Below are 287433 nucleotides of genomic sequence, written 5' to 3'. Positions count from 1 at the left end.
ATAGACAAGGATGAACTTACTTTAATGCCCTATATGTGTATAAAATCAGGAATCTGTTGTTGCTTAAATGCAGAAGTTCTCCAATAGAACGTGTGACTCCAACAAATATGCAAATATAAATTATTTGTAAAACTAGTTCATGGCATTCATGCCACCTGCTCCCTCACCCTCACACCCCTCAACATCGCCCCCAAGTATTGTGGAGACTCTGAATAAAACTTTGAAAGATGACAATTACCTCTGAGGGTTAAGGATGAAAAATGTGCAGAAACTGAGCTCACTAGCCTATTATTTTTCACTGTTGGACTGCCAAAAACATCACGAGTTGTTCTCTAGTGCTCCCTCTGGCTGATGCCATGAAACGTGACTTTAGGGAAAGCACATTTGTAACAGGAAGAGCTGACTGAAACTCAGATGAAGTGAAGGGCAAATGTGAAAGACAATGAAACTTCCTGAAAAGCCTAAGGTGTTACTTTCCTCTGGAAATAAATGATCCCAATGGGAGGTGACATTCAAACCTGCTGAAGTAGAACCAGCTCCAGGACTAAACTTGACCGCACCCACATGTCTTTAATATATGATTAACGAGCCATGATAGACATACATCAGGTCAATGAGGCTGACACTAATAGATGGAACTTTTTTTAACAAAACTCCCTGAATAATGATGTGCACATGGTAAGTGCTGTAGATATTATATTTAGATAAATGCAACCAGACAGGAATAGTGATAGGAATTTGCTTTAGGGGACTGACTTATTTATTCAGGAGAAGGAAATTATTATAATCTATTCTTTTTATTTAATATTCATGGACATTCAAAGAATTATATCTGTGTGTTGGGCAAACCTATTTATATGCTTGGGACTTGTGAAATAAGCCAAGCATATGGTGGGACAGAAGAAAGAAAAAGCACAAATCCATGGGAATTTGTTGCTCGAGGCAGCTCTGGAGTTTATGATTAAGTGGCTCTTTTTCTGCCTACCTTGATATGTAGCTGGAGGTCCTGGCCTTGTTTTGGCATGTTTCTATGCTGGCAGCTGTGAAGGGTTATGTTGGAGAAAGGAAGGTTTCAGTGCATGTTGTAATCCCATAATGCATATACATGAAATAGAAAAGTATCAGGGGACTGTAGCAAGGGCCAAACTTCCTTTATCTTTGCTAGCAGTTACTTTGGTTTTGAATAAATTTGCTTTGTTGGAATAGACTACTCATCTTCAGCTGGGACAGTGTAAGAGATGATTGCAGTGTTCTCCCTGTTCCAACCTTCTGATTCTCTACCAGTGATTCAAATGCTTATTTAATTATAAAACCCAGCAGCAATGGCCAGATATACCCATGCAGCTCAGGCTGAAGGGTACAGTGGAGTCCTTCATAGCCAAGTTGAAACAGCATGCCTTCTACCCTTGGTTGATAGGCAAAGCTTCTTGCTCTTTACACCATTCACCAGTGTGTAAAGGCACTCAGGGGAGTGCTCAGGTGTTTGGACTACTATATATTGTCCTTGCACCATTTAAAGCAAGGGGGTTTGGAACTTGAAGGAGAGTGTTTGGCTGAGGTGAGGATATAGGTCAAATGACTGTGGGATGGCACATATAAATCTAGCAGGTAAAACCAGTCTCATCCTCTTCTGGAGACAGTGTGCATTGGTTGTTTGAATTCCACTTCTCCTTGCACTGTGAGTTCAGAGTCTTTGAACTAAAGTTTAGCCTCAGTCTCAAAATAATTAAGACAATGCCTGTGACTGTTGCACTCTTGAACTTCTTGAAGAAAACAGCTTCTCATTCCTAAACAAGAATCATGCAGCTGGCTGCAGAGTGCCTTAGTCTGTGGAATCACTCTGCCCAGCAAAGCAACTGAGCTTTTTCTAAACAGTTCTCTCCACAAATCCTGTTTAGTTTTCAAAAGGCTGTCCTTCTAGTTTGTTTGCAAAATCACACAGTGAGAAAAAAACTCCAAAGTAAACAGCTGTTTCTTTGATTTGGTAGGTCTCTGCCATCATCAGGATTGCTATTAGAAAATGCAGTCAGTAAATTTAGGGCTAAAATTCTGCCTGAGGTGACATAACGTGAATATTCATATTTAAAAGCCCTTCTGTTACTACCTGGTTTGTTGCTATTGCAAAGGAGGCAGTTCAAAAGCCTTGGGCTCCTAAACCAGTTTGGGGTTTCATTATAGAGGACAGCCTTTAAGATACTCACAGCCTTTATAGGCAAATGAAAATCTACAAGCTGTTGTGTCAGTAAAGTCCTGTTGGTCCTCACTCACTGCAAAACTCTTGTCAAAATTTGCTGAAAGCACTCTTAAGATGAGCATCATGACATGATACAGCTAGTACACTAGGGAGAACTATAGGAACACGTTTGTCAGCGTATCTCCATATCCAGGCTGGAGAAACATATGTGCCTCTGAGGGGAAGCACAGAGTGCTTAGGAGTCTGAAGAGGCTGATAAGCTCTTTGGGAGATTTTCCATAACACTGAAATAGCTTTTAAAATTTGGCTCTTCCATCCTGGAAAATTCCTTACATTTGCATCTAACAACTAGATCATTACTTCCAAAATGAAGCCAGTGTGTTTCAGAACCCAGCTGTCCCTTGCCCCCTCTAGCATGTATTACCTTGCAAATCAAATCCTTTTTTTGGCTGTTTAATGCTGAAAACAGGATTTTGTATTTCCCTTTTTTTTTTTTGTGACTCAGGGCGGGAAGATCTGGTTCTGCTGTGTGGTCTCTTCCAGCACTCACAATAATGAAAGAGTTCTCCATAGGGGTTACTTCAGTTCAGAGATATTACACAAATGCAGCACGCTGCTTTATCACCCAGCAGAATGAAGCCACTTCTGGGCTGAAATTGAGGAAGTTCTTTAACAACAGAACAGCAGAAGATATGTAAGAACAGAAGATAGCTGAATTAAGAAAGAGAAATATCCTAAGTGTGCATGAGAGCTGTGTGTGCCATGTGCAACAACAGCCTGCCAACAGTGGCTAGTGCTAGAACCAGTAGAAGTTCAATGTCAATCTATTTAAAAGCAACTAGTACCTGGGGGTTTTGCTAAGGAAGGGTGAGGAAAGGCTAAGTCCATTCAGTAAAAGCAAGTGCTCTCAGTGCAAATGGGATTTCAGTTTTTGGGGAAGAACTTGGAAAGATCAGACACGTAAAATGTGAGGAGTGGTTGCAGCAGAGTAGATACTTGTGTGCTAGATCAATGAGAAGTACAGCTGCTTCTAGTGCAGCAGGTATGTGAAGGTCAGGGAACAGCAGAATTCTCAGAGTGCAGTGATCCTTTACAGAACACATTTTGTGACTGTCTGACAGGAACTTCTGGTATAAACTGAAGATAATCTAACAGAGCAGCTGCAATTATGGTACAAATACTTCAGGGAAAAGGTAGAGACATGCTTCCTTGACTTGTTTCCTGAGTAATGCTAAAGTGAGCAGGTATCTGGAAGAAGCAAAGCCAAGGCAATAGAGGCATTTTAATTAACACTGTCATCTCCTTTAGTTTGGTCACTTGCATTCCAGTCTCTTCCCTATCTAAAGCATCATGGTATACGCCTATGTAGCTGCAGTACTAGGAACACAGTACATTAAAAAAAAATAATAAAAGCAAAAAGCAGATGCCTCCAAGAGATATTTAGTCAGTGGGTATCATAATCCCCTTCTACACTGAACTGACTTGAGATGAGATGATGTCTCAGCAAGCACAGACTGGGGATAGACTGAGGAATATGAAGTGCATGTGCTCACCAGACTCCACCTATTTGTATCAGTCAGACTTTATCTATCCATAAAAAACAACAAGATGACAATTTTACATCTCTCCAGAATGGAACTACCTCTACCTATCTTCCTTCATCAGCAGTTCACTAGGGATATGGGTTAAATCTGTCACCTAATAATGGTGAATCTGCTCCCCTGAGCTGACCAGGGTGTGGTTTTGGAATCTGGTTCTCCTTTTTTGAAATTATAATAGATAAGGAATCCATGTAAGTTCTGGGATATGACAGATGACCATTAAAGAAAAGTGTTGGCCTGCTGAGCTACTGCAAACTTGTCATGATTTTGGAGATACAGCTTTCTAAGCAAAAGGGAGCTAGGGTGAGAAAGCAGCAGTAGATGGGAAAGTTATAGTTCCCATAAGGTAAGATGGATGTTCAATTTCATCTGCTAGTTCAACGGGGAGAAATGTTTGAAGATTTTGCTACACTCGTATTATTACACTAGTATTGTTATACACAAGCCTGATGTGAAAGCTTAGCCCCTTTCCTCATGTTTTTATATGTACAAAAGATACAGATCTGCAAGAATTTAACCAAAGCACATGTAGCAGATGCATGACTCACCCCTCTTTTGCTACTGAATTAGTTCTGTGCCTGTCATGTGTCAGCCTGTTCTATGAAACCACTTCCTTAATTTACTTTGTCTCCATGTCACGGCTTAATCACTTGGTGTTGAAACCAATCTGGGGTTACAATAAGTCATTCACCTTATGTTTGAAAGCAGGCAGTATACTCAGAGAAAATTAGAGGCAAATTTTAGCCTAGTATCCATATGACTTCATCAAGAATAATGTGCTGTGTTGCTGAATACATTTACATTATGTAGGACAGATTTTTTTAACAACTCAGCACTAAAAAGCTCCAGAGAAATGAAATTGCCAGATTTTCCATGCAGCTCAGTCCCCACTGAGCACTAGGTATCTGCATGTTTGGGGGGATATGAAAAGAGTTGCACCCTCTCTTCCCATAATGCAGTGAGCAGAGCTCAACAGGGCATGAGGATCTAGGCCTAAAATCACTTTTAAGTTGCCAGATGTGAAGTAAGGCCTGTACTTCATTTCCATTTTGTGACTCTTCTTTCATGCTTACCTTACTTTCTCATGCTTTTCCAAATATTCTTCTGTGACTGCCTGACTCAGTTATCAACATAAAGGACAGGCATGTGAGTAGATCATCGTTATGTTCCAGTGACCTTCCAGAAGTCAAAACAGTGGGAAAAGCCGCAGCAGGAAAGTTTGACAGAAGGCAAAACCAGCAGCATGACACTTAAGTAGCTGCAGTGAGGCATGATCCATCATGAAAACAAAGCTGTGCTTTAACTAAACATACTTAATGGAGGGTCTAATTTTAATGGGAGAGGTCAGGCCAAGCTTTTGCTGTGTAACAGGGATAACAGGTCCTAACAGTAAAATTAGATTGCAACTTTACTGGTAACCAGCTTCCTAATAACTGAGATTTTCAGGAGTAAATTGAGCGAGATCAACTCCTCTCTTACTGGTTTTGGTAAAAATTTAACGACATATTCAGAGAGCAAAGCAAGGTGAATACTTGGAGAAGTTTTCTGTAAACTGAATTCTGAAGCAGCATTCTGAAATGAAATGCTAAAATGTCTGCCATTTATCACTTTGGACTGAATTTAACATCACCTGCTCAAGTTTAGGGAAAATGGATTGTAAACACTTCAAGCCAGAACTTACTTTCAAATTGTTCTATGAGGTATCTAGCACTTCTGAGGGTGCTGTAAGCCAGAAATGGTATGCTTTTAGGAATGCCATTGTCCAAATGCCTGCACAAAGATGAAGGGTTTTGAAATAATATTCTTTCCTGAGCAATTTGAAGGTTCATACCACCTTTATTTTCCCTCCTCTACTGAAATATACTTGCAGCCCCCTGTGCTGTCCTCTGCAGCAGCAATGTTTTGTTTCAGCGTGTTCAGGTTGCAGGAGAGCACTTTGTTCTCTGAGGTTAAACACATTTATCTTCCTTAGGACTGGTATAGTACCTGAAACAATTGTTTCTGAGGCACCTGCAAAGAAGACTATTAGACCCAGGAATGAAAAAACTAAGTACACGGAGAATTTTCATTATAGAAGAAACACAGTCATGTGAGCCTTTGAAACAAGTAGATGATCTCTCTACACTGAAAGCAGAAGATGGAAGGAATTGACATAGATGTAATTGATACACAGGTTTAGAAACCTACTCTATTGAGTAATGGCATGATGTTTTCTACATATTGTTACTGTCACCACACCTACTTAATTTAAGACAGATAGTTAAATCAGTAAAGGCCTAATATGCAGTCAAATGCATGTTTTGAGATGAAATCTGCCCTGAAATATCTTATATGTTGTGTTTACAAAGGGCAGAAGGGGTGACGTAGAATGAATCCACCAAGATTTTCACTCATTTAGCATTATGTGCAGCTGTAAAGCACCTGCAGAATTCCTAGCACTGTATTTTTATTTGGGTGTAATAATGACTATCTCCTGTCTCTTGGTATATCCAAAGCTCAAAAAATATTAAACACCAGTGCCCTATGTGGTCTGTAAACTGTAGTACCATTTGAAGCTTGAAATAGCTCAGTAAGTTATTCACACTCAGTGGGAATTAAATTCCAGAGGAGGGAGAGGAGATGAAGACAGACGGTGTGATGCTGCAAGCCTGTCTCTATTACAGCACCTGTGCTATGCCACTATTGACAGTAGCCACTCTCCTTCTAATATTTTACAAAACAAATGCCCCCTACAGCGCTGTGTGAAGAAAGAGAGCAAAAAAAGCTGGAGATTTATTGGCGTCCCTATGGGATTTTAAGTTCCTTGTGTGGCTGTTTACAGAACAGGCAGCTGCCCAGCTGGAGCGCTCCGGTCCTGCCCCGGGCAGAATGCTACATCGCTCCAGTCACACCTCTGCTGGCTGGCCCTGCCACAGCACAGCAGCTGGCCCAGGGCACCCCTCTCCCCAGAATGGTTTTTGGTCCCTAACCATAGTCCACCGGGAAGATGCTTAGGACTAACTAGCACTTAAGATGCTGATTATACACATAATTAGACATATGCACACTATTATATGTATATGAAAGCTGATGGTTCTATTTCACATGCTGGAAACTAACATGGAGGTCAGAGCCTGTTTGGGTTAGCAGCAGCATAAATTACCCAAAGCTCCTTAAGGGAGATCATAAACAACTGAAAAGTAAGTCTAAAGAGACGCCGTTTGTCTTGTCTCTGTCACCTCAGAGATGAAAATCTGGTCAAATACCAATAATTTACTAAAGTTAGTAAATACAGTCTTACTGCTAGTAATAAAGGTCTGCACAGAGTGGCTCATAAAGGAAAGGCAGCCGCAGCTGGTGCGCGGCCGCCCGGAGGCTGGGGCTGGGTTTGGCTTTGAGCGGCAGCAGCACATGTGACCGAAGCACGACTTGTGTCCGACAGGGACGTGGCAGCACCCGACACTTCTACAGCCCGGACTAGCGGCAGATCTCCCGAGAGGGGGGCGCTGGTGGGAGGTCGGTGGAAGCAGAGCAGTGCTTCCTTTTGTCAGGGGGGCTCCCTTTGCACTCCTCGCCCCCAACCAGCAGCTAGGAGACGGCTGGGGGCAGGAAAGGACAGGCACGGGGCTTCGGCCCGCCCATCTCCTTCTCCCCGGCTAAGGCGCGCACAAACCACTTTTTTTCCTATGGGCAAGGCGTTTCGGGAGGGGAGAAGGACCAGCACAAGTCGGGGGCGCTGGCTCCTTTGTGCTCCGATACCAGCAACCCCTGTTCAGTAGTCGCCCCATCCCCCGTCTCTCGCTCTGTTCTGCCCCCCCGCATTTCCTGCCCCCACCCCGGGCAGCCCCCCCGCCCCGTCCCCGCGGGCCAGGCGGGGCGGGGGAAGCGCTTCCCGCGGGCGATGACTCCGAGTTACTTTTCACCTACTTGGCGGCGCTGGCGGCGGGGTTACTGCCGGTCAGGCTGCCCGAGTCCTAGGCACTCCCGCAGCCTGCTCCTCCGGCCATACACCCCGAGCCCATCGCCCCCAGGCCCTCAACCTTTCCCCCGGGAAGCCACGCAGGTGGCACTGTCACTTCAGTAGGGGCGCGGACTCCCCCGTGCAGCAGGAGTCGGTGCGTGTTACATTCGTCAGTTCGGCTCCCGCGATCACCACCTATTTTGCAGCCGAGAGGTTATTTGTTCGCAGGACTCGTAGTGTGGATACCCCGGAGCTTGCTCATCCCAAGCGCTGGCAAGGGGAGCGAGTGTTTTCGCTGCTCGCCGAGGGTGGCTGAGAGCCGGGTTACTGCCGGTCACTGCCGCAGGGCGTGCGCCAGCTGCGCCGCTCGCTTTCCACTCCTGCAGAGCGCCTCCGATCCTGCAAACCATACTTCTGCATTTCCTTTAAACGCTGCAAGCAAAATCGTAACGCAAGCCCGTCCTTGCGGGCACCACAATTACCTTGCAAAGTAATTTTCAGCAGTCCCAGTGGTAGAGCTGCCTGAATGTGTCTTCTCTTGGGCACAAAGCTTGCAGAAATACTAGATGAATTTTAGCATTAAAGGATTACTTCTACTGAGAATTTTGATCTTAGATCAACCAAAAGTGTTCAAAAGAGACTTACAGAACCTCCAGACTGACACCAAACCATTCTTTTCTGAGCTAACAGTATAAGATGGAGAAAACAGTAAAAAGAATACTTTTCTGAGGTCTTTTCTAGGAGCAAACTGAAATGTTGCTCGCTTGGTAAGAGCTGGATATCTCTATAGTGTTAAAACCACCGTGATGAGGCATGCACAAAAATTTTTAAAAGAGCTAAAATAGGTACACTGTAATGTGTTTACTGAGACCAGACATGAATCCTGCAGCTGGGTTGAATTTTGCTCTTGAGAAGATTTAAATATATGCTTCCTCTAGGTAAAACTTACCCAGTCTCAATTTGGCTTTTTGTATTATTTCCATGAATTTATCCTGTAGTCATTAGCCAGGAAAATCAGGTGAGGAGTTTGTTCCATAATTACAACACACGATCTATGTTCCTACCTATATTTTAATGCTATAAAGAATGGTAAAGATGATCCTAAGTGTCCTGTGAACTGAAGATACAAATTATCCATGGGGAGTTCTAGCTCAGTTTCAGGAGTGTTTGTAGATATTTCTGACACTGTAATTACTTTTTTTCTTTTTAACTGTCTTAACAGAAGGATAAGATCTCAAGGCACAACACAACAATCCTCCTTTGGTCTAGAAGAGATGAAATTGAAGGAAATTTAATGTAAACATTTTTAACATAATACACAGTCATAGTTTTTGTTTACCATTCCATAAAGGAAATGCAAGTACAGTTTGTCATTAAACACTTACAAAATAAATGAAGAAACATTTTTATTCTTTCATGAGGTAGAGATGCTCCTATTTAGCTATTTAAGCTTAAGTGGCATACACTTTCAAAAACCATGATATTTGGACAGCAATGTAAAATGAAGCAGTAAAGAGGAAGAATATCTCCTCAATCTTAGAAGCAGCTTTGTGATTTGCTATAAATGCTTATGAAGTTTTCCCTGACTCTTGTGGGAGGGGTTTTTTTGGTGTGTTTTTGTGTTTTTCACTGGAATCCCACCCCTTGCCCCCTTACAGACTTTCTTATCTCCACTTCTAAAGCACTGACTAGTTTCTCTCTGCCTTTCTCTCTTTCTCAGTACTCTGTTGTTATCAGGATGATGTTTACTGGTCATCCCTATGCTGCAAAAAGGCACAAATACAATGAGGAGAAATATTTTGATTTGCTATAGGAAATGAAGGGAGGTGGTAGGAATGTAACCATTATATCAGCTTTACAGTCTTTGATGTTGTTTTCCCCTCCCCCTTCCCTTGCATTGCCCACAGCTGTTGATGTAGATTTCCCACCTGCATTTGTTTTCTTTCACTTCAGGGATATTTAAGGGAAACTGCACAATTGTTGTTTACTAAGTACTGAACCGTCTGGGGGCCATTAAACATAAAAGTGAATCTTCTGACTTCCTCATGAATAAAAAGTTTACCAAAGCTGTAATTTTTGTGTACCTAGTGGGATAGTGAGAATGTCTGCTTTACAATTATTAATGTTATTTTATTGTCTCCTGAATTTTGTAGTAGCTGTGGACTTGCATGCATACCAGTGAAGAAACAGTTTTCATACTTTAAAAGAAGTGTCAGTATGCTTGGGAGGACAGAATTACAAGCTAAAATTGCTGTAGATAAAACAATCTTTTGAAGAGGAGTATACCAGAGATAGTATTGCAGTCTCTTTCAAAATACCCTGCCTGTCATGTATTTTCTTCTGGGCCTGTGCTTATGAGTGTTTGTAATTTTGTGCTTCCTTTTCATTTGCCCTTACTCCTTGTCCCTCCAGGTCTTTGTCCCTCCTTGTGTCACTTCAATGGTGATTCAGACTTGTAGCTAGAAATCCCAGACTGCAGCAGTGGAAAATGTTGTGCTTCAGGCAAGTGCATCTCCTAATCTGTCTCACAGTGTTGTGCTGAAAATCAGATAGACACACAGCATTTTCAAACATCGTTCCTCTCCTACTGTATTTTAAGATGGTTTTACATTTCTAATTTGGACAGCTTAAAATGTAAGAGGTCTATTTTTGAGAAGGATATCTTATACTGGGTGGTAGAAAGCTCATGCCCCTATGATGTTTCTGACAAGACTGGACATGTCTCAACAGCTTGGAAACTAAGCCAGTTGAGCTGGAATTTTTTTGTAAATGGCATTGTCTTTAAAAATAGCACAGATTTCCAATTCAGTTTCCTTGCAAGCATAATTGCAGCCCTGTTTAATGGAATATTCATTATCTGGCTTACAAAGGCAAGAACTCCAATTATACCTCATGTAGAAGTCCTGTGCAGTAAACACAGCAGTTAGGATCTTTAAGTGTTCATTTTCAGCTTCCCTCTGAGAATTAGGAGTTAAGCATTAGGAACTAGAACGACACATTCTTATCTCAAGGCTGGGATTTTTTTGGTCAGATTTTTTTCCCCATTAGTAGGAATATTCGCATTAGCCTCTCCAGGCTGAAATTAAGACTTCAGTCATGTAAGTGGGATCTTATAAATCAATTTCTAAAATGATTTAGTGAAATATATGAGGCTGGGTATGGAGCTAAAGCGATTTAATTTTTTATAAAAGTTCACAGTCTGCAAACACAGATGTGTTTGCGAAAAATTCTTATATGCTGCAATAACTGTCTTTATATTTGGTGCTTACACAGAACATGACTACTTACTGGAAGTCTTATGCATTACTATGGTACAAACATTAAAATGTGTTGTGGCAATTATCACATGTAATAAATGAAATTATAATAATAAATGCTTTTGCATTGGTATGGAGGTAAAATAATAAAACAAAATATCCTGAAGAATGTGAAGTCAAAAAGAAGATAAGTAGAAGTTAATTGTTGTAACACAGGTTTCCTCTCTCAGAAAAATGGAGTTGTTTCTTTGTTTTCAAATGGATGTCCAGCATATGATTTAACTAAGTGGTGAACATTTCTCTATACATGCAAGAAATCTGGGTACTTTTCTCAACTGAACTCCATTTAAATGCTCGGACTGTCCTGCAGTGTGCACGCATATGCTACAGACTGAGAGCCTGCAAGCACCCGGGTGTGCACTTGCATTTGATTTCAAGAGCAGAGCATTCAAAGAATGTCTTTTGGTCATGCCCAGCTACTGTTTGGGGTTTGTTGGCACAATCATTGGCCCTGTCTGAAATAACAGGGAACTGCAGAAGTTGACTATAGATGTGTCTTACCTCTTAAATAATTCTTCTATTAATACTATGCAGCTTTTCTTTTTTCAGACACTGATGAGTACAAAGAACAAGCTAATTTCTCTGGCATTAACTGTTCCTTACAGCTTACAGATCTACACTGTCTAAACAGCCATGTGGTCTGAACAAAAGCCCTCCTATTGGAGAAGTAACTCTTTTTGACTTCAAGAACTGTGCTGAATTCAATAATCTCTTCCTGCTCTGTGGCTGAGGAACTGAGAGGTTTAATACTGAAAGAAAGTAAAACAAAACAAACCTGTCCAGCATAGCAATTTAAAAACACATGGCTACTTCAGTAGCAAAATGAATGTGGAGACCAGCCCTGTACCTAGGGAAGCAAACACATTCATTTTTATTACAGTAAGAGAAGGATTATTGCTTTACATCATATGTTCATTATTTAACTTTCCCTTCGGAGCCTGTAGCATGCTCTGGGCACTATGTAAATAACAATTCTTTCTGTGTAAGAAATTCTGTTCTTTTATTTTTTTGTATGGCTACCATTTAGCAGTAACTGAAAGCTGCTGCCTGGGTTTGAGACCTAGCCTTAACAACCACAGCTAGCTGAGAATTCTGGGTAGTAAACAGACAATAAATGCATCTAGGAGCTGGAAATGTGTGGGTGGTTTTCTTTCTTCTGATTGCCATTAAAAAATATAAATTGGACATTTTAGTGTTGACCTGAACAAAATTCTGAATCATGTGGCTGAACCTCTGCTCTTTTAATTTATCCCACAGCCTACAATGCAATACAGACCTTACCAAGCAGTCTCAAGGCTTCTCTTTGTTCCCCTAATTTCAGTCATCTGAAATAATTCACATCATTTTGGTGTGAAATCATCACAGCTCATCACACTTTACCAGGAATTATATTGCTTCAGCTATTCCTAAAGGAAATATTGCATAGATGAAATGAAGGTGGCCATGCCACAGAAACACCACGTCGGTTTAATGTATGCTTTCCTTTTTCTACTCAGTGGTCATTCAGGGGGGATACACATTATTCCTGCCTTTACATTATATGAATCTCAAATGTGGTGCTTGATGTAGTTCAGATGCAGGACATGGGTCTTGGCTAGAATTGTCCTATGTGCTGATGTTAGTGGCATTAAAAGACAGGTGAAGTATATACATTTTTATAGACCTGATATTAATACCAAATATATGAATGCAAATAGATGCAAGAAGTCTGGGTTTTGCTGCTGAATTGCATACTGTGATCCTATTTGATAAACAATGTAGAGGTTCTCTATTCATAAGTGTTTTTTTATATTCTTCACTTGCTACCAAAGTAGTTCTCTGAATTGGCCTCTAACATGCTAAGAAGAGTTACAGTAAAGTGCACAAGCAGCCTTTACAGCTGTGTCCCCCTTGGGGTCACCTGGAACTTTGTGGAATGTAGGGCAAAATCCTCTTCCTGAAAATAAGAGAATGGAAGGGTTTTGCAGAGATGTGCCTATTACTTGCTTCACCTGAACATGTCTGAAGGAAGAAACTGGTAAGACTTCCTTCTGAGGTGAAGGGGAGGGGCAGACACTGATCTTGTGTCTCTGGTGCCCGGTGACAGGACCTGGGGGAATGGCCTGAAGTTGAGTCAGGGGAGGTTTAAGCTGGATATTGGAAAATGATTCTTCACCCCGCGGGTGGTTGGGCACTAGAACAGGCTCTCCACGGAAGTGCTCACAGCACCAAGCCTGACAGAGTTCCAGCAATGTTAGGACAATGCTCTCGGGCACAGGGTGTGACTCTTGGGGATGGTCCTGTGCAGGGCCAGGAATTGCAATGATCCTTGAGGGTTTCTTCCAACTCTACTTATTCTGTTATTCTGTGAAGCTTTTTTTCTCTGATTCCTGCATATAGTAAAGGATATTGACTTCTGGCTGGGAATTTGAGTAATATTGATTACAAAGGTTGTCTGTCAGGATGAGTCTTCACTGACAGAGGGCTATGTTTTTGTTTCAGTATTAGCCATACACTTTGTAAAGTTCTGTCTAGTTCTAGGTCATAGGGCCATGTTGAATTAAGTGATGCCCAAACCTTTGGTGAAAGTAATGTTTTGCATTTACCAGCATAACATTTTTTGTTCCATACATACACCAAACAGAAAAAATTAATTTGCTTTGCTTTGTGTCTTCACCCATTCTAGAAAGCATTCCACAGGCTTCTGCTCAGTCACTGTGAGAATAACAATGAAAAAAGCTGTTAAAAATAATCAAAAAGTCCCACCCAAGAACAGCAGCATTTTCAGCTTTGTCTGCTGCAGTGGAGCCTTTGTTGCCTTCTGCCCTTCTGTAGTGCATCAGTACATGAATTCTGTGAGTAGGGAAGAAATACCTACAGTTCCATACTCCACCTGCACCACCTCTGCCTTCAAAAACAGCTTTGCCCAAGTGCACGTGCAGAAGGGACAAACATCCTTTCCTTTCTTCCTGTAAGTTATTTGGAACTTTCTCTTCACATTATTTTTAAATTTCCCTTTTTTAGCCTGGGCAAAGCAGTGGTTTTGGGTTGTTTTTTTTTGTTGGTTTTTTGTTTGTTTGTTTGTTTTTTGTCAGGACTGCGGTTGTAGGGGACTGAGGGTCTTTGTAAAGAATAGATCCAAACCTTCTTCTTTAACACACTGTGAGGGCATCTGCACTATGGCTAGCGCTCACCTGTACCATGGCTTTCCTGGCAGAAGAAATCAGATTATGTTAATTGTCATTTATATCAGACAATTTCTTTTTTTTGCATCAAAATGTTTATGTAAATCCCACAATCACAGGAGCTCAGTGTGGGTCTCTCCGAGAATTGTTACTAGCCACAGTTTAGTGTTGGCAAGAGAGCTCAAGCTTTATCTTTTATTACTTACAGATCAGTCAGAAAGGCAGCCCCATGTGCAAAGAGTTTATGAAATCTGAGTCTACATACTTTGAAGCTGTCAGACCATTGTCCTCATGATTCCAAACCCATAACTGATACAACTGGAAGAGAGATATTTTCAGACCATGCTGCCATGTCTTGAAATTATCCACTTCCCACTGAGTATACATCTTATTCTGTAATCTTTCAGGAAGGTTTAACTACCTGCCTTAGTCAGCGTTAAGTCAGAAAGGATGGGACATCAAATTGGATAGAAAAGGGAAGAGCTCATGGGTAGAACAGTTAGGCTGAAAATAGAAGAGCCAGACCAGTCAGAAGAGTTTAGATTACAAAGAAATCCTAATGTTAAGAAAGGAATGATAGAAGGCCAAGGGATTTTGCAGCACAGCATGGAAAAGGAAATAAAGCACCAGGAAGGCTTCATTTTCCTTTTGACAATGTAATGGTTCTGTTAACACCTGCCTGACTAACAGCAGAATGCACTTCCTGTGTGCCTGTGTGTCTTTGATATAGGAAGAGCCTTTCCCGAGGCTCCTTAGAAGTTAACTTCCAAGCAGCTAACCTGCCAGCTGTTTGGCAAACTGCAAATTACTATGGATTACTACAGATTACTATGGACTACTATAAGCATAACTTTGAAGGAATCCTATGGTTTTCTTCTAGCTTTTTCCATCATTTTTGAAAAAACTGGGTATTTCAGAGTGTTCACTGATTAGTCTTCACTAGATCTCTTGCAAGTCTGATCTACATTGAACTGAATAGTCTTCAGGGGTTGAATCCTGAGCAAATATTCATTTAAAGCTTGAATGAACAGTAGTTTATTCCATGCACACTGCATGTGTCCAGAAGAATAGTACTCAGCAGTAAATTAACTTTCTTCCTTATTAATGTTCTAAATGACCAACGAAAAAGCCAGATTAATAAATGAGAAAGATTTAATTTTTGCGACCAAAAATATGGTCCTCGGAAGCTACAGCCAAAGAGACAGCGTCGAGCCCGGGATCGCCGCTGGGTGAACCTGGATCTGATCTCTACCACATCGGATCTCCCTCTGTTTACAAATGCCGTCTCCGGCGGGGCTGTTTTAGACAGTTTTTTTCTGCCTGAGGCAGAGGTGCCCCCATATTTTTTGTTACCCCGCATATGTATGAACTTTCTTTTTGCTGTGTAGGGTTGGACAATCGCTGTTTCCTGGGTAGTGGCAGGCGCTGATCATGTCAGGAGAAGTCGTGTATTCGGATGTATGTTTTTAATGGCTTCGGTTATCTTGATTGATGATACTTATTAAGTAAGTGCTGATCGTCCTTGGGTGTTCCTGGATGGTTCCGAGGGAAGCCCCTCCGCACTAGCCACGTTCTTTTATTAGTTAACGAGGCATTCTTTATTGCTGCAACCAGGAGTTTCGCAACTTCAGTGTGGTAATCTGTCTCTAGGTTGTCCGTGGTCAGAGGCTCCGATGATGTTTAATTTATTTTACAATTTTTATTTTATTCATTTTTTTCTTAAGCATGAATTACTTTACATTACATATTGCACTAAGAAGTAGCTTCCTTGTGTTGACAAGCTCTATGTCAGTTTGTGTTTAAACCAGCAGTATAACGGTCTATGAAAGTGGAGGAATGTCTTGCAGTAATTAAAACATATTTGCAGCCTGTCCCAGCAATTCACTGATTTGCTGACTTCAAAAAGCAAACTCCCCAAGTACATAAGCCAGGATTTCACACTGGTCTGGAATGATGTGATGTAGCTATGAGCACCCTGGTTTGTCCTTTTGCAGACTCCACTTTTGTGTACTGCTATTAACTGGTGAGGGATGTTTCTACAGGCTGGGCATAGGCAGAAATTAAGTTCATTTTGCAGGGAAAAATGTAGGAGGAAAGTGTAAGGGAGGGTGAGGGCTGAGCTGGCTTAAACAATGATTCACATTAGTTTTTCTCTCTCTGTTCACATGGAAGCTTGTTGATATTTCCTTTGGTACTACATTTTTCCTCAAGACAAATATTGATTTGATGGTTTAGAAACCAGTCTTGTCAAAGAAAGAAGAGATAAAACAGGGTGCTCCAGGTAATTTGAATAGTTGCAATAACACCAACCAAAGATGAGGAGTCATCCATTTAAGGCTCATTAAACACGTGAATAATTAATTAGCTTGTAAAAATTTTAGAAGCACAAACTTTGCTATGAGAGATTAATTACTAATCATAGCTAATATTGTCCTGCAGCCATAGCATGCAGGATTTGGATGGCATTTTTATGTGGCAGAAGGAGCTTTTCACTTAGATTGGTTTGATAGAAAAGTTTGAAAAGGTTTTCCCTTTAATACATGTATGTGAGGCCCAGGTTCTCTAATGCAGACCCATATAGTAGTGTTGGAGCTGATGAAACTGTTACATCCTATTAGAAGAAAATACTGTCATTTTGATGCATGAATATATGAAAGGCTTATACAAAGTTTACCAGTGGTTTAGCAAATGAACTTGAACTTCATTTTGTAGGAAAGATAAAGGCTGATTTTTGTCCTGTCATTTGTTTGTGTTTATACAGAGCTGAGCAAAAGTTGACTTTGTAGCTAGTCTCCACCGAAATCACAGAATCACTTCTCTTATCCAGAGCAGCAGGGAGGAACTTGACTCAGAGGTGAGTGACAGTGATTTGTGAAGTGTCAGAAGTTGGGTCACTTTTGTGTTGCTTTGCAGCCCCCCTCTCTTATACTAGTTTCACTCAGCCTCTGTTTCATGGCCATCCACAGGTCCAAGTGGTCGGTGCATCTTAAAGAAAGGAGAAGAGCCTGCCATCTGCTCTGTACCACTGCTGCCAAAACTCCACAGAATACAAACAGCATGTAACAGAGCTTAACTGCCGGCAGCTTCCATCCACTTAGGAGGTGCCAGGGACTCTAAGTGAAAAGATGCAAATACAAAAACAGGATGTCTGCACATCAGTCCTAGGAACAAAAAGCTGGAATAACCAGGGTTTTGAGATTCTTAGTAAAGCATAGGTAAAATAAGTGTATGCAGGATATTCATGCAATTGTGATAACTCAGAATGTGTAAGGGAATATGTAGTTTAGTGCAATGTATGTTACTATTGATATTTGAAGGCACAGATTAAAAACTAGAGTTTGCTTCACAGAAGGTTCTGAGCTGGAAGGGAAGGGACCCACAAGGATCATCAAGTCCAACTATTCTTAGTAAATGGTCCATATGGGGATTGGACCCACAAATCTTTTTATTATTACCACTGCACCATGCTCTAACAAAGTGAACTCATCTTAGAGTCAGTTGCTTTTTTCATAAAAGCAGCCTTACTTTTTCTTCAGCAGCTTTCCTCAGTGAACAATTTAGGCATCCAAGATCACATGTTCTCAAATCTTAGACACATGCCATCAAACTGGTCAGTGAGAATATTCTCTAGAATTGTAAGTGGCCAAGAATTGTGGAATTGAATTGACATAGAGGTATGTTTAACTTCTATTGCTTTCTAATACCAAATAGATTAATTCCATACATCAAATTGGTTTTTTTTTGTGCATGGCAAGTCAACTATCAAAACAGGGAGAGCATCTATGTACAGCACTGGATCATTCAAGTCTCCAGAATCACTTCTACTTGGTGGGGGAGCCAGTAAATCCTGTACTGCTGGAAAATTTTAACCTGAAACACAGTGGCATGCATAAAGCTTTGATAACAGTGACAGTAAGCAGTAGACATTACTCTGACATTCCCAAGGTTGTAGATACTGTGCAAAAGGAGGAGCTGACACAAAACTCCTGACTGCTGGTCCCCCTCCAAGCAGTTACAGCATAGTTGGATTTTTTTACTGTATATTTTCCTGTGAGAACAGGGCATCCAACTATGATGCCATACTTGGTTTGACACCTCCTCCAGCTCCCTTGTGGCAGTGTATGTAGCTGAGTGTGATTGTGATATAGCAGTGTGCAGGTGTACTTTATAGTTATGCTCTCTTCCTTTGCAGGAATTGTAACATGGAGAGACGGGTTGGGAAAATCCCTTAAGAAGTCATTTTTTCCACCTTGTTTTTACAAAGTAGGATCAACTAAACATAAACTTTTCCTAATAGAATAGTTAGCCTCAGAGCACAATGGTGAATAATTGTCATGGGCTGACTGAGGGAATTCAAGCTACACCAAAACAAAGGTAATAGTGTAAGCCAAGATGGATTTCTGCATCTTACTGTCATTCTGTGGTAGGTTGCAGTCCATTTTTCACAGTGGCAGTCTATAAGAAGGGCTATAATTCAGCTGTAACCTTCAGGGACACACCTGTTCTAGGGCCAAAGTAGCTAAGCTGCTGAATGCATAGAGGATGCTCAGTTCTCTTTGGAAAATGACCCAAAGAAACCCTTGGGAAAAAAAAATCTTTTTTTTTTTTTTTTCCTCTAGAAGGAGTTTTTTCTTGGGTAGGCAGGGTCACACTGCATCCACCAATCACTACTGTTTCTATGTGCCCACATGCAACAAGCTAATGAAGAACAAGCTAATTTGACAGAACTGATAAAAAACATCGGCAATTATTCTCTAAAAGCTGTGATCTGCAGCTGATAAAAAAATGAAGAGTTTTGCTTCTTAATGTGTTTCCCATTTGCTGTCTCATGTTCTTTCTAGCTCTTCCTAGATTTTCTTGTTTGTTTTAAATTCCATTGAAACCATGGCAGCAAGGGCAGTGGAAGGAAAGAACAAAGAAGGTGGAGAAGATGGAGTCCTTTTATACCTGAGTTTAGGGTAAGAACTTTTTTTTATTATTCTATAAACAGCAGATTTTCATTCTTCATTTTTTCTCACTCTTACTTTGCTGGAACACCCATCTTCCATCTTTAGATGCTAGTTCGGGGGGGCAGCAAAACCTGTCCTCAGTTATTTCTGCAACCTTTGTTCTATCCATGCAGCCTGAAATTTCCCAGCTGTAATACCCTACAAATCACATTGTATATAAGGTAATAATATCTGATGTTATATACAGGAATCTATTCAGGGCACAGTATTATTATGCAGCGTTACGAGCTTTTATGTCTAAACTGTAATTGCACAGGGAAGAATATTGCATAAGCTTTCTGCTATCAGAGAGTTATTCATAATAATGAATATACTGGAACACATATAAATATGTGTTCATTAATATGGATCATTAATATTACCTTTGAACAGAACCCCAATCATTGAGTACAGTGTGTAGAAGACAAAAGAAGGTGAGACATTGTGGCTCCAGAGCTGTAACTCTAGAGTGTCCCAAAGAAATTCTAGTGATTTTTGGTCGCTTCAAAGGTACTCATCTGTGAGAGGCTCATAAAATCTTTAACTGGAACTGAAAACAACATAGGCAAATGAAACCTGAATGTTCAGACTCAAACATTTCCAAAGCGGTCTTGGAGATCAAGAGTGAAATTCTGACCCTGTAACTCTGAATGGATTTTTTGAAGTGGCACAAATTCGGACAAGCACTTAATTGAGGACTAAAATCACTTGGCAGCATTTAAAATCCAGCCTTAATTTACTTTTCAGAGTTAGTGAACTGCTTTACCTTTATGTGCTAAGGGACTGCAAAACATGCAGGTAAACAACATAGAATCTTTCTGTCCTGAGAGAAACACATTTAGCAGGTTGAATCTAAAGAAGAGTCTAAACTTCTGTAGAAGAAATTTGTGGATGATAAACACTTATTGCAAATGAGAACCCTTCTGTATTTTAACAGGAACCCTTCTGTATTTTAACAAGAATCCATATAGCTTCTTGTCTTTTTATGACCAAAAAAGTGGTAATTGAATGGGGAAAAGAAAATTAATAATAACCACTTGGGCCTTATTCAACATGAAAGATACTCTATGAAAAACATCTGTATTTGAAGTTAAACTACTGAAGTAACACCCATTTAATCAGAAGAGTATATATACTCTGCAGGGAAAAGAATCCTGCAGGAATGGAAAAGGCATTAAGTCAAACTAATGAATTTCTAAAAGTGATTGCAACCATGTCTTAAATATGGTTAATATTTAAGTTATATTTAAAGCTATACAGAGCTATATTAACTCCACATCTCTCTAAGATTAGCACAACATATGACAAAACTTTAAGGGCACTAATATAAAAAGATGTTTTTACAGAAATTAGATTGTATAGGTTTCATATATAGTTTCCTTGATCATAGCTTCTTATGAAGTCACAGTGTTAGTGGCACTTGGATTCCAAAAATTTGTCCTGGTAATATTTAATTAATTTTAATAAATATTTAAATATATAAATTTAAACAAAGTAAAAGATGCCAAAATAAATATATAAATTTAAATAAAGTAAAAGATGCCAAAACCTAGAATGCATGTTTATCCTTAACTAAATAACTAATCTTGGGAGAGCTTTATATGATACCATACAAATAAAACCTGTATTGCATCTTTCTGTACGGTGTGCATCCCCTGCTTTTAATATCATATACTGAGTTTTCTCATTCCTTCCATTCCTTTATATATCTCTTTTGAACACTAATAGGTTTGGGCTGATTGCTAGGAATCATTTTCACTGCAGATTTCTTCCTGGCAGGCTACACTGATTCAGTAGATTACCCACCACTAAAGAGAAGTCCTGGAAATCTTAGTCAAAAAAGTTGTCCCTGATCATAAACAATTTTAGAAAGATATAAATGTCAATACTGCTGAGCAGCTCAGGAAGCAGCCTGGACAGACATCACAGAATACAGCAATTGTAATAAAATTCTTCCCTGAATGTGCAATAAGAAAGTGAACAAGTTTTTACAGCTATCAAGAAAAATTGACATGTATCTCATTGCTCTGTAATTCTGATGAGGATAATGGTGAAGACATTGCTTTTCTCAAGAAAAAGAAAATATTTTAATGGCTGCCTGGGAGAGCCCTGATCTAGTAGATCCTGACTTGGGGGGAAAAAAAGATCAGATTTTTTTTTTCCCCTTTTATGGTAGTAGAGTCAGTAAAGATAGCTAAATCTTGTACAATTATGAATGATACTCTGATGCTTAAGAATGGAGGAAACAGCTAACAGGAGAAATAAGAAACCCCAGAATTATTACTCTTTGTGGAAGGTCCATCTAGCATGCCCAGGAGCATGTGCAGCAGGAGAGAATGACTGCATAAAGACATGAGGACAGGGAAATGGAGGTTGATTGCTTTGTCGTTCTCCAAACAGGGGCAGGTGAGAATATGCTGAAGCAGAAGCACCAAAGTGAGAAGGAGGTCTTCTAAGATGGAGAGAAACAGAAAGAATATCTTTCTTCCAAAGGAGGGGCAGGATCTGGATATTTAAGTCAGTGAGTTGGGATGCTGGACAATCACAAGGCAGTATTTAACTTGGGCACATCATGGTATAAAGAGGGAAATTGACCAAGAATGTAAAGGATATAGCTTAGGCACTGGCGCCTCTGTGGAAAGCCATGATAGATGGTGAGTCCATTGAATCCTCTGGAAGTTTGTTGATAACTTGTTGATAGTGGCAGCATAGACTCTGGTAACAACATTGGGAACGGATTAAAGGCAGCAAGAGCATTAGTCTCTCCAACTACCTCATGAGATGCCACAGTAATGGTTGGGAGGGGTGAGGGTGCATTAGGGAAGATTAAATTCGACTTTGTCCTTTTGCTGAAGATGCTAGAGCAATAGTTAACAGACACAGAGAGAGATACCTGTTCTTCGTATAATAACAAAATGAGCAGAAGTAGATACTGGCTCATTCTGAAGCCAAGAATAGGACTGTGTCTCCAGAGCAAGTTATCTACACCCAAGATCCAGCACCAGATGCCTGCAAGCAACTAAAAAATGTAGATATCAAACTGACTGCCTTAATAAAAGTGCTGGAAATATTCAGAAAGTGCAAATATTTCAATGGGCCAAAATGTAACAGCTGGCAGAATTCAAAAGCTGCCTGATTTTTTATGTAGGACAACAGTGCCAAGCAAACCCCAATCTGGGCAATCAAGTTGGAAAGGCAATCAAGAGGAAAAGAAATTAGGCTCTACAGAGCAGACTGAAGGCCTGTAAGTGTGGAATTTGACTGGCAGTTCTAAGTAGCTCTGGAAAAATTTGGGTTTGAATAGAGATCCTTCATTCTGCATTATGGGTTATTCTTGATGCTTGAGGAAACTCAAGATTTGAAGTAACACTCCTAAGGCTCACTTTCTGACCATGTTTCTCCAGGTGTACAAAGAGAACAGAGACAAAACCTCAGTCCTTTCTCTGTTAAAAGTAAGTATAAAGGGGGTGTTTCTTGCCTCCTGGAAAACAAATCCTTGCTTGTAAAAATGGACTCAGAAAAGCTCAGTAATGCAGAGTACTCATGAGCTCAGTAGGGGTAAGGAGATGGGAGGAGGATATGGTTTTGCCAACAGCAAGAAAGGGTAACTCCTTCTTTGAAGGAACTGTAGTTTATGCTAGACAAGAGACCTTTATCCTCCCTTCTTTTAAACACAGGCACAGGTTGTACAGAGAAGGTGCAGAGTCCTTTAGTCGTGGCATTCAGAAGTCATCTGCAGACATTTCTGAATGACAGGCTTGAGGGGACCCTGATGGGGCAAGGGAGGTAAGACTAGATGACATCCAGTGGGGCCTTCCAACCCAACTCATTCTGCAATTGTGTGAGATGCTGTCAGAATCTCAGAAGAGTGCTGAGGCACTCTTCCAGCCCCAAGAGGGATACAGTGTGAGCTGGGGAAGCTGCTGGAGAGCCTAAAAGCACAGCTTTCCTTTTGTAGAGGCCATGAGGCTCATTGGCCTGTGTATTGCAGCAAGACTAGGTAAAAACCTTCCAGTGCCTGAGGATGGCTTGCTCTGAGTGTAACTTTTATGACCAGAGGTGAGGGACAGCACACTTTTCCTTATGGCCTCTGGTCATGCTGGTGCTGAAGCAAGCAGTACGCTTACAGAGTAGTTCCGTCCTGTCTTTCCTTCTGGTTCACAGGCTGGTTTTGATTTTGAAAATGATGGTGCATTTTCTTCCCTTCTGGGAAGTCATTATCTAGTGAAGGAGAAACATCACTTCCTAAAACTTATCCCTTCCTACTAAGATTTGCACTGAATGTGGTTACCTGCAGCTCAAAAGCTGTGGGTAAAAAGTTTTGTTAATCAGGGACTAATTTTATCTCCATTTAAGTCTACAACCAGCACCTGCAATCAAAATCCCAGGTGCATATCTCCACTGGCTTAATTGGGCTACTCAAATCTATGCTGTTTATACAATAGGCTGAAACTTTTGTAGTAACAAACTCAGTGTCGGAGTCATTATCAGGAAAAAGTTGCATTGAGTTCCATAACAACTGATGAAGGATATTAAACAGGCAATTTTTGAGATTTTTTTTTAATGGTTTAGGTTTAAGAAACTCAAGTAATGCAGCTGATGTGGCATTACATTTGGCTGACCTCAAAGAAGTTTTGGTAATTGACCATTTTAACTTACATCTTAGGGGCTTCATTTGATGAAGTTTATATCCTGGATGATCCATGAAGATTCAACCATCAGTACCTAAACTGAGGTTGGATGAAAACATCCTTTTATTTGGCTTTCTTTGCATTTGATCATGTTCTATATCTACTAGCTTCATTTTTGTTTTGTGATTAATTTTTTCTTCCTTGTTCCATGCACTGGTGATTTTATTAGCATATAAATTTATAATGGGAGATAAAATGCAGAATTTTTGAAGCATTTCACACTGAATGTTAACATTCTGCATAGCTATCCATTCAGTCCCATAGCTGGCATAGAAACCCTGGCTTACACAGGCCATCATATCCCCATATCTCTGTCTGGCAATGCATACGTAATGCACACTGAAATATTTCCACAGGAGTCCTATTTTGGGCTAAGTTTTAGAAGATAAGAATTGCACAGAGGAAGGGTGAAATGTTAAAAATACTTTCATGCTTGCATGCCATTATGAAGTATATACCTGGAGAATCTGAAAGACCAGAAACTTTTTATTGAATTAAAATTGCTACCTAATATAAACTTCCAGTATTTTAATTGGCCACTCTACATATTTTCCTTGCTCCTCAAATCATATGTTAGGTCCATGGGTGGGAAAATCAGTTTATTTCTGTCAAAGTCAAGGAATTTTTACCACCTAAGTATTTAGTTGCATGTATATTTTACATCTAAAAAGCAGTAATTTTGTTAACAGTGAGTTTCACACTATTTATATAGCTAACTGCAGATGTAATTTTACTCCTATTAATGTTAAATGTTTATGACAAATTACAAAGCAATGCTTGTAATGATGGTCTCTCTTAAAGCAACACCAGTCATCTGGAAACTAACCCACATGAGAAATTGCTTTTAAATCACCTTTCTTAAACACAAGATAACATTAAGAAATGTTTCTAGTAACTGCTTAAACTGTGGCTTGCTCATATCTGAGCTACAGTATATTTATATTTAAAGGGCCAAGAACCATCTTATTAATGAGTGCTGTCAGTTTGAAGCCTATGTTTATCTTGAAAGATGGAGAGGATGAGCACAAGCTCTTTTGTCCCTGTCAGGCACTGGGACAGGCCTGCACTATTCTTTGATTGGGAGGCAGGAACTTCCCAGATTCACTTCTTTGCATGGCACAGATAAGCACTTCAAAGCTTCCCCACTGCAGGAACAGCAAAGGATGTACTTAAACCTTCTGTTTCTTTGCAGGTGCAATAACTAAACAGCAAGTTTCTTACCTACTTTCTTCTGTAAATAGGAAGGGAAGAAAAGTGTACGTGGAAGGTTGCAGTAAACAGCATGTTGTAGCCACTTGTACTCACTGGGCTGTAAACCAGGCTGGAGCAACCAACAATAAATTGAAGCTAGGATGTTCAGGCACAGCCTAGATTGCTATAAAATAATAACAATGTAATTACTTCTTTCTAAAAGTTAGGAGGTTCTTTCCAAGAAGACCTTACATAAGCTGTCACCGTCCTGTGACTCAGATATTTCAAATCAAGGGCAAGTAAAGCAAGACAGAACAGATGCTTAAAATACAGAATAATCTTCAGTGTGTCCCAAGATAAGAGTGGGGAATCTTGAAGTTATGTTTCTGCAACAAGAATGCCAAGTTAAAAAAAGAGGTGAGCAAACTTCTTTAAAAGTAATTTTTTAAAATGGAAATATTGCTGATCTGCTGTCTTTTCTGCTTCTTTAATTTAGTCCAAACCAGATCATCCAGGGCTAAAAAGAACTTGGTTTTCCAGATGAAATATCTTATGAGCTGACAAGTAATAAACTGTGGCTTTCTTTATTGCTGAAACCTATCATAGAAACCTTTGGTTTATAACAAGACATTTCTTGGTGTGCTTGTCTAAGCCCACAGTCTTCTGTAGTATCCTGACATTAGGAAACATCAATCTTTCAGAGTTAACAATGTTGTGTTTTGCCTCGTAGAAGTTACAAGTACAAAGAAACAACTTCCTCCTCACTTCCTCCTGTGAGAACACAGCGTTTTCCTATTTTCAGTTCCACCCCTTCATTCCACTTAATAATGTCTTTTCCATGAACAGCAATTTTCATGTCCTCTGACCTCTCAGTAACTGGTGCAGCTAACTTTGCCAGTTTGCAGCCCTCCCTTCCACCCAGCCTTGGACCCTACTGGGGGCTGCTTGTTCAAAGCCAATGTAATGAGAGAATGGGTTGAAGGAGAGAACTAGCTTTTGGAAAAAGACAAAGGATCAGGTCTTATCTGAGAGTGCATGTCATGTGAACTGCATATTGGGCATAACTGGCAGGCCTTTAGTATTGGAAGCTGCAAGGGAAGAGGCCATGAACTCCTCTGTGCCAGTTACAGTAGCTGTCAGCCATTTTGAAAGGGATGAAAACAACCCACAGCAAGCCAAAACCTCAGCTAGGTAAAAGCAGCACATGGTATTTCTGCTTAAACAGAAAATGCTTTTAAATATGCTTAAACATATTTAAAAAAAAGAGCAGCCCCTAGGACAGGAGACACTGGAGAAAATGTTATATTTGTGAGATGGACAAAGTGGAGGAGACACATGGAAGGAAGAGACACAGACTTGGACAGAGCCGCACCACCCAAAGAAGGGACACCCTGTGGGGAACTGTGGCACACTGTGGAATAGTAAGGCAAGAAGCAGTGGAGGAAAATTAGTAAGAAGCAAGCAACAGCAAAAAGAACCATTACACACTGACCCCAACTGTCCAGCTTGCCCACTGCCTCACAGAAAGAACTGGGGCAAAGGGACTGATTTTAACACCTATTGAAAGCAAGGGATGTCGAGACCAGAAAGTCGAGACCAGAAAGGGGTAGGAGAGGTGCTTAACTTGAGCTTGGGAAGGAAGGAGAAAGGTCTTTCCCTAAGTGCTTATTTATGTCTGCATTTTTCCTCTCTGTATCTGAATCAGTAGTTGAAATTTTGTGTTAGCCATCAATGAATTAAATTAAGCAGGAAGTCCCACATAAGACTGCTTTATCTGCAAAAGCCTATCATACCTTCCACAGGAGACAGAAGCCAGAATATTTGCTGTGCATGAAAGAGTTGGGAGGTACAAATGTCTTCAAGAAATCTATAGGAGTCACATGTGCTCATCTGCCCTGAGATCTCAAACTACTAAAACGTAAGAATAGTTATTCTTAGAAACTATTTGCAATGTGGCTATTGACTTTGAACAGCCTACTCATTGGATCTAACAGTGGCCCTTCCCCTGTCATCCTTCTTGTACCATTTGCCACTGCTTGTCCCCCACTGACCTCACATCACTGCCATGCCACAAGGGGAAGTAAAACTGGGGAAATTATATCCAATGGTGCACAAGGATTTTCCACCATCCTACAGGTATTTTAACAGAACAAAATAAATCAAATGCTCTGTTCACTTCTCATAAAGTGAATTTTATAAACGCTTTATAAAGTTCACTTTTCATAAACAGCTGTATATTAGCTATCTTATTGGAAAATGTTGTTCAAATGTTTTAACTGTTGGCACCAACTCCCAGAATTTTGGGAATTCACACTTTCCTTAGAGGAATCTAGGTTTAAATAGACACCAGTAGCAGAGCAATTGTCAGCTCTTCAGTATTGACAGACCTATTTCCACTGAAGTTAAATCACTAATTCTTTAAAAAATTCCATCCAATATAACCTCTCTTTTAAACTCCTTTTTATGTGGGATGAGGCATAACGCTTTGTTGATTGTAAACGAAATATGCTCTTTCTCCCTGTGTTCTGACTAACCATGCAGAAATTCTTTGTTTTAGAATTTAAAATTACAATCCAGCAATGTTTGGAAATGTGTAAAATGCAAAGCTCTAGCATATGGTGAAAAACACACAGCTGCATTTATACACTAAATAAAGTCCTTGTTTTTATTTCAGTTTTATCACCAGATGAAGGTACAAACAGAATGAATCTGTTGAAGTCAGTGACATTATGTAGCAGTTACACTGGGGAAACCATGGTCAGAATCAGGAAATTTTTTATTTTGTCCTGCCCTTAGCCCAATTGTGAGATGTTGACACACAGGTACTGAGGAAGGAGCTAGGGTCACAGTGAAAATGAATGCATCATTTTTATTCAGTGTAGAAGGGTCTGCATTATTAATTTGAATATTCACTGCTATCTATGATACTCCAGTGCATTATGTCAGATTACAATCTGCCTGAGCTCTCTGGAATTTGCTTTCAGGTATTTGTATTTCTGTGCCACTTGAAAAAACCACCATGCTGGTAGTCTGAGCATGGAAATAAAAGCCAGGAAACCTGAAGATACGGTTCCCTCAGTAACCATGTGTCATCCAGATTGCTCACAATAAGGCAAAGCATTAACAGCATGAACGAAAACATCAACCACTTCACTGCAGAAAAGAAATGGCAGTGCATTATGTCTGTAGAGGGAATCATAATTTAGAGTTGCCTGCCTTTTGTGCATTACTTGTTTTCATTCACAGAGCATTTTATGCCTTGAAAATGCACTGCTATACTTTCACAAATTGCACTGCATGATTCTATCAGGGCTCCTGATATGTAACAAGCAAAAAATTTGGAAGGGCTTTCATGATGGGTGATTTCTATGGGAGGACTTCATGTTGGAGGACACCTTCAGCAACCAGACAATATTGCTAAGACCAGGACATTATTCTGGTAAACAAAACACACTATCACTATTCATGGATTTTGTATTTGGAGCAGCTCAGCTTGCTCACTGTGAACTGTTAAAAATAATTTGAGACCTGTTTTTATAAAGTTTGTGAATAGTTGTAAATTTCTCCATAAACTGACACAACTGGATTCATCCACATTTGTGCCTATCTATCCAAGTGTTACCTTTCACAGTTTCTTGCCTTTTTATTGCCGTAAGTCACGAGGAGTACAGGGCGTCTGGTCCTGTTGAAGCTGTTTATCATTGATTGATTCCTTTCAGGCCAACACTCTTGGTACACTGAGTACCTCCACAGCTGTACAGCTGAGGACGGATCTGTGCCCAGTTTGTACTGGCTCAGGAGATGCGGGAACCGGTGCAGGCCTGGAGACGTGGGAGGCTGGAGCACACTCACTTCACAGGTAACTCCGTGCCCGGGTTTCTGCTCTTTCTTCCCACAGACCCCGGGAAGAGACGCCCGGGGGGCCGGCGCGGGAGGCAAGGCGAGGGGCTGGGATGCTTCTCGACGCACCTGGGTGAGCGAGTTTCACAAAAAGAAGCGAGTGCGGGTAGCTCACGGAGAGCCGTCCCGCTGCACGGCGCTGGGGCGGACATACCCATGCTCGCAGTTTGTTTTTGGCTGCACTGTGCACGCCCACATGCAAATCGCCGCGCACTCCCCACCCTCCCAACAGCAGCCGCTGCCGAAGGAAAAGAAAAAAGAAGGGGGGGGGGGGGGCGGGGAGGACAGGAGAGAAGAAAAAGAAGAAAGGAAAGAGCAAACAGAAAAGAGAAAAGGCGACGCGAGAAGACCCCGGAGGGAGGGGAGAAGCAGTGTGCTGGGCGGCCCCGGCCGTGGAAGGGGCGGGCTAGCCCGCCGAGGGCAGCTCCGCGCCGCCCTATAAAAGGCCCTGCGGGGCGGGGGCGCCCGGTAGCGGCAGCGGGGCCGGCGTCGGGGCCGGGAGTGGAGCCGGAGGGGATCGCGGCGCGGAGCAGGCGGTGGCTCCCCTCGGGACCGACGGCGGCTGCCGGCCGGGGAGGTAGGCGGGGGCGGGGGGACGCGTCCCGGGCAGCTGTCGGGGAGGCTTCCCACTTGTACCCGCTCCGCCTGGAACGGGCGGCACAAAGCTAGAGAGAAAACGCAAATGAGTGGGGGTGAGGGGGGTGTGTGCTTTGTTATTGTCTTGGGGGGTTGTCTGTTTATTTTCTTACTGCTTTGGAATCTTTGTCTTCCGACGTGGTGCCACTCAATGTGCCGAGCCTGTCGGCAGCGCGGCTCGGAGGATGGTTTACGGCGTAGCGGTGCATCGGAGAGGGGCTGATAGTGTTTGTGTGTGTGTGTGTGAGGGGCGTGGTTGTGTGTGCTTATGTTTTAAAAAACAGTTATTTTATTTTAGCTTATCCTGAGCGAGGCGACTCTGACTTGGCAGCGCTCACGGAGGGTGGCTCACCTTACCGCTGCCTCTCCTGGCCCCGGTGGGTGCTAGAAGATAACGGGAGGGTTTTCGTTCCCTTTACTCCTACGTGAATCCTGTAAAGTCGGGGGGGTGGGATAAGGGGAGGGCCTTGAGATGGAGGGGAGTGTAAAAATAAAAAATCGATGTGGCTGCCTTTGTGATGGGCAGGAGGCTCAGTTGTATGCAACAAATCGTGCTGCTGCCTGCCAGACTGTTGTGAAGTCTGGAGTGCTACACTGCAACATATCATCAGGCTGCTGTTACAAAAGACGAGCTGCACAGCAGCCCAGATGCTTAAAACATGTCTGGAAAGATACTCGGATTCTAAATTAAAAGTCCTTATTAAACCCTACTTTTTCCTAGTTTTAACCAGAAGTGTCCCCTTTCCCCCAGGCTGTTGGCCTGGGAGATTTTAAAGGCTGTACAAAAACATACTAATAGGCTCAAAGTTGATTTCAAGTGTGTTGGAATAGACCTCGGAGAAGCCAGAGGGGTGTAAACATATTCTAGATTAAAGCCTAAAATGAGTTGAACGTTTTTGAAAATTACTGCTATGGATTAATGCATTAAAATTTATTTTCACCTTTGAAAATGAGTTGGTCCTTGTATTGCAGAGAAGAGCTATGTCTTGGGGATGTTCCATTAACAACAGATGGTCAAGCCTGCTGTCGAAGGGCTATTGTAATGGAGCAGTCTTGCTCAGATTTGAAAGGGGGTCATGGTAGTAAACATTCAGTGCAAATGTTTTTTGTGCTTGGTGCTTGTGGCACAGCTTGACTCCCTTACAAGTGAGAATGGCAACATATGCTTACAACTTTCCTGTCACTCAAATCAGTGCGTGATTCCGTGATGACACAGTAGGATATTAAGCTAAATGGGTAGTAACTGGGACTCTGCAGTGTTTTACTGATGCAACAGATAAAAATTATGCTGGTGGGTCTTCATTGTGCACATTTGAATTTTAATTTATGTAAGAGTGAGTAGGGTGACACAGTCTATATATCTGGTATGGGCAGGAGCTTGATGCCTTTACTCATGATATACCAAGCACATTGTTTCTCATAATCATAGTTTAGTAGGGCTGATTATGGTAAAAATTAGAAGTCAACCCTTAACAAAAAGATGGGGCCATAAGTTCGGCAGCACCGAACACTAGTGTTGCATAGTAGAATTTAAGTTGAACCTGTTGGGAATATTTAGCATTAAATAATAAAATATCATGGTTTTTAGCTCATTGTAGGTATTCTGAAGGGGTTACTAGCTGGTCTCTGGGCTACAAGAAATCACAATTTGCTATAATTTGTCATTAGAATGTAATAATCCAGCAGCTAGCCCAAAACTATTTACAGTAACTTTCCCCCAGTAAATTGTTGCTGAAGGACTTGTTGCCATATGATAGATGACATAAACACCTTGGGTGCAGCTATATGTAAGATTTTAGTGTTCCTAGGAGTCATGATAATCTTTTGGATATTATTTCCAAATTTCCTCTGAATAGAGCCGCATAGCAGTGCAAGCAAGTATGTTGAAAGTTTCGTAATGGCATAGAGGCTGAGGCACATTTATAAATCAGTGTGCCATAGGCAGCTGCTAGCAAACATTTTTTGTAATGCTAAATTTTTTTCAAACTCAGACATCACTCAATGATGGTGTGGTGGTATTGGTGTGAAGAGAGAGAGACTTACTCACAGAGACTTACTTGATATGGTACCAGATTTGGTATATATCATTCAGGAATAAGCCTTAGTGACTTAAACAAAGTAACAGGGGATGTTCTATGCAGATTCTGTGTTGAAGCATTCTCACCTGTTAATCAAGTGTAATACACACATTTCAGGAAGGAATTCTTCCCTTGCCTACATTTCTGCAAGGCTTTTCTCTCACCATTGAGTTAATCTGGCAGAGTTAGACTCACAAAGACAGAGCAGGAGGAGGATTGGTACTGCACTCATCCATCTGTAGCCAAATACGATCAGCTCTGCTAGTGTTTGTTATGTGCATTGCACCATGCAGGCACAGTACTTCTTAGGGTGTGGTTTCTCCAGAATTTTAATCAGAGTAATTGAAGGTTGCTAGTGAGCTAGTAATGGACCTGCTTCATTTCCCCTGGTCTACCTATTCTTTTCTCTCTCTGTCTGTTTCATCCTTTGTGCAGGCACTGGAGTTCACCAGCCCAGAGTGAGTAATTGGAAAAAAACTCTCCTCTTTTTGCATGATGGTTTTTTGTTTGTTTGTTTGTTTTTTCACCCCAGCATCCTGTGTTCAGAGTCTTCTCATGGCTTTGTGAGCACTGGTGCCAGCACAAAGATGATGACAGAAGGGAGCAGAGGGGGACCCAAATTACCACTTTGTTTGAGTAACCTTGAAGCAGGCACCCTCAGTGTTTATGTAGGTCTTCTAGGCTGGGCAACACACCAAATCCTGAAATAAGTCCAGAGGCCATGGCTGACACAACATCATCATGCTTCTCTTTTGCTGGTTATTCTTGATGACTCCTGTGAGAGGAGCTAGAGTCAGGGTTTACTGTGTTTAGTAAAAGACATTTTTATGTGTAAGATCCATTTTCCTTGATTATCTGAGACTGCTAGGGACTCTGCCTGCTTTCTTCAGGTCTGGCATAGAAGAAATTCACTCTCTCTAAGAGTATTTCATATTTATGCCAGCTAAGGGTTTGAATTCTGAGTGCTAGAAACTTTTTTAGTGTAGTTGATGAACATGCACATCTGCAGTTGCTGATACTAAGAGTATAGATAAAAAATACCATGGTAAGACTCTGCTTCTAGTGTTTAAAATATGATGACCACAGAAAAACCCAAAAGTTAAAATGTCTCATTCTGTAACTGCATGTCTTGCTTGTGTTGATTACACAAAAGTAATACCGATAATTCAGAAGAAATACTATGACTAAAACTACTGAATGGAGTACCAAAAGTACCCTATTCCCTTTCTTTAAAATACTTGGCAGCAAAGCTAGTCCTGTCTTTTTAGCATTTTTGACTGGGAGAAAAAGTATTTTGCTTGCTTCAATGACCAAGAGGGAGACAGAGTAGGATGGAAAACTGTTGATGCAGCTTTTCTGACTCAACAGTCTAACACTGTAGGAAAAATGGGAGCATTCAGATCTTTATTTGTGGGTTATTAGCAAAAAAGCTTGATCATAGGTAATAAAAATGCATGTCAGTTTGAATGCCATTAAGTATCCACATACAAGCTGACCTTTTTCCTCTGCTATTTTTCTGGAGGAGTGTTGCTTAGCAGAGCTCTGCCTAATGCAATGGGATTGGTTTGCGTGGTGCTGACTTTGTTAGAGAACAATTGGAGTTGGAGAAAAAGGAGAGCAAAGAGCCTAAGATTGTTCTGGCTTGGGCTAGATAGCAAGGCTGTTCTCTGTGAAAGAACAAAGTTTGAGCCTTTTACCACACAGTTCAGAGATCATTCTGGGGATCTGGTTTCCTTTTTAGCAAATAGCAGGCAGGGTTGTGTGGAGGTGGCCAAAACCTGTTAGCACTCTACTCACTTGACTCTGAAACAACTTGCAGTTTACTGGTCTGTTTCCAAATGGGTGGTTGTTCTTGGGAGCGAGCAAGCCATGCAGCTAATCATTAGCATAGTACTTGTTAAATTAATAAAGCTCAAAATTAAGCCATGTGGAAGGTCTTGGAGCAGCAGTTTTGGTGATGTAGGTGACAAGAGCAAGGTTAGGGACCAGGAAAACTTGGATCCCAGCACCTCTGCCCTTCTTGTGATGACTTGACTGTTTCCTCTTACCTACTTTCATTTATGTTCTAGTAATAGCATTACAAAGTTTATACTCTTTATGGTAGAAGTCAGAGCGTTTTTTCTCATATTCAGCAGGTAACACATCTTTTTTAGAAGATGTCAGTTCTGTTGCTAGTGCCAGCAAGCTGGGTTTAAGTCCAATGTTTTTAGAGATATGCCTATTTTTACAGTTGAATTTTTGGGCCTAAAAACAAAACGAGCAAGTGCTAGTACAGGAGTGAAAGTTCAAAATCTACTCTTCCTCTGAATGTGATGTTCTTATTTAATAAACTTAATTGAATGGATCCTGCATTTGTATTTTTATTCTGCCAATGGGAAAAATGCTTTTTATTAAATTTATTTGTTTTAAGGTAATTTAGATATTTTAATGATTCTTTACCCTATTAAATCAGAGTAGCAATTCTTACTGCTTTGCTTCCCATCTCTCTCAAACCTATATTTAAATATTCATGCTAAAGTAAGCAATAAGAGGTTTTCTACTGTGTTTGGAGAGATCTGGACTCAGTCTTTTCTTTTAGCAAACTAATACAATCACCTGTCTGCCATCAGTTTTCATATTTCTTCACAGATTTTATTTTTCCCAGATAACTTTTGTTATTCTTCTGATTGTCAGCCATGTCTCCCAGAGCTGCATTCCACATTCTTGTGACGTAGTCTTAATATTTGTCTCTACATCTATCCTCCCAATTACGTTCATATATATAAAACCAGATATAATTGCAAAATGTCTGTTGCAGTGTGCTTTGGCTCCAGTGGAACTTGCTCAACATTATTAAGGATATTATAAACTTAATGTAAAAAATGTATGTTTTGAATCTTATATCCATAAAAAACTTGCAAAATTTATTTTTGCTCACCTCCCTCTCTTGTAAGCTTATTGCTTTTTCCATTTTATTCTACTTCTGCACTTGCCTGCTGTTTGGAGTAATTTGGTTGAAATTTAGTTGACGACAGCTCTTCAGCTGTGTTTAGTCCCTTGAAGCTTTAGGAGCAAACTAATGGAGCTCCATCTGGAAAATATTTCTGAATTGTGAGGTGGAGCTTAGGACTTGCACAGATTCTGCCTTCCTTCCTTCCTGGATATGTCTGGCATGATGTTGAATTAGGTGTATATTAGCCTGCTTTGCATGGCTTTCACTGCCATGCTCACCCTAAGGATTGAAGCTTCAGTGGCAGGGGAAGCAGCTGGAGCTTAAGAGTAGAAAGTGTGAGTAACAACTACTTGCTCTGTCGATCAGCCAAAACGGGAAGATTTTCACATGCTTTCTGGCAGTGCTCTGAGCTAACTGCCCTGTGCCACACCTGACTCAGCAGGTATGTGGGCTGCCTTATCATGTGTGCCAGCTATTTTCATATTCTTCTATGAATAACTTTAGAGATAAGTGATTATTGAAGTCTATATGGGTTGCCAAGGTTGATCATAAATTCATTGCTCTTCATAGAGTCTTCTGACACTCGCTGATTTCAAAAGTACTTAGGCATCTCTTTATCACTTTAGTGGATTACCATCTCCCATATTAGCACAGCTGGATGGTAGCTATGTGGGAGCTGAGGCCTTATTGTAGGCTTTACAGACTCCAGCTCTGCTCAAGCTCACAATGGCTGCTAAATACTGACTTTGCCGGTTTATTGCTTTCTTTCGTCAGTGTCATTTCCTTTCATTGTGCTAGAGGCTTTTTCTTGGCTGATGTTTTTCTGCATATTTCAGGGATATTTTTGTTTTGTTTGCTGTTACTTATAGCTGTGCCACAGATATCATTGCAATTGTGTAAATATCAAGTTTAACTGACATCTTATTCTTTTTGCCTCTGAATCTCAAAGGCACTGCTATGATGTTCTCTACACTATAAGCAATGTTGTGTTCTGCTCTGTTACTGAAAACATGCACTGGTTTATGGCATGATGTTCCCAAATGGCAAAGATGGAGAGGAAAATAAAATAACACTATAGTTTCTTTTGATGTTACAGGGTAGGCATACACTCAAACTGCAGTTTAATCTTGTGCTGAACACCGTTGGTGTCCTTGTCTTGTCCCAAGACAGACAGCAAGATGTAGGAGAAGTCCCTCCTTTCCGAAAAAGTCCTTATGAATGTGATGATAAAGGCCACAAGGCTTCATAACTTTGCTTAGCAGAAGATAGAAATATGCCAGATGCTTCAGTGGCACTGCAGTAGGATCATGGAGTGCCAGTCAGTGGTGTACTTTTTAAAACCAGGTATCTGTCTGATTAGTGTGATTCAGTGACGAGAATGTTCTGTGGGAGGGGTGGTGGTTGAAAGCGTTTCCAAACATTGTTTGAGCATGTGGATTTCATTTGGGAAAAGCTGCTTTCTTGGGGAGGTTGTGTCTTCCTTCTCCCCTTTGTGATTGCTGCCAAGTGGAAAGGTACCTTTTGCAATGTGAAATTCTTTACCCCTTTTTCCTAGTTGCAGTTATATCGTCCTTCAACAGGATATGTCAAAAGCTGGAAAATTGACTGGGGATGTGTAGCACAGCTTTTTGCAAACTGTGTGCTGATGATACTATACTCACTCAGAGATCAAAGCTTAATGACATGAATTGAGCTCAAATGTTGCAATTATTATTTTAGCAGGATGTTCTATTATTTCTACATTCCACTAGAAAAGAGCCATTCTATGAGAGCCAAAAAAAACCCCCCATCTGCTAATATGGACTATGGAGTTTTGGACATTGGCCGTGATAAAGCAAATCACATTTTGTGTTTGTTTTTGCCAAAGAATGGACTAGGTTCTTGCCTTTTTTTTTCTTCCACGGGCAAAGTAGGGGACACTCAGTGTAATGTTGGAAGTTGAAATGCTTCACGTATTTCACAACCTTCTAGTGGAAGCTGGTTTTTTTTGGTTGGTTTTTTTTTTGTAAAATAGATGACTGCATTTCATCTTGCGTATTATACTTGACCCTTAAGCAATCCTCTTGCCTAAGTGCATACCACAGTCCTTTGCATGTGCATTCCTTAGGGTAAGTCCAGCTATGGTGCATGCAAACTTGACATCTTCCATTGCATTGGAGTTGTGCTTGTTTTCATCAATGAGCCCTCTATAAGCATGCTAGAAGTAATGAGAACCAGTTGTTGTGGTCATTCTGGTAGGCAGATATTGCTGACTTGTGACAGGTTTTTCAAAATTACTTGGGATGTTGTGTCACAAGGGAAGGTTGTAAAGCAGCAGTCATTTTTGAAAATGTGCATGTGCGTAAATGGTTTAAGGAGGCACTGAGGACTCTGAAAAATGTAGTCCAGTATTTATTATGGAGCAGTTTGTAAGCTAGTGTTTTCCTCTGTGTTGAAGTGTCCCATTTGATTTTTTTTTTTTCTGATTGGTAAGGATAGGCCCACACCAGTGTCTCAGAAATATATCCTAGGAGTTTGGCTTTGACAGGAGAGGCAAGTTAAGATACTCTGAACAGTTTAAGACCATGAATATCAGTGCTCATTGTATTAATTTTGGGCCAGGTCTTTCAAAATTATCATCTGCTCATCTGTTCATAGTGGAGCATTCAGAACTCAGCACATAATATACTGACTTATGAAATACCTATTTGCTCAGTTCTCATGCCGGGGCTAAATAACTTTAGAAGCCCCTTGCCATTTTGCCTAAAGAGTTGGGAAGTTAGATTTCTGCTCCTGACATGACATTGTGTTGACTTCAAGTCATTTCAGAGCAGGATCCAGGCTGGCTTCTCTGTGTAGTACTTTGTGCAGCAAGTAGAACCTAATACTGGGCTTCTGTCACTAGTTGTTTTCATAGCAGCAGTTCAAGCAGGTTCTGAACAAGTATTTTATTGTTGGCCTATGCTGAAAGAAGTCCTTTTCCATTGATGGTCATCAATATTCTGTGAGGTTGGAGCCTCCTTAAGTAACAGTGTGAAATTATTTATTTGGTGTTTTGTGGTGGTATGCATGCTGCCATAAGGGCTCTGTGTCTTCAAACCAGAGGTGGCAGGTTGCTAGAGGTAATCCATGAGCCTGCTTCATCAGCTTTCTGATATTTTGGCATTAGCCTTTAAAAGTTGGTTTTACCAAATTTTACATGCTCCTCAAGGAGGGAAAACAAATTCAGCTGGATGGCCATGTTGAAAGTCATTTACCAGTTGCCTTCAGTATTAGTAAGCACTGGAGAACAAGACTGTTTACTACCTAACTCAAGTCAGTGTGGGAAGTAAACCAGTAGAAGATCTTGCCAAGAACCACCACTAAAATACTGTTGTTCGTCACCCTAATCAAATTCTTTTCTGCTGACCCAGAAGCTCTCCAATCACATTGCTAGGAACAAGGAGTTGGTGTAAGCTCTGTGACATGACCTGGGTGATTTTGAAGAGGAAAGCACTCCTCACTGAAGAGCTCTTTAGATGGAATAGAAAACTTTGTGTCCCTTATGCATTTGGCAAAAGGGAAAGAAATGCCCTCTGTGGGGAGATTATGAAAGACCAGCTTTTAGTGTCTGTGTGCCTCCAGTGATAACGATCCTGTGTCCCAGGCAAGAGCCCATAGGTCCAAAGCTCACACCTCCACTGCTGATCCTGCACTGGTTGTGTCTGCTACAGACTCCAACAGTGCTTAAGCCAGGAGACGGACGTGTGGGATCTGATGGTTTCATTCTAATCTCTGCTTTTGCTTGCTTGTGGCCTTAGGTGAGTTGACTGAACTCTGTGCTGCTAATGCTTTTTATGGCACCTTTTGCAACCTATTTCAGGCTCTTTGGGTTAAAAGATTACTTTAAAAGATTGGCACTGTTATTTGTATTAAATTGTCATTGTTCAGGTGGCAGTTTCACCTCTTTCCTAGAGCTCCAGTAGATGTCATAAGTTTTTTGACTGCTTGGAATCTTTAGTGATGGGGATGCCAGCTTTGTTTCTTTGTGTTTTGCAAGCTTAGTGTGACTTTAGGTCAGAGAATGGACATTACTTTTGATTCTTTATTCACTGTTTCCACTGCCTGCTGGGGATTTTATGTCCAATTAGGTCTCTAGCAGCAGGACAAAAATTTGTCACTTAAAATGTAAAGAGAGACAACTTGGGACTTCTAAGTCAGTTCTGTTCTAGAACAGAAAATTCTAGAGTCTTTCTTCAGTTCACTTAGGGAGAGGATTTCTCTTGCCATAACATGGAAACTTTTCTACAAAAACAGTTCTCTTGTAGCTTTTCATTTCCACGAATAGCAGCTGCTCAGGAATCTGCAATCATGAAATCCCTCCCATCTTTCACAGCTTTTCCACAGCTGCATTTATGGGCCAACTTATGGGGTACTATTTTAAAGATAAGCTGTTCAAGAGCAAAGGTTCTCTTTATCTATCTCTGAGATCATCATCATCTCTGGGAACAGAGGTCTTCTTTTTCCTTGGGGGCAGAGGGTCTTCATCACTCTTCTCTCTCTATTCAAACTTCTCATGGGATCACAGCTACTTTAACATCTGCTTGCTTTAGCATAGATGCCTGTGCTCATATCTTCAAACATTTCATCTCCCCATACTTTTCAATGAGTTATAGGGAAAAAGACTCTGATGTATCAATTATATTCTTCTCCATAGCCTTACAAGAGGATTTCAGCCTGAACTTAAGGCATCTCCTCATTCTCCTTCCATCTGGGACTTGACTCTTTCTTCATTGATCTTGGTGTCTTCATGTTGTTCTTCTGTGTGTCTTGACTCTGTCCTTTTCTCTCACTCGAGGGAGGATTGAAGGTCTAAGTCTCATTTATGCATTGAAAGAGTGAGTATCTCGCTCAGGGCCTGCTGTTGGTCACACAATCCTTGCGGGGCCGTGGATGAAGCAGCCGTGGTGATGGATTTTCAGGCCGCACTGGGGCTGTGTCAGCCGCATGGCTGGTGTCTGGCCCCTGCTGCGCTCAGTTCCAGCCGCAGGGCCGCCTCTGGCCTCAGGCGCAGGATGCCCACGCTGCGGGGACAGGATGTTCACAGCGTGGCAGGGCCCTGCCCTGGCCGGCCCCGCGGCCTCCCTCCCCCGACGGCCAGCGGGCTGCGAGGGGGCAAGATCTCCCTCCAGAAGCCGGAAGAGAGCTTTTCCCGGGCTTTGTTCGTCTTTAGTGTCTGTGTTCGCAGAGGCGTGCTCAGCTTTCTAGTGGTTTAACAAAGTGTCAGTAGTCACAACTAGCTACTGATTGCTTTTGTCGGGCACAGAGGAAAGAGTTAGCAGCTTGTCTGAGAAAATCAGTCCCGTGACTGGCTTCTTCCCTTCTCCCCAAATATCAATTAATGCAAAACCAGCACAATCAGAATGTCAGTTCATGAGTGAGGCCCTTCTGACCTGCCTTCATATCCACGGTCCTGAGAGGGATCTGCTCTCCACCGAGGGCATACAGATCACTGGGGGACTCTAGATCTGGTATTTGCAGAATTCACATGGCTCATGATATTGTTTCCTTCACAGAATGCAGCTCAACACTACAAAAAACAAATTAAATGTCAAGAGATTTATCAGTGTTCAAAAAGAGGATTGTATTTCTGCAGAAATCCAATGTTTGTTTTAGTTGCTTCTTTTCTTACAAAATGAGTCTCATTTGACTTGATACTTGTATAGACAAGATCTATTGGAGTTAAGCAGATGTAGAAATTTAGAAGCAGAAGTGCTAGATCGTGTCTGCTTGTGAGAAAGTGCTGGCTCCTGTAGCTCACAAGGGCATCATGTGTAGCTTTTAGATTTGTACTCTCCATGGCCACTTGATCTGTGGAAAGTTGCCAGTGGTGGTAGCTTCTGCGATAAGGAAAATATGACTTAAAGGATGAGGGCTGCTAGCTAATTTCATGAAGTCCACTGAACCTTCCATCAACTGGTGAAAGCTTTTTAGACCTGCTGACAAGGACTTAGTTTAAATAGTGTATGTTGTCTATAGTGTCTTGCCAGAGCCCTGAAATGTTCCAGTCTTGTAAGGTTTTGTAAGTTCACTTTGTTCCCTCTTGAAATAGTGATTTAATTTTTTTTTTCTCTAGGGGAAAGGTTTTTTTGCCTTCCCAAAGAAAGCAAACAGCTGCATTGTTTGCAGAAAGCCGCTTTTGAAGGCTATTTTATGTTTACTTAGTACAGACACCAGGCAAGGGGGTGGAGAACTGATTTTCTGCCACTTGAGCATTTTACTTTCTAAATCTACAGCTGTAAAGGGGTTAGGTTTGGAGACTGTTGGTATACCAGCTAACGGACTTTTCGACAGCCATTCTACTTTGAAATAGTGGCTAGCACCTTTTCTAGAAAGAAAGGGCTGGCCAAAGGATGTATTTCATTGCCATCATTTTCAGAGGTTGCCCTGTAGCCTAACTTTCTCTTGAGTAATTTTCTGAATTGCAGAAAATGAGATGAAATTGCAGCTGTGTGGGTCTGGAGGCTGTTCAGGGTTTCTGCAGCAGGGTGAAATGTCATGTGGAGGGAGTCTTCTGCAAAGGCAGACCATGGAACAAGTGCATGTAATCTGTGCTTTTAATTGTGTGGGTGGGTATTGAGCTGTGATACTTCATTCACAGGAAAACTAATGCTATGGGGATGGATTCCTGCAGCTTTTCGTACTCTAGACAGAAAGCAGTATTTCTGCTTCAGGGAGTTCTGGGTGAGTGTCAGGAGTGATCACTGATAGCTGCTGTTGGCTCAAAATTTTACACACATAAGACATAAAAGCAATCATTGGAAACTAACAGAGTTTTGGCACTGCAGCACTAAATGGCAAGTTGTATTTCCCAGATGTGTTCAACTTATCAGACTGGTCTGATGTGGAGATAAAGTCGGACTTCACTTTTAACCAAGTTGGAAGTATTGGGTTGATGAGTTCTCTGCATCTCTGGCTTACACAGTTCTTGCCTATTGTGAGCTGGAAGAACATCTGAAAGGATGCTCAACCATTTTCCTATGGTATTAGTTTGCTGAGTGCTTTCTGATGGATTAGTTATTCAAGTGAACCTTTTGTCAGCAGTATGCCAAGTATGTCAGCCTCTGGATGAAAATCAGAGGTGACTACTAACAAACCTGTTCCTTGGTGTGTAACAGATACTGACTGGGGCATACAGTGTCATTGCAGCTGTCACCTGGCATGGCTGGAAGAACTGGATATGCTTCAGGCTCAGGTGTTGTGCTCTTGGTTATTAATCCACTGTTAGGCTCCATGCCCTACTTTAATGCAGGGATTTAGCTGGTATGCCTACATCTGGACAGTCCTTAAAAGTCGGTATTTTTATGTCATTTAAAACTTTTGTCCAGGCAGAACAGGCCAGATCATTTGCTTTGTTCTGCTTAACTCCAGAGAACTGGAGTTCAAGCAGGTTTCACAGCTGAGTCTTCCTGGCTGTGCATGCTTCTGGCTGGTCAGCTGAGATGAGTTAAATGATGAAATAGGTGGCCTTAGCTCACTACAGTTTGCTAATGTGAAGGTGAATGTTACAGCCTCTATAAAACAGTATTTCCATGTTCTGGATCCTGTGGACTGACTGCAGTTGCAAGGGATCAGTATCTGAATTTTCACTCGTGTGCATTAAACCAGGTACCCTTTGATTTGCTCATTCCACAGACTGGTTGAACTTCTGTTTTGCCTCTGTGCGGGGTATTAAGGTGTGGGAGTAGGGTCTAATTCCATTGATGAGAACACCAAAAGTCACTTTGACTCTTCATGGGATACCTTTTGTACTCTTCCTGTGGCACTTTATTCTTATGGGTTTTGTTGTTTAGCTTTAATTTCTGGAAAACATTGGAAATTAGGGGTTTTTTTCAGAGATTTAATGATATTGGGGGCCTGAGAATGAAGTATGGAGTGGGTACTCTGAACACCCTTCTGAAGATAAAAAAACAGCTGTTGCATAACTACCCGTAACTGTTAGAAGGCTGTGCAGTCTCTTCCATACTTCTGTATGCCACACTTGTGCAGTGGCTGCAGGCTCAGGCAGCAAAGATTTAGTGGCTTGGTGGAGAGCACAAAAAATCAAATGGAGGTCTTTGACCCACAGACCAGCACCGGTATCCTTGTGGAAAAACGCATGAAAAGAGCAATTATCTTAGTGTTCTTAGAAACATTTGGTACCAGATTATTGGTCAGGAAGTGCCTGTGTACTATGTGAGAAGTAATCTAGGTTTCTCTTTAGAGTGAGTAAAAGTGTTGCCAAATCCCCCAAATACTATTCAGAAACTTAAGGGGTGGAGGTAGTACAAAGGAGAGGTAACAATATTCCCTACTTAGCTATGTTGCTAGGTTGATTGCAGCTTTAGATATGTAATATTGACATCAAGAGGAGGTGCTTCAAAGATCTCCCCCCCATATCCAAGGCTGTGAGCAGAGGGGTGCTTTAGGTCCATGAGTATGGATGCAGTCATCAGCCAGGATTTGTCCTCTGAGATTCTCCTGAAAGGGCAGGCTTTTTCCTTGCTGTGGATGTGCCAGTAGCCTGACAAGTGCCTTTCCCTAAGTATGCCTGGGAATTCATGGTCTACCAGCCAGATGTGCATGCATCTGCAATGTGTTAGTGTCAGGATGATCCAGCCAGCAGGATGCACTGGGTAGGGAAGGATGGCTGTCCTGCCTGATGAGTTGGGCATCCCTCTGTGAAAGAGTGTCTGTGGAGGTCCTGTCAGTGAGTTAGAGCAGCACCTGGCAGAGGTCAAGGGGCCCATGCTGACTGTACACTCCACTGCTGGAGTGCTGGTATGAGGTTCAGTTTGTAAGGTTTTGTAGGCATCTGTTATTGCTCCATGGTTCACTGTACTGGTGTGAAGAAGCACTGTTGACCTGTTGTGATTCTACAGTATAATCATCTACGGAACTCAGTGTAACAGGTTTATTTTTGTTAGTCATGTTAGAGAATTTTTTTTGTAACACAGACCTACATTATTAAGAGACAAGTTTTTAATCTGCAAGTCATTGTAGTAATGGAAGTTACTTTTGAATAAGACTTAAAGATGACAATTGTTCATCATCTCAAAGCTCACATCCTTAATTTTTCATCTAATCTTACTCCAGTGTAGGTCTGGCCAGAGAATTTCCTGAGGAGGTCTTATGTTCCTAACACATTTACGTATTTTTGGTAATCTTTTCAATGCTGTTTGCAATCAGACATGCAACTCTGAATCTTAGGGCTAGGATACTCTTTTTGGGACACCAGAATCAAAAGCATGTGTGTTCCCAATTTAACAGGTGTTGGAAAGAGTTATTCTCTTGGTGTGTGTTTGAATCAATTGCTAGTTGTCCTCTTAATGCTGATTCTGTCAACTGAGTGTATTCAGGTACATAAATCAGAATTAATTTAATGTGGATTAACTAAGTTCCTGTGCAGACACTTGCTCAGGATTCAACTGCTCTTAATTTGAAGTGGCCTTAAAATTCAGAAGTAAATTAAGATATGCTGAATTAATTCTGGAAAAAAGGTGTAATGACTAACTAATATAGTGAAAGCTCACCTTAGAGCTTTAAGATTGAGCCTTGCTGGAAAGGTATGTGTACCAAGCTCTATACTATGCTTTTATTAATTGCCACCAAAGAGAATAATTTTTTAAAATAATTAATTTTTTTTAATCCCATGTGCTCTTGTACTGTAGCAAGACAGACACTTAATGCACAACAATTTTCCATTTACTTAATCTAAATTCTAACAATCCTAACATCCTTCTTAGTCACCTTCAAGGGAATGGGCATTTCTCCCTTGCCTGTTAAATGCACAATAGTTTTGCCTACAAGCAGTGTTGACTATCCTTCAAAATAAAGATTTTCCTAATTTGGCAGACAGCTTTCCACCATAATAAAAGTGTATATGGAAAGAGGCTTTAAGGAAAAGTATTGAATTGTATGGTTCAGTGTTATTTGGAGGAATCTTTAAATAATTTTTCAAAGCCTCTTACTTATTCTCATTCTGGGCTGTCCTTGCTCTTGGAATTTCTGGGGCAGAAAATAAGAGAATAGTATTGCAAACCTCTTTTTCTGCTTTGGAGCTCTGAGGTAAGAAACAATGAGTCTAAATCTGAGCTTACTGAGACCCATGAGACTTGGCTGGAGAGCATGGGGTAAGAAAGAAGGCAGTGGGGTGTTCCCTGAAGGGGCTGCAAGGTCACAGAGTGCAGCCTCTTGTCTTTCCCCTTCTTGTTGCCTTTTCTGTTTTGAATGGCAAAACTTTTGCCTTCCAACTTTTTTTTCTGTTTTTATTTTCTTTCACTAGTTAATGCCTGGCCACAACATCTGTACTGTGTACTGCTGCTGCTACATAAAGGGAGCTTCTAGGCTTTGCTGAAAGAAGATGGCTTTCTGGACACAGCTGGGATTGCTGCTATGGAAGAACTTTACCTATAGAAGAAGACAGACCGTAAGTACTAGCCCAAGGGTGTTTTGAGATCTTAAGTTACAGTCTTGCAGCTTGCATGGCTATACAGCTTTTCAAGAAAAACAGGGAAACATCCTGTGTCTTACTTAATGTTCATCCTTTAGTGATCCCTGGCTGAACAACAGGTCTGGCTTTGGAAAGACCCTATTCAAACTGGAGAGTGAGGTGGGTGGACAGAAACCAGAGGGCTTGAAGGTGCTCAAGACTTCTGTCCTGAATTCCAGTGTGAGAGTGTTAGAGTACTGAAACACTGGTGTAAGATCAGGCAAAGAGGGTGCATGACTGCTGTGTGCAGCAAAATAGATGTGAAATGAAAACCCATGCTGAGACCTGCTCCGCTCTGTGGGTGAGACATTGCCAGGCTGCAGTGATGTGCCCGTGAATCTAAAACCTTTTGAATGCTGCAAGCTGCAACAATGGCAACAAAATCCTGCCACTTCCTAATGGCAGAAGTGGCAGAGGCAATAGGAGACATCTCCAGTCACTTCATTCATTGAGAGTATCCCAAACCTGCTATGTAACTTTACAACAGAAGATATAGATTAGGTGGATGTCATGAAACATGTTCTTGTATCGGCATGAGGATAAACCCAGGTAACTGATGTTCTTCTGCCAAGGTGTGGAACAGTGTGGAAATTTACCTGTTAAGAATAGACAATACATAAGAAGAATTTTTCCTTGTGATAAAAAGGGCACAGGAGTGTGGATCCAGTATGGTGTTCTTAAAATTCTTTTGCCTTAAGATTGAGACCTCATAGGATGCTATACCTCTTGCAAGCAGCTAAAAGTCTGAGAAAGCATGGGGGTTTAGGAAATACCTGTGTTGGACAAGGGCATTATTTGTGCCAACAGGTTTGTTCAGAGGATCTGGCCTGTTAGATCTGACCTTGAGGAGGTGTCAGTAGGGAATGTGAAAGGAACGTGAGTGACTGAAGTGTTGAGTGGAAAGTGGTCTCTGATAAGCTTTCTGAACCCTTCAAATGTCAGGATGCTTGCCAGCTGGTTGGGTTGGGTTGTTTTAGAAACTCATTGTCACAAGGGAGGAAAGGCTATCATATTTACCACTGGCAATGGTCACAGTCCTTGAAGTCTTCACTCAGGTGTCTGAGGCTTGTTTTTACAGGACTTGGGTTCAGTGAATTCAGAGCTGGAATTAGTCCATTGTTAAATAAAATAGGCAAAAGGGGCTCACTGCCTCTTTATCTTTTCTTGTATATAAACAGAGCTGCCAGTGATGACAAAGTTTTTGTTTTGCGTGTTTTTGCCTTTCATGGAGCTTGATCTCCCAGGATAGGACTGCCCACCAGAGAGGTCATGGATTGTGTCAACTGCAAGGAGTGAGCCTGTCAGCTCTCTGAATGTGGGTCACATCCTGGTCTTGTGAACAGTCTCATAGTTTAGAAAAATGCTGCAAATGAAGCTGGGGGAGTGTGTGGCTGGGGGAGTGTGTGGCTCAAAACTGGCTGTGGCTCCTTAAGGTTGGATCTTCTCAGCAATTGCCCATGTAACCTGGGCCCTAAGAGCTAAAAATACTCTTCCTATTTTGCTACTGGAGGTCTAAATTTTGCCGGTTACCAGACTGCCTTTAGAAAGTAGAGGAATTCTAGAATGTTGTGGGATTTTCTGGAAGGATGTTTAAACTAGGTAAACTAAGAGGCTATTTCAGAGGAGCTGAATTTTACAGTGGGAATGAAGGCTTGGTATATTTTTACCAGGACCTTCTGAAAATAATACAATCATAGGGACATTAAGTTTGGTAAAGACCTCCAAGATCATCAAATCCAGCCTTTGTCTGAGGAAAAGCCCGCTTAACAGGAAATGGCAGAGAAGGAGCAGAACATCTCTTCTTACCATGCTGTTATCACAGCTGCACAGTTCTTTCTCTTTGCTTTCCTGTTAGAAGACTGTTGTCCTTGAGTTGAGTTGTGTTGATGAAAGCTCTCTCCCATTTGTACTTACTGAAGGTGTGGCTTAGAAATAGTTTGATCCTTACCCTGCTCATGAAAAATGAGGGCTAGCCTTGGCTTCCCACTAAACCCCCCCCCGTTGGCTGCTGTGAGTTTGGGCTGCATTGCGAAACCTGGGTTCAAAGCTCACCCTAATGTGTGCAGTTCGAGTGTTACTTTGTACTGGATGGCTTCCAGCAACACTGAAGTGAGGGGAATGAGCTCACATAGGGAGAGAGGAAAGAAAAATCATGTTCGGGGATCACTGGGTAAAAACCTTTTTCTCCCTGCTTTCTTGAAAATGAGGAGACACCTCAGACTTGCATGGAGAGACTGGTCAGCTTCTGGTAGCTCCCTGCATTGAAACTGGAACATAAGGCTGGGAAGGGGAGTTGACAGTGGGATGGGGTGATAGTGCACTTAGTTCTTGCTCAACAGATTTCCTGTTGACACAATGTAGAGTTCAGTGTTTAATGGCATCCTGAATCAGGCAACTGGTATAAATTTGGCATGCTTTAGGGATTAACCTTGGTAAAATTAGGACAAATTTGTTCCTAGCTGAATTCACCTGCTGTGTGCAAATGGGGTGTTCCTTCTTCAGATGGAGCTGGGATAGGTGAGGTGTTGGGTTCTTGAAGATTCATTATTTACCTGGCTGGTTGTTGCAGCACAAGAGTGGCAGAGGAGACTTGATTTTTCAGTATCTACTTAGAATGAATCTCACTGAGACATGCTCCCTTTTGGTATCTTGGTATCCTTGTCTGGAAATGCCAGAGTGGATGAAAAGTGCTGTCACAGCAGGGTCAGGAAGCAGTAGAGGAGGGAACCTACTGACCTTTAAGAGCAAAGAAAGATAACTCAGTTTTTTGTTGAGCAGCACAAGAGACTTGCTGAGGAGTCTCTACTGATGTGCTCCTAACACTGATCTTGTCCCTGTGCCGACCTTTGGTGCAGCAGTTGCCAGCTGTCTGTCACAATGTAGCATTTTGGTGGCTGCTATGATGCCTTCCTTCAGCTGTAAAGGTGCAACTTGGTTTGAGCTGCTGCTCTCTCTATCCTCCCCGGGCCTGTTGATGTGCCAAGTGAGGTGTGTTGTGCATGCAACCCACACGTGGTTACCTTTGTGACTGTGTAACCAGATGTGCAGGAGAGGAGCTGTGTGTGTGGGTGGCCTGTTCCCCCTGCAGCAACAGGGCTTCTTGGGCACTGCTGTCCACCCCAGTGTGGTCTGGCTGGGGCTGATATTCTCTGAGCAAGCCAGGGCTTGAGCTCAAGGGCAGCATTTCTCATTGGTTCTGTAGCAGTTGCAGGGCTGTGAGAGGCTACCTGTCCACACTGGTCACTGCTGGAGGCCTCCACAAGCCCAGCTGACAGTGTTCTTCCCCAAACAGTGTAGCAGTAGTTGCTTGGGGTGCATGCTGCTTGCCTACAGCCAGGGTGGCAGAGGGCTGTGACATGTGCTAAAGCATGACCATTGATGCTGGAAGACAGAATGGAGTTGTCCTGGTTTCATAGCCACTTCACTGTCAAGTGGAGGAAAAGTCCTGCTATGCCATCCTCGCAGACACTATAAGAATATCTTGAAAACAGGAGTAGACAAGTTGTCAGTGTCCTAGGTGTAAACATTGATCTCTGGAAGCCAGAGCACTGTTTAACGCAGATGGAAGCAGGCTGTCAATGTTAATGGCTGAGTTGTGTGCTGCCACTGCATCATTTATTGTAATAAGAGACTAGAGATACTGAGGCATCTTCCTGGTACCTCTGTTAGTGTGATCTCAGTGGGATTTCTTACCCAGTAGTTGTACAGGGTGTGCATGACAATAACAGATGACAGAATATTCTGAGTTGGAAGGCACCCACAAGCATCATCAAGGCCAGCTCCTAAGTGAATGGCCCATGTGGGGATTATGTCGGCAACCTTGGAGTTATAAGCACCATGCTCTAACCAGCTGAGCTAATATCAGGATCCAATGGGTAACAGTATCCCAGAATTATCTTGCAGAGACTGGCACTGTTATCAGGAATGCCTGGAAGACTGAGGCTCAATTTTTATGCCTTTTAGATAGGGGTGCTATTTGCTGTTTGATGTCAGCTATGAAGGGTATCTGTGAAAGGCCATCCTACATAATTTCCTCTGCTGGATCAAGTGACCTTTGTTTTAATGCCCTGTTTTTACAGTGTGTGCTTATTTTGAGGTACAGTAGTTACCTAGAAGTCTGTTGCCTCAAGGTTTGCATGGAGTGTCTTGTGCTGAGTGTTAAGAGTCCAGTTTTAGCTATTAATGACGGAACATGGAAAAACGTGTTTGTGGGTGGGGATACTGTCTCCCACTAGGTTGCAGGTCTTACACTCTGGCTTTTAAGGAGGATGATGTAGACCTCTTATTAGAAAAGACTGAGTTTTTCAGGAAAAAAGTGGAAAAGATTTTTCTTCATTTGACCAAGAAAACACTGTTCTGCTGCTAGTAATAGATGAGAAGCATACAGAATATCAGCATAAAAAGCTTTCAGATTTTGTCTTGTAGCTTACTGGAAATACATGTTTATGCAGTCTTTCTGGAGTGGAAAATTTGGGATGTGGCTTCTGAAGCTCAGGTCTGGGAAACTTCAGCTTGTGTCTCAGAAGCTCTAGGCTGGAGGCTTGCTTTTGTTCACATGCTTCTGTGGGATGTGACACATCTCAGTGAATTTTTCTGCACTTCAATTCTTTGTTTAAGAAATGTTGTGTATTTAATATACAGCAGGCTTTTTCTTCTTCTTGTCTTGTTCCTCTAAATAACTGAGTATTTATTTACCAGAAATTCACTGCCTTTCTGTAGATTACCTGCACCAGTGGGTGCTGCCTACCTTCATGAAAAAAACATAAATTAGAATAAAACCGACTAGATATGAGCCTAATTTTAGTAGCTCTGCTTTCTAAATACCAATAAATGTCTGCAGTACTGAAAGAGTTGGCGTAGCATGCATCAGCACAGTTTCCATACCTGATGTGTTAGGGTAGAAGCTTAATGATCTGCTGTGAGAATGGGATACAAGTACCCCACTGCCTCAAAATACGGGATAAAAAAATTCAGCTCATTTCTAGAAAGGTTAATTGGGAGGTTTTTTTCAGGTAGGGGACAGAAAAATATAAAAATAAGCCAAAAATAGCCCTTAAGTACATCCATTTTAGTTGAATAACTGGCACATATCAATGAGAAAAAAAATTTAATTCTTTGCAGATTATCCTCTGAAGCTGGAGGAACAAACTTCTTGATCCTGGTATGTGTAGGCAGAGCAAAGTAAGACAGTGCTTACAAAACTGTTTTGGCTTACAAGTGGATTGTCCTAGAACTTCTGTTCTGACCTTTATTTTGAGTATGATGTCTTAATACTTTGCCTTTATTGTTTCCAGTTCCAGCTGCTGATCGAAGTTGCCTGGCCTCTGTTTATCTTCTTCATCCTGATCTCTGTAAGACTTTCATATCCGCCGTATGAGCAGCATGAATGTAAGTACCAAACACAGCAGCTGCACCTAGAATGCTTAATGTTTTGTGGTTAGAATGCAATAATGCAGCTGGCAAGATGGAAAGAGCAGTGGCTCCTCACTTCAGTCAGAAATATGCAAGAGGGCTTAATAACTCCTTTGCTTCCACCTTGGAAACTGCAGTTAACTGATGACGCTACTCCAGGACTGTAGGTTGCTGCTCTTTTTCTTGCTGTTTCTCATTTTGTATTTATATTACCCAAGAATTTGCTGTACAACTCTGCAATATCTGTAAAACCTGCACAGAACCCCAGTTTTATTTTTCTTTTTTGATCTGTGTGTGACTTAGCATAAAAGAATGCAGTGTTCTGATCTCTAAGAAGGCAATCTTGTTTCCAGGTAGGAAAGTGCATTAATGTATCACATTAAGAGGCGCAAGAGTGATTCCATTCCTTCGAACTATTACAGTGTCAGCTCTGCATTTAGTAGATTCAGCAGTCATACATTGCTGACAAAAAAACAATTCTACTTTTCTTTTTGCACCCTAAATGGGCACATTACTGCTTTTCTTTCAAAGGAAGCTTGTTTTTTTATAAATTACTGTCTATAGGCCTCTTTGGTTGCCATTTGATTTAGGAAGCATGACTTGTTTATTGGGAACATGGTGTTGTTTTACTGTGTTTGGTGACAGCTTCATACTGGAATTAAGTGATTGTGGAATAGCTCTTTGTTTATCTTTCCTTAGCCTGATTACTTCAAGGTAAGGTTTAAGGGTCAGCAAAACATGTTTCTGAAGGGCCCTCTGAAGTGTTTCTTTCTTGAAACAAGGAAAGAACTCCCTTTTACAGCACTTATCCTGTCTTTGCAGTGTCTGGGGCATTTTGTGCTGTTTTCTGCATGTTCAGGCTGGTATCTTTTTAAATCTGAGGTGTTAGTGTTTGCTGTTTCCCATTACACTTTGACTCTGCTGATCCCAGTACTGCCTAACTCGCTTTTTTCAGCACTCAACAGCATAGTTAAAACTTCCCTAAGTTAAATCTCATACTTTACATGGAATTTGAACTGCCTCTTCTGACTGAATGTTATAGTGACATTAGGAGAGATATAGACATGAAGCTGAAGAGAAGCAATTAGCACTCTACTCAGCTTTTAAAAATAACTAGCAACCTTAGTGGTAATTAATTTCAGGTATGGCAGGGCTATATATAAACTGAAACCTAGCAAGAGCTGTGATTTTGTAGAACTACTTGGCTTGGTCTTGCTAGTCAGTAGCCTTCACATAAAACATTTGCTCTGGCACCATGGTGTCATGAGTATAGTTTTGAATCTTTCACCTGCAATCCTTTTCCCTTCCCAATTATGTTGACTATTATTGCTTTGTCTGCCTTCTTACATTGTTCTGAGCAGTTACAGAGTGAAGGGCATCTGATAACTTTTAATTCACTTCTATGGCTAATTTCTCTTAATTTTTTGAAGACCTGCTTTGAATAGGTATCTAAATTGTGTTTTCTGGATTGGTTTCGCTGAACGTTCACTTACACTGACAAATGTGGATGTGTTGTGAAGCGAAGCAGCTTTTGCTGGACTGTGAGCAGACATAGAAAGAAGGTTTTTGGGTTGATGGTGAACTCTTTGGCAACCCTGTGGATGCCTTAAGGGAAGTAGGATTGTTATCTGTAGTGGCAGTGTTATATGCTGTTATGAAATCACTTGTAGGTGATAGCAGTAATGCCTGGTGATAGCAGTAACAGAGCCACGTGCAAGTGCTTTGTAGCCTTCACGTAATATCAGTATTTTAATGGTAGTCTTTTTCAACATACCAGTAAAATTTTCAGTTTTCTTTCCCTGAATGACAAGAACCAAGGATTGGACTGTTGTCAGGATTTCTTGTTTCTAGCAGCCTGGCTTAGTGTGAGGAAGTTTTCTCTTAAAATGGGAAGTAACAATTAACTTTGAAGTGATAGCTATGTGGCTTTCACCAGACCAGTGAGAGAAGACAGATTGCTATTGGGCCAGAGTGCTAATGCTGTCTTGTGTCATGTGGAACCTTCTTGTCTGTTCCTGTGACCCTTCAAAGTATTCAAAATGCACTTTTTTCGCACTTGGAGGGAGAGAAACTGACAAGATGTGACTAATCTCTTCTGAAAAGCTAGATGTTTGCAGCACTGTAATTGAAAATTATGTGCTGTTACACTGTTTTCTATGTATCTTATCTGATTTAAAACCAACAGATTCCTGCTATACTCTTGGAGAAACTGGTGTTACATGCATTGCTGTGTCTAAATGATTACCATAAACTCTTGTGTGTCATTCCTCTTTTGACATTGCTCTAAACATTTTCTTGGAGTTACTAACAGTGTAAAATGAAAGGCATGGAGGAAAGGGAAGATGATTTTCTGGGAAGTTTTACAAGACGAATCTGAAAGTCTTAGCATTTTTCCTCTTTCTCCCTCCCCCTCCTTCACTGCAAGCCCCTCAGCCAAGAACAAAAAGGCAAAATGAAACAAAAGTCAGGTCAGGTAAATAGATCTTCTATTTTAAACAGAGAACTAGGAGCAAGAGTTCTCTGGAAACAATAAGGTTAGTTTCCTTAACCCTTCTCCTGCACAGAGTTCTTGCCTTTCTCCAGTGAGGGCTGATATGGTTTCCATCTTCCTTCAGCCGTCCACATTAATCAGCCTTGCTGTAATTTAACAGATTTGATACTACTTCTTTCTTTGCCTTTGATACTTCTGTTGGAGTTGTGGAGGTAGGGAGTGATTGCAGGCATGCTGGGAGGATTAGGTGGGCACCAGAGGGGGGGGGGTGGGCATCTGATCCTCAAAGTCTTGAGCTTTGAGATACTGAGGAAGGGGCATAATCTTTCTCCAAGATCCTGTCCCTAGTGTGAAGGTGAGGAAGCAAGCTTGTTGCAAAAAGCAGCCTGACAGTTTATGTAAGGTCCAGGATTATACAAGGGAGGCCTTTCTTCCCCAGTCATTGTGGGGGTATGGGATTCATAAGTATACAAGTGGCATAGTGGTGGAGATCTGCCATGAGTAGTTTTTTACTGCTTTGTTCTTATACAGGATGTAAACTCTTGTCTATGACTCCACTAGTTCTTTAGTGGAAAAGATGCTCTGAAAAAGAGCATCTTTTAGACTTCAGCAAGAAGATTTGAAAGACCAGTGTGGAGAGTCTAATACAAACTCATTTCTTCTTAGGACTGACTGTTGGCTGGTCTGCTCTTTCATAGGCACTTTGGGGCAATAGTCAGTGCAGGGTTAGCACTGCTCTTCAAATACAATGCTGTGTAGTAGAGGATTGTATCATGTGTTTGTCTCCTAACTCCTGTCTTTCTATTCTAGGTCACTTTCCAAATAAAGCTATGCCTTCGGCAGGAACCTTGCCATGGATACAGGGGATCATCTGCAATGCCAACAACCCATGTTTCCGCTACCCAACTCCTGGGGAATCCCCTGGTATTGTTGGAAACTTCAATGCATCCATGTGAGTCTGTCTGCTTTTGCCTCATCTCTGTTCTTGGGGAAAAATGGGAGAAAGGGGTATTTGGAAGTCACCTATCAATTGTGAAATCTTACACTGTGTGAGGGTTTTGCAGTTTCTACCACCTCTGTAGTACCAGAGTCTTCAGTTACCAAGTTCATAGGGGCTAGCAGACAGCTGGTAGGCATGCAGAATTCCCAAGTTCAAGTATCTGAAGCTCTTGGTGAATGAAAAGCTTTGCATGGGTAAGGACTGAGCCCATTCTCTTACCTGGGCTCAGAATTTGACCTCAAAAAAGTAAGGCTTTTTAAGATGCTCCTTTTTTCAGAGCATCTTTTTTCCTGGTTAATGAACCTCTGAACAATGTAGAGTGAGAGGCAGTTGAACAGGTTTAGGGAATACTCCCTGATGTTTATTACTTATTGCTGGCTGACATGATGCAGGAAGCACAATTTATGGCCAGCTTTCTTATACTTTGCCTTACTTGCTACATTCATGGTCTCAGGAAAGATAGGCTTAATGTAGAGCATAATGCATCTGGAGAAGCATTTGAAAGGAGCAAGGATATTGTTAAATTATTGTGCTGCTAAGAAGCAGCAGTTTACAGGCAGCAGGAACCCCTCTCCATCTCTGTCATAAAACTGCTTTCAAATGCATGATGTTCAGTGTAACTTATTGATTGAGCTTGCATTAGCAGACATTTTTTATTAGGCTCCTTGGGTTGTCACAGGGTAGTCATTGAGGAAAGTTTTTGTGCTGGCATGACATAATTAGGGAGGATTAAAGTTTGGAATTGGTATGTAAAACTGTATCTGTGGATGGTGGCTCACAGAGCTGATGACTGCTGGTTGTTTTTCGGTTTTCCTACAGTATTTCCCGCCTGTTCTCGGATGCCAGGAGGTTACTGTTGTACAGTCAACAGGACACGAGTATAAAGGATGTCCAGAAGGTCCTGGGAAAACTACGCAAGTTGGGAAATTCCTCTGGCTTAGGTAACAGCCTGATAGAAAGAGTCAATATCTGATATTTCTGGCCTGGTTAATTCTGTGTGCAGGTAAATTTCAGGAATGTGCCACAATGTGAATGTGCACTATTATAACTTGCAGCTTATTGAACCTTTTCCAATCCTGCAGAAGTACCTTAAACCTCTCCTGTGTCAGAGCTTTGTGTGCTCTTTAATTTATTTGGTGGAAGAAGAAAGGCATGGTGTGTAATGCCAAGAATAACAGCTGTTTTGGATGTGAAACTAAAATCCTGAGCGCACTGAAGTTAGTTAAAGTGCTTGTTTTCTCAAAGGATCTGAAGTAGTGTGTCTTTTTGGAAAAGCACCTAGTTATTTTGATATTTTGTGAAGCATTGAACACAATGTAGCTGCAATTTAGTGTTCTACCCTCTGAGCTCCAGAGGGAAGTGTGCTGGAAGAACACAGATGGGGGAAAACTGATGTTGGCCTCCCAATTTACAAACTCAAAGCTGGTTATTATCTGACAATGAAATATGCATTTGCCTTCTTGTGTTTGGTTTTGGAGGGGGTTTTTTGTCCCTATATGACTTTGATGTTGTATATGCTCTGATATTGTCTGGCAGGATTTTGAATGGTAGGGTACAAAAGAAAACTGTCTAGTTTCACTGCCCTATTTCCTATGAAAATTAGAATCCTCCCATTTTTAGCTTGTGTGAGGAGATGGTGTGCCTTCCTGTCCTGTACAGATGAATGAGTGACTTTGTGTGAGATCACATGGGAAGCTTGCAGCAGGGCTCTGTCCAGTCTCAGGAAATGTGACAGATCTTTGCTATTGCCAGGTCTCTCTGACGTGGCACCTAAAAGTTTTTTGGCATATTCTTCCCTGAAAGATTATCTGTCTTGGCTGCTGTGTTAGTGTGGCATTGTGGCTAGTGGAAGTGATGGAAAGTAACAGTTTAGAAAGACATACAGCAGGGAAATAGAAAGGGGAGCACAGCCATTGAAGGTCTTCATCCATCGCCTTTATGCAGCATGTAGAGCTCTTTTGACATAGGTAGTATTTTAGTGTTTTGTGAAAATTGCCCTTGGTTTCACAGCAATAGTTCTTCTTAACTCTCATCATTTGAGGCTCAGGCAGGTTGCAGGGAGAAAAATATCTGACCTGGTATGATGTGAATAGTTTCACATAGTCTGATGTGTACTGAACATACCTAAAGCAGAGATAGTGTTTTTACATTCTTTTCTGTCTTGCTCAGTACATTGCAGGTCACCTTGGAATAACCTGTACTGTTAGTGGCAGGTTGGCAGGTGTGTGCTGAAGGTATGTACAGACATGGACTGTGCAAGGTATTTGTGTTGGGTATTTAACCCCCCTCTCTCCTCTCCTCTTCAGAGTTGTGCAGAATTCTGATGTGATCACATCTGCATATAATACTGTAGTCTACTGACTCTGACCATTAGTTCATAGTTGTATATAAAGGACATGCCTCCATGCTAAGGAGCTCAGTATCCATACCACCAGGCCTTCTCTCTTTTTACTCACAGAACTGGTGAGTGGCATCCTCACACTTTTATCTAAATCTGGAGCAGCTTCAGAAGGGAGAGGATACAGAGGGAATCCTTTGTGCAGAGATGGACACATAATGAACACAGACAAAATGAGTTAAGATGAGTGTTTCCCAAGGAGAAGTTTGATGTTGTTCTCATGAATATCTTCAATTGTTTGGTTTCGTTTGCTGGGAACAAGCTCTCCCCATCGGAATGACAGATATTGTTGTCACTGGTTTTACACTTCTGGTAGTAGTATTTTACTCTTTAGTGTTACTTCTTTTACACTTGCATTGACAAGTTAACTCTTCCAAAGAGAGTAGATCCCGGTGTGGTGTTTTGTATTGAGACATGCAGTGAATGTCAGACATGGACATTTACAAGAACATTATTAAAGCCATAAACTGAAGCTCTTGCTGCTGGGAAGGTCTGAGGGGGAGGAGTGATTCCAAGAAGAGTTTTTTTTTTTGCGTATGGAGTACTTTACAAGTTGAAAGCAGAGGCTCAAGTTTCTCTCTACTGTAAAGACTAGTGGACTGACTGTAAAAACAATCCTCAGACCCAGTCATCACAGACTATATTTCTATAATAAAATATTTCAAATGTGTAATCAAAAAATCAAGCCTCTGTGTCATTAGAATAACAGAATGTCCATTGTTGGTAAGGCCTTTGGAGAGCAAATCCTGTTTGTCTTTCTCATGCTAATTTACAAAGCCATCCACCTTGGTGGATCCTGCTGTCCACTCATTAGTTGTGTGATTCATTCTTTGACAGCATGCATGGAACAGCATCCTCTAATCTTAGAAGCACTCATGTATTTATACTTAGCAGTGCTTAGATTCCTGTTCAAGAGAGGTCAACTCTCAGTTGCTGTTGATGATAAGGTGTGAGAGATGCAAATCCTCCTCACTCTGGGGCATTTCTTCCAGTGACTCTGGGAACCTAAGGAGACACTAGGAGTGGGTGTCAGATGTAAGTGCACCACCCAGCCTGAAAGCACTGTCTCTATATATGTGTTTCCCCCAGCAGCAGGAGGGTTTGTTATCGATAAGCTAATAATTGAAAATGTAATATCCTGTATGTTTTAACTCTGGCCTGGACCTGAAGCCATGTGAATTGGTGGTGCAGACAGGTGGAACTTTACAACTTCCCCAGTGGGATGTGCTCCTTGGTGTGACATGGACTCTGTTGGAGTTTCTGCAGCTCCTTTCTCCCCTCACACACTCTTCCCACTACTGCCAGATGATTTTGAAACAGGCTTCTGGGAGTTGATCTCTCATTGCTAGCATGCAAATTGGAGCTAATGCTAGTCATGCAGAGCATCCATGTCTATATCTGGCTTCTGATGTCTGAATCTGTTCCGAGGGCATTTGCCAGAGTCCTTTCGCTGGAACCTTCTTTAAAACAACCCTCACAAACTAAAGTTCAAAGTGTGATTCTTAGTCATCTGATCTGAAGTTAGGCATGAGCTGAACCTTGGGAATGAGAGACCTACTTAAGATGGCTCATGTTGCTTGCACAGGTATGAGCGTGTCAGTGTCTTTGTTAAACACAAGGTAGGACATGAAGGTTTTGTTCAGGACATGCTATCCACTCATTCCAGCAGGCTTTGTATCTTAGGCACTTCTTGCTAAGGTGGGAGATAATTCCTCATAACAGGGCTGTTTGTGCAGGAGTTGGAGGAGGGACAGCAGAGAAGATTTCTCTGTTGGGAAAGGAAGGTGTTATTAGCAGGGAACAGTTCAGTGTGGCTTCATGTAGCACCTTTTTTGGCCAGGATGCCAGGATAAAGTGCTAAGTGATGGTGTGAGGGAGTTCAGCACATGCAGCTGTCATGCTCTATGGTCACTGCTGTTGTGTGGCTGCTTCCAGCAAACCCTGAGCAGTGAAATCTACGTGCAGGCACACACATACCGTAACATAATCAATTTTGCAGGCAGGTGCCAGGTGCCCTCTCTGTTCCACTTGTTACATGTCTGTCCAGCAATGTCACCAAGGTCTTTAACACTCATGATAAGACGGAGTGCAAATCAGTACAGAGAGTCAAAGACCTTGGTGACGGCACTTTCAAGAGCATGACAAGGCTGCTGGGATCACCAGTTGCAAGCACTGAATTTGCAGCTGGCCTCAGTGCCATTTTATCAGGTTAACTGTTAGCAAGAAATAAGCTTCTTCTGTTTTGAAAGATGGAGATACAGCTTGCTATTGACTCTGAGGCACACTTTCTTTGTTTCTTCCTTCTGTCTACAAGACTCTAAAATACTTTGTTCTGCAGTGCCACAGGATAATAAATTAACAGGTATAATTAAAGCCATCTTACTTGATTGCTGCTAAAAGTTGCAGATATAAGCCAGCCTGGCTAGTATTTACTGCATTGCTTTTAGTTTTCAGTGATCCCAAAGGGCATGTTTCTATTTTTCTTGAAGCCAACCCAACTAAACAAAAATGGAGCAATGAAATAGGCAGAGGGAAACAAACATCGCCTAAGAAATTGCATCAGATCTTGGGCTATTATTCCACATGTGCCCTGCCTGTCCCAGTTGTTTGCTGGATTAGTATTGCTTGTGGCAGAAGAGACAAACATCAGCTGGGTGGCATTCTTTGCTGATGTTGCACTCTGCTGCACACAGAGATGTTGACACAGAAGGAGTTTGCAGCCTGTCTGGTCAATGCTATTAGTGCTTTTTTTAATTTAACAGGTAAAGGATGGTAGAGGGCTCGGGCTAAAGAAGAGCCTTTGGAGAGGCTTTCTGGTGGCTTGTGTATTGCTGTATGATTACAGGGTGCTCGGGGAAACAGGATGTCATACATTATCTGCTAGGTGACATTAAGGTGGTGGCTAACTCCCTTCTCAGTGTCTTGTCCCTAACAAAATTGAGCCCACGCCCTCAAGCTAAACATTCAGATTGGTTCTTATACCTGCCTATGCCTGCCGAATTAGACTGGTTTCCTCCCTGACTTCCTTTGGGAAGAATCCTAGCAAAAACCAGCTAGGCTAGAATGAAGACTAGCAAACCATATATCCAGGTGGCCTTCATGCCCAGAAACACCTCCAAACACTAACTGTGGCAGGGTGGCATTCTTGTTGCTGCACATAAATATGCACTTGGGTTCTCTGATAGTGTGCTCCACAGTGACATTCAGGTCCTTGCCTTTCCTTTAGGCCAGGGGAAAAGTGCTGCCAAAAATGCTGCCCTGTGGTATTGGTAGAGACGTCTTGATTTATTGGGGTAGGTAGAAAGGCTATTTTACCTTTGTGTGTATTTGGTAGCAGTTACCTTGCACTAGCCCTCAGCAGAACTCCGTAGAGCATTTCTGGCTGCTACTGCCTCCCAGTCCAAAGGATCCCTCCAGGAAGAGGAGTCTGGGACTGTGTGGGAACCACTGTGATTTCTGCTGTGGTCAGATGCAGCCTGTCACAATGAGCAAGTGGAAGAAGTGGCCAATACTGGGTGCTTGGGTTGCACAAAGATTGTAGTTGTTGATTGGGTAGGAGATTCAGGTACACATGGCAGTTTTCCCACATTTGCTTAATTAATTTTTTCTTCAAATCTCTGTGTTACTAAACAGGCATATACATGAATGTTCTTAGAGTTTGTTTTTTTAAGTAAATGGAAATTGTTTAGGCAACTGCAGATCTTCTGAAAAAACATTTCCAAAATATTATTGGAAGGGCACTTTAGGTCCCTTACTACAGTCTGTGGTCAAAGTCTCTCTGTGAATCCAAGTGGTGTTATTTTTTCTGTCCTCAGCTGAAACTGGGAGGCTGACAGTCAAGAGATAGGCAAAAGTGGAAAAGACTTCTTATGGCAGCATTGGTCCCAGGTTTTTTATTGGGCAATTAGGTATATTGCTTTAATTAGTTAGGTGACATGATATTTGCATAATTCAGAAAATAGCATCCTGTAATTACAATACAACGAGATATGGAATCATAATTTTCAGTAGAGCCTGCTTTCCTTATTATTTGGAAGCCAAGGATGTGATTAAACTAATAAAATTATCTTGATAGATGTCAAAGTACAAAGGTCTTTACTGTACTTTAAAATCTGTTTCCTGGAGAATCATACTTGTTATCCATGGTGCTGTTCATGAACAGTTGTTACTATGTGACTTTGCTTAGAGGTTGAGATTGGTAAACACATCTCAGCATAATGTGCTGTATTCTGGTTCTGTAGAACTGGGCTTTAATGCTGTTTTTTGGTCTGAACTTCCTTCATACAGAGATACTTCTGAAGATAGAAGTTCAGAATTATGCCAGCTTGGATTCTAGGTAGATATGTATGGATGTGATAGAGCAAGACTGAAATCTCTTTGAATGGGGAATTGAAAAAACATATGCAGTGTTACTTTAAATCTGGCCTTGCTGTTGTGTCTGAACTATACTAGGTGACAGGAGCTTAGGAAAAATGTTTCTGAGAATCCCGTTGCAGAAGATTGTGTGAAACCTGTTAAAAAAATAAGGAAACTGAAAGCTTGTTGGCATAAGGCTGCACTGGCAGTATAGTTACTTTAGACCTAGCTAACCTGGTGCCAGTTAATGGCACTGCATGGAGGGGAGTCAACAGCACCCATAACTACAATTAGCAACAGATATCCAGTAGATGCTAAATTGCAATTTTTTAATTTCATTCACTTTTATCTTAATTTGTCTAGATAAAGACACAATGATAAAGAGAGCAAGAATTGCTTACTGTACTTATCAGTAATTAGTGTTAGTATGTGCTGCAGAGGTAGTGCCATCTTTAAAAGTTCTGGGTGTTCTCTTTAGTCTTTAGCCTTGTCTGTCAATGCTGACTTTTATTTTAAACCAGCAAATAAAGTGGAAAGCATTAGGTGAACAGTTAAACTTCTCACACTTTGCTGTTATCTCCCTCTTTGTGTGGAGTGTTGTCAGTACAGCTTGTTAATGTCAGGATTATGTTGACCAAACTTATGCTATTTTTTAGCCCTAATTTGCATTTATTTTCTGTTTTCCACTCTGGCAAATTCTGCATTTCTTTTCACTGACTTCTAATCTCAGAATCTTAAGAAATGCCTGATTTGTGGAAGATTGCATCGGGTTTGTTTAAGCTGCATTCTGAGGTTGGTTGAGACAGCGGGGTAGAGACTTTCCACATTGAGCTTAGTGTTAGTACTCCCCTAGGAAATATGTAACACTGTTATCTGATGAAAAGTTCAGCTTTCTCAGGGGATTTTTGTGGGCCTGAGCTCTCATGAGAGTGGTGATTATGAAATTGCACCGTTTGGAAAAAGCCCTGTACACTTCTGTGTTTGGTTGGTACTGAGGCCAGAGTGCCTAATTTAGGTCTGACCTCCCATATCTCTCAAGTTAATATTCAGCTTTGGAGCAGTCTCTAGTAATAATACATTTTATCTTCAGCATGTATTACAAACACTTATTACCTAATTTTTACAGCATTCCTGTGAGCTAAATAAATAAACAGCTGCCCTCATTCTCAAACACAGTAGGATGTGGCAGTTTTCAATGCAGTCAGGATGCAATAAAAGCTGATAGCTTTTAAAAAATGTTGATGGTAAATCAAGTTCTTTTTTACACAGGCAAGAGGACAGGGCACTGTGTGCCCAATTTTTTTGAAAATCCATGACAGTTCAATTTTTGGGCAATCTTTCATGTTCTATTTAATATTTTTGGTCATAAAATAAGTGATTTTTAGTAGCAGAATCCTGACTAAAACGAAGCAAAATATTCTGCCACCTGTGACAATTTCTTTGCAGCTTTATTAAAATGTGACACTCTCCACTTTCAACCCTAGGGATTTTTGCTGTTGCTGTGTTTTATTGAGTAGTAGTTGTGAATTCATTGAAATACATTTTAAATTCATTTATTGGGTTTTATGTTTATACTTTCATATGTTTTGTTTTCAAAATTCTGGAAAAATCCATTTAATTAAATGCAACAGCTGCAGAATTAAAAAATAGGCATATGCTTATGTATTTACTGAGTGTCAATAATTAATAGAGTTGTTAAAACCTTGTATTGCTCAGGCCTGTGTATCAGGAATTCTCAGCTGCTAAAAAATTGTTGTACCTTTGAAAATTCAGTGGAATGTCACTCATCTATTAGGTGGAGATCTTGCCCAAGCTTTTTTTTTATGCTGACCTGGCAGCACTCTGTGTGCTCTGTGTGGGGGAGATTCATGCTGTTCTGTGACACACATCCTCTGTAAACAGCCAGTTTCCTTCCCTTTCTAATTTAGCTTTAGTTTTAAGAATGGTGCAATAAAAGGCCCTCTAAAAGGATTTAAAATAAGACCCTTTCCTGTGAGTTTTGGTGTTTTGTGGTGGTTTTTTTTTCTCCTTCTGTTCTTCTAAACGTATTTTTAGAGGAACATACTACCTGAGGTAGTATTTAGATGTGTTTTTCTTGACATTGTCAGAAGGTTTATGTAACCACAGACAGTCAGAACTTAATAAGCATAAACTATTATATCTTTGGAGGTCTTTTCCTTATAGTTCTCTATCTATTCTGACAAGTGCAGCTGAAACATAATTGGACCATATCTGAAGCTGATTGAGCATAGATATGTGCCAGAAGGAGACTTGCTCATGGGGCAAAGACAGCTTACTGCAAAGATAGCAATATCTGAAATCTAAGTGCCTGTTCTGGATTGTGCCAACCACCTCCTTAGGAAAGCAGCACTGCTGCCTACCCAACAAAAAGCTGCTTCAGAACAGTAGGGAGAAAAATAAAAAAGTGGATTTGACACTTGAGACCTGGTGTGGACATGGAAGTCCAAGGTCCCTACAATTTTCATTGTAGCAAAGGCACAACCATGTGACAACATGGTCAGCAGCCATCACCTATGGTTTTACCCTGCTCTGTTCACATGCTTCCTGCTAAGCAGGTGGGGAACAGTGTGCTGTAAAGCCAGAGAACACAAAGACAATGAAGTAGCCCTTTAAGACCACAAGTGTCTTCACCTACCTTGTCTTTTTCCTTCTTTTTCATGTAACCTCTACTGCTACCTTAAAGTGCAAGGAATTTTACTCGTGTATCCATAGAAATAAGGTGTAAGACCTCTCTGGCAGTACATACTCCATTATTTTCAGGTAATTGCAGTGCTTTCTGACTCTGGTACACAGAATCAGGTTCCTAAAGCACCAGAGGCACCGCTTTTCTGTGCACCTAGAAGTAATCCAGTCCTCTGCGTAAAGCAGAGTGGTGCAAATGCTCCAGGGTGTATTTTCAGCCAGCAAGTTATGTCAGTACCAGAGGGAAGGACTGGTTACATTGACAGGTCAATAGGAAACCAGCTGGAAGGATGAGCTCCTGAAACTACCAAGGCAGGATCTGTTTGGGACCATCCTGATGTAATGTAGTATAGTGTCACACTTTGAATGTGAGAGACATGATTTCCAGCTAAAACTTTGTGTGAGTTTGGGCAGTCATTTTTTACTAAGCATCTGTTTTTCCGTCTTTCCCAAAGATTGAGAAAGTTGTTAAATTATTTTGAAGTGCTGTTGTTCAACAGTCTGATTTCTAGTAGTGAAGGGCTTGAATAGTTGCAAAGGTTGCCCTAAACTAGGTGGAGAAAACATAATCTTTTCTTTGGTGCTGAAGTTTGAGGGTTTTATTCCCTTCTGTTGGACTTGAGACTCAAAAGCAAACCCAAACAACTATCCGTAATGGTAACTTTACAGTGACCAACTAAATTGAAATGTAGGTAGCAATCATGGGAGGCTGAAATAATTTGGATGTAGATGTATTTTCAGTGGAAGTAGACAGTGTTTCTGGTTAAACTAAGTGCAGTGTAATGATTGGCTTATTGTTGTTAATCTTCAGCGTTTTTTGATTTGTTTTACTCTTTGTTCTGAAGGTGGCTTATGCTGCAGCGTGCTGGAATAAGGAACATTAGGACTTGGCACTAAATTCGAAACTGTCAGATCTTCCTTAACATAGGAAAAGTAAGAGCTACTATGATCTCCTGACTGCAGGCTTGGTATCTTGCTGAACTTTAGAATCAGTCAGATGTCAGTCAGGTTCCCCGAATTTGTGACAAGTAAAAGGAACAGATAACTGGCAGGATGAGCCTTCCCACCCAAGGGAGGGTAGTTTTTTCTCTTCTCGTCAGCCTTTCTGTGTAAGGAGGAACTAATATAAGTGCAGGACAGTCAGGGTGCTTTGATCCTGGAAAACTCTGCCTGCTGTTTTGCTTAAGGTTCATCATTACCCATGCCAGTTTAATGGGAGAAGCTCTTCAAACTGGATAGGTGGTGCTGTGATAATTTTCAAGTAGGAAAATACTGCTGGATGCATTCTGCCTGCTTTGTTTTGTTTTTTTTTTTTTTTTTTTTTGTTTTTGCTTGTTTTTCTCATATAAGTATCTTCTGGTTGCATTTGAACTAGCAGTCTCACTGATACATGCTTACATAGCCAGCTTATGAAACGACTTCTGCTATTAGTAATGGTCATTTGATGTCCAGCCCTGCCTTTTCCAGTGATTTGAATTTCTACTAAATTTACAGTCGCTTTCTCAAGTAGAAGGAATTCTAGACAGGGTCCTCCTTTGTCCCAGCTTACTCTTTCAACTTCTGCTTAGCACTATGCATTTTTAATAGCATAGTGCCATTGCGATTCCTTGTGTGCTTATGTTTGCCATTAGAATTGTGGTGGCATGTGGTATGTGACTGGATGTGATCTAGGCATTTGGTTTTCTCTCTCTACTGCTTGGGGTTTTTTAATAGATTTCACTTTATGAGTTGATGTTTTGAAACATCTAAAACCTGTCTATTTCCAGGACATAATATTCCAAGTGCTGTGAAAATCCAGTCTTAACATCAAAAAATTACTTCCTAACTTTGTAGAAGAACCCATCTTGCCCTGAGCTGGGTTTGACCTTTGGAGGGCCTTCTCTGTAGTTTATACCATCCCTGAATTTATTTGGTTTACCACTCCTAAAAATAATTTTGTTGTAATAATGAAGTATTTTACATTGTCACATCTGTGCTCCATCATCTGTGACTGACAAGCCAGTTCAGAGCCTTAGAAATTTGTCCTTATTTTGTGAACATTAGCAGGAGAATTTTCAACCAGTTATAATGCCATGCAATTTGAAATTCTGCTCAGAATTTACTTCTTAAAGCAATACAATGACTATTCTTAGGGTGTTTCCTTTAAGCCTGCTTAATTTTTTTGCACTGTTGGAAGTCTGCATAATTTCTTTCTGCTTTTTTTGTTGGCAAACTCTATTTCATGGTTGTCTGTGCAGATAACAGAATTTGCCTTGCAACAGGGAAAGTCTTGAGAATATCTGTTCTGAGGCACAATGTGGGGCTTAGGGAGGTGGTTGGGTGTGCCCCTCCTTAGGCAGGAGCTCTGCAGGCTGTGTTTGCTGGCAGGGCTGTGGCGGCCAGCCTGAGGATTTTTCCTCTGTGCCTTGTGTCTTGGCTTTCTGATGCAGAGTCTTTCTCTTGTCATGTGAGTCACACAGGAAGAGGGCCTGATGGCCTTTGTACAAAACAACTGCATGAAGGGATGTAATAGCCTTTGATGCTGGCTTCCCATGCAGGGTAGAGGTGGGATCTTGGCTTAATGGGCTCAGCATGCCTGAAGTCAGTGTACCCCCAGTGAAGGCTAGCTGAGGACTGGTTTGTATATGTGCATTAGTACATGCTGAGAGCTGTGCTTTCTGCCAGAGTAATTGTTCTGGACTATATTTAAAGCTCTTCCAAGCAAAAATCATGACTTAGAGAGGAATAGAGGTGATCCTGATGTCACAAGATGAGAGGGAAGACCTGGGCCTGTTGCACAGAATTTCCCTCTCTGAGGAGAGATGCTAGCTGGTGGAGATGGATGGCAGGCTGCCTTCTCTTTACTCACATCACTATTTGGCATGGCAGATATACAAAGATGATGGACCCTGGTTAATGGAGTGTTCACTTTGGTATTATCTAGTGTCTGCAGAGGCAGCACTGTTTGATGTGTGATGGCTTTCAGGGCAGAGAGCTGTAGCCTGCTGTAAAACAGGTCAGGCCATGGCTGCAGAAGGAACAGAACTTTGACTGTGAGCAGATTAGGCTTGTATTTTCACACTAGTTGATCCTGCACAACAGGCCTGCTGAGCTGCTTCATTTCTTGTAAGCAAATCAGAGTATGGCTGTCCAACTTTTTCAGAAGACAGTTTAGCTCTTGCCAGAATTAATAGGTACACAGATAGCTCTGAGAGCTATTCTCACCTCACAGGGGGAAGGCTGCCCCTGAGTAAAAGAATAATTAAAACATAATGAGTGCTAAAAAGGCCAAGAGCCTTAAAAAATATTCCTTTATCATGCTTTTTGGATGTGCTGTCTAAGGTTAGGAGTATTACGAAGGCAGGTGAAAATTTGTTGCTTGCCCAGCACTGCGAGAAGTTTTGCTTTTCACGTTGTCAGTCAGGGTTATTGGCCTGGTAGGGTACAGTGAAGTAGCATGGTTCACCATTGGGAGATTGCTGTTTCCTCTGGATGGTTGTCAGTTTACTCTGGATGGTGATATAATTACAAGTCATTCAGTCTTTAGTTCTGCTGGTGAAATTATTTGAGAGCCCATTTTTATTTTTGTGGAAAGTAGCTTCAAACATCTTTTGTCAATAAATCACAGTGATATGTAAGGAGTGTGAAAATCAGTCCGGGTGTTCAAGTGCACCTCTCACCTATTCAAGAGGAATACTTCTCAGATAATGAAAAATTAATACAGACTTCCAGTGTACAAGGTCATTCTGTGGCAGCATTTGGTTTGCCTGCCCTGGTCATCTTACCATGTGAGGGTTTCCTGAAAGACACATGTCTAGCTAGAATTTTTTTAGTGGTCGTGTGTGCTACCAGTAAATGCTCTCACTGCTGGAGCTGGAGGTTCTGCTTGTTTTCTCAGCTTCACTATCTCCATGGGCTTGTGTTTTCCAAGTCTCCTGTTGCTGGAAGTATGATCAGTGAAAAAGCAGTGCCCTGGGTGAAGTGGGCGTGTTTGACTAGGGTGCCTTGTGACCTTGTTCTCCAATCACACCTCAGCACAGTTTTGCACAGACATGACAGCCTGCTTTGCAGTCTGACTGGGCCTTCCCTTCCTGTAGAAGTGCAGTTTTACCTGAATGGGGAGCTTTGAATCTGGAGTCTTTGAACAGGGACAAGAAAGTACATTCTTTGCTTGCTTGATATTCTTCCTTGCTTTGCTCCTTCCATGAATTGGTGGAGACGGATGCTGAGCTGGGAACCTAATTCTCTTTTTTTTGTCTCCTTTGGGCCCTTGTGAAACTTTCCTGATTCTAAAGAATGAAGCTAAAGTGTCTCATGCCTCATCTTACCTTACTGTTTCATCTTGCTGTGTCACCTTAGTTGCTGTTACAAAAATGATTGTGTTGCCCTGTGAACAGTCTCTGGCAAGAAATAAGGGTCAGAATTTCATACCAGCTACTGTGTTGCATTGATATTTGGCTATGATGAACACAGCCTTAGCCAAAGGCTAGCAAGTCTCCCCAACTGCAATGGATATAAATGAAGTAACGTAGTCGTTTTCAGTCTTGCATGTTTAATCAGTAGAGAGGAGTCTCCTTATGACAAAAAGCCATGTCTATAGATCAGACATATTGCCCTGCTTTCTTCATAGCTGCTGAATTAACTTAAGGCATGAAGCTGCTTCTCCCCTTCCCTTCATTAGTTTTTTATAGAGAGTTAAGGTATGTGAAACTGGGAAGTAGATCTGGCTGTCACAGTGTTTTCATTGACCTTGTTAGCTTTAAAGTGGCTGAAAACCTGGTATATTTTAGATGATGGGCAGAAACCTCACAAATTAACATGAGACCTGGTGCGCTTTGTACTCTACAGTGGATTGAGATAACATTGAATTCCATTTGCATGCCTTTTATTTTTAGAACACAGTGTTCAGGATATGAAAAACATAGCCACAATTTCTGTAGGGTTCTGTTTTCCCACCCTGCTGTTTAATTTTAAAGGACACTGCACCATTAAGTTTCTGGAGGAAGTATCTGGCTTCACAGTGAAAGAAGAAAGAATGGGAGAGAAGTTTAATAAAAGAGTCTTGTCCTGTAACCTGCCCCTAGAAGCATTTCTTCCTTTCACTTGTCTGTGGATCTTCCCAGTACTGTTGGAAATTTACTGCTTACTATGGGACCTGTTATGATCATATTTGTAGTAGAATCAGCAAATTAAAACTGATACCCAGACATGGCTCTTCTTGTGCTTTGACCCACCTTTTGAGCTTGGGAAAGTAACTGGGGACGTGTAACTGGAATGAGGAAAATAAAACCCTGTGGCTTTTGGACCACAGATACTTCCTTCACTGCACAATCAGTGTTCAGCTCTGGTCTGTATGGAATTGGAGAGCTGATTTGCTATTTTTTTAATAATGGATATTTTTATTTTGATGTTCATTTTAATAAGTAATATAGCAAGCAAAGAGATTGTTGTTCTTCACTAATTCATGTGATTGTCTTGAGCTCTTTGAATACACTTTGGGTTTGCTTTTTCTTTTGTCACAAAGATTTGATTCTTAAGCAAGGGCTGACTGGCCTACCACTGTGCTCAGGCATAAAGGTTCTGGAAAGGGTTGTCAGTAAAATGTAAATCTTAGGTTGTAATGAAGTGTTACAGTAGGAGATGCTCTGCAGTATGAAAATCCAAGAGTTTCTGGTTTTGATGCCTAGAAGGCAGCCCCCAAGGTTTGCTTGAACTGTGTGGAAATGAAGGACAGCTGTGCCTTTTGTGAAAACAATATCCATGAAATGCTGCCATGTGTGATTTTCTAATCCTGACTGGTGACTTCAGAGAGCAAGAGACATTTTGTGGTTAAGGCATAAGACCTCCAGGTCTGGGAATTCTCAACTGTGCTGGAAGCTTCCTTATGTGACCATATGAAGGATCTTTCTCCCTGTCCCACATGGGATATGGACATCACTTCTGCTTGTTTCATGTGCATGGGGATGGTCTCCTGTTGCATTGCCATACTATGTCCAAACTGGAGCTAATTACAGCACAGGCATTTCGGGCCTGCCAGACCTGTTGGTTTTGGGGGTTATTTGCATGGTTTATAAGCAAAAGTCTCTGTTCTCTGCTATTGCTCCCTTGATGTTAGGACTGAAACTGTAAAAGCTGTTTGCCATGGGGAAAAGCTGTCTCAGTATTATTTCTGCTGACTATACCACCACTGAGTCAGCAAGATGGTTCGCATCAGCTTTGACAGTCTTTTGAGTGTGTTTGCTCAGTGTGACCTCAAGTTTATCTCCCCATTTGTGCCTAGGGCTTAGCTTGCTTGCTTGGGCTTATGGTTTCAGTCAGGAGGATGAACCCTGTGCCGGGAGTGAGGGAGCCTGCAGGAATGCAGCTCCCTTGGTCTTCTGTTGAAGATAAAGCTGAGGGGCAAGGAAAGGCTGCATCCATGTCAAAGTATGTGGAGAGATTGGTCTCCAGTGCATTGTTCTGTGCCCACCAGCTTGCAGTGGGTGACTGTAATGATGCTCTTGGCCACTCTCAAGCAAGAGAGGTGACATGCAAGTTATATCATGTTTGAGCTGACATTTTGTCTTGTATATTTGAGTAACTTGATAGTGTGTCTAAATGTTTATGGCAGAATAATATTGCAGTAGTAGGCCAGTGGTAGTAAAATGTCTTCTTCCATCTGCTCCAGGTGTTCTGACTAAGTAACCTTGATAGTAGCCTTCAGAAGATGTACCGATTTCTTTTGTTTTCTGTTTTGGAGGGCTTTTTTCTTAAGTAATGCTCTTTTGTTTCCTTAGGCCCTAGTGGGCAAGCAGTCATCTTGGATGGGAGTAACTGTTTTCAGGAGGAAACCTGTGCTAAACCTTGACTTTTTAAGGTTTCCGGAGGAGAATATAGATGCATTGCAGTGTTAGGTGCTTTCTGTTGTTTCATGTTCAAGCAGTTATGCATGCCTCCATAATTGAGAGGGGTTGCATAAGACACTGACCCACAAGTCCTGGAAGTAGGACTAGATGGGGTGGGGGAGAAAATGCATGGTACAAAAGGCTGGCTGTGTGCTTAGGACACTGCAGCCAGGACTGTGGTGTTGGGATTTGGTCCCTTGGTCTCGCAGAGCTTTCACATGTGGTCTTGGGTGGTGATCATGGCTTCATGATCAGCTGTCTGGAAGCCAAACACTGCCCCACAGTTCTGGTAACCTTGTTCTGTTTCCTTCATGGTTTACTCCAAATGATGACGAAAACCCGTTCAGGTGTTTGTAGTTCCTTGGAAGGCAGCATTGATTTTCAGCAAATTTTAGTGCTAAGTGAGTCTGAAAATGCTTGGCCTGACAAAAAAGGCAGGGGATGAATGCTCTGCTAATGCTGGGCTGGTTAATTACAGCTGTGAAAGATGGTGGCTCTTTGTTACTCCCCCTCATGATTAAAGGCAGGTCAGCAGGAATCTCAGTGTAGTTCAGATTGTATTGCTGCAATTGCCTATAGAATATGTCCCTGACCAAGAAAATCATGCCTCCATGTGGGAAAAAACCTCAAAGCCAAACTCAGATAAAACAGACTAGCCAAACCAAAAAGCAACAACATATCACTGAGGAAACAGAAAAGTGGAAGAATTATTGCTTGGCTACTATTTTTTTCCCCCCATAAGGCATGTGGCCCTTTAAGAGAAGCTTGAAAAATATCTTAAGTAGGGGCAGATTCAATGAAAAAGCTTGCAAACATCTGATCTCTGCATGCCATTATGCCTTCAGTCACACCCCCCCCCCTTTTGTCCATCTGACTTTCTGAACAGTTGATGATCTCACCAAAAAATAAACAAGCTGCAGAAGTGTTTAGGGATTTTGGCACATGTAGGAAGTAACCAAGGAATCGGGGTGGGGGAAGTTTTTCCTTCACTTGCAGTGAAGCAGGGTGCTTTAGCCTCTGCTGGAAAGAGGACGGTTTTATGTTATTGCAGGAGCCAGATATTTTCCCAGCCTTTTCCTGGGCAGGGAGTGGAGGTGATGGTAGATTTGCTAGTGGGGTTCAAGTGGGGCGTTTGCACAGCGTGCTCAAAACCAGCATATTCATGAGTGGTCCTGCTGCGTGGGAGAGAGGAAGGCAAGGGAGACACTTTTGCCCCAGAGTAACCTCCGCCTTGCCTCAGCTGAGGCGGGTGATTTACTTTTTCGTGTGGAACAAAAAGGCAACGGGGAATTTGTAACTGGATATGTAGATGAAGGAGCAATGACCGTCAGTAACCCCATGTACTTCGTGCCGCAGGAGCAGAGCGCGTGGTTCCTCCCCTTGTCGGCTCCTCCGGCAGGATCAGCCTGGTCAGCCTGGGAGGCAGAAGTGGCACCCGAACCGCCGGGTCTCCCTATCACCTCTGGTGGCACCCCGAGTACACACACACATACTTCTTCCTGATGGGGCTCATTAGTGACAGTATCACCTGCTCCAGCTAAACCAAAGCCAACCAACAACAAAAACAAAACAAAACAAAAAAAACAACAAAAAAACCCAAACAACCAAAAAAACAAAACACAAAAAAACCCCAATGAACAAACAAAAACAGAAAGAAAAAAAATCCCAAAACCAACCCCAAAACCAACCAAACAAATGCAAGCAAAACACAAAAAACCAAGCCAAATCATAAAACCCCTCCTGTATAGGAGGTGGGGGAAAAAGTTGTTACAGCTGTCCCCTATAGGAGGGTAAAGGTACAAACCCCTGATTCCTCCATATCATTACTTTCTCTTTAGGCGTCATTGTTTTCAACTATTTGCTCTGGGTTGCAGCATCCTGTCTTCCTAAAGTAGAAAATACAGCATGACACCTAGCTAGTTGTACCTCAGTCTGGAAATCTTCACTCTGGTAAATCCTATAGGACTTGGTCTCTCACCTCCTCCTGGCGTAGGTGCTTTGCTCATCACTTCTTGTTTAAGCATTATGGAGATAGAATTGTAGAATTGTCCTCTCTCTCTCTTACAGAAAACAGCAACAACAAAACCCAAACCAAATTTACTAAACACTGCTCCCTGTCCCCCACCCCCCCCCCAACCAAACCACAAAACAAAGAAACCAAAACCAAAAAACCAAAACAACTATAGAAAAGAAAAACCACACAAAAAACCAAACCCACACACAAAACCCAAGAAAACAACCCAAAACAGTGTCAGCTCTGAGCATCAGCTTCTAAAGATCCAGTTTTGTGGACTTCAGTAGTGTGCTTGGATTATTATTTCCAGATGGTTCCCCTTTGCTGTGATGTAGGTACAAATTTGTTTCAAAGTCAAGAGCTGAAACACTGATGGCTTGAGAAGGTGAAGCAGTTGGGAAAGAAAATGGAAATAATGATGCAAATATATTTTTTAATTCCAAGTAGCTAAGATTGTTTCCTCAATCTGTCCTTCAGTATCATACCTGTGTCTCTGCATATGTCAGACTTTGAAATTAGTGATAGAGTACACTAGCTGTTAAAATAATTAACTAAAGGCTAGTAAATCCCTTAGTGGTCCATGCACCAGCTCAGTCCCATGTTCAGTAACAACACAGGGATTAAGTGCTAATGCTGTAGTAGGTTTCAGATCAAGGGAGCAACTTGGTATGCCTTGCTTCTGTGTATGTATGAGCAAATTGACCTGAAATAATGATGTTAATGGGAGTTGGTTTTGAAGGTTGATTGCTTTTTTTGTTGTTGATTTGGGGTTTTATTTGAGACCAAGACATCATGGATTGACTTTTCTGAAGCCTGCCAAGTTTCAGAGCCCTTTACCAGCAGCTCCTCTTTCTTTTGTGCTATGGTTTGTGTAATTCCCTCTCCCCTATTTATCAGCTTGACTTTTCCTGTTCAGTGCTCTCACATGAGTTTCCTTTTGGCTTTGCTGTGACCAGAATTTTGCTTGTTTTGTCATTTTCCAGACTTGAAACTTCGGGATTTCCTGATTGACAATGAGACATTCTCTGACTTCCTCCATCATAATGTGTCCATGCCATCATCTGCCGTAGAGGAGCTACTGGATGCAGGGGTCAACCTCCAGCAGGTAAAGAGTACTTTCAACTCCTAACATAATGCTTATCTATTGTTTGTTTAGCTGTAGTGCCAAGATCCACAGTGCTGGACCCCTCTGCTAGGTGCTGTAGAAACACAGAGGAAAATGTATTCCCTGCTTGTGTCTTCCCTCTTGCCCTCAATTTACTGTCTTATTTGATTTTAAGCTGTAAAAGGACACTGGGAACATAAGTAAATGTTTTGACCTGCATAAGAGAATAGTACCCTCAGGCTAAACTGAATTTCTTCCTTCCTCTTTTTTTTTAAAAAAGGGAAGTAAAACATTAATTAAGCTGCTAGCCATGTCCTGACTGTTTTCAGCCACTCAGCCTGGACTGGAGCAGGGTTTCTAGGTCTTGCTCTGCTTTACATTCCTGTGCAGCAGAAGGAGCTCTATTTTTAGGTTTGTGGCCAATGCATTAAGACAGATATATTGTAAATTACATAGTACAAGAGTCCTGCTATCCAGAGTGCTCCATGATTGCAGTCATAAACATAGTGAGTGGTGACAGTGGGCTAGAGGCCCTTCATGCGATGGCTGTCATTGTCAAGCTTGTAACATGTTTTTTGCTAGGCTTGATGAATTAGTCCACCAGTATCCTTTCTAATGCAGAAGTCAGAACAGATTTCAAAGGATGACCCGGAGTTCTCTTGAAAGAATGCAAAAGATGGTATGCAAAAGGAGGAGGAAATCTGTTTTGATTGTCAATTCCATATCAGATCTCTTCATTGAAGTGGAATGGATTAATTGTCCTTTTTGTCTTTGCTTTCCTGTAGTTACAGCTGCTGTCCCTCTTTGCACACATTGTCTTGTTCTCCAGTGAATTCTTTCAAGCCATCTGTTTTAGTGCAGTTTGATAAGTTATCCTACAAGTTAAGGATACATTCTTCTAAAAAATCTAGAACATAGAAAAAATTCTGACCCATTTTAGGCTGCAAGCTTTGTTTTACTTGAAAATAATTAGATTAAGACAGAATCATGCTACAGATGGTTCTGGGAGGGTAACTGGAAGACTGCAGCAATAGCATTCTTATCATTCTCCCTAAGTAAGTGGAGAGGCAGAAAGATTTTTCAAACAGGCAAAACCCGCAAAAAACCTCACTGTACATTGTGTGACTGCCATTCTGTATTGGTTGTATATGGAAATGGAAGGAGGAAAAAAGCTTAGCTTTTATCTACATAATGTGTCTGAAGGGTGGTGAAAGACTGGTCAGTCACCTTATTCTTCCTTGAATGCTTCAGGCTGTGCTCTTGTGTGATTCTTGAGCTGATTCTGCTAAAGCACTTGGAGTGATGCTACTAAGTTATAACAGCATTCTGTGCTTAGGGATGGCAAGAAGAGCTAATCTGAGCACCAGGATGTTAAGCTGCAGAGCAGTGGCCCACGAAGTTTGCTGTGAGCAATTTTCTAATACAGATGGTAACTAGAGATGCAGACCTCTCCCTTCCTGAAGAAGGACTTTATCTGACTCACAAAATGGACATCTTTGATTTTGCTGGAGATCTGGTTTGGAGATCTGACCTCACTGCTGAGCTGCTTAGTGACTTCAGTATTAATAGGCAGTATTTGTTAGGTCTCTGAATGAGTGGGTCACAGCTTCGTTCAGAAGTCATGTGGTAAAAGGGCCTATCCAGAGTATGCCAACCTTTCACAGCAAATACTGCCTGCTTCTGCTGTCTGTTGGTGTCCTGGGGCTGTTCAGTGAGGCCAGAAGTTATGCTCACAAGTAAGGAACTGAAGTCTCCAAGGAGATGGGACTGTTCACTGGTGTTACTGTAATGACAGCACTCCAGTATGTCCAGCAGGGTTGTGTATCTAGCATACTGAAATTAGTGCAAAGAGATCAAAGCGACCAAAGCCTTGTCTTGATGGGCATGTTGCTTCCTGGGGCTGAGTGGCTCAGCCGTGTGTTTTTCCAGTCATGGTAGGTGTGCTCAGAAGGGTGTGGGATTTGGAAGGTGCCTGGGTCAGCAGTGGGCAGGCAGCTGTGTAATCAAGCCTGGTATGCTGCAGTTGTCCAGGTGTGGCCAGACAGCTCTTGTGTGGGAGGTGGGAATAGGTCCTGTCCCTCTGAAAAGTTGAAGGCACAGTGAGGTCCTGGGCTAGTGCTGCAGCACGATGCATTGACGTCAGTGAAGAGTTAATAGTAATGGCCAGTGCATATTCTGCTTGGAACAAATCTCTGTTTCATGAAGCAGGAAAAGTCCCAAGGAGAGAATTGTATGACATGTAAGGACAGAACAATTACCTATGACTACTTTCAGGCATGAGCCTGGCATTTTGAGAGTCCTTAGGGGACTAAACCTGTCATTTAAGATGTATTTTTGCCTGCTGAAGACACCATGGGTTAAGATGACTACAAGTGGTTGGAGAACTTGCTGACTTGGGGAGACTAGGTACTTCAGGATGGATAGGTAGGATGTTTTTTCTAAGGTCTCATGCTCTGTGGATCTCAGTGCTTGAAAAGAGCAGCTTCTCACCAAAAGAGCCTAAACTCTGTGTGAAAAAGGTGGACATTTTCGGAATGATGGAAGGTTGATCATCTTCACTTTTTGTGAATGAACACTGAGGCACTGGGAGACACTGTTTTTTCTATATGTCTACCCAGGAAAGCTTGTTCTGGGAATGTTATTTCAGTGCCCCACAAATATCTCCTTTTCAGCATGACTATAACACTGGTAGTAATTTCTCTGCTGGCAAGAAAAAAAGCACCCCGAATTTTCAAAAGGCAAATCTTTTGATGTCAGAGCTGTGTGGCATTGAAAGATCTGATTTTTGGCATATGAATATGGACCAAAGTTAAAGGTTTGTATGAGTTTTGGTTTAAAAATCCCTTCTCTCTCCTGTTAGTTCAATTTGCTTGTTTCCTGAACATAATGCAGTTTTTCCCCCTGATTGTACATACCCCTTTGGTTTTGACAGATGAAAAATTTCAGACTTACCAGCCTGGTTCAAGAGCTGCTAACTCTTCTGGAATGTAGATCAATCCTCTTTAGTTGTTGTAAGTTGGGCAATGCACTTATGAAATGACAGAAAGAAGAAATTAAGTATACAGCTGTTGTTACCTGTGCATTTACAGTAAAATTGTTCCATCTGTCTAGCCCCGGGGCAAACAAAAGTTTCTTTCCAATAGTAAATTGTGGATTTTTCCTTGTTTATCACCTTTGAGAAGTATGCAGCTTTATGGCATGGACTTTGTTGTTCAGCAAACATGAAGCTGGTAACTGACCTTATTAAAAGAATTTGTTTATCAGGTCTGAAACAGTCTGGTGATAACTCAGAGGGATTTTATCAATTTCGTTAATAAGGTGATTGCATGTGGATTAGGAAACATTATTGACAAGGAAACCATTACCTTAAGAAAAATATGCCTGTGAAGGAAGACTCTAGGATCTTATCTCACTTGTTGCAGCCAGTAAGATAACTTTTTTTTGCTGATACATTATCTGCTCAAAAACATTTTAAAATGGTTGTCTCAGCAGTTAGTGAGTTAGATACTTCAGAGTTAAGGGAGATGATTCTGACTCATTACTGCATAGAAAATGTGGCTGGCAGATATGTCAAAGTAGTTTGGGACATAGGTCTTTTGCCCTTCACATAGATTTGCCAGACTTGTGTCTGGTCACAAGCCTTGTTTTTCTCTGTGGATCATTTCCCAGAAAACTGAACATTAGGCAATGCATGTACCCCTTGGTTGGAGGAAATGGCTGCTGTGGAGGACAGGATCACAGCTGCTTTGTGCATATTTACAGGAGAGTGAAGAGGGACCTGCCTCCCCCAGGACTTCTCTCCCATGTTCTCAGCAGGGAAGGGTTTTTCTTGGAACTGAGTTGCATACGAATAAGGGCTGCTCAACCTGTAGAGAAGAATGCCCCCTCACCTCTATCTGGAAATGTTATGAATGTCTTGCTTTGTCTGAGCAGTAACCAATTTTTTTGTTGAAGTCTTAGATGAAGGCATGCTTTTTCTACTTTCATATAGGTCATTGTGTCTGGTTATCGAATGCGACTGAGAGATCTCTGCAATAGCTCAACATCATCTGAATTTCTAACGATCCAAAATCAGACGGCAGCCATGGACTCTGAAGCCTTCATTTGCACCTTGTCAAAGGAAAAACTCCATGCAGCTGAGCAAGCCTTCCGTGCTAATCTGAATCCTTTGAAGCCTCTTTGGGTGAGTTCACTGGCTGCACCAGTGAGAGTCTGTCATTGACACAGTGACATTTTCAATGTCTTTCAGTCTAGGAACTCATCCCTGCATTTCCAGAACTGCTTAGAGGCAATTAGAAACGAGAATGATGGTTACTCTTCGTCATGGGAGCATGAACAACATGCTTCTTCCTGTCATTTTTATCCTTCCTGTTCAGCCTGCTACTTGTACAGCATAAGTGTACATGGTCTGCAGTTCAGTTTGTCAAGAGGAAGGTCTTTATGCTGCACAGTAATAGCCTCTTGGTTGTCCCTGTGTTCTAGTCAAATGTTGTATCTTGGCTGGTATGAGTCCAACTATAAGCCTGGCTTTGCTGAGCGCTAAAACCACCGCTCTCTGCCTTTAGCATGGGGCCACTGAGTACAGAAGTTTCTAGCCACTGACAGGCCACAACCTTTAAGCAAGTTTAAATCATATGAAGCAGAGTCAAGTTTTAAAGTCCTGTTTTCAAAAATCAACCAATGGAATGGGTATTGGGGGAAGAATTCAGTGAACTTCAAGAAAATATATTATTTACAGGGTAACTGGAGACTAGAGTAGACTTGGATCTAGGAAAATCCAATAATGTTTTGCTACAGATCTGCAATATCTGTTAAAATATGGAAGTTTGAGGAATTCAGTGCTAGAAATGACAGTAGAGTGAAGGGACCACAGAACCAACTCTGTTACCCACTAAAACAAATATTCTTTTGTCTGCTGTGTGAGATTTCAGATTTGATGAGCCTTTCAGTACTCAAAATCATGTACCACTTGCTTGGCTTTGTCCCCAGTCAAAGAGGGTCATTATCACGCACTGGAATCATATTTCTCTCCCGCACACTGTGTCGCAGTCAGTGACTTCTTCTCTCCACAGCTCATCTTCTTTTTTCCACATGTCCTCCATCTGCACTTTGTCTTTGCTGCTGGAAGAGCAAGACAACCCATAAGCAATAAGAGATGGGGTGACAGTGCTAAAATTGTAACAGAGATGGGCTGTTTGGAGAAGACTCACTATAACTTCTTACTTGTCATCAATTGTATAGATATATGCACATATATACATAATTTACATTAATTAAACCATTCAAAGGTGCTAGAATTCTGGGGTCTGATGGGGCTGAAAATAGCCAGCTATTGTACCACTCAGAATTGGTTTTGTGGGCCCTGTGGAGACTGTCTTGCTTTTCTTATTTATGGAAGCTTCTGCAGCTTAGCTGACAGAAGCAGATATTGAGTGTCTGTGTTCTTAGGTCTATATTGTTTGTGGGTGAAAGGAAACACTCATAAGCCACTTTGTGCCTCTTTGCAACAGCAGTTTAGATTTAAGACATTATGTGCAGTTTTGAGGGGCTTCTGAGAAGCTGGCTCATGATCTTGTCTTTAAGGGGGAAAAAGCAGGAGTCCAGAAGCCAGCAGTTCTAAACCTGCTGTTGTTTGGTAAAGGTCCACAGTTTTCCTCAGAAATGTGTCACAGTGTTTCTGGTAGTTAAGCTGCCCTAATGCATCAGTGAGTGAAACAAAAACTAACTGGTTTCAATGTGGCCAGACAAAATGGATAAATTAACTGTAGGATCACAACCAACACATTTGAAACTTAGTGTCTTTAGAAGCTAAAAAGTGCCCTGACCTGCAGTAACATCCTTGAATAAAGAGGGAACTTTCTGCTTGTGAACAAAGGAGGCTTTTGACACAGTTTATTGAAGGCATCGTGTGTCAAATCTTGGACATGCACACTGAAGATAGCATGCTCTGTACCTACTACAGAGTCTGTAAACCAATGCCAGCAATTTGTCAAGATTTTTTTTTTTTTTTGGTCTGAATTCCTTTGATGTACTTCACGGCAAGGCATTTCAGTAAGCAAAGTAAGGGCCAAGTCAAATGCAGGTGCAACAGCAATTTGGAGACAGGTTTTTAGCTTATGTAATTGGACATAGGCTTCACTGATTGCACTATTTGGTGATTTACGGGGAGGCAGCATATTAGTACAAGGAGGTTAATACAAGAGCTTGCAGCTATGTGCAAGAACTCTGTAAATTCAACACCAAGGGCTTGAATTGTAAACTGGAAATTTGTGCCTCTGATATCTGGGCAGTTAAGTGGCTACAGTTTCTTGAAATGTCTTAATACATATGACTTAGCCTGACATCCACCTGCTTGTTTTTTCCCTTCTTCATTCCTGTTTGTTATTCCCTCTGCAAGATGATGCAGTAAATTTCATCATGGAATTGATCCGGATTAAAAATGGCTGACCTGATTGTATGTTTACACAAATATTTATGCTAAAACATGAAGGGGAGAGTGCAAGATTTAGAGCCCTATGATCAGGGAGTGAGTGTGTGGGCTGAGACGCTGATGACAGCACTCAGTTCTGCTGGCTTAAAATGTGTGTGCATTTGCAGCTTCAGGGAAATGCTAAGTGTTCTAAGTAGCTCTCAAAAATGCAGTAATTACTAGCAAATTATGGACAGATCAAGGTTTTAAAAAAATAAATTAAAGTGCATGCATGATAAAATGCATGAACTCTAAATGTCACAGCACTGTTTTTATAAAAAGAAAGGCAAGGAATAAACATTTTACCTACCTGCTCCTCGGTTCTATCCAGAACACCTTGAGTGTTGCCCAAAGGGCAGTGATACAGTTAAAACAAGAACTTCTAAATAAAATTTCATCCTAGGATTCTAGTTCTGTCACTGATCTTTTGTATTGCATGGATTTAGCCTGTTCTGTAGGATGCAAAAACAGAGGCAAGCACATGGAAGTATGGTAGGGAGGTTAAAGTATGTGTCCTTACTCTTTTTCATGTAAGAACCTACTTGAGGCAGGTGTTCAGATCAAAACTCAGGAGAAAATCTCGGTATGATCATGGGGCGCCAAGGTGGAGTTTCAAAAAGTCCCTATTCCATGGCCCATATCTTAATCAGCATCCATGCTCTGAAGCCTTTTGACCAACAATACTATAGAACATAGCTTATTGTACAAGCTCCTTATGAACACAATCTCTTCTTTTGGCTTGCCTTGCACTGGCTGAGTGAGACTGAGGCAGGAGAAGCTGGTTTGAGAACAGTAGTGAAGCATGTGACTGCATATTACATATGATTTCATGCATGCAAATTTCCTTCCTGGCTTTCTCCTCGTGGTCAGCCAGCAATTGTCCCATAGAGGAACTATGCAGTTTGGGAAAGGCTAACAAGAGCAATGGCAATAAGTTCCCAGCCATTACCACACAGTCCAGTGGGACATTTCTGACTGTCTTGTATCATAGAAGTACCTGTTTTTATGTCCCTCTGCAAATCTCCCCAGTTTTGAATGTGATTTGGCGGGGGAAGGTTAAATGATAATTCAGATTGCTCCTGTGGGATTTCATCTCTTAGACAGCACTGCCTAATAAAGGCTTTGCACTACTCACTTCCACTGGTATGGATCTGTAATAAGCCATAAATATGCTGTGGCTTGTCTGCTACAGTGGTCCTTGAAAGACTGTGGGTGAGCACATGAAAATCCAATTGTTTCTTTCTCCCTCCGTAATATGGGTGGTATTTTGTCAAATGGCTAGCATGAACTAAGCATTAGATAATAAAGGCATTGCAGTTGAAAAATGGTTTTTAGAAAAGGTCTCCTAATGTAAATACGTGCTACAACTGAATTCATAGCTTTCCTTCATCTTTTGAGAGCGTTTTCAGTCAAGCACATGATATCATCCTTTTAAACAGCAGAGGTTTGAGATTTCCACTCTCAGGAAACAAGAGCCGAAGCTTAAAGCACATGATTTTTCTGCAGAGGCCAGTGGAAAGTTTCTGGTAAGACCAGTATAAAGTTGTAATAACTATTTTAAAGCGAATGTGGCAGTTATCTTCATTAAAGAGAAACAGTCCGCTGTATGATGCAGACTGAATTTTGGCTTAATGTTTTGACTTCCCAACACTTGAAACCCATGCATTCTCATGTATGTTAAATCAGATTTGTCCATCCCCCATAAGTCTTGTGTGAATTTATTCAAGGCTTGTCCTTCAACTCTAGCCATCTCAAGTATTTGTCACTAATCTTGCAGCATGCCCATACAAACATACAGAGTCCCCCCCAGTGCACACAGTACTTCAAGAGTACTATGATATGGGCTGCCCCAAAAGACAAATTTAGTGACTTTCTAGCCACTACCACAGTAATTGTAGAGGGCAGTTGTGTTCAAAACCTGCCAGACATTTGTCTTTCCACAATGTGCCTAGAACAGACAGGTGATGTTATTGCAGCACATTGCCAGTAAATGAGTCATTGCCCTCCCCAACCCCTAGATGTAGTGTGGGTATCTGATAAAGACAGTCCCACAGTAGGAAGAGTCTTCCTGCATATACCCTGGGTCTAGAGGTCTCTTATTAATGGAATTAACTACTTGGTGAGTCACTACAAAGATGTATATTACAGGGAAATTAATGACATGTTCATCTGTTCAAAGAAGACTGGCCCTTGTGACTGATCTTTTGTTATTGTCTCTGGTCATGACTTACGAGAGGCTCCGTGAGTGGGCTTTGAGGTTGAAGAAGTGGTAAAGAGAGTAAAACTTCCTACATATAAATGGTACTATTGCAAGTTCTGGTGAGAAATGATCTTGAAATGATACGGATTTGTTAGGGAGGAAAGGTCAGGGTGCTGTGGTATGAAAGGATAGATGGATACTCCTCACATTTCAGAGTAAGGTTTGCAAGCTCCTTGAATCACCTAAGATGTACAAGGTCAGGCAAAAGTCCTGTTAGGCTCAGTGTCCTTGACTGATAATTTGGCCCTGAATGGAGGCATGTGAAAGGATGCAGCCACTGGGCAAGCACATAATGTTTCTTCAGTGTAATGTCCTGTTCTTCAGTAGCTTGCAACCCAGACTTTCTCATGTGCTGCTGGGATCTTGTTTAATAGCATTTGGTAAGATTATGTTCAATTAGTTCTTTTGAGTCTTTCTCAAACTCACAATACTTTCAGCATTGTGTAGAGTCTACTGATTTTTTTTCTGTTTTGACTAAGTTGCATATGCAGAAGCTCCTTTAATTTTGTTTTAAACTGATCATTTCACTGGAAGTTTTCTAGCTCTGTATGACAAGGCACAGAAGGCAATCATCCCCATACCGTTCCCCATCCCACTTGTAAGTCTACAGACCTTTGTCATCACCTCTGTTTGTCCTTACACATCCCATTGGAAGAACTGGGGTCTATTGTTCTTCCTTCAAAAACCATTCTTACCTTGAATTGTGGCCTTTGTCTGTACCTGAGCTCCTTCAGAGATGGAGAACCCAAAACTGCACATACTGCTTGAGAACCAGGATTGCATTCTGTATTTATGTTGATGCCGGTCTGTTTTATATCTGTATTTCTAACATCTCTCTGAGTGTAATTAGCTAATTCAGAACCATACAAGGGGTATCTTAAGGTAGAACTGTCTTTTCCCTATGTACTTTACTTTGCAGTGCTGAATTTTGTCTGGCACTTTGTAACAGTGTGTCAGTAGGAGGACGTTCACTAATCCTTTGCAATTGGATTTTGACTTTTCACTGTTCTGAACCAATTAGTATCTTCAGAAAACTTTTCCTCATCCACCCTGTCCCTGAATCACCTCTGAATGCAGTGAACACAAATCTATGTAGAGATATATATATATATATATATTCATATATATATGGAGCTGAACAAACACATGCATGAACCTGAACTTTCTACCTCATCTTACTGCTCAAGTAGAGCAGATAAGTAGCTTTGATATTTGCTGGCTAAATTTCTTTAAATATATCTTGAAGGTCTAAGCCTGTGGGATATTTAATTGCTTTTCTCCTAGATGATATGTTTTTATTTATCCAAACTGTAAGGACTGCATTTAGTAGAGATCCATAGAGGTTAGAGAATCCTCCCTGAATTTGCAACTGGCTTTGGACCAAAAACTAACTGTGCATTCAGAAAAGTTTTAAACATCCCAGCAGATCAGCAGAACAGTGCCCATTTACAATAGCTAGCACTGACCCGGTCTTACCCATCTCCAGCTCCAGCGGATCAAGCAGAACAAATTAAAACTTCCAGGCTTTGTTTCCAGAAATTGCCCCAGGAAAGATGTGAAAAGGAAGAGATTAAGCTCAAAAGATATGTGCTAAAATCAAGGGCCTTGGCTGTTCATCTGTGTGTTGCAGTGATATAACTTTAGTATGCTTTCAAATGCTGTAATGATCTACTAATATGAAATCTTAGGCATTTGTTTTAATCTTCATTCCTTTGAAACAAGAATTGTGCCCAAATGTTTTTCATGCAAGATAATCCAGATATGTGAATGAAAGGGAAAAAGAACCCCACAAACCGAACTCCAGGCCACCAGTTACATGTAGAGGAGTTGGAAACAAGTAGTTGTCTTCAATGTAACTTCCTGCTAGAGAAAATTTTTTCCTGAAAGCTATGCCTTCCACTTCTGGAAGCCTATCAGTCTTGCTCTTTGGTGACAGTACATGCCACCTATTTCCTGGAAGCTGTTTGTTTTAAAATACACCCTTGGCTTGGATGAAGAATATCAAGACCTGATAGGAGGATTTTAGTGATAATGTACACTGCAGAAGGGAGTCCTTTGTATCTGAGTATCTTTGTATCTGTGTAGTCTCACTGAAAACTTGTACCCACCAAATTGTCTTTTTCTCCGCTGTACTGACTTTGCATCCCCTTCTTAGCACTGGCTTGTGGGATTTCACATGCTGTCCTGTAGATTGTGCTTGTTTTGTGACCCGGAATGCAAGTCATCCTTTGCATTGTAAAGTGTATGTGCATGCATTTAACATTTTATTGGTATGGTTCTGATAATGGCATCTATGTAGAAGAGAAAGGGGTGATCCTATCACATTGCAGGGTGCAGAAGCCCATGGTATTTTAAGTTCAACATTACACAGAAAGCCAGCTCTGTCTTCCCCACCAATGTAAACAGTCCTAACTGCTCTATGCAAGAATGTTTACAAAAGTTTAATCTCTTCATTTGTGCTTTGCAGTAACTTCTAGTTTCCTTTTCTCTCTTCCTGCAGAGACAACTTTCTTTCAATTCCTCTTTGTGGGATCTGTCAGAAACTGTGGAAACTTTGAGAGAGAGCATTGGGAAGCTTATTAAAGAGGTAAGAAGAGCCTTTGTGTAAGGAGAAGACATCACTGTGGTTGCTGTCTTAGCCTGTGATCAAGTAAAAGAAGCAACTTATAGCCAAATCCCTGGCTTGTTTTGAAACTTTTCCCCATCCTACAGCCATTTTCCCTGTGTGCAGGCAGCATGCACTTTGCAACATCTTGGCACTTCAAGATATAAATACCATAACAGGAATTAGGACATTTTCTGTAGTGTTTTTTCGTCTCAGCAATGGCACAACAGTTGGGCTTTATCTATCTTACTTTTTGGGCCAGAGATTGTTTTCCAGTCTTGTGGGGCACTCAGCACACTGACATCACAACACAAAAAAACCCAGTGATTTGCACAGTCAAATTGACATTCTAGAGACTGTAAGTATTTGTTTTTGCAGGTGAAATGATGGATTAAGAAAAAAAGCCCTGCATACCTAAGTTTGAATCAGAAGTCCAAATCTGGGGAGGTAGGGGGGTGGTTGTTGAGCCAGAAACTTATCCTAGTTTTTTTGTCTGACTTTGACTTTAAAGTGCTGCTGTTAGTCAAAAACATTCTCTCCCTGGAGCAGAAATCACAACCATCTAAGCTAAACAGTGCCACCGCCTCCATCTAAGCTAAACAATGCCGCCGCCTCCTCCTCCCTTCACTAGTGTTCCGCCTTTGCCTCGGAGCGAGAGAGCTCTGTGCCGTGAACGGCAGTAACCTCTGGGAGCTCGCACAAGAGCGGGTCACTCCAGGTTAGCCTGCGCCTCACTCCCACGGAGGGGCAGCTGCTGGGAGCCTGCGCCGTGCCAGCCAACAATTCCTGGCACACACCCCTCCCCGAGTCCTTCAACCTGCTGCACAGCTCCCTTCACATTGAAATTAATATGATTCCAGGATCAGCTTCAGTTAGGACCATGGAAGAGCTTTTGCTGCTAGCAGGGAGGCTGCCCTTCAGAGTTTGACTACAGCTGTTTCCTGTTACGTCATTTAAGCTTGGCTTTTCTTCTTGTCTGGGATAAAAATAATTGAAACCACGTGATACTCGGTTTGCTGATGTGGCCAGAAACGTCCCAGGGTAACGTGCCTTTTGCTTGGCAGCTGTTTTGGGCATGACTACCTTTTATTCTGCCCTGCTGTGCAAACAAAGGCAGCATTTTGCTCTGTGTACAGCATGAGCTGCTCCAGATGGCTTGACCTAAAGTTACTTCTTATTGTCTGTCAGGCGGATTTCTGTGTGAAAAGGAGGGACTTGCTCCCTTGTTTCAAAGGGCAGCAGCTTGAGGGGGTGGAGAGAACTATTGTTTGTGCCATGTCTAGGAGCCTTTCTAGCAGGGAATTTTAATTAGAAAATGGTCTGAACAAAATATTTGTCTTGGAGTATGGGGATTGATTGGATCTGTGTCCTTGGACTCTTTAAATTAACTTTTTGGAGGGCAGATTAAACACCAAGAGCAAGGACAACTGTTTAGATACACTTAGGGAACCAGGTCTGATGTCTGGAGGAAGAAATTGCTTAGTAACCCTTCACATTTGACATATTTGCTTTCAGAGGTGTAAAAAGATCAGCTCTGCATGTAAATTGCGAAGATGCTGGTGCCAAAGATGAAACAAAGTTTCTTGCTCAAGCCGTTTCAAAATAATTTGCAGAAATGTGTTTGCAAATGCAATCCCTCTTTAAGATGGTTAGGTCTTCATATGTTCATGGGAATCATCTGCACTTCCTATTTAAGTACCTTTGCTTATCATGTTAGGGAGTTTATGGTGCTTTAGCTGAAGCAGCTGCCTTGTTGCTGGACAAAAATGAGCTCTTTTTAGCTAAGATACCAAAAACTCCCTGAAGCATCCCTTTGAATTGCACACTCGAATTGTCACACCTGAAATGCAGCCTTGGCCTTTTGGTTGAGGAATCATCAAATCCACACATTTGCATGAACATATGTAACAAACAAAACCGGTTGTGTGACAGTTTTCATTCATGTTCCATGATGCTGATGTCCTGCAGGTCACCCTGAACCTGGAGCCAGATTGAGTGGTGCCAGGCTGCAGGCAAAGGCACCAGTGAGTAGCAAGGAAATGAAAGTACACTGGAATCAGTCAATTTGGATATTTGTACTCAGACTTCTGCTGTTCTTACAGCTGTCTTTCATTATATCGGTGTGTCATGTGCTCTTAGGCATCTGAAAATAGAGGCTCCTTGTGTAGGTGACATGTAGTAGCTGTTATTTAGCATCAAGAATTTTTCTCCAGATGTTGACACATCTAAAGCATGGACAGATGAGCCATACAAAGGGTCAGGTTTACCTCCCACTGTAAGGCCAAGGAGTCTCGAGTGTGCTTTCCTTGGGTGAACTTGGATTGGTTGTTCCAGCACACTGCTGCTTTCAGCATTGTTGCTAGCTGGCTTTAGCAGCTGGCTTTACCAGACTTTGGTCTACCATCTTTGTTTAAATAAATGCAGATAATAAATGCACTGTGAGCAAAACTGGCAGATGGTCTTTGACTCTCTTATTGTTTCTGAAAAAAGGGCAGTTGGAACACAGCATTTGAAGTTGTTTCTGAGATGCAGTTGAGAAGCAGTTACAAATAGGTGTCTCAGCAGCTCTGCTAACCCTGTTTAGTGCACGTGCCTGTTCTGGACAGCACAGTAAGAACATCCAAGTTAATGTCACCTGATGTTTCAGCAGGAGTCAAGAAATCAGATAAAATTTTAGAAAGCACTTAAAAAGGGATAGAGAACCAGCTGTAGGATTTTACCATGATACTATACAAAACCCTTTGATAAGGAACACAAATCTAGGTTCTTGTTCTCTGAAAAAGGATAGCATAACTGGAATAAAGTTCAGAGAACGCCAGTTAGGGCATTTAGAAGTATGATGGCTTTCACCAAAGGAACAAGGGAATAGGTTGAGACTGTTTAGCTTGCAAAAGAGATGAGCTGGGGATATGACAAAGACCTATAGAGTTGACTGGCACATGAAGAAGAGATAGGGGTTGAATGCTCACCGTCTCTTGCAGTAAAAACAAAAAACAAAACTACATGACACCAAATGGAGCTGAGCACAGCCGGATAAGGAGAGAGAAGAGGTTCTTTCCTGTGATATTGGATGTTAAATACTTGTGGTTGTTCTAAATTCTAGGAGTTTACCATGGAAGAAAGTCATTGAGGGTTAGGAAATAGAGGTTCCCTGAGCTGCAAATAAATGGAAGGTGGAAGCTTACTTAGATGAAGTATCCTAGATTCTTGCCTTTGCCTTATTTCTTCTTAGCATCCACTTATTGTCACCATCAAAGAGGTGATGTTCTGACAGCTCAAGATAGGGGGTCTGAACGCAACACTCCACTGTAACATGAAATAAGTGCTCATGCGGGTGGGTTACTTTTTGTGTTGTGGTGAGCTTGGCCATAAGCCCGAGTATGGCAGCATTAATGCAGTGAATGTTTCAGGCTGAGGACAGGGTGTTTTTGTTCATGAGACATTACAGGCATATTGTCTGGCTTATGCCACTCAAATGAGTCTGGAGGTACTAATTGTTCTGGCTGGTTGAATGTTGTCACCTCAAGCCTGGTGTGAGGTCAACTGGCCAGCAGAAGGCTCCTTGCAGTGACTGGCTGTGTGCAAAGCTTATTCGGGGTCCTGGCTGCAACAGGGCTTGTTTTCAAGGATATTCTGGGACTGCTGTTGACAATGGGGCTAGGAGTTTCTGGGGCAGGAATAAGTGATGCCAATCTGAGAGATCAGACTGGCTGCCTGGTGTAAATCAGTGGAGGTTGGGTGGAGTTGTGCCAGGTGACACTGGTGTAGCCTGTAGCTCATCCAGTTTGTGACCCACAAGTCACTTGGTGTCATTCCTTTAATTCCTATTCTGACTCTATGTACCCCACCCCACCTGTCCTTGTGAGGGTACTCCACTGGAATTTGCCATTGTGCAACCAGGAGGACAAGCAGCTTCCATGTTATAGGGCAGGGAGGCCAGGAACCACCCACAGCACTGGAGTAGAAAACTCAGTAGTAAAGAACTTGGCAAGGATATATTCCAAGTTGCTCAGAAGTTGCTTGCTCAGAAGATACTTCCATTGTGGTGGGAATTGTTTTCCCTGTTCTTCCCCTTGTTGTTGTGTTCAAGGGATTCTCATCTGTTGAAAAATCTGTTTTGTGGTTTGAAGGTGCATGGAGAGACCTTCTCCTTTTACTAATCCTATTCAATACTTGCTTCCATTCTTTTCTCTGTCCTTCCCCTCCAGCTGCTGAGCATGAAGAGCTGGAGTGACATGAGGCAAGAGGTGATGTTCCTGAACAATGTGAATGCCTCAAACTCCTCTACACAGATCTATCAGGCTGTGTCACGCATCGTGTGTGGCCATCCTGAAGGTGGAGGGCTCAAAATTAAATCCCTCAACTGGTATGAGGATAACAATTACAAAGCACTGTTTGGAGGCAACAGCACTGAAGATGATGTGATTAACTTCTATGATAACTCCACAAGTAAGTGTAACAATGACATGGTCTGAGGTCCTATCTACTAGTGATTGTCACCACTAGTGTTTTCCAAACTTCCACAGATGAAGGTAGGTGGTCCTGAGGGACATATTCACTGCTGTTTCAGAAAGACATATCGTCCTGCATATGCTCTTAAGGACGTATTGTCCTGCATATGCCCTTAAGGCCAAGGGGTTATCAGCTTGCAGAGTCTCCCAAGGGCCTGCCACCTACCTACTATGTAGAGTACACAGGAAGCTGTGCAGTGGATCTGCTTTAGTGGGAGAGGGAGCACAGTCATGTGCAGCCTCTGGAAATCTGACCTTTTCCAGATAAATTTTGTTTGTGCCATGCATTGGGGCTGTGGGAGTGTTGCAGAACTAGTACTGTGGCTTTTAGTGTTGGAGGCTACCTGGTTGCTCCTTGTTCACTGGGCAGACTGTGCAGGCTTGGGCTAAAAGGGGCTTTTTGTGGAGCTTTGCAGTAAAGGAGAGGGTTTGCGTCTGAAAAATTGTTTGTTTTCAGCTTTGATTGTTCTTGAAGTTCTATGCCTTCTGCAGTTGTTACTGTGCTGTTCAGCCACTCACCTTTGTGCTCTTCTTCAGCACCCTACTGCAATGAGCTAATGAAGAACCTGGAATCCAGCCCGCTTTCCAGGATTATCTGGAGGGCTTTGAAGCCCTTGCTGATTGGGAAGATCTTGTACACTCCAGATACGCCAGCTGTAAGGAAGGTCATGTCTGAGGTAACTCTAGCCCTGTCGTCTGATAATGTAGCATTAGCTGTGTCCTCTGGCTGTGCAGCTGATCCTCTCTAGTTAAATTGGACCTAAACACAAGCCTAGGAAGGATTACCTGCAAAAGTACAGCCTCCCTAATCTCTCATCTCCCATGCACTTACTGCTGAAGGCTCAGTACACCCTTTCAGCTCACGATGGTCTCTGCCAGCTTTTGGAAATAACTTTCCTCTCCACTTTGTGACAGGTGAACAGGACATTCCAGGAGCTGGGTGTGTTTCGTGACCTCGGGGGAATGTGGGAGGAGATAAGCCCAAAGATTTGGACATTTATGGAAAGTAGTCAGGAAATGGATCTCATTCGGGTCAGTATGCTGTCCTGGCCAGAGCCACTGCAGTTATTTTTTGCAATAAGTGATGAAATATTTATTTTAAAAGGTGCTTCAGTGCTGAATTGGGCAGATAAATACTATGGATGGGACCTCTTCTTGAAAGAGATCTTGAGTACCGATCTTTCATTATACTTGGCATTCCTTCCTTCACCTAACAGTCTCCTGCAAACAGCACATTTAACACCCAATTCTAATCTGCCTCTGTTGGAAAATGTACTGTTTTGTCTGCAGTGTTGCCCTAATGTGTCATGAGCATGTCACCATGGTTCCTTGGGTGCAGCTATGAGGGGTGGATCTTTGCACCCTGCACGATATCTTTGGAAGTACAGTGATGTAAAACTAACATCAAGAAACAGAGGGACTGCTGTAGAGTAGTTTTTCAGCTGTCTCTGGAACACAGTTGGTTGGGTATCACCGTGCACCATCTTGTGTACAGAGACCTCCCCAGGTCATATAAACCCTGAAATTAATTCCTTTTTTACCCCAGTGTAATGCTGTGCTGAATAATCATGTGACCTGGCCTGTTGTACTTCTCCATCAACGTGACATACTAGAGCACCAGAGACAGTTGAACAGATTGTTACAAAGCTCAGGCAGAAAGTTGAGGTCCAAAACATTGATTTGCAGTGATGTCCTCTGAAAAGTGAATGTTGCTTCTATTTTTTTTTTTTTTTTTAATTTTACTGAGCCCTGGGATTTTATGGTTTTATATTTTTTGTTGCTTGTTAACACTGTTGCCTCTGGTAGTTAATTATTGATCTTCCCAGCAATCTGGTCTTTTCTGTACCAGTGTAGTAAACCGGTCTCTTTGTTGTCACCTGTTGACATTCACACAAGCAGGATTACTTCATTGTCAGTGCCTTGGCAGCTCCCAGCAAGCATCTCCTTCAGTTGTCATGTTTCTGGATTGACTGGCCATCACCTCTCAACTTTCTGGGTTGTACAATCTGTTTGGCATATTTCTTCCTGCTGAGGGAGAGGAAAGTGATTTGTTTTCCCATCCATGCCACTTCTAGCTTGATGCTAATGTGCCTGTGAACTTCAGGAAGGGCAACAAGTGCCCCTAGGGTTAAGGAGCTTTAATGTTGGACTTAAACAAGATGAGGTTGAGCCATTTCCCTGCACGCATGGTAGCAGAAGTTAACTATGGAGACCAAATGAGAAGGGAGCACAACACATCTGATTCCTGTGTGCTTGGATTTCCTTTTTGTATGTTTTCCTTTGGTAGTTTGGTCTGTTCTGTTTTTACAGTTTGCAAAGTTGTTTTTGTAAATGTGTGACCTACTCTACTTTCTGGTTTGCTGGTAACAGCACAGTATGGGGAAGCTCTTTACCTCTCTTTCATTTTTGTTGTGGCAAAAAATCCACTTCCTGTTCTTAATCATGAGGATTTTTGCAGTTTTCTTTCTTGTGCAGGTTTTTCTTTTTATCTTCCTGACTTCAGTTCAACTATGTAATTTACAATTACTGTTCCCTTCCTGCCTGGCCTTAAATTGTCTGCCCAGTGGACTGGTTTCTGCTTCAGTGCATTTGTGCTAGGCATTGTGCATACAGTAGCCTGTCCTCAGAAACCTAGCAGTTAAACCAGGTGAAGAAAGCACTGTCCTAGACAAGAGGACAAAGGCAGGACATCATGGCTGTACAGGGCGGCTTCAGCCAGCCCTGGTGGCACAAAAGCAAAATACAAAAATCACCTGGCCTCTGGTGCTGGTATTTCTGCTCAGCACAGTGACTGTTGAGCCTTCAGCTGTGCCACAATTGCTCTCCATCTGAGCCAGGAGGTGAGATTTTTCTGGAAGAAGTGAGCAGAGCTAGCACCAAGTATTGGGCAAATGCCTTTCTGCGGAGCTAGCATCTCCCTTTTCCCTGGTTTGCCTGTGTGGGGTGCAGAGCTGTACATGGCTCTCTGCTGCCCTCTCCTTGGGAGAGGGGTTGGCAGGATATGGAGGCAGGCAGCCAGCCTGCAAAGCACACCAATGTGGTGTAGCTGTACCAAGAGAGGCATATCCCTCTTAAAGGGAAGGTAAGGGCAAGGACACCACTGTCTTGATCCTGTCAGTATGATAGAGGGCCTCTACCGGCACCTTCTTAGCAGCTGTTTTCCTTGTTGTGCTTGACTTCATTATGAGAGAGGAATCTAATATTATTTCTCACAACTATTTCTTCTTTGAAAACAAAACACTTGCAGACGTTGCTGAAAGGCAAAGCCCTCTGGGGCCTGCACTTACCAGCTTCCAACTGGACAGTAGAGGACATTGCCCGTTTCCTGTCAAACAGTCCAGAGGACTTTGAGGCAGAAAATGGCTCTGTGTACACCTGGGTGGATGCCTTCAATGAGACAGACCGGGCTATCCAGACCATCTCCCGCTTCATGGAGGTGAGATACTAATGATGTGGGCAAGGTGCTGGGGGAGGGCAGCAGCTTGATCTCCACTCATGCAGTTGGGTGTTCCGAAAAGGGAAGATAGATATTCCTCCATCCATTTTATGGATACAACCAGGATGTAGGAATCTAACTGTAGGCCTTGTTCTTGAAGTTTTTGCTTCCGTCACTGCGTGTGGTTTCCTGCCCTTCTGTTACTGACTGAAAGCTGCTGCTGTCTCCAGCAGTGTAGCAGTTCATACTTCAGTTTGGGGTTTAGCTGAGGGCTGTGGTAAAGCTAGCAGCTGCTTCAAATTGAGGGAACAAAATTAGTTCTACTTTTTGCCTCATCAGCTTAGGAGATGAGTGCAAACAGAAACAGGCCATGTCCTGTTAAGGGCCTGATCCAAAACCTTCAGGTCTCTCAGCTGATGTTTAGAGGCTTTGAATCAGATTTGATTTATTGGTAACAGATGAAATAAGACCATTTATGGAAGTTGATACTTGGATGAAATCCTGTAGGTAATAGTGCAGTGCTAGCTAACCTCTTGTACAGAAAATGCCTTTGCTAGAGTATTTCTCAGTGATATATGTTGGACTGGTAGGTGACTGTCAAGCAGGAAGCAATGATAGCTCTTGCAACTTGCTGGGCTACAACTGAGCAAGCCATTGCAAAATAGTCTGATGCTGTTGTCTTTTTCTTGGACATGACATTACCATTGAAGTGTTCTCTTCTTTCCTCCACCCCACAACTAAACAAAGTACATTATAATTTGGCAGTGTATCTCATAAATGCTTCAAATTCTGTCCCTGTCTAGTGTGTCAACCTGGACAAACTGGAGCCTGTGCCCACAGAAGTCCGGCTCATTAACAAGTCCTTGGAACTTCTGGATGAAAGGAGGTTCTGGGCTGGCATAGTCTTCACTGAAATAGCTCCTGACAGCACAGACCTTCCTCAACATGTGAAATACAAGATACGCATGGACATTGATAATGTGGAAAGGACCAACAAGATCAAGGATGGGTGAGCCCTGACATCCTGCCTTATGATCAATTTCTTACAAAGGATGGGGTGAGGAGGATTTCTAATGGAAAGGTCTTGTTCCCTTGGTGCAGGTACTGGGATCCTGGTCCCCGTGCTGACCCCTTTGAGGACATGCGCTATGTCTGGGGAGGCTTTGTCTACCTGCAGGATGTGGTAGAACAGGCCATCATCAGGGTTCAGACAGGCACAGAGAAGAAGACAGGAGTTTATGTGCAGCAGATGCCCTACCCATGTTACGTGGATGACATGTATGTATACAGGCTGCTTCAGAAACTCCCAAGAGGAGGAGCTTGGGAGGCATGGGCTTTTGTCAATCCTCAGGCATGGTTTTTGTCCCTGTTTTCAGTGAGGAGGCAATCTCCATAGTGTTCCTAATCCCTAGAATTAGGGCACCCACGTGAAAGATTTAGAATATGTAATGACTTGCAGAGTCCTGCCCAGGAGAGTCCTGGAGTTGAACATACACAGTACCTTCCTGAGGTGTGACCATATGCCCACACCTGTTGCAAGTGAAAATAGCACTGGGGAAAAAAGCAGACAGATAGGCTCAGGAGAGGGGAAAGAGGGCAATTGAGAGCAGTTCCCAGACAAGGCAGCTCTTTGCACCCATTCTTTCACTGAGTGACAATTGCAGCTCCACCTCCCACTCCTAACTGGTGATATGCTCTAAACCCACCGACCTCACCTCATGGTGAGACAAGGATCCTGTGTCAGGCTTTGCACATCAGCTGCTTTGTGCAGGGAAGCCTTAGCTGTTGCCATGCTCTCATAGCCCGTCAAGTGGTATCAGAACTTGCAGTAATGTTTCTCACTTGGATCTCCTGGCCCCTTTCTTTCATTTTCTCAGATTTCTGCGTGTCATGAGCCGTTCCATGCCTCTCTTCATGACACTAGCTTGGATCTACTCAGTGGCTGTGATAATTAAGGGCATTGTGTATGAGAAGGAAGCCCGGCTGAAAGAAACAATGAGGATTATGGGACTTGACAATGGCATCCTTTGGTTAAGTTGGTTCATTAGCAGCCTTGTCCCTCTCCTGATGAGTGCAGGACTGTTGGTGCTGATCCTGAAGGTGAGTTGCCTGGTTTGGCCTGTGGCAGCAGACTCTAGAGCCTTTAGAGCCTGCTAAGCAGTGGTCTGCACTGACACACTGAGAAGGAGTTTGTGGGTGTGTGTTGACCAGTCACTTTTTGGGAACAGAATTTTGGAACAACAGGACTGTGTGGCTGAAAACAGCAGGAGGGAATGTTGTAGATTCAGTTCTGTTGAAAAGATGCCTCTGGTACTGCCCACTTCTGGGAAGGCTGTTGTGCAAATTGCAGGAAAACCTGCCTCCGCTGAGCAGCAGCTCTGCAGAGCTGCCTAAAACAGAGCTACCTTGGAGAGCCCTTTCAAAAACTCATGCACTTATTGTTCTCCTGCCAGATGGGGAATCTGCTGCCTTACAGTGATCCTAGTGTGGTGTTCATTTTCCTCTCCATCTTCGCCGTTGTGACCATCCTCCAGTGCTTCCTCATCAGCACCGTGTTCTCCAGGGCCAACCTGGCAGCTGCCTGTGGGGGCATTGTCTACTTCACGCTGTACCTGCCTTATGTGCTTTGTGTTGCCTGGCAGGACCACATCAGCTTCTCACTCAAGATTTTTGCGGTGAGTCTTGATGAAACTTTCCTGGGCCCTGGGGTGCCACCAGTATGGCACTCAGCAGCTGGGCGCTCTTACAAGGAGGGAAGTGGCAGTGGGAGGTTAATTTTCAGTGTAAAAGTCTTCAGGGTTGGCCTTGATAAAGAGGTTTACTGAACCTGGTAGAAGCTGCTTGGGAGGGTTTTGTTGGCTTTGGTAGTAGAAGTAATGCAGCTGGACTAAGCTGCCTTGATCTCTGTATGCTGTCATGCTGTATAACCAGACATGCAGGCTGAAGGAACCACCTGCTTTTCCTCTGCACAGCATTTCTTACCTGTCTGGGGAGGGTGACTGTTAGCATCCTGTTCCCTTGCAGGAAAATCCAAAGAGTGAGGGAAAGATGATAGGGAAACAAACAATCCTGGGTGGAGGTCCAGTAGAGATTTCAGGCCTCTTGGAACCTAGACCAAATACGCCACTCCATATCTGCAAATACAGTGATGGTCTGTGGAACTTGGACTTTTCATATGGACAATGTCCCTCATTCTTGTGCTACAACTGAGATGACTAATTGGAGAGTAGATGTAAAAAAATTTACATGTTCATGCCTCCCATTTTCAGAGCCTGCTGTCTCCAGTAGCCTTTGGTTTTGGTTGTGAGTACTTTGCGCTCTTTGAGGAGCAGGGAGTTGGTGTTCAGTGGGACAACTTCTTTGAGAGCCCATTGGAAGAAGATGGCTTTAGCATCACCACATCAGCTGTCATGATGTTGTTTGATACCTTCCTCTATGGAGTCATGACCTGGTACATTGAATCTGTCTTCCCAGGTGAGGTCTACTTCCTAGAGATAGTCATGTCTTAAGGCTTTTAAATAAATCCTTTCACCCTTTTCACTTGCTAAGGTGCAAATTTGGCCCATTTTTAAGCAGAGCTATTCAATGGTCATGGAGCTGGTCATGGAGCTGGTCATGGAGCTGGTCATGGAGCAAAACCAGCATCATAGCAAGGTTGTTGCTGCTGGCAGTGAGTGTTGCCCAGCACAGAAGCATGACCTCATTGTGGCCATGGCTGATCTAGCTACAGAAACTTTGCTCTACTTGACTTGTTCCCTCCTCTAAAGTTCACAGACTGTGATGCAAGAGAGGAGCTGAGTATCAGTACCACATGTGCCACTAAGTACCTTTCAGCATAGGGTTTTTAACCCTAGAGTGAAGTTAGATGTCTCTTACCCAGAGTTTGTCAGTGTCTTCATACAGAAAGATTTCTCCTTAGTGCCTCACCTCATGTGGGTGGAGTACTTCCCTTCATGTCCTGAAAGCTAATTAAAGAAAAGTGACAGATGGACTCAGGCTTATGTAATGCTTTTGTTTTTAGGCCAGTATGGGATTCCCAGACCCTGGTACTTTCCTTTCACGAAGTCATATTGGTTTGGGGAGGAACCACAGGACAGGCAGCACCCCCATCTTGACCAGAAGGGGTCTTCAGAAGGTAAGTGCTGGATACAGCTTTTTGAAAGTGAAGTGTTAAGGTCTGCCTTTTTCTGAAATGATAGTCCAAAGACAGCAGGAGCAGTACTGGCATGGATAGGTGAAATTGGTCACCCTTTTGTTATCACTCTTTGGGTATGCTGATCAAGTGGGTGCATCCAGATAAACTCAAGGTACTTTGCCCGCCTGACTGCAGCTGGGTACTCCAGGCTCATGGAATTGAGAAGGCCTTGTATTTTTGGTGACCCTGATAAAACTGGAGATCTCCAACTCCCAAATTAGCCCAGGAGAGAGACAATAGCTAAATGACAACTTCCATGGAAGATTCCTCTCTCTGAGGAAGTGGTCAGTTCTTCATGTAGCTCATTCCTTCACAGGCTTAGGGGAATGTGATGTCTATTAAAATTCCCATGCAATTTCTGTTAAAACCTATCAGATCTCTCTACTTTGTGTTTTCTTTCAGTCTGCAAGGAAGAAGAGCCAGTGCATCTGAGTCTTGGTGTTTCCATCCAGAACCTGGTCAAGGTTTACCGTGATGGCAAGAAAGTTGCTGTAGATGGTCTCACACTCAACTTCTATGAAGGACAAATCACCTCCTTTCTGGGACATAATGGAGCAGGGAAAACTACTACCATGTAAGAACAAAATAATGATTTCAGACAGTAGGAAAGTGACTGAATACTGTAACTCCTATCCATATAGTAGAGGTAGCCATAGAACTGGAGCGGGCAAGCTGGTGCAGACTAGAATGCCTCTGCTGATTTAGTCTAGTTGTGCTGCTGCCTTACAGATACAGGGGACTGGAACCACAGGAGGTTGAGGTTGAGGCTGGGTCAAATGAATCTGTAGGTGGAATTTTGTAGTAATGCCATTAGTGATTCTGATTTACCAGTGAAAGAAAGCAAGTTGGTACTGAAAGAACAAGCAGCTTTTAGAGGAAAAAAAAACCTTTCCTTCAAGCAGCTATGTGGGTGTTCTTTGATCACCACTGGAGCTGATTTGTGGTTTGGTTTATTTAAAATCCATTAGTGAGGTGTTTTTCAGCCTACTTTCTAGATATGGGATTCCCCAGGGTTTCCATCTACTCTTAATTCAGCCTTCCACTGTTTCCTAGTGGCAGAACCTGCTGATCTGTTCTCTTTTTGTTTCAGGTCCATTTTGACTGGCTTGTTTCCCCCAACTTCGGGTACAGCCTTCATCCTGGGTAAAGATATCCGCTCTGAGCTTAGCACCATCAGGCAGAACCTGGGTGTATGTCCACAACACAATGTGCTGTTTGACTTGTGAGTATCATCTGGGATATGTAGGACTGATGCTATCTAACAGATGTTTGGGTTCTCTAGGATACAGCAGTGTGCTTTTGGCTTTGACAGTCCTTTTTCTGTGTGCTCCTGGTGTGAGACAGTGGAGTGGTGTGGGATTGGTACGGGAACATTCTGTTTATTAGCACATTCCTAAGTGCCTGGGAATGACCAGCAAGAGCTTACACTTTCATCTTTCATCTCTGTTAATAATGTACTCCACTCAGCTAGGCCAAGTGTATCCCTGGTGCCTAGTGATTTAGGTTGTTTGTGGTACTGTTAAGCACCCTTAAAAAAGGATTATTTACATGGGTCCTGAATAGAGCCACACCCTGAAGTCAGGCCCAAACTGAGTGCACCCAATCTGTGGCTCCTTCCTGAAACCTCAGCCTTAAAAGATGTTTTCCTGAGGAAACAGAAATGCCTGCAGTAATGCTAATAAAAGGGACGAATCCCAGTATGGTGCTTTCAACTCTGCCCTGAGGCTACATTTGTTCTCTAGGCTGACTGTGGAGGAGCACATCTGGTTCTATGCTCGGCTCAAAGGGCTGCCAGAAAAGAAGGTGAAAGAGGAGATGGATCAGATGGCAACAGATGTTGGTTTGCCTCACAAACTGAAAGCTAGGACAAGCAAGCTCTCTGGTAGGTTCAGATCTTTTACATTTCTCAGCCTCAGAAACACTCCACTGGATTTTGCAGAGGCTGTGTTATGCACCCTGATGGAATCCTGCAATTATATATAGACTACTATAAAATTAAGCATTTAAGGAAGTGAGTTATTTATTAAGTACCTAATCAGTCTATCTTAGTAAACATCACAATCTCGCACAGTCGTAAGCTATCCAATGGCCATAACAAGTCTCTCACTTTCTCTGAGTATTGTGTATTTTTTTCCATCATGACATAGTTCAGCTGCATTTGCTGTGTGTTGTTCAAAGCGTACTCATATATTTGGGGTTTATGAGTTTACGTGAGGGTGGCTTGGACCATAGTCTACAAGTCTCTTGCTGTTTGTAAATCATGCATGCATTCCTTATACTGACTTCTGCCCCTTCAGTTGGTGACCTGGAGTGCCCTTCTCCTTTGTTCAGTAGGGGCAGAATTCCTGTGTCAGTCTGTACCAGATACTAGAAGGACTGACATGCCTTTGTCTTACTCAAGTATCAGTACAGACTGCACATTTGACTTCAGGGAGGGAGAGCAGATTACCATGGTTGACTTTAGTATTGAGGAATGCAATATAATTCCTTGTTTTTGCCTCTGGAACGCTTTCATGGAAGGGGAGTCTCATGGAGACTTATTTCTGCAGCTTGGGCTCTGGAGACCTGTGTTCCAGATCCCCAAATATGCTTAGGCTTCCAAGCTGGTAATTTGCTACCCCCGGTGCTGAGACAGTGTGGTTCACTGTGGGCATGCAAGGTGTGGTTCCCTGAAGTAGGAGAGTTAGACTCCACTGAGGAGTGATTATCCAGATGAATTATCCACTGTCCAGAAAGTGGTGGGACCCTGAGTGCCTGAAACAGCAGCAGTACTTGTTCTCCTCAGTCTGCTTTCTTTCAGAGTGCTCATTATCTGTCATACTGCAAGTATTGCTGTTCACCTCATCTCTGCATCAGCCTGAACACTTCTTTCTTCTTGTGCCTGACAGGTGGCATGCAGAGGAAGCTCTCTGTTGCCTTAGCTTTTGTTGGTGGCTCCAAGGTTGTCATTCTGGATGAGCCTACAGCTGGGGTGGATCCTTATTCTCGCAGAGGAATATGGGAACTGCTTCTGAAGTATCGGCAAGGTATGTCATCTTTACTCTTAATAAATGTATTGTGGGAGGCAAAAGAAAATCAATCTGATTCTTGACTGTTCTCAAAATAGCAATGTGTCTTTGCAAATTTATTGTTACCTGCACCAAGGAATGAACAGAGACCATGCAGGACAAGGATGCTCAGATCTCTCATTTATATCTTTCTCCTCCTATTCATGTCAGAGTTCATGAACAAATTTTTTACTGGGTTATGACTGAGGGCAGGTAAAGTCAGAAAATTAACCTTGCTGTTCAGCAATGTCCTGTTCTGCTCCATGCAACCAGCCTTGCAGACATGAAATTAAACCTGCCTTTGCTGAGCATGACAAAAGCCAGCAGAGAGTGGGGAGAATAAACCCATGAAAGCAGTTGTGAGTCTTCTCTGTACTCTTGGTCTTGTTCAAAGGGTCCAAAATTGTGGCATTAACCTCCCATCCAACTTCATGACAAGATGCAGGTGATTGTGGCTTCGGTGTGGCAGCAAACAAACAGATTTGTTTGACTTAGCAGCCACGTCTTCCTTGCTCTCTTCCAGGTCGCACTATCATTCTCTCCACGCACCACATGGATGAGGCAGACATTCTGGGGGACCGCATTGCTATAATTTCTCATGGCAAGCTCTGCTGTGTTGGCTCTTCTCTCTTCCTGAAGAACCAGCTGGGAACAGGCTATTATTTGACCCTGGTCAAAAAGGATGTAGATTCCTCTCTGAGCTCCTGTCGAAACAGCAGCAGCACAGTTTCCTATCTGAAAAAGGTAGAGCTGGCCTTTTCTGCTCATGTTTATTCTTTCTTCATGAAATCTTAGGCTTTTTGGAAGCAGCAGCTAAGATTTTCTATGGTAGAATGTCTCAAAGGAAAACCCCTTGTTCTTTGAAAGAAGTGGTACTTGTCTGGTGGGTACTGTGCCAAACCATATCTAATGAAACTGTTGTGTGGGACATACATCCCCATTATAGATTCTTTGAGTGACAGTGATCTCAAGCTGATCAGAGAGATACAAAATAAGTGACGTATACTTTTGTAACACTCACTTCTATACCCATCATCTTACTTCTGTTTTAGCTTTTGCAGTGCTGTGTCACCATCTGCAGCATCTGGTTGGACTTAGTATGTAGCATCCGGTAGGCCTCATTTTGAATAAACAGCAGGAAATAATGTTTGTCTTTTCTTTTGTTACCAGGATGACAGTGTCTCCCAGAGCAGCTCTGATGCTGGCCTTGGCAGTGACCATGAAAGTGACACATTGACAATAGGTGAGGCTTGGAAAAAAATTTAAGATTGAATTCCAGTTGACATTGCTCTGTGGCTCGCCTTGGACAGCTGTCTTAACCTTGTTGCTCCAAGGTAGTTACAGTCCCAAGGTAGCTACAGTCTTGGGAAAATTACTAAATTCACAGTGATGCTATTTTAAATATTGGAATTCATTTCTTGAGTGAGCCATTTTGAATTCAAGCTGTCCTGAGATATAATAAGCAAATATTATGTAGTTGTGAGGCCTGTTGGCAGTATATAATGTTGGTGAGCTGTACATCAGTGATTTATTTGCAAGTCTTCCAGTAGCATGTACAAGCTTTCCCAAGTTCTGCACATAAGAAGTATAGCCAAGCTTTGGTCCAGGCTTTTATCCAGTCTTGTGTTAAATTAAAAAGAAATGACACTTCATGGAAATTAGCTTCTTTCCAGTCCTATTTGTCCTCCTTTTCTGGCAGGATTTTTAAGGCTGAGCTCTTTTTTCCACATTATGAGTGGTAACCAGAACAGAACTATCTTTTACATTTGTTTTTTTCTAGATGTGTCTGCAATTTCAAATCTCATTACAAAACATGTTCCTGAGGCAAGACTGGTGGAGGACATAGGTCATGAATTAACCTATGTCTTGCCATACAAAGCTGCTAAAGAGGGAGCTTTTGTGGAGCTGTTCCATGAAATTGATGACCGTCTTTCTGATCTTGGCATTTCCAGCTATGGAATCTCAGAAACTACTCTGGAGGAGGTTAGTGAGCTGCTGCTTCCTGTTTGTCTTAAACTAGGCAGAAGGAATCATGACATAATTAAGAATGAGATGAAGCCTTATTGCTTCCTGTAAAAATTGAAAGAACAGCTTTGCGTTCCTCTCCAAAATGGATTGTCTTCTGCCCTGTGTAAGAGTGTGCTCACAGAGGTGTGCATTAAAAACTGAAATGTGGTACAAACAAGCAAGGACAGGTCCTATGTGCTCATCTACACTTTGCTGAGATATCATGTGTAGGTTGGCCCCTGATTTGGCTTCTAATATCTGTGTTATTTTTAGGCATGCTTTGTGTTGCATTTAACAGAAAACATACATTTCAGTACTGTATACATACATTATGTAAACAATTTAGACATATGCCCTTGTCAGGGATTTTTTATGGTTTCAGGGTTTGTTCCATGTGACTGTTCCAGCGGCCAAGTCTCTCTTTTTTATCACAGAAGTATCATGCACGTTATCTCTGTGTAGGATCTTTATTTGTTTATTTTTAAAGAATGATAAGGGAAACTGAAACAGTGGTTTTGTCACTTACTGAGGTTGCCCTCTAGGTCCTTCACAGCTGTGAAGACCTTGGTTGTTATCTGCAATTTGAAAAAGGATTATTTCTGGTTTAGGAGAGTCCATGGGTCAAGCTCCATGAAGGTGCCTATTCAAGCAAGAGCTGTTAGACATGGGGAAATACGAGATTCGCCAAGTTTAGTTACTAGGTCTGTTTCTGAGACACAGGAAAGAGCTGATGTTTGAGATGGCATGCGAACTCATATTGGAAAGGAGCCACAGCTGGTAGCAGTCTGGCTCCTGGAAACTGGACAGAAGCCACAAAGTCAACGTCACCATCATGCAGAGGATAAACTCAGTATCCTCAGTTCTCTTGTTGCACTTGCCAGTCTCACACGGCATCTTCTGAAGCAGTACCCACAATATCTCTCCTCTTTTGATTTTCATTGACAGTTATCATTCCTTTTCAGATCTTCCTGAAAGTGGCTGATGATAGTGGTGTGGATGCAGAAACCTCAGGTAGGTGGAGTTGTCCCCTGCAGAAGTGACACATACCAAGGTGTGACAGAGCCTGATTGAGACTGAACTGAAGCTCTTCTGTCCTGCTATTTTTAATGACCTGAAGTAGCTGGGTTTAGTGTATTTAATGCATGCCTTTATGTGCTGTAAGGTCAATTGACTCAGTTGGTAGTATATTTATTTTGTGATGGTGAAGAGTTTCTGTTGCTTGAGTATATTGCAAATTACTTAACTGACACTGTTGTCTGCTCTGAAGAACTCCTGATGCCTCAGACCAGAGTAGTGTCCAAATTACTTTCCCTTTCTGAGAGCAGATCACTGCACTGAGTGCTTATAACAGCAAATTGCACTTGTAGTGACATGACTATGTACGACTCTCATGTGGAAAGTGAGAGTTTTCTTACAATGAGAGCAGCCTGCTCTCCTGGGAGAAAAACAAAAAGGGTACCAAGTGCACTAGAAGAAGTTTCTGGGACATCACAGAAAGTATGGTGCATAAAACGTGACCCATTGCAGAATGACAGTCTTGGTTTTGTTTTTACCTGCACTGAAGTCACTCCAGATCAACTCTTCAGTTTGCAAATGGAAGACATGCAAAATGAAAATTATATTGCTTTGTTTTTTCTGGGGCTAGCTGGAGATTACCTGAAGCAGTTCAGGTAACCATAACTGCATTATTTTCAGATGGTACACTGCCAGCCAGAAGGAACAGACGTGTGTTTGGAGACAGACAGAGCTGCCTTCGTCCATTTACAGAAGATGATGCATTTGATCCTAATGACTCAGACATAGATCCAGGTATTGCTAGAGTTCAAGCCTGTTTTCTTTCTCTGGATGCTCTTTCATATTATAGGTACTGCGGATCTTAAGGCTGAGTCTGCCAACGGAGTGGTGATGTATTTGCCTTTAGAAAGAGTGGACAGTGCAGGATCCACAGCCTGCTCAATTCTCCCATTCAAAGCTCAGAGAGAAGGGAGAAAACACATTCATGTAAATTTATGTAGTTATTTCTCCTGATTGTGCTTTTTTTTTTTTTTTTGTGAGTGCGAGTGGCTGCTCCAGCCATCACCTTGTGTGTCTCCAGCACAGAGAGCATCTCTGAACTTTTGAATGAGGGTAATTTCTTCTTGCTAGCAGAATCCAGAGAGACAGACCTTCTCAGTGGCATGGATGGGAAAGGCTCCTACCAAATGAAGGGCTGGAAGCTCACCCAGCAGCAGTTCATGGCTCTGTTGTGGAAGAGGATGCTCATTGCCAAGAGAAGCCGGAAGGGCTTTTTTGCCCAGGTGAGAGCCTCCAACACGAGCAAAGTCCCTCATCAGGGACAGCTCTGGACTGTGTGTTGTAGTCTGAGTTGATGGTGGGCTAAAAACCTCAAGGGAATGCAGATAACCAAAATTAGCCTTCACTGCACATGGGGGCAGAAGTGAAGCACTTGCCTGTGCAAGTGAAAGGAGTTGCATGATAAACCAATGTGATTATAGTATTCTTGCACAGCAAATGTAATTTTGCCCTTGGGAACAGCATATGCAGCTAAATCCTCTGCAGCTGAAGTGAGTTCCCTGATTGAATGCCAAGACAGATCTTGCATTGGTGTCTAGCACTGTTGTGGTGTAAAAATAGCAAAGGTATTCCTGGGAAACTTTGAAAATGTTTTGATCCAATAAGTGAATCATATGTACCTCCCGATGCCTCTGGAAACATTTGCTTATAAAAAGGACGTGTTTTTTCCTTACAATTCCAGATTGTGCTGCCAGCTGTCTTTGTGTGTATTGCTCTCATGTTCAGCCTGATTGTTCCTCCTTTTGGGAAGTACCCCAGCTTGGAATTACAACCCTGGATGTATGATGAGCAGTACACTTTTATTAGGTATGTTTTGTCTGGCCTATAAATTATATTCTTCGCAAACTTGAGTTACTGAGTTCTTTAACAGGTCCTTTTGGGTTTTGTGCTTATCTCAGAAGCATGTTTTAAAAGAGAGTTGTGGTATTTTCTTCTTCGGCCTTTAAATGCCAGCTCTAAGTACAGGCAAGGCCATATCCATTTCTGAATGGTGCTATGACTCTCCTAATAATACTGTGTACAAAGACTTGGAATGTATGTGTGCTCTTAGGCCAAGCATTCTTCAAGGGCAAATCCCTGCCCACATCCTTTCACTCTGCTCTTGGCCTTGCTCTGTTGCTTCTTTTGCTGTGTGCTGGTTACCACACTGACTGATAATGTTTTTCTTTTGTTCCCATAGCAATGATGCTCCAGAAGATGCAGGCACTCACAAGCTTTTGGATGCCCTTCTTGATAAGCCAGGGTTTGGGACACGCTGTATGCAGGGACATTCCATCCCGTAAGTAGAACTCTGGTCTGGGAACAGGAAGCACATCCCTGATAGCTCTAGCTGACTTTTGGAAATTATAGTAATGTGTGGCCAGAGCAGGATTTAAGCCAAAAGAGTTGTAATTACATTCAGTTTTTCTGCTCAAAACCTTTTTAAAAGTTGCCAGCCCTCAGTCTGGTGAGGAAGTTGAGGTTTGAATGCAAGTCCTTGCTGATAGAGATGGAAAGGAGAGAGCAAATGACTCAAGTTACTGTTTGGTCCTGAACATGGTAAAGGACTTATTTATGTTGGTGTATGTTGTTGGCTGTAGCTATTCCCACTATGGCTGTAGCTATTCCCACTACACAATCCTTTGTTTCCAGCTGCATTAGAAACCTGAGTTAGTTCCCCACAAACACCAGCAGAAGGAGTGGGGAGCCAGACAGCATTTGTTGTTTCCTAACTCTGCCACCTGACTTGGTGCACAGCCTTGAGCAAGTTGCTGAAGATCTAGTCTGTGAACATAGAAGATGTACACACTCTGAGTCCAAAGTGGTGTGCCCAGAAGACCTGCAGCTCATGTTCACAGGATGATGGGGAGGGAGACAAGGTGTCTGATATAATAGCCAGTGGTGGAAAGTAAGCTGCATCCTTCATAACAGGCATGAAAGCTGAACTATTCCACCAATGGGCCATGGGGAAAAAGCTGCCCACTGCTATTTTGAGAAAGTGCAGTGTTTTGATGCCCCAAAGGCAGAAATATATCCAAGGAGTCATGCAAGAAGATTGTCTGCTGTGATCTTAAAATCACAGGATATCTCAAGTTGGAAGAGACCCATAAGAATCATTGGGTCCAACTATCTGTTCCTCAGAGGACTACTTTTAACTAAACCATGTGACTAAGCACATTCTCCAGATGCTCCCTGAACTCTGGACACAGTGTGCCTGCCGGGACTCACTGAAACAAAGCATTTAATTATAATGCAAAGAGGGGAGTGTCTGGCCCTACAGTGTCGGCCTGCCCCAGTTTCTTTGGCAGTGGGATCTGTTAAAAACTGCAGATCTATTGCTCTGAGCTGTTTGTCTCTGTGAGGTCAAGCTCATTTGAGAAACGCGCTGACTCTTCTGGGGACTGTGGAGTTTGATCTTTAAATCTCTTGTAAGCAAAGGCCATCATATTTATCTTAAAAACTGCATTTTCTTGCCTTTTTCCAAACACAGGGACACTCCTTGCACTGTGGGGCAGAAGGAATGGACCACTGCTTCAGTCCCAGAGTCAGTCCTGGATATCTTCCTGAAAGGCAACTGGAGCATGGAGAATCCTTCCCCATCTTGCGAGTGTAGCAGTGAGAAGATCAAGAAGATGCTGCCTGTGTGCCCCCCTGGTGCAGGTGGCCTGCCACCCCCACAGGTAGGAGGGGCTCAGTGGTACTGCAGGGAGTAATGCTCATGAGGAGCAGAGTGGCTAGGTGTGATTCTTGCATGCAGCATTGTACGAGATTTATTTCACTGAGCACCACTGTTTTCTGATGAGCATTTATCTGTGTTTTCACTGGTGACACCAGCGTGAGCAAGACACAGCTGACATCCTCCAGAATCTGACAGGCCGCAATATATCAGACTACCTAGTGAAGACCTATGCACAGATCATTGGGAAAAGGTAGCTGTTGAACACTCCCCCTTCCCTCCCCGACAAACACTGCTTGCTCTACGAGTGATACACAGATCAGGCAAATAAGCCTGGGCAGCCCAAATTCTTCAGTAGTGAGCCAAATCCCCTCAGGTCCTCAGATAGCCCTGATCCTCAGCTCAAATGATGTTTCTACTTTGTGGGTGGTTCTGTGTGCTGACCCTCATAGGCAGATTGTGGGGGAAGCCTAGGGATTGTCCTGAAGAGGAATGGTGGGAGCTATATCAGATGTCAGAGGCTATTGCGCTCTTTTCCCTGGCTTTGTGCCTGCAGCTTTTTTAGGTCTGTCTCTCCTCTGGTTCCGTGTTTTATATATCAACTCTTTTCTCTCTGCAGCTTAAAGAATAAAATCTGGGTGAATGAGTTCAGGTGAGTTACTGCATTTTCCTTAACTTGTATATGTCCACTAAACCTTGAATATAGTATTTAGCAGGACACATCCACCCTGCTTTGCAGTTTGTGTTATAGGACTCTTAACTGCCAGATATTGGAGGAAAATGTTTAAGGATAAACTGGGACAACCCCAGAGCACTGGATAGCATGTCTGCCTTATGGAGAGAGCAGTCTTGAAAAGATTTGCATGACCAATGTGCTGGTACTCTATTCTGTGAGGTGCTATTCTTCCAAGCAAGGGCAGTAGGGAGACATCCTGCTTTGCCTGCAGCAGAGAATAGCTGCCTTTGGGCAGCATGCTGAGCACTCATGATATGAGTGTTTAACCCCAGAAACAAAGAGTAGAAGACTTCATGGCTAAGCAGCCATGTAGGAGAATAAAAGTCATCCCTTCATGTAAGAGTGGAGATGGTAGTTTTGGGTGTACTGCAGGAAAAGGAGACACGGACGTGGAGAGAGATAAGGAGTTGCATTTTGTGGAGGTCTGTCTTAGCATCATGTCATGTCATAGCATCACTTTTCTGTCTGAACTTTCAGGTATGGTGGCTTTTCCTTGGGAGCCAGCAGTTCCCTTGTGCTTCCTCCAAGTCATGAAGTCACTGATGCCATTAAACAGGTGAAGAAAATTCTGGAGCTGGCACAGGTGAGCAGTTGTCCCCCATAAGCCCAGATGCCATAAAATGAGGAGCATGTATGTGTTAACTGTGTCCACTGACTTCTCCCCACTACCTGTGAGCTGGGATCTCCCAGGCTGTTGTCTGGAGTAGCAGAAGTCTTGGAGAGACACTCAGCTAAAGCTTGCCCAGCCCATGTTGTTGATGTGGGTTCTGCCCAGCACCAGTTGCAAGCCAGTGGGGATTGCAGACATCTGAATGTTTTGTGGCAGGACAGGGTGGGCTGTCTTGTGGAATTAAGAAGTGGTTGCTGCCATCTTCAAAACCTCAGCCGAACCTTCCTGTGCTGAGTCTGCCCTGGCTCAGAAGAAATTTGGGCCACTGTTTTCCTCTGAGTCTGCCAGCCTGCAGGCTGCAATGTTTCTGAAGGTTGCATGCAACTTCCGTTAATAAGTTTTGCTGGAAAAAAAACAGGCATAAGATGACCCTTCTTACCAGTGAGACTATAGAAAGGAAAGGATGAAGGGAAACCACAGTTACTCAGCCTTCTTACCACCTCCAGTTTGGTGGGTAGAGGCTGTTGAATTGGCAGGAAGCTGTCAGAGCTGTGAAAAACATTGCGTAGTCTCTGCTAGACCCCAGGGCATGAATACAGACATTCTTAGAGGGGAAGTAACTGTCTCTTTGCTGTTTGCAGGGGAGTTCTGGGGATCGATTTCTCAACAGTTTATCAAGTTTCATGAAAGGCCTGGATACAAAGAACAATGTGAAGGTAAATTAGCCAATCCTCATTTCTTTGTCTGATGTTTGAAGTTCTGGTAACTTGGAGTCATAGCAGTTAGTCTTGGAAAACTTCGTAGACCAGAGTTCTCTGTATTTGCTAGTGGAGTAAATGTAGCCTGGAGTTTTATGTGGACTATCAAAATCTGTCTCTCCTGTGGAGTCTAGGCCTAAATACCAAGAAGAGTTCAGTGCTGAATCAGTGATAGCATCCAGGAGCCTCTTGTGTTTATTGATTAAACTGAGTGTTCTGCCCCTGAGCAAGCTAGCTGGAGTGATATGGAAAGAAATATGCCCTCAACAGAGGAAGGGATGTTCTGAAGGGCTTAGGAAGCTTTTGGGTAGCTGATGTACCTGGTGTCTTTGATGCTGATGTGGTGTCTTGTAGGTGTGGTTTAACAACAAGGGCTGGCATGCCATTGCATCCTTCCTGAATGTGATCAACAATGCGATCCTTCGGGCCAACCTCCAGCAGGGTGAAAATCCCAGTGCTTATGGGATCACTGCCTTCAATCACCCACTCAACCTCACCAAGCAGCAGCTGTCTGAAGTAGCTCTGTAAGTTGTGACATGACTATGGATGGGTTTGGGCTTATTGCTGATGACTGAAAACAGGCAACATGGGAGGTTTTGGACCTACTGGTGGGCAGCCAGTGGCCTCTGCCATTTAGGCTGTTAACACACAGGCCTTATTTTCTCTGGGGAGGTGGCAAGCTGTGCTGCTGAGAACTTGCTGTTGAAGAGCACTTCTATACAAACTTTCTCTGTCCTTGAGCCCCTGGAAGCTGCAGTTTTTAAGAACCAGTCTTTTTCAGGAATCAGACCTTCTGCAACTCTAGGAAATCCCATCTCAGCCACATTCAGAAAGGTGTCTCACCATAAATATGGTCATTCTTTCATCCTCACAATTTGACTAGGAACCTCTAATAGGTCCTGTTGAGTCTTGCCCACTGTCTCAAGCTGGGGGGCACACAGTAATGCACAGGGTTAATTTCACTGAGGCATTGACTAGTCCACTCTCACTATGATCAGAGTCAGAACTCATAATCTGTGTGCATATATATCCTTCAGTCCATAAAACAGTGGCAGATAATGGGCAGATACTTGTCAACTTTGAAACAACACCAAAAAAAGACAAACGCCAACAACCCAGGAAATGGATTATGTGGGAAACAAAGTGGTGGTAATAAGGAAAGCAGAAAGCAGTCTGTTATGCTGAAATTATTAACCAGGCTGCAGGTTGTGATGCTGTGCTTGAGATGCCAACAGACTGTGTATGTTCCCTCTGTTATATGGCTGGAGAAGAACTGTGCAGTTAAGAGAATCTTGCATGGTAATTCATTACTCAGGATTCTGAGTGTAAGGACAGACGATTGACAGCAGCAGAAGAAATAGTTTCTGCCCTGCCCTGCATGAATTGCCTCATTTCATCTCAAAGGAGCCAGTACCAGCATACAAACAATTTGCTTTCTTCCTTTTTTTATCCAGGATGACCACCTCTGTGGATGTCCTTGTGTCCATCTGTGTGATCTTTGCCATGTCCTTTGTTCCTGCCAGCTTTGTGGTTTTCCTTATTCAGGAGCGTGTCAGCAAGGCTAAACACTTGCAGTTCATCAGTGGTGTGAAGCCTGTTATCTACTGGCTGGCCAACTTTGTGTGGGATATGGTAAGGACTTAGGCTGGGCTAAACTATCCTCTGTTCTGTTTTTCCAGGGTGTCTTGAAGTGCACAGTGCAGTGTGTTCCAGCGGGCACTGCATTATTTCAGTGAATAACAACTGACTTTTGTGTTTTCTCTCATGGGGCAGTGCTTCATCTCACTGGGTCAAGGAGTACAACAGAGGATGGAAGGACAACCATAAGCTCAATCATTAGCATTTATTATGTCACTCTAAAATACTTGCCCAAAAATGTTTGTTTAGCCCCTTGTTCTACTCTGTCCAAAGCAGGTTTTCTCAACCTGTGGTGCCTGAAACCTCTGAGAGTCTACTAACGACTTCTAGGGGAACCAAGAAATGTAAATTCATGTGTACTGTATTATGGCTCACACATGTGACACTTTAAGTCTCCCATTGAAAACAGCTTTAGGAACACTGAAGAGTTTTGAAAACTATTGGACTAGAGAAGAAAAAAATCTCTTCTTTTTTTTATGTCACCTGGAAAGAAATCTAAAGTCATGTTTTTCACCTTCTAGTGCAACTACATTGTTCCAGCCACACTAGTTGTCATCATCTTCATCTGCTTCCAACAGAAGTCCTATGTATCCTCCTCCAACTTGCCTGTGCTGGCTCTCCTCCTGTTTCTCTATGGGTAAGGGATTTTTTTATCAGAGGATGACTGGGAAGGCTCTTAGACTTGAAGGTTCTTACGTGATGTTGCTGCTTTTTCTCTTGCCAGGTGGTCCATCACCCCTCTCATGTATCCAGCCTCCTTTGTGTTCAAAATCCCTAGCACGGCATATGTTGTGCTGACCAGTGTGAATCTCTTCATTGGCATCAATGGGAGTGTGGCCACCTTTGTCCTGGAGCTCTTCACCAATGATGTATGTTTTTTCAGAAGCTCCTCAACTGTCATGTGCTGCTACAGTCTAGTTCCATGTTGGTTCCATGGTGCCTTTAGCAGCCAGATCTCCAGAAAAACTAGGCCCTGTATGCATTAGCTTCAGCAGTAGTTTAAACACAGGTTCTGGTGGAAATGGGATAAAGCCCCCTTTAGAAAAGCTCACAGAGTAGTTAAGACATGGGGAAGGAGCTCCTGAGATTGTCTGGTTCAGCCTCTGAGCAGGATTTAGCTACAGCAGTGTACTGGGTTTGCACGGCCTGGTTTTTCATAATGGGGGGCAAGGTCAAACTGCTAAGAGCAGGTTGCTTAGAGCCATTGGATTTTAAAATTTCCAGGGAGAGCCTCCACAGTCTCTCTGGTGAAAAAAAAAATTAGAATTTTCTTATGTTCTAATGGAATTTCTTGTATGTTCTTAATGAAGGGCATTTTCCATCTACAAAGTACATTTAATCGCCCAACTATTTAGCTGCCCTAAATTTTGCCTCCTGTTGTAGATACCTCTCTAACCATGGGAGCTTACGCACTTCACTTCAGTTTTTCAACACCAGGTGCCTCGTGGGGAAGGTACCAAGTTCCTCTCATGCTTGTAGACAACACAAGATGTCTTAGCAAGCACTGTTTGACCCACAGTGGTGTGAAGTGTTCCTTGTGGGAGGAGGCTCAGGAGACACCGTGGGAGTTACTTGTTGATTGTACCTCTTCCTGTGGGCATAAGGGTGCAGTGCTTGATGATGGTTCCTTTTGTTACAAAGCCTCTTCTAGCTCAGTAACAATGAGTACACGCTCAGAGATGAGTACCTGGCAGAACAGGAACTCAGGGTGCTATCAATTCAATCTGTGGACTAAGCCAGCTGTGAGACAACAAAGGAAAAGTATTAGAGCTTCCAATATGGGACAGGGAGGAACTCCCTACAGCCACTGACATAACCAGTCTGTTCAAGTTAAACTTCCCTGTGTCCTCAGCCAGTAGTCTTTTTGCATATCATTGTTTGCAGACACTGCCTTTTAGACTGTGAGTGTGTGGAAAAACATTTTATTGCAGTTTGCTTGTGTTAATAGCATTGTGAGCAACACAACAACACTGACTGTCCAGAGAAGCCGTGGCCCTGGCTCTTGGGAGAACATGTCTAATCCTTGGATTTTTGTGGGCTTGCAATGTTGGGAAAGGGAAGGAGGGGTCAATGACAACATGGGTCACTCACAGGGAGGTGGTGGCTGCTTTTTGCTCAGCTGGCTCACTGGCACTTGAATTTTTTCTTAACAGAAGCTGAAGGACATCAATGACATCCTGAAGTCTGTCTTCCTCATCTTCCCTCACTTCTGCCTGGGCCGGGGACTCATTGACATGGTGAAAAACCAGGCTATGGCTGATGCTCTGGAGAGATTTGGTAAGTGAAATTATGTTTCACAGAGACAATGGCCTGAAAGGAACAGACCTTTTAGAGTCTGCTTCAGACAAGCTCCTCTAACTTTTCAGGAACTGAAAGTGTTCAATTTGCAGCACAGACCTGGTCAAACATGGCAAGTCATCATAGCCATCGCCTCTTACTTAACTTGTTAAGAGAAACTGGTAGATAGATCTAACGATTTTTGAGTTAAGAGCAATAAATAAAAATGCATAAAGACAATTGTATGGATGTCATGAGGCATAGTGTAAGGAATGGCTGAGGCTCTGGAGAGCGGGATGGATTTTTTTCTGGCATGCAGATGTCAGGTCTGAGTCATAGTCTTTCTGTGCTTCACTAACCTTTTGAACAAGTGGGCTAGCTCTTTGGCAGACTGAATTCTCTGGGCCTGAGTCCCAACTTTGCTACAGTAAAAATGGCTTGCAGCCACAGCGGGCCCCTTGTGTGGTCTAACCTTTCCCTCCTGTAACTGGCTGATCATCAGTTGTCCCAGTGCCCAACTTGGTGAGCTCTGCTGGAAGAAATGCTAGCCTGCTCCCCTTGCTCTGGAAAAGTGATTGTGCTTTTAATCTCATTTTGGCAGGAGAGAATCGGTTTGTGTCCCCTCTGTCATGGGACCTGGTGGGAAGGAACCTCTTTGCCATGGCAGTAGAAGGTGTGGTGTTTTTTCTCATCACAGTGCTCATCCAGTACAGGTTCTTCATCAAACCCAGGTAGGTTGTCCTCTCTACTGTGCCGCTACAGGCAGGTGAAGTTTTCATTGGTGTCACCTATGAAATGGGGAGAATACTACCTATGAAGGCCCTGTCATTTTCTGCTAAGACTTTATCATGTTGCTTTCTTCAGGCCTGTCTATGCCAAGCTGCCTCCTGTGAATGATGAAGATGAGGATGTAACCAGAGAGAGGCAGAGGATAATTAGTGGAGGAGGACAGAGTGACATTTTGGAAATCAAGGAGCTAACCAAGGTGACAGAACTTCTGAATTCGTACTCATTAACACAAAACTATGCAGTTCACTGTGCCTTATCAGAAGAATTTAGCGGGATCGAAACTGGATTGAGTTGGGAGTACTGCAGATGTACAGCTCTGATGAGAATTCTTTGATGTTGTCCTTCTCATTCTTTTTTCTTATGGTTTTAGATTTACAGAATGAAGAGAAAGCCAGCAGTTGACAGGATCTGTGTTGGAATCCCCCCTGGAGAGGTAAGCTTATTCATTAAATGGATTGTTTTGCTATTACTGCAGTATTTAGGAGCCACAAGACAGCACAGGGTAGAGTAAGATCAAAACCAGATGAAAGTTCAAATTGCTCCAAAGGAAAGTAGAAGCTGAAGCAGTTTTTGGTTCTATGTCTCTACCTTTGAAGAAGATATGAACTCTCAGTGTCTGGGACCAGAAGCCAAACTCCAGTATGCAAGATTTGGCACAGATCAACTGCTGTGACAGGGTATCAAGGTGACATCAGTTTGTTCATCTTCCCAGCCTAAAGGTTTATACTTAAAATAAAAATGCGAAAGTTTTGGTTTTTTTTCCTAAATGGACTTCAGAGTCCCTCTACCTGTACTGAGGGTCAAGTTTGCTTCATCCCATCTTGTCAGTGCTGAAAATGATGCAGTTGGATCCTGTTCTCAAATACACTGTGCTCATTTATATCCCCAGTGCTTTGGACTCCTGGGAGTAAATGGTGCTGGCAAGTCATCCACTTTTAAGATGCTAACTGGTGATACAGATGTCACGGGAGGAGAAGCTTTCCTCAAAGGAAACAGGTGAAAGACAATGTATATTTTCTCTGCTTTTTCCTCTAGTTTTAACAGCTTTTTTTCAAAACTCTGAAAACATCAAAACTCTCTTCCACTTTTCCTGTTTACAACTCCTGGCATCTGTTTCAGCCCTTGTTTGAGTCTGGTAAAGTACATAAGTGGCTTAGGAAAATTGATTTAGTCTGGTAGTCATTTCTATGTAACAGCTCTTCCAAGTTTAAATGTCTTTTTTTTAAAAAAAAAGGAGGAGAAAAGGGAGAGAGATAAAAAGTGACTTGATCAAAATGGACTTCTATGATTCTGTATTTTTGTTAGTTCAGTAATTCCAGGAACACTGTTTCATGCTGTTTTAACATCTAAATTAGCAGCATATGCTCATGAAATCCTAACAAAGGTATTTTTCTCTTACAGTATCTTGTCCAACATCCAAGAAGTCCATCAGAACATGGGCTACTGCCCACAGTTCGATGCTGTTAATGAACTGCTGACAGGGCGAGAGCACTTGGAGTTCTTTGCACTCCTGAGAGGTGTTCCAGAGAAAGAAGTCTGCAAGGTAAATGAAACACCACAGGACTCACCCCAGTGACCAACTTGCAAGTTCTCGCTTGCATGCATACTTCCTGCAACTCATATAATGCCATGATGTGAAGCTGTTGAAGATACTGTATGGTGAAATCTGCCCCCCTCTTTCCTTCAGGGAAACCCAAGAATTCCCCTGGGTTTTTTCAGTGTTGCCTGGAAAACTGTACAAAATGGAAGGGCAAATAATTTGGGTCCTATGTTCTCATAGCAAATGCTCTTTTCCACTGAACAACTTTCTTCCTTTAAGAATGTAAGGGCTGTGGAGCTGCAGCTCGTGCAGGACCTCACTCACTGTCAAGTCTTAATTCTTTAAAGTCCCTGGAAACAAACACACTATAGCTTAGCAGAAGCCTTGTGCTGAGTTTTAAACGCTTTCCATTTGATCATAGTGCATCATTAAAGTGCTGCTATTTCAGCATTCAGAGATGAGGTTACAGTAACAGTCTTTAGGCAGTTGATGACTGCTGCCAGTACCATGCAGCACCCTTCTCAGTTCTGTTTCCTGGAATTAACAGTTTTTACTGTATGAGACCTGAATGCTCTAGGTAGATGATATCTAGGTTAATGTCCAAGTAACTTGAATCCTTCTGTGAGGGTAGATGGGATGGGTGGAAACTGCAATCTCCTTCTAAGATTGCTGCCAAGTTCTTCCATGTGATGTTCTTACCAGCTCCATATAAAAAGGGACCCAGTTCTGGGTGTGATTCAAGTAGTAGCTGAATCTCTTCCCCATAACACACTGCAGGGCAGCAATGCCTGCCTGTTGGCACCATTAGGGTGGAAACAAACCAAATTCCATCTATCCAAAGGGCTAAGATGCACCGTGGTGTGACAGCTGTGGGTCAGTAGTGTACATGTCCCTGCTGTAAGCCCACAGTAATAGGAAAGCTCACTGAAGCTGGTGCTGCTAAAAGCACTAGACTGTTAATGTGGCTCAGCTGATGCTGAACTCGTGCCCACCAGCTGATAAGCTGCAGCCATTTGATTTTTCAAGTCTCCTGAGGACAAGGTTACATATAGCCTGATCCAGAGGTGCAGAGGGAGTTTCAAAATCTGTTTCCATGCCACATTAGATCCTCAGATGAATGGCCCTTTTGAAAGCTGCTTTTGAAGCCAAAGTTTGTACGAAAACTCTCTTTGTGCAATGCTTGATTGAAGGTGGTATTGTGCTGTGTGTCACAGGTTGGCGAGTGGGCAATTCGGAAACTGGGCCTTGTGAAATATGGAGAAAAATATGCTGGGAATTACAGTGGGGGGAACAGACGCAAGCTTTCCACGGCCATTGCTCTCATTGGAGGGCCACCTGTGGTGTTCCTGGTGAGTCCACAACCTTTCTCATCAATACTTTTCTTGAAAAATAGAAAAGCATGTTGAAATGAAGACTAATTAAAAATCCAGTGCATAAATTACTTTGTCATTTTAGGAAATAAATCAAACTTGCTTATTTTCAATGTTTTCATAATCAGGAATGGACAGGTCGTTTCAAAGATGAGGTATTTTTCATCGGAATGTAGCAGCATAATCTGTTTTTTTGTATACCTTTTGCAGGATGAGCCAACAACAGGGATGGATCCCAAAGCACGTCGCTTCTTGTGGAACTGTGCTCTGAGTGTAATCAAGGAGGGGAGATCAGTGGTGCTCACATCTCACAGGTAAGTAGCAGCCCACTTGTGTCATACCTTGGCTTTTACATCTGCCAGGGCTGGATGCTAACCTCAGCCTTTCTGCTCTGCCCTTCAATGCTGTTTGCAGCACTAATGAAGTTATTTCTGCTTGCAGCATGGAAGAATGTGAAGCCCTGTGCACTCGAATGGCAATAATGGTCAATGGGCGATTCCGGTGTCTGGGCAGTGTCCAGCACCTAAAAAACAGGTAGGTGGGGTGGTTTTTTGCTTACACCACAGAGTTTGCATTTTTAGGGAGATAGAGTTAGGCTTAGTTCCTCATGCAGCATTTCCATTGCTATTCTGACTGTAGGAAATGCTGCTGGATTTTTAGGACACTTGTAATTCAGAAGCCCTTAACTCTTGTACTGAAATTTTTGTTTGCAGATTTGGAGATGGTTACACCATAGTGGTGAGAATTGCAGGGGCAAACCCAGACCTGAAGCCTGTTGAGGAGTTCTTTGGGCATGCCTTCCCTGGAAGTGTCCTAAAGGAAAAACATCGGAATATGCTGCAGTACCAACTTCCCTCTTCACCATCCTCCCTGGCCAAAATATTCAGTATTCTCTCCCAGAACAAGAAGAGACTCCACATAGAAGACTACTCCGTTTCTCAGACCACACTTGACCAAGTAAGTTTTTAGTAGCCTGGATGCCAAAATCCTCTTTTGCAGAGGTAGGAGTACATCTTTCAATTTAATTGACCTATCTTATAAGGGCATTTAAATGAAGTAGAGTACTGAATATCAGGACTATTTTGAGCATAGTCAGTGCTTAAAATGCCACGAATTCACGAAATACTATGGTGGTGTTTGACATGGCCTTTTTTTCTTGTAGGTTTTTGTAAATTTTGCTAAGGACCAAAGTGATGACGACCATACTAAGGACCTGTCATTGCACAAAAACCAGACTGTGGTAGACATTGCAATCCTTAACTCCTTCCTGCAAGATGAGAAGGTAAAAGAAAGTTGTGTGTGAGCCAATTTTGTCAAAGAGATGATGAGCAGAATGCAAACTTCCTTTTCCTGGGATAGGATACTCCCAAAGAAGCTAGAGGAAAAGCAACTGGACACTCTACTGATAACCATTCAATGCAATGCAATTCAATGCAATGAAAACAATTCCTTTACAGGGGCAGTGCCTCATGGAGTCGTCTTGTACTGTTCTCCAGTGAAAGACTTGAACTTAGCTCATTACAGTATAACTCTGAAGCTGTGGTAAAGCACCCATGAGATGCTGTGGGCTTTCAAGTATACTGTATCTTGTTATGTACAGTATGTTTTTATTAGGGTTGCTAAAATAATTCATTGAGAAATCATGGCCAGTGGTTATTTACAGATATTTAGGACATGTATGTTTTAGTCTTTAGAACATTCATGTCAGGAGTGGGAATGTGCTGGTGCTATATCCATTGCTGGCAATGAATGCACCAAAACAGTCCATGGCAAGAAAAGTCACCACCAGTGTTGTAGCCCTAGGTTGTAAAAACTTACTTGTAAAAACTTACAAGCTGGCTTTCTCTAGCCTGGTGTAGGTCAGTGGTGACAAAGCTGAGGCCACAAAGCAGTACTGTGCAGGTGGGGTGGCAAGAGACAGGCCATCATAACCACACATCTTCATGAGCAAGTGATGATACGCAGAACTGTGAACCCTCCAAATGCATGATTGTCCCACCAGCATCACAATCAACAACATACTCTGACTAGTTGTTTGTGCAGTTAAGTACTTTCCTGCTCCTCTGAGGTACTGTGGCAGCTGCATGAACATCTAGTAGAAAAAAGTGGGTGAGAAGCAGACATAGGGTTTGGACCACAGCAGCAAACTCAGTAGTTGTACAAGCTGCTAATGCCAAGAGCAAATTCTAAATCATGAGCTGTCACTCAGATTTGTAATATCTGCTCTTTAACCCCTGCTTTGCACCAGAAAGGTACCCAACATCTGGAATTACTGCTTAGCACAAGCATGTTGCTGTTTCTGGCTTTGCCAGATAAGACTAGAAATGAGATGTAGATTTTTTTTTTTTAAACAGTATTATTTATGACTTTAAATAGGTAGAATAGGTAGGTAGCATAATTAGGGATTGGAAATGCTTTCAGTTGATCATTGTAGCCGTGGTATTTCTTTACATTATGCCTGTAATGCTATGCTCTCTTTCTGTCCATGTGGTGGATAGCTGCATTCATGATCTGACCATGTTCCAGATTCTAGCAATCAGCTGCTATCTGCAAACAACTGCAAGTTGTTCACCTAAAACTTTCCTGTTTGGAAACTGGTATAACATTAATGTGTAAGTTTCTGCTTCTGTTGTGCAGTGTAGTTTCAGTCATTAGGTGATCCCTAACTGGAGTATAATACATTCTTATTATACATGTGACAAAAAACTGTTTCAGTAAAAAATCCCCCTGAAAAACAAGAAAGTCCAAGATAATAGTGCTACAGTTCATCAGTCAAGTTTTTCAAGTTTTACAAAGCCAGACTAATATTAGAGGGGAAATTATATAGTAAGAACAACCAATTCTTGTTCACTTTGTACAATGGTCATGGGAGAGTATGCTTTTTAGGCCCCTCTGTGTTGCTTTTACATTTGAAAATTGGTTCAGTAATGTGGTTTGAACACAAGTGCAGTTCCTGAGCTGTTCCTGTATCCCATACCTCTGCCTTAAAAACCCACAGAGGTTCTGCACTAGTTTTGATGCTACTCCATGAATCAGTCATGGACCATTTTCTTCTGTGAATGACCATAGCAGCCCAGCAAATACTGAAAAGGCTGGCATGAGCCTGAAGAAGATTAATTACATATTTCCAAATATACTTGGTAACACTGACCAACTCAACATTTTTAAAACACAGTTAAACTAAGTTCCTTGTCCCTCTGTGTCCTGCCTTGAGGTAAAGTAAGAGCTTAGTACAGGCTCTGCTGAAGTGCCTTTTCATACTTTTTTTTAATCTGTATAATTCATTGTGAAGGGGATTGAGAAAAGGAGTGTAAAGGGGATTGGTATACCTCACTGAAAACATACTTTGTTATTACTTTTATGACATCATCACTCTATGGGGATGAGTTACAGGGTGATGAATACACCAGACTTCCAGGTGCAGAAACAGCAGAGCTACAGCCATGACTACTCCAGAACAGGCTGCAAGTATGTTGCCACATCATTTAAACTAGTAGTGTGTCCTGGAGGCTTGCCACTGCTAAAAGTCGCTATTACAAATCAGCATTTGTAGTGAAGGGCTAACGTTTTGCACTGCACCAAACTAGTGCATGTAGAGCTGGAACGAGTTCTAGGAGGATTCAGATTTGGTCCTGAAAGGGCTGTGGTTTGCTCTTGGTAACTGCTTATTCAAATTATTCATGTATCAGGAAACAACAGTTACATGGTAATACACTTTCCTTAGCCCACCAAAAAGATTCTTGGTTTGTATTGCCCCATGACTGTCATGCTTACAGGGTCTGCTATCTGTGACAAAATATCGCAGTAAATGTGGATATTAATCAAACTACTTCCCAGCTCTGATCTGCATTGTTTTTACTGAACAGACAGCATAATGCAACACTGGCATGAAGATTGGTCATGGAATATGTTCAGACAGCCACTAATTTTCACTTAAGTATGTGTTGGGGAAAAATCACTCTGGAATCATACAAATTATGTGAACCACTTCTGATAATGAAACTACACTGAGGTGTTAACTTATTTTAAACTTCAGTACTATTGACATGTTGCATCCCTCTTTGTAGTACATTTGTATTTCAGTAAGGAGTTGTTGTATTTTCCCCATGGTTAAACAACCACTGTTGTGCTTATTTTTCCCTCCTGAATTATAGTTGGTCCTTTGTTCCAAGCACTTTATGCTATCTGTAATGGGATCTATTTTTGCACTGGAATATCTGTTAACTTTGCAAAAATCTAGAGAGATTTCACAACTGAAATTTCTAAGTTAAATCCTTAAATGGACGTTTTCATTAAAAGCAAAAAAAAAGTATATATATTTGTATTTGCTAATATCTGTTATGTGAAGTATTAAAAGGCACTCTAATTGCCTTGTATTAAGTAAAAAATAAAGCTGTTATAGCACCATTGTTTTTCACAAGTGTAATTTTTGCATTTGCTATTTCTAGGAGCACTGCTAGGAGCTTTTAGTTTTGCCTGTTTTTTTGTTCTTAACTTTGATGCATGAGATTTCAGTAGCTCTAGAAACAAGTATGGAGTAGATATACTGTTTTCAGGTAAATGAGGAGACGCAAGATATTAAGGTAAGTGCTACATTAAACTTAAAATTAGTAAATGAAGAGGTCTCTAGCAAGTGATTGGTTAACTGTCAAATCCAACTACAAAGCATAACAAACTTCTCTTTATGTTTAAATCCCAACTCAAGTACCTGCCTCTGAATTTTTATTACAGATACGTGAGTTGGTGATTGCTCCTCCTTGCTAAAAACGCCCTATACACTCATTTGATTTTGAACAGCAGTTTACAAATGAAAGCAGAATAACGGTGTGATTGCTTAAGGATAAACTGATACTAAAATGTTGTCTGCTACTGCCTATAGTATCACCATCAACCAAGTTCCAGTATCTAACCAATTCCTGAAGTTCCAGTATCTAACCAATTCCTGAAGTTACACTCATCAGAAAAATTCTTCCTGATTATAAGAAGTTAATTAGAATTTCACAGAATCACAGAATATGCTGTGATTTGGAAGAGACCCTAAAGGATCACCAGGTCCCATTCCTGTCCCTGCACAACATTATCCACAAGAATCACACCATATGCTTAGGAGCATTGTCCAAACACTTCCTGATCTCTGTCAGGCTTGGTGCTGTGATCTCTTCTGTGGAGAGCCTTTTACAGTGCCCACCCACCCTCTGGGTGAAGAATCCTTTTCTAATACCCAGCCTGAACCTCCCCTGACACAATTTCAGGCCATTCTCTGAGGTCCTGTCACTGGGTTACTGAGAGACAAAATCAGTGCCTGCTCCTCCTCTTCCTCTCAGGAGGAAGTTGTAACTGCAGTGGGTCTCTCCTCAGTCTCTCCCAGGCTGAACCAACACAGGGACCTCAGGTGCTCCTCATTCAGCTTTCCCTCAGGGTCCTTCACCATCTTTGTTGCCCCTCTCTAATGGCTTCATATCTTTTTTACATTGTAATGGTGCCTTATGAAAAATAAAAAAGCTAAAATCCTGTATCTGTAAGCCTGCAATTCTTTAGTGTATAAACTCCACATAGAGTATTTGCTACTGTTTTCCCATTTTGGTCAGAAAAACAATTCCTCTTCAGGCCCAGGAATCAAGGACACCTTACTTTCTCACGTCCTAAGAAATGTAAACAAAAGTGAGTTGTGGGGAGCAAACTTGGGGTAAATTACTTCATTACCTAGAGCTGTAATTGGAAGATTAAGCCTCAGTCTGCAAATGGACCAAACTTACAAAAGTATGAAAGCCGATGACCCATTGTCCATTTCTGGGTGTAGCCCCTGGGGGCAGGGGGGGTGGCTTCATCTGCCTGAAATGTATCTTGAAGGCCCTTCAATAAACACAACTGTTTGTTGTTCTCCTTCATTTTGTCTGACCTCTGTTTTTGGGTGGTCCCAAAAGGCATCAGTGGCACCCAAACCTGTCCCCAGCGCTGAAGGTGAGGCTGCCCCAGTGCAGAGCAGAGTGGCACAATCCCCTCTCTTGCCTGGCTGCGATGCTGTGCCTGATGCACCCCAGGACACAGTTGGCCCTCCTGGCTGCCAGGGCACTGTGACTCACATTCAACTTGCCACAGACCAGGACCCCCAGGGCCCATTCCTGCCACTTTCTAACATCTTTTCCTCCAGCCTGTCTGTACAGCCAGAGTTGCCCTGCCCCAGGTGCAGAATCTGGCACTTTGAACTTCATGTGGTTGATGATTGCCTAGGCCTCTTAATTTCCTGAGTTTTCTGTTTTGACCTAGTGTCCAGCTGGCACCTCAGGGTAAAGCACACCTCTAACATCTTGAATGTTCTCTACTCTCAGTGCTGATGTTACAGAAAATAGTTTTAATTAAAAAAAAGAAAAACAACAAACCAAACAAAAAGCCCCAGTGAAACAATTCTTGCATTCAAAAAAAAAAAAAGTCTTTTTAATTCTCTCTCCCCATTTTTCAGCCCATATATTTCAGTTAAAAAAAAAAATCTTCCTTTGAAAGAACTCTTGTAAGGGAATGTTCTGAACAATATACTGGTTCATCAGCTCTAGGTACCTTCAAGGTTGATTTGTAAAATGTAAGATGGGGGTCTCTGAAGTAGTGTTTGTTCCACCCTGAGAATGCTACACATGGCTTTGTTGGAGGGAACAGTGTATGAGGACATGGATATAGCAGCTGGGACCTGTTACACTCCCTTAACTACAGCAGCCACATCCCATGTTCCTACCTGGGACACAAGCATAATGGCCCAGAGCTTGTTTTAGTGCTTTCTTTGAGATCTTAATGAACTTTAAAGCAGAAATAATCATTAGGCAACCTGCACTAAGATACTTCAGTTCTCAATTGCTCACTGCAGATCCATGATTAACATGTAGAAAATCCTCCCAAGTGCTCTGCAATTTATAGTCAATACCTATAAATTGCAGAAGAGGGTGCTCTGTACCACTGTATACAAAATAGAAGTTTGACTTCTTAGCCCATGTGCCCTCTGCCCTACTGCTATTCACTCTTACCAACTTACTCATTCTAAAGCAATTTGTTGTTGACCGAAAGAGAAGACCTGCAAAATGAATACTGTACTTGGAAAATGAGAGTTATAATTTCATAGTTAAAAAGAGTAAGAACTTGAGCCACAAACACTAAGAATTAATGCTTTATGCTCATTTATTTAGCTTTCAACAGTCTGACAAAAAGTATTTCAAAGAATGACAGTACATGTAAATCAGTTGAGTCTGATGACACAATTGAACAAGAAGGGCTAATCACCTATAGCACCTTAAACAAATGATAAAATATCCAAGCCAAAACTTGTATGGATAACTCACAGTTTTGAGGCAGTGTTTGATGAACAAAAAAAGAAAAGGCTGAAATGAGCCATAACAAGTTATTATGTAAAAAGTCTCATGGCAGAACTCATTAGGATACACTACCTAATCAGCCCCACTGTTGCATTTAAGTGCAATTCCAGCAACACTGATGTTGTACATTGCTCAGAATTAATATAAAGTACGCCAGTGAGAAGTGATTAAAACATAATTTGGTAAGATACATGTGGGAGCTTTCCGTCTTAAAACTGTATGGAATAACTAAGATGTGATAATTAAGAGGCATCAAAGTATGTTATAAAAATTATACCATCCCTGGCTGGAATGCTGCACAAGAGCACTTAACTTTCTCAGTTTGGTAAGTGATCTAGCTATGCAAAACATGAAGAATTTAAGGATTAAAATAGAAGGTTGGTAACGCATGGTTTATGTCATGATATGGCTCAAGTTGTTTGTCCTGGAGAGGTAGGAACATCACCATAAACTCTGACAATTGGTGTCAGAGTGCTGATTTACACTGCCAGTGGATCAGCATTTTGCATCCATTTTTTGTCATCTGAAGAACAGCTCAGCTCATGAGGGTATGGGGGTCCATGTCACTTGCTGACAGCACTTCCATCTTGTCTCTTCTGCCATAAGTTACATCCTTTAGAAGAAGGTTACTTCAGCGGTGAGCATTGCAGAGGAATCAGAAGCACATTTTTCTGGGACTCCAAGAATCTGACACTGTCGCGCACTAAAATTAAATACACGTTTAATTAAGACAGTATTCCAATGAAAGGTAATCCTTTTCTCAGCATGCATGCAGGTAACACACGTGAGTTCTCTAGATTCATCATGTCTTACCAGCTGCCACAACTCTGGCATCTTCATGGGCACTGTGTCTTCCTGCTGCCCGCTGATCTGGGCTCTCGTTCCACCATAGTACATGGACTGAGAAAGTACAAATAAACTCAGCTGAGCACTACTATGCTGCAATACAATATGTACTCTAAGTCCTAGCAATCTGCCTTCATCTGTTACAGGCCTTGCCGCTATCAGAAACAATTCTCCAGGCATGCCAGTGGTGGGATGATCTTTCACTGAGCCATTGCATGGTTTAACTTTAATATCAGAGAGTCTTTTAACATCTGACAGTATTTTAAGATCGGGGCAACTGGCTTAAGTCTATAACCCAATACACAACGCTGAGTTCAAGGACTGTTTACAGGACTTCAGTGATCCACACCAACATTTTCAGCAAGCTGGCCAATCCTGATCCAGGATGGTGGCTTGCCCCTCTCCTCTGCCCCCTCCTATGCCAAAGCCTGTATCAGGAATTGATGAGTACCTGTGTTAAGTAATCCATATTCTGTGTGGAAAACACCGATCAGCTTGGTATATCCTGTGTTGATGTGAGCATTGATTGCAGCACGAAATGCTTCACCCCACAATGCTGGCCCACCAGGCTTCATCTGGAAAGTAACCCATTCATACACACCTAGAAGAAAAGGCAAACACTACCACAAGGAAGGAAATACAAATTAATACAGCAGATCTTGAACCATGTCTCATGGCCACGGTGTATTTGCTGTGAGACCAGTGTAACGTTTCACTATCATTTGGGGACAACAGGAAACTGCCACTTCCTCCCAACATGCACAAGAACTCACGCCTTCCAGAGGCTCACAAGCTCACTAATAGCAGTTAGTTCAAGTGTCAGTCTAAGTACCAGGGCCCTGAAGAACAGGCGGCTTCCCACAAAGCCCAACTTTGCAATTTTCAATGGAGACTTTGGGATATTCAGACTACTTTGCAGGTACCACAAGTGCTCATACTTGTTAGAGGAATTTGGGTGTCTGCTTGAGCAATGCTTGGTGTCTTTTCTAAGACTGGAGATGTTTTCTGGCATTGAAGTGGTTTATGACATTACAAACTCCTTTGACTTCTGGCAGTTGATCACAGCATAACCAAAAAGAGCATAACCAAAAGAGCAGGACTAGTTTAGCACCTCTGCTGTGCCAAGCATCTCCTTTATTTGTAGAGAAATGGCGTAATTCACCAAAAAACTTCCAGTCCTGCTAAAAGTTACATGTCTTCTTTCTGTTCAGGTCACAATTGTTGACACAGTAATAGAAAGCCAGACACTTGCTACTTGGCAGTGTCTGGTGTCACTCTCTAGCAACAGGCTGGAGATAAACTATAACAGTGTTTCAAGTTGTCTCTCCCGATTTTAGAGAAAACTGTTTCAAATTCAACAGCAGCAGCATAAAATTCCAAATCCTGAATAAAGGAAATAAAGAACAAAGATTACTGTAGTTATACATGTGCTGAGGGCTGAAGCAAGGTCTGCTCCCTGTCACTTCATGCAGGAAAGCCTGCCAGTATTCATGAATTGGGGAACAGGCAATAGTACTAACATCAAATTTGCTACAGAGAGAATTAAAGTACAAAGAGACATGACTTCTACACCTAACCTGTGATTGTTACAAAAAGGGGCATAAGGAAGAACTGCAGAACCACAGCTCAGTCAGTCTCACCTCTGTACCTGGCAAAATCAAGGAGCAGATCCTTGTTTGACTTTCATGTATCTTTAAAGAAGTAGGGAATTTTTTAAACTTTATGTGAAAGAAGCAGTATCATCAAAGCAAATTGATAAGAGGAAAATCTCTGTGAAAGAGAACAACAGTTATCCAGGAAATGCCCTCTCACTGATGGACCGACAAAGGAAGTCTGGGATGGCTGCTCTGACCCCTACTATGGCACTGCCATTTTCCATATTCATTTAGCAAGTTACCATCCTGATCATTAACAACCTTGATGATCAGTGCTCTAGTCAGCTATTGATGTATGTTAGTGTAAAATCCTTCCAAAAAACAGTCCCTCATTGTGTTATGTCACCTTTTCCACATGGGTGCACGTACATGCATTTGTTACGTAAAGGGTCATAAAACTGTGCAATACCTGGTTTAAACTTTAAGCCATTTTTTGTTAGTGTTGGTAGCTTTAATCAGCAAAAGAAAAGATAAGCTCACCCCCTTCCTTTGAAGGCTTCCCGAGCTGACACCAGGGCACCAGATAAGCAACCTCATTGTGCTGCTTCTCTACCAAGGGGAGAGCTGCAGAGATGAACTTTCCCTGCCAGTCCTTGTCATTTGCTAGTGCCTGCCGGACTGCTGTTCTGTGGGCAAAATTATCTGTAAGGAAGGAAAAAAAACCATGAAAAAATGCATATGATATCACATCAGACTCAATCAAAATGTATAATGGCAAGAAGGCAAACTACACTTAACTAATTTTGAAACTGGTATTTTTAGACATCATATTAGCTCAAAGCAGATGTGGTAAGTTTCCTTTAAATTCTGCAAAACTTCCTTTAAAATCTGCTTTAGCTCTCAGATTAAAACGGATTCAAGCCAAATGGAATTTTCCCAGAAAGTTTACAGAAGAGTTAAAATAAGTTAAGCAAGTTTACTGTTTAAAAAGATTTACACATAGCAATTGCAGGCACTACTGGATGTGGCAACAGTTACCAAGGAAAAGATTTGGAGAAAGCACAGTGGATATGGAAATGAAGTGGAAAAAAATCAGGAGAAGTAATAGTCTATCAAGAAAAAAATTATTAAATGTGCTTTGGCTTATATAAAGTGACATTAAAAGTGTAGAATTAATGTTTGTGTGTTCAGTTACATAAAAAGATTTTAAATGCCCAAAAGCTAAACCATTTCTTCTTTTTTTTTTTCTTTTTCTTAATGGAAAACAAATCCACTTAAGTAAGAGTGTGAATTTCAACTGCTTAGGCTGCAGTGGCATCTTTAAGCAATTATGCAAACAGCCCCTAATATTACAAAAGAAAAATCCAGCGTATGAGGATGGGAAGAACTTTGAGAAATACCAGTATCTTGGGACTAAGAGGTAAATATAGAAATTATGTAAGCAGGGATCTGATGAATCAAGGAGGAAGGATGTTGTAAACTTTGTTCATTTCTCAGATCATAGTGTGGTCTCAGGGTGGGGGGAGGAACCACCACAATTAGACTGTAAAACAGTCCAAACAGTTTCCTAACCTTCTGTTAGGAAACAAAAGGTATAGGTTTTCTCTTAGTTTTGCATTTTAAAGGTTTCCCATAGATTTTTTTTTTTAATTTAAAGATAGTCACACTAGCCAAGAATAAAATGTTCTGAGAAGCAGGACAATTTATAAATGCAAGTGAACTCAAAATATTGACAAATTAATGGTCCTCTCTTGAAGGAGAAGAAAGATATGACTGCCCAGGTCATGAAAAATGTTAAGGTACTCAATTTTCTTTTTTGCCTTGGTCTGCACTGGCAAGTGCTCCAGCCAGACCATGCAAGTCACAGAAGGCAAAGGCAGGGGCTGTGAGAATGAAGAACCACCTGCTGTAGGAAAAATCCAGATCTGAGACCATACCAGGAACGTGAAGGTGCACAAATCAACAGAACTTAATGGGATACATTCATGGGTCCTGAGGAAATTGTCAGAGGAAGTGGCTAAGCCACAATTCATTGTATTTGACAGGTTGTGGCAGCCCATTTTTAAAAAGGAACATAAGAAGAACTGTAGAACTACAGCTTGGTCAGTCTCACCTCTGTGCATGGCAAGATCAAGGTGCAGATCCTTATGGAAACTATGCCAAGTCTCATGGAAGGCCATGAGGTGATTGGTGACAGCCAACATGGCTTCACTAAGGCAAATTGTACCTGACTCATTTTGGCCTTCTGTGATGGAGTTACAGCTTTGGTGGATGAAGGAAGAAGGACTGACATCAGAGGAGGTGACAAAGGTGATCCAAGTGCTCAAGCACCTCTCCTGTGAAGAAAGGCTGGAAGAGTTTGGGCTATTCAGCCTGAAGAAGAGAAGGCTCCAGGAAGACCTTACAGCAGCATTCCAGCACTTAAAGGGAGCCTATAAGAGAGCTGAGGCACTTTTTATGAGGGCATGTAGTGACAGGACAAGAGGAAATGGCTTTAAACTGACAAAGGTAGATTTAGAATCACAGGATGGTTTGGATTGGAAGGAACCTCTAAACATCACCTAGTTTCAAGCCCCTGGCCACGTGAGGGGACACCAGCCACACAGAGCTCCATCCAGCCCGGCCTTAAATACCTTCTAGGATGGAGAAATGTTTAGATTAGATATAATGAATAAATTCTTTACTGTGAGAATGCTGAGGCACTGGAGCAGATTGCTCAGAGAAGCAGTGGATGCCCTATCCCTGGAAGTGTTAGACTTCAGGCTGGATGTGGCCCTGAGCAACATGACTGAGAGGAACCAAACAATTCTCTGATTCCAGGATTCATCCCTCCAAAACAAAAGGGGTGATCCTTTAATCTAAACAGTGTGGCCACACAGGACTTCAATTAGCACATTGTATCAACGTGTAGATGCAACTGGACTGCAGCGGGTGCTCAAGGGGAATTATACACAAGTATCACTTGTGTATTTGGGGAATTAACACAAGTATCCCTTCCCTTGGGCTCCACAAAAAGCACAGCCAGTACACCTAGTTTTTAGCATAATAGCAGCTTTTTTGGCTTACCTGTACCTTCCATGTCAGCACCAACTCCAACAAGAAAAAAAGTTCATCATACTGTAAAAACCGTATTGCTAGCAAGGTTAAAGTTGCAACAAAAACATTCTGCATGCCTCAGAAGTCAGACCTGGTGGAGTGGCTTCCTACCTCAGGACAGGCCCACTGCACAAGGAGTTTAAGCATGCAAACTGCATGCTCATTTTTTTAATGGGAGTGACTGGTACTCTGAGCTAAAATACAAGAACTATTATACATGCATAAAAACACACACAGACTGCATATGCATGCGTATTTCCTTTTCACCATTAGCTTCAAAAGTTTCGAGACATTTGTGGAACTGACACTAAGTTAAAAATATTTACCATGAATGAAACACTCTGCCACAGTTCCTCTATTAGACCTGTTTTGAACAGAGACTGCTGTTCAAGAACATCTGTAACTTTCTCATCCCAACACATCAAAGTTGTCCTGACAAGCTCTGGCGTGTTCCTGTCACTAGTCAGTACAGGAGCAATGTTTTGGGGGCACCTCCTTACACCGAGAGCAACAAAGAAAAGGCAGGTAAGCATTCCCCTCACCTTCTTGCCGAGGAGACAGGGGACACAGAGGGAGCAGAGTGGCGCGAAGGGATGCTGACCGTACCGTACTTCCAAATGTGCAGCACCTTGTTCATGGCTCCCAGCTCCGAGTACCAGAACCCCACCAGCTCTGAGTGGGCAGTGCGAAAGTGAAAGTACTTGCTGACCATTTCCAAAAACTCCTTCATCTTCGCTGGCTTAATATCATATGTGCGAATTTCGTAGAAAATGCCATTATTCTGTCTGGGCCCTGTAGCAAGGCGTACCTGAAAGAAAATAGTAAGAAAAAATAGTAAAAATAATTCTCAAGCCAGAAAGTTGTATTCTGTCTAATTTTTTTAAATTAGCGCAATACTACAGAAGGATCTGTTACTGCAGGTTGGGAGAGGGGTACTTACTTCATGACATCCACTATGAAAGAAGTACCTTTTCAGACTTTACTTTGGAAGTAGCTCCAATGTGGATTATTTGCTGCCACTCCTTCTGGCAATGCAACAGACTGTAATGTGTCTTTCTTTTGATGCACTCAACTGTTTAATTATTAGCTCATAACAAAGCAGAATTCTCCTTTTCTCAACCTCTTCCTCAGCAACTCAGCAGCAAGATGCATTTGGCTAAACACATTATTCAAAAGCAAGGCTGCTGAGATGCCACCAAAGAGGAAGCAACACCAACACCTGTCTGTGGTGCACTTACCCAACCAACTCACGCTACTGCACTGTGTTTTTCCACTGACAACCACATACCAGCACTGGCAAATTACATATTATTGGCAAATGAAAGAAGAAGATACCAACACTTAAGAAAGAGTGACTTGTTCCAACAAAAGATTGCTTAAGTTCACATCCTAGCCTTTTACTGGCTGCTTCCCAAAGCCTGATCAAGAACAGTTTTTCTGTTCATATTAGATAAAACCCTTTGGGAGTCCCAGACTAAGTTACTATTGCAGTTGCCTCAATAACCTGGAAGATGCTACTCACCTCTCAAACAAAACATGAAAAATTAGGGCCAAAACACAGCTTTGGCCTTAGCCCATGTTTGCATAGAGGCAGCTACAGGATGGATTTTGGACGTGTCCTATTTCACATGAATCTGCAGCATGCAACTCAAGCCACAGAACAGAATTGTTTATGTTTAGAAATTACTTTAAGATCATCCTATCCACTGTGAATCCAGATGTGCCACATCCACCACTAAACCATATCCTCAAGTGACAAATCTACCTGTTTTCAAACACTTCCAGGGGTGGTGACTCCATCACTCCTCTGTTTCAGTGCTTTACAACCCTTTCAGTGAATAAATTTCTCCTAATATCCAATCTACACCTCTCCTGGTTTAGGCAATTTGAGGCTGCTTCCTCTTATTCTGTCACTTGTTATGTGGGAGAAGAGCCTGACCCCCCCAGCTGCCTGCACTTCCAGGTCGCTGAATACAGAAGGTGAAAAACAAAGGCTTTGTTCCTCAATGGCCCTTTGCAGTATGACACATCCAGTACTGGCTTCCATGAGTCACAGCTCCTTGGGGCTATCATAAACCTTTGCAGGATTCTGATTGAGTATGGAGCCTGCAGGAGCGACCCATTCCACACTGGATTTCTGTGGCAAATGAGAGGCCCTGAAGGTTTCTCCTGCTTAGACAGACATTGGGATACTGCAGGACCACTTCTGTGCCAGAGAAGGGCAATGGAGCTGGTGAAGGGTCTGGAGTACAGGCCCTATGAGGAGGAGCTGAGGGAACCGGGGCTGTTTAGCCTGGTGAAAAGAGGCTCAGGGGTGACCTTATCACTCTCTACAACTCCCTGACAGGAGGCTATAACCAGCTGGGGGTCGGCATCTTCTTGCAGGCTGAGGACAGTGACAACGTAAGAGGGCATAGTCTCAAGCGACAGCGGGAAAAGTTCAGATTGGGTATCAGGAAGAAATTCTTTACAGACGGGGTGATAGGACATCGGAATGGGTTGCCAAGGGACGTGGTGGAGTCGCCGTCTCCCGAGGTGTTTAAGGAAAGGCTGGACGTGACGCCTGGTGCCACGGTCTGGTTCACAGGGCGGTGCTGCTCGAGCAGAGAGCACAGTGGCCTGGACTCGCTGATTTCAGCAGCCTTTTCCCATCGAGTCGATCCCGTCACTCGGGGATGGATCCTAAAGGACACCACGCGACAGCGACAGGCCCCGCGCGGAGGGAACGGCCCCGCCCGCCCCCGCCGCTACCTGAGGGACGGCGCGCGGCAGGGCCTGGCGGGCGGCGGCGGCGAGCGGGCGGCGGAGCAGCGCCGGCAGCAGCATGGCGGGCACGGCCCGGACACGGACACACAGACACAGACACAGGCACAGACACCGCCTGCCGTGGGGGCGGCACGGGGGGCGGCACAGCCGCTGGGACCGCCCCTGCCACCGCCCGGCCCGCCGCCTGCGCACCGCGGCGCCGGTGGGCGGGCTGGGGGCGGGCGGAGCGGAAGGCATAGCTGTGGTGGTTTTCCGCTCAGATCGCTGCTCAGCTTCCCCCTGCCCCTCCCTTTCCCATATCGGTGGAGTGCGGAGAGGAATCTAATTAAAACTTGTGTGTTAACATAAGAAGAGGTTAATAATTGAAACAACAACAACAACAACAAGCGCACCAGTGCAGTTGCTCACCCCCACTGCCTCAGCCAGACCCCCCTGGCCGAAAGCAGATGATCCGCCCTCACAGGTTACTGCCCCCAGCTCGAATAGCCAGCATGACGTTCTGTGTGTGGGACATCCCTTTGGTCAGTTCGGGTCACCTGGCCCAGCCATGCTCCCTCCCACTGCCATCGGCGTGCCGCCTCCTTGGCGGAGCATGAGAGAGGGGGAAAAAAAAATCCTTGACGTAGGATAAACACGACTTGGCAAAGTACCAAGCCATCAGTATGTTATCAACAACATTCTTATTCCAAATCCAAAACACAGCCCTGTAATAGCTACTGAGGAAAAATTAACTGTACCTTAGCTGTAACTAGGGGCAACAGCTGAGAATTGCTCGTTTAAATTATCCGACACGGATGCCTGAAAAGTGCTCTCTGTGCCTCTGCCCATGCACCTGAACACAATAAAAAGTATCCTAGCTGCTTGAGGAGACCTGTTCCTCGCAGGCTGCCCTGGGGCAAATCACTCAGTAAAATCACCCACACCCCAGTTTGACCAAACTTCAAACTGATCACACTGATCCTCCTTTGTAGAATCAAACTTAAAATGGTGCAGATAAAAATCCTTCATCAGCAGTAGTCCTCCGTAAGAAAGTCGCATGGCAGTCTTCTGAGGCATTCTTTTGGGTGAAACCAGAGGCGCCAGCAGTGCACAGCAACAGGAACTCCCGCCTGGTTACAGCTCTGGGCCCAGTTGCATACTTCTTCCAACCTCACAGTTACCAAGGGATGAGATCTGTTGCCGAGCCTGTATCTTTGCAGGACCAAATATTGACTAAGATTAATATAAAGATAAAATTTCTTCTCTTATCAGTGCACTCTAAAGTTCTACCTTGGGAGACAAATCAGCTTCTAGCAAAGGATGCCTTATGGAAGACTATCTAAATTTACAAGTCATCTTTTATGATTCCTCTTAATAGGGGCAGCACATTCCTTCTTCTACACCAAATAATTGATTTTGAAGGTGTCTGCGTGGAATTAAATGTGATAAGAACAATTACAAATTTATGCCTATGGAGTTTTCATGCTTTTTCTCACAATGAACTAATTTTCATTTTGTTAAAGACAAATTCAGGAAGAAAGATTGTCTAAATTAAAATATGATTGAAAAAGTTGTTTTAACATACTAAAAGAGTATTGTGGAAAGAATGAAGCATCTACATTATGTATATATGTTATTTTGCAAGTGGTTGAATTTGTTACCATTTTTTGCAATATGGCATGAAATAAGTCTCAGAGTTTCTACCGTAGAATCACATAATCACAGAATGACATGAAGTGTGATTACTGACACAGTTTTTGCCACTTTAAAATTGGTTTAACAGGGAAGGGTTTTTTTTTTCATTTAGGAAAATATTGTGTTTCAGCTGAAGACAAAGAATGAGATGGCAAATTCCAAAATATTTAAAGTTCTCCATTGTTTATCTCATTGTATGGTTGAAGTGATGCTCTTCATAACCATGTTGTGGTGGAACATTTTTAAGAGATTTTATTTTTATTGTTTGAACATTTTCTGTGTTTGCTTTCTTGTCAGTAAAGTTCACGCAAGCCAGGATTTGAAGTGAGTAGTGATAAAAAGGAGGTTTTGTTCTTGCTAACTTGAGTAGCCAAGAAGAAGCTTTGGTTTTATATTTGTTTTTATGTAGTTGGGGAATAGAAAGGTGATAATGATTTTCGTAACTGAGCATAACAGTTCAAAACAGTGCAGAGTTAAAATGTACAAAACTGCACTGGAATTCAATGAAGGTCTGAAATTATTCCCTGAAACAATGATTTTACACAACAAGCAAGTTTGAGAAAACTGCAGTCAAGGAAGTGACTAAGAGAAAATTTGTTGAGAAGACTGTTCTTTCAGCTCTGCGATTTTGCCTGGAATTTGGGTTTGCTATAGTTCCTGGTATTTTCTCATTCATATTCTTCTAGAAGTCTGTGGGTATCTCTGTCTTTCTATGTGGATGAAGAGAGATGATTGTAGCTCCTACTCCTGTCAGCCACTCAAAAGGCTGTCTACCAATACACAGAATGGTGAATGGGAACTGTGCTTCACACACAGCTCACAGATGGCACTGAACATCTGGGAATGACAGTGTTAATCTTGTGGAAGAACTCATACTGAATAGTATCCTGGTTTTGATGACATGTTTTTAGTTCAGTTGTGAATTCATGAATCATGTGCTACGTTCAATTTATGTAGCTGTGACTGACAGAGCTGCCCAAGTACAAGAGGTTTATTAAAAAAATTTCTTTCTATTGGAAGCCAAAGCTCCATGGAGATAAAATGTAAGAAGGTGATTTGTGCACGTTGTAATCCCTGCATGAAACATTTTCATCCATTCTCTTTTTCCCAGGGAACGGGAAACACTCTTAATCTCATCTGTATGTGTCTTACGAATGTGGGCAAGGTGTGGGAAGGGGTATACTCCATGTGAGATGGGGGTAATGGAAAAAAGGTACCAGAAGGTTCAATGCTTTCAAAAGCATCTTAAACGTCCTTTGTGATGTTTGCTTAAACGCAAAGTAACTCGAGTTTTGGAAAAGGAGGAAGCACAGTACCTGTTCCTTAGCTAGGGGAATGTTCCCATTTGCTCCCAGCAAATCACGGCTTCCAGTTTGCTATTGCATGAATGATAAAACAAGGACGTTTCCTTCTATTTCTCCATAAATCTTTCAGCTTGAATTCCTTTCTCAGAAAGGCAGTTTTCAAAAGTACAGAAGGGTATAATGCACCATGCCTTTTCTTTCAGTAGGAGTAGGGTTTCCATTACGTAGTGCCGTGCTGCTTGTAGGCTTGACAAAGGTGTCCAACAAGCTTGTTTAGGTTGTTAGACACAGGCTTTTTGCTGTTAGGTTTTCACAAATCTCTCATACTGAGTGCTTCCCTTCCTCTCTCTCAATCTCCTGCTTTGTGAGCGAGCAACAAGTGGTTTCCTGCTATGCACACAAGGCAACATTCCTGAATGTAATGCAGCCTCTTGGTATGTTCCCAGTAGGCCAGAACATGTAAATATCCTCTGGTTTCCATTCGCTCAGCTGTTCCATATGAAAATGTGGATAACAACTTAGCAAACTTGGTATTTTCTTCCCTGTCTTTCCTAGCCAGTATGCATTCTTCATCTCATTAAAACAATCTGTATTGTGTATAAATATTTATTGTGTAGAACTGATTAGAATGCCTGAAAGAACCAATGTCATCTTTGTGTTTAGCAGGGGTAAGAGTCACGTTAGCGTTCTTTGTACCTAGGGCCTGGGGACATGGTTGAACCAGAGTCATATGCAGGTGCCCTATCAGGCAGCGAATGAGCACAGAAAAAATGGGTTCCATGTTTTTGCTTTGCTGGAGAAGACAGCAGGACAACAACATACCACTTTGTCTCTCTGAGAAAGCAGGTCTGTGTTGTTCCCTCTGGATTTATCCACTCCACACCCTATGTGCTGAGATTTAACACATTCCCGACCATGCCCAGGAGGGTGACATAAAGTCTCACATTCCCTGACATGGAGCCCATCAACTCTCTTGGCCTGGCTGAGAGACTGTCTTCCAGAGCTGCACAGCTGAAAGAAAAAGGCAGAGCAGGTGCTCATGGCTATGTGGAAGGGAATTAGCAAGCTGCTTCATACTGCCTGGGTTTTTTTTGAACACTTAAGTCTGATGTTTGTCATCACAACACTCTGTGTCAATGCTTATATCAAATCTTGGAGGAGATAAATTCTACTCTAGCAAAATGCTCTCTGCTCATCTTTTGAGTAGCCATAGCGCAAACCTGGTAGCAAGCCGCTATGTCCATTTGCATTATGCTCAAAAGAAAACATTCATATATGTTCCCTGTTCTTTTTTTAGAAGGCCTGTTTCTTACACACTTCATTAATGGATTTTTCCTTTCTTTTTATTTCCTGGGAAATCTGTAAAAGTTTAATGATTCCAGAAGAAGGACATGATCCCAGTTAAAGACAACACACAGAGAGAAATCCTCCATTTGTTTTTGTACAAATGGTTTTATCTGAAACTTCTGAATTATATATATTAAAAAACTCTTCCCTGTCAACAGGCCAAAAATATCACAATATTTAAAAATGGTATTAATTGTTTATGCTTATTATTTGACCACTCTAATGGCAGTTTTTCCTCTCAGAATATCTACTTGGCCTTTGTAAATGATATTTTTTAAAAGCGAAGGGTGAAATATTCCTTTTAGTAAATCCATTTTTAGTTAATTGGGAAAAAACGAATGCTCTGCTTGCATGTCTTCACAGATGGGATGACATAAGGTAGCTTCTCACACTGTAGATATTTAAAGCACGATGCAGCTGAGAACGGGGAGGCCTTTGCCACAAAGAGCATTGAAAGGATTCAACATGAGACAGAGGCTTAACATGAGGAAGACCTAGCTGGTTGACTTTTTACTTCACAGGTACTGACTAGATAAATTTAAATTTTCCCTAATAAAATTAAGACTTTAAATGATGCTGATAAATCACCTAGATCCTCTCTCCTTAGTTAAAACTCTCTACAGGCTTCTCTTACTTGCTTCTCCTTTATGTGTACGACAAGCTTTCTTCTGGAAGCAGAGAGTGAGATTTTCTCTAGGATTTAGTCAAAGTTGCACTTGTATTCTTCTTGTCTCATATGCAGCACATACATACACACTGAGACAAGGTATTTCTATTTCTTTATTCTAGTTTGTGCAAAGTATGAGCTGGGTGGTGACCCCCAAAAAGCCGGCTCCCCAGTCATCAAAATTTTTCACCAGTTGTACAATTTAGCATACAAAGAAATCACAGTTCATTGCCTACAAGTTACACAGTTCTCTTATTAATATTATGCCTTCTACTGGTTAAATGATTATCTCTCTTGTCATAATATTAGTTCACATGCGCAGATTTCTTTTGTTTTGAGTCCATAGGTTTCTTTAGTTCATTGGTTGTTGGTCGGTGGTCCCCATCTCCCTCTGCCAGAATTACTTTTTAGTTGTTGGAGCTGGTCTCAGCACAGTTGCTGTGTTTCCTTTATTAGTTTCTTCCTTATCTTAGGAGTCATAACAAAAGTCCTTGTGGCACATAAATTCTGCTTTGTTTTTGTACACTATCAGTGGTACATCCTTCTCCTGAAGCTTTGTTAACCTCTCACTAGCTCTGAAATTACTGAAGCATGTTAAGCTTTAAACCTTAACAAGGCAGTTCTACCCACAAGTAATTTGTCTTTATACTCCTGGACATCATTCTGAACCCATGTTCTCTTGAAAAGAACTAAGATGGGAGCTAAATATTGTTTTATGACAGGCTCTAACATCTCTTGTATGAAAGCAGGTAAAGCCAGGTACCACAGATCATTATTTCAGGGCCACCCTACCATTCCTTGGTTCCATGTTCTTCTGTCTCCTACACAGAGACCTGGCCATATTTGACTTGGAGAATGCCGAAGTGGTTTCAGCTGAGGAACAATATTGTGCCTCCTAACCTCCGAATCTTTCTGAGGCCTTATGTCATAGAAAAATCAAGCAAAAATGCCCCTTGCCTCAGATTTTTATAAAGGAAGAGAGAGTCCAGTGTAAGACAGGTGACAGGAGAAGGCACCTTCTTACCTTGCAGTGTCATGCCAGGCCCAGCCCGTAGGTGGAGGAAAGACACAGTCCTTTGCAGGCATAACAAGTGTGTGCGGGAAGGGTGTGACTGACCCTTGCGCCGCCCCAAGTCTAAGGACAGCACTGCTCATTTACTGTGAGACTCATCAAGCTGGGTGGAGATCCACCAGTGCTGGCACATAATAAGCATCTCATTTCTAGGGATTTTGTTCTTTATCTCTTTTTCTGTGACCCACTGTAATACTAGTAATACTGCTTATGAGACTGACCCATGCAGCCTGCAGCGAAAGTCCCAATGCCTGTGTTAATGAAGGAACTCCCTGATGGCTGCACTTGGCCTCCTAGAGGCCAATCTTCTCCTAGAAGATTTTTTAAAAATGAAAAAACAAAAATAGTGAGATTTCTAAGCAAGGTTTAATAACTCCAGAAGCTCACCTCTTCTAATTATTGATGTATTGCTTAGATAAACATTGCTTTCTTGTAGAAAAACAGCCTTGTCCCACTTACCTGGAAAAGTTATTCCTTTTTCCACTCTCTGTAAATAACCTCTTTCGAGGCTTCCTTCGCCTGAAGTTGCATTGAAATGAACACTGATAATAGGAGTCTGTTTCTGCCTTGGTTCCTTTTCCCTCAAGCCTTAAAAAAACTTGCTTTTCTTGGTGTTGCAAGATGAGAGGTTCCCTGCTATACATCTCTTGCCAAAATTCAGGAGGTACTACTGATTTTTAGGGTAATGAGCTGCAGGTTGGTGCTAATCACACAGGGCAAATTTGCAGCAGTACTTGTCAACTACCTCAGCATCTATCCAGCATGGTGCCAGCCCTGTCTCTGTCCTTGTGATTTGCATGCTTGTGCAATGGGCAGAGCTGAAGGCTGAACTACTTCATCTATCTGTGAGTGAGCTATAGTTAACACAGGTTAAACATGCTGAGCTGGGTATAGCTCAGTTAAATAACCTGATGGGGTCAGAGGATGGAGACTGGGAGCAGAACAGACAAGTTCTGCGACCATTCTCCTCAAAGCAGTCCCTAGAGTGGTACTAAGCAGAGGAGCTGAGATTAAACCTCAGCACTCCTGCTACCACACAGGACTGGCTGTAGTGCAATGAGTGGACGTGCAATGTGAAGAATGTTTGCAAGTGGGCTTAACTCACCTGGGGATTGTTAATTTACATCAGTGTCCACCCCCTTTAAAAAAAATACAGGCTTCTTTTTTCTTGCTTACATCTACTTACGTGGGATATATTCTTTCAATAAAAAGTTGAATGAAGTTGGTGTCTTTTACTACCTCCACGCTATTTCAGAAAATGCTCTGAAATGGTGTTCTCTGTGAATGCTTCTGGAGAGACATGTCTCTTAGAATTTAATGTATTAAACCCAGAACACATCAAATCCTTCATCTTTTAGGTTAGGAAATGTGTATGAAGCTTTGATACAGAGTCTCTCAGCTAGCACAACTAAGGGAAAGTGATTTTATGGAAAGTTCCAGTCTGGAGAAAAAGTCTCATCAGTAAGTGTTTTTAGTGATTCCATGTAGATCTCTCCTACAGTGAAACAAGAATAAAAACAACCACCTACACTGGAAAGGATTCTGTTAATTGTAATCAACTTGTAGGAAGGAATACATCTATTATGGAGAGAATCCTCCCAGCAGGCTTGGATGGCTTGATATTGGGAAACTCATGGGTCACTGCAACGTTAGGCAAATTGGTTTAATCATTCACTTGGAGAGCTTCAAATATCAATACTTACCCAGGGGGTTCCTGGTATTCTGAAGTCCTGAACTTCCCCTTGTTTACTTGAAAGCTACTGACATCCCAATGGTTTGATGTAGTCATCTTGAAGAACCTTGATAGTTTTAAAAACACCTGTAGTATTTTAGAAAAAAATTGAAATAACTTCTAAAAGAGGACACCTGTCCACTTGGAAGTGTTTCATAACAGTGAGGTCTTCTACCAGAATTTACAACATCTGCACAATCTCCAGCTTTAAATTACTTTGGCCATCCTTTGCTCAGTAAAGCAAGTTGTTATTTCTAGAGCTGTCTGTCAAGTGAAGGAGCTGTGAACTGGGATTCAATTTGACAGACAGACTGGCAAGAGCAGAACCTGAGTTTGAATCTAGGTATTTCTAGCTCCATGTCCCAAAAATTTATAGTCTACAAGCCCAGAACATTTTCTTCACACTTGGTAGTTCCAGTAATCACTGCTCAGGTCTAATGAGAAGGTCAACTGTTGCATTTTTGCTTTATCTGGCTGCTAGGCCTGTCTCAATGCAAACAAGTTACACAGGCAGCAGGACTTACAAGGAATGCTGAACAAAAGCCAGGGTTGTTTTAATTTAAAGAGGTAACTTGGGGGTCATATGATCCTTGTTCATGTAATTACAGGAGTGCTTCAGGAGAGAAAGGTATAATCTGTTCTCTCTCCTGGATAAGATAAACGCAGCTGGCTGAAATTACAGGAAGGGAAATTTAGATTAGATGCTTTCCACTTGTTAAGATAGTGACACATTTGAAAAGATTACATGGGAGAAAGAAGGATATCCAGGCCCAAAAATAATAGGGATGGTTAAAATGGTGTTCATGCATTCACACAGCTGGTATGGGCTAGATTAGCATCTTTATCCTGTGAAATATGGACTTCTGAGTAACAGTCCATGAGATGTACATGACCCATGCATCTTGCAAGGGCAATGGGAAAACAACCTAAAGATACCCCTCAGTCTGCACCTAGCCCCCTACCTCTGCCCCCTACTCTGAGGCATTATTTGACATTTTGGGACCAAAAATATCAGTTTGTAAAACCTTGGTCAACACTTTGGCGAAGTGCTGAGTAGTTTACCCATGTGTTGACATCCTTGTTAATCACCCTCCTGTAATGTTTAATGGCTTGTAGCCTTTTCTTTTCTGACTAAAGAAAGTTGTGACATTTTTTAACTACTTGACTTTCCAGATTTCCCCCATACATCTTGTCTAAGATAATGTTGATTTCTGAGAGAAAGTAACTTGTATTTATAGCTAAAGATTTTTACAGTGGTTTGATAACAGGCAGCTACTGCCAAGAGCCAGTCCTTTTTCTCTGAGCTTTCTACATTTTGAGTGACTACCAAAAGGATGCTTCAAGATTAAACATTGCAGTGCATCTCTGGCCTCTATATGCTGTGAAGAATTTCTTGCTGGGATTTATGCAGACTTGGGAAAGGGTGAAAAAAACTGAATGCTGTGCCATAACTCAGCTCTGCTGACCTTTTCATTATTTTTTATCTGTGATGTTCAGGCAGCAACTCGGGTGTTCATCAAAGAGCTGCCCTTTAGTAACCAGGAGCTCTTCCAGACTCTGCTAGCAAAGAGAATGAAGGAATCCTCTAGTTAGAGCAGGCAGGATTTGAAAGGGACGAATTGTGTTGTTAGTGTTGAAACACCAAACTATGGCCTTGTTTGCCTATTGGCAGGGCACACGTATCACAAGGAACTTCTGCCAATGGTAACATTTTGTGAAGTCTCTCTTCCTACAGATTCACTCTTTTGGGCATATCTCCTGCACTTGTGTCAGTATTTCCCATCTCCCATTTGTGTCCTGCTGGATCCCTTTGGCAGGGAAAAAAAATACCTAGATGAGTAAATCTCTGGCCAATACTGATTGCTGCCCAAAGATATGTACTTCTCCCTGTCTTTGCCTTGGAACAAGTATAAATAAAGTGCTGATTTCCATTAAATTAATTTTCCCTGAGACCTCTGTCCTACATTTGTTTGAAATTAGCTAACCAGTTCAAAAGATGCTATGGGAAGCAGACAGATGAACAAACAGATAACAGGTTGCATAACCCCATAAGCTTTTGTTTTCTCAGAAAACCCAGCTAAAACAAGAACTGTTAAATCAAATTGTTGCTGTCTGTGTGTGGGTCAAGTTAGGCACTCAAGAGAAAGCCTGTGCCTCAAAAACCATGATCCAGCAGACTCCTTGGGGGAACACACACTATATGAATATGTTTATATTTTAATATTTATAGGTTTTGGTTGAGGGTTTTTTTTGTGTGTCTTTGATGAATATAAATTCCCTGTCCAGGCTGAATTGCGGTTCAGTGTTCAGCAGTGCTCTCAGTAGAGCTTCAGGAGACTGTGGGCAAAGGAGATGAGGACACCCTTGTGGCTGAAGGGCAGGATCAAATACAGAGGACTGGGACTGGTCCCGTCTGTGATGTTGCCTTCTTTTAGGACTAGGGGGAGAAGCTAGGGCAGCGGGTATCAGGCTATGGCAGGAGGGCAACCACAGAACCTCAGTACCAAGTATTTCCTTCCAGGGCATCTTTATTAGCTTCCTTGTCATTAACATTTTAGAAGTTGAACATCAACTTCTAAATATCACTTAGATTGAACTGTGAACTTTTTGGGTAAAGAGCAATGCTAGCAAGCATTTTGTTCTCTCTCATGGGGTACACAGTACTTACTTAATAGTTTTGGGTGGTCTGTACTGTACCTTATTTACTGCAACATGCTCTAGTCTTCAAAAGCATTGCACTGTGTTCCTTTTCAGGATGGCTTTCATCCTCCACTGCACTCCAATCATATGAGGTTTCCCCATAGTTGTCCAGTCTACCACTGCAATCCCATTTGAAATACATAGCGCCATATCCTAAAGATGACTCCACTCCATAAAGGGAGTTTTTGACTGGTGATGTGTCTTGCCTTAGAGAATATCTTGGTGGCTTGAGATCCATTAGTTGTAAGTAGAGTTGTGTGCTGTGTATACTGCAATCTGCCAGGTCTTTTATGGGCTCTGATCTATAGGAAAACCCATGATTGTGGTGGCTGTTATGGCAGATTGTATCCCTCTGTTCACTTCTACTACCTTCCTGTGCTGGATCTGCAGCCACACACTTAAGCCAGATTAAAATGCTGGAGTCTATACCCAACCCCTGCCCTTGTAAAGTAGCGCTTGGATCCCAGAGATCTTCTGCTTTATTAATTTCAAACATGGCTTCCTAAAGAGTATAAAAGTCCTTTGACAATCTTTTTTGCCAGGTTACCTCAGTGCACATGGCACAATGAGTCTTTCCATGTATTTGAATGTTTAATGTCCAGAAGAAACCCTTGTTGAGGTACTCGCAAATCCTCAGGCTGCATCAAGTGCAGCTGTATGGCTTGAGGTCCATAGCCTCAATACAAATATTACCTTTGTGATGTACATGTTCCATTCAAAAAATGCATTCCCTGCAGGAAATGCAGGGAGAATGCAGGAAATGCAAAAACAATTCCTGTCATGTCACCAGATGATTTGGTAGTTGTGTGTCATCATAAGCCTGCAGTGTTTGTTTTCTTTAGAGATCAAAGCCATTATTTAAGTAAGTTACTTCAGCAATAATCACATTCCCATAATGGGAAGTAGAAGAAATTTCCATTGTACTCTTGGCTTTTGCTAACATCCAGTGCAAATCTGTTTGCTTTTTATAGGTGTATCCAAAGAACTGCTGGATGAGTTCTTTGGAAAAGCTGAGTCTTTTATTTTACCTGCAGAAAAAACAGTGATCTTCCCTTGGTATCAAGGGAGACACTAACACATTTACAAATACTGACTTGCAAAGAGAGACAAAAATCTTCCATCCAATTCAGAAAATCCTCTCAAACTCAAATCCAAGATATGAGGTTTAATAATCTGAGCTCATTGATTGAAAGGTTTTCCCCATTCAAGAAGGGGGATGAAGGGACAAACCTGAGTGCTTCAGGAATATCATTCTCTTCTTTTTCCATGAAGTTCCAACAGCCTAGGCAACCTAGGGAAATTCAGGCCCTCCTTGACGTCTCATTCCACAGAGCTCACTCCTGAAGCAGCTGGGCTGGCTGGCTACTTTGTGGTCACTACAAATGTAGATGCATTTAACACAGTTCTTGATCAGCTAAAAATGTGAATGTGGATCTAAGATCTTTGGGTCCTGGATTTATAAAGTAGTGGTGTGTCTGTCTAGTTTAATGTATGTGACTACCTGCAGTGGGACTGAACCGTGTATTTAGTGGGGACTGAGAGGCGCCTGGCTGAGAGACATTTGGTTTATAGCCACACAAAGAGCAGCCTTTTCATATTGAGTGTAACACTCCCATGCATCTGTGGTTTGATCGGGTCATTTAACTTCTCTACCTTGGTTGTTTCATATGAGAAGTCAGATTGCTAGGGCCTGCATTTTTGACAAGTGGTGCCGGAGGATTAACTCATGAGTGTGCACTCTGGACTTCAGACAAACCTACCAGTATGAAAAACTTTAATTAAGATTCCTTGTCCTCTACTTGAACACACTTGCACACAGCCTTATCCTGAGCACAGCTTACTGTTTGCTACTAGTACTTAAGGCAGTAAAGGCTGAATGTGCTCAGTAGGATTGGAATCAGACTAAAAATTTACTTTAAGACAGCCATTGAAAATCCAAAGTTTGGGAAGAACCAAGAGAGACTCCAAAGGCTGAGGCAAGCAGTAATAGCTTTCCACCGATTCCAGCAGGCTTTGAATGAAGTCTGTATCTCCCACAACTGGCTCAGTAGTTATCATTCCTCACCATACATACTTCTTCATCTTCTGCTTCTCTCAGAAAACAGGAATCCAGGAAGTTCTTCAAGCCAGAAGAGACTATTTCTGATGTCAAGAAAAGGGAAGAAAACAGCATGTTGCTTCTGTACCTAGCGATCAAATCTAGCATTCTAATTAAAATATATATAAATGGGGAAAAATGTGAAAGATTGGAACACATACTTGTGGAACTGAGCAGATTTTTTTTTCCCTTGGAAAAAAGGGGATTGGATTGATCTTGAGATAATTAGGGAGTTGTAAATCTGGCTTGATGGAATTGTAAGAAGTCAATATGGCAGTGGATGAAAATAATCAAGATTTTGCAAACAAAATAAATAAGGATTTTTGAATTTGAGGAAGTCAGGAGCAGCACATTTGTTTCACCTGTAGGTGCTGCATCCAAATGGTTGCGGTGGGTGATAAGGACAATAAATGATAGGCAAGGCCCACCAACACCCTTGATTGTTCACATAAAACTTGCTTTGGAGGAAATTGAATCTCCATGCTAGAGTATTGCATTGTCCATTTCATGCCTTCTGCATTTCTGGTGAAGATTTTCTGGAAATAAGGGGAAGGGAGAGATAGATGCTGTATAGCAGCTGCTCTGAATTTTAGTGCAAACATCTAGGGTGCAGAGGAAGATATATGCAATCGTGAAAACTAATGCTGCAGGCTATAGCACAGGGGCAGGTAAGAGCTGCTTTACTCGGTGGTGGAAGAGTAAGGCTGAAGCAAAGAGTAGGGGGAGCAAAGGTGACAAGAGCAACTAATTTAAGGGGAAAAAAGTAGGAAAAAAAAGTTGAAATTCAAAATGATGCTCCTTGGCTAGAGCATTCTGTCTGCAAAGGATACGCCTGGTTGCATGTGGCATTTGGCACAACTGCAAAATGGTAGGAACAAAGGAGAGTGGGGCGGGTAGGAACTTCCTACATCTTTCTTGCTGCTTCAAGTAATATGAAATGTCAAGTTTGTGCCCTCATCTCATTGATGAAGTGTTGGGTCCAGGCCATCAGCAGGGAGGTAATTAGCAATTAGCTGGGGAAAGAGCAATACTAATAAGATAAATGATTGCTAAGGAGATAGGAGTGTGAGTTTTGGGATATATGGCAGTGGGGCTGGGACTCTTCACCAATAGGGCAGCAGTGCTACAGAGCAGGAGACCAGGGGGACTGAGAGCTCCAGTGCTGGGGTATGGGTTTGAGTGCTCTAGGAGCCAGGGCTGTAAGGAGCAAGAGGTGGAGTTTGGTTGTGAGGAAATTAGGTGGTACAGGAGACAGTGGACATTTAGAGGATGCATGCTGACATTGATTTTTGGAGAGGGTAGAGACAGAGATGAAAAGTTTGAAAGAAGGTCTGTTGGAAATTGAATCCATTTTGGAGAAAAGCAAGAAATTGTAGATTTACATGAGAAGAGAGGATGTGAGTCTTCCCCAGCAGCCAGTTTTCCATCCACATATTCAGTTTGTGATGCCAGGCATAGTCTTCCTGTCTCTTGATGCAAAGCTATGCCTCCCTTCTTGCTCTGTCCTCCCAGGCACCTCAGGGCTGTTACTTTTTTAAGCCTTTCCATCCCTTCATATTTCCATCCCTTCCAGGCTGATATTAGCCTAGTAGGCTGTGCAGCAGCCTTGTGTGTCAGGCTGCCCCAAGAAACCAGCCCCAGAAGAAGAAAACACCATACTCCCCCATGCTTGGTGATACAGCCCACCGCACAGCAGACAATGGCTGTTACCATGGTGCTGCATCACAAGAGTGGGTGTCTCTGGTGTCACACTCTGGCTGACACATGATACTTCTGTCTCGAGTCTTTTCCAGTTTTGGCTCCTGTCCTCTGCCGTGGGAATGAATGGTGTTTCCCTTTGTTTAGAAAATCTGCTGAGAGATCTGCCAGCTGAGTCCTTCCAGTTCTGACCAAAGCCAATAATGATCTGTTCACACTGGCTAGGGTCATGCTGTCCCAGTGAAATGGGCTTGTCCACATTTAACTTCCCACCTGTCATTTGAGCCTGATGTGTGCTCACTGCCTGGAGTGAGCACGCTGCAGAGCTGGGGACGGATGTGGATGTGCCCATCCATTTCTAGCTCTCTGCTGTCAACACCCATTGCAGATTTGTCCAAGCAGAGGAAGTGATCTTCTTAGTACTTTTCTTGAGAGCAATGTTGTTTGTGTTTCTGACTGGAGCATTTCAGCCAGAGGCAGCTGCATGAACATGCCAGAGTTACAGGCCATAATTATCTCATTTTGGGGAGGAGAGTGGGGTGTTATGCTTTACGTTTTCCCAGCTCTGAAGGCTGCTTGTTGCATGTCAGTGTGACACACAATTGTGGCTGCAGCAGTCCTTCTCTGACTCGGGTTTCCAGATGCTAATAATCCTGTAAAAAACTGCTGTCTACCCTACCAAAAAAAAGGCTATTGAATAAATGTTCTTTTCCCCTCATGTCTCACTGACTTTGTATCTGATGTGCAGTCTCAGTCCTCTGAACCATCTGTAGCAGGATAAAGAGGACACTCATGAAAAAGGAAAAATTGTACAGGAGACTCGACAGGAATATGCCAGGGTCTAAGGAAGCCAAAACCACAAAGCCACCATATCTTGGCATGAAATGTATGCTTCTCTTGATGATAGCATACCATACAGTCACAGTATTTAGCATCTCCTTTTGGAGGTCAAGACCAGAAAGGTTTCTGTGAGACTAGCTAAGGCTTCCATAGAAAGAATAATGTTCTGTAGAATCACATATATTGTTCAGGAGGGTAAAAGATCATTTCTTTTCTGCTCAAATACAGTATCTCCTCACCTGTGTGTTTTAATGCACTTTTGAACACCACTGCTGATATTTATGCAAAACATTCTTTTTTTTGTGGCTGATAGACTAGATGTGCTACTTTACTAATGAATCCAGCTGGTTACCAAATGCAGGCACAAAGTAGAGATGGCAGAAGGAATCAGTGAGTCTATGGCAGATGGGGCTCTGAGTGGAAGACTCCTAAGAGTAGCCATGCTTAGGCAGAGGTGTTTCACTTATTTTGAGATGGCCTTTGATAATCGGATTCAACAGATGAACATAAGATTCAGTGCTTCAGCCTGAGGAAAAGAGGTGTCTCTTTCCTTATATGATTCCCTTGCTTTTCTACTAGGCACTGTATCCTCTGGGAAAAAGCTGGAGGAGATGTGCCTGCCAGATTGACTTGTGGGGCTGATGATTCTGATGTGATGCATGCTCTGCAGTACAAGGCAGTGTGTCCTTGTTAAGCTAGGGCAGAGTTAATTTCTTCTCAGTAGCTGTTACAGGGCTGGTTTTTGATTCAGCGTGAGAATGCTGTTGATAACACACTGATGGTTTGTTCTTTGCCAAGTTGTGGTTATCCTATGTCAAAGATATTTTTCCCTTGTCTTGTGCTCTGCCAGGGAGGTGGCATGCAAATGAAAGTGGGAGGGAGCGTGGCCGGGACAGGTGACCCAAAGAGATGTTCCACACACAGAAGGTCATGCTGAGTATTTGAAATGGGGGGAGTTACCTGGAAGGGTGGATGATCTGGTTTCAGGAAGAGGAGCTCTGGCTTAGTCAGTGGGTGGTGAGCAATTGCATTGTACATTACTTGATTATTTTTATTAACATTATTATTTACCATTATTATTTTATTTTCCTTTATTTTTGCTATTAAAGTGTTCTTATCTCAACATACATTATATATTTCTCCTCCCCATTCCACAGGTGTGAGGGAGAAGAAGGGAGGAGGATGAGTGAGCAGCAGCATAGTGCTTAATTTCCATCTGGGCTTAAACCATGACACAGTGAAAGAACCCTTATATTCTCCCAATGCCAATCTATCTTTGCCCAAATGTGATTCTGTTCTTTATCCTCCATGTGGCAAGTTGGGGGAAGGGAAAGAGTCTTGGTGATTTGATCCCTAGAAAACTCCATCTAATGATCTAATATGGCAAAGATCCAGACAGAGAAACAACACCGAGCTCCTGGGAACTGGTTGAAATTTCCTCTTCCCTGCCTCCGCTGTTGGCATTCCCCTTGCTGAAGTATTCTGAATTCCTAGACCTGGCCTCTTGCTTGCCTGTCAGGAGTAGGATGGAGGACTTTCCCCCATCCAGAGAGAAGGCTAGGTTGTACCTTTAGTGCTGGGAAGCAGCAGGAGCAGGACTTGCTAGGGCTTGGTAGCCCCAGAACAACCAGCTATTTCTCTGTCACTTTTGGAGATGCTTGGAAAGAACATGGCCAACATCAATCTGGCTGGAACCCTTCTTCATGGTCTTCACTCTGGCAAACTTTTAGTATGACCCCTAGGTTACACCATGATTGCTGCACTGGGCTGCCACTTTTGGAGGGAGTTGGCAAAGAAAATATTTATTGACCTGTTGTCTTAGAGAATATCTGCCACTTGTTGCAGTGTGATTTCTTGTTTCACCTATGAAAACCTCTCAGGTGTGCCAACCTTCCCCCTCCCCCTTTTGCCCTCCTGCTGAGAGCTGTCCATCAATCTTAACATTCCAGCAAGGGCATTGTGTGGTTGGCAGAAGTTCAAAAGATGCCCCTCAGGTCCGGGCTCATTGGCCTGTCCAAGCGTCTGTATCCCTTGAGCCTTCCCCTCCTCACACCTGGTTGGCCCTCACCTGTCCCTTCCCCTCCCCCTGTCCCCCCGGGGCTTAAAAGGAGACGAGACCATGCGGCCTGGGGTTCTATTGGGAGCTGTTACCACATTCAGAGGTCTACCATGCTGAAATAAAATTCTGGATTAAGACTCTGCGATAGAATCCGCTCTTTTCTCTTCACCGTCGCCTGAACCTTTTCCACCAGAGGTAAACTGAGTTCCTACTTTGCCTGGATTTGTTCCGAGTGCCCGGCTGCAGCACCCAGCCGGCCAAAGGTATCTCTGAGGTGAAACACCACAGCTGCCGCCTTTGGCCCAGCAGCGAGGGCCAGACGGGGCCAGGCACGACACACCTGGAAACATCGGGATTAATAACCTGTCTCTGCTGTGGGCTCATCAGTTCCACACAGACATCCAGGAGCTGTGGCTGTTTGTTGGGGAGCCTATTTAGAAGGTTGTACCCCCTACACATGGGCTGATTTCAGAACCCTGCAGTCCTTTCTAAAGAGAAGACCAAAGTGAGAGATTTGCTAGACATGGGGAAGAGTAAGTGTAAAGATTAAGAGAGGACGTGACAGTAGAGACCCATGAGGTAACCAAGAACCTTCCAAAGCAGGCATATTCAGCAGGATTTTCTGTGTTCTTCAGTTTCACTTGGGCTAATAAGGAGATTTCTAAAGACTCAGTCAGCAGGAGAGGTACTGTGAAGTCCCCGGTTTTGGAAGTAGACAAAATTGGAGATGCCCAAACTCTGATGGATAGAATAACAAATTCGAGATTTCCCATCAAATGCTCAAATTCTGGCTAGTTACAGGGCTCCCTGGGCAGGGAATGTTGGTCATTTCCTTTCCTCCCAATGAACATATCAGATGGAGGATGGAGAGAAGTGAAATCTCTGGATTGTTTCCTGGCCATAGTAAGACTCTAGAGAATTCTCCATGAGTGAAGGAGCAGGACAAGAGTCAGTCAACCCATAAAAGGGAAGTTTCCAGGAGCTCTGGGTATGAGGCCAAACAAACCTGGCAACTTGTGGGGAAAAAGCCAAGTGAAGAATGGTGATACTGTCATGGCTTTGCAGCATACACCTTCTCACAGTGAAGCTGGCTAGCTAGTCAGTGTGTCAGCTAGCTCATTCCATGCTGTAGCTGTCACCCTAGGGTTTACTATAGTAATTTATACCTGAGTCTTTTTAAAAAAAAATAATAGGAAGGTTACCATCTTTATACATGCTGGTTTTCTTACTTTGCACATCACCTCCAAGTTTGCTGTTCCCCTTGTGGTGTTGCAGCTTCTTTTCCACCTTTAATTCAGAAAAAAATTGGTTGCAATGGCAACTATGTTTTTCTGAGTAAAACAGAAAAAAAAAATGTTTTCCCAGCTGTTTCCAGAAAATCCAGACACATGAGGAAAATCCAGTAAATGATTAACTTTGTCTTTCCATCTGTAGATAGTGGTGTTTCTGGTTCGGCTTTTTAAATGATACTATTTTTTTATATCCCTAGCCTTCTTCTCCCTCAAGACAAAAGAGAGTCTCTTTGATTTGAAATGCAATGTCATGAGAAATTTTATGGTGAGTACCTGGATGATTACTTACTTGTGGTTTTCTGCCTTTTGAATAAGGAAAGATTATTTGGAAGTGAGTTTCCTGTACTACTTCCCTGTGATGGCAACTTTATTGGCAAAAAATGACAGAGTTTATGCATTAGTTACTCTTTGCAGCACACTGAATTTAATACACTCCTTTTTTTATTTTTCCTTCTTGTTTTTTTTTTTCCTTCATTATGGGGTGGTATAGTGAGGTAGGTTATTTTCAGCTGTGAATTTTTGACCCAGCTAAGTTTGTCTTAGAAAGTAGAGGGGAAGAGACTGGTGCCATCTGGCTGGAACAAGCACTGACACAGCAATGCTCAATCCATGTATCCACTTAGGTGCTTCCCTGCTGATGAGAGAAAGCATCCTATGACCTTGTGTTGTGACCAGAAGCAGGTTTGACCCATGTGTTATAGAAAAACCAGAAAACCAGGTTTGGTTTGCTGCCCTGCTCCCACTCTGGAGGTCAAGTGTGGGCTTGCTTGACAAGCACATCTTGGCAGCCCTTGACACTGCTGTTGTACCCATTTTCCTGGGTTTTTGATCTCCTGTTTTCTGCTCAAGACTCTTTGCAAACAAGCAGTCCGCCATAACTACTTTTTTGCCCAGTGTACCAGTTTTGCTACCTGGCGTACCCAAAATTGATATTTTCAATACTGTGACCTGGGCAATCTCAGCTGACAGCATTACTAGAGCACTGTTGGCTTTGTAAGGCTCCACTCCCCCAAATACCCCCAGCACCTCCCTTTGCACTTCAGCTACTTCTCACACAAATCCCTCTTATCCAGCTGTTCCTCGTGCTGCTTTCACACTTCTGTCTGCGCAGCCACCAGCTTCTGAGATTGTCTCCCATTTCCCATGCCCTGCTCAGCCTCAGCCCAGCACCCATGCACATCACCTGCCCAGTGTTGGCTCCCTGCTCCCCATCACTGACCATGGCTGGGAAATTCAGAGTAGCTTAGCCACTGCACAGACTGGACTTGACTGCCATCTTCTGAGTTTTTGTTTGGGTTTTTTTTTTTTTAATTTCTGTTTGGGTTGTTTAAAGATACATGCTGTATGCTCATGACTAAATTTTTTAACAATTAAGAGTGCTCTCTAACTGTTATATGTATTTCATAACTGCTTAGAAAGCTGCTAGGTTTTGTGTCAGCTTTTTGTGACTTTTATTTTCTTAATATAACTACCTGGAAATTTATATCAAGCGTCTGGACCAAAAATACGGATTTCCTTCACAAATTTACTAACCCCACCACATTTCTCTGCTGATGGCCCATTCAGAGAAATGTTTTAGGATTTAATATAGCCTTTCTGCAGAAAACAATGATCAGTGGTGTAAGAAATGCCAGTTTGTGCCAATTTCAGGACTCCATCACCCTCCTTTGCAGTGAAGCTAACCAAGAACTAGATGCCCACATAGCAGAGGCTTGCACGACCATCCTGCCCCAGGCTGCAAATGCTCTCCTTTCCCAGTCCTTTGGCACAGAGCATATTCCAGACATATTCCATGTCTGTGTGACTCAGGCCAGATGCCTGGATAACAGAGAAAAGGTCAAATTTTTCTCAACACAAATAGGGTGTGGAAAAGCTCCAAACTGGAGTACAGTGGCTGCATCAGCCACCTAGGTGTCCAGGGCAGGGGATGTGCCTTGCAAGGGACATCACCAGCCCCTGACTCCAGCCCTGCCTTTGCTCCCAGCTGCCTCCTGGCCTGCAGTTGCACGACCTCAGCCTGTCAGGGAAGAGGCAGGCGGAGTGCATCAACTCCTCAGAGACCCAGGCGCTGGGTGGTTTCTTTTTCCGCTGCATTAGCCATCTCAGATGTGGCACAGATGGGGAATCTGCAGCCTGTGCCCCCACACCGGCTCCCAGGGCCCCCAGGGTGTCTGACAGATGGGACAAAGCCCTGGCGGGGCCAAAACATGTTTGTCATCACAGCTGTGGCTGGGGAAGAGGGGTAAAGCCCTTCAGCACATCCCCCAGCCCTGCAGGCACAATTCAGCCACAGAGGATGGGCACGGAGGAGCTGCATCACAGAGACCTCTTTGGGACCCTTGCCAGCTGTTTCAGGGGATGGAAAGACAGGTTGTCACCTATCTGTTCCCAGAGGACAGATGGATTGGAGTGCTGCTGAGCAGGGCAGGGGGCAGGTCCTGTGCTGCTCCTGGGATGGATGGTTAAAGGCAGCCTGTGGTGCTGGGGAGCAGGTGAGAGGCTTAAGATGGGGAGAGGGGAGGTTGTAGGGAAAGAGCAGAATGCCTTCTGAAATACAGTGTACACCATTGGCATCCAGATGACAGAGGCAGTGCAGTCTGCTGCCAGGTGACGTGGGTGTAAAGCAGGGGCAGTACTGTTTGGGTAAACGTGGAGCTGGAAGTGGTGAGAAATAGTGGGTTCAGTCATGGAGAAGCAGTGTGAACTCTGCATGTCACAACCCTATTGAAAGAGTATGGGGAGGTGCTTCTGGGTGGAGCCCCCTGACAAGTTGGAAGAGCCCAGAGATGGTGCTGCTACGCCTGTCTTATTGCCAAACAGGGAAAGCTTTAGGCCAGAGTGCTTCAAACATTATGCCTGGACATACTTTTATCCTGTTGGAAATGGATTTTTTTTCCCCATGGGCCTGAAGAAAGGCTGAGATTGCCCAGTGATGGCAGGCAGGGTGGCTCTGGCACTGAGCTGTGAGGCCAGTGGGGAACAAGGCAGGGCTAGGCTGTCTCCTAGGTACTGCTCTGTTTGGGTGTGGGACACTTATGTCAGTGACTTCATGGTGATGCACTTCTACCATCAGCACTGTCCAAAACCTTTCAGAAGAGCACAGCATTAGAGAACAACCTTGCCTACCACCTAACACATGTTCTTTTTTACCCATGCTCAGAACGAAGCAAACATACAATCTGTTCAGTGATTCCTGGTCCTCAGGGATTGTTCCAGAAAGCCTATTCTCAAGCTTGATCGGTTAAAACCAAAGAATTTTTCAGCTGCTGCTGAACAAAACACAGATATACTGAACTTGCAGAAATGGACATCCTTCTTTATGTAGTCTGCCAGCTACTTGTGCAGTTAACTCCTCTAAGTGGGCTAATGAGATTTGGGAGTATTTTCTAAAGCAAGGCTTTTGATAGGGAAAACCCCACTTTTACTTAAAAGAACAAGGCTCAGAGGTCCTAGTTAGAGAAATTCTAATGATGTGGCTGAGTGCTCTAAAACCTGACAATGCAAGAGAGCTTCCAGCAAACTGTGAAAAAAAAGTGGAAAATCAGTTTCGAGTGTTCAGATGGGGTTACTCCAAAGACATCTGCGCTCTTCTGCTTTTTGAATGCGAACTGCGAGGGAAAGCCCCAGGGCTGGAAAAAAACGGCTTCTGCTTTTTTTTTTTCCCCTTTTTTTTTTTTGATTTTTTTTTTTTTTTTCATCTCCCAACAACTGCGAGCCGCGCTGAGGGGATTTAAGAGCAGAGTACGGCATGTCCCAGCCCCCGCGGGCTTTGCTCGTGTTCCTGCCCAGCGCCGCTGCTGCGGGCACGCGGTCTGGGTTGTGCTTTTCACTCTATTGCTTTGCTAATCCTGAAATAATTCCCTTTTATTTATTTATTTATTTAAAGTCTTTTGAAGGAGCACGTGGTGCACTCGGCTCCCCTCCCCTTCATCGCGCCCACCCCCGCCCCCGTCTCCCCTGCCCTCCCCTGCCGGGCCACCGCCCCGCCCCGCCGGGCCCGGCCCGGCCCCGCCGCCCGGCCCGCGCCGCTCCGCGCCCACCGCGCCGGGGCCGCCGCTCCGCTGCGGGCCGGGGGGCACGGCGGTGCGGTACGGCACGGCACAGCCCGGCTCGGCGCGGCTGGGCTCGGCGCGGCCCGGCGGGAGGGCGGCTGCGATCCGCCGCGGCCGGCGATGGGAGATGGAGGGAGCCGGCGGTGCGGTAAGGGGCGGCGTATGCCCGTGCGGGTGCGGGGGTTGCGCTCAGCCGGAGGCACTTTTTCCCATTTACTTTCGCATTTTTCCTTTTCCCCCTACCTTTTTTTCCCGTCTTTTTATTTTCTTTTTGTTACCCTTTCTTTTTTCTTTCTTCCTTCTTCCCTTATCCTTTTTCCTTTTATTGTTTTCTTTTTCCCCCTCTTATTTTCTGTTCTTCTTTTTCTTTTTTTTTTTTTTTTTAAGTCCTTTTCACAGTGTCCTAAGAGAAAAAATGTCGGAGCCCACTTCTGTGCTCATAACTGCTAGATCCCGAGAGACACCAGCTGCAGTAGAGAAGCTGCACTCAGGGCTGGGACCCCGAGCCTGCACGTCGTGCAGTTCGTTTTGCTTGTGTCTCCAAGTAACTTGTCTGTCTTAACACATCAGCACTGTTGCTGCACTGACGAGCTCTCTTAATCTAGCCAAATTCTTGAATTAAACAAGACGTTGTCAGAAAAGCGTTTGGCTGAGTAGTAGTAGCATTGCACTTTCAGGGCAAGAGTGGGGTTGAAATGATTTCACCAGAAGTGTAAAACTGTAGAATAATAAACTACCCGGGCATGCTCCTGTGCAGTTGAGGTGTTACCTTCATCCTTGCTCCCGGGAACTGGAGCTACACTTCTCATTGGGAACATAAACATATATTTGAAATGAGTTTGAACTTCACACAAACCCACTGAAGTTGCTAACTCCCATGTAGGTGAGTATTTCCGTGCTATAAACATCAATTATCTGTCTGCCACAGGGTCCAGTTAGTATATAGTCAGGCAAAGCTACGTGTATATGGTATTGAAGTGCTTTGGGTGTGTAATAGGCAACTGAAGTACTCTAAGTTTTTTAGTTTCAGTCACACTTTAATTCTGTCTGTGCATAGGGCCATTAACACAGAATGTTAAATGCAGTATTTGTAATGAAACTGGAGGTTGCACACCCAGTGTTTGAAGCAATTGTAATAGACTGCTGAGAGTCATCCAAGCCTTTCTGGTTTAGCTAGTAGAAAGAAGCCTCTTTCTACTCCAAATGCTTTTTCATCAATCATATCCTTAGTTGATGTGTTTCAGCAGATGTTACCAGTTTAATGCTCAGTGAATCTGTCCTAGCTCTGTTGATTTACACAGACAGAGAGTTAGTTTTGGGGCATACTTTTGGTGGGAGAGAGGTGGAGTTAACCATGTAGGAGACCCTGTTCAAATGATCCCATTCAATTAGAGCCTTGGTTCATTGGGGAGTGTGAGAACATCCTTTGTGGTAGTGGTGATGATAAAAAAAAATCCAGGAAATTTACATGCTGCTGTTTTCAAAACTTGAAACAAGTTTTGAAACAAAGAAGTTAGGACTTCTTAATCCACACAGAAAATTTTTGCATAACTGACCTGTGTGAAAGTGGTTCTCTTGAGCTATTCATGCTTAAGTGGATTGTTTGATTTACCATTTCCAATTTTCAATTTTCAGTTTGATCTCTGTGCTATCAAAGTGAGAAGGAAAAGAGCAGTGAGGATATTAACAGAGCGTGCTAGTGGCTTTTTTTTTTTCCAGCAAATCCTTCTTTACTGTTGTCAAGGTGCATAGCTGAAGGACATAGATGTTTAGAGTACTTCCCCTCCCTGCCTCCACACCAATACAGTCCTTTCTATTCTTGCCCATCATACCAGGAAACTCTGGCAATTGATTTTGCAGCTTTGATATAAGACATGGTTTGGGGTTTGATTCTTGTGGGCTGAGAGGCAGGCTCTCTGCAAGAGTGCCATGGAGCATCTCTGCAGGCGTTTGTCTCCATGTATGTGTTCTGAGACAAGTGCTGGAAGATTCAGCATTTAGACTGCACAAGTTGTACACCACACAAGGCCACCACACAAGCACTAAGTAAGGGTGCTTGGGCCATGGCTGATAAACTGCCTGTGTGCTTGCATGGGAGCTGATTGCTTGAAATCATCCCTGCTTCATGGAGAGACAGACTAGCAGACCTGAGGGCTGGAGTGATTTTTCTCAGGCATGTGTTTCTCTGAGGCTTGTGTTTCTCCTTTGAGAACCTCTGTTTACTTGCAAGGGTCTTGAGAGAGAGCCAGAGGCTGGGGTACTGTTGGGTGCTGATTTAAATGTAATTTAGAGGTAGCACAATGTAGCGGCCTAGTGAAGGGAGCCCAAGAAAGGGAGGGAGGGGGTAGTGTCTGCATAGTATTAGGTGGGTACATCCCCAGGGTACTGGGGAGCCATCTGCCAAACTGCTGTTCTTCAGCTGAGGCTGAACAAACCTGTGAACTGCTGCCACAAGTCAAAGATTGGGGCTGTCAGAACATCCTGCTCCAGATCAGCTCTGCATTGTGAGTGCTGAGGATCCCCAGGGTGCAGCAGCTGTTAGAGTTGTTTGGTGAGAGTCTTGCTGAGCTCACCCAGCAAAGGTGGGAGTAATGTTCCTGGGCTCAGCAGGGACTCATGCCACCCACCGCCCTTGAAAGGACATTTCCTTACAAATGGTCCCTGCTGGAGAGCTGGCTTCTGGTGGAGCAGGGATTTCTCGATCTGCCACCAAGACCTGCTCTGTGACCTGGGTGGTTCATTGCATCCTGGGTTGTAAAATTGCATGTGGCTCCTTCCCTCTGGAAGTTTGGCTGAGAAGGGGGATGTGTGCTAGGGTTCTTCTCTGGGCAGTCACCATACAGCAAAGTGTGCCTGCAGATAAACAAATTTAGGTCTTGTGCAATTTCTGTCCTAAACTTTTGAATATCTTCCTAAATGGATTGATGTCCGTCAAACCCCATGATCACAAAGACTATTTCCAGTCCTTATTTTCCTGTCTGTAGTGATGCAAAATTGGGGGGCGAGGGGGAGTGTGTGTTAGAAGTAATTTTCTTCTATTAGATGAAAAAGCTGTTTGAGACCAGCTCAATGTGAATGTAAGTGTTCCATTCCTCTCAGGATTGGCACTGTTTGAAGTATCCTTCTGCAGTATGTTTCCAGATACTTTCTCTGAGTGCAGCTCCTCCTTGCTCTGAGATGTTTCTTGCTGTTTTGCCAGCTTCTCTTCGAGACCACAGACTCCTGTGATGCTAATGCATCCAAACATTTATTCTCTTCATTACAGAGATGAGCAAGGCAGGTTGTGGATGGTGCTTAAAAGCAGGGGTGGGGTGAGAGCAAGCCCTCTGGGTGCGGGCTTGGTTGCTACAGGGTTGAATCAGGAGTCAGAGGAGTTCCGGTATTATCTAGCCCTTGAAGCTTGAATGGCTTCTGAATTGACTGTACTTCCTGGATGCTGTAAGTAAAAAAACCTGTTTGGGCACTAGATCAGGCTGTCCATCAGGGATCAAGCTGTCCATCAGAGTGTGAGCACTGCATTTCTACCTCTGCTGAATACCTCAGCCACCAATGATGGCTGTGGGAAGTGTGTGGCTCCCTTTGCTAACTGCATAGATTTTCAGTGTTGCAATTTCTGGGCTAATCCAAAGGAAATGAGGCTGGAGCTGGCTTCTGAGGATAGCCTGCCAGGGCAGAAACACAGCGGTCACTGCCATGCTTGCTGAGAACGTCACGTCATAGCCACAGCAACTTTCTGCTGCCTGGTGAAAGGACTGTCTTGCACAGGACCAGGAGTTGGACTTGATGGTTGTTATGGGTCCCTTCCAACTCCGTATTTTATGATTCTATGACTGAAAGGAGGCCCTTGTCTTGAAACTGTGATGCAGTAGTTCAGGAGCAGTAAGAAAACAACTTAATGGCACAGATTACATAACACAAGCCTCTCTTTTTGCAGAAGCCATGAATGGGCCTTGCTTTCTCTTCTTGGAGTGGAATGACACAGTGGAAGAGGTGGCTTAAAGTGTACTCATTACTTTTTTACAACAGTTTTCAAATGGGAAGTGTCATTTGAGTAATAACTGCATCTCCCAGGCTGAATGAATGCCAAGTGTGATGGCAAGATGCACTTAGGCCTGGGATATATCTTCATAACAGTGCTAACAGAAGAATGCTTCCCAGGGAAGCCCTGTTCTCAAGAGGAAACAAATTCTAGTACTAGCAAGTTCTGATTGTCATCAGCTGTCTTGTCTGTGGACTTGCTGTGACTTAATGAGGAAAAAAGAAGAGGTATTAACTTCCTCACTAGTGGGACAGGAGTGCCAGCTGGCCTGTGTTGTGCTGCTTGTGGGGGATGTAACATCTTTGATGTCTTCTGTCTTCTTGCACAGCTGGAACTGCCTGTTGGCTCCTGACCACTTGCAGAGCCTTAGCTGGCTGACAATGTTGGCAGTCCTTAAGGTGCACTTTCTTAGCAAGCATTTGGTCTTGCAACAATATTTTCAGTCCCCCAGTGCCTGCAGCTCAGGAGAAATTTGTTGATGTGTTTTCTCACTTCTGCCTTAATTGTGCCAGAGATAAGATGGCTCAGATCAAACTTCAGTCAAATTTCTGTTCAAAAAACTTCTCTTAAATCTAGGTAGGGCTCAGAAAAAAACTGCTGAGGGGAAAGCTGTAAAATTAATTTAAATATGTGATATGAAATAATCATGCAGAATCAGTAAGCTGTGTCTAAGAATGCATACCCCTTTTTTGCATACTCTGTTGCTGTGTTGTAGTTCTACAGTTTGTGCTTGCCACAGAGAAAATGTAGGCTTTTACACTTTTGCAAATGTTAATTCTTCCAGTGTGGGGAGGTCTGATGGCTGGGTGTGGGGTGTTTTTTTTTTTTTTGTTTGTTTGTTGTTTTGATTTTTGTTTTTTTTTTAACCATTCAATGAAATGAAATATTTTAATCACTTGGGGACACTACCTTAAACTATGTTTATAACATTGATTTGAAAAATGAAGATGAGGTCTCCCAATACCCTGTCCCTCCATTCATAAAAGCAGTGTATATTTAGCTGGACATAAAGAATGTACAGCATATGGCAGAGGATGCTGTCTGTAAAGTTTCAAGGGACAGCAGATGTTGGCTAGGGTTTTGCAAAGAATTTAGTTGCTTAAAGAGAAACAGAACTAACTTCTGAGAGGCTCATGAGGCATTTAGGTATATTCAAATTTTAGCTTCCATGGAGGAGAAATCCATGTACAGCAGACCTGTAGCCTGTCTAAACATTGTCCTGCCATCTGAGGTGCTTGAAGATGATGGAAGCCCACTACCTGCTGAAGTGAAGCAGTCTGTCAGTTTGCTAAATACTGGAACAGATTGAACAAAAACAGTAAATGCAAGATGTCTACTGCATGCATCACAGAATTCTCTGAATATAAGATGCTGTCTTTGCACAGTTTTTCTTAAATCATACCCCACCCTAATGCTCTTTGACATAACTCAGGAATATACTTGCACTGTGGCTTTATAAAAGTTTTGGGTGTTTTTCTTCATCTTTGTGTGTTATGTCTAAGAACACAGTGGTTCAAGCAGTGAGCTAAAGTCTTCTTCTCAGAGGAGTTGTTTTGATTCTTGCACATACCTTAGAAATAATGGATAGATATCCAAAGGTCCATACAGCATGCATCAAAAAATCACTGACTTGACAAATAGAAAATGCTGAGTGACCTTTAATGGTAAAGTGTAATCCTACAGACTTTGAATTAATATGCTGTTCACAGCCATGCAGTTACAGCTCAGACAGCGTCAGCCTTTGCATAATAGAAAGTATTTAATTCTGTAAAACAGCTGACTGCTTCCTAACAACTTCAACCAAACAACAAAGCAAACATTTCTTTAAGGGGAGAAAAACTCAAGTGCAGGTCTAAAACAAGGTGACCAGACTGGAAACAAATTTTACCTGCTTGATACTGCTGCTAAGGCATTAATTTGAGGTTTTTTTCGTCACTGTTCTCAGGTCTTTTTCTAAGCAGAAAGACTTTTGCTTCATTTCTGAATGAGCTTCTCTTTAGACACTGAACTTCTGTGAAGTCTGCCTTTGTGCAGGGAGAGCAGCTTTGATAGTATCTGCACCCTTTCAGTTTTGCTCTCTCCAGCCTGACTGCTTCCTGTGAGGCTGCTCATAGCAAACAAACCCTGTAGTGCTCGGAATAATGGCATAGCAGTGCCCTGGTGCCTTTTGGTGAACCCCTGGGGTAAGCTGTGGAGTGTGTTGTGGTGAGGACTCAAGAGGATCTGGCTGGATGGTACTAAGTGTGAGGTCTCCCCAGACCATGGCCATGCCAGAGCCTTGTGAGCAGGTAATAGTGACTCTCTGCACTGGTTTGGATTCAAGGCTGCTTTAGCCCAGGAGCATCTATGTAGTCATGGAGGTCAGCAGATGCCCAGGAAGAGGTCAGCTTAGAGATTCATGAGAAGGATGTGATTTCTATATTGTTCGGGATTTTTATCCCTTGAGCTTGTTCACCCTCCTTGTCAGGTACCTCAGTATTTTGGTTTCTGTGAGATTGCTTTGCAAGGTGGTTGGTGGTTTTGAATACAAACTGTACCAGGAACCATGTCCTTTTTGGTGTGGTGCTGACTCCCAATACCTTCTTCTGTTGTCTTCTGGCTGTTGCATTAAAAAAAAAAAGGTGCTGAATTACCGATTTTTCTTTGTTTTTTTCAGACCCCTTGTCACTGCAAGCACCTCTGCTGTATCTCTACAATTACCTTGTAGCTGAAAAGTCTTACAAGGCTGACTTCTCTGCTGGAAAACAGCTATTTGCAGTGCTCTTACACAAGCCCATTCTTTCGTCCCCACCTTCTGGCTTTCTATACATCTCCCTGCAACTCCTGATAGTTAGGAATTAGTTTAAAGCCCAGGCTTAGATTTCTTCTCATTCAAAACCTTGGCTAGCATTAAGTTTTAGCAGCTCCAGCTGAGATTAAAGCATGCAAAGCTCCTATTCTTTTGAATTTTAATTATTTTACTAATGCTTTAATTCAAGAATTGTGAATGTGTATTAGTGTGGGGAGGTATAAAGAAAACACAGCTATGGTTTATGAGGTCACATGGAATTAAACACTACAACCCTTGCCTACCCAGTGGTCTTATTGTGAGCACCCACATTCTTCCTGTGGTGTTGTTGCACTAGGTTTTACCAGTTAGCAAGTTTATTTTAATGCCAGCTTTCTGCATTTAATCCTGTTACTTAGGAAAGTGATTTAAGACAAACTCAACAGGCATAGTCTTTTCAGAATAACTGGTATGACCTGTCAAAAACAGTGAAGCTTGCTGAGCTTTTGGCCATTCAGGGATGATGTGACAGCAGAGGCAGAGCTCTCAATGCAGGATTCTGTAAAGACTTGCCCATGACATTGCAACTTGCTGGAGAAGATTTTAAAATCTGTGGGAACCTTCTGTCGATCATTCCTGCTGAGAGTATAAACTCACTGTATCAGGGTATTTGATAGGCTGCTGACAGGCAATTGAGTTTTTTGCTGCTAGAGATGTTGGTGAAGCAATGATAATGGACCAAGCATAGCCTGGGATTAGAAGTGGTCCAGGTGTGGCTATGAAGTTCTCCGTAGTAGACTGTGATTTACAGGCATTCTTCTAGGCATTTTTCTGCTTTCTCGCAATACTGCAGTATTTCCCCAGTAGCCTCAATGAAACCTCCAAAAGTCGCTCCAGTGTAGGGGCTGTTGCCTGCTGACAGGGAGCTGACGTCCAGTGGTGGTATGGCTGAGAGGGAAGGCAGGAAGCTCTGGAAAACAGAGCTGTGCACATATGAAAGCACGTAAAACTGAGGCTTCCTCCTGATAAGGCTTAGTTGTGGAGACATGCCTGAGGACTCTTTCACCTCTCTGTCCCAGCCAGCAGTTCTTCATGAATAGTCCTTAGGTCCCTTCCTGCTGATGTTTTCCCTTAGGATGAGTGGTCTCTTGCTGTCCAGAATTTTGGCTGACTCTTGCTCCCTGAAGACTCTTGCTTGAGCACCCATCCTGTTCTGCTTTTTCTCATGCACTTTTTTCCCAGGTCTTCTGCAAGGAGTTAGTCTGTCTTAACAGCATCTGTCCTCTCAGGGAATCTGAAAAATTCCAGACTAGAAGTTGCCATTTAATTATCTGCTTCTTTGAATATTCCCCTTATTAGACATTTTCAAAGAAAATATATGACCTTAAGCGTGAATGCTTCAGAGGCACGGGTTCACACTGGTTCTTTGTGTGCACACTGACCCATTGCTTGTCGGAGCAGCTGTGGACAGTGTTATCCCCTTCCTCTGAGACAAAGCCCAGCTCTCCTGTCAGCTCAGCTGAAAATGGTGGTGAGATAGCAACAGTTTGATATTCTTCAGTTAAAGCTCTCTGACAAGTAGGTATGTGTCTTGGTTTGAGACAAATTAGGAGGAAATGTTCACCCCAAGACAGTATGATAAAAAAGTCCCCAAGACAAAACCAGTTGGTCCCAAAAAAAGGTCCCAGCCAGAACCTCATGAAAGTCAAAAGAGGATGCTTTGGTGCTTTTCTTCTGTGGAGAAAGGAGAAGCATTTTCTTCAACTTTTTATGACTCACTATACCTATCTAAAAACCACTGGGATTTTTGGAGGGCAGTTTGAGAGGAGCTTATGAGTTGAAATGAAATTCATCCAGAGAGTGAAACTGAGCTTCAGGAACGGCAGCAACCAGCTCTCATCGGGAGTTAAAGACACCTCTCAAGGGTGAATTGTGGGAATAGTTTCTCCTTGCAGATACTGACCTGCTGCTTCATTCGCACATCGAGACAGCAGAGCAGAGGCAGTGTATGTGCTTCTTGCTAGGCTGACTTATCTGTCCTTATCAGCAGCTCCTGCTGGAGAAGCAGGAACCCTGTGGTCTTAGCATCCTGCTGCTGTTCAGTTCAGTGCTGAGACATAGATTCAGCAGCTTCATTCCTGTGCTGGCTTGAAACCACCACAAGCACCACAGCCTTATCCTTAAGATCTCTCTGCTCCCTAAGCATGAAACAGAAAGCCAGCAAGGTGGGACCTCTGTTGACCCATGCCAATGCCTTGTGTGAGGTCAATAGAAACTGGTCCAGTGTGTTGGCAGGAGGTCTGAGGGGTGAGGACTGCCAAGTGCAAACTAATGCAGCCTCATAATGTTTTCTAAAATTCCCTGAGAGGCAAATGCAGCCTTCCTAACTCCTGGCCAAGAGCTATGACCTAGAGAAGTAGGCTTGATCAAACATGTTCAAACAGGCAGAAAGCACTGCAGGAGTGATGCACCAATGGGTAGGAACTTGCTGCCTCTCTGCCCAGAGCATCACTGGACTGAAAAATAATATGTATATGGCTTATGAGAAATGTATGTACAGCTGGGCTGATTTAAGGGGATTGGTGCTCCTCAGCGTCACCCTCTTCAGTAGTGACAAAGATGAGATGCTTCAAAGGTGGTGGTTAAAGCCCTCTGAGGGAAGCAATTATGAAATGGCTGACCTGGATGCAGATTTCTTTGCCCTTCAGCTGAGAGAGAAGGCTTAAGCAGGAGTTTCATATCCCTTTCAATCTTAATCGTATTTAATCTTTGCTAATGCAGCTTGAAAGCACCATGAATGTTTGTCCAGCCCATTTCTGGACTCCTCGTTTCAGGCATTTTGACTCCTGCAAAGCTTGGGTGAGTGGTAGATTGAAAGAAGGAAAGGAGAACACATGTTATCTCTTGACTTGGACATTGGTAAAGCAATAGTCTTAAAAACTAGCTCTGACCTCAGAGCATCCTCATTCTTTCCTGCTCTTGCATTCTTTTTTAACATGTCTTTTTTTGGATGAAGTATGATAAACTTATTCTTAAGCCTGGATATGGACTTTCTTTATACATCCTTTTAGTGCTCTGACAACCTAAATAGATGTTAAATACAGCTGTTCCCATACTCAAGCCAGTATCTGTAATTTTCATCAGCAGCGTTGAGACTTCTGACAATCAAGTTACCCCTTTCAGATGCAAAGACTAAGATCATGCAGCCTCAGTTTAGGCACTTAACTCTGATAAATGATGGCCTATACAGTGAAACTCCATTAATTTTACAATTTACTTGTGACTGTTACTGGATGATGCAGAGGGTGCTGTGAACTGGAGTTTTCTTCTTTGCTTTACAATAATGTACGGCAAATAGAGAGCCTTGGAACAAGTGTTTGCTGGCAGGGATGCTCAGTGTAGCAGATGTCTGTGAAATCTCAAAGAGCAAGGCTGAGGGATGGAGAAGCTGTGTCCCAGAGGGGTATAGATGAGAAATTCCTTACTGCTCAAGAACTGGACTGTTCTGTTAATTTTATTTTCCATTTCATTTATCTGTCACTGGGATTTGGCACCAGCTAGTTATAAGCAATCCCATCCCTTCACATCCATCTGAGTAGGCTGAATTTTTGTCTGGCTCTGTAAGCTACTCCTGTCTAAGCTGATGCAGACAAAGAGCCTTCTCCTGTGTGCTCTGGCTCCAGCTATTCCTTTTCTAGCCCTTCCTGCCTCCCTGCCAGTGAATGAATGCAGGTCTGTAAAGCCAGGACAGACATGGTGATTTCTTCCAAGCTCATTTTGTCATGCTTGTGATAGTCATCTTTGTGATAGTAAGCCCTTTATCTATTCCATCACATCTTTACCAAAGGATTGGGTAGACTGGAGTTAGCACATATATCAACATACTGGAAGCCCTAGTACTGAGTAGTTGGACTAGTGAATGTCTAGTGAATGGTAAATAAATTAGTCCAAGTCTGCTGTGTAACATCTGCTGTCGACTTAGGGCAGAGTGGTGTTTGTACTAAATCTTGCAGAACTGGCACAGTGCAGAAAGGTAGGAGAAGAAATGGGTGTAAAAGGCCAGAGGAACCTGGAGCAAAACCATTCTAGGGCATAGGGCAAGCTAACTATTTGTCAGTGTGCTCTTTGGAGAAAATACAATTGTTGGACAGATGGCCTAGGAGAAATATATGAATTTGTGATTCCATCCATCTCTGATTAAAGAGCTGTGACTATGTGTTCCTGTGAATCATGTGTCCCTTGTACTTTGAATTTCTGCTGGTATCTGATGCTTATCCTGAGCTATTTGATAGAAATGCATAAAAGTTGTTGTTGTCCTGGGGGGCAGAATGTTCCATTTAACTTTGTTTTTTAAAGAGTGTTTTCATAAGCTAATGCTTTCACCAATGTAAACCATGCCATGGCTTGCTATGCCACAGCAATTGACTGCCTCATATGAATATAAAGTTTACTGAAGAATTTTTAGAGTTAGTGATTTATTTTGTCTGTCACTTCAAACAGAAGAATACAGGCTCTGTCTTGTCCAGCTGGGAAGAAACTTAATGCTAACTCTAGATAGTTATTGCACTGCAGTTTATTGCTGGTGTGTGCTTTATCTTAGAGATTTGTTTTGTCCCTACCTGTTCAAAAAAGTATTTTGATCTTAGTCCTGTAGCCTTTCTCTCTTTTGAGAAACTGGACCTTTACTCTGTCAAGGTCCTTTACTCTGTTTCTTACAAGAAAGGAGCAGTGGGAAGGTGCTGGGGGCACCAGACTTGGGTAGATCAGGTTGCTCAATCTGTCTGTCCATTCGCCCTTCCAGGTTCCCCTGCTCACTGGGCTCACCACCCTGTGTCCCCTCCCTGCCTCCTGGCTGGATAAGCAGGTTTGACTTGTGCGGTGTGGTTGTAAAACCAAGTTGGGCTCTAGTCCTGACCTACACAGTTGTGGTCATGCAGGGGCTGCCCAACAGGGCCCCTTAGACAGTACTCCTGCCTAAGTACATGTTTGCATACCTTATCCTTCTCCCCCTTTTTAATCATCCATGTTGTAGTCCTTGCTCCTCACTTTCTCTACCCCACTATCTTTTCAAAGAGACAGCCTGCCCCATTTATGGTTTTCCCATGAGTTCCAGTTTATGACCTACATACTCAAATTTGCTATTTCTGATACTATTCCCTTGATATTTTTAACTCTAACCAATATTATTGAGCTAGTTGGCCAGTGCTGCTGGCCTTTCAGTGGGTAAGCTGGCTAAAGAGTGTGCAAAGAGTGGTTGGGTGCTCTCACATCTCTGTTAGGTTTTTGTTCTTAATACTGAAATTGTTGGGTTCAGTGACAGAGGGGTGAGCTCTTCAAAAGTGCTCTGAGTTGGCCCATGTCTACTCTGGATGATCTTGGTGGTGACAGAGTAAAATGAATACTTTAAAAATGCTGCCTGAAGGGATTTCATGTTCCTTCTGCTGTTTTTTCACTAAAAGGTATATAAGCTTTGTTTATTTTTACTCTAGGCAGAAGCACTTGTGCGGGATAATGACATATCAGCTCATGCCCAGAATGTTGCCAAGGCCAAATATGAATTTTTATTTGGCTTGGAAGAAGAGAAGCCTTCAGGAATGGGTAAGTTCTATTTATTACTACCGTGTGCAAAAAAAAAAAAAAAATCTCTTAAGCCACTCAGGAAAGTTTTGCAGAAGCTTCTCCTTTAATGACCCCATGAGGCTCACTCACTGTGCTATGCTGCCCTTTGCAAGTACCAGATCCTGCTGGTTTGGCCCCAGAAAATGACAGTGGTTCCCTCTCTTATACCTCTGCCTTTCTTTCTGGCTCATTTGGGCCACCACGATGTTACAGCAGGGACTCATGTGCTAAAGGCACATTGGTGGAGGGAGTCCCTGCACTTCTCTGCAGTGGAGTTGTTCAGCCATGAGTTCTGCAATTGCACATGCTGACGCATGGCCATTTCTGCCTGGAGATCCTTCCAGAAATGCACTTTGTGGTCTTTCTACAAGTAGAGGTAGGTAAGATTTTAATTCAGATACTTGACTGGTACCCAAACTGCTCTGCCCTCTGTAGTCAGTGATTCCAGAAGTCCAGATGCTTCCATAATATCTAATGTTATATCTAAGGATCTGTCTTATTCCTGTTGTCTTCTTGTAAATATAGGGCATTTTCTACCTTTTAAGAGCCCAAGCTTAGAAGAAAAGAAATGTAGTTATTGTAGCTATTCCTCTTGCCTTGTCAAAATTATCAACAAGCCCTGCCCTCTTTGAAAAAGCATTTCCTCGGGCTGTTCTCTGTGTACCTTGATCCTTTCTAATTGCAAACTTTCTGGAATGTCACTTAATTAAGGAAGACTCCCTTCTTGCTAGAAAAGGGTAGCACTTTGCTCAGAAACAAACTGTGTATGTTCCTCAACTTTAGCAAGGAAAAAAAAATAATAAAGCAGAACTTGAGTTTCTTCCTGGATTTTATAAAGTAATAATAAAGCAGAACTTGAGTTTCTTCTTGGCTTTTATAAAGTTTGGTCATCCACCTGGGAAATCCAAATTGCAAAGTGAAAAAAAATCCAAATTTCCAAAAAGAGAAAAAAACCCTCAAACCCAAACCATAAGGACCTCATTTAGGAATTTTAAAAACTCTTTCAAATTGCCACAAAATGTGTATGAGTTTATTACATGAATCATGATGACCTCATTTCTTGCTTGGAAAGACACAGTGTGAGAGCACTGTCAGCAGGCATTGGTACAAATCCAGAGATTGGTATTAAATAAAGTATGCTGTGTCTAATAAATCCAAGTGAATCTATTGTTATTACCAGCCAAAACAATTATCAAATATGATGGGTATTCCAAGCTAAGTACTGAGCTCTAAAATAAAGGGTAGCAAAGAGTAAGCCAGATATATTGACTTCTATGCCTAATTCTCTGTATTTTTCCAGTGCTTCTTGCCTTTTTTCTGGATCTCCTTCTTGCCTTATTTCCAGATCTCCTCCTGTTCTTTTATTAATGAGAAACTACCATTAGGAGCTAACAATTAGCAAAATGGGAGTTATTTCAAGGGACCCTGACAGGAGGGTTTGTGAATATTTAACAGTGGTTAACATACAATGTTTACGAATTGTACCCAAAAACTGGGTGACATTGTGTTTACCCAGACTGGCCTCATGATGCCACAGACAAATGCATCCTCCTCCTCCTCCTCTTACAAGTTGTTTGACTGCCATGGATAAATGATAGTGGTTCTGCCCCTTCTAGTTTTTTCTCCAGCTTTTAACTGCTTATTTACTGGAGGTGAATGAGGACAGGGTGACTGAGGGGACAGTAGTACAAACTCAGGGCTTTTGTACATCAAATAATGGGGTTTTTTTTTTGATATATATCAAATATGTCTTACATATGCTTTTGGGGGAAGCAGCTATGCTTGAAAGTCTTTCTGTTCTTCTCCCTATTAGATGGGAATGGAGAAAACACCACCAAAAATCCAAATAAACATGCTACTTTCTGAAGTTTCCTTTAAAAGAAAAAAGACATGCTTTTTAGGGGTCAAAGTATGAAATATTTCAAGCAAATGAGTGACAGGGGCAGGGCCAGGAGAAGTGTTGGTGTTTAAACTTGATCAAGAGAACAACTTGTCACTGTGGGCAGTTAGGCTGAACTTTAATTTATCTAACCTAATGCAGTTGACCCATGCCATGGCTGGCCTCAGAAACGGAACGTAGCATGTAAGCTGCTGAACAGCTTAATTACTTCTGCCTTCTGGTTTATACTTTCCCTTTCAGCCGCAGCCACGTTACTGCTGCTGAGGATATACATGTCTTGACTAAGTACTAAAACACTTGCATCAGACAAGCCAATTCACAAAGGAAGAGCAATAATTGGGGGCGACTGTGGCAAACACTTCTGTTTACCCAGGTGGGAGAGATGGCAGCTTTTGTTAATAAGCTCTGTACTGATTTTTACCTTCCAGGTTGAAGCTGCTGGTCATTTTCAGATGAGAAAATGAGAGGGGGGGAAAATAAAAAGTTAAATGGCTTTAGAAGAGATGTGTCATCAACGATATTCAAATGCTAATAAAGCTGTCACATATAAAATATTTTCCTTTGCTGTCTTCAGTCTGATTTTATCTGGGATATTTGTGATCACTGATGCCCTAATATGCTCTTGACTTTAATGCATGATGCCTCTTGTCTGGGTCCTCTCCTCTCTTGTCCATTTCCCATCCTCCTGCCCTGCATGCATTACTCGGAGCAGAAGCAGGTCCAAGCCCCCCGTGACCCTCCTGTTGTGGAAGGGTTCAAGACCACGCATTTCCCTGCAGACCCCTCCCCCTGGGGGAGCGGGGAGGATGCACCACACTTGTACACGTGGCCCTGCACAGCCTGGCCACCTTCCTTGGCAAAACCCCAGCCTTCTGCCTTCCAGCAAAAGAAAATGTTTTTTAGAAACTGAATTTAGCTGGGTTGGACAAGACGTCTTCTCAGACTCACTGACATAAAAGGCTGCTTGTTGTATGTGGAAACATACATTCCTTCTCTGGAAACTGCCGTGGAAACAGTGATCTCTATTGAGCAGACTTTCTTCAGGCTTGGCTGTGCTACAGGTCTGATTTTTATGACTTTGCTGTTAATACATTTAAATACCAAAAAGAAAAAAAAAGTTATGGCCACATGAATTTTTTTTTTTTTTTAGTCTTAAAAGTGATTCCTTGAGGAAAAAAAGGGGGGGATACTACAAAATAATTCCTTAAATAAACATGAAGGCCAAATACCCCATAATTCCTGTTATATGAGAAAATAAATCCAAGACTGTTGTTAGGAAGAACATAGCTTCTTAAGATTAATAAACAGTCTTTTCTCTGATGCTTCTGAAAGGAGAAAGCTTTCATCCCTCCTGTGTACCAGAGGTTTAATCTCGTCCTTCACAAAAAGGCTCTGTACAAATACTGCCTGTGTTGCTATGCAAATCTGGTCTTTCCCAACAGCTGCTGGAAGAAGCTTGGTTTTGAATTCCTGGTGAAACAAATATCTTTTTGGAAAGCCTGTCACTTGCTGTTTTGTGTTCAGTGAGGTGTCATGAGGCAACTGAGCTCATTTAACATCTTGCTTCTGCCAAGAGATGGTCCCAGACACACACTGCCACCGATTGTCTCATGCTAGTTCTTGTGCTCATCTGTGTACTTAGCAAGCTTAAGCCAGCAAAAACTGTAACAGACCCCCCCAAAATAATGCCAAAAGAACAATTCTAAAAAAAGGACTTATTTTCTTCTGGCAATGTGTGCTGAATCACCATTGCAAGGGGTCAAACAGTGCCAGATCTGACACGTGAAAGAAAATCAAACACATACTTTGACCCATGCAACATACCTGTTCCTGAACTGCAATGGAAGAAATGATTCCTTTTGCTTTAGAATGTCTAGTACTGTTTTTCAAGAGCAAAGGAAGAACACAATGGCTGCTATTTTGTAAAGGTAAAGCCTTTTCAGGGTTCTTATGTTTCTGATTTAAACATCTTTAAGAAAATGATCCCAGTATCTTTGTGTAAAGTGAGCATCACTGACATACATTCTATCTGACTTGTTTGCTCTGTTACTTCAAGGCACACATGTCCAGCTCTGCTGCATCCCCCTCACATTGCATGGAAATGTCACCTTCCTGGTCCTCCCTGCAGGAACTGCCCTTAGACCACACGCACTCATTATTACATTATTCTCATGATAGCCCAGACTGCTGACTGTAGTCTTGCCCAGTGCTCCAGCCCTGTTGTTTTCCATTTTGAGGCATCACCTTTGCTATATTTTCATCTCTTGCTCTTCCCATCTCCAGGCAATCCTGAAAGTCTAGGCTCCCTGGTCTGGTATCTTCCTCTGCAGCTATGTTTTCCTTAAGAAGTGCAAAACTGCATTTTCTGAGGGTTGGAGGACTGCCTGATTTTCACATTAATTTTGCTTAATTACAGTGAAGGATTGGCGCATCAGATGTCCTGCAGTGTTCACCAGGAGCACGCAAAAGGCTGGAATACAGAAAGCTCGGAGCTGTGGTACCCCTCTCCCACATAACTAAAAGTCCATCATCCTGTTGTGCATATTTGACTTTATCAGCTTGTTGTTGTTTCTAGTGTCCCACTGCATTTTCTGACATACAGAAGTCCTGCAGGATTTTTAAAACCATAGTGTGTAATCAGTAATTTTCTCATAAATATCCCCAATGTTTGGCATTGCTGATTGGCAATGATGCAAAAAGAAGGTTAACTTTTTAAATTTAAGTTTCCAGAGGTACTGTATTGGAAGGTACTTTTCCACTTGAGTTTGTGCACTGTAGGAAGTGATTACCTCTTTGGCACCAGCATGTTTGCTGGCCACGCTGAGTGCTCCTCTTTCACTCCAACATGGAGTAAAGCAGATCATTTTGGATGCTCTGAAGAGCACATGGAAAAATAAATGCTGGTGCAGAAGGACAAGTTCCATTGTGCTCTGCATCTTGGCTGCAGAGGTGGAGTGGTGAACTGTCTTGCTATCTCCCCTGAATTTCTTAGTCCTGCTTCTTGGGACTGGAAGAAGCTGAGGCATGCTCTGGAGCTGTCAGGTGTGGTGTGATGTATATATGGGTTTCCAGTCCAAGGGGCAGGAAAACTAAAAGGGGCACAAGGCATTATCCTAAGTCCCTTGCTCCACAGGAGGAAATTGAATGTCTTGTGACCTCCAGTTGAAAGCTGGATAGATCAAGTTATCATAGCCTACAGCTGTAGGGAGGAGATTACCACATCCTCAAGTTTCTAAACAACAGAGTTGTTTGAAGGCCAAGAGCTTAGTACAAATAATCATTAAAACATGTACTGTTTGTTTATTGTTTTTTAAAGGTGCAGAATTAAGCACTCAGAAGTTAGGAAATGCCAGAGTTAAGGCAGTAGATGTCTCCCTGTCTGTGTTCTTTTGGCTGAAGCTGGGAGCCATGCTGATATGAGCACACAAATATTTGTGGACCTGGTGGTGCTGTCAGTCTGTCAGCGTCTGGCCACATCAGATGCTCTGAGTACACCTGGCACAGGCTGAATTCGGCTGAAGCTGGCAGGACTCAGCAACACCTTCCTAGAGACAGTCAGGTCATGCCCTTCCATCAGGCAGACAGAAAATGGGACATCCAGATCAGTGGGCATAACAGGAGAGACTCAGCCAGCTGATTTAGCTTGTTATAGGCACAGTGGGACACAGATGCATTTTTACCTGTCACCACCATTGCCTCCTCTCCTTGGCCTCAGCCCCATCATCTGGCGAGATCTGCAGCACACCAACACAAACCCTCTACTGTGCTGTAGCCTTGCTTCATTTCTGAAGCTTTCTGAAGGAAATGATGCGTGTTAACTTGCTGTTGATATGCACACAGAGAAGACATTTAAATAAAATTATATGGGTAGGTGCAGCTCTGGCCTGGTATTGGACTGAAAGAGTGTAACACAGAGTACAGCATGTATTTTTCCTATTCACAGTTGTGCTTTAACAGGTACCTTCTGCCATAGATCCCTGTGTTGTTTATTTAACTCTGCCCAGTGTTGGGAGGAAGGGAGTCTCATTTGCTGTGAGAGCCTGCTGAAAAATTACTGTGCAATGTCCAACAGCACCTTTAGCAACAACACTTGGAGCCTGGGAGATACACACTGTGCCCTATTTTTGTTTTAGCTGGGCACATAACTTGAGATCCATCTCCTAGGGTGCTTTAAGAACTGCCTAGCAAGACTCCTCTCAGATTGGTTAATTGGTCCCAAACTCTGAAAAGTAGTAAAGGACATCCTTTTCTGCAGGTGTGCCTTGTTTCTGGATCTACAGAAATCCAGAGTTTCTGAGATCTGTGCTTACAAGTGATGGATTTTTAAAGCCGTTTTTACTCGCTCAAAGCAACTTTCCAAGGGTTTTGAGAGGATTATTGAAAAATACAGTATTTAAAATATATAACATTAATTATAAGTGAATTTAGAGAGTTGTAAAGTCATTGTAGATGCTGAAAGTGTCAAAACAGCTGTGAGTTGTCACTGCTTCAGAAGTTTTTTCTTCAGGTGAAGGCTCTTACAGAGCTTTTAAAGTAATTCTTGCTAATTACTGTGTGTATCTACACTTAGAAAATCTGTTAGCTACTTCCTTTCTAAATCACAGCAGCAGAAAAATAGAAAATTCAGATTCTTTTTGGATCTGTTGTTTACATATTGGGTTTCAAACTTCTCCAAACATAATAAAATGAAATGAAAACTTGAGATTCTCACAGCCATATAATTCCAGAGTGTGGAACTTCAAAGAAGAAAAGGGCATTAATTATTCTAAGACCCACTTGCACTTTTATGTCAGGATAAGGAGTCCAGATATTCCCTTTGTATTTTCCCTCCTGTTCCTACTCATGCTAGCAGCTGTTCCACTCTACCATTTTGCTTTCCAGGGTAATGACTCTTGGGACTGAGCTATCTCACTGACCATCTGTGGCCCATACAGCAATTTGTAGTGGATAATCCCTCACACTAAATCCTCTCAGCACGTGCTGCATGTTAGTTTTGGACTTGGTCCTGTTTTGAGCTCTCTGTAGGCCTGTGAGTGACTGCAGCAAGGTGCCATCCTTCTTGCAACCAGGGGAAAGGTACAGGGCTCTTTAGAGGACACTTAATTCAGTGCAGTTGGGGTTATGCAGGTGGTCCCAAACCCTGTTTACCACTGGGAATTAGTTAAAATCTGTGGGGAAAAATATGCAGCCAAGTCACAGTATTGCTTTCATAAAACTTTCCATCAGGAATAGGGCTAGGACTTGTGCACTTGTAAAAAAAAATACACAAACTCTCAAAGAGGCACAAAGTGACCCATGTATTTTACATGCTTTATAAATGGTCATTGCTTTCTAAATGCACAGGATTTATGTTCTTATCCTAGTGGCTTTTCTCACTCTTTTCCAAACCAGTGAGCATCAGCATATCCTACCAGACTCCAGCACTGGCTAGTAGAGATTGATCACAGATTTACCTAGTATGGGCATGGTTGTCCTACGTCAGACTGAAGTTTCATCTGGCACTGTCTCTGGTAGCCCAAAACCCCCAGAATTTAGGGAACTACACAAGAGCAGTGGTGGGCCATATCTTTTTGTGAATCTCTTCCAGTATGCCGGAAACTGTGGGTGTACAATTTCCTGAGGAACATACTGCCCCTCTATGCATGCAGGGGATTATTTTTTTCCCTGAACAAATTAGTTTAATTTCTGGGTAACCCTGAGCCACTGGCTTTCACACACTTTGTGGCTGTTCAAGCATGGACTGCAAAGAACACACAGCCTGTGCCTGCTGTTGGCCCCTGTGCCAAACTTCCCAGTGACCACAGCAGGGAGTCCCTCTGGTTGTCTCTTTTTGGGGTGAGGGACCTCAGCCAAGATGGTCAATTTTCCTGCGAGGGCTCTGCCATACCTCTATTCCCCTTTCTCTTCCCTGCATGTTTGCTAAGGCACAGAGGCATTTCACCAGGATTTATTTCTAGGCAACTCTCCCCAACCTCTTCCCTCTGCCTCTCACTTTTACTCAGCTTCCCCATTTCCACCAAACTGTTGTTTTTACATAATGCTGCTGTAACTTTCAATGGGATGAAGACCTGGCTCTGCTTCTCCTTTTTGGAGTAAGCAAACTGCCCAAAAGCCTGGAGTGTCTGCAAGCTGCAGAAAATCCTGCACCCAGTCCAGTGTGGATGTTTGCAGTCCAGTTACAAAAGCCCCGTGTTTGCATTATGTTAATCCCCTGGCTTTGGCTACTCTGGCCAGGCAGGACCTATTGCAGCATGGAGAATGACATCATTTGGAAAAAGGGCTGCTGCACGAGGCTGCCAGAGGCTATGCAGCATCCCTCCCCTTTTATAGGGGATGGCGGCTCCATCTCAGCAGGAGCAGGCTGCTTTATCAATTGGAATAGTTTTAGTGACTGTAGAAGATGTAACACGATGCAGTGCAGGACAAGGAGATGTGTGTAACCCTTCTCTCTGGCAGGCTGCAGTAGTGATACAATACCATAAATCCTGTGATTTGTTCATTAAGCTCTGTGACCTAGAGATTTGTCTCATCTTAATGCATACATTGTTTTTTACTTGTCCTAATTTGCCTTTTACAAATGGTGGCAGGAATATCAGGAAAGTGTAAATGATATGATGCTGCATGCAAGCTCACCCACGTGCTACTTGTGATCTGCACAAGGAGCTGCAGAGACATAAAATGCAGGATGACTGGGCTGCTTAGTGAATGCTTCCAGCTCACTAATGCTGAAATGCCATAAAGCATCCTGCATTCGGAAACCAGCACATGACTCTCAGCATCGCCATTCTGCCCGATTCTCCCCTTATGGACGCAGTTACAAAAACGGCAGCTAAGCACAGACGTATCCCTGGCATGCCGTCAGGCAGCCTTGCTGGAGGAAATTTTTTTTTCCCCCTGCAAGCTGCCAAGGTGGACTCCTTAGCTCCTGCGATAGACTGAATGAGACTGCAGTTCCCCCATCAGTTTCATAATACTCAGAAAGCATCCATTTACATCATTGTGTGCAGTGCAGGGCAGCAGCTGCCAGGAAATTTGAAACTATTTTGATTCCAGTTGACTAGAACAACAGCAATTGAATTAGCTGGTATCGCTATAGATAAATTGATGATCTTTGCATTTTATTTCTTTGACCAATGGGTAACTGCTGGAGCTACAGTAACCTCTGTGAGTAAGGAGACTGTTCAAGCAAATATATCTAATTTCTCGAGCTGTATAATATATATATATATATATACTGTATAGCGAGAGACACTCACACCATTCTTTTTTAAAATGTACCTGTAAACAAAATGTCTGTCTATGCTTTTAACTTGTGTTTTGCTTCCTATAATTTCCTTTTATTATGATGTAGACAAGTTTGCTTGACATGGAATGGTTATTTACCTATGAAATATCATATCTATGCCTGATTTAAGTCATTAATTCTTTCAACGTCTAGTCATCAGAAAGGCTGCCAAATGCTATTAGGTTATATTTGCCCGGTCTCAGTTTTCTAGTCACTCACTCCCTTTCTATTTCAGCTTTTCCCCTATCCATTTATTTCTTTTTCTTTTTCTTTTTCTTTTTTTCATTTGTTGAAAGAAGCCACCTTCAATGCAAAGTAGAAATTTGTGTTACCTGAAAGTGTGTGTCCTTTCTTTGTTTGTTTGATGATGGGTATTTTTTTTCCCTGCGCATCTTCAGTGCAGTCCTTAAATTTTGTTGTTTTCTTTCTATCCTTGTTTGTAATGCAGTCATATTGGGGGATGGGGTTAGACAGGATATGCCAGTAGCTGCAGCAAGACATGATGCTGTGGTGGTGGATGGGAATAAGGGAGGAGTTTCCCTTAAAGAGCTCAAGCTCCCCTAAGCTCTTGTACCTGAAATAGCTCTCTGAGGAAAGGGGAAGGCTTTGCAATTTTGGGAGAGAGTCGCGGATTGGTCATGGTTTACTTCAGGAAATAGAGACCTTGGCAGTCATGTGCATGGTGGTACCTAACATAATGGTGACAGAACCCTGCTTTCATGTCATATAGGAAGTTTTTTCAATCAGACGGAGAATTAGGCAATATTCCTGCATGAAGGCAAGAATCCCACTGACTTGTGCTTGCATACAGCAGCAACAGCAGCGGCAGCAGTCTGTCCAGAGGACAGCTGCTGACATGTCATTTCATAAAAGGCATTACATTTCTACTGTGATAGCGCTACTCTCTTGCTCAGATGGAGCACAGCTTACAGGTGTGGCAGAGGGGAATACATCTAAGTACTCTCTCTCCCTTTGGACACCTCTCTGTTCCTGCATGTACAGGTATGTGGTCTGTATGTGTACCTCTTCTGGAGTCTGATGGGCTTGCCATTCTGTGAAGTTCAGGAGGAGAAGTAAATCAGAAACTTGCTCATGATTTCTTTCCACCGTCAGCAGTGGCTGTCGGTGGCAGATGGGGACGCGCAGCAGAGCATTTAGCATTCACCACAAGAAATAAGGCCCCCTCTGTTTCCCTCGTGTTGGTTCAGAAGCTAAGATAGCAAATAGCAGAGACGAGCCTGGCCCCTTGGCAGGATCTGTGTGCTGTGCCTTGTTAGGGCTTGGCCTCCGGAGCACATTGGCTGCCTCCCAGCCCCACAGGAGGCCGGGGCTGATGCTCCAGGCTTCCTTCCAACAAGGCGGGATGTGTGGATTGGAGTGAGGCATGGGGGGTCCCAGCTCTTGGAGCACTATGTATTCCCTTTCTTCATGCAATACAGTCAGAGTGTGTGGCCTGGGCAGTGGCCTGGCCAAGTGCTGTCCCACAATGCTGAGGGCACACACTAAGCATAGCTTGTGGGTGGATATGTCCACCAAGAAGGGTCTATGTTAGCATTTATAATGACACGCTCCCTATTAGTCCTCTCCTAAGAAATCCCTCCCCTAGACCATGCTGAGAGAGCAGCAAGCACTAAAGCTTCTGCATTAGAGAACGATTGTGGGGTGAGAAAGCAGCTTGGGGTTGCTTACCTGGAGTTTTTCTGGTGCAGGTGTAAGGGCATTGTAACCACAGCACATCACTGTCATATGTGAGTCTGTCCTGGTGAAAGTGCCCCACAGTGTCAGCCTAGTGCCTGTGCCATTGAAAGTACGGCTTGAGATGCACGCAAGCACTGTGTGGCTGAGTTGTGTGCAAAGGAGACTGTCTTCTGGTTCAGACACTAAGAAAAAGCACTGTAGGTCCCCCCACACCTGTGTTTTGGAAACCTTGCCATGAACATGGGCTGGTGATACAATTGTGGACAGGGCATCCTTGCCCCTTAGGGCTCCCTGGGGCCTTGCAGCAAAGAAAAGGTCCCTGCTTTATCCAGTCACTGTCCTGGACAGCAACCAAGTCGTCTGGATGAAGCTGAATTTTTATTATATAGTGATTAAGTCAATGGCATGGAGACATTTGGAGAACCCACTGGGGAATATTCTGAGGCTTGGCAGAGTCCAAGACTGTCATTTTGATCACACACTACGCCCAGTGTGTGGTATTTTCCCTGTGGCTAGATATACTGGGATATACTGGCAGATGTATATACCTATACCTTAACAAGCCATAGATAGCCATATTAATGTGGTTCTGAACTTGTGTTAGATTGTCTTCTCTTTCACTTTGAACTCAGCCTGTCATTAACCACAGCTACATGGCTTCTGCCTCAAAAACAGACCTTGGCCGGCCTACTTGGAGCAGAGATGGGGATTAGTTTGCAGTGCAGCACCTAGAGGTGCATCTTGGGACCAAACCATTCAAATTCAAGTTGGTGTCTGGTTTCAGAGCTGTCACCTCTGATGCTTTTCCAAGTAGGTGTTTGGGTCTGGCCACCCTTCAGTTTGATTTAAAACACTTTTATACTCCAGGTCAGTTAGGTTTTTTTTTTTTTTTTTTTTTTTGCTGTTCTGTTGGTGGTGGGGTGTTTTTTGGTTTTTTTTTTTTTTTTTTTTGTTGTTGTTGTTTTTTTGGGTTTTTTTTTTTTTTGTTTGTTTGTTTGTTTTGGGGGTTTTTTTGCGTTTGGTTTTTGTTTTTTGGGTTTTTTTTTTTTGGTTTTGTTTTTGTTCCCTACAGGAGTGGGACAAATGCAGCTGTTGATGGTTGGCTTTTTAATTGTTGTTTTGGGTTTTTTTTCCCCCAAGAGCTCAGTTCCGCTTTGGGCTGTGATATAAGGTGGGCAATTATCTGTCATTATGTGATCCCTGAGGTCCCTTTGGACAGATGGTTCTCTGTTACCTCGAAACAATGGGAGCTACTGGGTGCTTGGCGCTTGGAAAATGGGACCACCCATTTTTGCTTCTGCTTTGTTTACATCAGTTGGAAAAGCACAAGGAAGGGAGGGAGGGGTAGCAAGGTTTTTCTGCAGCAGTGTACTTGTTGCAGTAGGAAATGTGCATTGCTGGGTATGTATCCATCACTGCAACATGACCTTCAGCTACCTGAGTTGTTAAAGGAAGAGGGTAGTGCTGGCAGAAAGTTTAATTGCTCATTAATTACTTTGTCATTTAGCAAATTAGTTTTGCCAAGGCTATAGAACATAAGAGGTGTGGCTGATTATCTTCCCAATGTTTCACCTTTAGAAGTGCAAATGACCTGAAAGCATCAAACCATCATGTGTAGTGTCTTTTTTAAGTAAAACCATCATGGGTGGTGAATGCTGTGGATGAATGTCAGGCATCTGAATCTCTGCTTTCTTGGGCCTATGGCCTGGCCTGTGGCCTGGCCTGAGGCCTCAGACTGTTCACGAGCCATTGGGACCTTTTGTGAAGTGTAGCAGACATTTCTGGCATTCCTTCCTCTGTAGTGCAGACTCCCAAAGTAGGGCCGCCCAAAAACTCCTATGTAAAAGGACCAGCTTTGGATAACTGCAGTGTGAGAGCAGAAGTGAGTTAAACTGAAGTATTTGCCCTGCAGGGGAGAGCGTCTTATTAGGAGCAGGCCAGGGAGAGAGATCAGACTCTTTGCTTTGTGCATGTGGTAGGTAAATCCAGGATCTCTCTCCTTTTACTTTGCAGGTAGTGGCCGTGGAAGCAGCAGTTTGCCTCCTCATACCATCATCAATGAATTTCCAGAGTATGGCACTGCAGAGTCGAGCAGACAAGCACCATCGGCTCCATCGACGTGCCAGACTGAGCCTGTGACACGCAGTCCAGAAAGACGGGACAGTCCCCACCGTGTCAGGCCTGCTCCTCAGTGTGCAGCTCCTGCTGGTAATTTGAGGCCTGATGCAGGGGCAGTGCAGCTTCACACCCCAGAAAAAGGTTTGCAACCCATGGGTAATCTGCCAGAGATCATGAAAATCTCTCGACAGCTAGAAGAAACAAAGGTGCAAGAAAGAGCAAATACTTCTCTCGATTCAGAGACGCAAATGGAAAAAAACAGTGTTACTGGCAGCCAAAATGTGCAGGCAGCCAGAGAGCCAGTTCCAGCAGGCCAAGAAAAACTCTCAGACATGCTTCTTCCATCTGAAGGAACAGCTGAGGAAAAAAAGTATTTGATCATAGAGAAAGATCTGGCTTCAGTACGGGCTGGAGAAAAGCAGTCTGAATCCTCACAAGCCATAAGTAATAAAGCAGAGGAGGTCCACGCAGCTCAGGAACCAAGCTGTCACAAGCCATCTGTGACAAACCTGGAAGCAGTCAGCAGAGTGGAGAGGGGGACACGTTTTGAGGAGTTTTCAGAGTACAGTCAAGACAAAATGCAAACAGGTACCGAGAGAAGGCTTGCTAAAGAGGCAGCTGTGAGTAAACATGTAGAATTTCAAGGTGTGGAGATCTTATGGCTGCAAAAAGCTGAGGAGCAGAGAAGAAAGAAGCACTCACTGCTGGACTCTGTGTCTGTGGAGAGGAAGGCATTCTCCAAAACATCCAGCCACCCTGTGTCACCAATGATCTCCCCAGCCTTGCTTTCCTTGCCAGACAGTGCATGGAGTGAGGTCTGTGAAGACACAAGGCTGGAACCTGCTGCTTCTGGAGCCACTCCTCTACCACTGCTCAAAGAAAGCAGGAAGGATGAAGTTTCTGTGAAGGACAGGAAGAACTGTGATGAGGAGGAGATGGCTATGCTTGCAAGAGGCCAGGGCAGGTGAGCTGGTGCTAAGAGGGGAGCAGGGTTCAGGCAGGGGTTCTCTTGTCTAGGCATGTGGCTTGTGCCTACCTGCTTAGGAGCTAATAAGAAGCAGCAAATATTTATCTGCTGCCTGTGGTGTAGTGTTTACAGTACTGGTTTACATGGTTGGTGGTTGGCTAGTGCCTGAAGTTGGTACTGAAGCCACTTCACACCATCTTACTGAAGTTTGCTGTCCATCTCAGGTTTTGAAACGTAAAGATCAGAAGTCTTTCTGTTTGCATAGTGATGTCTGTGTGATGAAGCATCTGTAGCAGGTGTAATTGAGATCTGGACATGCCATGTAATTAAATACAGTTGGCATGCAAGCCTGGCCATACGCACCTGAACAGATTTTCTGGTTTCATTCAGTTTGTGCAAAAACAGTGTGACAACCTCTGAATGGTTGGATAATAAAGACATTTTATCCAGGGCCATGTAGATAATAGAAGGATAAATGTTACAATATGTGCTTTCTATATTATCTGTCTGAGAGACAGATAATACCTGTCTGTCTGTCTGTGTTTATATCATTTTAGCAGTACATATTGCAAGAATGGCGTGCTGCTTTGTATCCTGATTTGCTTGTTTTTCTTTCCTGATGCACATCTCTGACAAAACAAAGGGTTCCACTGGTACGCTCCGAGCAAACCATGCCCACTTTGGCCTGGAGAGTTGTGTGCTGCTGAGACAACATCTCTGCAAGGGAGGCTTTCCTGCCTCTGCACCTCTGTATCTGTGGAGTTTTGCCAGTGCAGGGGATTACTTGGGCTGGCTACTCTAACCTCTGGCATGTTGAGAAGCCCCACAGTATTTGGTGCATCAGGGAAGAAAACTCTTCAGGGGGATGGTATACCTTTCCTTGCATCAGCAAGCAGGCTGAGTCTTCTCCCTTCAAATCTAGTTCCCCAGACTCCATATTTTTAATTGCATGTGCTTTCCTTTGCATTTTGGAGTGATTTCCTTCAGCTTTTTGCTGAAGACCCCAGTCCTAGGACTGCAGAGATAGCAAATTATCCTTCAGGGGCAGAGGCTCCATTGGGATAAACATCTCCAACATGTGCAGCCTCTGGCCTGGCACCGGTGCTAGGATAGATCTTACACATTGTATGTGCTTTTCACTTTTGCACATAGGCAGCTGATCTGTTAGACAATACTGGGATGTCTCCCAGCCCTCTTCTTTTACCCAGAAAATTGTTTCTATGTCCCTGGAGAGGGAGATGATGCCAGTCATAAAGAGAGGTAGTGCAAGGAGAAACCAGCATTTTACCTGCAGTGCCCTCTCTTGCATAAAGCTGCATTGACCTTTCTGCTCAGAAAGGCGGAAAGTGAGAACAGTTGCCCAAAGTCTAAACCTTGCCCCCAAACTGAAATGAGCTGTTTCTGGTTAATTTTCAGGATGGTGGAGGAGCGGGAAGCCACCACAGGAGGATATGAAGATTTCCTTGGGCAGAGGCACTCTGACGTCTCCACTGATCTGTACAGCTCACAGTTTGAAAACATCCTAGACAATGCATCTTTGTACTACAGTGCAGAATCTCTGGAGACATTGTACTCGGAGCCTGATAGCTACTTCAGCTTTGAGATGCCACTCACTCCCATGATCCAGCAGCGCATGAAGGAGGGTGGACAGTTTTTAGATAGGACATCAGCTGTGGGGCAGACGGATGTCCCTGACAGGGAGGTGAAGGGATGTGGTGAAGGAATCGCCAATGGCTTAAGGGGTGTAAGCGAAACACTCTTCAAAGGAGATGTCACAGAAGTCCCTCATCTGGAAAGGTAAAAGTAGTGGGTGAGCTTTCTGTGTGCCTGCTGATTTTTCCCCAACCTCTCTTTGCTTCAGTGTACTGTCACAGTGTAGTTTTGCCTCTTTTAACACTTCTAATTTTCTACAGAGAGTAATTTCCAGGGTGACTGCAGGAGAGAAATGAGCCATCCAAACCTGCCATTCATAAGAAGAGTGACAAATATACATTATGAAGGTTTATGAGGCAATGCTGATGTGTTGATAAAAGTCTGTCTGGTATTATCATATCTCTGGGACCTGTCTATGGAGGAGTTAGTTATGGTTACAAATGAACCGTGTTCAGCTACAGTGCCTACCTGAATTTATTGGCAGCAACTTTAGGAGTGGTAACACTTTGTGTGCACAAATGAGTTGTCCAAATGCAGTTTGTGATCTGGATGTTAAAGATGTGTCTTTTGTCACAGTGTTTCCTCTCTTGAGGCCAGTGGGAGTTTAGAACATTACTTCTGCTGGGATGAGATTTTGCTCCCACCACATTCACAGGTTAGCTGCCTCTTTTGTTTGTGCACTTACTGAAAGAGGAGCGAGCACTGCAAAAATATTAATAATTTCTGTTTAGGTGAAAGGAGAGATGAGAAAGCCTATTAAAAGAAAGAGTCATGTGAGAAGTAAAAAACTAGGCTGAGTGCTCAGAAAATACTGTACAATTGTAGAAAATCACTCTATGTGCAAACTTTTCTTATAGTGTGCTGTCTAAGAGAGTGGGGATAGTGAAAGGCAGACAAAGTGGGAGGTTGAATTAAGAGCAGAGTGGTGAAGATGAACACACCTGCAAAGTGGTGAAGGACCTTGTGAGTGACAAAGATGCCTCTGGTCTTCATCCTCCAGAGACAGGATGTTAGCTAAGAATCCTAGGACTATTTCCTTAGATTCGACTAGTCTAGTTAGAGCTTTCCTGGGAGTAAAGGTGGGAGATGTTTTATCTGTTCTATTTCTTTTGTGCTAAAATGAAAGAAGTCCTTTGAGCAGAAGTAGTTTTGATAGCTTTATGGATTAAGGTACAGTTTGCTCTTAAAACAGCAGGCAGAAGGATGTTATGAGTTTAAAATATTTTTCCCTTAATCAGACAGTAAGACAGGTGTTTAAATCTTGTGCATGCATGGTGCCTGCCAATAGGCAATAAGTGACTGCTAATTCTGCAATAACCTGTATGGAGCCAGAAACTGAGGTCAGTCCTGAGACTTGCAGCTCCTGACTTACAGCAAAACCAAAGGCTGACAAAACTGGACAGGGGAGAACAAGCAGCACATTCAGATCCTGATTCTGTTACCCTATAGTTGCAGAATCTAATATTTAAAAGATACTGTCAAGTAAGGCCTACATTGGCTCATCAGGACAGAAATCATGACAAAGATAAGGTGTGCTTAGATGATTCACATCTCAGGTGCCTGCCTAGTGTGGATTTCACTTGGAATTATTTTTAGTTTAGATTTGCAGCCATACTGATAAACTAGCAGTAGATGTTTAAAATACTTTTTTCCTCAATTAAAAAAAAAAAAACAGAGAAGGAAAAAAAAGAGTGTTTCCTAGTTTGTTTAGGAATAAGTCTCAAGGGTTCACCTAAGGTAGGTGCCAGTAGAGAATGTCACCACGGCAAGATAGCTAGCCACGAGTATGCCCAACAGAGTAATCCTCCCAACAGTAATCTCACAGCTAACACCACTCTTCCTCCTTCGGTATTCCAATATCATGTTGTATTGCACCAGGCGCGTATGTTGTGTGGTGACTGACAGGCGACTGACGGGTCGTGAGTACTACTTTGTTGTAGCCAGTGGGGAATCACGGTGTTAAGAGCTCATGAGTGAGAAGCAGTGTGTGCGTGCTGGGGACAGCGGGAGGTTTATCGCAGAGGGGTCAAGGCGGTGTGTCATGGTGATGCTCAGGTGAACCAGAAATAGCCTCCTCTCCTAAGCCCTGGCGGCTCAGGGAGTTTCAACGCGCGCGGTTGTGTTGCCTGAAGCAATCCGAGATTTAGGTTTACCTAAGTCTGCCTGTGCGATGCGTGTATGGTGCCTCTGTGCCTGCTGCTGAAGCTCTCGTTTCCTACAGTGCCATGAGCCTGCGGTTGTGCTTGGGGCTGCAGTTCCTCTCGCGTAGTGCCTGCCTGGCACTGCAGAGGAGCGGGGGCACCCTCCGCAGTGGTCCAGCCCTCCCGGAGGAGGAGGGTGGGGGGAGGCAAGCCCTCCGCCCGCCGTGCCCGGCCCCGCGCGGTGCTGCCGGGGCGCTCCCGGCGCTTTGCCCGGCCGGGGCTCCCCGCTCCCGCCGCCCCCCGCCTGCAGGAGAGCGGCGGGAGAAGCCCCTCCCAGAGGGGTGGGGGTTGCTGTGGGGCCTCGGCATGTGGATACTGGCAAGTGAAAAGGGAAGCGGGGGGGGGGTTTCGGGTGCGGGGGATTTGGGAGCAGTGTAGTGTGGCAGTGCGGGACAGCATGGAGCATGAGACCCCTCGCCTTTTCCGGAAACGGTACTGCCAACCCGAGCGAGCAAAAAAACCGAAACCAAAATCTCAGCAGTGCCTTGTGCCGTGGTATTTCGGCGATATAAAAAGTGTCTGGGAGGGAGCATGCTTCCAAGGACCAGCACTAGTTAACTGGGGAAGCAGTGTGAAACACGAGCAGTCCTGGCCCAGAGCACAAGGGGATGGCCGACTTGAGAGCAAAGAGCTGGTGGTTTTTCACCTGGAAATGAAAGCCGTGTGCCAACTGGGAAAAGAGGAGCCGGGGCTCCCGTGGTCATGCCCTCCTGTTAAGTAGCTGAGCACCATAGCCCCTTCTGCCCCTGTCCGGAGGGATCCAGAGCATACCTCACACAGGGAGTGAGCTTTTGATGCATAAGGATAAAGAATGGCCTGGCCTCCTAATGAATTAGCGGGAGGGTAACATCCTTCTCTGCTCTTAGGAAATTGCTGGCTTTGGGAGGGGTCAACTCTGGTATGTGAGGGCCGGTCACATGCCTTCAGACTGAAAAAAAAAAGAGGAAAAAAAATTATTAGAGGCTTGCAGGCTACAAGATCCTATGAGCTCCTAGGTGTCTGAAGATTTCATTCTTGCTGTCCTCCCTGTCAGCTGCTGGCCGTGGTTAAACACAGTAAGTCTTGGCAAGAACTGTATGATGGACCTGCCTGCTTTGACAGCCACCTGCCATGCTTCCTTAGGGTAGGGGGATGTCAGCAGCCTCTGGGTCTTCCTGCAGAGCAGGCAGGCTTACTTTTGCAAGTAGCCCTTTCCTGGCATAGCTTATGTGCCCTTTGTGCCTGGCTTAGTGGAGGAGGGATGGTTGAGGGAGAAGGGTGTGCAACTTGCCTTCTTTTGGGACTCTTCGTGTCTTTGGGGTGGAGTTTATTCTTTTTCAGAGTTGGTTAGAGCATGGTGCTAATAATGCCAAAGTTGCGGGTTTGATCTCTGTATGGGCTGTTCACTTAACAGTTGGAGTCGATGATCCTTTTGTGTCCCTTCCAACTCAGAATATTCTGTCATTTTGTAGTGATTAACCCTCTGAGGGGAAAAAAAAAATTCTGCAGCTGAAGTAGCCTTGAATTTCCACAGGAGGGGGTCGGAGAACAGAGGGAGGAGGGGTAGTGTGTGAGGTTTCAGAGCTGAGCGACAGCCTTGCTGTGTGTGTGAGCACCATGGGATCCTCATGAAATAGGCTGAGCCGCTGGCTGCCAGTGTAATGAAGCTTTGTAATTTAAAAAAGGGCGTTGCATTTGGAGCGTGTTTGGTGCCCTTGTCTTTCTGTTATCCTTACAGAGGCATGCAGTCGCTGCCACACCCATGCTCCAGGTGCTGTACTCCTCCCTTCCCATGCCAGTGGGCTGTGTTAAGGCCATCAAGGCTCAGCCTTCTTATCTGGGAGTTAAGTCTTTTAGAGGCAGTAAGGAAAACTGTTTGCAAGCTGCTACCAAGTCACTGAGCCTGAGTTTGCGTTGCCTGGACTAGGTGTAATCATTTGCAAATTGATTGAAATTGGTGATCTAAGTCAGAGTGGAGTGACTTGGATAAAGAGTGGGTAAAATAAGTATATCTTACTTTCCAAAGCAGTAGGATATACCTGAGGGGAAAAGGAGTTATTTTTTCTATGTATACCAGAAAAAGCATCTGTGTAAATGCAAAGTGTAAAATTATGTCTATGATGATCTCTATACTTCCAGACTTTAGGGACTAGACTTCTTTTTAGTGTTTTCTTATACTGCACACTTAACAGCAGGTTTTCCGTTCCCTCTCCCTTTGAAGTCTAGAGTCAGAATAAATTTTTAAAAACTCACAAAACAACAACAAAAAACTTAGGGCATTTTTTTCCCTGCCATAAGTGCCTTTTCCTGTTATCCTGGGAAGTATTGTTTCTGTTGGCAGGACATTGCCCAAGATTTTTTGTAAATCCAGAGAGAAAATAAAAAGTCTGTATTGCAACTCCTAATCCTCAAAAATGCTAAATATTTGCCACCTGCCATAATCTTCAAAAAACTGCTGGTGCTCAGCAAATTCTGCAAGTCCTGTTATTTTTTTTTCCTAGAGATGCAAACACAAATTTAGTTGCATATGTATTCAAGAGGGGAAGAAAACAAACTCCCTAAAGCAATCTGGCAATTCTCAAAATAAATTCACAAGAATGTAGCCTGAAATTCATGGGTACCAGGTTACTTTTAATTGTTGGGGCCTCTTGTAGTAGTTCCCATGGTGGATATTTTTCTTCTGTGTATAGGTAATTTCCAGCAGTTTCTTACTTGGCACCCTGCTTATTCCTTCTTTAAGACAATAAACTTTGTTGACAAATAAATTCAGTTTTGATTCCTCTCTCTGAGTCAATTCTCTAAGTCTCTTCCCAGTTTATGAATAACTGCATGCCAGTTAAAATTTTGGTTTCCAGTTTGTACACTGGTATTTTTGTCCAAAGTAGATTGTATTTGATTTTTCCATGTGGTTTCAAGACTCAGTACTTGGAAATTAATATGTAACCTTTATACATTCATTTTATTAGTCTTTCTGATGGAGGTGTAGCAGAATTTTTTTCACTTTGAAGATTCACTTTGAGACCCAGTTGAATTTTTTCATTTAGTGTGAAATCTGCTGAGATTCCTGTTTTTTGCGAGTGGATGTTTTTTCACCTTCAGACATGCCTCAGCTCATGGCAGAGTCTGGAATCTAGGAGACATAGGTCAGTGAGAACATGGTACTTTGTATTTGCTGCCAACCATATGCCCAGCATAAGGAAAGTTATTCAGAGGGATGGTGTTGGTAATTGTCCTAGAAAAGCAAATGCATCAAATGCATCTGCAGCTGGTGAGCAAGCAAACAAGCATTGGAGCTCATTTGCTGGGCTCTACATTAGCCACATGGGCTAATGCCTCTGTCAGTTGTTGGGCCACTGCTAACCACAATATGCTGGTACAGGTGTACGTTGAATCCAGGTAAAGATGAAGTGGCACAGTTCATAGGGTAAATTTCTGTCACCACTGACATTTTGATAGCTGAGGATTTGCCTTGTTATTTTACAGCCTAGTAACTTGTAAAATGTTGTGCTACACTGTTCACCTTGCTATTCCCTCCAGGAAAGTGTCATCACTTTATCAAGGCTCTGGAGATACGCTTTACAGAGTTTGCCTTTACTCTGGCTAATGAGGTCCTTGGAGCAGTAGTTTAGTGAGAGTTTGTAAAGCTGCTTCTAGTTCCTAAATAAACTGTTGTTTTATGGAAAAAAAGGGCTGCTGACTTTTCGCCTCTTCAGTTCCCAGCCTCCTCTGGAAATGAAAAACAAACACAACAAAAATCCAGGAGCTGACAGAGACAGAAGAGAAAAAGAAAAAACCAAAGTGGAGCAGCTGATCAGTTTGCTACACAAAGCGCCTCAGTATAGAGCTGTCAGCAGCTCAGCCTTTAAGCTGGCATCTGTTGGCACATCTCCATTAAAGTCAAAGCCATTTAGGTCAGGAAGGCTTGATTGACCAAAACCGAGGCGTCTCTGCCAGCTCTGAGCCATCTCATCTATTAGCCAAGTGCAGCCTTACCATCTCATCTATTAGCCACGACTGGCTGCTAGTCAAGACCCTCTCCACATTATTGCCAGTTAAGTCTCTTCTTCCTCTGTGTGTGTGTGCTGGGATAGGGAGAGACAGAGCCTGGCAGCTGGTAGGATGGCGTAGGGAGGCATGCATGTCTTTGGATGTGATGCTGGAGCAGTGGTGGAGAAGAACAGGGCACACAGAGCATGCAGACTCCCTGCTAACACAGCTGGGTGAGCTGTGGGTTGGTTAGTGGTTGTTTTTTCTTTGTTGTTTTTTTTCTTTATTCACTGTTCTTTTTGAGGACAGGTGTTTCATTTTGCTGCATGGTTTCAGTATAAAGCTCCTGTGTGATACTAGTGCCAGTGCTCAAGTGCTTCATCTGCACATTTGCAGGGAAGCCTGAACTGAAAGGTGTAAACACATGTATTTTTATGCGTCTGTTTTGCTCCCTGCCAGGGAGGACCAGCTGGACCAGCTCCCTGGTTAATATGCTTTTCCTGAGCCAGTCTCCCAACAGTTAAACCAAGCCCAAGCATGGGGGTGGGGGGGAAAGTCCTCTGATATCTTCCCAGTCTTGGTCCTATCCTGGAGGACCCAGCCAGGAGCATTGTAGGGAAGGAGGGTTATGTGGGTGCTGAACGCAGGGTTGGTGGCTCTTGATACCTGGAGTGGGTGGGCTCTGACAGGAGAGCCTGAGGGTTCCCGAAACATGTAGGGGCTGAGTGTTTTCTCAGCAAGGTCATAGGTATGCAGTGCATTTGTTTGGTCTGGTTTTTATTTTTGTTGGGGCAGGTGGATCAGATTCTGCATATGGGACAATCCTAATGCTTTCAAGAGACCAGTCTATGTGTCTATGTGTGTCAGAAATACCCACTGCAGGGAGGAGCCTTTGGATACCCCCTGTGGTGAGGACCAGTTTTTCACTTTCTAGGCATGGTGACATTAATGTGGTGAGTGTCCCTTTGCAAGCACTGACCCTTGCCATAGCGATGTAAGGTCAGAATGGAATCAAACCTGAAGTATTTTTAGCAAGACATTTGTACTTCAGGTGGCAGTGGGCCAGCATGTCTGTGTAATAAAGTACGTGCTGTCTCTTGGAAGGGCTGCAATCTTGTCCCTGCATGTGGTGGACTTCTTGTTCTAATGCTGTGATCTTGTAATGACAATTGCATTTGCTGTACACAAGCCTACAGAAATGGTGTTTTCTGAATGCTTTAGCTGCTAGTTCCCTTTTTTACAATCAGTAGGAATTATTTTAATGAAAGAAACAGACAAATTATTACAGGAAAGAAGAGGTTATTTTTGAGCAGCAGCATGCATTTCAGCCTGTGAAATTGACTTTGCATATGTATTTTATTGATAACCAATAGGGGACTACAGGGATTGTTACTTTTAACTTTGCTCCTCTCCCTGTGATGTGACAAGGTTGAGGTACTTTTTAATAGATGCTTGGTGGTTACTCTGGCTTATGGACATCGTCCTCGCTTTGTATGTCCTGGCTGATGCTGTGCTTGTGAGACACCCACTGAATTGAGTTGCAGCAAAGTGCAGCTGTGTCAGTCCTCAAAGAGGGATCTACTTCAAAGCATGTCTTTGAAGAAAATCCATACGTAGGACTTCAAAGCTGATTAAACCATTTGGAGTAAAATAGCACACTGAGTCATCTGCTAGGAAAGGGCATTATTTTTATTTTTTTATTATTTTTCTCTCCTTCCTATGACCTATCTTGGATGAGCCCTGGAGCTGAAGGTAACTGGCAAGGTAAATCATTGCTTGAAGTGCTTTTGTGCTCACTCTCTCTTGGCCCTGAAGAAGCTGGTTTGGAGCTGCAGCAAAACTGCAGCACAGCAGTTCCCTGCCCGTTTGTGTGGTCGGGTCATTTGTAGCAGGAACTGAGTCATTACATCCCACTGGTACCGGGATTTCTTCACTTTCTTCAGTGGCCCTGCTGCTTTCAGAGCTGGGCTGTTCAAGCACAGCTTTACAGGTCCTTTTAAACAAGTGTAGACTGTACCACTGGTTATATCTGGTCTGCTCTGAAATGTGAAAGGATGTCATTCACTGAACAGCCACATCTCTCCAAAGGGTTGCAGACCAGGAATTTATTTCCACAGGGCAGGACATAGAGGGTGGAGCGGAGGAGTGGGGGCAGGCACCTGACTGTTTCTGATTTGTCCCTTCTGAGAGCCTGTTGAACTAGTATTAGAGCATGCTTTTCATGGACAGAGTTGATGGTTATGGATGGAATGCTGTCCTGTTTCAGAACCAGGAGGAGAAGGCTTGGAGTGAAAGCATTTAAAACAACAGGGCCAACACTGTCCTGCAGTGGGTGATTATCAGCTTCAGTGTGGCTCCCCAGTGGACACCGTACCCCGTGAAAATAACATTGGTTCTGGCCCTAGCTTTAGTATGCCAGAATGTCTCTCCACCCTTCCTTACTTTTAATCATTGCTGCATTTTGCTCTGATGTGTTTTGCTGGCAAATCCCTGACACAGCTTGCCTTGGAGTAAAGCTGATGTTAAAGGTATGCACATTTATTTGAGAGAAAGAGTTGGTTTTCCTCCTGTTCCCTCCTGCTCTATTTCCAAAAAGTCTGTGAAGGCTCCAGCCCTGTCTTAATCCAAGCTCCCCTGCAATTGGTGCAACCAGTGCACTCCCTCCAGACATGTATGCCAGATGAATTAGTGTTCCTTGGGGAAGAAACACATGCATCCAGGGGAGTCCATAGAGTGCCACAGAGCATATGGTGTGCATCAGTCTGGTAAAAGTGAAAGGCAGTGGCAAGCTGGGATCACTGGAGTGGCTGTAATGAGGACAGCACTTAGGCTGAATTGTCACACCCTGCCACTCAGTGTCAACTCTGAACGTCACTTCTTTGTTAGCAGCTGGGCCAATTGCTCAGTGCCTTTACTCCTTAAAGGAAAATGCTAATAGGTTTTTCTTCCTTGGGATGAAGCAAAGATTTTTTTCTCCATGGATTTGCTACAAAATGAAGAGCATACCAAGGTTTAAGGCATCATAAACTCACACTCAGACTGGGGTTTCCTCCTGAAGCTTAGTTGTCTGGGAGGGTGGACCACTGAGATATGAGGTGCCTGTATCATTATCATTATGTTACTGGTCTTGCTGTGTTTTTTCTGGAAATTGCAGCCATTCTTCAGTCAAACATTACTGTGTATAGTTTCAGTTTTGGTGGGACCTGGAATGGGAGAGGCGGGCAGTAAATTAATCTAGAATATTCACAAACAGATCAAGTGTGCTGAGTTCTGAGCATGGCAAGATTGAGATAGTTTGGCATTGGGAGCTAAATCACTGGAGAACTGGTGTATAATGGAATAAATGAAGAAAACAAGTGAAATGCCTAGCAGTTACAGTGTTTTGCAGGAAAGCTGGAAAGCCTGGCACAGCTTAGAGTCTACAGCTTACATGTTTTAACTGTGAGCTTGGAGAACTGTTAGAAAGTATTGCACTTACCACAGCAGCTGCTTATCGAATTCCTGTAATTTCTGCTGGATATGGTGGTCACAGCCTCTGTGCATTCCATGTGGGTGTGGGGATGCTTTGACAGAAGGAGAAAGGATGCATCAGAAGTGCATTGCTGGGGACAGAAATACCACGGTCTATAAACCTGGTTTCTGGCCAAAGCTCATGTGCTGTGATACTAGAGAGGTCTGGAGTTTTTTTGTAGCTTCTGTTTTCTGTGTTTTCTGATAGCAGAGATTAGTGTAAGTGTCTCTAGATAAAAATCAGCAGCCATTGCTGGACAGGCAATTACCAGCAACATCATTACAATCCCTTTTAGCCTTGAATCTAGGATTAGGGGGAATATAATCTATTGCATTTTTCAGCCTGTGTTTCTCAGTGGAGGTTTCTTATTTTTATGTGATAAAGAATAAAGCTGCATGAGAAATCCATGTCCAGTCTTGATTTGCATCACAAAGCTGTTTCTTGGCACTGTTTTGATGGTAATGCTGCTGTGGATTCTTATGTATAGAAACTGTAGACTGCAGAAGAGAGAGACCTATTCTCAGCCTTGGTTGCTCTTAGCTCTTGATTAGAATTCATTATAAGCACTTTACAGAGGGAGGCAAACATTACATTATTGAGTTCAGCAGATTAGTAAACTGAGGTAAGAAGGGAAAATGATGGACCTGGAAAGCGCTGTAAGTAAGAAGAGACGTCAGCCTTTTCCTGAGTAATACCAATTGTACTCTGCTAAAATATCCTGCTCTGGAAGCAGCTTGCACTGTAGTCATGCACAGGTCATCTGCATTTCCTAAGTCCTCAGTGACATGAGCACTGAGTCTTGAAACTACCTACCTAAAGCCACTTGAGAACTGAAGTCTCACTTTACTGCTAAGAATCTGTCATTTCCCCTGAACAAAAGACTTATGTTGCAGACAACCTGTATTTGACAGCCTTTTTGTACTTGTACTTTGTGAGTACAAAAAGTACTCAGCTTAGTACTTACTTCTTGCACTAGGTACAAAAAGTACTTACTTAGCCCCCCTTTGTACTAAGTTAATCAACTGTCAGCATTAACTACTGGAATTGCAGAAGGAAGTATCCCTTATTCTTCAGTGCACGTATGGGCACTCTCAGTCAGTGTGGAGCTTTAGAATGGAGAAGTTGGAAGATAGTTTTTCTTATGCAGCCCTGTTGACTAGTTTTGGAAAACAGGGGAAAGAGCACACCCTCCCTCTTGTTGGGTGTTCCTCCTTCACATCCCAGCCATGGTTCCGAGAGGCAAAGCAGAAGCTGGGAGCTGCTGTACTGTTAATTTCACTAAGTGGCAGATGCTGGCACTTCCTTTCTTTCTAAACTTTTGGTGGTTTGTGGTAATGTTGAATCTCGTAGGGCACTAGTTGCTAGCAGTGTACAGATGTTTCTTGTCAGCTTTGGCCATCTTTCAGTGCTATAAATACTACCTTTAATAAAGAGCAGTGGTGAAAGAGGACTGTGATACATAGTGAGGTGAGGCTCTGTGAATTGTCATGGCTTTTGAAGCAGCATTTTTACATTACAGACTGCAGATTTGTTACCTCACCTGGGTATGCCTTGCTCTTGTCAATTGTTAGAGATGGAAGGTTGGAATGAGTCATCCCTGATTTGAATGGACAAAGTGTTGCTCTGGGCTTGTATCAGGATACTCTGTCATTTGCTTTGTTCACAAGTTTGGTATAGGCCAAATTCAGAGAATTTCAGACATTTGCTGGTGGCTTTGGATAGGGCCAAGGAGGCATTTTCCACAACAATGATGTCAGGAGGTGCTTTTTTTCTTTCCTAGGATAACTGATGTCCAGTGTTGTTGGAATTGTATTTACAGTATTTATTTCCTACTAAGCGTTGAGACTGACCCCCTTTTGTTATAGCACCATTTTATTTACACTGAAATAATTGCAAATCCCCAGTTCTTGCAGGAACTGGTTAGGTTTCTGTTTTCCCCAGATACTTGATAAAGAATTTGTACCCACAGGATGAATGTGCGGTATTTCTGATGTTGTAGAAGTACTGAAAGGATGGAAACAGAGGTAAAATGGGCAAATCTCCGTTCTGTACATGTCCTTCTCTTAAACCATGCATGAGAAGTGAGATAAGGAAGTAGGTGATGATTTATGGCATGCAGAATACCTAATTTTTTTCTTTTAAACTCACCTTTTATGAAGTCTCATCTTTGAGGAGTTAATGAGTGGCTAGCAGACATTTGAGTAAATGGCTAGACAATTGTTACTGGAACACAGAGATCAGTTGTTTTAACCATGGCTTGTCAAGTCTGAAAATTACAGTGGTATGTGAAGCTGTGGTATGTTGTTTAAAGTGCTGTGTGTACAAAGTCATCTTTAACTCATTCCAGTTGTATCTGTCCTGTGCATGACCCTTGCTGATCATTCATTATCTCTGTGTAAATGGCATTTTAGTAAAAAGAATTTCTATATAGTATAAAAATGTAGAAATAAAAATAGAAATGCTGTCAAATGTGCACACACATACACAGAGCTGAGATTTTGCAAAAATTTTCATACCAGTATCAGAGAAAAGCTCTTCTGAAGTTCAAAGTCTGCCTTTGTGCAGGGGTGTGTATGTGGGGGTGTGCTTTTTGATGCGGCGGGCTCTTGCCTCTTTCATGGGAGAAGCAAAGCAGGCACACAGCTCAGCCAGAGCTCTCCTATTGTACTAGAGGTGGGAGGAATCTGTAAGTGCATGATTTATCTGAAGTGCCCTGGGATTGCCATGCTGAACATTTTGACTTTGAGCAGCTGGTGAGGGAAATAGTTGCCACCATGAGGGAGCAGGAGGGAAGCAAGGAGTTCACCAGGCTGGCATGGGTGGTTTGTGTCTCTCATAATCCAAACTGGTTTCCTTGCTCTGAGTCCTGCTTTTTCTAGCAGTGCCTTCCCATGGGATGTCCACTGCTCATGGGTGACACAGAAGCCACTGAGAGTTCTGGTGATATTATTTTAGATTTAAGGAATTGCGTTGTTTCCAGGACAACTAGGGAAGAATGAGGAAGGGACTTGTTCCTTTACTCCAAGTACTCACCTTGGGGTAACTGATCATCCTAGCTTAATCACTACATTTCTCCTGGAAAATGGTTAATTTCCTGCTTTTAAAGAGGCCTCTTCAAGTCGTGTTAAAAAATACTAATGCAAGAAGCATTGGTGCAGTTGCAGTTGTAGGCTGATAATAGCATAGAGCTCTCTCTGAAGTGAACCCAAGTTGAGGATACTTAGCACAGTCAGAAGGAAAGTCCATGTTGTTTGGACTATTTGGCTGCTTGTTAAAAGCCCTTAACTTTTGCTGACTGCTCAGTAAATGTCCCTGTTCGACACTGCTTCTTCAATTAAGTGGATTTTGTTACATTGTGTCATCTTCCCTATGTACAATTAATTGCCTGCTGTTCTAAAAGTAAACTCTAATGTTATCTTATTTTTCTTCTTTCCATATTCTTTTAATCTCACAGCAATCTTGACCTACAGAATGTGGTGTTAGACTCCAGTGCAGCCATGGGGAGCAGTGAACTTCAGGAGAAAGATGCCACTGGAGCCCTTGTCCACGACCTCAGCAATGGCAGCCGCAGCAATTTGGAAGCAGCCAGGCGCCTGGCTAAGCGCCTCTACCATCTGGACAGATTCAAACGCTCTGATGTGGCAAAACATTTGGGTAAAAAGTATGTGCTGATATGAGTACATGCTTAGCCACATTCTTATTGATGGTTCTGGAGGGGTTCACTCTTGAATGATAACCTTTACATATTTTCTTCACTTTTCTTTAGCAATGAATTCAGCAAGCTTGTGGCTGAAGAATATCTTAAATTTTTTGACTTCACAGGCATGACGCTGGACTGTTCACTCAGGTACAGTTCCATTTATGGACTTCATATTCTTATTTTAGTAACAGTGCTGTTTGCAGTGTTGTCCTGATTTACATGGTTGTGCTTTTGTTATGTAAGAAGATGAAGAGAGGACTGTGATGTATTTTGGGGGCAGAGCTTTCCTCTTCTGTTTGGCTTTGTGTGCTACCCTACTCTAGCGCTACTGGAGTGGTGGCCACATAGAGGGGGAAATATTTGGGTGGACCTGTCTAGGGATGGTCCTTGAGATGCTGGAGAAAAGTGTCCAGTCACTGGCAAAACAGGGGACTTGTAGTCTGCCAGATGCTAGTGAGGAATTACAGTGTTGCTTGCAGCTGATCTGCACAGACTCTCTGGCTGATGCCTTTTGAAGCTTACCCCGCTTTGTTGCAGTGCACTAAGACCAGGGTTTGGTGTGGTTTGGCAGCACCCCTCTCTGTGGCTCCCTGAGGAATCCAGGAATGTGCAGAACAGCAAAAGCTTCTATGTTGAAAAAGCTGTAGTGAGTTTGGTAACTGTTGGCATGGGTATTTGAAGACTCAGCCCTTCCATTTTCTTTGCTTTTTGCACTCGAATCAGACCTCAACAATTTTTATTTTCAGTGGTTTTTTTCGGAAGTCAAACCACCAAGTTTATGTAGCAGTGGCCTGTTAGACCAGTTGCTGGCGTTCTGGCGTTTAAAGGGATTTAAATGAGTTTAACTCATTTGACTGAGGTTACTTCAGGGGGAATTTTTTTTCTAATGAAAATCTAGAAGATGTGCACACACTTCTTAGCCCCTTTGCAAATGCATTTCTGGGGATCTGATGCCATGAGACCATAACAGATCAAAGGCACCCACCAAGTCCTGCCTGCTGAAGGCAGTGGAAATGGAACATGTCTGCACAAACATGAACTGCCTGGTCCTGAGGCAGGGGGAGTGGAGCCAAGCTGGAGCACCCGCTCAGTGTGGGGTGGGAGCTGCTGGGCAGTGGGAGGTCTGTTGCTCCGTTCCAGGTTTCAGCACCCCTGAAGCGTGATGCTAAATATACCCTTCTTTTAAATTGTGAAATCCAACACATAATTGCTTTGTGGCACATATTTAGGAAGCCTCTGCTCCCTGTAGATCTCCTGTTAATACTAGTAGTTAGGACTTTCTCTAAAATGTGCCCAGGCTCATGTAGGACTTAAACAAGTCAAGGAGTTGTTGAGGTTTCAAGAGTAGCTACAGTAATTGCCACCTACATGCCCTACGTATGCCGCAGCAGCTGGGGAAAAAAAATTGTTCCAAAGCCTGAGGAAACTGAGGCATGCTACCTCATGCTTGGCAGAGTGAGAGGAAACAGTGCTTTGTTGCTGGCTCATTGACAAGCTGTGGTTTATTGAGCATTTTGGGGACAGCTGCTGTGATCTGTGCTACCTCCCAGCTATGGGAGGGCATTTTGCAGCATCAGTAACAGGTCTGAGACCTGGGAAAGGTTGTTCCTTCACTGTCCACTCCCTGGATTCATGCTGCCCATGCACCTCCTGAGTACATCTCTTGCAGCCTCTGCAGGATGACAGGAGGGAATGTGGTGCTGCTCTGGCTCCTCTCAGTGTGCATTCTGGAGTCCAACCCTGGACATGGGGAGAGCAGCCTTGAGGCTGCTCAGGGAACTAGTTAGTAAGGTTCCATGGGAAAATGCTTCTGAAGGTGCTGGGATCCATCAGTACTGGTCACCACCTCCTAAGGGCACAGGGGCAGGCAAATCCAGACAAGGCAGAAGGCTAACTTGAATGACCAGGGATCTTCTGGACCTAAAAAAATGAAGGTGTTCATCCAATGGGAGAAGGGTCAGGTGATGTGGGAAGAATACAAATTTGCTGCTCACCACTGTAGAGAGAAAATTCCAGCTGACAAAGTTCATCTGGAGTTGAACATTGCCAGTACTTGTGTGGGACAACAAAAAGATTTTTTTTAAATGAGTCAATAGAGAAAGGCAATGCAGAATCACTCAGTGTATTGAGGGACCATGGCTGTGAGAATGATAAACTCCCACCTGATCCTGAACTTGTGTGGGATCTGTTGCTCCATCTGGATCCTCATGAGTCTGTGGGGCCACATGGGATTTGTCCAGAAATACTCAAAGAACTGGTTGATGTCATTGTGAGGTCTCTCTTAATGATTTTGGAATGGTCTTGGGCATCTGAAGAGATCCCAGTTGATTGGAAGCTGTCTAACTTTCAAGAAAGGGCAAGAAGGTTTACCCTGGAAACTATAGGCCTATCAGTCTCAGTTCAGTGCCTGGTAAAATAATGCAGAAAATTATTCTAGGAGGTATTGAAAAATACTTGAAAGACAATGCAGTGATTGGTCACAACCACCACTTCATGAGGAAAAAGTCCTGCTTATCCAACCAAATTTCCTTTTAAGACAAGATGACCCACTTAGATGATCAAGGGAAGCCAGTTGATGTGATCTTTTTGGATTTCTGTAAAGCTTTTAATACTGTCTCTCTCAGGACCCTTCTGAGAAAATGTCCATCCCACAGCTGGATAAACACATCATGTGGTGGGTGAGCAGCTGGCTCATGGGTCAGGCACAAAGGGCTGCACTGAATGGGGTGACATCAGACTGGTGTGACCTGTCACTAGGGGGGTTCCACAGGGCTTCATCCTTAGCCCTGTGCTCTTCAACATCTTCATAAATTACTTGGGTGCAGGACTTGAACATATAATAGGTAAGATTGATGATACTAAACTGGGAGGAGACATTGACTCCCTCAGAGGAAGAGAGGTCCTGCAGGGAGACTTTGATGAACAATAGGTCTGGGGAACTACGAACTGTGTGAAATTTAACAAGGGCAAGTGCTGGATTCTGCACCTGGGATAGACTGGGAAATGAGGTGCTGGAGAGCAGCACAGTGGAAAAGGACTAGGGAGTCCTTATGGAGGGCAAGTTGAATATGAGTGAGCAGTGCCTGGCAGTCAGGAGGGCCAGCTCTGCCTGGGGTGCATCAGGCACAGCATCAGCAGCCAGGCAAGAGAGGGGATTGTCCCACTCTATTCTGCACTGAGGCAGCCTCACCTCGAGTGCTGGGGGCAGTTTTGATCCCTTCAATATAAGAAAGATACGAAGCTACCAGAAGGTATCCAGAAAAGGGCTACAAAGATGGTGAAGGGCCTGGAGGGAAAGACAAAGTAGTGGCTGAGGTTCCTTGGTTTGTTCAGCCTGGAGGAGACTGAAGGGAGACCTTATTGCAGTCTACAACTTTCTCACAAGTTGAAGAGGTGGGGCTTGCACTGGTCTCTTCTCTGTGGTGACCTGTGACAGGATATGAGGGAATGGCTTAAAGTTGTGTCAGGGGCTGCTTAAGCTGGACATTGGAGAGAAGTTCTTCGCACAGCAGGTGACTGGGCACTGGAACAGGCTCCCCAAGGAAGTGGTCACAGCACCAAGCCTGACAGAGTTCAGGAAGTGGTTGGACAGCACTCTGAAGCACATGGTGTGATTCTTAGGGGTGTTCTGTGCAGAGCCAGGAGTTGGACTTATTGATCCTTGTTGGGTGCCTTCCATCTCAGTGTATTCTGTGTTCTCTGGTGGGCAGAAACTCATCCCCGTGGCCTTTGGTATTGCACTGTGGTCTGAGAGTGAGGAAACTGTTGTTTATTTGAACAGTTTATTGACCAATATTCTTTCATCAGTTTCCTCTCCAAGTTAGCTTCCAAGGGGGTAAATGTGCTGCAGAGGAGGAGAAGGTGTAGGTCAGTGGTACCTGGCATGGGCAGGGAGTGTTGCTGGAAAGAGCCCAGACTGGGGTAGGAGACAGAAAGACGGCTACTTCTCAAAATGTGCCTTAGGAGCTGTTGTGAATTTAGGAACAGTATTTCCCAATTTAATGTTCCCACTGAAACACTCCAAAACATGCACCACTTGCTCCCCTCCCCCTCTCTATGGGGCGCCTCCTCTCTATGGAGAGGAGAGCTGGAGGCACAAAAGGCAAAGATCAAGGGTTGAGATAGCAACAATTTACTGGAAACAGTAAATGAAACAAGAAAATGAAGCGTAACAGCAACAATATTACTAACAGAGTGTACAAGAGAGCTGAATGATTCACATGCCTGCACTTACCATATGGAAACCAGCAATACCCTGACTGCTCCAACCCCTTACCTGACCAGAAGGGATGCCTCTCCCCCACAACCTGTACCTGAGGCTGTACAGAATAACATCAGGCTCCTGCGCATGCTCCTTCTGGCTACTGCAAAAATGAACTGTCCTGGCCAGAATCAGTATGTTTTCCATCCCTTATGCTATACCATCTATATCATGTCCAGGTCCTACACCTCCCAGCTACATATATGTGTGTGCGTGTGTGTGTGTGTATATAAATGCAAGCGTGAGTATCATTTCCATAGTCAGTGGCTGTCCTTTCAAGATGTCTTTTGAGTTCATTTAGTCCATGACTGTGGGTTCTGTCTGTTCTAGATGTCTTCCAAGGCAGGAGGGCTGCTTGCTTTCACCTGGTTGCAGTCTGCATCAGGAGCTCATGACTGGTATATCTGAAACAGCCCTTATCCATTCTCCATAGTAGTTACGGCATACAGTGGCAGTGCCATTCAGCAAACAGTATTGTAAAATTGAACATTACAGACCGTTCTTACCCCAAAATTGAATCCTCTTGGGGTACACCTCATGCTTCCCTGTCCCTCTACATTACCCATCAAGTGCCATCAGGTCCTTGAGCAAAACCAATCCCATGAATGGATTTGCCTTTGCAGAAGGGTGGGACCAATCCTGACCATGTTCCCTAACACATTTCTCCTTCATACCACAGGGTCTTCATCCCCTGCTACAGTACATAGTAATTTTGATTGGGCAGGACCAGCTTGATTGGTAGAGCCTCTTGTATTAACTAACAAGGTGGCCTTTGCTAAATGCAGATCCCCATGTTAGAAGGTGCTGCCCATTGCTTTCAATGTCATTTTTAACAGTCCATTGTACTGTTCAATTTTCTCAGAGGCTGGTGCATAATAGGCAATGTGTTACACCCACTTAATCTTGTGCTCTCTGGCCCTTGTGTCCCTCGGGCTCCTTTTGAAATGAGTCCCATTAGTCCAACTCAGCTCTTTCTGGGGTGCCATGTTGCTGCAGAAGTTGCATCTCAAGGCCCAGGATCGTCTTTTGGGCCTTGGTGTGAGGCATGGGGTTCATTTGCAGACACCCAGTGGTTGTTTCCACCATTGTAAGCACTTGTATCACTTGCCTTGGTGGGTTTGCAGCAGTGTGATGTAACCAGTTTGCCAGGCTGCCCCATATCTGTGTTTCAGCCACCTGTACCCACCATACCAGAGAGGCCTTACCCTCCTGGCCTGCTCCATCACAGCGCATGTTTCACAGTTATGGTAACTGAGAGGCATGGTCCATGGCCACGTCTGCCCCTTGGTCACAAGCCCGCATGGATGTTGTGTCTCTTCTCTGATAACCCGAGGCACCTTGAGCCCACTGAGCCAGAAATAATTGGCTCTTACGTTGCCAGTGCAGATTAACCCAAGCCTCTTTAATCTTGGTGGCCTGATCCATGTCTCCATCGTTGCGATGCTCTTCAGCAGCCGGACTCTTGGGCACATGTGCATCTCATGATGTTCTACAGCCAGCTTCTCTACCAGAGCAGCAATTTCTTGCCAGGATTCATCAGCCCAGGTGGGTTTCCCTCTGCACTGCCAATTGGCCTTTTTCTGTCAGTCCTGTCACTCCAACACAGCATTTGCCACGATCCGCGAGTCAGTGTAGAGGTAGATTGCTGGCCATTTCTCTCGTTCAGTGATACCTAAAGCCAAATGGATGGCTTTCAGCTCTGCAACCTGATTTGATCCACCTTGTCCTTCAGTAGCTTCTGTGACTCATCATATAGGGCTGTCTATGGCTGCTTTCTGTTTTTGATTTCTCCCTGTGATACAAAAGGAACTGTCAATAAAGAGATCATATTCCTTTTCATTTGTAGGTAGCTGATTGTATGGTGGTGCCTCCACAGCATGTGTCATCTTCGATGATGATGATGATGATGGTAGTCTGAAATTTTCAGCTTCAGGCCAATTAGTGATGACTTCCAAGATCCCTGGGTGATTGGAGTTTCCTGTTGAAGCTTGCTGTGTGGTCAGAGTAATCCAGTTACTCCACAGTGGCATGATGTGTTGCAGGGACTTCCTCTTTGAATATCCAGCCCAGCGCTGGCAGCTGGGGCACCAGGAGGGGCTGTGTTTTGGTGCCAGTCATTTCTGAGGCAGCTCCGACCCCTTCATAAGTCACCAGCATCTCTGCTTCAGTGGGGTTGTAGCTGGTCTCAGATCCTTTTTATGTTGGAATGTTTGCATTCCTAACTCCAGAACACCAGGGGTCGTTGTTGAATCTCCACATGTACCCTTTTGCCAGCGATTCCCGGAAGGGCCATTCTTCCCAGCTGCACTGTGGAGCATATTTTTTACATCTTGTAGTGTCCTGACTGGCTACTGCATGAGCAATCTCCTGTTTAATTTGTTCAAAATCTTATTATTGTTCAGGACCTTGCTTGAAATCGTTCTTCTTTGGTATCACTTGACAGAGAGGTTTTAAAATCTGTCTGTAATCTGAAATATGCATCCTTCAAAAACTCACAGTGCCTGACAGGAAACACAGAAACCTGTTTCCTTCTTGATGGTTGTGGGGGGTTGTGGGGACATAGCTGCTGTTCCAGTGACCATGTCCATTGGAATCTGATGGCTTCCATCTTGCCATTTTACTCCTAAAAACGGAGTTTTCTGGGCAGGTCCCTTGATCTTACTTTGCCATGTGGCAAAACCAGCCTTCAGGAGGATTTGGATTGTCTTCAACCTTTTATCGAAAATTCTTGCTGTGTTGCCCTGCATGATGCTGTTGTCAGTATATTTTCTTTGCTGTCAGTATATTTTTTCTTCACGTCCTTTTCCAGTGCAGTCTGGATTAGTCCAGGATAAATAATGGGGTTCTGTTTCCACCCTTGGGGAAGTCAGTTCCAGGTGTATGTCACACCCCTCCAGGTAAAAAACTGAGGCCTGCACCCTGCTGCTAAAGGAGTGGAAAAGAGTATGATAGCAATGTTGTTGGTGGCGCTACCTCACTGCTTTGGGCTCCAGCTCATACTGAAGTCCCAGCATGTTGGGCACAGTGGCACTCAATGGTGGTGTGACTTCATTCAGGCCATGATACTCTATTGGTCCCTGGCCTTACACACTCACCATATAGGACTGTTAAAGGGTTAACAAGTCTTGCTGACCACTCCCTGGCTGGCTCTCCAGTTCACAGATCATCTCATGGATGGGGGTCACAGAGTCCCAGATGGTGCAGTCTTGTCCATGGTGCAGTAGCCATGTGGTAGTGATTGTATCTGTTGTTCTTCAGCCCTCAGCAGTCCCTAAACAGAGAGGTCCTCTGAGAGACCAGGCAAGGTATTCAGCTGTCTCATTTCCTCTGTCTCCAGAGCAGCTACCCCATAAATCCCAACAATGCCTTTTTGGGTCCTTGGAATACCCTCTTTTGGAGTAACCTATGCTAAGGATGCACAGGGCCGCTGGGCCAGTCCCAGTGGGGTGTTTTTGCCATTCATTTCCAGTCATGCTCTCTCCACCTTCCAGTGCAGGCAGCTGTTGGGATCTCCGTGGCACCCCAGAAAGAGATGGATTCTGTCCCCACATATCTTGGTGGCATCTGAGTCCATCATGTGCCAGTGTGAGCTAAAGCCTTACACTCTTGGGTGTCTGATGTGCCCCAGCACTGGATCCACATGGTCCAGTAGATCTGATTGGCCCTTTCTTCTACCTGGCTGGGGCCTCTGTAGTTCTAGTAATAGTACATGTTGCTCACTTCTTGTAAATATGAGCAGGAGGTCCCTTCAAGAGGATCAGAAGTAACATCAGCCCTTACATTAAAAATTAACTCTGTCCTGGCCAGAACCAGGACAGGAGGACAAAGTAGGAAGGACAGAGAAACCCTGTCAAGATTCACTTATATCTACTTGTGAACTGGATTATTTGCAACACATTACATGTTAAATTAAGTTATTACCATGCAGATCACACTCTGTGTGGGTGTGAGATTGTTGCAAGTACAGCTTTTCTCTGACCTTACATCACAGAGAAAAAAATTAAAGTTTGTGCATCCAGACTAGATAATGTGAATGTCCCAGCAATATATTCCATTCCTCTCAGATCTGGTGTTAGTTTCCATCTAATGGGATGTTTAAAAATTGTCTGTAAGACCGTCATTCTGTATGTCTTCTTACTTCAGATACAGAAGTTTTGTGTTTTCAGTATTTTCTAGAAGCATCCTGATAAATGAATGTAGAAGGTCATCTTTGGCTGTGAGATACATTTTTCTATGTGGGAAGAAAGCAATGTGGTTAAGAGGAGGTGCAGTCAAGTAGGAGAATAGAAGTGAAAGATGTGTGTCTTCCCCACCTCTCTGCACAGGCTTGCTGGCTATATCCAGTGAGTGTCCAGATGTGCACCAACCCTGCACCCTGGGCTCTCATGAGCAAGAACCTCAGGAGGGCCAAGTTACTCCTCCTGTTGTTGAAGCTCAGTGGAAGATGTTGCAAGTCTTCTGCCCTTTTGCTCAGATATTTTCTGCAGGTCCAAGTAGTCACACTCCTCTCCATCTGTTGTGGTCCTGGCCATTCTGATAAGTGACCACACATTCGGTGTTATCTGTGAGTGCTGTGCACTTGCTTGACTTCACCACCTGGAGTAGCTTTTCTGATTTGGAAAGCAGTACTAATGAAGTAAAGTTAAAAGGTGCAGGGATGGGGGCGATTAGAAGAGAATAGGGAACATCCTGGATATCTTATCATGCATAAAGAATACATGTTCCAATTCCTTGCCCATAGGAAAAAAATTAGAAGTAAGAACAGCTATTTCAAATAGTGGAATTACTTACTATTTTGTATATTCAATGGCTGAGACCGATGGCAATTTAAATCTTCTTTCATTTACTAAAATATTGGAGTTAATTGCATGCAGAATGATAGCCCAATTTCCTAGAAAGGCTTCTTGGAACTGAATGTGTGCTTATGTACTTCTTACTGTGATGTGTGCTTTGCTCTGTGCACTGTGTGAAGCAAAAAGAGATTTATTACCTTAATTTCACTTTTTTTTTCCACTGCTCTTTTAGGAGTTTCTTTAAAGCCTTTTCACTTATTGGAGAAACTCAGGAACGTGAGAGAGTTTTAATCCACTTCTCCAGCAGATACTACCAGTGCAACCCAAATGCCATTTCTTCTCAAGGTAACTTTCTGATACTGAGGTCTTTCCGCACTTATGGTGTTTGCCTGGAAAATGAAGCTGTGTAGTCACTGTGCCACTCTTTAGAGACTATCTCTGAAACCCTCAGCACGAAAGGTATTCAATATAAATAGGTCCTCAATATAAATCCTGAGTTGTGGCACCTCCAGATTTGTCCTCATTTGTGGTTTCTGGTCTTGCTGGCTTTGGTGTGTGGGTACTTGTACTCCAGCTACACTCATGTGGACAAGAATAGGTCCTGTGGCACGTGAAAGAGAGGTTGTTCACTTTCCATGCTCCATTCAGCACTTGTATCTGCATGCACTGGCATCAGGCATGCCAGTTCTTGCCAGTTGTGGGGGTGAATTTTGAGTGCTGTATCCAGACCCTGGCATGGTTTCATCTCGACTAGCTAACATCAGTCAGAGTGCTTCTCCTTGCCAATGTTTTCAGTCAGTTTGGAAATAAATGATGGAAACAAACAAGCACATAGATCAAACCTGAGAAAACTGGGATTGCAGAAGGGGACAAACTGTCTGTTGGCGTAACTGCTGTGTTCAGCCAGACATGCTGGCAGAGCCTTGTGGCCTTGTGATTGCAGCACATGCTGATCACTGAAGGAGGAGGTTGAAAAAGAAGGCAATCATCGGTTTAACTGTACTTTAAGTTTAAAGTGTGAGAAAGAGCTGCTACAGTTGGAGGTACCGCTGTGCCTCCTTACCCCTTGCTTTGTGACCTACCCCTGTTTCAGTGAGACAATGTTTGGGCACTTCACACCTCTTCAGCTTTACTGGCTGTCATGCAGGGGAGGGAGAAGGTCGGTAGTAAGACAGGATCTGCTCCTGTGCTATCTCTGTACTCTGCCTATTGCCTTTCTTATTTCAAGACACTGTAGGCAGTCAGATAGAACAAGTGCGTCATGTCTAGAGTGAAACAGTGACTTGCCTGATGATGTGGCTGCCTTACTCTAGTCAAGACTGCAAGAGGGGTATTGTGACTTTGGACCCCGAGTAAGCATTTAAATCCTGCACACTTAACCCAGGATCTTAATACTATGCTCTGTTTGGGCACAATGTAAGAAAGATACAAACCTATCAGAGAGTATTCTGAAAAAGGATATGAAGATGGACAAAGGTCTAGAGGGGAAGCCAAATGAGGAGCAGTGAGATCACAGAATTTGCAGAGTCTGGAAAAGAGGAGACTGAGCGGAGACCTCATTGCAGTCTACAGCTCCCTCATGAGGGGAGGGTGAGGGGCAGGCACTGATCTCTTCTCTGTGGTGACAGTGACAGGTGCTTAGGGAATTAGGAGCTGAGGCTCTGAGCAGAGCCTTAAAAGTTGTGTCAGCAGAGGTTTAGGTGGACATCAGAGAGAGGTTCTTCTCCCAATGGGTGGTTGGGCGCTGTAATAGGCTCTCCAGGGAAGTGATCACAGCACCAGCCTGACAAAGCTCAAGAAGTGTTTGGACAATTCTCTCAAGCACATGGTGTGATTCATAGGGATGTCCTGTGCAGAGCCTGGAGTTGAACTCCGTGATCCTTGTAGGGTGCCTTCTAAACTTGCTTGGGAAGGTTATTCAAAAAGGGTTTAAAGTACTACTACTTTTTCCTGAGTTGGGCACAAAGAAGAACTTGGCAAAAGTTCCCAGAATGTTCACAACCAAACTTTCCTAGCAAACCTTAGAAAATCAGGAATTTAAAACAAACATTCAATCAAAATAAAGCATTTCACAGACCATTGACTTAGTAAACTTTACTCATCCAATCTTAATTACCCATATGTCAGAAAATGGAAATTAGGAGTAGAGAAGAGGAAAAATATACAAAAATAAAGAGCAAAAAACAAGATACAGCTACTGGCCTGGATCCTAGTGTGCTTTCAGCTATCCAAAGACAATAGGGACACAACCACATGTCCTGGGGTCTGCTCTGGCTTCCTGTGGCAAGCAACCCCTGGGAGTACTTCCAGTCATCTGGCCACCCCAGGGCTTGACTGGGGCTCCAGGGCAGAGTGTGGGGCATTTCAGTGTGCCAGTGATTAGTGGCAGTTCTGAACTAGAGGCTCCAGAGAGTGGGGTGTGGAGCAGTACACCATCCCATTTTCTGCAGAGCTGCTTCCCCTACACGCACATTTCAGTTATTTTGAGCCAGTAATCATTTTCTTCAGTCTCTCAGTCCTCCAACTCTATTCTGTGGTTCTATGAATCTGACTTATTGCTGAGGGCCTTGGCCACAGGACCAGCTTAGAAGCCCCTGGAATGCTCTCTACCCAACGTGCAGCCAAGGCAGTACAAGTAACTGACTGTACTTCTCCAAAATTAGGTCTAATTGAGCTCTGAATGAGCACTAAGCCAGAGGGGAAGAAAAACAGGATACCCTGCTGCAGCCACTCCTTACACAAGAAAAAATATATTTTACTTTTCCCTTTCTGCACTGAAGTAAATGAAGAAGGAGGTATTGATTCAGACTGTAGTATTGGTATTAGCAAGCTAAGAGTGATAAGCATGATTTCCTGTCTTGCTTGCCTCATCCATGGGTGCTGCAAGACAGTTTTGAGAGTTACTAAAAGATGAAAGAAAGACTGTTTTGGTTTGCCAGCTGTGTGATGACCTCATTGTTCATTTATTTAATTATGTGTACTTCTTGATAAAACAGATTCTTATGAAGGGAACAGACTCAGTTAATCTATGAGTCTCAGTTTCAGATTCTTAAACATCCAGATGTGGTTTTGCATGTGACTCTAGTTATTTCTCTTTCTGCAGATGGAGTTCACTGTCTCACGTGTGCCATGATGCTGCTGAACACAGACCTCCATGGCCATGTGAGTATGGATAGCTTTGTGTAGACTGCTCCTATCCACACCATGCTGGGACTAGGTAGTCTTGTGGCAGTCCCTGTGCTTATGGCCTTCTTCTGAAGCCCCTGCAGACGGCAGACAGTGAGAAGGCTGCACTCCCAGGCTGTTGTCCTGGGCAGGCCTTTCCAGCATGCCTTGATCAGTCGTGTAAGCTGGCTTTGTGCCTGGCATTGCGATAATGTCTGAGCATACTCCCTGACCTTAGGGCCATCTTTCTGGTGTGCTTACCATCCTTCCTGCAGCAGGCTCTGACCGGGAAGCTGTGCTTGGGATTGGCTTCCCCTTTGCAGTATGTACAAACATGTGGGAAGGCAGAATAGAGATGGGAGGTGAAGACCTTTTGGGAAAGTCACAAAGGGAGGATGATGTTTGCAGGCATTCAGTTGCAGGGGGCAGATCTGGTGGAAGCAGAGTTTTGCACAGACAAAGGATGGGTGTACTCCAAACCAAGAGAATGGAGGGGGGATGTGGGCATGCTGAGTGGGAGCCCTGTGTTCCTGTACTGCACACCTCACCCCATTGCCTGCCTGGGTGAAATAGTATTCTGGTTTGAGTTCTCTTAGTCACACTGCTGCAGGGTGCCAGCAGCCTTAGGATGGGTATTTCAGCACCCATGGTGCAATACACCAGCTATGCAAGGTATTCCCATGCTGATGGGAGGCTTCCTCTGCCCTGGAGTTAGGATGGATTGTGTAAAAACACAGGGAGCATGGCATTATAGTATACAAAAGCAGTGGCTTTAGCCAGGTAGCTCTGGGGCTTCTCTCTGGCCCTCCTGCACTTGCAAGGCCTCTGCCAGGAGGATGTCTGTTGGGAACTCTTACGCATCAAGGGTGTTGGATTGGGCAGCAGGACATGGAGGCATCCTGGTTCTATCTCAACGGGCTGCTTTGCCCCTTTGGTGGTGCAGGTAGTAAAACCAAGACTTGAGTGTTCACAAGGAGTTCTGAGACCCACCTCCAACCCTTTGTCTGCAGGTTGTGGAAGCAGGAGGGGGTAGGGAGTTGTGAAGAATGTTTTTCTCTGGTGGCTTAGCCTTCCCTACTGAATGACTGGACGTGAGGCGTACAGGAACGTGCTGCAGTTTGTCTCTTAGCACACATGGCTTCTCTTGAGGACACCTGAGTCTTTCTGCACAGGTATCCCACTCCCCAGAGTGGTGAGCCACCTGGGGCTCCTGCTTTACAGACTGCCTGGCCTCACAGTCCAGGGAGGGAGACCAAATAATGGTCATGCATTAGCCTGACAGCAATTCCCATTGCTCCCTGCGATGCTTTAGTGGGCCGTACTGTCTTCAGTAGGTACTGGAATAAACAATCTAGCTCTGACCCATCATTGCTGGTGCTGACTCTGGTTGTTGCAGTGTAACTTTGGAGACTTATCCCACTGGCAGTTGACAGTGAGTTGTTATGTACATGCAGCTGTAGTATTTGCCAGACGCCTACTTTTATTATGTCCATGGGTGTATCATCGTGTTCCCTCAAACCCCTCTGATTTCCTCTAATTTTGGACTTCCTCTTACTGCTTTGCATTTTTCCACATAGGTGGTAAGTTTGGCGTTTTTGATTTGGAATGCAGCCCTTGCAGATATGCCTAATTGCCTGTTTCCTAACAAAGATAATGCTTTGCCCCATCCTTACTAGGATTCTGCTGGAGCAAATGAGTCACAGGGTTTGTCTATACACTGTGCTCTATTTGTTACTGACATACTGATCATAAGCACAGACATTTCTGTTTCACAATCAGCTCCACTGCTTGTAGGGCGGTAATGCAGCTGCTCTGTCTTCAGTTCACACTTGCCTTTAACTCTTGTAGACAAACTATTACTTCATCCCCTTTATGTTCCCTGTCTTGCCACACTTCTATTTGTAACTAAACATTTTTGCTAGATGTGTTTTGGAAATGCATGCTTGCTTCTCTGCACAGAGGTCATCACCCACATTGATGCTAGAGAGTTTTGAGGTATCTCTAGACTACCAGGAACATCCTCTGGAACCTCTGTGGCACTGTATGAAGATGTCAGCTTTGATCCTGCAGCAAAGCAGCAATTTGTCTGCAATGTTGGTTTTGGTCAGCATGGGGAAGCTGCCAACTGCTGCTTGGAGGAAACAAATAGAAGTAGACTGAAGTTGAAGGGAGAAAGGAAAGCATTTGTAAATTTTCTAGACCAGCTCCAGCCTGCACCTGAAGACTGAAGTTTTAAGCTGTGTTCTATAAACTTTGTAACCATAGAGCCAGGGTTACAGCCCATCTGTGTTTTCAGGAACCATCCTTTTGTGGGAAGCCATGAATTGTTCCAGGGTTACTGCTTGCCTTCTTTCTGTAGGCTGCTCTTTGTGCTGGCTGCAGGCCATGGGATGTTCCTTATTGGCAAGGTGAGGCTGATGGCCAAGATTTGGTGGTTTTCCTGATCAAACATTATGGAAGTGAAATAGAGGATATGCACTTTAAGCTGTTGTGTAATTCATAACATTGAATGGCCTGTATTACCAACTAAGGGCACCGGTCCTGTGTTAATTTGGGCTCCTGCATACTAAGCAGGGCCCTTCTAACAACTAGGGGACTGAGCACAGACACTTTCTCTGAGGGGTGATGAAGGCAGGGATTCAACAGAAGTTTAGGGCAGCCTCCAACTTCTGGATGTACTTTGGCTCCTACACAGACATGTAGGGACAGCCAAACTGTTCCTTTCTGTTTGTGGCTTATTTGGACAACTTTCAGTCAGAGACTTGGACAGGAAGAAAGAAAAGAGAGCAAGCCTATGGAAATGTCAAAGCAGCTTCAGCCTGTGAATCAGAAAAGGTAGTGGCCATGCCTGGGCATCACACTCCAACTCACAGCAGTTGCCACTGAAAGGGGACATTTGAAATCGTAAGGGAAGGATCTAGAAAGGGCTTCAGTCACCTGTTTCCTGGTGCCCCACAGCAGATTTAAGTAGGGCTTTTCCATCAGAGACTGGTAGAGCTTCTGGAGACATGGGGATATAAGGCACCATGCAAATATGAAAGAACTTCATGCTTGTCCTCTTCATTACCCCCAGTATTAAGCTGGGGTTTTTTGGGGGTGTATGTGGGCCTTTGGGTGCAAAACGGTTCCCTTTTCTAGCTATATGCATACAAGGATGCTCATCTAAGAGTAATCTCATGAATGCTCATAGTGCTTAGTGTTGCCTGGCTTGGGCTTAAAGGAAAGCAGGAAGATGCATTTAATTTGATGTTGGTTGTTCCTATCATTATGGAAAGCAGCAGGAATATGATGTTGTGTTTCTCTGACACTCCTTTCAGAACATTGGGAAAAAGATGACTTGCCAAGAGTTCGTTGCTAACCTCCAGGGGATGAACGATGGCAAAGACTTCCCAAGAGGGCTCTTGAAGGTAAGGAATTAACTGCAGAACGTGGGTTTCATTTCTATTGAAAGATGGTTCAAAACAAAACACCCATCTTGCATTTTCTGAATCTTAATTGTCAAACATGACAAGTGATGGGCACCTTACTCCTCCCAGAACATATATAATACATAAAATGTTTATTCTCTTATTTTCCCTCTTGCGTTCACTTGATAGTGAAGGCGACTCTCAGCAGCACAGAGGTGAAACTGAGCTGCGGCAGGTCTTGCCCCAGGGCTGTGTGCTTTGTAAACTCCTGTGGTCATGCCAACCCAGAGTGCTGTCTCCTGATTACAGCGGGCAGAAGCAACCAGTTGGCTCTGAATGTGAATACATTAAAGGCTAAGCCTGATCTCTGTGTACAATCTGGAAGGCGTGTGGTTTTTTTCATCAAAGGTGCTTTGGGGTATTCACATTAGAGCTGGAGATGTAATTTCAGATTATAATGTGCTGTCTGGCACAGGCTGTGTTGCTTCAGCTTTTGTTCATTAAGTTTGTGCTAGGAGTTAAATCTGAAGAATGGGGGAAGAGGCTGAGCAGGACAAACCTTGTTTTATTGTCAGTAATGAGAATGTTTCACTTCTTTTTTGTCTGATTGCTAGCACAAAACAGCACTTTGTTTGAATGAAGACAAGTGTGCATACACTGGAGTTCATAATTTATTTATTTTTTGTAATGGAAATAAAAATAAGAGGCTCCCACATCTGAGAGCTGACCCAATGCCTATTGAAACCAACCAAATGAGTTGCCATCTCTTGTGTGAGTTTTGTGTCAGAATAGTTGTGAAATACAGATTTACCTGCATAGTTGAAAGCAGCAGAGTTTGTCTTCTAGTATTGGTAATTTCTTCATTTTCTTAATCTTCTTCAGGGAGATTTTTGTTGGACCTTCCTGCTTCAGTTCTTACTAAGCAATGTGGAATATTAAATTTTAGATTTAATGTCTTTAATTTTTGAATCTGTATATCTGTCAGCAGCCACAAGTAAATTACTTTTTCCCCCAAAGGAATCTCATTTCTCCATTTGCCATAGCGGGATGTGTTGAGATTAATTTGCAGGCTAATTACAGCCCTTACTGAATAAATAGATCTCCAGATTGTGTTTAAATAATCTGAGTGTACTGACAAGAGACTTCCAATGGTTCTCACCTGCTGTTTGTTTTCCTCCTGACAGAATTATGCAGCTGGGGCTGTACCTTCATGTTTAGTGCTCACCTGCTAATGCTAAGGATGTCTGACTCTTCACTCAAAGCAAATACCAGGGCTCAGGATTTTTTGGATGTAGACAGATGGAAGAAGTTTGGTGTTGGTGTCGTTGCTTTAAGGCTTTCTGCCCTTTTCTGTGTGCTGCCTTGATGTCTTGGGGACAGAGATGGCAACCAGCTTTGTTTTCTCATCTGGCTTGTCTGAAGATTTGATAAACTGACCCTTGTTTTTTAATTTATTAGTGGAGGAGAGTGGAGTGAGTATGAGTAATTGTACTACTATGTTCACAGCAGCCATGCTGCCACTAAATGTGCAATTACAAAGAATTAGCGGAAATTGATTTTTGCATTAGTCTCAATAAATTAAATTCACAGCACCCTTCTTCAGCACAGCACCAAAGTGCATGTGGTTTGCTGCTGCATTAGCTGTGTAGCCACTGAGCATGGGTGAGGCTGCAAGCCTTCTCCCTGCATCCTTGCCCAGCTGCTTGGGAGAGGAAGAGTGGTTTCCACACGGTGGCAGTGTGTCCCTGTGGGAGTGAGGTCCTGAGCACCCACTGGTGACTAATGCAGACCTGTAGTGAAGCGAATGGGCTTTTCTGCCTCTGCAGTCTCTCTATGTTCTCCTTGTGGCCCTGCTGCACCCTTGTATGAAGCTTGGCAACTCTGCTGAGCCCCAGAGCAAAGCTGAGCAGTAGTGGAGGGGAAGGAAGGCTGTTCATCCAGGGCTTGTGAAGCTCTGTGCAGCATTTATTGTGGATCCAGTTCTCAGAGTCAGGGGTGCAAATGCAAATGCTTGTGCTACCCAGGACAGCTGGTTGACAGGCATCAGTCAGATGTTGCCTTCAGTCAATCCCTTCACGCTTTGGAGAGTGTCCCTGGATGTTTCGTCTGGATAGGAAAATAGCACAACAAGGGACAGACATCAACGTGTGAGGAGGGACACACTTTAGTGTGATCAGCCTCAGAAAACTTGGGACATTGGATCAAGTTACTCCTTTCTTTCACCTCCCTGGGGGAGCTATCTCTATGTTTCTCTATGTTTTATTACAGTTTTTTTCCAGTAATGAGAACACTTTTGGTACAAACCACAAGGCCTTCATGACCTGATTCTCTGTATGTCAGTAGTTGTGCTTTAAGAACAGATTATTTCACTCTGGTTTGAAAGTAGAAATGAGAAATGCTAATGTGATCTTGCTCACCTTGTGTCTTGCTGTCTGTTCATTTAACATTGAAAAAGGTTTTGCTTTTATACACCCGTCTGCACAAAGATTCATTACGCCAAACTGTGATTAAAAGTGCACTTCTCCTCGTGGGGGCTGCTTGTAGTATTCATGTAATCATCACACACATATATATATATATATATATATATAGAAAGGGAAGCCATGGCTAGGATCTCCCTCCTTGGAAAGAAAACAAAATCAGTCTGACAAACAAAATCAGTCTGACATTTTAGCAGTGTCAAGAACCTCATGATTACCATGTAGGGGTGGTTTCTTTCTCGCATGCTCACACCAGCTTTAATCTTCTGTAGTGATACCATCTTCACAATTATATGCTAGGGAATTGTACTGTGTGACCGTAGCCTTCTTCAGAGCTGGGCTTCACAAGATTTTCTGGAATGAAGAGGAGATTTGCTTGGAAAGAGCCTAATTTTGGCCGTACATTCTTGCTTCAATTCCTAAGGGCAGTGTGGTCCCCACAAATAAAGTGCTGGTATGGTGCTGGCCACAATGTTTTCCTCTTGTCATTTTTGTTGAGGAAGATGAAACAGGAAAGCCTTATAAATATGATTGTTTGGCAAAAGATTTTGAGAATATAGAAACTATAAGTGAGATTGAAATGAAAGCAAGCTTTGAGATCCCTTAGTTACTGAACAACAGGAAAACAATGGTGTGGCCAGTTGACGGTAATCACTTTTTGATGAAACAAAACCTTCTGCTTGCAGACAAGTCCAAAAGTCAGAGCAGACCCTACTAGCTTGGCAGAAAGGGTCTAAAGAGTAGTTTTTAAGGTTTAAAATGTAACCCAGTATGGTAATGTAGTGATTCTATTCAACACAAAAGATTTATTGTATTGTAATGAGAACTTCACTCTCTTACCCCTTTTACTCTCTTATGCTTTTGCTCTCTTACCCTTTTATGCTCTTACCTTCTCATCCTCTCTACCCCTCTGCTCTCGGGCCTGCTGCGAGCTGCGGCTGGCAGCTCCAAGCAGGGCCACAGCAATAAAGGCCCTTGGGCAATAAACCGCAAGTTCCATGACCGGGCTTCAGAGATCTCTCGTCTCTGTCTGTCCCGACTGTCCTACCCCCCGTTGCTCTTACAATTTTGAGACAAAGTGTGTGAAGGCCCACTCCAGGAAGGTGGCATTAATAAGGCCTTTCATATGTAAGGAGAGAATGTGTCTTCTGTGGTCCATAGAGACCCTGCAAGAAGGCATGAGGACATGGATCCCTGCTTTTGTTAGGCAGTATTCTGGGAGGGGTACTCTGTTGTTAGGCTGCATGCAAAGTACCACCTGTCCTGTGTAAGTAAATGTCCTCTGCATTTACAACACACCTCATTCATGGAATCACAGGCATTGCTCAACCTCTGACATGGGCTGACCCATGGTAGTGGTGCTGCCTCATGCAGTGGGGAAGTCGTACCTGGCTATGCATCTTTTGGTAGGAGGTGGTAGCTCTTCTCTGACCTGTTATACCATCTGGGAACGTCCATCGTGCTGAAGTACCTGGGATGCACTTGGCTAGACTCATCCTTTCAGGGACTGCTGATGGAGATTAGATGCATAAAAAATATGCTTTTTCTCAAAGGGTGTTTTTTGGATAGGCCTTATCTCCTGCAGAAGCACTGTAATGAAGTGACCAAATTAACTTGGAGTTGCTGGTGCTGAACTCTTCTGAAGAAACCGTCCTTAATTTCCTAAATGATCTGAATTCTTGATTAGAATTTCTGGGATATGCAATTTCCTATAGAAGCTGCAAAGTAGGGTTTATCTCATGTTGCTGTCAGTTCCCTCCACTTCAATTACAGGGTGGTTTTGCCACTGTCTTTCTGCCTTCTCTCGCTCTTCCTCTCTTTTTCTTTTTAATTCCCTTTGAAAGCCCTCCAAAGCAAATACTCAATTCAAAGAGAATTAAATTCATCTTACTTCATGGCATCTTACTTCATCCATTCCAATAATTTCAGGTATTTAGCAGAGGGAATGAACATCAGGTGGCTAACATCTCCCTGCACAGCCTCAGTCCCCCTTTATGGAGAGGAACTCAGACTAATTGGACTGCTGTGTCCTCCCTAATTGCTCTCATCAGCAGTCTCTATGCTATTCATCCATTTCATGGCTTTTTGGCAAGAAATTCCCACCTTCGAGTGAAACCTGATTGTTGCAGTGTGAAGTTGGGGAGATAAGAGCGTGTGACAGCAATCCAGGATGGCCCCAGGAGGACCACATTGACTGCTGTAAAACCCTGCAGCAGTGGGCAGAGGAGGGAGAGGACCAGATACCTTTGCTTCATGGAATAAGACTAGAAGATAAGGAGATAAAGAGATAAGGACCAGATGCCTTTGCTTCACGGAATAAGAAACAAGATGTAGCTCCTTGTCCCTTCCCCAAAATAAAGTTTTTTCTCTTCAAAATACTTCTGATGGAAATAGTATTTTTGGGCCATTTCTTATCTGTATGAAATAGAAGATGCCGTTACAGAGGGCCCCTTTCAGCTGCTAGGAGACAACAGAGTCTAATCCGGCAGTATAAAAGTCAGGTAATGCAGGATTAATTTTCTAATCCTTGTCTTAAACAGTTATTTGTGAAAGCATACTTTCACTCTCAGAGGAGCCACAGATCCATAGGGAACTGTAGGTGACTGTAGGGAACACCTGGTTTGTCTTCACTCTTCTCCATCCTTGCTGAGAACCTTCCTGCCATGATAACCTTTGTTTCCTTCAATTTAGAGTTATTTGGGTGTTGTCATTTGTCCTATTCAAGAGCAATAGCCATTTAAAGCATTCCTATGCAGAACTGAAAATTGGACCAGGTTATGATGGGTGTGTGTATTGCTTTGTGTCCCTTGAATTACAGAGGTTTCTGGCATGTTCCTACCCTGTTGAAATGCAAATATATTTTCTTTTTGCATTTCAGGAGCCTACCTCAGTGCATATAAAAAGAAAAATCTATAATCTATATATTTTTTCTCAAGTCAAACCCAGATATTGAGTTGAAGAAAGCCTTATAATATCAAAAGCCTAATACCAGCTGTCTCTGAGCAGGGAAAGCAGAACTTTAAACAAGGCTTAAACCATAAAATGTTTTGAAGGTGATCCAAGAATTAGGATTGCTCTGCATAGTCTAGAGGTGGTATGAGGGATTGCTTATCTTACTAGGAAGCAGACTGGATTTCAGGATGGACCTCTTCTGCTTTGACAATCTGCATTTCTCTGAATTATTTTTTGCTCCTTCAACCTTTCACCTCTTTACTTTCCAATTGTTATTCAAAAGATCTCACGTAGCCTACCAGGCTTTTGTGTCAGCAAGGAGTGAAACCCAAGCAGAGTCAGCTAAGAATTTCCATTGCTACTGGCTGCAATTATGTGGCTCAATACCAGCCTGATAATGAACATTTAGGAGGTTAATTTTCATCTGTGGAGGCAAGCTGTCTGTGGTGTCTTGTCCAGGTTGATCAGACAAGGAAATTATTTGATGTCTGACCTCTCCAGCCTGTTAGATAGCCAAGGCCATCAGTTTGTCTCCTACTGTAACTGAAATGTGTAGCAGGTCCCAAGGATGAATGACATCTGTCAAGTGTGGAGGATACAGACTGGTAGTCTCCAGGAATGATGCATTCTGCCATTTTAAAAGAGGAATTCTGGGCTCTTTTCAGACTGGGAATTCTCTAATACAATGTCACATATGCATTTTGGTCCCTGTGACTTATTACTCCCACCTCCATGTAGGTAGAAAACAAATTCTGAAAAACATTCTTTGATCTTCCACCCACTGATCTGCTTGAAATTTAAGTTCAGTGCTGCATCTCAAGGGAAGGAAGAGTACAAATATAATTTATACCATATTGGAAAAAAAAAAAAAAAGGAAGAAGAAGAGAGAACATTCCTTCCACCAGCTTTAGAATTACTGCTGTATAAATCTTTGGTATTCCTTCCTTCTGTTTGTCGCCACACTTTTCAAGTAGCATTGGACTATTCTCTCTCTGACCCAGTTACACTGTTTTCTTTCAAACAAGAGTATTAGGCTGCTCCCTAAATTCAGATTTTTTTTTTCTCCTTTCCTGTGATGTTAAATGGAATATTTAGTTTCCTTCCAAAGTCATGCTTTCTTGGATGATTAAGTATTCACAGGATCCTTATACAAATATGGGTTAAATCCAAGGCACCAGTTTTCTGTCCTGTTGACAAATGGGTTCTGGAAGGTGTCAAGAGAGGTAGGAAGGATTTAATCTGCTTTTGGGGCAAGGTAGCTGGACATGACTCCATAGGTAGATGGAATTGTGGAGAAAAGGTATGTCAAAGGCTATGCCTATTTTTCCCCCTTCCACAGTGTAATGCCTACAGCCACAGGTGACACCAGCTTGTACCCTGTGTGGATCTTAGAGTGGCCTCAATTTCCTTCCTCCCTGTCTCTCCTCCCACTTGTCCCTATTGTGCCCCCTCTCTTTTTTTTTGCCCCCATCCTTTTGCCTTCTTCCTTCCGTCTTCCACTCGTCTCTCCCGGACTTCCTTGTCCTCCCCTTCCTTTTCCTCTTTTCCTTTTTGTTGATGTTGTGTTTGCTATTTGAGTCATAGAGAAGCCTGGGATTGTATTTCCTTTTTTTTTTCTTTTTTTTTTTTTTTTTTTTAATGCAGATCTCTAGGCTGACGGGTTTATTTCAGTGGTCTTGACTCAAAGCATGCTCACTGCAGGGACAGAGGCAGAGGTTGTTTGCAGCTGATCTGAGATAGTTTGTAGACTTTACATCACTTCTTCAGTCACTTTCCTATGCAGAATTTTAGGGTTTTGATGCTTTTATGGATTTTTTTCGAAGTGCTGCTGTTTTCTGTAGCTCCTTTTGTCAGCTTTAAATTAAGGAACTTGGTGGTCTGTGTTAGTCTGCATACTGTATGGCTCACTTAATTTCCGTGAGCTCTGTTGACAGCAGATGATAATTCCTAAAAGGAGGAATTCAAGAAGAGGAATTTTTCCCCCTTGGATACTATAGTGCTTTGCCAGGAAGTACAACAGCTAGTCTGTGAAACAGCTGTTTTCAGATCTGTTGTGAGGAATATGAAGATGGCTGAAGACATCTCTTTACTTGCAGTGCTGATCAGGATAGCAGGGTGCATGATTTCTTTGCATCCCTGTTATTATACAATGGCTTGTTTTCATTAAAGCTGTGATCTCCTATCATTCTCATCAGGACACTTACCATAGGAGTGGTTTCTTTTGGCACAAGATACACTGTGGTTCCTAGAGACACAGTGATACCAGGATTAATTTGATCTTCCACCAGTTGTGGTTTTGTGATTTTGCTCACTTCTAGGTGCTTATTGATGTAAAAAGTCAGTTGTTAAGATTTGTGCTTTGACTGTGAGCTGCTGGCTGTGGATGCTCTTTCAGCCTTCTTCTCATGTAACTTAAACCAGAGATAGTTCAGTTGTCCTCATGCAGTCATACCTCGTTCTCCCATCATTCCAGCTGTTACCCTGCTAGGATTCCTGTTGACCTGGTTGCTTGTGCATGTAGAAATTAAGTGGCTGCTCTAATATTTCTGCTGTTCGCAGGAGACATTTAATCTTGATTGTCAGCTCCCCCTAGTCAGCAGACCTCAGAAATTGTTATCTTAATATTACAGGAATTTTACTGTTGATCAGTTTTAAGCTCTAGTTCTGTAGCCATTTTGTTAAGAATAGCTTATCTGTCAGAATTGACTTTCCCCTTCCTTCCTATTTTTGGGAGAAGGAAAAAAAACATGAAAGAAAGAAACATGAAGGATGACGGAAAGATTTAATGTAGTTTATTTAACAAACAGCATTTAGTGGCAGCATTAAGTAATTCTCCCTTTCTGTGCTACACAAATATGTTACTGACTTTTGAGGCTATATTTTAAGTATTTGATATGCATGTGTTTATGTATTTTGTCAGTTTGTGTTGTTTGTATTTGTAATTGACATCAGGCTTAAATGATTCGAGAGGATTCTTGTGACTTTGTTTGAGGACCTTGGATTTCTTTAGATGCAGTAATGTGGTCCTTAGGTTTGTACCCCAAAAGCCAATATTGAATTTTACTTTGAATTCTGCAGTTTTTCTTCTTATGTTGTTGATTCGCTGAATGACATTAGGAAGACCAAGCAAGGACTGAGTACGTTTTGCCTCCCAGGGAAACTTGACTGGTGGGAGGAACAGATGGGAAGGAGCTTATTTCAGGGTAAGTTGGAACAGCTGCCCATTTCCTCTATGGGTGATGGGGTCTGACATAGTGCCTTGTGACAAGACAAAAGCTTTTGTATGGTTTTAAAAGGATGAGGTGGAAGGAATAATAGAAACTTTGGTTTTCTGTTCCTGCATCTGTTTTGACCCAAAGTTTTAAGTTTTCCTGCTGGTTTATGGTTTGTTCCTTAGAGGAACTGATTGGGAAGGTCCCTATAGGGTCACAGTCCTTTTGGTCACCCAGTGGTGTTACTGCCTAAAGGAATATTTACATTCTGCCCCTTTCTGATAACCTCTTTGCCTGACCTCTGAACAAGAGGAAGATTCTGAATTCTTGAAACACTTGGGGTGTGGTCAGCTCTGATTTTTCTGATACTTCACAGCTATTTCAGACTTTCTTCAAAAATGTTCTTTCTATTCCTCTATTTATGTTAATAAAACACTTTTTCCTCAGAAATTCCTGTTGCTCAGTTACAGACATAAATCAATCCTGTGTGCATAATAATTTGTAAAATGGTGGGTCTTCTCTAATGTCAAAGCATGGCCTTTCCCCAGAATAACCGTGAATGTGTACACAGAATATTGGCTCAGTCAGGAGTACAAGATTGTATTATCACTTGCAGATGAAAATCAGGGATGCTAATGAAATCTAAACTGAATCCCCAATCTGAAGATATTTAAGGCTTCAAATGTGTTCTCTCAGGAGGCTCTCTTTGGGAGAGTATGAGCTGAAAAGTGTTTTCTCAGAAAACACTGAAGAAAGAAGAAGAAAGAAAATCCTTGGAGTTTTGGACTGCTGCAGAAACAGACTTGTTCCTTTCTGAAATAAGGTTCCTGTCCAACCTGAGGATCTGCTCACTTTAGCTCAGAGAATACTAGATGAACTGCTGCAATTAGGCAGCAGTGATGATGCTGTGGGCAACAGAAGAGAAATATTGTTTTGATTCAGTCTAGCTTGTGTTTAATAATAAAATTGCTCTGTATAATTGACACTGGCCTAGGTCCGTGTGTGATATTTAGGCAGTATAATTATTTCAGATATGTTGAGAGTGCTTGGGGAGTTGGCCCTATAAATCTGAGAGCAAGAATAATCTGCTAGGCAGGGGGCTGCTAGGATAGAGAGTGATTTGTGGCCATTTACGTAGCACCTGTCAGGACCTGCTGCTTAGCTCATCTGGAGCGGTTTGACTGCAGTGCAAATTTCCTCTAAGAAGAGATTTTCTTTGAAAAGCTTTTGCACAAGCAGTGGGTAATTTCACATGGGTTAAGTAACATAAAGCATTTTTAGCAAAGTGGCAGAAGTAACTCAGAGCATGATTATTGGCAGGGAAAAGGGTTCCTTTCAGTTATTCTCTGTCAATGACAAGGGGCACACTTGGGATTTGATCTTAATGTGTGAGGTAGGGATGGACTTGCTAGATCTGACTGTGGTGGAAATGAAAATGTATTTTTCTTGTTGGACAGAAGGGAAGGTATCTGTGGCTCAAGCAGGATGGAGGCAGAATCTGTGAGGAATCAGAAGTTCCCCACTCCAGGGGCAGTTTTTGTGTTGATACTTAGGTAAGCTGTTCCCTGTTCCACTGATTGTTGTCCTTCAGCGGGGTCCACACTAGTTAGAGTCTGTGGGAAGGATATGCACCTTGTAGCATCATTGGGGACAACAGTAGCAAAGGGTTAATGCTATCAGAAATGCTGCTGCATATTGGGGAGACAGCAGCATCTTTTATGAGCAAAAATGCACATAGGACCATCATGTGGCTGTCTAGCCATTTGCCCTCTAAGGATGTAAATTCCTGATTGCAAGAGACTGGGAAGATGTAACCAGGGGAAAAGTCCACTCAATTCATATGCATCTTATTTACCCCTGGGTGCTGTTGGGCATGTGGCATGGGGTAAGCAAACTCTCGCTTTGCTTTCACGTGACTTCGCAGACATGGAACAGGGTTCAGATGGGAATAGAGACTGGAGCCTCTTCACCCAGCTTTTGGCTGCCTGAAGTATCTCAGCATGGGACATTCACCTCAGCATGCCAGGGCAGCACTCCCTCATTGCTGTCTGTGTGCAGACTTGCTCCCTGTGTGTCTTGGTGTGAGTGGGATGAGAGCCCTCATGTCCTCCCACAGCCCAACATCACTGCTGCTGTCCTTGCCCTGCCTTCGATATGGTGGTATGGGGCAGGTTGCTGAAACTGATGTTAGGCTTGCTGCAGAGTCTGCCAGCTCCTCGTGCACCCTCTGCACAAACTGTTTGCCTTTTCTGGGTTTGGCACAATATCCCCATTGTCCACTTTTCCCTTGCTGTTCACACAAGCTGCTCCACCTGTCCAGTGTGTGTCGGCAGCTGTCACGATCCTGTGCTGAGCAGAGTAGAGCAGAGCAATCTCTCTCTCTCTCTCTCTCTCTCACATTGGAGCACGTTGCCATGGCAATGCACAGTCTGCTGCACTCTGGGTCTCCAGGAGCCAGAAATGATGGTGCTTTTGCAACACTGAGGTAAACATCTCTCTTTTGCTGTATTTAGCGCATCCACCCCTCAGTAAGAGTACCAGCTCCTTTTGGCATTGGCTCCCCCTTGTCCCCTGCATGAAGGCAGGTAGCTCCAGGCACAGAGAGCATGCCTAGCCTCTGGAGCCAGGCTTGTGTGGGTTTGAGTGGTGCCTCTGGCAGTGGTAGTGGCCCTCCCATCACTAGGCTGGATGGGTTTGCCATGTATGGGTTTGCCATGACGGTGCCGCTCGGCAGCTGCATCATTTGTGGGGTCAGCCACTGGAGCATGCAGTTTGCTCATGTGGGGGTGTGGCTACAGCTCTTCTGGCTGCTGAGTGGGGAGATGAGTCCCTAGGTGCTTGTTCATGACTCTGCCACTGGTTTGCACTGATTACCTTGGGAAAATCATCTCTTTCCCTTAAGCCCCTCTAAGAGTGTGAAAGTTGTCTTGCTCTCTCTTGCACTTTGGGAAGGCACCCCAAGGACTCAGGCTAGTGAGTGCAAATATTTAGAGTTGTGGAAATTTGCTGATTTGTCTCTCTGGGGCTTGCCAGTACTTTGCTGTAGGTTTTCACTCATTTCTCCAGTGCTCTGGGAATCCATCAATATTTCTCACATCCAGAAGCCTGTAGCTTCTGGCAGTTGATTGAAGAGTCTTTTTGCAGTGTTCTTTGTTATTGCAGGCAGTAATGAGCATGGCAGGCTGTTGCAGGCAGGGAAGTGTGGCTGCGTGAACTGAAAATGAATATCTTGCTTGATCTGCTGGCATTTGTTCCAGCATCTTTCTCTCCACCTCTCTTCCTCTTGCTGTTGGTGTGTGTGTGAAGGGGGAGTTGATGCTGGAGAGGGGAGCAGAGCAGAGCAGGGGAGGAGTTTCTATCAGCGTCTTCCTTTTCTTTTTCTTTTTTTTTCTCCCATCCAGTGACGTGAGCAATGCCTGGAACAATCAGGCTGGCTCCAAACACTGTGCCTGAAGATGCTGGAGAAAACAGCCTAGTGTGCTTTAAGCAAACACTGATTGCTTGAGCCTGGGCTCTCCAGTTTTAACCTTTTCCAGTTCCTCTGCAGGGGATTGGGAAGTTTCATTAGCTTTCTTCCTTCCCATCCCATCCACTCACTTTTGGAAATGATTGGAGTTAACAGTGTTCAGAGCACCAGCAAAGTCCGGGTGAGAGCCACAGGTTCGGTGAAATACTCCCGAGAAGAATCTCTCTGGCGGCAATCCCATCGGTCAAAATCTATGAAAATCTCCAACTCTTCTGAGTTTTCTACTAAAGAAAGCAAGGTAAATGACTAAATATTAGTATTGTTTTGCTTGGTTAGGCTCGGGGTTGGTGTTGGGAAAAACGCTTTGCAGGAGTTAAGAGCTCTGGATGATCTGCAGTGATCACAGAATTGCTGTCAGGTCATGAAAAAAAATCTCTGCATTTGAGGAGAGACCTGAAGGTGAAAGAGCTCTGGTGTTATAATGATCAGGTCTTAGTTGAATGCCCTGTCACGGAGCTTGGTACAGTAGTAAACAGGAAAAACTTGCTAGTGACAGTGCTAGTTGGAACTCTGCTCTTGGGAAATGTGCCAGAGTTGGCAGGTGATGTCCTTCAGTTTATTTGTTTAATGGGAATTGTTTTCTATATAAAAATAATTTTTAGTCCTTACCTACAGCTCTGTGGTTTAGTAGGTGTGGATGCTAGCTGAAAATATTTTCTCAGTTGCATGCATGATTAAATACTGCTGCCAAGTATTTATTAGGAAGGCATTGCTTGTGCATTTATAAGAATACATTAGAGTACTGTAATGGTTGGTAGCACAGGCTATTCCCAGCTGCTACAGTGACTGTGTGCAGCATCTCCTCACCCAGCCCAGCCCAGTTATTCAGTTCCTAAGCAAACAACCCCCACACCATGCAACATCTCTTTTTTTTCCTCATCCCTCTCTCCCACACAATAATGGAGAGGCACCCAGGAACTCCTGGCAAGTGCTTTAAGAGCTGTCTCCCTCTCAAAGGTGCTCCATATCTCCGAGGGTTGGATGAATTTATTCAGTGACAAAAATATGCCTCTAATTTCATTATTATTGCCAGTTGATTCTGACCTTGGGATTAAAAGATACGACCTCTTGCAAAGGTGTGCGTCAGCCAAGCATTTAACTATGTCTTGGGTCCATGTGCATGCAAAGCAGGCACCATGCATGGATCTTCCTGTGGTGTCCCTTCCCTAAATCTCCTATCTGTTCTGTGAGAAACCTCCTCTGCCATTGGTGAAAAGACCCCAGCACTGCACAGTAGTGCCTAGCAAAACACTCTCTGCTAGCTTACAGGTTGTGTATTTAATATATACAGCATTTCAGAGCCTGAGCTGTGTAACTTAAATCACAGGGTAACTGCAACCAGAAATAAATGTTAAGTATTTTTTTCAATTTAATTAAATAAGCCTCTGTTTTCAGGACCTTATAAGCCATCATTTTCAGGCTGTTGCTGATGCAGTATGTGCTTTTCCAACAAATATCAAAGTAAAGGCTGCATCTTGCAGGTGCTCTGGGACGCTGCTCTCGTGATCACTTTCACCCTGAGCATGGGAATAATTGCACAGTATTTGGTGGGAGGATTTATGCATGAAAACTCTCCTGCGTATGGTAAAAACTCAAGTCTTTTGACACTGGATGAATTCCTTAATCTCTGTATCTTCCTCTCCCAGGTTTTGTGTCCACTGTGTGTGCATGGTGTAGCGTTCTCAGGGCAGGGACTTTCTCCCAGGGATGGTGTCTGACACGATTCATTAACTACTGCAATAATGAAAGCTCTGTGTTCATTCCTCCATGGAATTCACTTTTCTTCCTCCTAAGTGCTGTAGGTTGTTATTTGAGAGATATCCACTTCTTTTCCTGCCTATCTCAACATGCTGGAAAGAACACTGCAGCTTTGTTTCAGTTTGTTGTACTGTTTCCTTATTTCAAACAAAGATTTTTGTATCTGCAGGGCATCTGAGATGCGTAAAAGCTGTGTTATGGAGGGCTGAGAAGATCCCTGTATTCCCTTCAGTGGTGCTTGCCTGCTTGATAAGATGACAAATGGCTCTGCAAGTGATTGGTGTTGTGATTTTGGACAGTCCTTTCCATCTCTCTGTTCTCCTTTTTGATCTTTGTCTGCCCATTTTTTGCTGACGTCGCTGATTTTGAGAACTGATTTATAATTGAGCTTTGGCTCTTTGATACTGTTGTGTTGGTGGAAGAACCTGGAGGTTAATCTGTAGTGTGGCAAAGGAGCTCTTTTTATTAGTGTAACTGTGTGTATGTGTTTGTCCATCACTTCTCAGGAAATGTCTTTGGTTCTAGGCTGAGCTTTGCTGGGCACCAATGCCATGTAGATCTCCTCAGTCTTAAGTAAGGTTTGGTTTGTAGACTTCATATTTCTGTGGGTGTGTCTCCCTCTTTGTGTCTGGACTGCCTTATATTTTATCTGCTCCCCATATAAAGTGAGTACAATGCTCAAGACCTGTTTCTGTGACTGTTGCAGCTGACTTTGGACAGGAGATAGATTTAAACCATTTGTGCCTCAGAAACATACTCCTCTTTTACTTTTCACTTATATGACTCAGCCTATTTTGGTAAGCTAGAGCATATTATGTATGCTCATGCTTTAGTAGTATGAACAAAGTGCCAACATGGTGCCTGCAGAAAAGGTCTCCCTGATGTCAGTGTCAGAGAAGCTAGGTAGCCCAAGTATATTTTTTCTCCTTGACACACATCAGGTTTTGCCTCTGTGTGGACAGGCTTCACTAGGGGGATGCATCCCAAGTGTGTATTATAGGCAGGTACCACAGCTTTAGGCCAGCAGAAGAACCTGTGAAGTGGTGCTGTGAATTTTGTACCATTGTTCTGTGGAGGGCAGGCTCAAGTCCAGACTGCATGCAAGGTGAGTCTATGTATCTTAGGATCATCTGTGTGACCCAGCATGCTCAGTAGTCTGTTTTACTGACAGACTTTTTTTCTGCAGCCAGGGACTGAATTGCTAAGTACTTGTGCCTCTCCTGCCTGCAAATGCACAGGGCCAATAAAACAGTTTGAAATAGGCTGTGTAGGAATAGGCTGTGGAGGTGCTCCACTATCAAGAAGTACTTCTTTAGCCTTTTCTCTATTTTTCTGTAATAATTCTGTATGCTGCCTTTACAATAACACTGATGAAACACTTCAGCAAGTACAGAAAAAAAATCTTTTCAAGCAAGCCATGTGTATTAATACAGAGGATGCATTTCTTCTGTGGCATTAATTTCCTGGGTCTCAGGAGCCACAGCTGATCATCCTTTTCTGTTTTATAATGGTATATCTGGCACAATCTTTCTTTCCTTTTTTTCTTTCTCCCCCTCCCCCTCCTTCTCCATATACAAACCAGATTTTTAACAGAGGAGTTTCTCTTCGAAATGTTCTCCTCCAGTTGGTGACGCACTTGAAATTCCCTGGGTGAAATGATCTCCTTTCCTTCCTTCTAAAACATTCCTATCAACCTATCTCCTCCTACACCAAAACAGCATTCATCAGTTCCATATGCTGCTGAACAGCTCTGTGCTGTTTTATGAATAATGTATGCTGGCTTGTTAGAAGAACGTTTGTTGTACAAACCAGTGGAATTTAAAATTGAGAGCAATATCAGCAGACGTGATGCTATGCACTAATGCACAGGCTTCTTGGGGTACTATTTTGGCACCCTTGCTGCATCCCCATCTGAAGGGGGGAAAATGCATGAGAAATAGAGGGTGTGTGGGCTTTGAATCTGGCAACGAGCTACAGGCACTCAGTGATCAGAACCCTTATCCTCCCTTTGCCAGGTGTTACAGATCTGTGCATGAGGACAGGAGAAAATGTCAAGATCTGGGTTTTGAGGGAGGGTGGCAAATAGCAGGTGGTGGAGTAGTATAGATCTGTATTCCAAGCAAGGCCACCCTTCAGATAGTGATCTAAACAGCAAGCTACAAGTGGTATATAGCAACCAATATAGCTCCGCATCCAGACTTGGCAAAAGGCAATGATACAGAGCTATGCCCTGGTCCAAAGGATGAGCACATTAACAGCTATTAGGACTCCATGTGGACATTGTGATGTCTAGTATCTGTTGCCTCTGTAACCTGTTTTATTTTTGTAGAGTTCTGCTGCTTTGGTTGTTTTTTCTTCCTCCAGTAAAGCACATATGGCAGGAGCTGGAGCTGATGCCTGTCTGACTGCTCAGCTCCAAAGGGCAAAGCCGATGGACAGGTGCTCAGTGACTGGGGGAGTTGCTGTGACTGCAAAGACTGAGCATGTCTTTGCCCTCAGGTGTTTATGGGGTTTCCTTGCTGCTTGAAGTCAACTATGCCATTATCAGCTGAAGAAGAAGTGTATCCAGGCAGGGCTGCCTCTGAAAGTGGCAGCAGGGAAGTGGCAAGGGCCTGGCTCAGAGCACAGATGCATCCCTGTTCTGGGGGCATCGAAAGCCACCCAGGCTATCCTCTGCAATGATCAGATGATCATTCCTCCAACAATGACTCCAGAAATCAGGGAGGAACTGGATGCAAGAAAAGACTGTGGGAGATGAGAACTGGAAAAGACAGTCTGGGTCATCCCTGGTGTCTCTATGAACTTAGTTTTGGTTTTGCCTATTTACTGGCTCACAGCAGGCGATACAGTGAGCTCTTCTGTGCGTGGAGCAGGTGTAAAAAATGTGCGGTATATTCCTTTCCCTCTTGCAAGGCTTTTCTGCATGGGCTAGTGCAAACAGAAAGTTAGTAGCTTTCTTCTGTGTTGCTTTTTGAGGGGAGGAATTGTACAGTGCTATGGGATCTCTTCAAGCGTCTTGTACCCTGCTGGCCAGATTTTGGGGGCCCTGTGTCTACTCGTAACTTAGATGATTTACCTCTCAGTATCTGCGTAATTTGCTGTGTCTTTGTCCCTGTGTATACACCTGGTTGTGCCTTTCTTTTGTGCACTGCTTCTGCATGCAGAGGCTGACTCACAGCATCACTGGCAGCTGGCAGGTGACAAGAGCAGCCTATTCAACCCTATCAAAAAATGGGTCCAGTGGTTTGTGCATGTGGCAGGATTTTGAGGAAGGTGAGGGTGGTGAATGACCTTTTTTCCTTTGGTAGCTTTGTAAAATAAACTAGAGTTTTCAGGATCATTCTCTCCATAGTTTTGCTTTTCTTTCCAATTGGAATAAAAGTACCAATTTTAGTAGTAGTGAGAGCTTGTGGAAATCTGGGGTTTTTGTGGACCTACTTGCTTACAAAAGGGAAATGGGGGTGGAATTCAGCAGTTTTTTAGAGCTACAGCCTTCCACTTAAAAGGGAAAGTGTTTCTTGCCTAGTTTATGAACAAATACAAACAAATGCCACAAACACATAACAAATCTCATTTTTTTTACACTTCAGTCTTCTAAGGGTCAAATTGGAGCTGTAGAAAACAGCATTGCAGTTAAAACAAGGAAGTGCCTATGATTTTGCCTACTGTTCTCCTTTATGCAGCAGTCAATTTCTTTTATTCTGCCTTCAAAATTGCACTTGCTTCTCCAAGGAGTTTATAGCCATGCAGAGCCTGAGGTGTGATGTATCTAGAGATCAACACTAATCAGAAAGGGGAAAGCTGTAAGCTGTAAGGAGTAGGTCTTTGTGTTCTGGATAATAGGGATAAAAAGTCAAAGCATTGAAGTCAGACACTGCTGAGTAGTTGGTATCTGGGGGTTTGGATCCTATTCAGAGTAGCCTTGGGTGACAAAAGAGATAGAAAGTCTTTCCACTTTCTGACTGGTATCAGTCCAGCTTGGAAGATGACACCTATGCAATATTCATTCTATCATTCACTGCTCTGGTTCAACCTCCTATTTTCTGGCTTACATAGCAAATTTGCCAAACGCTTCCCAGGCTAGCAGGTAGGAAGTGATGATTATTGTCAATCTGTAAGACTGCTGTAAATGAGAGCTTTTTTTCTTTTTTCATTTCCCAGAGAGAAAACACGAGTTAATAAAACCTGTCCTTGCAGCTAACTAAGTACAGTGAGAGTCATGACCATGCCGTAATCTCTGATGAGCTTTGTTGCAATTTGGCGAAGCATTTAAGTGCTCGTCTCCAAGTTTGTTTGATTTAGTCATACTCTGGAGAAATGCCTATTGAAAAGAGCTACTCTCTGTATCAGGGCCTTGGGGAATAGCCATGAGTTAAATCAGGGAGCAGGTGCTGTGCTGTACACGTATGGTTCAGTTGTAAAACATGGCAGGAGGAAATTTTGCTTCTCTGGAATATGTGAGAGCCCAGGTAGATATCAGGAAAATGTTAAAGTAGAAATTGTTTTGGAGAAGTGACATAAAGCAGCTCATAAAGGCTGGTGAGTCCAGCAGCAAGTGCGCAGCCTTGCCAGCAGTCTCTGCCAGAGAGGTGAGTTGGGGGCAGGCATGAGAACTCATGTATTTGCATCCCTGCAGAGGTCTGCTTGCTGAGGTCCCAGTGAACATGTAGACACACAGAACATACACAGGTTCACAGAACACAGCTGCCTAGGCTGTTCATACTCTCTACAGTTTTCTTTCTGTTTTGTAAATACCAGAAACTTTTGACAGGCTCTGTTTGAGGGTCAGTGGGGGGCACCATGTCCTTGGTCAGATGTATGCCGTATGACTGGATTGGTGTCTGTTACTCCCTAAAGAAGGAAGATGATGTCTGGCTCATTAGTAAAGGTTAGGACAAACATAGCTCTCTTTTCGCAAGGCAAAAGCCTGGGGCATTTGTTATCCCTGCCCCAATCTGGACTGCTGCTTTTGAGTGTTCTGCTCTTTGGCTGCAATGATCCCTAGAGATGTGCTTAGCAGTGAAATCTCATAAAAACCTGCACAGGGCAGGTGTTAATTTTCAGAGGTTTTGACCCAATCTCTTGTTGGCATTTGGGCCAGGGAGCAACAAATGTGTTTCCTCAAGCCAGGTTTTTGCTGTTTCTGAAACACATTGAGCTAGATTTGGAAAAAAATATTACTTCTGAAAAACTGGGGAGTCAGCTGAAGGAAGTATGCAGCCTCTTCACTTTGTATTTGGAGTAATTTTCTGGCTGAAAATGTAAGAGAATATTTTATTCATAGCAGGAAGAAAAGAACAAGTCAAAGAATAAGAGAGGGGCTTTGGCCAAATCATATAAGAAGTGCTTGGTGACTACAGGAACCAGTATCAGCATTCGTTTGTGTACAAAAATGGAGTTGTGTCTAATTCTGCTGAACTGGCAGGAGAAATATTAACTCTTTCTTTTGCTTTCTTTCTGCAGAGTGGTCTTGAAATCTCTTGATAACTCTCACCTGAAAATTAGCAAGTGCTTCCAAATTGCCAGAAATGCCCATCTGTTCACCTTTGGCTGTCTGCCTTTGGTTCAGAGCACCTATATACTTCAGAGAAGATAGGTCTTTAGAAATAGTGAAAACTCCAAACTTGGAAATACTTAATCATATCTCTCTGAATGGCACAGTGAAGCTCAAGTTAGTGTTGAGGACCTCTCTTTGCTAGCTCAGTGTCAGTAGGATGAGGCATGAGTATTCTTTGTGTTCATATCTGTTGTATTGCTCTGAGACACTTATTTTCTTGGAACATTGTGAGCGAGAGTTGCTGCCTGTGTAGCACCAACACGAAGTGAATTGTACCATAATGTTTGACCTGCTTTTTTATGGTTTGGTTAAGCCAGATTTCCAGAGAGCTGAATATTAAGGATCTTCAAATAAGACTTCCAGATTCAAAAAGGAGCCAGTGGATGACAGAATGAAGAGTGGGATATGCTCATGGTATTGCTCATGCGAATTCAGCTGTGGCATATGCACAAGACTAATTTCAACTCTTCAGTTTCCAAATTATTTTTGGTTTGGGTCAGCATTAAGGCTATCTAAATGTTACTGGTTTTGTTGAGCATCATGCCATAGCTATTATAGTATGTGATTTTGAGGCTTGTTCATACTTGATGTGCTACTTTTTGCTAATCATGTGCATCAACAGTTCTTCTACACGTTAACATATTTTGAGGCTGTGTAGGAGTTATGTGCCAGAGGGAGTAAATCTAGCTATGTATATAAGGTGAATTACAAATGCAGATTATACGTGTGAGAATCAGGGACATTCCATACCAAAATACTTCACTTGAGTTAAGTGACCTTTTTGAAGAACTCCATTAGCTTGGTAATACCAGAGGTTTATACATTGTATACATCAGCTCGTGGGGGGCTGAAATAAGACATACTTATCCTACTGATATATGTACTTTCTCTCAAAAAAAAATTAAAAATCCATCCCAGCTGTCTGATACTCACCCAGTCTTAAGTCAGGTTTCAGACACTTTTCTCTGCAGGCTTGTATCAAAAACAGAAATGTTACCTTTGGTGTCAAACCTACTGGGCACCTTTCCTATGAATTGAAAGAGGAATGGTGTTAGTGGACAGCAGTCCAAGACAGTGATCTTGAAGCACAAAAGTTGCTTAACATTCATTTTCTGTTTTGCACTTAGAAATTGAACATGTTTATGTTTAGGTGTGTGACTGGGAAAGCATTCAGGTGTCTGTGAAGCTCAGGGACTTTGGGTAGCTCTTCTGGCAAATTTTCACAGATCAGCCCATATGATGAAATCTTAAAGTCCACATTAAAGTCATTGACCAAAAGGTTTCATTGAGTGTCAGGAATTAGACTGAACCTCGAATTTCAAGGTCTTGTGGCTTTTGCTAACTGGAAGTAAGGTTTATTACCACCCGAGGAGCTAGAATGTACCTAAGTCCATTGGAACCAGTGAGATGTATCCCAGAGTCCTGAGGGAATTGGCTGATGTAGTTGTCAAGCCACTCTCCGTGGTATTTGTAAAGTCACTGTAGTCATTAATTCACCATTGTATTGGTGAAATCCCAGTGACTGGAAAAGGGAAAACATTGTACCCACCTTTTAAAAGGGTAGAAAGGAGAACCCTGGCAACCAGGGACTTCCCAACCTCACCACCTGCCTGGGAATATCATGGAGCAGATCCTCCTAGAAGCTGTGCTCTGGCACCTGGAGAACAGGGGGAAATGATTCAAGACACCCTTCACCAAGGGCAAGTCCTTCCTGACCAACCAAATGGCCCTGAATGATGGAGTGACCATGTTAGTGGACAAGGGAAGGGCTACAAATGTCATTTATCTGAACTGCTGTAAAGCCTCAGGCAGAGTTCCTCACAACATGCCTATCTCTTAATTGCAGAAAGATGGATTTTATGCATGGACTGTTAGATGGATAAGAAGTGGTTGGATGGTCACATCCAGAAGGTAGTGGTCAATGGCACAGTGTCCTGATAGACATCAGTGACAAGTGGTGTCCCTCACAGGTTCATACAGGGATCAGTACTACTTAATGTCTTCATTAATGACATGGATGAAGGCACTCTCAGGAAATCTGCAGGTGACACCCAGCTGAAGGATGAGATGGCATCCAGAGCGACCTGGACAAGATAGAAAAGTGGGTGCATGGGAATCTCAAGATGTTTAACAAGACCAAGTTCAGGGTGCTACACCTGGGTCAGAGCAACCCTTGTATCAGCACAGGCTGGGGGTGAGCAGATGGAGAGCAGCCCTGTGAGAAGGACTTGGGGGTGCTGGTGGGTGAGAGGCTGGACATGACCCAGCCATGGGCACTCCCAGCCCAGAGAGCCAAACGTGTCCTGGGCTGCATCCAGAGCAGTGTGGGCAGCAGGGGAGGGAGGGGATTCTGCCCCTCTGCTCTGCTCTGCTGAGAGCCCACCTGGAACCCTGCATCCAGCTCTGGGGTCCCAGCACAGGGAGGACATGGAACTGTTGGAATAAGTCTAGAATAGGGACACCAAAGTGATTATGTGGATGGACCACATTTCCTATGTGGTTGAGAGAACTGGGGTTTTTCAGCCTAGAAAAGAGAAGGTGTAAAGGTGACCTAATTATGGCCTCTAGTCCCTGAAGGCAGCCTGCAAGTTGTTTTTACAAGTACATATAAGGAAAGGACAAGGGGCAGTGGTTTCAAACTGAAAGAGAATAGGTTTAGACTGTATATTAGGAGGAAATTCTTTACTGTGAAGAGCACTGGAGCAGGTTGCCCACAGAAGCTGTAGATGCCCATCCCTCAAGGATTGGTTCAAGTACAGGTTGGATGGGGCTCTGAGCAACCTGGCCTAGTGAAAGGTGTTTCTGCCCATTGAAGGAGTTGCCATGGGTGGAACTAGATGGTCTTTAAGGTCCCTTCCATGGCTATTTCATGATTCTATGTTCTTAAAAAGGCACAAACTACAAACCCCAAAAATTGCATGAGAAAATGATTGTAATCTTAAAACACACATTCAGTATTTTTTTCTTAAGTGGAATTTCTGCTGAAGATTATCACATTATCATTAGCAGATACAGGACTTTCTTGATCAGAGACTGCTTGCTTGCTGATAGTTAGCTGGGTGTCGTTACTCAGCATATTAATGTATGTGTAGAAGGGTCAGACAATAATTCCATCTTATTTCTCTCCCTTTGCAGGCCCTCTACAATTCAATCAAGAATGAAAAGTTGGAATGGGCAGTGTAAGTATGCTTCTATTGTAGAAATTAGAAGTTTAACAGTAGTACCTGTGTAGTAATCTGTTTATACATCCTATGTCACCATCTGTGTGGGCTCCAAAACCTGCAGAAGATAGCCAGCGTACATAATGGGTTTGCTTTTTTGCTAATGAATGACCTGGCAATATAATGCCTCATCTGTTTCTCCAGCAAGGGGAATTGTTAATGATAGGAGCCAACTGCATTTGTAAGGAAAGAGGACATTTCATTTAGTAGGAAACTTCAGCCTGAAAAGAGAGAAATTAAATCCTCTGTTGTTTTATGTCTGCATAAATAAAACAGAAGTTGATGTCTCCCTTTATCTTTCTGTTCATTGTGTCAGAACCGCTGAATAGAAACACACTTCTTGGATTGAGTTTCCTGCTGTTGGTTTATTGTCTTGGTTTGTCTCCTGATTAAGTATGGATAACTTGACGACAACCTAATGTGAAAGATGGTAAATGGACAAAGTCTGATATCACTCCCTCCAATCTTTAGTTGATTTTGACAGGATAACACTTGTTAACTATGTAAATGCTGCAGACGAGAAAAAACTTCAGTTTCAGATTTCTGATTAAAATGACATTTCTCTGTGCTTAGGCTCTATGTAGTCTAATTATGACAGGAAAGGGCAGAAGTGTCTACTTTTGATTTTGCCATTTGCAGGACAGTGCATTTTGGTATAAAATAGGAAAATGATGTCTTACATATATTTTAGCTATACAAGGGTATTTCCCTGTGCATATTTACATACGTGAAACTTCACCTTCTTGGGAACAAGGTATGTCTGGAATGCATGCTCCTGCACCTCTTATGCTAGAATTTCTAGCAACTGTCTTGCAGGCCCAGTGGCTTTTTTATCTTCATTGTTTTAAGTTCATGATCTGCAAACAAATTTCTTGTTAGGGTGTGCAGCCTCACAAGAGCAGCTGGTTCCAAGTGAGATTGCTGTCCCAGTTCAGAAGTGTGTTAGGTGGTGTCAGAGTAGTAAAGAAGGCGTGCTTTTAATGGGAATCAGCAAGAAGTACCATCTCTGATGAGCATTAAAAGTCATGGTGGGAGACATTTTCACAGACTGTGTCTTGGATCTGGAACACTTTGTGTGAATCTTACATGTCACACCAAAGCTGTTTGCCAGACACTGTCACAGGTACTTTAGAACCAGCAGAATCCATTATGTGACTTTCTCAATGTCAGAATTTTCCTCCAGCTCTTGCCAAGAAACTATACCGTGTCTAATACACTTGGGCAGCCTCCAGGTGGCAACTGGCTCATGGCTGGCTCTGCTCCTGTGAACCTCAGTCAAGGTGATTTATGAGATCTTGCTGCTGTATAGGTGGTGACTGCTTTGGCATTTACATAGTCTAGTCCATGTCCTTTGTTTGGGGGAAAATTCCAAACAGGCTGGAAAAGTGATAATTCAGACTCTTTCTTAAATAAGGCGTTGGGTGGATGTAAAGCTACTTTTTTACAGGAGAATGCTCAAAGGTGCCAGTTGTTGGCTCCAATCTGAGACTGACGCATAGCTAGGACTGATGTTACAATTAATTTCCATGATGAAAAACAAAGCTTATTCTGGGCATAGTCAGTACCTTTAAAGCTGAGAGTAGTGGCTGGAGGAGGAAGTGTGAAGATGTTTCTCTTCATTTTTATAGAGATGTGTAGTTGGTGTAAAGTAATAACCCCAAGAAGTCCTGGGGCTGCCTGAGCTTGAGGGAGGAGGCACATATATGTCTTGCTGTGCTGTTTGATCTGCAGAGAAAGCTGAATGGGAAGGAAGCATGGTCAGTTTTGTTCTGGTGGGACCAAAGAAAATCCTGTCTCCCTTACAAAGATGATTCTTTTGCTTCCCTGATGCAGTTGGCAGGGTAAGAAGAGGGAGGTAAGGCAAAGGTGAAGATAGGACTCCAAACCCCCATATAAGCTCTCCTGCAATGCTGGCATTTCGAAGGAATGCCTTTCCTCCAGCCAGAAATCCTTTGAGGATCTAAGGCGCTCATCAGCTAACCAAGGGTTTAAGAGCTACTCTGGAAGTACATTATTTAGTGGGTTAATGGCTATCAGTAAGTCCATAGACAGGAAAGGGTAGTGGTGAAACATAAGATGGGGAAGGACTGCTATGCAATCCTTATCTTACTAGTTGTGAGCTAGGTGTGTTATCATCTTAAAGAGTTTGCACATCTTAAAGAGTACATTTCCAGTAGAATTATAGTCTGATCCAAAGCCCACACAAAGAAAGGGCTACTATTGACTTCAATTTTGTAATCATGAGAAGTGACACCTTAATCAGCAGATATTCTCCAGAGACTTTCAGTAGGAGTGTTCATTTGTCCTTTTTGAACAGGAAAGCATGAGTATAGCTCTGAAGAGAGAATTGCATTACAGTTCTTGTTTTGCAGTAGTGCTTGGTTCAAGTTCTGCACAAAGTTAAAAGTGAATAATCTGTAAAATAAAGAGATCTGACCTGGAATTTATACTGAACTGGTGAATGTGGGATCCTGAAAGCACACTTCTGCTCCACACTGCATGCCCCAAAGGTGTGAACTGTTCTTCATGTCTGTTGTGGATGGTCTTAAATTTGAAATGATGGAAATTTGAAATCAACCTTTAAAAAGGTTTTTTATTAATTTAAACCAAGGCATAGGTTTGCCTGGATAAAGTACAGAAGTGCTTTCATTCACAAGAGGTTTTTGTGAACTGGTTGTTCTGTCTGGAATGGGTTAGGAAGATCAGCAACAGAGGCAAAGAGATAGATTGCCTGGCCTCCTAACATCCCTTCGTTGTCTATAATACTATATCCTCCCAAGGTTTTTAGGTGTTTCTCAGTCTTTGACTTTCACACTGACCATTGTCAGCTTTAAGCTGAAAAAGAAAAATCCATTTGATTACAAAGGTGCCAGAGCTAAATATGTTTTATTTGCCTGATGTCTCCATGGAAATGTCATGGTGGCCATTACTGTTTTCCTTTGTTTGCAATACTGTGTCTGTTTACTGTTGAAAGTAATAGGAGGAAAAAAATCATCATCTTAAAACAGGTGATCTAGAATTAATTTATGAACTCCCAAAGCACTGCTTACAAAATTGCTAAAGCCAAATGGCTGCATTTGAGTCAGTTGTGTCCCAAAAGCCTTCTCTCAGCAGAACAGTATAGTTTTCAGGAGAATCATTTAGTTTTTAACTAGCCAATTATATACTTCTTTAACCAGAGGAGTGTACAGGGATATGGTATATTCTTTTTTTGTTTATCCGAACTACACTGATAAATTACCTCCTTTCAGCCAAAACAAAACAGGTCATTCAGTTAGTGATGGTGGGAAAGAGATGCTGCCAAATCAAACTGTGATGCTGAGATCAGGGTAGTTATAAAGACATCTGTGCTGAAGCTCACCTTTTTCTAGGTCTAACTGAGAAATCTCTCCCTATTATAATTAACTTTTGTCTCCCAAGTTCTAGGATGCTTCTGGTTTGCAACTTCTTGATTGGTTTTAGAGTGGGGGTCACATGGTATTCAACCTGGTTCTCTTCCTTCTCTCCTCCCACTGGGAAAGATGCCAAAACTTCTCTCAAGTCAATTTCCTACTACAGATGCTGCTAGTTTCATGGATGCATGTTACGAACCTGAATTTTTTTTACAATTGCAATATTTAAATAGATGAACTCAGCTTTCTGCTGTGTCATATAAGGTTGCTATTTGAACAAATGCAGAAGAGATGAAGCAGAGTTTTAAAAATGAAGGGCTTGACTACATGGTTCCAGATCAGTGATTTCAGAATTTTCCAAGGCAGAGCCTCAAATTGGACCATAGATTGTAAAGAAATAATTTTATTACTGAGAGGATCGGATGATGCTTTTCTCCCAGAAGACAGAAATGGGACTTTCTTGTATAGGGTCTTTTTGGGAGAGGCAGGAAATGCTTTTCTTCACCAAAATGGCAACATCTGGGTTTTTATTTTTTTCACAACTCTGTGTTGAAGAATAAGGGGCAAACTCTTTCTAGTTGTCAGTTACCATGTATTTGGGAAGGAAAACATTGCTGTTTCAATGCTGTGACTGCAAGTTGATAGCACAAGCAGGTCCTGGGTTTGGTGTGCTGGTTCTCATGGGCAGCCAGAGGGTGGTTACTGCTCTCTCTTTAGCTCCTTTTCCAAAGAGATAGGCTTACAGAAGTGAACTGAAGCTTCTTGTTTTGGGAAGCCTTGCAAACATCATGTGCCATAAGCAGAATCTTAGAGAAACTCTACAGATGGTACTCTTTTCCTGTCACCAGTACCCTGCAGAGAAGAGACACTGTGGGTCCCATTTCCTATGAATGGAAAGTGAGACCTAAGAGAAATTTGCAGCTATCAACCCTTTTCCATCATCAGAGAGGAGTCACCAGAGGAATTGCTTCCAGACCCGAGTAGGGAATGATTTTCCTCTGCTGATCAGGGGCAGAAAAATCCCATAAGACTTCTGCAAGCCTAATTGAACCTTCATGATGATGTTTTGCCTACTGAAAGGTGTTTTGGGACCATTGTGGGTTTTTTCCCCCTAAATGCACAAGGATCGCGTTACTTCCGGTATGAAATCGAAAAGAGAGGCAGTGGTCCTGCCTACCAAAAGGATCTGAGCTAATGCCTGTGTGACACCACGTCCAAGGCTCTGAATATACCTGCACAGAGATCACCACTGACTCTTACCCACATCACTGGAGACCTTCACACTGGGGATGTTGCAGCCCGTTGATGATCTGTGAGAGCCATCTGAGGATGGGCAGGTAGTCACACTCCCCACAGTTTAGGGTTTCAAACAAAGATCAGTTTTCAGGTTTATGTATCCAGAGGCTTCCCTGAATTTTCTGCAATTCTTTCTTACAAAAGTACCGTAAAGGCTTGTTAGAAGTAAGCTCAGATTGTTAAATCCCTGATAAACAGTATTTGGGACCTATCTATTCAGCCATCTTTGGGAGATACCTGAGGGAAAGCCAATACTTGAACTTTTTTTGCTACATTGACATTCCTCCGAATCATCTTGCTTTCTTCTTATGTTTGACCACTGAAGTAACATGGAGTATTTGGGCAAATGAGTCCCAGATCCCCTGGTTTTCATCCACTTCTTGATTGTAATGAGTCCTTCCTGCCTCTTTGTCTCCCTTCATTGCCTCTTGCAGACTGATTTGTGTATCTTGCCCTCATGCATCTTGTCAGAGCACTCAGCCCTCAGAAATGCCTGAAGCTTCTGAGTCTCAAAGAAGTCCCATTTTCATGATAGAACAAAAGACCAGTTCAAGGTTTGTTCAGTGCTGCCAGCGGTTGTGACAGCAGATGCTATTTTGTCCTTTACACCATGTCTTCTGAGGAATTCCTGTTTTAACAGGTACCCTAGAAGTGCTGAGTTTAAGAGCACTGCCCCCAGCTCTTAGTGGTGTCCAGGATCCCCCACAGGATTGCTCATCCCACCACAGAGGCTGCTTGATTAAGGGCACTGGTATATTCCCACAGGACAGTTGATCAGTATACAGTAATTCATTCCCATGACTCCAAAGAAGATAGCTTATTCCAGGAAAGTGTTAAACCTTTTACTGCAGTTGGTCTCTGCTGACAAGGAGAAATCTGCTGTGTCCTTGGCTGAAATCCCAGAATTCACAAGGCACTTCTGTGTGACAAATCAGCCTGTGTGCTTATGCCCTTTGAGAGATTTTAGTCTGGATTAAGTGCCTCAGACTCATGTTGAGAGAATTTGCTTCTGGAATGGACATATATCTAAGAAACACATAATATACAGTGGTTCTGACTTACCAGCAACTAGCAAGTACACCCATGTAGGGTAGGGACAAGCAAAATTGTCAGAAATGCCTACACCTTTTCAACTGGGAGAGGACTTCAACTAAAGCATACTTGCTTTGACTAATAAAAAAATTTTGTACAACTTTCTGTGCTGTACACACATCAGTAGGCTAAAGATGCAAGGACTGCTCTTCCTTGCAGGAATCAGGTCTTGAAGTAAAAGTTTTGTTCCTCTTAATTAGGAGACCTTGCAAGACAACATCATGAAGGTATGGTGTACCTCCTGACTATATTTCTATTATTTATATGATGTGACCAAAGTCAAATGCTTGGGAACATTCCCTGCTGCTACAGAGTTCATTAATACAGCCCTCATGTTTCTGGATTTGTTTTCCTTGTTGTCAAACCAGTCTCTTAGCATTTTTCCTCTTTAAACTAAGTTATTCCCCAAAGACCATTTCATAAAATCATAGAATAATTTTGATTGGCATCATCTAGTTTAGAAAAGATTTCCAAGATCATTAAATGGAATCTTTGACTGAACATCACCCTTTCAACTAGGTCATTGCACCAAGTGCCACATCAATTTGTTTCTTGAACACTTGGAGGGATGGTGACTCCACCATCTCCTTGGGAAGTTTGTTCCAATGCTCAACCACCTTTCAGTGATGAAATTTCTCCTGATGTTCAACCGGCTATGTCCTCTCATCATTCACTGGTTGCCTGGGAAAAAAGGCCAACCCCCACCTGGCTACAACCTCCTTTCAGGCAGTTGTAGAGTGTGATAATGAGCCTCCTTCACAGCAGAGCTGAGGATAAGATAGATTTGTTGCTGTAGCCTGCAGTTCTTGGAAGACATTTTTTTGAATGGTCATTCCCACAAGCAGCCATGGTAGCAGTGTATTCCTAAAGGAGCTTCTGGATTGATATGTGCCTTGCTAATGGTCACATAATACATGCTTTGAACATATAGATGCGTTTGGAATATCTGCTTGAGCTTGCTCTCTCTCTGCCAGTCATCTGGGTCCAGTGAGATGCATCAAGTTGAGGTCCACCCCCAGTGGGTTAGCAATATTAGCCATCATTATGCTCAAATGATTTTTTTTTTTTTAAATCAGAGGCTAGTCTCAGCAGGTGTTGCTACCACGACTTTACAATGACAGCCTTCATACTCCCTGACACACCTTTCCTAGTCACCTGGAGAGGAATGTATGCAGATTTCAAAGATGAAGGGTTACTGTGTAATCTGGCCTGTTCTCTGAAAACTGTTGTCCTACTGTTGTGATGGACACCCTTTACTTCTAGGTTGCCTAGTCCTTTTTAGCCTTTGCCTGTGACAAGCAAAAAGGTATTTATTAGTCAGGCAATGCTTGTGACTTGCATTGTTGTCCCCAAGAGCTCTGTGGAACACATGGTCCTAATAAGTAACATTTTCAGCAGCATTTTGTTTCCAAAGTAAAGATGACATAAGTCACCTAGTGTGGTTTTTATTTTTAAATTACTAATTTTATGCTAGTCTGCAGAGGAAAATAAAGAAAAAGAGGTAGAGTCTGTGTTTCATAAGCTAAGTTAAGGGGTAAGTCACAGTGATCTGTAGTATTCTAATTCTTTTCATCTACATGTGAGCTTATGAAGAAATTGGGGATTTTTCAGCTGAACCCAGCAGGCAAATATTTCCCATTTTAGCACTCAAATACATGGAATTAAAAATAGGCAAAGTTGGAGGACACAGAACACTCTTGAAGTCTAATCTTCTGAGACAATAATGGAAACTTGGGCTTTTTGAAAATCTGTGTCCTGTGCTGGTGAAGTAGGTGAACTGAAGCTTTGCTATAATATGTCTATATTTTGATATATTTCTAGATTTCTCCCTAAGTATGGCCCTCTATAAAAGAGATAGGTATATTTTGACAAAGAGTGTTCAAAAATTGCTGAAGTGAAACTTTGCTGATCAGTCCATCCTTCATGCATGATTTTCACTGCTTTTTAAGGGATGAAGAAGAGAAAAAAAAGTCTCACTCGGATGGTACAGATGAAAAGGATAATGGGAACCAGACAAAGGCTGTCAGTCGAATTGGCAATTCAAATAACCCATTCCTGGACATCCCTCATGACCCCAATGCTGCCGTGTATAAAACTGGATTTCTGGCTCGGAAAATCCATGCAGATATGGATGGAAAGAAAAGTGAGTAATATTTCAATCCTAATGTGTTATTTTCTTGTTATGTCTTCACAATGCCACTTGCCAATGAGCCCATGTACTTCTCAAGGCGAATAGTGCTGCTTCACTAGGGGAAGTAGCAGCCCTAACAGGCAACACAACAACTGGATTATCACACTCTCACTGTTAGGCCAGAATTTACAATGTTCAGTGCCATTTGCAGCAGCTCTCATGCATAAGAAGTAATGTGATACAACAAAGCCTTGTGAATTTTTGGGCTAAAAGAAAATAAATGTAGTGGTTTACAGATAGAAAATAATTTCAGGTGAATTACAGTAGCTGTTCTGCAGTAATTTGAGAATTCTCCTTTTCCTTATGTGACACCAGATTGTTTCGGATCTTCCCTCCTCTCTGGGTCTGTCTTTAAAGAAAGGCTGTTCTTTACCTCTGTTTAGAAGGTAGTGTTCCCTTCCATACTTTCCCAGCCTTGGGTTATGTATCCAATGAAGGGTAGCAGCTTTTGGCACCAGCCAGCTTTTTACTATGCATTTCCTGCCCCTTTCTTGTACTAATACTGCTGTGTCTCTTACTTATTTTAATTATCTTCTTCCCTTCTTGTCCTACTTCTGTTTGTGATGTACTAATTATCAAGGGCCTCTTATGCACCTGTGTGTGTTTTGTTGTTTGGATATCTTCATTTCTTGTCTATAGATCTTGGAAAAAGCTGAGGTTAGTCAGAGCATATGTGTTTTCCCCAGTAACTGTTGATGATTGGCCTATTCATGATTCACATTGGTGGGCTAAATCCCAAAGACAAAGTCTGGCTTCATGATGCGTTTCTAGTAACAGCCAGTTTCTCCTAGGCTAAGCTCTTTGGTTTTCACATGTTTTACTAATCTATTTTAGAAGGTACAATTAGAGGTCATATTTTCAAGATGGAAGCTAACAGCGGGACAACTGGATTCAGACAGAGGTATCAAAATCAAGCTAACCTAATTCTTTGTGGTGACTGGATACTCTAAATAGGCTCGTCTTTATTAAACATCTTCTTATTCAGCCTTAATAAGTAATTGTATCTAGTTGCCTTTATTAAATTATTTATTTAATTATAAATACCAGAATTGCTTGTTATTTACCACATTGGCATTCTGGAGATAACTCTCTTATGAGTAATGAAATTAGGGCCATGTTTTCAGAAGTTCCTGTACAATTTAAAGGTCTGTCTTTCTCAAAAAAGTTGCATTCTGGCTTTTCAGGTGCTAATAAAACTTTTTTTGTTGGTTTGTTTGTTAGACCCTTTTGTATTTCATTTTCTAATTGAGTCCTTGCACGGCAGAGATTAGCTTGTATGGGATTTCTAATGAAGTGATGTGCTAGAATGCTCATCGGTATTTTCTCAAGAACCTAGTTCTGAGGGCTAAAGCACTTAGCACTTGGAGGAGAAGGATGTAACAGGGTCCAGTGACTGGAAACTGAACTGAACAAATGCCACTTAGAAGGAAGGCCTGCTTTGCAAGATAAGAATGATTAACTTCTGGGACAAGGGACTTGTAACCTCTTCATCTTTACTTTCTGTCTTCAGATCAGAATGGGATGCCTTTCTGAGTGTCATTCTTTAGTTGTGTGTGTATTAATTTTGTTATAGTGTCAGTGATGCACTATATGGATGCTGGTCAGCAGTGTATGCTTGGTGGGGAGTGAGCTTAGATGTAGGCTTCTGGTCTCTGGTGCTGTGACTGTACAGCCATGCCTAATTCTCTTCCTCTGTTGCACCTGAATTTCAGACTGGATCCTTCAGCCTTCGTGTTGAATTTACTTCCCCCTGCCCCACCACTGCTTGTCTCGAGGAATTTATGGGCTAGATATGTTTTCTCTGTTATGTTCTTCAACCTCTAACTGACTTTGGCTTTCTTGTGGGGTTGGCTATTTTACATATGATTTTGCTTGGCATCTTTTTTCTCAATGCTAACTTGGGTGTGCAGCAGCAGTAAAAGGGAACGATGCTCTGGGGAGACACTGCTTTCTATGTAGTATCCCACTGGTTCTGAGCAGTTCCTGCCAGCCTGCCGTGGCATGTAGAAAGACTGCTTCTTTCTGAAAACTGCTATGGTGCAAAGCTCAGACGTAGTTGTGTAGGGGCAATGTCTGCCTGTCTTCAAGAGCACAAAGACTGGATCTCTGTGGCTCTTTGTGGCCTGCTTTCTGCATTGCTGCTGTTCTTTCTGATCCAGTCCAAGGCTATCATCAGGGTTGTTGTATTGCTTTCTCTCACAGCAGGTACATGCAGGCACTGTGCAAAGTTGCTTTGTCCTTTGAAAAAGATAGTTCGAAGGAGGTTTAACACAGGACTAATGTAGCTCTCCTGTAGTGTGTACAAAGTGTAAAAATGGATCTGATTTAAATGGGTTTTCATTTGTTTTCTTTCCAGCTCCCCGGGGAAAACGAGGCTGGAAAACCTTTTATGCTGTGCTGAAGGGAACGGTCCTGTACTTGCAGAAGGTAGGGGAAATCACTGTCTTTTGAAAACTAATTAAAGAGGGATAAAGCAGTACGCATCCTCTCCACTCTCTCAGTGTACCTCCAGGCTCCTTTTCCTCGGATGCACAGCCTGGCTGATCTCCTTACCGCCACCTGTTAACACACACATTCAGGCATGAATCTTCTCGTTGACACCCTCTCCCTTTTCACAATTTCAAGTTCAGTTCCACTGCCCGCATCCACATGTGCACCCTGTAAGTTCCAGTGTATGCCACTGCTGCCTCACACATCTGAAAAAACAGCCAGCTTCACCAGCAAAGACAGTGTCATCTCTCTGTGTCATGCATGCGTCCTCTAGGCTGCTTTTAACTTTGCATTTCATACGTATGACTTCCCCTTCTGTAAGGTTGTCCTCCTTTCCCACCTTTTCAGAGTACACTTTCCTGCAATGCCTGCAAGACCAGCTGCAAAACAATTGAACAACAGCTTGGCTTTGGTAGGAATCTGCAGCTTCTGTTCTTTGCGAAATTGAAGGATAAAAGGATACTTTTTTCCACAAAGCAAGAAAGGGCTGGTTTCTAACAAAATGTGCTTCCTGACAGCAAGGTGTCTAAAAAAATAGTCAGATGAAACCCTTCAAGCTTTTTGTTGCAAGCTTAAATATATTATAGTACATTTTTAACTACACTGTTAGAACATAAAATGCAACATATGAGTGAGAACTGTCAAAATCAAATAAATGGCAGCAGCTAAGTAGGTTGTTAAGGCTTTTTGCCCTCCAATTTAGATGAAATATTCATGGAATAGATACTGCTTGTCCAGACTGCCCTATATTGCAGAAGTATGCTTCATTGAAAGCTGTTTTGCATTTTCACTCAAAAACGGATAGTTTTGTAACTATCAGGAGTGCGAGTACATACTGCTGTTTCCTCCTCCCCTGCTGTGGCTTTCTGAAGTTGTTGGTTTCACTGGAGCCAACCTGAATAGTCTCTTGAGAAGAAAGAGTGATTTGAATCAGATTATTATAGCATGAGGTTTACAAGGTGAATGCTTGGGTGCAGTACCTTTTTGAGAGGGCTGAAATCCTGTAACAGACAAAACAATCTGCAGTCAGGATAGAAGATTTGGGCTGTAAGCTGGGTGTGATATGCTCAGAGCCAGTGCAAGAGACTAAAACTAAGTCCGCTGAATACCAAGTCCTTTTGCTGGGAACATGTTCAGGTATTACTAAAATGCCTTCGTGGCAGGCTTGTACTTGCCCTTTTCTGACCAAAATGGATTCATCTGCTTCAGTTCCTGAAATAAATAATCTTTAATGTTCACCTGAAAAAACTGCATGGTTCTCTGAGAAATAAGAAGACTTCTTTTTTGAAATATAATATTTAATTCCTTATTTGATATTCAAGGGAAAGAACTGAGTATACTATCTATTTTAGCACCTTAATTAAATATTTTTATGACTATTGCTGGCATATTAGTTTAAAATGTTTTCTGTTTAATAAAATGTAGAGATGCTGATGTAGCATGCAAATTTTCTACAGAATGCCGCCCTCCCCCCTGTTACCATCCATGTTTTCAGGAGCAGGGAGTAATTTCACATATGACTGCATCTTTGCGGAATGAAATGCATTGTTGGAATTCTTGTTCTTATTTGTTTGTTAGTTGTGTATTTTGCACTTCTCAGAGCACTTGAATTCAGTAGTTACTGGGCAGTACTCTGCAGAGCTGCATTCTCCTATTTGCATGGGAGCCATCCGTTGCATTGAAGACATCTTACTGTAGCACACTGCCAAGTAGGGCTTTTGCTTTTGTGCTGTGAAAGGTTGACAGAAGGGTGTGATGCGAGGTAACTCATTCCAAGAGTGATGGGGCAGCTGTGAGCCTCCCCACAGTGCCTCTGGCCCCTGCTCAGCCACATGCTGAAGCTGTGAAAAAGCCTGTGATTTCAGCTTCAGAGGGTCCACCAGGGCTTTCCTTCAGCACTCAAATAAACTTTACTCTGTTAGAGATGTAGTATCACAGAAGGTGATGGTACCGGAGTTAAAAAATACACAGCTAGACCAAGTAGTTATAGTAAAGGTTGCTGAGCTGCTGTTTCCTTCTGTAGGGACTGAAATTATTCTAATTTTAGGGAGTACTGAAGCATTTTAGAAAAGTTTGATTTCTTTGCAGAAGTACATAGTTCTGGAAACAGTCCTGGCAATAGTCTGGGTCAAAGGATTGCCTTGTCTCAGTTCACCTCAGTTCTCTCCTGATTATAGAGAAGGTGAAACTGACATGGTGCAGTAGGCGGAGTACATTCACAAGCACGTCCTCTTTTTCTCATTCCCATATACCTGTGGAGATGACATCTGTGATGGTGGTTTCATTGCACTATTCAAGCAGGATAGAGAGAATTCTCACTGTACAAGTGCTGTGTACACACAAACACATGTACAAAACTCTGCAGTATTGCTTTCTGTGTTCATCTGTAACTCAGCTGTTCCCTCAAGACACTATTGTAATATAAATATTAATTTTTCATAGCAGCTGTGAGTCCCCCAGTGGGCAGTGTGATTCCAATTCTGCCGTCTCTCTGTTTGCACTGCTGTTCTCCTTGTTTTGCTCTCAAAGGCAATGTATGAGAGTGTTTTGTAAATGGTGGTCACTTGAGATTTACTGAGGATTCTTCTGGACAGCCTTGTCTCTCTGCCCACCTTTTTTTTCCCTATTGGAATTATACCAGTGCTAATTCCTGTGGTGCATATTCTTTGTTCTTAAATAAGTGATTTAGGAGAAACGGTTTCTGAATTAGTGAGCACAGAGAGCACTGGAGGTGCTCAGTGGAAATGTTCACAACTAAACATGCCTGTGCAGTATTATATAAAATAAGAAGTTTGACATGTTTGAGACATTGGCTGTGTCTCTGGGCATCCTCAGGCCAAGGTTAATTTCCTGCCCTCTGTTCATACAAGAGGAAATTGCAAAGTAGCAGCTTGACAGAATGTCTGTTCACTAGACTGACATGGGATGTGATGTGCATACACAAGAGAAGTTTATAAGGAGAGGGCATAAGGCTGACCTCGCTTCCTTGCTAGAAATTGCTTCTGGGCAAACAGTGCATGACACGAACCTTCGTGTTTTGTTTAGACTCTTCTGTAAGGTTTGCAACATCTTTGCTCTTTGATGTGGCACTTTATAATTTTGCAGGCTTTGCGTCTTTTTATATAAATTTTCTCAAATTTCCTCTGTTAAAAATTAAAAACAAAACAAAACAGAGAAAGGCCAGACTCAGGTAAAGTGTTTGGTGGTGAGACTTTCTGAAAGAGAATCTTGCAGCTGCATGGAGATATCCATCCATGGTACAGTGACTGATAAGAAAAGACAAATGTCATTCTCTGGTTTACCAAAAATGTATTCAGAAATATGCTGACTCTGGGTCATCAAGATGTGGGAAAATCATTCTCCAGGAGTTTGAGAAAGATGAATTCAGCATGCCATTGCATTGTACGCAGCACTCACATCAGTCTTCAGCTGACAGACAGATCACAGTTTCTTTCTGGCTCCATATATATTTCTTGCCACTGTCTAGGTCTAACTTTAGAGAGCTGCCTTCCATTTCAGCTCAACCTGAATGCTGACACCAGCACATCATAGCACATGCTGTCCTTGACGGCTTAGGCAAAAATGGATGTTCCTGCTCCCCTAGCATTCCCTACCAGTCAAAAAGAGTTGAAGGCCTTGGAGAAGGAATTTTGGCAGCACATTCATGTCCTTACAGCTTTCTCTGAGGCTGGCAAACTATGTGGAGACATTTCCGGTATGCTGATCAGTGCCTTTGGAGAAGCTGGCAGAGCCCCAGCTGTCAAGGTAGATTGCAGCCAACTGATCTGGTGGGATTAGCAAGGATTACCACGAATACTTTCTGTTGGAAAGGAGGGTTTATCAGCCAGGGCTGCTTCTGGGGCTGCCCAAATGTGGACTTCTTCTGAAATGGATTTAGTCACCTGAGCAAGTTGTAGACATTGGATGCAGCTTACAGAGGAGGCTAGAAGGCAACAAGCTAAGTGATAGCTGACACTGTCTCTAGGCAGAAATATGAGGTAAGATAGAATATCATATGTCTGAGGCCTGTCTAAGTTCATTTCCTGGCTCTGAGGTTTTTCCAGTCTTCCTGGACAATGGAGCCAGTCATTTCCCCCAAAACTAAATCAGCTTGTGAGCCCTTACAGGAAGGGGCTTGACCTGAGGCTTTGCCTCCTCCATCTTCAAGACAGGGTATGCCAGACTTCCTTGAAAAAGGTTTAAAGAAACGCCCTAAGTGGGCATAGGCAAAATCCATCAAGACTGACATGCCTTCAAATCTTGCTGAGTCTCAAATTATGAGAGAGGAAGGACATTTGACTTTGCTCACTGCCAGCCCTTGTAAACCCCTTACATCACAGATGTTTCGGTTGGCGGCTGCCCTTTGGTCACCTGTGCAGTAATGCTCTCCCTTTCTGCTGGGCCTGCCAGACTTATGGTGGTGCCCTTGCCTAGCTCCAGACAGAGGTAGTGGTGTGGCAGGACCGCTGGATAGCTACCTCTTCTCAGGTTAAGTGTCTGAGCAGCAGTGTGGGAAGTTGTGGGCCTGCACCAGCAGGACCTCCATCAGAAAGGATGAGACATGACAGAGGAGCAAGATGTTTTCTCCCACCTTCCAAGAGGTGGTCACCACAGCTGGTGACTTCCTATCCACTGAAACTCAACCTGGAGAGCCCCAGCCCAGCCTGGCTGAAAGCTCAGATACCTTTGGCAGTGGCATAGATTCCTCTGGCTGCAGTCCTGTTTGGTGTGCTGCCAGAGAAGTTCTGTAAATGAATTCATGCACATTAACCAGCTCTTCTCTCAGGTGGGTGTCTCCCTGGCTGTGGAAGCTAGTGCTATCCCTGCACATACTCTGCATCATGCACTGTGTTTCCTGCTAAACCTCATCTCATAAATTGTGTTCAAGAGCAGGATCAATAGTTACCATGCCTGCAGGGAGTTATTTCACTGCTTTGCAGCTGTTGCACTTGGTGCATATTCCAGGTGAGACTGATTTCTGTGATACACTGAGAGGGAGAGTCAATTACAGACTGCTTTGGCCTGCTCTTCAGAAAAAAAGTCATGCAGCCTTGCTGGAAAATCACTTTTCTTTCAAAAAGCTCCTGGCTTTCCCAAGCCATTTATACTCATGTGGGCTTTGGATGGAACCTATGGCTACATTTTGCCCTTGTCCATCTTCCGTCGCTCAGAAGATCAAAGTCTGCTTCCAGGCTGATTCTTGCAAAACAAGAGTCCCTGTTTTTGTCATCTGGTGTTACGAATGGTACCATTACGGTGTTAGAAACCCAGATAGAGTTGTGCTTGCCATTTGTAGACCCTCATCAGAGAGAGGTAAGGGAGTTTGCTGTGATTTTCTTTGTGGACTTGGTACAGAGGCTTCTGTAGTGTGTGAGGGCTTGCCAAGGAGCACCCATGAAGGTAATTGGTTGAGAAAAATTAAAAGCAGGCAGTAGAGGCTGAGAACCTAAATAGCTGAGCAGTGGAGTTGGGGAGCTGATTATGAAGGATTGTTGAAATGAAGACAAATAATCCACACCTGTTGTCATAGTCCAATACTTCCTGCTTACATCTCTTCCTGTCAAGCAGACAGTAGAATGACTTCTCTCCCTTGGAAAGACATCAAAACAGAGAAAGAAAGAAAGAAAGAAAGAAAGAGAGAGAAAGGAAAACATGTTAAAGGTAGTGGAAAACACAAGTCAGGTAGCACTTAGTTCATATACTCTATTACTATTTCTGAACTCTGGAATAAGGTTTTTTCCCTAGGCTAAGGAAGAAGGATAAGTACATGGAGAAATTAAATGCCATAAATTTTCCCCCTGCTATCTCCTGCAGGATGAATATAAGCCAGAAAAGGCTTTGTCGGAGGAAGATCTGAAGAATGCGGTTAGTGTGCACCATGCGCTGGCATCCAAGGCAACAGACTATGAGAAGAAACCCAATGTCCTCAAGCTTAAAACAGCAGATTGGAGAGTCCTGCTTTTCCAAGCCCAGTAAGTGCTCTCCTCATGCCACTTATTGAGGAAAGAAAGCAGTGCTGAAGGAGGAATAAATTTTTGCCTGGACAGGTTAAAACAGAGGCTTAAGAGGTTCAATCTGTTTATTTGATCAGAAATAAGGTTAAGTAGTGATGTGATTAGAGTGCACAAATAGTGCATGAGAAAGAAACATCAGGTTTTAAGAGGCTTTTTAGTCTAGCTGAGAGAGGCATAACAAGATGCAGGAGCTAGAAGCTGAAGCTCCAGGAAATTCAATTTGGAAGCAAGATAACAGTCAGGGTGATTAATCATTGAAGCAAATGACCAAAGGCAGTCTTGTATTGTCTGTCTCCTGATGTCATCAAGTCCTAGCCAGATGTCTTTCTAGAAGATATGCTGTGGTTAGAAACAAAGTTACTAGTTAATACAAGGATGATTTGATAAAGTTTTTCATGCTGTGATATCCAGACATAACAGGTGACCTGCCTTTTGCTTCTGAGCCCTTTTCTACTGAGATCCATATTAAACCTCCTAGAGATCTTTGGTTACCAGCACAACCAAGACCTTAGGACATATGTCTGAATCAGGGCATTAGTTGGCTCTGTCAGCTGTATTACTGGGATTGGAATAGTAATCCCAGTGCTAGGGTGAGGTATGGACCTAAACACAAGCCAGCCTGTGACTGAGTTACTTAGCACTAACTGCTTGCAGACATAGGCAGGAAGACAGAGCAGACTCTTAAGACTTGTCCAGTTTTGGATATTCTGACTTTTAAAATACCATAGAAGGGATGGAAAGAGGTAGACAAGGCTGAGTCAGCAAGTGCTTAATATATGTTGCTTCCTCAGGAGCCAAGAAGAAATGCAGACCTGGATCAACAAGATTAACTGTGTGGCTGCTGTCTTCTCTGCACCACCATTTCCAGCGGCCATTGGTTCTCAGAAGAAGTTCAGTCGCCCACTCCTGCCAGCCACCACAACAAAGCTATCTCAGGTGAGACATTTTTATATAGAGGGTAGATGATAATGATTTCTCTTTCTGTCCAGACACTGGATGGTGGTCCTTGTCACTGTTTTATAGCTGTTGCCGTTAGCAGTCCTAGGAGGAGAAGACTTGCATAGTAAATCTATGCTCATTTCCTCTTGCAAGATTTGAAGTGGGGGGAGAAAAGGAACAGACTCAAATACAATTGATTTATGTTTTTGAAGAAAATAGTACCAGATAAAGAATTTTCTTCTTGTGCTTATGGCCCTGCAGAGTACATTTCAGATACTGATTGATGGGGCTATTTTGGGTTTGAGTGTTTATGAAAGCCACTTATTTCAGGAGAAGTGGACATACTCCTGGACTTTGGCTTTTTGAATTGATAAAAGGTGAAAGCTGATGCAGCAGACAAGCATCAATTATATTTTTCCCATTAGATTTTCCAGGCTCCATTTATCAGCTCAGGGGATTTCCTGTACAATATATATTTATAAACGGTGTCTTAAATGAATCTCTTCAGTCTCCCTTGTGATCACACAAGCTTTTAGCATCCCATGGCAAGGAGTTTCACAGCTCTACTGCTTCTTGCACAAATACACGTATTTCTGCTTGTCTCAGACTGCCTGTGTCAGATGCTTGTGCCCATAGCTTTTTGGGAGATGCAATGCCTGCCTGGATTTCCTCCTGCATTGGCAAGAACATGATATGATTGTGTTGATAAGATTGACAGAGGTTATACTTCATGACATCTTCCTGTAGCTTTTAAAGTGATCTGCCCATGCTGGATTGTTTCTTAAATGCATTTGTTGGGGGTTTTTTTATTGTCTTCATAGCTTAGCAACTATCCTTAGAATCCACTGTCTCAAAACCTGTATTTCTGTAAGGGTATGGGGTTTTTTAGGTTGCCTGTGCTTTTTCTCTCTCCATGACAGCAGCCTTTCTTCTTACAGTGTGGTGACTGACTTACCGTTTTTTGTTCTGGGTTAAAGTTTAAATCATGTTATGTGAAAAAATGATAAACTGGTCTCATCCTTTTTGTTTTAGTTTTTGGTCATGCATACCTTTTAAAAATACAGTATGGTGCTTCCATAATTTACCTCCAGTCACCAAGGGAAGCTTTTCCACTCGTTCTGTATGATTGTTCTGTTTAGCATGTTGTTTCCTAGTCTCATTGTTTCCATTTAATCTGGAAAGGGAAAAGATAGATCACAACCCTGTGGTTTGTATCCTGCAGAAGGAGAGACATGAAAAGTGGAATAAGATAAGCTGTTTTAGATAAGGAGAAGAATGTTAAGTGTTCAAAATAGATAAATTCAAAGGCAAGCAGAAACATGTCTGTTTTCATCTGTCAGTGTGGAAAAGCTGCCAGCAGGCTGTTTCTCATGAAAAAAAATACAAATTGTCAGATTCCTGTGGTTGATGTTTGGGATTTTATGGAATGAGTCATGATGGACACTACTTCTTCAAAGGGTCTGTTCCTGGTCAGCCAGAAGTTGAGGTGCAGTGAGGACTTAGCATGGGTAAGGAAGAGAGAGGCTGGACATGATGACAGGTTGTGCAAGATCATTGTACCAGATTTTCTTTCAAAAGCAGAACAGTGTATAATCTTGGGTAGTCCAGCCAAGGAGGTATGTGACAAAACTATATATAAAGGAACAACCAGTCTAGAAAAGACCTACTAGGGTGTTAGGTTTTTTCTTTTTTTCTGAGAATGCACAGCACACACAAAAGCTCCAGAGATGGTGCCCTGGAAATGACAGGTGCTGTATTAATAGCTGCTCAAAGACCACCTGTCATTAGGCTGTAGAACTCACTACCACAGGATGTCCCTGGGACCAGGGAATCAGCACAATGTAAAGAGTGATTGGGCACTAATGAGAGAGCATGCACATTTAGGGTAGTAACTAACAGCAACAAGAATTTTTTGGCAATCAGTAGCAAGTGGTTTCAGCCCTACCATGTTTAGGCAGAGGCAAATTATCCCACATGTTTCTCTCTTCAGTTCTTCTCCAAAAGAATTGAAACACAAGATTAGCTGGGCCTTAGCTATCATCATCTATAGAAGTTTTCCCCTTTCTGCTGTTTTCCACAGCTCCAGCTCAGCAAGCCAAGAGGCACAGTCCACAGTGTGACTCAGTGCAGTGCAGGCATATCTGAGCTAGATTTGAAGCTGTGGGCTTCATCTGAGCTGTGGGCTGTGCTCAGAACCATACCACAGAGAGACAACACTGGCAGCTGTTGCCTCCTCTGAGGTGAGGTGCCTACACAGGAGCTGACCTGGGTACTACCTTTTGGCTAATTCACCAATATCTGCATGATCATGTGTCTATTTTGGACTTAGAAAATTCAAACATAATTTCAGATCCAAGCCTAGAAATGGACAGAAGGCCATCCTGCAGGAGATGAAAACCTTCTGAGATGAGGGAAGGTTAGCTGACAGATGGACTGGAGGAAGTGAGTGGGCCTGGGTTTATGATAAAGGAAATTGCCTAGAAAGTGGGAGTAGTAGCAGCTCCTCACTTTCTCCAACTGCACAGTGGGATAAAAACCAGTAGCAGCTTAGCAAAATGAGTTACTTTTCGGGGACTGGACAGCCCTTCCTCTTCTGAATGCATTGTATTGTTCTAAACAAATAGAAACCACACACTAGAGAGCTTTTGGCAGTGCAGAAATAGAAGGAGGGGCCATGACTCTGTGTCTTTTCTATCCTGGAAGGAACTCCTTTAACAATCAATAACCTGAGGCAGAGTCTTCACCTGTTTCGTTTTGCCCTTGGTTTGTCTGCATACACAACAGTCTTAATTAATTTACAAAAAAATGTGTTAGAGCAAAAGTGTCGTGTTGTCAGTAATGCTCGGCAGCAAGCTGCTTCCATTGCTCACAGCAAGGCAATGGATGACAGGTTTGCTCTTCTTCCCAGTGGCATCTGCTAGCTGCCGAGTTTTTCTGCAAGCTTGGCCACTTTTGAGTGCCTTTGAGAGAGCTGTTGGTGGCAGCTCTTTGGGATGACAGACCTTATCAATCTAAGGAAAGGAACTATGAGGTATTATTGTACAGGAACCTCTCTATTTTTCTTTGCTTATTGGATATTTTGGATTCTGTCACCTAAGTGCTTAATATGTTTCTGAAGGATGAACAGCTGAAGTCCCATGAAGCTAAGCTGAAGCAGATCTCCACTGAGCTTGCTGAACATCGCTCCTATCCTCCTGACAAGAAGCTCAAAGGCAAGGAAGTAGATGATTACAAACTGAAGGACCACTATCTGGAGTTTGAGGTAAATATGGAAAACATTATTACTTTTACTTCTTGGGTGTGGATGGTCTTATATTTGGAGTACAGTCCTGAAGTTCTTCATTTTTCACTTTACTTCCCTAGGAGTAAGTGTTCTTGCTAGGCAGAAAAGTCATCCAGCGATTGCAGATGCTGGGATGTGGCTCTTCTTTCTGGTGAGAATGTCCTTAGTGAATTTAGCTCCCAGCCTGTAACATGGAGAATAGAAACAAGACTCCTGTCCTTCCTCATGTACCTGTTTGAAGAAATTTTAACATCTTCATGCACAAAGTGTCTTGTGTTGTAAAACTGTGTTGCCTAGTGTATTGGAGCCTCAGTCTCTAAGGAATGACTGCATTCTGCAGGAATGCAGATCATGGTAATTGTCTTCCATTGGTAGGTTCTGAAGGAACTGATATGCTGAAGTTACTGTCATAGGCTTGCCTCCCTCCTCAGAGCCATTGTGTTGTATACCACTTAGATGGATGTCAGGATAAGGAAAATGGTAGAATTTAAGATCACAGATTGAATGATGCAACTTTTAGGCAGATGCATTAGGAGATTGTTTTGAGTATCTGACAGCAGCTTTTATCTATAATGGTGTCTGCCACATTTTAGGACTATGTGGGAATGAATCGGCAACCCAGCGGATGTCTGGCATTTGTTATGACTACACCTTTGAGCTTTTTCCCCCAGGACTACGAGTCAATGTTGCCTTGGGTCTGAAAGGATCCTACTCTAAATAGGCAATGCCTGGCAAGGAAAATACGTAGTCTGACAAAGAGGAAGAGCAGATAAGACAGATGAGACCACCAGAGCTGATGCTGGAGGCAACACAGCACAAGCCTCTAGAACTGAAGTAAGCCTTCTGCCCTGTGCTATCAGTTTCTGTTAGAGGGACTCTTTTTACTCCTGAACTTAAATCGTTGCATACTTTTGCTTTTGCAGAAGGTTAACCACTGTGTAGCCACTGTGTTGAGTTTCACTTTGCTGTAGCAATGTCTATCAGCATGGCTTTATGAAGGAGGAATCGTAACTTGACCAACATGATAGTCTTTTATGATGTGATGTTTGGTGTGATGGACAAGGGGAGAGCAGTGGATGTTGTTTGTTCTTCACTTTGACAAGAATTCTGACATTGTCACCTCTAACAACCTTGTAGTCAAGCTGATGAAGTGGATTAGGAAGTTGACAGTGAACAATCAAGATGAAAGAGTTGTGATCCATGGCACAGTGTCAGTTAGTTTTGAAGAGAGCACTCAGATGTACAGAGTAAGCCACACACTTTCTCTCTGGAGGGCATCTTGTAAAACTTGGAAGATAAAGCATTTTCTTAGCTTTGGGTTCTTGACACAAAGTTTATTTTCTGTAACTTTTAGAAGCTTGGTGAGTTAGGATGAAATGTGGGCTGGAGTGTTAAATGTTTATAGAAAGATTGATGAGGGAGTAGATTGTTGTGGGGTTTTTCTCTGTTTCCTGTGAATTTTATCAGGGATAAAATGTATATCCTTTATCTTTTGAGGATATTCCTCAGATACCTCAGTACAAATCAGAACCACTATAGGCCAGGAAACAAAAGGTGTCCTCTTCACTAGTGAGAGTCTCAAAACAGCATTTGAGCTGTGCAGTTCAGGTAAGTGATCAGTTCTGCACGAGTGCTCATCTAAGCAGGAAAGTTGTGGCAACAGCTTCAGTTATGTGGGAGAAATGGTAATTCAAGGTGCTGATTTGCTGTGCTGTGTTACCTTCACACTAAGCACAGATTTCACTGGCCGTATTGAACTATCAAGACACCATTCCAAGGGTCATGAGAGCAGGCAATTCCAAAATGTCGGAAATCAAACAAATGAGGCAGAAGGCTAACTGGGATCTTCTTCTGGAGCTAAGTCAAAAAAGTAAGGTTTATGCTGAGTGGAAGCAAGGTCAGGTGGCATGAGAACAATACAGTGACAAATGCTGCTCACCATTGTAACAAGAAAATTCATGTGGCCAAATCTCAATTGGAGTTGCTTCTGGCCAGAACTATGGGGAATGAAAAGAGTGTTTTAAAAAGAGTATCAATAAAAACAGTGTTTTAAAATATATTAATGGCAAAAGGCAGCGTAGAAATAACATCAACGTCTTACAGGATGGTCATCTCACAAAGAGGGACGTGGACAAGGCAGAGTGTTTAATGCAGTCTTTGCCTCTGTCTTCAATATGGATGGCAGACCAGGGGGATCTCAGTGCCCTGAGATGGAGGACCATGACTTTGAGAATTCTCCCATTTAAACTTGAAGTTGTGTAGTATCAGCTTTTTAAGCTGGATCCCTGCAAATATATGGGGCCTAATGAAATTCATCCAGGATACCTCCAACAATTTTCTGATGTCATCATAAAACTTGTCTCAATGATATTTGAACAGTCTGGAGAAATCCCAATTGGCTGGAAACTGTCCCAGTTTTCAAGAAGGGCAAAAAGGATGACACTGGAAACTACAGGTCTGTCAATCTCATTTCAGTGCCTGGTAAAATTACAGAGAAAATGATTCTGGGAAGTACTGGAAAACATCTGGAGGACACTGGAACCATCATCACAGCCAGCACAGCTTCATGAGAGGAAAGTCAGGCTTGTTCAACCTGGTTTTCTTTTATGACAGGATAACCCACTTACTTGATCAACAGAAGCCAGTTAATGCAATCTTTTTTTTTTTATTTCATAAAGCTTTCAATACTGTCTCTCTCAGGACCCTTCTGGAGAAAATGTCCAGCCCACAGCTGGATAAACACATCATGTGATGGGTGAGCAGCTGGCTCATGGGTCAGGCACAAAGAGCTGCAGTGAATGGGGTGACATCAGACTGGTGTGACCTGTCACTAGTGGGGTTCCACAGGGCTTCATCCTCAGCCCTGTGCTCTTCAACATCTTCATAAATGACCTGGACACAGGACTGGAGGGGATAATAAGTTTGCAGATGATACAGAACTGGGAGAAGCTGCTGACTCCCTTGAAGGCAAGGAGGCCCCGCAGAGAGACCTTGACAAATTATGGGACTGGGCAATCACCACCTGTATGAAGTTCATACAAGGGAAAGTGCTGGATTCTGCATCTCAGATGGGACAACTCTGGGTGTATGGAGCACCTGGGAATGAGAAAGTGGAAAGCAGTGCCATGGAAAGAGACCTGTTCAAGGGCAAGTTGAACATGAGTCAGCAGTGCTTTGGCAGCCAGGAGGGCCAGCTGTGTCCTGGGGTGCATCAGGCTCAGCATCAGCAGCCAGGAAAGAAAGGCACTCTGCTCTGCACTGGAGCAGCCTCACCTTGAGTGCTGGGGGCAGTTTTGGGCCCTCAGTATAAGAAAGATATAAAGCCCCAAAGCCACCAAAGGAGGGCAGTGAAGATTATGAAGGTCTTAAGGGGAAGTCAGATGATGAGCAGCTGAGGTCTTTTGGTTTGTTCAGCCTGGAGGAGAGGGAGGAGCTGAGGGGAGACCTCATTGCAGTCAACAACTTTATTGTGAGGGGAAGAGGAGGGACAGGCACTGATCTGTCTGTGATGATGTGTGGGGATAGCCTGCAGCTATGTCAGGGTAGGTTTAGGCTGGACATTGGAGAGAGGTTCTTCTTCACCCAGAGGGTGGTTGGGCACTGGAACTGGCTCCCCAGGGCAGTGATCATAGCACCAGCGTGACAGAGCTCAAGAATCATTTGGACAATGCTCTCAGGTACATGGTGTGATTCTTGTGGATGGTCCTGAGCAGGGCTAGGAATTAGAGTAGATTATCCCTGTGGACCCCTTCCAACTCAGTTTATTCTATTATTCTGTGAGGCAGTAAAAATCCCAAACCAAACCTAAATGTTGAGCTGTATGAAAATTGTGAATGGATACTCTGTGAATGGAAAGCTTCCCTTTAGAACAATGTCCTTTCAGGGTTGGCAGGAGTGGTGAAAGAGCTTGCTGCATGAGACTAAATGAAAAGGGCAAGGGGCAGGAGAGGTAGGATTTTGTAACTGTCTCTTTCAGGCTGAGACAGCAGGCTAAACCTAGTGTCTGTGTACAAAGGGCCATGCTGATACATCTTGGGAAACACGCTAAAAGGTCCTGTGAGTCCCTAAGGTAGCAGCATAGTACCATTAGGAAGGAAGATGCCAATTTCCTTTTCTGTAGGTCCTTACAATTTCTTTTTGTTTACACACGGGTGATGCCTTCATTCTTGTTCCTAGCAAAAGACAATTGAGACAGAGGGGAGGTGAAGCATGAGGTAACTGGTCCTTGTTCAGGTATGCAGCCAGTAGCATTTGTTTTTGATGGTGTCTTTACTTACACCCAGCATGGAAGGAACAGCTTTCATTGCCTGCTCTCTGAGGAAGTACTGCATAAGATTGCAAAAAATTCGTTGCTTATTGCAGAAAATTTATTGTTAGAGAAGTACCTTTTGAGTGCTGTCAGATGAGAGGTGAAGCCAGAATACCAATGTGTGGCTACTTCATACTTCATTATTATGTGCATTCATTCTTCAGAGATAATGTTGCAGAAGCTTTTGAATGGTTTCGACTTCTGTGGTTTTATTTCTTGACAGAAATTGCCAAATTGATTTCTTTTAAAGCAAAATTTCCAGTAGCATTTACCTAACTTCAAATGTCAGGTCACTGAAAGACCAGCTTTGTTGTGGTTGAAATCAAAGTAGAAGTGTGTTGATTAATTATAATAGAAATCAAGGGTCCACAAAGTCCAGGGGAAAATGGCCTTTTGCACACATGCAGGTCCTGGATTTCCATTCTGATTGCCGAGTCTTGAGACTCTGGTGGTGTTTACTGGACCTGTAAAAGCATAAATACGTACAACAGTAAAGCCCCCCCTCTCAATTTCATGATATTATGCTGTTCCCAAGCTAAGAGCACTGGCTGGCCTTTTGCAGAAGCATCTGGTTCATTTTGTGATGAATCATCCATCAACTCAGTTCATCATCGTCAGGGTTCTTGCTGTTTCTCCATTTCCATTTTTATTAAATGACACATCTTACCTGCTTCGTGTGTTTGTCTCTCACATTGTGGAGCTCCATCTCCAGATATGGAAATCATAGGAAGGCTTATTTATTTAATTTGTAGGAGGATTCTGTTATGATTCTCCTCTGTGAGGGTTTGTTTATTCAAAGGATTCTCAAAAGCCAGTCACATTCTCTTCTTTTTTTCCCCCTTTGTATTTCATACTTCAAAGCTTTTTGACTTCCTGCCCTTAAATAAATGTTTTTACCAGAACTTTATTATTGTATTAAAAAATGTAAAATATTTTCTTAAATACTTTTTTCCTCTGTCAGGAACATAATAGCTTGGCTGCCGTTTTGCCACTTTCAAATACAAGTTAACAATCAGTACAGATATTTACATCCACCTTCCCTGACTCCCAGCACACTGAGATCGCTGTAATTACAATGCCTGCACCATGTCTTTAAGTGGATATATCAGGGGCAAGTTACTAAATAAATCCTATGAAGTGGATTGCTCTGTTCTCAGGACCTCTGCCCCATCTGTTTCTGAGACCTTTCAGGGGTCTTCTGTTACCATACCTTCATTTTCTTCCTTGCCCAATTGTTTCGTGGAAAATGATGCAATTGGAGCAAACAGAATGAAACCTTCCTGTTGGAGAGGGAAAACTCTAGTCCAGATGAGGAATAGAACAAATGGGCATGGGGCACAGTAAAGTGAACTTTTTCCAGTTGAAAAATAGAAATGTCTGGACAGACAGCAACCTTCATCATTCCCTGTGAGTGACATAGCAGGGAAACATGCCTTGCTGCTGTCATAGCCTTCTCATCTGCTCCTTTTTGTTAAGGTCTGGCCTTTTAGAAGATTCTCCCACATGCCTAGTGGTGGCCATGATGGTACAGTCTGAACTTAGACCCTGCTTTGGTTTCTTCCCCGTGGATAAGAAAAGCAGGACCTGCTGGTGAGAGTGGAGGATTGCAGCAGAGCAGGATTTTTGTTGTCCCTTAGTTTAGTGCACTTTATCTCCATGCATGCCTGAGCACATAGGATCTCAGTATGTGTGAGTGAGCACAGCTTTTGTCTCAGCATGACTAAAGTAGCAAGCTTTCATTTGATGGTGTTACTTGGAATGGGAGCCAACACTCTTTGGAGCATCAGGATTTGTGTGCTGCAGAACTGAGTGCCTCTAATTACACAGGCCTCAGTCTGCCTGAAATCCTCTTTGTTTAATTTACATTAGCCACTGTTGTCCATATCCACATTAGGCACCATTGTTCGCATACATGTTGAGCTCCTGGCTTTCAAGGCTAGCAGAAAGCATTAAGTTACTGAGGTGGTCTCTCATGTGCCCCTGCAGAATTTCTTCCAGACTAATTTGGGCCTTTCTTTTCATTTCCCAGAAAAATCGCTATGAGATTTACGTTGGCCTACTGAAAGAAGGGGTGAAGGAGCTGCTGAGCGGAGGAGAGAACGATGCACCAGGACTGAAGAAATCCCACTCAAGTCCTTCTTTGAATCAGGAGTCTCCAGTTAGTGCCAAGGTGAAACGCAATGTCTCAGAGAGGAAGGACTACAGGCCAGAAACACCCAGCATTAAGCAGAAGGTCACTTAGGGTGGAAATGACAACTAGGGGAACAGCCATGCAGCAAAGTATTGGTGATCAAAATTTTTTCATTTAATAACCTGTCATTCACAAAAAATAAGTGCATCTGCCTGAATGGGGTGTTAGTGACATTTTCTATTGTATATTTTGCTGTTTCTGTGCAGATTGTGGGAGATGTCTTCGCTCCTGCTTTGCTTTGCTTTGTTAATTTATCATTTAGCAGTTGAAGCATTGAGACTTTTTTGTGTTATTCTGTTTCTAAAGGAGCTGGGGAAGGGGTAGAGAGCTGTGACGTTTATTCTGTCTCCTCCCCATTTATCTCCTCCCATCGGCATGTGGCTTTCATCTCTCAAGTCACTTGTCACTTTATTTACATGGTGGGTGGGAAAAATAACTGGACAAGTGCTGCAGTGCTGCGAATGTGAGCTGTAGCTGTGAGAAAAGCTGTGCAAACATGCAGCTGCAGAAGGCTGACTATAGGCTAGGGTGCTGGGAGCACTAGTTTCCTGACAATATAAGGCATGTTGGTACTGGTACTGAGCAGCAGGTGGTACAGTAAATAGTCACTGTCGCTTATTGTTACTGCATTGACCCTGGACACTTCGCGAGTGTGAAGGAATGAAACCTAGAAACCTCTGGCAATGCTGAGATGATGGCATTGGAATAATTTGTTTGCTTCCTCCCAAGCAGGGAGCCTTCTCCTGAGTTTGCAGGCTGGAAGGCATCCAAACCCATGCTGTCTCTGCAGTCAGGAAGATTAGGGATTACCCAGTTGGAATGGCTATCTGGGCTTCACATTTATTTGCAGAGAAGGCTGCTGTAGATGTCAGCCATTAGCATTATATATTAATTATATATATTAAAGACAAAGGGCCTCTGTGTAGTTTTTAACTATACGCTCTCACTTAGCTGCTATATAGAGCCTTATGATATATTGTGTCCTGTTGCTTCCCCTTCTGGGGGTTTCCTTGTTGGTGTGCAAAGAGAGCTGCTTTCAATTCCTCTCATAGTGACAAAGCACTTTGCCTTTTTTCTTCAGAACGGGATTCTCCTCAGTTCTCCATTTTCCTTCTTTAGCTCACATATAGGTGGAAGAGGCTGGTGCCTCCTCACAGTTCCTCCATACCCTGTGCCAGGCTTTCCAAGGGGAGCACAGATCTGGGAGAGACCACCATGGGTAGGTCTTTCCATACCTGAAAGGCCCCTGTTTGTGCCATAGACCCTTGGGGTGGCCAGCAGTTTTTCAGGCACAGAGAGCAGAAAGATGACATAGAAATAATTTTCCCACTTCCCAGCCCTTCTTGTCTGGGCAGTGTCATGGCTCTGCAGAGAGTGCTGGCTCTCCTGTTACCCAACTTGTTACCTGAGTTTTAATCTCAGTTTTTATACTGGCCCACAGGGTGAGCTTGGACAGGTCTCTCCCATTTTGTGTCACCCTTTCCCTATATGAAGTAGTACTACCAAACTGGCCTTTCCCACAGAGCGCCTTGGGAGATAATGTTGAGGGCCAGTTGAAAATTGGTCCTTGCTGTTTGTTCTGTTGTGCCTGGCACAGGACAGCCTTCTTGTTGAATGCAATTCTTGATGCATATAGAAACGTCAAGATCAATGCAAGGACTGTTTAGAAATGCATTGGTGTTTTCAGCCCAAATAGTCAAAGGGCCATACATCAAAAAAATTGCTGTCTGAGTGGATGTGTGTTCTGTCAGGCTTCCCAAGGGTCCAAGTCAATTCATCTAGTTTTATTGAGCTGCCAGTCCAGTGGGCAGAACTAAGAGTGATCAAAGAGAAAAGGCCCTTAACAGCCACTGCATGACTTGCCTTCCCTACTGAGTACCACCATGCAACAGCTTTTGTGGTGTTGTGCTGTCTGTCTGTTGGCTGTAACAGTGATGTTGCATTCTCAGATGTGAGGTTTTGGGGCAAATGGATCCTTGCAGCTGCAGCCTGGTAGCGAAGCCAGATGAGACTTTTCTCATGAGTGATGTTGAGATGCGCATCCATCTGGCATCTGCCACAGTTGGGGAATGCTGAATACACCTCTGGGAAGAAAACTTGACCTCCCTTTTATGATTAAGGAGTGGTATTTAGTGTTCCCACTGAGACTCTCCAAACTACGTGGCCCTTGCTCGCTCCCTCCTTCTCCTCCCCATCCTTGCAGTGGGCTGGAGAGGAGAATTGGAAGCATAAAGGGCAAAGACCACAGGTTGAGATAACAAAATTTACAGGAAATGGCAATGAGATAAGAAAATGAATGGTAAACAAAAGCAGTATTAATAACACAGTGCTCAAGAATACTCACCACGCAGAACCCAACAATACCCAACCATTTGCTTCCCAATACTCCGACCCAGGAGGGACATCTTCTCCTGTTTCTGGAAAATGACATGAAGTGGTATAGAATAACCTTCAAGTCCAAGCCATGATCCTGCCAGGCTACTGCATAAATTAACCCTGTCCTGGCCAGAACCAGTACATCCTTTTGTGAATTATTTTATATAACAATAGGATACATGCAGCAGAAACAAAACCCAAAAAAAGGTGCAGATCTATAAATGGCCCTGCTTGGCTGTCAGGGTTGGGTTGAGTAGATGATCTTTTGAAGGCAGGCTAGAACATGCTTGGCAAACCTCTTGTATTTATGGAGTGCAGTGCTTCAAAAGGCAAAGAAGTGACATTTAACTTTCTTCTTCCCTGGCTTTAAACGTATTTTGGTTGCTGAAAATTCCAGTTAAATTGCTGAGCTCAAAAATAAATTACTCCTGTTAAATGCATTTTCCAGCTTTGACACAGAAACTGGGTAATTCCTCTTCAAAGTCATTGCAGAAAAGATGATTTGAAGCAATAGGAAAAATCAAAAAGTGAACTGCAAAAAGGATGTTTTTTTCATTATTTATTATCTATTTCCATGTATACTTGTAAACAGATAGGGTATTTTTTTTAGGTCTCATCTGAATGTATCAAATGCAGTTTTTCATTTTTGCATTTTTTAGTCATTAAACATTTGTTGAGCTTAGAGCAGTCTTGCTGAGACTGTTGAGGCGTGCAGATCAGTTTACCCAGTTTTTATAGTTTCTGCTCCAGTTTTAATTAATGCCATTTTCCTTTGTTGCTTTACAATGTATAAGCATACCAGGCACGCTTTGGAGAACAAGAAAAAAATGTGATCCTGTTGCGAAAGTCTAAGACTCCTGCCCTCCCTTGGGAATAGGTTCCTCTACCAATCAGTACTGTAATTAGTTTTTTTCCCTCCTGATCATACTATATAGGATAGGGCAGGTTCTCAGGTGGTCTAAGTGGTGCATCTCCTTGAGTAGCACCATTAAGAATCTGACCAGGGAGGTTTGCATGGTACCCTGCACCCTGCCTTTCTTTGCGGCAATATTTGCCTCTAGGGAAGATCAGTGCTTGACTGCAGCGACTCAGGAGCTCTGGTTGCAGTATGTAAGAATATTCTGCTGGTTTCCAGCCCTCCTCTGGGACATGAGCTACAAATCACTGGAGCAGCCTGCAGTTTCCTGGGTGTACTCAGTGTAAGGAGCTACTGGCTGGCTGCCATGAGCATGTGTGCATGTGGGAGAGCCTTTGCATTGGTGACGCAGAGAGGTGCCATCCTTCCCTGTCACCCTTCCTGCTCCAGTGTGCTATCATTGCTCAGGCAAGGCCTCTGTCTGCATGTAGAGAGTGGGGATGCAAAGAGAGGAGCAGGCTAAGGCTAACACCTCCTTACTTCCCCTTAAGGTGCAGACACTGGTTCTGGGGGGGACCCACCTGGCTCTGAAGTGTTACTGGCTCCAGGGGCTGAACCGTTCGCTATCCCCAGCTAAGGGAGGAGAGACAGGAAAGGGCCCCACTAGTCTGCACCTGACAGCAGAGGGCTGATGGAGAAGGGGAAAGCTGCCTTCCCCTCTCCCCACCCAGCAACCAAAGTGGGTGAAATACTCTCTTGAAGCCAAAACCGTACTCTCCTCTAAGATTCAGCAGGATGCAGGGGACTGTTTGAGATGGATTTTTTTCATCAGTGGCTGCAAAAGAGACTCCCTGGACTAGTTGTGTGTTTGTCTGCATCTTGCAGATAAATTACGCATGAACCAGTGAACATGACTACAGCTTCTAAATCCAGTATTTATGTTGTGTCCTCACCCGATGTAGAGAGATAAGTCAGCCAGCAGAGTGATTAATGCAGCAGAGTTGTGCGGGAATGCTGTTCAGCTGTGTTGCCAACTCAGTTTTTCATCTGTAGCCAGTCACTTGTGAATGGTTAACAGAAACTTTCTAATGATTAGTAACAGCTCCTCACTAAAATACTTCCCCTCTGATCCTGCCTGCTCCCAGGTTGCAGTCTGTCTGTGTTAAGGGGCTCTCATGGAGAGCTGTGCTCTGCACAGCCCTGCTTTGTGGAGGAGTTTGGCCCAACAGACCTCCAGGGACTGTTCAGTGACTTTTCACAGCTCCAATGCCTTTGGATAACAAGGCTGGTTGCTTTTCTGGCTTGAAAAAGCCAAAACTTTGGCGTTTCTCCAGTGGGGAAATGAGGTTCTTGCTTGTCTGGAGTAGGCCATTCAGTGAAGATGTGGTTATGGCAGTGGAAGAAGTCAGAGATGACAGGGTTATCATCAGGCTTCTTGTAGGCATTGTATGGCATTGTTCTCCTTGAAATTGGGAAAGGCTTTTCTCTGCAGATGGCTTACTGCTTATTGTGTCTGCATTCTCAATTTTTAAATTAATTTTGGTCTTATTACAGTTAGTCTGACAGCTCCTCCTCCTTTTCTGACAAGCTGCTCTCGTCTGTCATCTTAGCACCTCAGCTGCTTCTGTATAACAGGTCTGTTTCCTTCCATGCTTGCAGAAATCCAGAAAATTTGACTCTTCCCATCTTGCATTGAGAAAACCTGCTCTGAAGCAGTGCTGCATTGAGTGGATAACCCTGTGAACAGCTTTTTCACTCTGCTTGTTGGTAGCCTGTGTTTCCAGCCACAGTTATAGCTGGGAGGTGTGAGACCAAGTTTTAGACTGCCGTGATCCTTTAGTTGTATACTGCGGGGATGCAAAGTCGCCCTTCCCACACTTAGACCAGACACTTGCAACATTCTTACTCTTCTAGTATCCAGGTGGTTGGAAACACTGGCTGCTTCTGCTGGGTCAAAGGCAGTATACTCATATTATGACAAGAAATCTTGCAGCTTGCTGCTTGTTTAAATTTTCTCCAGTATTACTCTCCGCAGGCTCTGGGACATCACATCTGCTCTGAGGGGGCAGTTAAAAAGTCCACATTTCTTGTCAGAGCACAATCATTGCTCCCAGCATGTGGTCTCAGCATCTGGTATCTAGGCTTCCTAGAGGGATGAACCATAGAAGCTGTCTCAGAAAAAGCTAATCTGCAGCTTGTGCTTTTTAAAGGATATTTTTAGTGCATATAGAAGCAGTACGTCTGGCCTCTCCTGTCCTCTCTCCCAGAGCTCTCCCAGCAGCATAGGTATAACATAGTGGGTTGCTTCACTTGGCACTTCACTGTGAAGACCTGAGCTCCAGGAAGAAGAGGCTTTGTCAGCCTTCAGAGAAATGCTACCACCTGAGCTGAGCATCAGTGCACAGCACAGTGATGCTGTATGAAGAAGCCAGTGCCACCCTCCATGGCTGGTCACCTGCTGGAGACTGTGAGCTCTAACATTGCCCTCAGTGTTGGAGGCAATGAGAAATGCTGGCTTCCTTTTTCCTTTAGTCTGTGCTGCTTGAGGAACTATCTTTACCACCTGCTGCTTTTCTCACCCCTATCCAGGGATACCACAGTCCCTTTGTGAGAAGACTGGTTAACATGAGAGCAAGGAGGAGAGGTCATTGGAAAAAGTCTGAATGCCATCTGGGAGTATCTGCTCTGCTGATGGCAGCATAGAGTTGAACATTGAAAGGCCCAGCCTTGCCTGAGAGAATGTCCCTTGCTCAAATATTTAGTTAGTTGAATTAAGGTTGTGTTTTAGTTATTTATTAGAGCCCATCCCTTACCAAATGCAAGCAAGAACTTTCACAAAGGTTGGACCATTGACCTGACTTTGCCCTTGTGTCAGAAGGAGCAAATTTAGACTAGTCCAACGTGTTCTCTCTTGCCTGCCTTTGAGCGCTTAATTATTCTATAAAAATTATAGATGTTTAATCAATGAGGGACCTCCCATGGCATCTGCTTTTAAAGCGAGCCAGAAACCAGCTGGAGTGCAGGCCAGAGGTTTATTTGGACCAACAAAGGTACATCACTTAGCAATGCAAGCATTGAAAATGCAACAAGCCACAAGGGCAGGATTTTTCTCTGACAGAAACCACTGTAATTAGCAGCCACTCTGGCAGTGATCCTGTCTGTAACTCACATAAATGAGACTAGCACAAGAAGACAATTTTTGTCTACAAAGGCAAAGTTTCAGCTTGGGCCAATTGATATCATGGTGTAGTGACAGAGCAGCTGGCTAAGCTGCCATGAAAACCTGTTTAACACAAAATCCTCCAACTCCCCTTAGCCTCTTGGTGGAAGAGGGAGATAAATGCTATCGAGTCTGTGTCACCACACAGCGCAAACTCTACTGGTAATATAAGTCTTAACTCACACACTTACGAAATTCTCATACTCAGAGCTGTCAGATTCTGAAAGACTGTAGGATGAGAACAGGGGTGGGTTGTGGTTGGGGTTTTTTTTAAATTTGTACATATTCATGACAACTGTGTCCTCTTACTTGAGTCTAGAATTATAATTTGGCTAAAAGGACAGAGTTTTTTTGGCTGTTGAAAAACTTTTAAATCACTCCTCTGTGTGAGGTACACTCTGAGACGTACATTACTTGGTGAACATATTTAATTGATGCCTATAAATGTGTGTATTTCCTAAGTATAGTATGGCTTCTATGGCTCAGCACTGCAGAACCTGCTGTTCTTTTCTGAGGCTTGTTTGGTCAAAGCATTCAGCAGCTGCAAACATTGTTAGGATGCTTGTTGTTCTAATTGTTCTCAAGTGAGGTTAAACAGCTATCAGAGCTTTTGCAGATTTAAGGTATACTTTGAGCTGCTTTGATCTTCATGTGTTGTCCACCAGGGGCTGCCTGTTGTTTTGCATGTTGAAAGCAAGGCATATATTTGAGAGTCTAAGCAAGAGCTAGTGGGTGGAATTTTCTGCTAGCTTAACACTGGGCTGACTTTCTCCCAGTTTATATCAACTGATGCCTGTACAAGGAGCATCCATGCTGACTTCTTCTGAAAATCATGCTCTGGGGATCTAATACACAGCTTTACTTCTGAAAACGTTGACCTTGTTCTGTGAAAATTCAGCAAAGGGACATCATGTCCAAAGTGTCCAAGAAGGACAGGTGCCTGTGATGTCTCCTGCAGATACAGCAGTACAGCAGTAGTGAGGGGTTCTTTTTCTACAACTGTTCAAATTTCCAGAAGAGTGGCTCATCAGTAGGGAAGAGAAGAGCAACAGGGCTGAAATATCTGTCTTGGGCATCTCTTATGCCTCCCAGAGGTTTCTTTTGAGAGCATTGAACAACCTTTTAACAAGTTGCTGGTCTGGGGCAAAAGACATAGGGAAACCCACTGAGTTTTCCTATTGCATTCTAGTGAGGGCAACAGTAGCATGATCTGCATTATTCTTGCAAAGAGAGAGCAAAAGCTGAGGGTGTGATTCTTACATGGAGTCATAAAACTCTTTAGCATGCAGTTACATTGAAGCACTTGAGCAACTTCAATAGTGAAACTATACCTTTGCACTTCACTGGACCACAGCCAGAGTGATTGCGCCTTGCAGAACTGAGATGTGAGTGAACTGCAGATCAGAATGAAATTAAGAAGACCACCGTGTCACCTTGCTTTGGGCAAGCTGCAGTCCTGTAATCTTTTTTCACATACTGGGCTTCTCCCTTGGGTTTCCTGCCCTCCGTGGTGGTGGGAAGATGTGGGTGAGCACTGTCAGTTTCAGAGTCACAGTTAAGTGTCATTTACCCTCCACCTGAGCTGTTGCTATGTTGTTTTCCCTTAGGCTGAGAAAGAGGACTGAATTTTCAGTCAATGTTGCTTGGTAGCCAATGGGAAGCATAACTCTCAGCAGTGGTGATGCAGAAAAACATTTTGCACATGCATGTACATACACCTTATACATCTCTTGTGTGCAGAACTAACCTTACAGGACTTGACAACAGTCCTTGCAAGACCTTTCCTCTGGGTGGTCTCCAATTGCTTCTGTGATGTGTAGGAATCTTCTTTCTGGTAACCTTGAATTCAGTTTACTCTCATCACTGAATTGCTGGAGTGTTTTTCATGTAATACACTAGAGACAGTCCCAGTCTCACTGCTTTGTGGTAACTTCTTGGTCTGCTGTGAAGCAACAATATTGAGGTAGCCATTAAATCTTTTCCAGCAGCATGGAACTTGCTGTTCTGACTCTTGGGGAGGTCATCGTCTCAGGTTTGACACTATCCTACCACCAGGATACCCTGTTTTGTCCCTGGGAATAGGCATGGCCAGAAAAGCATACTTGGTGGTTAGAGTCAGAGCTGTGCAGACTTAAGTCAAGCCCTGGTTCAGGGAAGATTTTTCCATGTGCTGCTGATGTCCATAAGGACTCAAACATATACTTGCTTACACAGAGATGCTTTCCTGAAGCAGAGTTGTCACTCTTTTCTACAGGTATCACAGGATGCCCTCCCTTATTCTGCTTCATGTATCTGGTACTAGAATGATCATTTCCTGATAAATGAAGGCACTTAATCAGTCCTCTTCTCCTTGGAAGAAGGACTTTTGGGGATATTGTTATATCATTTAAAATAATATTTTGGAATTTAAGTTTACATTGCTTTATTTTTCACTTGAGGTGACTGTATATAAATATTTTCCTCTATTTTATCATTGCTGATAAAGTAAGCCTACAGTATACAGACAAATAATTTGCCTTTGATGTATTGAAACTGTGAGATAAAAAGTAGACTTCTCTCTTGTGTCCATGTTCCTGACTATAACTCTGTTCCTCTGTGTTTTTATAAGTTGGAATAAATGTTGCTTACGGGCAACAAAGAGCCTGCAAGCTTCCCAATAATCTTTGTCATTGAACTCAAGCAACCCTATTGAAGGATCTCACATATGTATAATGATATATGTATATGTACAAACTTTAGAAAGAAATAAACCAAATGTATTTCACGTTCTGCAGATGAATCTTTTTTATTTGAACCCTAACAGTTGCTCCTACAACTAAGAACATGAAGGTGACTTTACAGTGAATGACTGTCCTGCTTCTGACTCTTGGCAGTCAGTAGTTTCAAGGTTTCCTGAGCTGAAGCATATGTGTACTGTCTGCCTTACAGTCTGGATCTGACCTGCAGTTGGCGTAACCAATGGAGCCAGTGGCAATTCGTGCACATTAGTCCTGTGTGAGGGCAGCTGGAGCACATCTCTCTTCCTTCTGCACCTGTACAAGAGGTGGCACCCATTCCAGTTTCATCAGGGTGTATAGCCTGCAGAGCTACCACTGCTTGCTGTGAAGAGACAGCAAGAAGAGAATTAACTGATTTAAAACAGGTTTGCCAGCATGTGGATTAAAGGAGCAAAGCTGCAGCAAACAGCTGTTCAGAAATGACTGGGAGTTGATCTCAACACTTATATGAGGAGGTCACTGTTGAGGTTGGGAATTGCTGCTGATGTGGTGCATGGGAAGAAAGGACCCATGACAGGCAGAAGAGTCAGATACTAAAGAAAAAGATGGAGCGTAAAAAGGCAGAGTTGGGTGTGGTTAAGAAACTGTGCCTATCCAAAGTAAGGAGAAACACTGTAAAACACACAGCAAACAGCATTGTGCTTGCAGTTTTTGGGTTGGACATAGCTCAACATGGTATGCTTTGTGGAGGGTGGGTCACAGGGTGGATGGAGAGGATGTGTCCAACACAGATGGGGCATGCCCAAGATTTACAACTGGGCTAGCAGCTTGTACTTGGAACAATAGTAAGGAAGACGTTTCTTACCAAGATTTCTGTGAATGTTTGACTATCTTGAGGTGACTGTTTCTTTATATTTTTCCTCAGCATGTTGCCTTTAGATGAATGGTAAGACTTTCACACTTGAGATAACTCTGTGTGTGTTTGTTTGTTTGTTTGTTCACACTATGCCTTGGGGTATTAGATTTTTTCGCTGTTATACCATCCTGCATTGCTTCAAAGGACTTGGGGATTTTTTATTCCAATGCAAACTTCTGGATTAATATGTTTTTAGTGAAAAGACTAAACAAAGTGGTGGTAAGGATGGATGGGAGTATTTTACAAAGATGTATTAAATGCCTTCTCTTAGCCCAAATGAATGTTTGAACTGTGTCTGAATGTTAATGTCAGTACTGCTCACCATTTCTTTTCTTACTGTTTCTTCCTAGCTGACAGAGTCAACGCTGAGCATTTTCTGGTGTTTTTTTTACCTGGAATCCTTAGTCACGTCACATTGCTCACAATGCAGTGAGCTAGAACAAAATGACAGAACAGGTGCAAACTGAAAGACAAATGCATTTATATTCTCTTCATTGTCCGTTTTCAGTTCAAATTTCCAAGTACAGAATATAATTATCAAGGAAGACTGAAAAGGCTAGTTTGTGTATGCAGGAGAAACCTCCACAGTCTACAGCAGCTACACATTTCTTTGGGTATTCATAAATAATGTAGCATGAGAAAGAGACCTAGCCCAAAGTAATGCACAGTTTGGTCTGAAATTGTCATGATTATCTCTAGATTGGAAATAAGAAGAAAGTTCTTACCCATCAGAGCACTGATGTACTGCAGTGGCCTCCTAATCTACAAGGTAAGGGCAGAAATACCCAGTGGCTTTTAAGGTAGAGCTGGAAGAGAAATCACGTGATGATAACCCAGGTTTTCATTTTTCAGGTCATTGCACAGCGCATCTGTTTCTTTCCATGTTTGCTACTAAATTGATGTTTCTCAAATTATGTCAGCCGCTATGCTAACTATTTCTCCCAGAAAAAGGGCCATCCTAGAAAACATGAGTTACTGCAGAACAGCTATCTACCTTGCCAGGTTTTCTGTGTCATGGTCACATTCATTTTTGAACATATTTTTCTGGTCCCATTCCACAGCTAGCTTTTGGATAGATCAATACATAAATGATGCAGGTTTTTTGTTTTGATAGCTTGGTCCTCACAATAAGATGCAAAGACAAGGAGCTAAACTGGGATCAGATGAAGGAATCAAGACTAAGTAGACTTACTTGCCTTGGATAATGGGGAGGTAATGTGTTGTTATTATGAACTGGAAGTTTGTGGGGATGGTTTTGTCCCCTGTTCCCCAGGCGGGGTGTAATAAAAGGCTGAGTTTGCCCCAAAAACAACATTGGGAAGTTCAGACTTTGGGGCTGGTTTGTTGAATTTGGCCAGTGAGGATAAACTAACAAGGGGTGTGTCTTAGGGAGGAACCTGGGCAAAGAATGGGAGGCACAAGAGTGGCAAAAAAGTTGTTCCAGGAAATAGAAACAGTAATGAATAAAGCAAAAAAAATCAGATAAAGAACAAAAGAAGAGGGAACCTTCTGAAAGGAGGAGTGCAGGCATCTACAGATGTGTTGCTGATATGCAGCCTGATATGCCAGGAATTCCTTTCAGGAGGACTGTCTGAAAAACTTGCTTTGAGAGGGTGGGCTTCAGAGAGATAGATTTCTACTGTGGTGATATGTCATATAAAGAGGTAAAGTGATGCATTTGTAAGTGAATGTTGTGTTGACGTGTAAGTTGATGTATGTGATTCATAAGATTTAAGAGTGTGAAATAAGCACTTTTTGTAATTGTGTGTAATAGGGTGGAAAACAGTATAATTGCAGGTTAGTAGTAGTGGTGTGTTTGTTTTATAATCAGTATATTGATTACTTAATAGATTGACCAGTTCCTTAGTAGCGTGTTGCTTAATTGCTAAAGCCTGTAATTTTGTTACAGCACTTACATCTTGACCTTGCAATCTAAATGGAGGGGGTTCTTCCTGAAGTAGCAGTTATATTGAGGCAAAGAACATTTCCTACCTAGTCTTAACTTGCTTCAGCCACAACACATTGACCATTGCAAGGATGCTTGCAGCAATGTTTGTAAATATTTGAATTATGCCAGTTACCACAGGCCACAAATCTCAAGAATGCAAACAGCGTAGAAATGACATATTGGGAAAGCGGGGTCTGTGAGTTAAAATCTCAGGGAAAGACTTTCATAGTGTACAAGCACTGTTTTCTCAGCTAACACTGCTTGTCTGCATGTGTAAAGGTACTGAAGGGCCTTTATGATATGCAGTCTTAAAATGTAAGAGAAATGTACAGATGGCTAAAAATCTGCAGAAGAGAGCAGAATATAGCATCAAAGACTGGAAACTCTGTGGGAAAGAAGATTGCAAGGAGGGTTTGCCCAAAGGGAGAGCATTTGTTTGAAAACCAGAGGTAAGACAAAAACTGAATAATGCTATAAAGAAAAAGTATGGGAGGCAACTGAACAGTACACAGATTCATTTACCACTTGTAAAAGACAATCCATTAATAAGAAAGGACCAGCCTCTTGTGAAGGCTGCCTAACCACTCCCTCTACCAGAGTGCTTTTTGGTGAAAAGTTCTTATTCCCCCATTGTTTGCAGAAGGAGGTATTTTGAATACTGCCAGGGCTTGCCATAGGGTCAGGAAAGCATGCTGTGCACTGGCCTTCAGGGGTGAAATTCTCAGAGTTAGCCAAGGTAGATATTCCTTCCTGCACCTGATAGCTTGAAAGACAGCAGCATGCCTGGGGCTACACACTGTCTGCTGGATCTGGTGTGTCTTTGCAGAAGGGACAGAAAGAAAACCCAAAACACAGTTGAAGCCTGTTTTCCACCGTTGCTTTACTAAGATTGTTCAAAATAAGTAGTTTAGGGGGGTGGGTATGGTTTGCTTTCTTCCTCTCCAAGAAAATGTTTTTTGTTCAGCCAGAAATCATCTTTCTGCTCTACGTCAAAAGGGGAGTGTAGATATGCCCCATCAACTCTTTGGAAGGTGAATATTTTTAGTCAGCTCAGGCAATCCTCTCCTCTTCCCAAATGTCCAGTGTAAAATAAGTACACTTCTTCTTTTCAGGGTAATTCCAGTCAGGACTTGTAAACCAAGACGTGCATGGCTGAACACTTACTGTGAGTCCAGTCTTCAGCACAGACATGTGCCCTGTCCTTTGAGAAGAGATTATTTTGATTGAGGTGGTGGTGGGGATGCTGCTGTGAGAGTGGGTGCGGAAAGTGCTCCTGTCCAGTCAGAAGTGCATGTGTGATACGTGGGTCTTGGTGTGCTCTGCTTCCTGTTCCATCCCATCTTGGGCTGAACTGTGCTGAGCACCCTGCAAGTACAAGTACTGAGACAGGGGTGGATGGAGCCAATGCCATTATCAGCATAATTACCTGAGTAATAAAGACACTAGAGATGCTCACCTTGGCAGAAATTTGCAGAGGTCTGTGCCTGGGACAGGAATACTTTCCATGTCTAGCTACTGGCACAGTTTCATGGGGGCCTTGCAGCCAGCCAGTCCTGTTACCACAGCCATACCCACGCTGCGTTTCTCAGGCAACTGCAGTGTGGGCGGCAGTCAGAGGTTGTAATTGTTTCATGGGGGGAAAAAAGCCCATATACATACACACGCAGAATTAAAAAACGAAGTGCTCTTTCGTTTTAGCTGCAATTTCTGACTGCACTTTGGACAAATTGTCAGAATCTGCATTCCCGCTGGCAGGGAGCCAGGCTCCCTGGCACTCTGATTAAATGGTGTGTGGGCAAAATGTAGGCAGATTATGGGGACTTGGTACACTGAAACCTTACAGAGCTGTGTTTTCCTTTATTGCTGCTTTCTTTCTCTCTCCAAACTCCTTTCAGGCTAGTTTTTTGGCCATCCTTCGCTAGATCCTTTTTGGGGTCTGAACATCCAACTTTGGGAACTGAAAAGAGGCATGAAGCCACAGAGGTAGCTGCTCAAGGTACATAATCCCTAGCTGCTTGTTCCCTTGCAGGTGAGCACATAACCCTCTGAGTGGAGTGAAGGGGTTGAGAGACCAAAATGTTGGGCTTCAGAAATATAAAGGGAATTTTTGCATGGAGATGGGAGACCTCTTCTGTGAAGGACCCAGTCAGCCAGTAAGACATGCTTCTGGTCCAGCTTCAGCCTTCCTGGGAGCTTCATCTGTGACAGCTCCTCTTGGAGTATGGCTTTACTTCAGTGTGCTGCTCTGCCTTTCTCTGTCCTGGGGCACTGGGCTCCATCCAGCTGACAAGCATTGGAACTGGGGATTTTGAGACATCACATTTCTAATGAATGTGGTGCTTAGACCTCACAGCTGTAGCATTTACACTGCCATGTGTGTGAAGACTGGGGACTGTTGCATTGTTCCCAGGATATGTGTATCTGCCTGTCATGGTGGGCACCCTTGGTTTACACTGAACTCCTTGCTCACTTTTTGTTTGGTTTCTCCTTGTTTCTATTAGGGCTCAACAAAACTCAGTCAGGAAGGTATGATGAGTTGTCCAACCTTTGAACCCACAATGGCATTCAGTGGAGACAGTTCTCATGAACATAATGGCTGAGCTCCACTGTGAGTCAAGGTTACCCCGCTCCCATGTCTGATGTCACCACAAAGGGTTGTACTGGATAGTTGTACCTCAAGTGAGGTAATTCTGCTTTTAAAATGAATGAGATGCACTGCACTGATGACTGGTGTGGACCTCCCAATTCAGAGGCAGGGTGGCCTCCGTGTAGTTGCCAGGGCAAGACAAGATTATTCCCTTTTCAAAATATAGACAGAGAAGTTCAATCTCATTTTTAAATTCCACAGCAATTTGATTCACATCTTTAGCTAATTCAAACTTCTTAAGAAATTTGGCACAAACAAGTCTCTGGAGGCTGCAAAATTGCAGCCCTCTGAGTTCTTGCTGCACTTGTGAATCATCAAACGTGTCTTGATGCTTAGTTCAGTGTGCAGTATGACTGACAGGGCCTCTTTTGCCAAGTGTTAGGAGCTGCAAAAGTCCTGCAGGGAGGGGTTCCTATGTGCTGATGGTGCAGTCTGGGGCCCAACCTCTCATGATTAAAGAGGAGAGCCCGGTGCTCCTGGTAGGGGCTATCAGCTCCAGCACAGCTGCACTGTGATCTGCCACTGTGCCCAAGAGCCTGAGAGGCTCCCCAGCTCCCTCAGCTTCCCCAGGAGCAGACCAGCCCCAGAGCTGCATGTGTTCTGCCAGTTTGGCCTATACTATTTAAACTGCAAATTCTTCAGGGCAGGGGCTTTGGCTATGTGTATTCAATACCAATAAACATTAATCCTAATATTTTGCAAACTGCCTGGCTTTCAGAGATTGGTATGACTTTAATGCAAAATACCTGGCACAGTGTTTTATGAGCCCTGGGGACAGTTTAGTTTTTCAAATGTACTTGGGCTTTGAGTCACTAATGTGATCGATCACAGGAGCAGTCTTTTCCCTCTGACTCACCAAGGCTGATTCCTTGAATTTGAGGGGTATAAATATCCACTTGTTTCAAGCATTTAAGGAGTTTGACTTAAAAATTCTAGCTGCTGAAATCACAGTTGGAGCAACTGACCCCAGCTTCCAGAAATTCAAGGAAAGATCACTTGGGTGCTAAAGAGAGAGAATATGTACTAGCTTTCATCAGCTGAAAATTGAGCATTTTGGAAAAAAACTTGTTGATTCATTGGGGTGCCAAACCCCAAAAACTTCCCCTTTTAATTTGCTCCGTTCTCTCTCTCATCTAAATGGCTTTAAAAAGAAAGAAATGAATAAAGGAAACCAATTCCTGCACCAAGTAATGGGATTTTCATGGTTTCTCATTCAACTCCATGGAACCCTGATTTTGCCACAGGGCACTAAAATGAGAAGGGAGAAAAAAAGCCCATGCCCCCTTCTTTTCTCTTCAGGTACCTCCTCTTGAAGTACAACTTTTATTCCATATTTCCTCAGCATGTATGCCTTGAGGCCTGATAAATTTCTGTAGTCCTTGCACTGTCTCATCTTGAGTGGTGTAATGCTACTGTGGTTTTTGCTCTTACTGTTCTGCCTGCTGGTATTACTGGTGTCACTGGAATATGTAATTATGTGATTATCTGTGCCCCTTAGTGCTTTTATTGTTGTTCTAATTGACCACATCAAGTTGTATCTTCTCTGTGAGCTGTTGTCTCTACGTCCTCTACAGGGAAAACAAAGCACATAAAGCCTAAGTAACTGGGTCACACAGGAATTTATGAACACATCTGGATGGTGAATTCCCCTTTTCCAGAAAAAGCAGTGAATTACTTTGTGTCACACTCCTTTTTTGGCTGCCTTCAGTACTTTGACAGCTTTACCTCCTTTATGAAGATCATCCTTAGTCTTATCCTTCATTATTGCTCTCAGCTTGTTTAGTTATGAATTGTCATCAGGGAAGACTTCAGCAACTGGCTGAATCTCTGCAATTCTGACTAACACCTCTATTATATGTGCAGCTCTCTTAGCTCAGTGCAGAACCCCATTTTTGGAGCAAGCAGTAGAACTCAACAAATGTATTTGTGGTCACCTGTGCTGCAGTCATCATCTGAGTTCAGAGTTCTGCTATGCTAAGCAATGTGTAGGCCTCCCATACCTCCAGACTGTGGATTTGTTCCGAAGATTTATGCCCAAACTGAAATTCAGGGGTGGAGGTTTATTGGACTTTTTGCCATTAAATTTTAGTAAGGTCAGGGCACACTGAGTGGCTGCAGAGCATGAAGATTAGCAGACAAAATAGTTAGGAAAGAGAGAAAAACAAAGAAACACTGTGACTATTTGCCTCTGATCAGATGATTGTTACTGTTAACTGTTCTTAAAGCTGACTTTACTCACAATAAACAAAAATAGGAGCTCTTTTGATTGAGGGTAGAGGTTAGCTCTGCCCTAGCAGTTCTGCCCTAGCACTTCCATCCTGCCAGGTAAGAAAATGAAAGCACAACTTCAAAGAGAGCTAAGCTCTAGAGCCTTCCTGTTTTTCTGCTTAAGCACAGTGTAAATTATACAGCATTGGCACAATTTCCTTATTAATTTCACTCTATAAGCATTCATAAAGCATTTAGTTTTAACATGAAATATTCAAGTTCTTCTCTGTTTGTTTTTGAATTCTTATGTATAATTTAAAGATTTTAACAAAGAAATTATTAAACATGAATACGTTAAGATGACAACTAAGCTGAAGAAGAGGGACATGAATACTGGAAATTGAAGGATTTTCCAAAACTATAACAAAATGTTTTGAATGCAAGATTTTTCCTTGGGTGATGCAAATAAGAAATAATTCCTAATACTGTGGCTAGGAATGACCTTGTTGATAATGTGATAGAGCCAGCACTGCTCAGTCTGCAAGGCACTCGATGGGGTTATTATTACTGGCACTTATCTGTCATCGCATGATGACAACAGATTAGCTGACTGACTGCACTGCGTGCTTTAGTGCAGTCACAGCTTTTGCAAAGGCTGCTCCAGAAAGCATCACCCTGTAGTTCCCGCACATTTGAGCTTGGAAAGCCCCAATGGAAATTTCTCAAGGGACCCATCTTGTGCCTAGTTAAACTGCTTTTCACCTTAAAAAGAGGTGCCATGCTGTGGTCTTCATGCACTGTGTAGCCTTAAGATATGTGTAGCATTGTCAAAAGTAAGACAAGAACTACATCCAGCAGGATGACAGTGCATAGTTCCGGTATCTCCCAGTGCTATGCTCTTACTGGCTTTCCATGTGCATCCCCAGACTGCCTCCCTTGTAAGTGGAGGATGGTGAAGTGGGTTGCAGAGGAAGAGCTTTCAAGCTGAAAGTCCGCCTTGCTTCTTCATGGAAGTGAGCTATGTCTGTAACCCATCAACTTTTCCAAGTCAGATTTCCCTTCTGACTTTCCAAAATTACATTGCCCACGCCACTAAGCATGCATGGTCCCAGGAACGTCCAGGTTTTGTGTGCTTCTGCTGCCTCACAGCATGCCAGCTTGTAGTGCTGTGCTCCAAAATCCTGAGCTGCAACAGGGTGCAGCACCTCTTTTCTATCAAATTCACTCTTCATCATTCTCCTGTGGATTTCCCAGCTACCTGGACTCTCTCTGTGCATACACAGCTGCAATGCTGCCTTGCTTAGACATCTGGTCTCATCTGAGCCCAGATTATTGGGGTTTATCCTTGTTGACGCTCCAGCATTCAGCACCCAAAGTTTCTCCCTCTTAGCTCTCGCACTAGTGCCACCCTCCTGGCTGCCCTGAGTTGCATAGAACTGGGAAATCTCCCCCATGCTCAGCTGCCAGGGAGGGGACTGTATGATCTGTACCATTTGCAGAATAAGTACCCTGCCTGGCACTTGCCTGCGCTGCTCTGCTAATGCTGCTGGAAGAGTCAGAAGGATCAGAGCAGTTGTAAGCAATACTCCCCAGAGGCAGATGAAGAGCTCACCTCCCATCTGGGTGGCTGCATGGTTCTGTTTGGCTTGAGGAATTGGTGACTGCAGCCATGGATGCCCATGGGGAGGGAGGGGAAAAGGCAGGAGCCCCTTAAATGGGCCAGAGCAGAGCTCAAAATGTCCTGGCAGAATACAAAAACCCTGGTCACAGCGCAGGGGATGGTGGTGCTGTGAGAGAGTGGCAAGGGAAATCTGCCATTAGAGGGCTTGAAAGGCAGAATGGGCTGAAGGACTGAGCAGTGGGCAAGAATCAAAACTCAGTGCTGTGAAGAAATCTGGATCAGAGGAGCATGACAAGTTTTCTTGGCTGTCAGAGGACGAGGGAGTGGGAGGGGAGGCTTACAAAGACTGCAGGGGCAAGGTCAAGCAGGAGGTGGATGGGAGGAATGGTGGCATCTCCATCCTTTGCCCCAAGCCTTGGCCTGGAAGTCTTTTGTTGGTGTTGGTGCCAGCAAGACATGAGTCATTACTCAGAGCCTGAATATGCATCCTACATCACTTCAAGCTTCCCACCTGATCAAGTTGTGCCAGAGGGTGTTGATGGGGTTGGCAAGATAGAAGAGGGGGCAGAACTTGCTAGATGGAGCTGGATGTTGCTCTTTGGCCAAAAAAAGTTGATGCTATGATTATTCACCCTTTCTGAGGCTATTAGTAGTCTGTAGGTGTACAGGGTTTCAAGAAAAGCATTATCCATTTAAAAGTCAGATTAAGAAAAATCTGAAACAAACCATGTTTCTGAATAGAAATAAGAACTTCTAGAGAGCCAAGCGCTTATTCATTATTACTGAGAAGCTATTTGCTTCTGAAAAATTGGACTCCTTGCTGCTTCTTATATTTTGAAATCTGATGCAGTTGCACGTGGGGACAGTTCAGTGGTGGGAGCTTTCAGATTTGCAGCACAATGGGTGCAGGAGCAGAGGGAACAGTTTGTGCTGTTGCATCACAGCAGCTAAGAAAGCCATATGGGAAATACCAGCCTCCCATCAGCCACACGGACATACATCTCCATTCTTTTCTCTCCAAATGGCTCCTGTTTCAGGAGGCAATGAGGAATGGAATGCTGTTTAGGGAATGCAGTCACTGATTGCAGAAGAAAAGGCAGTCCTTGGTGAAGAGATTATCATTCAAGCTTTGTGCCTGTTCCAGAAAAGCTGGGACTTAACATTGTTTGTGAGCAAAGGAATGGAGGGATGGAGTGGGGCAAACCACTGTGCATTTTAAACAGCTATGATTCTGAGTTGGAGCTTTATGTTAAATACCATGATTCATGTCTATTTATTTTGTTAAGCAGTGAGCAAGCAGAAAGTCTAGCAGCTGAAATGATGTGCCTGAAAGACTCCCGGCAGGCAATCCATCAAGCAACTATTGATTAGTGCTGCCACAGGAACCATTTTGCACAGTAAGACCTTTATTCTTTACTCTGACAAATGCTCACTTAGATGTAAATTAGCTGAAGGTGTCCTTCTCTCACTTGTTGGGGCTGAACTGGGAATGAAGGTTTGCTCTCCTAAGAGCAGAAGTGTGGAAAGCGTAGCAAAAGCCATGAGGAAAAAACACATGGGTAAGATTCCAGGGCTCCAGGAGGTGTTCTATCCTTTTTAAAAAGGAGGCAAGAAGAGAAATCAAGAAATTCCCATAAGGAAGATAGCATGCTAAAACTGAAAAGTGCCACAGTGGGCTGTAATGGCTAAAGGGAAGCTTGCTGGTCATGGTGCTACTGAACAGTCCAGCCTCACTCACTTCCTGTGGTGCCTAATGTGAAGGAAATCAAAGGTGGGGAAGGTGCAATGGAGGTACTGGGATACCTTTTAGACTTGCACTACATTGCCTGCATTGCCTCAATAGTGTGCATGTCAGCACAATGGATAAGCCATGCAAGCTTTGCACTCCCAGAAGGGGTCTAAATGTGCTGCTCTTGTCACCTCCCACAAATGGTTTGTTTCACCTTAATTTTACAAATATTTCTAAACCCATTGTAAATATCTGACTTCAGTTTCCAGCCATTGGTTCCTATTGTAACTTTCTCTGCTTGATTAAACAGCCTGTCAGGATCCAGAATTTTCTGTCCTGCAGAGGTGCTTTTGCAATGCAGTCACGGCCTATTTAGGTTCTTGAAGAGCTAAACAGATTGAGCTCTCACCCTTCCTCAGTACCAGGCATCTGCTCTGATTTTAGCCTCAAATGCCTATTCTAGTTTTCTTGATGTTCCTACTCATGGGCATTAAAGGACAGTGTTCTCAGACAGTTATTGCATCTTTGGTTTCCTTCACATGGGGTGCAGAAGCACAGTTCTTGTCACGCTCCTTGCCTCTCTGCAGAGACTGCAGAGGCAAAAAACCTGCTCTTAATAGTTGGTGCTGATAGGCAGAACAGAACATTGCATTTTTTTTCTGGGCTCCATGGTGGCCTTTGGGTGAATTTGCTCCAGAGGGATGACCCTGAGATTCTTCTTGCCCTCAGCAATGAAAATATGTGGGTGATATTATTTCTGCTGGCACTGTGTTGAATTAATTATTCCTTGTCTTTTTTCCAAAGAACTGAGGTATGCAGATATTGTTCTTGCATCATAACTATTTTCCCAAATTCAGGAAAAATATGTGGTGGAGAAACAACCAGCATAAGCTCATGCTTGGCTGTTTGTAAAGGCTGGATGGCTTGCCAGTTTGGACTGGAGACATCTCTGCATGCATGATTTTTGGTGTCTTATGTGCATGATTTTCAGTCTCTACATGGGTAATGTCTACTTGATAGCTTGCAGCTGATGCCATCTCCCATCTTCTGGAATTTATTAGGTGTTGCCAGATCATAAGTGAGTTCCTGAACTGCAGTAGGTGCTGTGCTCAGCCTGTCAGCAGCTCAATGCATCCATAAACATGAGCCTGACAAGGCAGTACACTGGCAAGCCTCACAGGTGAACTGGTGGACTGTTGAGCACAACAGCTGGGCAGAGGTAATACTGGAGGAATAGCCTGGGTTTTCATGCCCATAATGCTATGTCTTGGTTCTAGGCAACTTAAAGGAGAACACTCTCAAATGAGCTGCCTCTGTTTATAGGTTCAGCCAATCCCTTTCACCAATAGGAGAAAATATGAGTAAATATAAGTGAAAAAGCAAAAATAATGTGGCACAAGAAGCCGAGCTGCCTCCCTGAGCAGACTTTTAAAGTGCCTGCAATACCAGCCTCCTCCCCCCACTCAGTTCCAACCGTTCTGCCTGTTCCATTTCCTGGCTACAGGGTCTTAGAGAGACTAAAAATTTTTGGGCACAGATAGATATGGAATCTGACAACATTTTGGGTTATCCCATGACATGCTATCATGAAAGAGACAGTTGTTTAAATGTGTGGAGCCTGTGCCTGAATACATTTGAGAGTCAGTGCCTTCACTGGAGACTGGTGTGTGTCAGGCACATCACCCACAGCCTGGATGGTGATGCTGAGTGGAGGGCTCTGCTGCAGCTCCAGTGAGCCACAGCTCTGCCAGGTTGTCTTGTGGGCAAGGAAAAGGGGGATCTTTCTCTTCCTCTTCCCCCTGCATCCAGGGATAGCTTTTTGTGCTTTCTCTTATGGCATGCTGTCTCCATTGCTCACGAGGGTCTTAGTCTGGGTTTTCTCTACTACTGTACTACTTTATTTCTTGTCCTGGCAGTATGCAAACACTTGTTAACCTGCACTCTCTGTATGATATGGTTTTAGTTTAGGTTTAGGTGACTTATGACATTACTGTAGTCAGATGCCCAGTCCATCTCCTGGGAAGGTGTTACGGGACTGGAAATGAAGCAGTACATTTAGGCACAGTTCATCTTGCACCACCAATGACTTGAAGTAGCATTAAAACAACTAGGCTGTTAGGTATACATCCTTTTATGTCCAGGAATGTTAGCCCATGCAGGAAATAATATGGCAGAGAAGGAAAATGAATCCATCTCTTCTAAACCACTGCTTATATCCACTTTGTGTCATGGATAAATTATTTTATTACAATGATTCTGTCTGCTGATTCTGAATGACTTCAACTCCTTTTGCTTGTAATTTTAGCCTGTGCTTAAATGAATTTGAACCGAAGCTGACATGAAAATAAAGCAGTCTTAGCAAAGCTGTGACTTGTATTCTTTCAGATTTTGTATTTTTTTGTTTGCTTGTTAATTTTTTTCCCATTGCAGCTGATTATTTCAGGAACAGGTGGCAGGGAAGAAGGTGAATGCTTCTATAGAGATGTCTTCAATCTCAGCCATTTAAACAGCAATTAATTGTACTCTCTTCTAATTTATTATTAACTTGTGTAGGATCTACTATCACAAAATATTAACAAGAGCTGAAAAGGGAATTCAGCAACAACAAACCATCTGTATGCACTTGACTGTGAGTTCAGTTTATTAAATTATAGCTGTAGTAGACACTGCACTGTGTAAAATGATGTAACCTTATATGTGTTACTCTATCTTTTTGGTCACTGGGGTCTCTCAGTGTTTCTCTGTTTTTCCTTGGGGCCAGTTTTACTTCAGTGCTCATGTATTGATTTCTCCTATTAAGGACAGGCAGAAAAATTATGAAAAAGCATAGGGCAGGATCCAGCCAGGGTACTGGAGAAGAAAACCTGTACCTATGAAGTATTGGTGTTTTAATTCTATCATTAATTTTTCAGGACAGAGAGCAGAATTTACACCAGCAGCCAAAGATACACGGGCTGCAGGGACTGGCAGCAGCTAGTAGGGTCTCATGCACCACATGCTGCTCTGCTTTGCTTCCATGGCACCACCTCATTGTCACAGCTCAATGCTTTATTTTGCACTATGTGCTCCTGAGTTTGCTACTTGCAACAGCTCAGGGCTTTCTCCTGTTGCGTGTGAATGCCAGCAACCATTAGCAAGATGCTGTAAGGCTTGATCTTCTGTATGTCTAAAATGCAGCAAGAAGGATTTTCCATGGACCTAGCAGCACTTTTACTGATTGTTCTAGCTGTACAATTGACCAGGCCAAAGAAGTGGACAAGGAGAGTATGGGGCAGGGGAGCCAACACAGGTTTCATAAGCAGTGCTGTTCAGGCTGTGAACTCCCAGTGCTCACCATAAGGAAACCATTTACCTCTGGGTGGTAGTACATCATTGTTGGTTGCTGCTTTAGTCCAGATGTTCTACGTAGCTCTGACAATGTCACCCCTCCGGTGACAGTAACAGAAGGCAGTGGTACCTGAAGGCACTTGAAGAATGGTGGCCACCCAGAAGGACTTCTGGGGAGTAAGGAATTCTGGCATGCTGTGGCCAGTGCTGACAAGCCTGTGACTGAGAGGGACAAAAGCAGGTACATCTTTTTTGAAGCAGTCATAGAATCACAGGATCATTAGGATTGGAAATGGCCTCTACAATCACTGAGTTCTAGGATCACTGAGTCCAGGCACTGCTGTGCTCTGTGTGTCACCTCTGCAGCAGTCTGGTCACAGCCCTGCAGTCACTGCAGCCCCTTTCCTAGTGTGTCTCCAGTTGTTCAGATCTTTGCAAACTGCATGGTGCTGCCTGTCTCTGTTTGAGCATGGGGCATAGTCAGAGGGGATAGTTGTGCAGCCCCAGTATCCTTTGTTTTAATACACTCACCAAAAGCCCTGTTTTATGATAGTGTACTAAGGAGACAGAGAGCAGCATCTCCTGGAAGATGGGAGATAGGCAAAGAAGAACACCCTTTTCTAGACCTGACACTAATTTTTTTCATCAGAAACTGGACAAATATTTGTGTGCTTTCACTCAGCCAGTGAGTCAGAGGTAGGAATGCGGAGCCCATTCTTGTCCTGTGCTCACATACTGGCTTTGTGTATATGCCTGCTACAACTTGACCATCCATGCCATGGGCATAAAGGAGGATGGGGAAAGGAAATTTTGACAAACCAGGGGAAAAGCCCTTCTTGGGTGCAGTCAGGGGCATAGGACTGGCTCTGGTGCCAGTGGTGCCACTGAGTCTGTGGCACCACTTGTGCTTGCAAGAACAGGAGCTGACAAAATGGTCAGAGCTACCTTTAACACAGTCATGTAAAAGCAGGATGGCCACTGCTGAGGGAAAAGTAGGGAGTCTGCCCTCCCAGGGCTTCTTCAGTTGTGGCACTCTCCTTTGCCTTGCCAGAGAGAGGACCCAGCTGACCTTCTCTGGCTTGGCTCCTGCCAGTAGTCTCTTGGGTTTTTTGCATCCTCTTCTCCTTGGATGACAAAGTGAGCAGGACTGGGAAATAATCAACACCTTGGAAGTGTTCTCCACTGACACATTAACTCTTTTGTAAGTGTTAGTACACCTTACAGCTGGACACAGGATGGGGGAACCCACACAAACAGTGGTGGTTGCCTCAAGGATATCCTGTAGTTTAGTTACAGGCTTTGTATTTCTCTTCATGCGTTCTAAGCCTATTATTTGCAAATCTCTTTGCACCCATGCTATTACGAGAGTGGAATTACTCAGCTGCCCATCCACCAAGCCATTAAGTGTTTGAGACATAGCCTAAAATTTCCATTTATGACTTCTCCTTCTGAAATGAAGTCCTGATCCTTCAGTTCCTGAAACTGTATGAGATTCTTGCCTTCCTCAGAGGCTTCCCTTACATCCAGTTTGCACTCATCCACAAATACTGCTAGGCAAGTGTGTAATTTCACCTAATTGTTGCATGTTCACCTTCTGGGGAAGTTCAGGGACTGCCTTGGCATGCAGGCTCCACATCAACACTAGGTCTAGTTGCTACTTCGCTTGTTATTCATTCTCATATGGTGAAAGCAAGTGACTCAACTCAGATGTTTCCTACTGAGCTTAACCAAGTAACACTGGTGACAAGAAAAGCTCCTGTTGTTCTCTGCCTCACTTTCAGCTGCAAAAGACCATCTGAAGAACGCTGACAGCCCTCTCTCCTTTATGATCTTTCCATTGCACCAACCCACTGGAGTAGTTAAGTTTTCCTTTTTGATGCCAGTAGGTGGCATTGCTTACTCTCTTAAATGCCCAAAAGTTAAGCAAAACATTTGGCCAAGCCTTTAGAAGTAGTACCTAGTTGGACAGTCATGGCCTTTCCCAACAGTGCAACAGCTTCCAAATCCAGCATCTAAATTTTGGCTGGAAATCAGCCTGGTTTGCAGCCCCAAGAGGAATGAAGTTGTGTTAGTGCTTCCCTGGTGAAATTACAGGAGCAGGAGAACTAGATAGTTTTATGCCATAACATGTTAAATTTGTGAATTAGGTGGCATGGTAAGATTACCTATGGAATGATAGAACATCAGTCCATGATCTTGGCACTTCAACAGTGGTGTGCTGATGCAGTCTGCTCAATGGAGCCATGCCACTGGCAATTACAGCTCCATCTTGTGCTGGG

At 43.0% G+C, this 287433-nt stretch overlaps 3 protein-coding genes across 12 annotated transcripts; 2 read left to right on the top strand and 1 right to left on the bottom strand.

The window, feature by feature from the left end:
• Positions 1-18985: 18985 nt before the first annotated feature.
• ABCA1 (ATP binding cassette subfamily A member 1) lies at positions 18986-120847 on the top strand. 7 transcript variants are annotated; one of them, XM_077171080.1, is made up of 54 exons: positions 18986-19174; positions 22609-22656; positions 25310-25503; positions 26889-27004; positions 28806-28945; positions 44915-45058; positions 50416-50509; positions 53835-53976; positions 54844-54965; positions 73342-73463; positions 77455-77646; positions 84693-84779; positions 89006-89246; positions 89846-89985; positions 90224-90340; positions 92556-92744; positions 93548-93753; positions 93846-94022; positions 94622-94844; positions 95198-95419; positions 96014-96218; positions 96766-96879; positions 97342-97513; positions 98030-98161; positions 98682-98821; positions 99828-99965; positions 100510-100730; positions 101157-101229; positions 101767-101969; positions 102956-103004; positions 103689-103802; positions 104139-104290; positions 104749-104873; positions 105247-105345; positions 106537-106726; positions 106881-106975; positions 107342-107374; positions 107936-108041; positions 108710-108784; positions 109181-109350; positions 110281-110458; positions 110986-111101; positions 111189-111333; positions 112618-112741; positions 113343-113472; positions 113606-113726; positions 113901-113963; positions 114420-114526; positions 114932-115073; positions 116285-116419; positions 116651-116754; positions 116882-116974; positions 117154-117397; positions 117603-120847. In XM_077171080.1, the coding sequence occupies exons 6-54, from the start codon at positions 44993-44995 to the stop codon at positions 117741-117743; spliced, it is 6789 nt and encodes a 2262-aa protein (XP_077027195.1). In that variant the 5' UTR covers positions 18986-19174; positions 22609-22656; positions 25310-25503; positions 26889-27004; positions 28806-28945; positions 44915-44992; the 3' UTR covers positions 117744-120847. The 7 variants fall into 7 exon arrangements, with proteins under 7 accessions (XP_077027195.1, XP_077027196.1, XP_077027198.1 ...); XM_077171081.1 differs by lacking the exon at positions 22609-22656; XM_077171082.1 differs by lacking the exons at positions 18986-19174; positions 26889-27004 and having other exon boundaries at positions 22606-22656.
• Positions 120848-123586: 2739 nt separating this feature from the next.
• On the bottom strand, positions 123587-176775 carry NIPSNAP3A (nipsnap homolog 3A). Of its 2 annotated transcripts, none has more exons than XM_077172309.1 (6): positions 176579-176775; positions 129942-130143; positions 126780-126941; positions 125096-125245; positions 124612-124698; positions 123587-124501 (listed from the first exon to the last, which is right to left on the bottom strand). In XM_077172309.1, exons 1-6 carry the CDS (start codon positions 176696-176698, stop codon positions 124425-124427), a joined length of 798 nt encoding a protein of 265 aa, XP_077028424.1. In that variant the 5' UTR covers positions 176699-176775; the 3' UTR covers positions 123587-124424. The 2 variants fall into 2 exon arrangements, with proteins under 2 accessions (XP_077028424.1, XP_054507775.1); XM_054651800.2 differs by lacking the exon at positions 176579-176775 and adding an exon at positions 132087-132253.
• PSD3 (pleckstrin and Sec7 domain containing 3) lies at positions 154503-270805 on the top strand. Of its 3 annotated transcripts, XM_054651797.2 has the most exons (16): positions 154503-154784; positions 166932-167040; positions 179958-181026; positions 182446-182826; positions 195815-196021; positions 196127-196207; positions 205347-205459; positions 208218-208276; positions 211597-211686; positions 234307-234350; positions 242122-242315; positions 244720-244790; positions 250668-250825; positions 251659-251803; positions 254925-255068; positions 261428-270805. In XM_054651797.2, the coding sequence occupies exons 1-16, from the start codon at positions 154764-154766 to the stop codon at positions 261638-261640; spliced, it is 3099 nt and encodes a 1032-aa protein (XP_054507772.2). In that variant the 5' UTR covers positions 154503-154763; the 3' UTR covers positions 261641-270805. The 3 variants fall into 3 exon arrangements, with proteins under 3 accessions (XP_054507772.2, XP_077028423.1, XP_054507774.1); XM_077172308.1 differs by lacking the exons at positions 154503-154784; positions 166932-167040 and adding an exon at positions 175967-176125; XM_054651799.2 differs by lacking the exons at positions 154503-154784; positions 166932-167040; positions 179958-181026; ... (4 more) ...; positions 208218-208276; positions 211597-211686 and adding an exon at positions 223732-224094.
• Positions 270806-287433: the final 16628 nt, after the last annotated feature.

Source organism: Agelaius phoeniceus, chromosome Z, assembly GCF_051311805.1.
Source record: "Agelaius phoeniceus isolate bAgePho1 chromosome Z, bAgePho1.hap1, whole genome shotgun sequence".
Lineage (NCBI taxonomy): Eukaryota > Metazoa > Chordata > Aves > Passeriformes > Icteridae > Agelaius > Agelaius phoeniceus.
Note: the sequence above shows the minus strand (reverse complement) of the source record. Positions and strands in the feature narration are given on the sequence as shown.

What these genes read in the sequence shown, in the direction of transcription:
- ABCA1 (XM_077171083.1), top strand. Translation starts at nt 44,993, where the DNA reads ATGGCTTTCTGGACACAGCTGGGATTGCTGCTATGGAAGAACTTTACC. An exon ending in AGGAAATGGATCTCATTCGG is followed by an intron (nt 90,341 to 92,555) that starts GTCAGTATGCTG and finishes AAACACTTGCAG; the next exon opens with ACGTTGCTGAAAGGCAAAGC. An exon ending in GCACAGATCATTGGGAAAAG is followed by an intron (nt 106,976 to 107,341) that starts GTAGCTGTTGAA and finishes TTCTCTCTGCAG; the next exon opens with CTTAAAGAATAAAATCTGGG.
- PSD3 (XM_054651797.2), top strand. Translation starts at nt 154,764, where the DNA reads ATGGAGGGAGCCGGCGGTGCG. An exon ending in GAAAAGTTGGAATGGGCAGT is followed by an intron (nt 234,351 to 242,121) that starts GTAAGTATGCTT and finishes CTGCTTTTTAAG; the next exon opens with GGATGAAGAAGAGAAAAAAA. An exon ending in AGATATGGATGGAAAGAAAA is followed by an intron (nt 242,316 to 244,719) that starts GTGAGTAATATT and finishes TTTTCTTTCCAG; the next exon opens with CTCCCCGGGGAAAACGAGGC.
- NIPSNAP3A (XM_077172309.1), bottom strand. Translation starts at nt 176,698, where the DNA reads ATGACTGCATTACAAACAAGGATAGAAAGAAAACAACAAAATTTAAGG. An exon ending in GAAAGGACACACACTTTCAG is followed by an intron (nt 130,144 to 176,578) that starts GTAACACAAATT and finishes ATTTTCTTTCAG; the next exon opens with GTACGCCTTGCTACAGGGCC. An exon ending in GAAGCCTTCAAAGGAAGGGG is followed by an intron (nt 125,246 to 126,779) that starts GTGAGCTTATCT and finishes CTTTTCTTCTAG; the next exon opens with GTGTGTATGAATGGGTTACT.